Source organism: Leopardus geoffroyi, chromosome A1 (genome assembly GCF_018350155.1).
Source record: "Leopardus geoffroyi isolate Oge1 chromosome A1, O.geoffroyi_Oge1_pat1.0, whole genome shotgun sequence".
In the NCBI taxonomy this organism is placed as follows: Eukaryota; Metazoa; Chordata; class Mammalia; order Carnivora; family Felidae; genus Leopardus; species Leopardus geoffroyi.
The window spans coordinates 100,263,345-100,551,702 of NC_059326.1; the positions used below are offsets into that span (position 1 = coordinate 100,263,345).

General features: G+C 42.5%; 1 protein-coding gene and 1 long non-coding RNA gene across 9 annotated transcripts; one reads left to right on the forward strand and one right to left on the reverse strand.

The window, feature by feature from the left end:
* Positions 1-42,410: 42,410 nt before the first annotated feature.
* On the forward strand, positions 42,411-202,247 carry LOC123602363 (synuclein alpha interacting protein). Of its 8 annotated transcripts, none has more exons than XM_045486881.1 (12): positions 42,411-42,763; positions 125,361-125,464; positions 139,244-139,316; positions 159,716-160,584; positions 162,457-162,636; positions 169,210-169,323; positions 177,145-177,270; positions 182,399-182,568; positions 187,414-187,506; positions 188,052-189,120; positions 190,421-190,491; positions 201,685-202,247. In XM_045486881.1, the coding sequence occupies exons 2-12, from the start codon at positions 125,408-125,410 to the stop codon at positions 201,767-201,769; spliced, it is 2,907 nt and encodes a 968-aa protein (XP_045342837.1). In that variant the 5' UTR covers positions 42,411-42,763; positions 125,361-125,407; the 3' UTR covers positions 201,770-202,247. The 8 variants fall into 8 exon arrangements, with proteins under 8 accessions (XP_045342837.1, XP_045342845.1, XP_045342832.1 ...); XM_045486889.1 differs by lacking the exon at positions 42,411-42,763 and adding an exon at positions 42,835-42,928; XM_045486876.1 differs by lacking the exon at positions 42,411-42,763 and adding an exon at positions 43,217-43,375.
* Positions 187,292-188,057, reverse strand: LOC123602425. The gene is made up of 2 exons (XR_006714490.1): positions 187,909-188,057; positions 187,292-187,749 (listed from the first exon to the last, which is right to left on the reverse strand). It is a non-coding gene; the product is annotated as an uncharacterized LOC123602425 (long non-coding RNA).
* Positions 202,248-288,358: the final 86,111 nt, after the last annotated feature.

The window sequence follows — 288,358 nt, forward strand, 5'->3', positions numbered from 1 at the left end:
CCAAGCAGAGATTCTGAGAGTTGAAGTCTTACACAGAGTATTTGCAATTACTCCAGGAAAGAAAACATCCTACCGAGAGCTATGTGCACGACAGAGTTGCGCTAAATAGGAGTCTCATTCCACGTGCCAGGGTGGCAATCCTATGTTGAACCTAAATAGCGATTTCTGGCTAAAGCATTAAAGCAAATTAAAATATTTAAAAATCAAACGTAGTGTTATTCTTATTTATTTTAAAAGTGTTTGGGGGGTGAAGGATAGGGAGGGATGGGGGGAGGAAGCGGGAAAAGAATTGCACATACAAATGCCACGACAGTTAAGGGAAAACGGGTCAAGTTAATGCAGAGCAACTCAGTGGGAGGTCTATATCATATATTTTACTTTTTGCAATAAACCCCAAATTGTATTGGTCGTCTTGGTTTTTTTTCTAGATTGGCAACTTTATGCGGCTGTGTTCGTCTATACCCAGTCTGAGTGGGCATACACACAAACCCCAGAAGTTTTTTAAAAAAATGTGTCTGTCTCCAGAACATTTTAAAGCTAATTTATTTTACTTTACATCATCATTAAGGAAGATTAGTTAAACAGAGGCCCAGTCAACTTTTTGACTATCCTACCCTGGGACTAAAATTAGCAACTAAGCCCTTGAATTTAAACCATTCCGAGTTTTGGATCCATTCGTATTAACCTTTCTACCAGTTTTCCTGTTCGGTTTAATCTGATAGCCCCAAGAGATGGGTTCTGAAGGAGTGCCTGAGCTATTGGGGAAGGAAGTGGTTAAGAAGGAAGAAGTACATTTCTTGGCAGAGTGTCTGAGAATGCAGTGACTTTGCTCGGGGCTGGAACAGATAATGCCTAAATATCACTATCTCTAAAAATACAGTGTAGGGTTGTCAAAAGGCTGACCAGCTCTCAAATACCTGATAGTCCCACCCGTAATTTTATTCCACAATAATACATTTGTTCGCTAAACCTTTTGGGGGAGAGAGGAGACCTATCATGTGCAGAGTTTTGTGTTTCATATTCATATCTGTTTGGAGTAGGGCTAAGATCATGGGCTCTGATTTCAAGAGACTCACCTCAGTTTCCAGGCGATGTCAAGAGTGTAAATGGAAGCTCCCTACCATCTGTGTAAATATTTTAAATCCCTAAGTTAAAATTTTAAACTTTTTGGAGGAATCGTTGACATAGAAAAATTGTGTGTATTTAAGACATACAACTTCATGTTTTGATATACATACACGTTCTGAAAAGATCATCACAATCAAGCTGAATAACTTAGCCATAGTCTTTCCATACTTACCACTGTGTGTGTATGTGTGTGTGTGTGTGTGTGTGTGTGTGTGTGTTAAGAATATTCAGATGAAGATCCAGCCTTCCAGGATTACCAGTAATAATAGGTATTGTTAACTATCGTCCTCACCATGCTGTACATTATATCTCCAGAACCCATTCATCTTGCAAAACTGGACCCTTTAAACATCTCTTCATTTCACCCTCTCTCTCTCCACCCCTGGAAACTGCCATTCTACTCCCTACGTCTCTGAGTTTGACTACTTTGGATTTCACATTTAAGTGAGACAGGTAGTATTTGTCTTTTTGTGTCTCCTATATTTCACTTAGCATAACGTCCTCCAGGTGTCTTCTTTCTTAAGGCTGAATAATATTATTAATTTCCTTTATGCGTAGCTCGTTGTTAGTATATAGAAATGCCACCAGGGTGCATGGGTGGTTCAGTCGGTTGAGCGCCCAGCTCTCGATTTCAGCTCAGGTCATGATCTCTCAGTTAGTGAGATGGAGCTCTGTGCTGACAGTGTGGAGCCTGCTTGGGATTCTCTCTCTCTCTCTCTCTCTCTCTCTCTCTCTCTGTGTCTTTTTCTTTCTCTCTCCCCACCCCTCCCTTGCTTGGGCTCTCTCTCTCTCTCAACATAAATAAACCTGAAAACCATTTTTTTAAAGAAAGAAAACTTAAAAAAGATCTTTTGTACGTTGGTTTTTTATCCTGCAACTCTACCGAATTTGTGTATTAGTTCTGTCTTTTGTTGAATCTTCAGGGTTTACCACAAATACAATCATGTCATCTGCAAACAGATTATTTTACTTCTTCCTTTCCAATTTAGATGCATTATATTTCTTTTTCTTGCCTAATTGCTTTGACTAGGACTTCCAGTACTGTCTTGAATAGAAGTGGGAAAAGCAGGCATTCTTACCTTGAACCAAATCTTAGAGGAAAAGTTTTAAGGTTTTCCCTATTGTTTATGCTGTTAGCTGTGGGCTTTTTATATATGGCTTTCATTGTATGAGTAAATTCGTTCTCTACCTGTTTGGTAGGATTTTTATCATGAATAGATGTTGAATTTTTCTCAAATGATTTTTCTGCATCTATTAAATAGTCATGTGGTTTTTATCTTTCATTTTGTTAACGGAGCATATCACATTGATTGAGTTGCATATGTTGAACCAACCTCACATCCCAATGATAGATCCCGCTTGGTCATGGTGTAGGGTCCTTTTAATGTGCTGTTGAATTCAATGTGTTACTATTTTATTGAAGACTTTTGCATCTGTGTTCATTAGGGGTACTGGCCTACTGTTTTATTTTCTTGAGGTATCTTGTCTAACTTCGGGATCAGGGTGATCAATATTCAAAAAAATGAGTGTTCCCTCTTTTTCCATTTTTTGGAAAATTGAAGAGCGATTCATATAAATTAACTTATAAATTCAAAATTACTTAAGTAAAGCTGAAAATAAATTTTGAAAACAAGGAAATGTCACTAAATATTTTAATAAAACTAAAACTATTTGCGGGTTCTTAGGTGTCTCAGTTGGTTGAGCATCTGACTCTTAACTTTGGTTCAAGTTATCATCCCAGGGGCGTGGGATTGAGCCCCACATTGGACTCCACGTTCAACTTAAGATTCTCTCTCTTCCTCTGCCCCTCTCCTTTTTGCACGCTCGCTCTTTCTCTCTCTCTAAAAAAAAAAAATAAAATAAATTAAAATACATAATAACTATTAGCATTCGGAGCACTGAGTATCTCTTTCATTACCAATGTAAAGAATTGGTAACATGCTCCATGTATGTTATGTCTAGACCTGCATCCATGAATTGTTTAACATTTCAGCTGCCGTGGGTAACTCTTGTGACTATCATACCCGCAGAAGCACAAATCAGAACACAAAGAGGAGCGAGAAGAGAGACTCTTGGCCCAACAAAGAAATGACTGTTAGGCAAGAACCTACTGTATTCATCTTACGTGAAAGAGAGAGTTTGACAGTTGTCTCCTTCCTCAGCACAGCTGTGCTCATCAAACCTTCCCCTTACTTCAGAGGAACGTTAGCTTCTGGCACAGGCAGGGGCAGAGGCGGAAACCTTTTCAGCATTCAGGTAAGTGCCATCCCCTTTGTTTTCGGGACATAAGACGAGAAACATGGCCGGGATGCTCCCGGACCTGAACCCTTTTGGCATAAGAGCTGTGTTTCGAGTGTCAGGCTACATCGTGTCAGTCTCTGGGGCTGAATCTATATGACTAAGCACACACGGGTTCTTAAAACAAACTTAGCTTTCTGATGTTTGTGATATATGGGGCTCAGGAAAGCATAGAACCCGAGGCACGGGCTCTTGCCCAGGGCAAGGATGGTCCCACCTCCGAGCCTGTAATGCAGCAAGAGAAATAGACACCTGCTCCATGAGTAGGAGACCAAATGGAGGAGTGTTGTGTAGAGGAGTGGTAGTAGTGCCCAACTGCTCGTGGCTCCCTGGTGCCACTCTTTTATTTTAATGTTGTTCGATGTGTGTTGGGGTAGAGCCCGAGTTGGGGAGGGGCAGAGAGAGAGGGAGACCCAGAATCCGAAGCAGGCTCCAGGCCCCCAGCTGTTAGCACAGAGCCCAACGCAGGGCTTGAACTCACTAACCACAAGATCATGACCCGAGCCAAAGCTGGACTCTTAACCGACAGGTGCCCCTGTGGGTGCCACTCTGAGGACCTCTCTACATACATTATTTTGTATGGACCTCACAGTGAGGGACAACTACAGAATAGAGGCACAGAAGCATTAGATGGCTTAACCAAGTGTATGAATAACAATCAGAGGCCATATATTTAAGTAGCCATTTGGTAAATACACCCGTGTGCAAAATCTTATTTTAGATATTTTAAAATGCGTTCATGAAAGGTGTTTTTTATTTATCATGTTGTCAGGTATTGCATTCTTAAAAATGTGTGTGTGTGTGTGTGTGTGTGTGTGTGTGTAAATAAAAAAGGGCTGAGTCGAAAGTATATATGGGAATGCCAAAGGCCACAATAGCCATGACGATCCTATGGATCAAAGTGGGAAGATTTACACTAGTGGACATTACAACATATCAGAAATCTACCATTATTAAAACAATATTCAGAAAAAGGAGAACAATCAAAGGAACACTGTAGAGATTTAAGAAATAGGCCTACACCCCAAAGGACATTAGATTTATGACAAAAATGGTCCTGCCCAGAATGGGAAAAGGGTAGTCTTTTCAATAAACAATGATGGACCCATTGGAGACCCGTATATGAAAATCAATGAAATTTAATTCTTGACTCACATTGTACCCAATCAATTCCAGATGGGCTGTAGTTCTAAAAGTGAAAGGTAAGACATCAGTGCTTCGAGAAGATAGCATGGGAACATATTTTCTGACCTCGAGGGCTGAAAGATATTTGTAAAACAGAACATAAAAGCACTAACGTAAAGAAAAAGATGTACAAATTGGACAACATCAAATTTAAAAACTTCTGTTGATCAAAAGACAACATTAAGAGAGTAAAAAGTTAAGCCAGAATGTGCCAGAAGACATTTTCAACATATCCTTCGAGGATTCACATCCAGATTATATAAAGAACTCCCAGAAATCCCGATTACACAATAGAAATATGGGCAAGAAATGTGAACGGGCATCTCATAAAAGGTAACATCCGCATAACCAACAAATGTGAACGGAACATTATTAGTCATCAGGGAAATGCAAGTCAAAAAAAACCCCAATGAGTTGTAACAACACATTTATCAAAGTGGCTAAACTCTTTAAATACTTTGGGGCACTTGGGTGGCTCAGTCGATTGAGCGTCCGACTTCGGCTCAGGTCATGATCCACAGCTGGTGAGTTCGAGCCCTGCATCAGGCTCTGTGCTGACAGCTCAGAGCCTGGAGCCTGCTTCAGATTCGGTGTCTCCCTCTCTCTCTGCCCCTACCCCACTCACATTCTGTCTCTGTCTCTCTCAAAAATACATAAACATTAAAAAAATTAAAAATAAATACCAAGTGTTGGCATGGATATGGACCTCTTGTATTTTAGTGGTTTGAATGTACATTGGGACAAGCACTTTGTAATAATTATTTACAGTCGATAGGATATCAGAAGTTTTCGTATTCAGGGGCGCCTGGGTGGCGCAGTCGGTTAAGCATCTGACTTCAGCCAGGTCACGATCTCCCGGTCCGGGAGTTCGAGCCCCGTGTCAGGCTCTGGGCTGATGGCTCAGAGCCTGGAGCCTGTTTCCGATTCTGTGTCTCCCTCTCTCTCTGCCCCTCCCCCGTTCATGCTCTGTCTCTCTCTGTCCCAAAAATAAATAAACGTTGAAAAAAAAATTAAAAAAAAAAAAAAAAGAAGTTTTCGTATTCAAAGACCTTGTAATTTAACTTTGAGGCATATACCCAGCAGAAATGCATAAAATACATATGTCAAAACAACAGACCAAAACGTTCCTATTATTCTTATTTGTAATCATCCCCCATTGTCCATCAGTAGTAATAGGGATATATATGTTGCGGTATACTTATACAATGAAACGATGCTCGGCTGTGAAAAGGAAAGAACCACAACTATGCAATGGCATGGATGGATCTCATAAAGATTGTACTGCATAAGAAGGCAGACCAGAAAGCACTTCTTAACTTCAAAAATTTTAAAAACATACAAACTGGGGCGCCTGGGTGGCTCAGTCGGTTAAGCGTCCGACTTTGGATCAGGTCATGATCTCAACGGTTTGTGGGTTCGAGCCCCAGGTCAGGCTCTGTGCTGGCAGCTCGGTGGAGCCTGGAGCCTGCTTCAGATTCTGTGTCTCCAGCTCTCTCTCTGCCCCTCCCCCACTCACACTCTTTCTCCGTCTCTCAAAAATAAGTAACTGTTAAAAAACATACAAACTAATGAAATTAGCTTCAGCAGGACCGTGGCTCCCTTTGGGGCGGAAGGGGAAGAACGACTGACAGAGGCCCATGAAGTGGGTCTCTGGGAGGCTGGCAGTGTTCTACTTCTGGACCTAAGGAGGTCACTGTGTGGACATCTATCAAAACGTGTAGTTACGATTTAGGTACTTTTTGGTGAACATTAAATACTGGGAATCCAAACGGTAAGTGCTGTGAAGGAAATAAATAGTAATGGAACTGAGGAGGTGACACAGCAGGGAGTCCCGGAGGATAAGAAAGAGGCTCATGGCTGGGAAAACCAAGTGCCCTCTGCGAAGGTGAGCACACTGGCTCTCTCACACGGACAGAGAGTAGTTTTCTGCTTAATTCACTACTGCTCTTGTTGTCTCTCCAATAGCTAAGTCCCCCTAACACAAAATGGATGTGCTTTGATGGACTGCAGGACAAGAGAAGATTCAGAGATAGGAGAATCTGCCTAGGGGGTGTCTGTGCGGGGGGAGGACGTAGCTGAGCAGAGAAAATCCTGGGGTACGGCATCAGGGCGCTGAGCGAGAGGAGGGAGGGATGGTAGAAATGACCAAGATGGAAAGAAGACTGAACCCAGTCTTGGCCTCCTTCACAACTTTCCGGATCCTCATCTCAGACATCAAGGGTAGAGTCAGAGCCAAAAATATCAAGAAAAAAACGACCACAAAGGAAGGAAGCATCTAACATTAAGTCACAAAATAGTAAGTTATGTGTGTGTGGACAACACACATGCATAGACCTGTTCATGAGTTCACATGAGCAAAGCCATGTCGGGGAACAGGAAGTACATAAGTAGGGAGCTTATTTTTATTATTATTTTGTAATTTGAGAGAAAGAGAGAGAGAGAGAAAGAGAACAGGGGAGAGGGGAGGAGGGAGAGAGAGAGAATCCACTCTCAGCTCAGAGCCCAACGTAGAGCTCAGTCCTACAACCCCAGGATCATGACCAGAGCTGAAATCAAGAGTCAGACGCTCAACCGACTGAGCCACCCAGGCGCCCACAAGTAAGGAGTTAGGAGAGTTGAAGATGAGTCTCTCCGTTAACAAAAGTAATATGCCAAGTAGATGCATATGTTTGTTTGACATCATCTGGGGGAAAAAATGAGCCATTTCATTGACATGTCAACCTTTTAACAAAATTATTACATGCATGAAATTTAAAAACCGATGAGCCGAAAGGGGGGGATGCAAAGTAAAAGCAAAAAGCCTGCTGAATGCCTTCCTATGTACTGTCGTTGATAATATGACAGAATGAACTAGAATCCTATTTAGAAACCATGACAACGCGAAAAAGCTTCATAGTATGCCCACCTTCAGTGACACTTTTACATGCTTTTGGAAGTGCCTGTTATGTCACTCCTCTATATTAAGAGATTTTAGATATAAATCTGGAATAAAAACTTTGTAGACTGAAGAGAGGAAAGACTCCAATCTTCTGAGCCTGACGATGACACAAAGACTCACACATTCACACACAGCCAACTCTGGCTGAGCATCTGAGAGAAAGGCACAATGCAATTAATCTACGCTCCTCTAGAACTTTGACTGCAGGTATCTATTGTGCACAAAAAGGCTCACCGCAGTCAAGTTAGGTTTGGGTCATAGAAATAGCCTGAAATAAGAAAATGTGAAATCCAAAGACAGTTCACATCAGAGTTCTGAAACTATCAGGGTGCCAAACTATAAAATTTACTTTTCCAGGTGTGAACCAGATGCTATAAGATTATTTTAAGGTACTTTCTCTCCTGCAAAGACTTGCCTTTCAACATACTCCCAAGGATTACATATCGATGATTCACACTTGTGCTGAACACATTCCAAATTGCTTAGGTAGGAGTGACTTCTAACAAAACTCAGACAAAGGCTCTTGAAGATTTATTTAACTGGTGTTTCATTTACTGTCATTTATTTTCTAGTATCTTAGGAGAAAAATCTGACAACGAATTTAAAATATAGTGGAATATTACAATTACTAAAAAGTAATCGTTAATATTAACGTAGTAAAGAAGTCAGGAAAGAGCAGAAGTCTTAGGACATCTTTTTATTTACAGAATCCTTATGACATGTGGTAATATTCAGCTCATTCCAAGGAAAGACTTTATCCTGGGACAAACAGGTGTGAGATACTTGGCAAAAGAAATCTGGTATCGTAACATATGCAAATGACAAAGCCCATCGTCTTTGGTAAACGTGTATATAGCCCGAACATAACAAATGGATTAATAAACATGTAAGACACATTTTCAGGTCAGGTTGAACAGAAATAAATGTGATTTTACTGCACCGTAAGTAAAACCGAGAAAATATCTGGACCTTTTCCCTAAAGTTTCCCCCTAGGCCTATGTCGTAAAAATAAACGTTAGACAAGTATACGTGTACCATAGAGAGAGTATAAAGCTGTGAGTGAGTCTGTGACAGACACCTTCATGTCGCAAAAGGGGAAGTGGTGTAAATCCCAAGCGAGGGTGCATCGGGCAATCCTGCAGCGATTGACCCTGGATCCCTGGAAGAATCGTGGAGAAAGCCATTATACCGTGGCTGAGGCATTTTCCTAGACTGATTGGGATGTGACAGTTCTGCAGCAGAATCCTTCTGACTGTGCTCGCTGGTTTGCAGTGAGGGCAGGAGAGCAATTTCACCTTGTGACTTGCTTCCCCCGAGAAAACGACGAATCTCAGGAGAGCTGGCTCGCAGCTCATGTCGTCCATGCCGCTGATGGATTTGCCAGACACAAGCTGGGGAGAAGCTTCTGCAGGCTGTCTACCAGGCAATTATTATGACCTCATGAGACAAAATGGCCAGGGCCACACCCATGAAGACCCTCCCTAGGTAAACACACGCCCACCTTACCCCTCTCCCTTGGAGGGATTGCCCGGCTCTGCCTCCTTTCCATCTGGGGCTCCTCCTCAGATCCCCATTTCCAGCCTGTCTCTCTGCTCTTTTGTTCTCCACTCCTGTTCTCCTCCCCATCTCCTTTTCTTCCTCTTTTTCTCTATTTCTTCCTCCATCTTCTCTACTTGCTCTCTTTCCACCTTTGTCTTCCCCTCCCTTCCCTTCTATCTATTTCCCTCATCTCTCTCATCGACCTACCTGATTCCTTCTGGACGGATGCCTCTCTGAGCAAATTCTCTGTGGTTGATTTTGGCAGCTGTCCCCAGTGTCCTGTCCTTTGTCCCACTACGTACCTCACCCTTGGCCCACACTGATGCTTTGTAACCCAAATGTATCATTCCCTTTGGGAGGTGAGAGTGTTTTAGAGCAGTAAACACCTTATAGGAAATCGAAATCCTACTGATTTATTGCCATCAGCAACACATTTAAGGCCACATTTTCAAGGGCCCTCCCTTTTCAGAGTCTCCTACACTTAAGCCTTCTGTTTGATTGATGCTTAAGGGCAGTCAGTTGTTTTCTGCAAAATAAGAGACAAAACAAAGCCAATTTTATGTCAGGGAAATGGAGACTGTTCCTTTGAAAATCTGGCCAGGAATGTTGGTGGGATTGCTCTACTCATCGAGGCTCAAAAGACCAAGAGACTGGACATCATTAGGAGAATAAACATGACCGTGCTGTGGCTACTGTAATCTAATGGTTGGGATACAAGATGTCAGAGCCAGCAGCCGATCTGCTGTGATGGGCTATCAGGGCTTGCCTATCAGAAAGGAAACAGTTAAAGTGAATTAAATATAAAGTGTGCAAATGTATCATCTGCCCTCTACTGCTACACTGTATGTAGGAAATAGTTCATGGTCAGACTCAAGGAACGAAGAGCCCTTGGAGCTCTCTGCAGGTGGGCAAACATGGGGCCATGCATCCGCACCTGCACGAGGCAGATTCCCCCCTTTCCCAGTCATATTAACAACTGTCTGATCATACTCAACTACTAGCTTAGGCACCCACCTTCTTCCCCTTTCAAAATGAGAACTGTTTGATTCTTACGTGGTGACTTTTCCCATGATAAAAGCAGGAGTTAAAAATAGTGCTTGTCTGTGTTGTTCTTGACAAAATTTCAAATGAAGCCTAAATCTCTCATCCTGCTTGAACCAGACAAGAAGTTACTGCCTTACTGGGGTTTTTTTTTTTTTTTCTTTCCTGAATCCTAGTAGCTGTCATGATTCACAGCTTTGTATGTGATCTTGGCATTCTTTTCTGTGATTAACCCAAATTAAAGTTTACATTGTCTGCTGTTTTCCCCAGATTTTCTAATTGGATGAAAGGAACATACTTAGCATTCAGGGGGAATTATGATAATGAAAATGACCCTAGCCAGCCAGGATGGCATTAAAAATATGTGGTTTGCTAATTACAGAAGGGAAAAAAAGCTATTATGTCAGATTAAAAGCTTCATCTCTTAATGGGTAGCAAGCTCAGAATTTCTTTGTCTGAAGGGTATCTTCAAATCAATTGTTTCTTTTGTATCAGAGTCCAAAGAATCTGTTTTGGTTACTTGAAAAATTCAGTAGAGATTTTTAGCAATATAAGAAATATTTTGGGGCACCTGGGTGGCTCAGTTGGTTAAGCATCTGACTTTGACTCAGGTCATGATCTCACAGTTAGTGAGTTTGAGCCCCGCATTGGGCTCTAGGCTGACAGCTCAGAGCTTGGAGCCTGCTTGGGATTCTGTGTGTCCCTCTGTCTCTGCCCCTCCCCTACTCACTCTCTCTCTCTCTCTCTCTCTCTCTCTCAAAAAATAAAGAAACGTTAAAAAATCAATTAAAAAAGAAATATTTTTACATAGGTAGGGTACTCTCTGAAGTGAAAAGGATGCTGTAGATACAGATAGAGTTAGATATATACAAAATCTCATGACGTTTAAATTTTTCCAGATCCTCCTAGGATGTTGACATTGAAGGGGACGTTGGAGACAATCCAGCGGTTCTCACATTTAGCTCAGAATGCCTGGAGGGCTCGTTAAAACACAAAGGGTGGGCTCAGGCCCAGAAGTTCCAATTCAGCAGTATTTGTGTTTGCAACAAGTTCAAGTGATATTGATGCTTTTGCTCCAGGAACCACACTCTGATTGCCTCTAACCCAGACCAACCCTCTTGATTTACAGACTGGGAACCTGCAGTTTGAATACAGGGTTCACTGCTAAACAGTTTGCAGGTGGATGAGGTAAGAAAAGAACCTTCTTGCTCCCGGTCCCACCCTTGGTCTCCTCCACCAGTGCTTCACCTCTTCCGTGCATCCAACATGATCTGGGGAACTAGATAAAACACACTGTGATTCAGTAGGTCTGGGGGGGAGGGGGAGCACAGATCTGGGCTTCTAGGTTTCTAACCAGCTCCCAGGTGCTGACCTTGCAGCTGGTCCACAGTCGGACTTTGAGTAGCTCGGTCTTACACTGTGTTATACAACAGTTTGGCTTCTTTGTGTTAATTACTTACATTCTGAAAAGGCAAAAAAATATTTTTGTTCTAATAAACTTTATTGTAGAGACATTTTAGGTTCACGGTAAAACTGAGCAGAAGGCACAAACAGTTCCCATATACTCCCCACCACCGCTATCAACACCCCCCCCCCCCGCCCAGAGTGGTACCTTTATTACAATTGATGAACCCACCCTCATCCATCATTATCACCCAAAGTCCATAGTTTACATTTGTGTGCACAGTTGTTGTTATTGTTGTAAGTTCTATGTGTTTTAACAAATGATTAATGGCATGTGTTATACAGAATACTTTCACTGCCCTAAAAGTCCCCCGGGCTCTGTCCATTCGTCCCTCTCTCCCACTTAGCCCTGGCAACCACTGACCTTTTTTACTGTCTCTCTTGTTTTTGCCTTTTCCGGAGCGCCATACTGTTGGACTCATCCGGTATGTAGACTTTTCAGTATGGACTTTTTTCACCCCGGTTCCTCCATGTTTTTTCATGTCTTGGTAGCTCGTTTCTTTTTTTTTTTTTTTTTTTTTTTCGTTTATTTATTTTTGGGACAGAGAGAGACAGAGCATGAACGGGGGAGGGGCAGAGAGAGAGGGAGACACAGAATCGGAAACAGGCTCCAGGCTCTGAGCCATCAGCCCAGAGCCCGACGCGGGGCTCGAACTCACGGACCGTGAGATCGTGACCTGGCTGAAGTCGGACGCTTAACCGACTGCGCCACCCAGGCGCCCCGGTAGCTCGTTTCTTTAGAGCACTCAACGATACTTACTCCGTGACCCGGCCATTGTCCATCGTCATAGCACAGGTTATCCGTTCAAGTACTGAAGGACACCTTGGTTACTTACTTCCAGGTGGTAGCGATTGTGAATAAGCATCCGTGTGCAGGGTGTCGTGTGGACCTAAGTTTTCAGCTCCTTTGGGTAAATACCAAAGAGTGCAACTGCTGGATCACGTGGTAAGGGCATGTTTCCTTTTGTAACGAACTGCCAAATGGCCTTCCACAATGGCTACAGCATTTTGCATCCCTACCAGCTCCTTATGAGCGTCGCCACAGCTCCACATCCCCATTAATATTCGGTGTTGTCACTGTTCCAGATTTTGATTGTTCCAATAGGTGTCTAGAGGTATCTCATTGTGGTTTTAATTTGCAGTTCCCTAATGATCAATGATGTTGAACAGCTTTTCACATGCCTATCTGCCATCTGTATATTTTCTTCGGTGAGGTGTCCGTTAAGTTCTTTTGCTCATTTTTTATTGGTTATATGTTTTAATTTTCGAGTTTCAAGAGTTCTTTCTAGGGACACGTAGGTGGCTCAGCCAGTTAAGCATCCTACTTTTGGTTTCCACTCAGGTCTGATCTTGCAGTTCTGTGATTTTGAGATCCATGTTGGGCTCTGCACTGGCCGTGCAAAGCCTGCTTGGGATTCTCCCTCTTCCCCTCTCTCTCTGCCCTCCCCCTACTTGTGCTGTCTCTGACTCTATCAAAATAAATAAACTTTTTTTTAATGATAAGTTTTGGGGCTCCTGGGTGGCTCAGTCTATTAAGGGTCCAACTTTGGCTCCGGTCATGATCTCATGGTCCACGAGTTTGAGCCCCAGAACCTGAAGCCTGCTTCAGATTCTGTGTCTCCCTCTCTCTCTGCCCCTCCCCCACTTGCACTCTGTCTGTCTCTCTCTCAAAAATAAATACACATTAAAAAAAAAGAAGCCTTATCTTTTTTTTTTTTTTTTTAATTTTTTTTTTCAACGTTTATTTATTTTTGGGACAGAGAGAGACAGAGCATGAACGGGGGAGGGGCAGAGAGAGAGGGAGACACAGAATCGGAAACAGGCTCCAGGCTCTGAGCCATCAGCCCAGAGCCCGATGCGGGGCTCGAACTCACGGACCGCGAGATCGTGACCTGGCTGAAGTCTGACGCTTAACCGACTGCGCCACCCAGGCGCCCCAAAAGAAGCCTTATCTTAAAAAAAAAAAAAAAAAGATAAGTCTTTCATAATGCATGTCTTCTGCAAATGTTTTCTCCCAGTCTGTGACTTGTCTCCTTGAATTATTAAAAATATCTTTTAAACTACTTTTTAAAAAAAAACTTTATTTATTTTGAAAAAATACAGAGACAGCACGAGTGGGGGAGGGCCAGAGAGATAAGGAGAGAGAGAGCATCCCAAGCAGGCTCCACACTGTCAGTAGCACAGAGCCCAGTGTGGGGCTCGAACCCATGCGACTGTGAGATCATGACCTGAGCTGAAACCAAGAGACAGATGCTCAACTGACTGAGCCACCCAGGCGTCCCTAAACTACTTTTATTAAAAATATGTTTTAGTGGCGCCTGGGTGGCTCAGTTGGTTAAGCGTCTGACTTTGACTCAGGTCATGATCTTGTGGTTTGTGGGTTCGAGCCCCATGTCAGGCTCTGTGCTGACAGCTCAGAGCCTGGAGCCTGCTTCAAATTCTGTGTCTCCCTCTCTCTCTGTCCCTCCCCCACTCATCATCTGTCTCTCAAAAGTGAATTAAAACATTAAAAAAATTAAGAAAAAGTCATCTTTTAAACTACCTTGTTATTACATCAAAAATGGAGGGCGCCTGGGTGGCGCAGTCGGTTAAGCGTCCGACTTCAGCCAGGTCACGATCTCGCGGTCCGTGAGTTCGAGCCCCGCGTCGGGCTCTGGGCTGATGGCTCAGAGCCTGGAGCCTGTTTCCGATTCTGTGTCTCCCTCTCTCTCTGCCCCTCCCCCGTTCATGCTCTGTCTCTCTCTGTCCCAAAAATAAATAAACGTTGAAAAAAAAAATTAAAAAAAAAAAATGGAAGAATATTCTGAATATACTGAGTATTTTTCTGGATGTGTTAAAACTGTTTTTAACAACTAGTTATTAAATAGCTACTGATCACTAGCTTTTGTATGTGTCCATTCATCCAAGGGCCTCTATTTTCATGCAGTTTCCCTGTGCTAGGAATTTGGAACACCAGAGTTTTCGGCCTGTCTCAGGCATCAAGTCTAGTTAGAAAGGCACGTGTAAGATGTCAAACAGACTACACTGTCGCAGGTGTGACCGCAAGTAATGCATGTAACAAGGGAACCATACTGGAGGGATTGAGAGGAGGTGACTTCTGAGCTGAGTTTTAAGGTACACAGGGGAGTTCAACAGATTTTGAGAGGGGTGTGGGGGAGGGAAAGACATTCCAGACTGAGATGTCAGAGAAATTAAAAGTAGAAGAGGAAAAGCCTGGAGACAAAACACTGATGAAGGTTTATTTACGTTTAGAGAGACATGGGAGGAAGATAAAGCAAAACAGAGATAGGGCATCTTCAGAGACTTAGGAGAAACTAATGTCTGGAGCTAAATTTAAAAATAATGTACAATTACCTACTGATTGTTTTTGTACTCCAGCAGATATAAACAATAAGAATCTAGCTTCTTAGATTTCTAGTCTATGGAGAAGTCAACACACTTTAGCTCACTGGGACTGATTGTTAAGGCAGACACACCGGCTAAACCTCAGAGACTCATATAAATTTAAAAGTCGCAATTTAAAAAACACTATCTGTCTTCAGCAATTTAAACTCAACCTAACATATGAATAGCTACCTTAAGTGAAAGGTACTTTAAAGCAATCCGAAAAACACAGACTCACTTGGTTAGATTGCAAGCTTTAGGAGGGCAGGAACTGTGAGTTACAGTCATAAGCTCCTGAAGATTAATTAACTAGTATTTTTACTTCTACTCTTGAACTGTACTTCTTTTAAAATGTTATATTATAAGCAGCGCTTTCAACAATAGCCAAATTATGGAAAGAGCCCAAATGTCCATTAACTAACGAATGGATAAAGAAGATGTGGTTTACATATACAATGGAATACTACTTGGCAATGAGAAAGAATGAAATCCTGCCTTTTGCAACAATGTGGAGGGGACTGGAGGGTATTATGCTGAGTGAAATAAGTCAGTCAGAGAAAGACAGATGTCATATGTTTTCACCCATATGTGGAACTTGGGAAACTTAACGGAGGACCGTCAGGGAAGGGGAGAGGAAAAAAATAGTTTCAAACAGAGAAGGAGGCGAACCCATAGGAGACTCTTAAATACAGAGAACAAACTGAGGGTTGATGGGGGGTGGGGGAGAGGGGAACATGGGTGGCGGGCATTGAGGAGGGCACTTGTTGGGATGAGCACTGGGTGTTGTATGTAAGTGATAAATCACGGGACTCTACCCCCAGAACCAAGAGCACACTATATGCACTGTCTGTTAGCTAACTTGACAGTAAATTATATTTTAAAAATAATGAAATAAATAAATAAATGTTATATATATATATATACATACACATACACGTATATATTTATTACACATATTTATATTTATTGTATATTTATTTTCTATGTAATAATATATATTTTAAAATATATATATTTTTATATGTATATAAATATACATATATATTTTAAGAAAGGTCTTGTTTTCTCTCCACATTTATTCTCAACTTAGCTCAGTTGCAAACCTCTGCTCTTTTTGGCAGCCCTCTTCTCTTCAGGGAGCGATCTTTCTCTGACTCAGACATTTCTGCCTTTTCCCCTCTCTCCTGTAAGACCTCTACCTAATTTTTCCAGCTATATTTCAGTTAAAATATCCCTTCTTTCCTGTGTGGGTAATTCATTTCTCTCCCGTTTATTTTCCGCTCTGCAGTTTCCCTGTCCTTCCCTGGATGAAAGACCTTTTATAGAACCTTCCTAGCTCTCAACATATCTACGCACAGTGATTTAGAGTTAGGTTGCAAATTGTCCTCAAATAGGACTTTTTAGTTTGAGAGAGAATACTTGTAAATACCAAGAATCTCTTCAGATGGAAACTGAAATAAGACTTGAACTTATTCCATGCCAAGGAACTGATTTTCCTGTGTTCTATCTTAAATACCAAACACTGTTACCAATTTAAAGAATATTCAGTATTTGACACAGTTAAAAATCATGTTTATGGACTGGGTATCAGGTCATTTCAGAAACTGTTAGCTTTTAGAATGTAAAGTATAAATATAGAAATATATACTTTGGACACCATCAGGCAGAAGGAAAGACATAATGAAAATTGGAGCATTAATCAATGAAATTGAAAACAGGAAAACAGTAGAGAAAATCAATGGAACAAAAAGCTGGTTCTTTGAAAAAAATCAATAAAATTGATAGATCTCTAGCAAGACCGACAAACATAAAAAGAGAGAAAAGACACAAATCACCAATATTAGGAACCAAACAGGGGCTATCCTTACTGATCCTGCAGACATCGTGATAAAGGAACACTACAACCCACTGTATGCTCATAAATTTGACAACTTAGAAGAAATGGACCTGAAAATCACAAGCTACTAAAACTCAGCCAAGATGAAATAGGCAACCCGAATAGTCCTACAAACATTAAATTCAGTTGGTAATTAAAAAGCTCTTGAAATAGAAACCTTTAAGCCCAGATGGTTTCACTGGAGAATTCTACCAAACACCTAAGTAATTAACACCACTTTCACACAATCCCTTCCAGGAAATAGAAGAGGAGGGAACATTTCCCAGCTCATTTTATGAGGTTAATACCACCTTCATATCAAAATCAAAGACAATACAGAAAAAGAAAACCATAGGCCAACATCTCTCATGAACTTAACTCCAAAAATCCTCAAGAAAATATGAGCAAATATTTTTGTACAAATCCAACAATGTATAGAAATAGTTATGCACCATGTCCAAGTGGGATTTATTCCAGGTACACGAGGCTGGTCAATATTTGAAAATCAATTAGTGTGACTCACCATATCAACAGGCTAACGAGGAAAGATCAATGATCCTGTCAATTGACAGAGAAAACACACTTGACAAAATCCAGTCCTGAATCATGACAAAAACCATCAGAAAAGTCGGAATAGAGGGGAAACTTCTTCAACTTGATCAAAGGCATCTACAAAACATCTAGAGCTAACATCATGCATAATGGTAAGAAACTCAAGGCAAGGATGTCCATTCTCACCCTTGGAGTAAGTGCTTGGAATGGAGTGCTGGAAGCTGTAGCTGAGATAAAGAAAAGAAGGAAGAGAGGAAGGAGAGAAGGAAGGGAGGGAGGGAGGGAGGAAGGAAGGAAGAAAGGAGGGAGGGAGGGAGGGAAGGAAGGAAGGTTATAATCATTCCATAGGAAAGAAGGAAGGGAGGAAGGAAGGAAGGGGGAAGGGAGGGAGGGAAGGAAGGCAAAAACAAGAGAAAATCTTTGGTAATAGATTAATAACAAAATCTGATAACAGGTTTTGAGTTATCAGACCAGGCAAGAGTTCTTAGACTTGACACCAAAATCACAATCCCAAAAAGGTAAAATTAATAAATTAGATCTCATCAAAAGTTTTAAATTTTGTTCAGTAAAGGACTGTTAAAAGGATGAAAAAACAAGCTACAGACCAGGACAACTGTTTTCAAAGCATCTATCTGACAACTGACTAGTATCTAGAATATGTTATGAATACTCAAAACTCAATGTTAAACAAATAAGCCAATTAAAAATGGACAAAAAAGCCTGGACAGGTACTTCCCTCAAAAGGATATATAGATGACGAACAAGCATGTGAAAATGTATCAGCCATTAGGGAAATGCAAATTATAGGCACAATAAGATATCGCTCCCTACCCATCAGAATGACTAATATAAAGAATATCAACAACACTAAATGCTGGCAAAAATTCAGAGAAACTGAATCATTCATATATTGCTGGTGAGAATGAAAAATATAGTTTTACTTACTCTGGAAAATAGTTTGGTACCTTCTTCCAAATCAAAATGTGCAACTAGCATATGACCCACCAACCACCCTTGGGCAATCCCAAAGAAATGAAAACTTACATTCACACAAAACATGTCATGGATGTTTTAATAATAGCCAAGAAGTGGAAACAACCCACATGTCCTTCAACAGGTGAACGTTAAAACACACTGTGGTACATCCATACCATAGAATACTACTCAGCAGTAAAAAGCATACCCTTTGAGAACTTGGATGAATCTCTAGGGAATTACAGACGCATGAAAAAAGCCAATTCTAAAAGACTACATGCTGTACGATTCTGCTTATACGATATTCTTAATATGAAAACATTACAGAAATGGAAACAGATTACTGGATGCCAGTGTGAACGGGTGGAGTCAGTGGATGTAGCCACAAAGAGGCAACAAAACAGGCTCTTGGCCTGTAGTAACATCACTATTGTGGTTGTGATATAGCACTGTAGTTTTAGAAGATGTGGCCGTCGAGGGAAACCGGGTAGAGTACATGGGATGTCCCTGAACTGTTTCTTAAAACTTCATGTGAACCTCCAATTATCTCGAATTAAAACTTTAATTTCAAGAATCAGTGTTCATCTTTTCCTATTTTCTAATTATTTGCTGAATTTTTTATCAATGTAAAAGAGAGGAATCAAATTATAACTCTCTGGAGAGGAAAAGGAATTATTAATCTGTTTTATGGACTATTGACTAATACTTATGATACTAATGACATGTACTGGGAACATGAGGCTTCCTATGGGACCTTGCAGGACAAACACAACATGGCATTGCCTGCCCAGATCTTAAAATAAAATTTTTTAGTGTGTATTTATTTTTGAGAGACAGAGACAGAGGGTGAGCGGGGGAGGGGCAGAGAGAGAAAGACACAGAATCTGAAGAGGCTCCAGGCTCTGAGCTGTCGGCACAGAGCCCAATGCGGGGCTCAAACTCACAAGCCGTGAGATTATGACCTGAGCCGAAGTCGGACGCTTAACCGACTGAGCCACCCAGGGGCCCCTGCCGGCCGGATCTTATATGGAACAACATGGTGTCTGAGAAGCCAAACTTATAGTGGGTGTGAAAACAGTCTCAGATTCTCTGTGTGGTATGTTATTAAAGAAGCATTTCTATCTATTCCTTCAAATTTGGCTTTCAGTAGTGTTTCTTCTGTCATTACTACTCCGGCTTATTAGTGAGTGTTTTTCTCTGATGATGGCATATTTATTAACATGAAGAGAGTTAATGTGGATTGTTCATTAGTTGGAGTGATCCTATAATGTGAAATGAAAATCTCATCATTTCCATGCAAAGAAAATCATTAGAAGAGTACAGTCTAGGAATTGAGGCTGAGGATTGATGCTGATACCACGAGATCTTGTTTATTCTTTGTACCATCACGTATTGACCTTGACACCATAGACAACAGGCCATTCGTGTGTTCTCTTATCTATTAATGCATTCAATTTTGGATTCATGTATTCAACCAACATTTCCCAAGAACATAGTATATGTGCATAAAATCCACTGGGCACTGATGTCAAGTAGGAAGGTAAATAATGCCCTGTCCTCAGGCAGACTTCAAAGTATCACACATCCAGAAATATCGACAGTATAAAATAAAAGGCTTAAATTCCCTAAGATACAGGCCATATAAGCAAAGGACAGTTAGTGTTCAGAGGAAATGAGTCTTTCCAACCCAGGAAACTGGGAAAGGCTTTATGGAGAGAATGATGTCTGGATGGAATTTTTAAGGGAGCTAGATTTAAACAGAATGAGAGTGAAGGTGTTTTTTGTTCTTGTTTTTGTTTTAGTGTGTATTTATTTTTTGAGAAAGAGTCCGCAGGGGAGGGACAGAGAGAGAGAGACAGAGGATGCAAAGCTGGCTCTGTGCTGAGATTTCTCGAATGATGAGATCAGGACCTGAACGGGAACCAAGAGTCAAATGCTTAGCCAACTGAGCCACCCAGCCTCCCTGAGAGTGAAGGTTTCAAACAGGGCGGTAGTTAAGGCCCTTTGGAATTGCCAGGGAAGGCTGAGGCCATCTGGGCTAATAAAGGGACTGACTTAATTTAATCTCTGACACTGGTCACTCAAGCTTGCCTGGATTCTCAGGGAAAGGTCAGTTACAACCGTGCAAAGAAGTTTCTTCAGCCATTCAGTCAATGTCTTACTGGTACCTGTTTCCTTACTGACAAGATAACTATTTCCCTACTTATAAGATAAACGATAAACTTCACAGAAATGAAGGAATATCTCGAGTACCTAAATAAATACATAATTTTAGTATTTTCGCTGGCAAGAAGATAGAACAAGAGGAAGCAGGCACAAGTGTAGCAGTCAGGTAGGAAATCACGAACACCCTTGAATTCTGTGGTGGGGGCATTCAGGTTTGAGAAGGGCAACCCTGAACTCCCAGGCAAGTTTGAACTGGTGTCCACAGAAAAAGAGGAATGGATACTCGTCATCCTGGGGCAGCGTTACAAGAGTCAGTGTGAGGATATATCAGATGGGAATTTCTTTCATTTTTATGGCTGTTTGTCCCTGGTGAAGTTCAGGCTAGGAAGTCACTGGAGTGCCTATGTAATCTACCATTAATCCTCTAAAGAGTTTAAGGGAGGTGATGAGATTTTTCATTTGCATATTTTATTAGTTAATCGGGGACATCCTTCTGATGCTCATCCATGCACTTTCATATTAGATGCTTAGTGAAGTCTTAATGTCAGGCGAAGTGTCTGCTCACAAATTGGAACTTTCTCTTTCCCTGTCTGCCCTCAGAATCTGGACACCCCCCAGAATGTGGGCATTCCCCAAATGTGTGTGTGTGTGTATGCTGGAGTACAGAGGGAAGCAGACATAAAGGAAGGTGATCATAACACACAAGACTAATCTTAAACTTCTTTGAAACTCTAAGGACCATTTCCAATAACTAGAGAGTAATTTTTATCTTAGTAAAAAAACGGTTAAATGAAACGTAATGAGCCCTACAATTGTAAAGTAAGGTTCAGTTTGAGTATGTGTGCTGATCACGTCCCAGACATACCCGAGTGATCCATTTCTTCAGATAATTTTGAAAACCTCAGGTTTGATCTCGAAAAACGTTTAATGTTAAAACAGTTGGTCTTTATTATGCCTCACCTCTAATTTGACTAATGGGAGACACAGTAAGAACAACCTATAAGCAAGGTCTTGGAATGTAAACACAGGGCTGTGCACGCCCCTTCCTGCTCGGCCCACTTTCTAATTTCATAGCGATATTGTGAATTCATATAGCAGACCTGTTTTAATCAGCACGTTTTAAAAGAAGGAAGATATTCAGATCAACAAAGAGTGTTTTTAATTTAGCCTGATGAGCTATATTTCAAACAGCCATGTAGATAGGGGGATTAAGAAGCATTTGCTTACACGTGCACACGCACACACACACACCTCCCCGTTTGAAGCAAACTTTTGTAATCACAAGATTGCAGGACTGAACTCCTTGGGAGACATGCCGTCTAAGAACCCACAACTTCACAGAGAAGTTTAATTACTACATTGCCCCACGGAGCTTACCCTCAACTCTGATGAGTAGATTTCATGTTAACCTTATAAACAAAATGTCTAAACTCTTACTGCTCAGAATAAAATATGGCTGTACATTTTCTCAAGCAATCAGTCCCAACATGAAGAATCTCCAAAGAAAACAACCGTTTATAAGCTGATGTGGTAATGTCACATACCAGATACCAGGCAACCAAGATCCAATATGAGTTTTCTTCCTCTTGTAAAGGTCTAGTTCACTCACCTGAATAAACTGGCCTCTGATATACATTACATCATGAGTATGAGGTCAGAATTTTCTTCCTTAGATAATGCTCAATGTAAAAACATGGGAAGCCTGTGTATCTCTCAATAGTTGGGGAGTTACAATGATTTTAAAGGGTACATAACTGAGGACAAAGTTTTAAAGCCTTGAATCCAAATTATGAAGTGTTCCACATTGGACAAATCACTCCACACGGAGATGCCTGATAACTGTTGTCAGGGACTGAACTGGTAACTCTTATCCTGACACGTAGCTTTTCTCTTAAAATCTGTAGTTACCTTGGTGTCCAAGCAGGAACCGAAAGGTAATTAAAAACAATTGTGAAGGTCACACAGGAGACTAAAGAATCCAAGGAAACGGATTACTCTGTATCTTTATCTTTCACAAGCATTAACAGATTGGAATTGTGGGTTTGTCGTTTTTGGCAAATGCGTTGATTTTGTACTGCCGGAAATATTTGGCTTTGCAAAATGTGTTTTGGTCAGGTAGACTCATAACCCGAGCCATCCATCACTGGCGTAATGTCAGGACTAGGATCATTTGGTAGGTGGAAGAACACGAATCTCCCAGGATATGTAGCAAAGGGAGGTCCCTGGATGAACAGGTATCTGGTGTGGTACCACATGGCCCAAGTGCTGGCAGCAGCTGCAGCCCATTTTCTGCTTCCTCACCCCAGGGCATACGTCTGCAACTCACAGAGTGACTCAGACCTTCCTGACTGTGTGCAGGACCACAGTTTCTTTGAAAAGTGGGAAGAGGTCCACTGTAGGTCTGGGTTGGTCTAGAACGGATAGGTACTCCCTGAGCAGGCTGGCCATTCTAATCTCTGCTGTGCTGGGCAGCTGGAAGCCTCGGGGGACTTAAGGGCATGGCCCAAACCTAGCTTAAGTATCTCCCACCATGGTCAGGGCACGTCAAACTCACCAGCCCCTCTCCAGGCAACAGCGTTCTCTCAGTGGCCAGCTTTTTCTGAAATGTAGGATGGCAGCGTGCCATAGGTCTAGCCATGCAGTGGTTGTGAGTGGGGTATGACGGTAGACGATATATGTTGCTACTCCGGTCCTGACTGAACACAAGTTTGTCTCGGTGGGTTGTGCTCCATGTAAATGGCAAATTTTCCAAGCTGTTTTTTGCGTGTGCCTACCATAACTCAAATAGACTGAGACTCTGTCTGCATATATATGCAAACATTGTTCCTTGGAGGGGTAGCCAGGCCAGATCCAGCATGTTAGGAAGCCTGAAGAGTTGGCCTGTGACATGAGGCTGCGATGTTGTTACTCCCGCAAACAGGGATAAAATTGCACTCCTTGTCTGAATTGCACCTTGAGTACCTGACCCCAAGTCCTCTGTCCCCACACTGACTTCCATTCAAACTCTGCAGCCTGGAAGGTTGGCAACCAGCTGATACATCTGTGCGGTAACAAGTTTTCAATAGTTAACCAAATGTGAGGAGGGGCACCTGGGTGGCTCACTCAGTTAAGCGTCCAACTTCCACTCAGGTCGTGGTCTCATGGTTTGTGAGCTCAAGCCCCGCGTCGGGCTCTGTGCTGACAGCTCAGAGCCTGGAGCCTGCTTCGGATTCTGTGTCTCCCTCTCTCTCTGCCTGTCCCTGCTCTTGCTCTGTCTCTCACAAATAAATAAACATTGAAAAAAAATTTTTTTTTAGTGTGATGGTAGCTAAAATCTCTTCCCCTTTTTGTGGACCTGCAAACTTTCCTCAGGCTCAAAGCATGCCTTGCCTTTCATGTCCATTCTGGTACTGTTGGGGACAAGCTCCTGGTATAATTTTCCCAGATATTTTGGCTTGGGTTCAAATCCTTTCACCAGGTGCTTTGCCACGTTCACGGACATTGTTTTTGAACTGCCTCACTTTGGAACCAATATGGCAGATCTGTAGTGTCACCGTTTGGGGATTTATACTTCTTCATGGTCATCTGCGCACATCCTGGCAAATGCCAGGGAATAAGGATTCTCCACTATTCCTTTGAGATTTGGGCTCCTTTGGAGTTTGGCGGCTGGCGTTGGATGGGGGGTATTCCTATTAATAGATGAACGAGGAATTGAACAGAGAGACTATTTAAAGATAAGCTCTTGCAGCACACACAGAAAGCGGGCATGTCAGTTCCCAGTTTTGGACTGTCTGGGATGAGAAGGAATGCTCTCGAGCCCCAGCTGCTTCTTATTTGGCTCACCATGAAAAACGCCCCCCCCGGAATGCCTGCTTTATAGGTGCCACATGGTTCTTGCAGCTGAACCGGGTTTTTCTGTAACTTGGCTGTTTCACATGCAAAATATTTTAAGTCAGAGACACATTAGCTTACAGTACCTTAATTTCAATCTCCTAAGCTAAAAATTTAAGACAAAACTTGTTTTTGTTTTTTTTTTTTAATTAACATAGGGAGGGGCTGCTTGTAGGGCAAAGGGAGGTCAAAATGTTTCATTTCAGCTTAATACCAAGATCCTTACCCTGATTGTTTTGCGATTTTTCTGATGGTGTTGTTTTCAGGGTCGAGGCAGTTTTATAACAAACAAGAAACTGTTTCTGAAAAATTATGCTAGAAAGGAAGGAATAAACATGTGCCTTTGTAAAACCCAAATCCAGTGATATCAGACTGATTTTTCCACCTAATTTCTCAATCCCTTCTTAAGAATATAAATATTTAACTAAAATTCATTACCTACATATTTGAATTAACTGTCCTGAGTTCAGTGCCCAGACTTGTGTTTTTGTGGTAAGAGAACCAACTCTCTAGCCTTTGAAACATGCCAAGATCAATGAAAAGGAAGGATTTGAGGAAAACAAGATTCATTAGCTTGTTCTCCTTGAACAGCCTCTTGATTCCCTTCCTATACTCACGTAAGGCGAGTCTCTATTCTCTTCCAGGAATAAGCTCCCTCAGTATCACAGATCTGTGATTCATTTTGAAAGGAAATGCAGGGAGGTATGTATTTGTGGAGACGTATTCAAAACGCGTGCCCTAAGCTTACCCCCTGGAGCCTTCAGGAACCATCCGTCTCTTCAACATCCAAATCACCGGGATCACCACCTAATCAGTGGTGCCCCTCCCCATATTTTCACAGATTTCCCAAAAGGATTTGCTTTCCAGTTTACCTCCTTCTCTGAATACCTGTGCCTGGGGGGCAGCCTACCCCCTTTAATATTCCCTCACGCCATTCTAGACCAGCCTGCGGGCCACCTTGCTACACGGAGCCAGGGAGCACTGCTCACTTGGTAGTCTAGGGGAATGACACCTTCTGGAGCACATCTAAGAACAAATGGTGTTCCTGGCACTGGGCAACGTAAGAGCTGAAAAAAAAAATGCAACTTGCAAAAGTACTCTTAGCACAATATAGAAGTCTATGGAAAATGTTCTGGCTAATAGAAATTATGTCACAGGGCGGAAGACCCTTTCAGGTTAGAGGGGAGGAGGGGGAACGGCTCAACTCTCAGAGCCGAAAGATCCAGGCCATCATGGTGTTTTTTTGAACAAAAAAGAATTTTGCTTTCTTCCTAAGCCTTTGCCTCCAAATGCTAAAATGACAGGTATTTTTATTGCCTTGCCAGATGGTTGGAGGAGAAAGGAGGGAAGCCTGAGCTGAGACCACGGGGATGATTTAGGACTATGGCAAAGCCCCAAGATGAAATCCCTGGGTTCATCCCCTACTTGCCACTTCACATTATAAATTCAGCCTTTCTCAGACTGTGAGCGAGGAGCAAAGACAGCTTTCAGAACCAGGTTTCTCTTATCTACCCAACGTCAGCCAGTTGTTTACTCTATTGATTTAAAAATCTCCCTCCTGCCCTAGGTCTTTCTTACATTGCCAATTAGCTCGTTCCCAATGTCCTGTCACCAACATTAAGATCCCCCGATTAGGGATTTATAACTGCAATCTTATTTTTATTAAAGTTCTAGAGATGTGAAGTTTTCCCCTGTGTAATTCTTGTCTTGAGCATGAACATATTTGATTAAGGGAGAGGCAAATAAATTTTTATTTTATAATTGATATTTGAGCGCTTGATGCAATCTAAATCAAATTCTTCAATTATTCTTTATCCTTCACATAGCTACTTCATCGAATATAAAATTAATGTCTACCTATAAATTTCCTTTATGTTGTGCTAAAAGTTAAGTAAATTGAACAAAGGTCTTCACCTATGGAAAAATCAGAAAGTGTTGTGTTTAGATATAACTATGTCCAAAACAGTTAAGTAGCCAGAAAAATCTACTCCTTATCAGAGAACATTAGTTGGCTATTTCAAACTACCTTATAAAAGGACCTAATGGAACTAGAAGGAGTGACCAGAGATTAATCAACTGAATGTAAGGGCATCTTTAAAGGACAGACTGAAGTCTAGGAGGTGAATTTTCACTTATATTGAAGAAATACAAATAGATCACCTTCTTCCTAAGAACCTTGGCTTAAATGCTCTTCCCTAAGATCCTAATCAAGAATCGCTTGTATGACATACTGCATTTTCAGGTGCTGCTTGGAAAATAAGATTGAAATCCTACATATAGTCTGCAGATCTTCCTCAACTTATGATGGGGTCATCCCAATACACGCATCAAAAATAGAAAATATCGTAAGTTGAAATGCGTGTAGTATGTCTAACCTACCGTCAAAGCCTAGCCTAGCCTCCTATAAATGTACTCAGAACCCTTACATTAGCCTAAAGTTAGATAGAATCATCTCACCCAAGGCCTATTTTTATCATAAAGTGCAGAATATTTCGTGCAATTGAATACTTTACTAAAAGTGAAAAACAGAACAGTTGTATAGTAACAGAAAGGTTGTAAGTAGACTGGTTGTTGACCTTTGTGACTGAGAGGCTGACCAGGAGCTGGGGCTGCCCCGGCGTGATGACAGGGTATTATACTGCATGTCATTGGCCCAGGAAAAGATCAAAATTCAAAATTCAAAGTACAGAATGCATACAGCTTTTGGCCCATAATAAGGCTGAAAAATTGTTAAGTCAAACCACAGTATGTCCTGGGAGATCTGTATATTGTTTGTTTGTTTGTTTGTTTGTCATGTTTATTTATTTATTTTTGAAAGCGAGAAAAAGACAGAGAAAGAGTGGGGGGGGGGGGCGGGAGGGGTGGAGACAGAAAGAGGGAAAGAGAGAATCCCAAGCAGGCTCTGTGCTGTCAGCGTGGAGGCTGACACAGGGCTTGAACTCATGAACCATGAGATCATGACCTGAGCCAAAATCAAGAGTTGGATGCTTAACCAACTGAGCCACCTGGATGCCCTGCCTGTACACTGTTTAAAGGAAAAACAATCATAATATGAAACAGGGAATTTGAAGGTATTAGAAACTGTGGGGACGCCTGGATGGCTCAGTTGGTGGGCAGCTGACTCTTGATTTCAGCCTCCGTTATGGTCTTGCACTTCATGGGTTTGAGCCCCATATCAGGCTCCGCGCTGACCGTGCGGAGCCTGTTGGTGATTCTTGCGCGCGCGCTCTCTCTCTGTCCATTCAGTGTGCTCTCTCTCTTTCTATCAAAATAAATAAATAAATAAAATTTTTAAAAAGAACATTTGAAGGTATTAGAAAATGTGGGACTGAACTGAAAAGACGAAACAAAAGCAATCATTGAACGTTTTATTCAGCTGGGAAAATGCAGTCTTCATCCCAATTTGGCTCAACACGTGTTTTGTTTTGAGCTCCCTTGCTGTACATAACATGGTAGTCCTTTAAATGACTACCTATAGAAGGAGTTCACACACCTAGAATCTCCTGTTCCTTCGAAAAGACAAGGGCAGGTTAGCCACGGAGGAAGGCAGAGGTAAGGTTGAGAAAAGGAATCAGTAAAACCCACACATTTCAAACAACAAGAGCTTTCACTCCTTCTCTTGTGGAATGTCAAGAGGCTGCCTTATGCTGGAGAATGTTCCCTGGCGGCGCTCTCTTCCCCTGCTGTGGGGAGGAGCCTCATGACCGCTGAGTTACAGTTGCAGCTCTGTAAGGATATTCCGTGAAGCTTTCTGTCAGAACAGCAAAGGCAGAAGGTGGAACTCGGTTGGTGTGTTGGGGCGCTGCCTCTCAATGTACGTTACGGAGCTCTGAAAGCAAGTTTCTGTCACTGAACACCTCCCACAACTAAGGGCCTGAAAGCCCTGCCATCATATTCATTTATTTTGCACAAAGGGGATTCTAACCAGGTTTATGAGGAGACTGTTAACTGTACATATTATCCTTGAAATGTGCCCACCTAGCAGCCTTCACTTCTATAAGTTTATCAGCTTTACTCCAGATCCTATGAGAATCCAGATGCAGTGGGACACAAGACAAGTATATTTTGGTGGCATGTGTTGGTTGGAGATAGGCATCCCCATGTTTGGGATGGGGTACACAGTCCAGATGTAAGAATACGTGTGGTTAGACAGGGCCTATTTTGAAAGATAGAAGGCACTTGAAAAGTGCAGTGAGCATTGCTGGGAATTTACCCAAGGGATACAGGAGTGCTGATGCCTAAGGGCACTTGTACCCCAATGTTGATAGCAGCGCTTTCAACAATAGCCAAATTATGGAAAGAGCCTAAACGTCCATCACCTGACAAATGGATAAAGAAGACGTGGTTTATATATACAATGGAATACTACTTGGCAATGAGAAAGAATGAAACCTGGCCATTTGCAGCAACGTGGATGGAATTGGAGAGTGTTATGCTAAGTGAAATAAGTCAGGCAGAGAAAGACAGATACCATATGTTTTCGCTCATATGTGGATCCTGAGAAACTTAACAGAAAACCATGGGGAAGGGGAAGGGGGAAAAAGAAGTTATGGAGAGGGAGGGAGGCAAACCATAAGGGACTCTTAAATACTGAGAACAAACTGAGGGTTGATGGGGAGTGGGGGAGGGAGGAAAGTGGGTGATGGGCATTGAGGAGGGCACCTGTTGGGATGAGCACTGGGTGTTGTATGGAAACCAATTTGACAGTAAATTATATTTAATATAAAAAATTAAAAAATAAGTGAATAAAAAAGTGCATTGAGGTAGTCAGTACCCAACATAAACTTTGCTTACCCCACAATTTTGCCCTAAAGCACTGGCCTTGAGTAAGGATGGGACCCTGCTTTGAGGGCAGCCATGGGTGACTCGATGATGGCCAATGCAAAACAGAAGAACAACCCAGACGTCTGGTTGACCTCAGCTTCAGATGCTCCTCTACATTTCATTGTTGAACAGGAATCTGCCACCAGGAGCCCATCTTGCTTGTCAGCAAAGAGGCAAGCCTTGCTGTTTTTACTGGCCAGGGTTCGTTGGCCAAATAATCTGCCCCAATTGGAGATTTCACTGGAAAATTGTCTCATGTTTTGCTTTTGTTTTTTGTTTTTTGTTTTACTTTCAGTGGAACTGAAGAACACAAAACAGGAGTGAAAGTGGATGCTGCTGCCTCTCTGGGGTCACAGGCAAGGCACCAGCACATCCTGGACTGCTCAGGTTATCTGAGAACAAGTTGTACACATCAGTCAGCAGGCATAAACATGCCAACGTGAAAAAATTAAGCCACCTGATAAACCACTACAAGAAGGGATTTTTTTTTCAACATCTGCCTGGAGTAGGTAGAGGAAAATATTACAGGTAATTGAGTCAGGCTTCAGAAACCTGAAGCGTCATAAACCACCCTTCCCTGCCCCCCCAAAGAACTGATAAGGTCTGCAGGTTTAATACTGATGCAAAAGCAAAAAGAAAGGTTACCCTTTTTTTTTTTTTTTTAAACTCTAGAACTTTCCTTGGAAAGGAATTCAAAACAGAAGGTAAAATAAATGAATCCTGTCCACCAGGCTGATTAAAGAGTAGCAACTGTGTTGTCAACCCTGCCAGGACTCAAATGGCCCTATAGAATTCAGAATTAGAGGTGCTCGTAAGCCTCTTGATCTAGACAAATGGACAACAGACATCTGCCTGAAGGTGAAGAGCTGTTTTACTAACTGTCTCGTGTGGTAATTGACAGAAGCTGACAACAAAAATGGCAGAGATGTAGGTTAGGGGGTCAGTCATCTGCCAAGATCTGTTACCTTGGGGAAGGCAACAGTGCAGGGGTGGGTGTGGGAACAGACCTCGTCTGTCCTGGGCCAGATAATTTTTATTCATGTTTCTCTTCCACTCACACTTCAAAGCATGCCTCGCTGCTGCCTATTTCATGAGACCCTCTGTGTGTGCGAACACAAGGACGTGCAAGATGAAGGTTTTAATTGGCCCTTGTCCTGGTCATTAGTTCATAGTTTGTGAGTAGGAAACTATGGTAACAATAATAAAAGTCATCGTAATTTTTAAAAGGGAAAGAGTATAAGAATATATACTCATTCTTCTAAATGTATCACTAGAGCTAATAGCAAAAGCAAACAAAAAAGTAACGACAGACCCAATGTCCATCAATGCATTGAAATATTAATCAGTCACTAGACAAAATGAGGCGGACCTATGTATTTTACATGAAAAGACGTCCATAAGATTCTTTCAATTTTTAAGAAATTAAGTTGGGAACAAGATCCAAACTTTGACCTGATTTTGTGTTAAAAGGAAAAGAAATATTTTTTGATACACTCAAGGGGAAGGATCTGGAAGAGTACACTCAAACGCACACTTGAAGAATAGGTTTGAAAAGTAAGGTTTGGATTTTCATTTTCTAATGAATTAATTTCTTTACTACTGATATTTTTTTTTAATATATTTTTTTTTTCTCAACGTTTATTTATTTTTGGGACAGAGAGAGACAGAGCATGAACGGGGGAGGGGCAGAGAGAGAGGGAGACACAGAATCGGAAGCAGGCTCCAGGCTCTGAGCCATCAGCCCAGAGCCCGACGCGGGGTTCGAACTCACGGACCGCGAGATCGTGACCTGGCTGAAGTCGGACGCTTAACCGACTGCGCCACCCAGGCGCCCCACTACTGATATTTTTAAAAATGAACATAGATTAGTGGATTAATTTTTTTAATAGTCAATTTTTTTGTTTAAAAATGAGGGAAATGATGAATAGAAAAAAGAATATGGAAAGAGCTGAGAGATATGTTTTCAAAATTTTCACTTTTGCCTGCAGAGCACCTTGTATGCCAAGAACAATTAATTTCATTGTGATGATTTAGTTGGTATTCAATTCCAGTGGGTAAATTAAGATTGATAGTCTCTTTAAAATTTCCGTGTATTTGGGGCGCCTGGGTGGCGCAGTCGGTTAGGCGTCCGACTTCAGCCAGGTCACGATCTCGCGGTCCGTGAGTTCGAGCCCCGCGTCGGGCTCTGGGCTGATGGCTCAGAGCCTGGAACCTGTTTCCGATTCTGTGTCTCCCTCTCTCTCTGCCCCTCCCCCGTTCATGCTCTGTCTCTCTCTGTCCCAAAAATAAACGTTGAAAAAAAAAAAAAAAATTAAAAAAAAAAAAATTTAAAAAAAAATAAAATTTCCGTGTATGTGTGTGTGTAATTTACGCTAACACATTGAGAGAAGGAAGGAGAGATTATGTAATCGTTTCCGCTTTTTCCTCTTTCTTTTCTCTACTTTGGGAAGCCTTTGTTACTCTTGTTTGCTTTTGTTCTCTCACCGTCTCTCTTTTGTGCACAATTGTTATTTGCTTTCAAACAGAGAGTAAAAATTGTAAATCTTTCGATTACAAGTGACAGAAACCCAGCTCAAACTAGCCTATGGTAATAAGGAAAGCAGACTGGAAATTGGGGATGATGTGAATAAGAAACCAGGGGCTGAAGTTTTTTCATCAACATTTCCTTTCTCTTTCCCCCCCTCAGTACCATCTTTCTCTATGTTGGCTTCATTCTCAATTAGGCGGTCGACTCAGGGAGCAAAGATGGCCGCCTCAGCTGCCCTAGACTGAAATCACCCTCAGAGCCAACAACCCTACAGAACAAGAGGGAATGCCTCTCTGTCTGTTGCTCAACCAATCTCCCATTCTTGTGCAATCTCTATGGCCACTAGAATGAGAGATTCCGATTGGTTAGTTTTGGCCATGTGCCCATCCCCACAGTAAAGGAGGCAGGTCAAGTGATAAACAAATCTATCAACTGAGGAAGGGTGAGTTCCCCCTTTTTTCCCCAAAAGAAAAAGATAACAGCTATTACCAGAAGAGAGAAGGTCTACTTAAGTAGGCAAAAATTACAGATACATGCTAAACGTGGGATTTTAAAATGTGTCACGTTCCATATGAAGAAGTAACAGAGCTGCTCTTATTTTCTTGGTCTTCATAAATTCTTGAAAGTTACGCTTCCATGACTTCTTAAAAATTCTGTCAGTGGATTGGAAGACATGACTCCCTGTGATTTTCTTCCCTTGTGTATCCTGTCTCGAGCACAAAGCTCTTTCTCTGACTTGCTCAACTGTCCTGTCACTTGCTTTTCCAGTGATTTATCTCCAAAGGAAACTGGCAAAATGAAAAATTCTGATTTTAAAGATTTCTTTTTTGATTACGGGGTGGGGGGGAGAAAATACAGTGTTTCAGATAGGCGTTTTAAAAGTCTTGAGCTGGTGAGTTTTGCATAAAAATAACTTATGTTCTTTTCCCCCAAGCCAGGAGTCCTTTAAAAAAAAGCAGGTGTTCCGGATACTAGAGATGACAAACAGCTTTATAACTAACACAAGGAAGAACAGAGGACAGTGAACTTGCCTGCCAAGTGTTAAAGCCAAGGGCAAAATAGTCCAAAATGGATTTTTCTAGAACCATTTCAAAGCAGGGGAAGCCAAAGGATTAGTAAAACAGTGAGCCTATAGTCTGGTCACTTTGAAGTCTGATGTATTAGCTAGGTTGCTAATGGCATACATTTACACAGATCTTTTCAAGGGAAAAGATTTTTTCCTTCAGCCAAGTATGAAGATATGATAGCTTTTTCCTCTGTTCTCAGATCATGCTAAGCATCTTCAACATCTGTTGCATAGTCTACATGGAGTGGGGCCATTGCCAAGAAATTTCCAGAATATACACTGGATGCCTTAGCTCAACTGATTGCAAAGGCTTGTTTTCTGTTTGTTTAGTTGTTGTTTCGGAGGGAGGGAGAGGGAGTTTGGGATTAAGTTTGGAGAATCACGCAGGCTCTTTTGTTAAGGAAGCACAAACAGGGGCACCTGGGTAGCTCAGCGGGGTTGAGCGGTTGGTTGAGCATCTTACTTTGGCTCAGGTCATGATCTCACGGTTCGGTTCGTGAGTACAAGCCCCAAGCTGCACATCGGGCTCGCTCCTGTCAGCAGAGCCCCCTTAGGATTCTCTGTCTGCCCCCCCCCCCCACTTTCTGCCCCTCCCCCTCCTCTCTCTCAAAAATAAATAAACATTAAAAAAAAAAAAGCACATGCAATCTGAAGGGCCATATATTCTGCAGTTCCTCAGTCAGTTAGCCCAAGGATGAAGTAGTGTTTTGTTCTATTTTGTTATTTTACGCTCATGGTTTCCTTCTTTGGAAACATCTTCAGAGCACATCAGTAATTTCCTTCCAACACTTATTGATGCGTTTTCTACCAAGCATCAATTTTTCCAATACTGTGTAACTGTCACATCCATCTGTTACCTTCCACCTAGACCTGAAGTTGGTTAGCCTCCTGTTTTTCCCTCTGACAACACTGCCATCCATTTTGACAGAATGGTTTAGAAAAGATGCTTAGGGAGCAGGCATGGTGAGGGTGATTTTTCACTTTCCCTAGAACAGAGCTGTCCGACAGATATACAATGTGAGCAAAACGTGGGAGTTTCAGTTTTAAGGTAGTGAGATTTAAACATAAAAAAAATTACAGGAGAAATTGATTTTCATTATTTGATTTAATCCAATATATCCAGACATTATACAATTATTAATGAGATCATTTCCATTCTCTTTTCTGTACTAAGATGGTGAAATACTGGTGGGCATTGTACAGTGACCACACATCTCAGTTTGGACTAGCCACAGTCCAAGTTCTCAGTAACCACCTCTGGCTACTGGCTACTGTATTGGACAGCGTGGCCCTACAGGGTCCCTGGAGACTATACTTAAATTATTTGCTGTGGGCTTGTTATGCTTTTATATAATCCTACATAGTATAGTCTGAGTAGTACAGGATGCTATGAACAATAGAATTGTGGTGTTTTTTTTTTTTTCCAAAAACACTCATTTCCTCAAATCCGTACCAAGATTCCAAGCTCTTTTCCCCTCGTCCATCTAGCTAGCAAAGCCACTGCCAAGGTCATGACAGGTTTTAGAAAATGTGGAAAGTGAGAGCCGAGGAAAAGCCTTCCACATTTCGAAGTCACAATTCTTAAATTCCACGTTAGATACCAAACATTTTCAGATGTATGTCCCTCATTATTTATGATTCTCACAGACGTTTTCCATCCCCCGCGTGATTTCCCGCTACCTGACTTGTTCTGGAAAGTATTTTGTGTTCCAGTCTCAGTCGTCCAAGGTTCGGGAACAGTTCATCTCTCCACCTCAGCTACATGTGTTTAATAGCCCTGCTTGACCTTCACACCGGGGAGGATGTCGTAGGAGCTCGACTTTCTCTGAAGGCTTGCTGTCTGGGGATGAGCAGCGTGCCGTGACATTGTCCTCACAGATGCTTTGCAAGCACTTTGAATGTGTCAGCATTTCCACCTGGGTTTCCTGAATATATGGTTGACGGCATCGCTGGTTGTTTTTGTATGTGTGTGGTGCCAGTCGAAGAGGTAGATTGATAGGACCCTCCTTGAATCACTTCGTTATTTGAGAACTACTCTGAACACTCTTGGCTTCTTAGTGGTGGGGTGGTTGGGTGCTCAGCAGTCCCAGCCGGTTCCTCTGCCTGGGACTCTTCTCCTCTCACTGTTCACTGGTTTGGCTCCCTCTCACCCTTCAAATCTCAGAGGCCTTCCCTGACCACCTAGTGTTCTATTGGATCCTTAATTTTTTTTTTTTTTTTTTTTTTTTTTTTTTTGCCACAGCAGTCTGTTTTCTGCCTTTACAGCTCTTAGCAACCCTGAAATGCACTTGTTTATTGACTCTGTCAAAGGGCAGCCCGGTGTGTCCATTCCGTCCACCCCAATATATCCTAAACAACTAGCTCGTTGACCAGGGCACAGCAGGTGCTCAACTATATTCATTTGCTGGATAAGTGCATAACAAGTTATATTTTTCCAAGAACTGTATTCTTCCATTTAGATCACATTGGTGGTAAACTCATCAAAATCATATTGACCGCCCTAGAGTTAAAAATACTGACAACGCTTTTCTCACTAAAGATGTTCCATTTTTCAAAATACTTCCACTTCATCAGTTCTTGAATTGTGCGTCAAATCACTTACAGTGGTCTGGGAAGAATGTTAGGTGCCTTTGACAATCCAATGCTAAATATCAAAGGAGAGCCACATTTTCAAAACTCTTAAATTGCCAGAGTACCAGCGACAATACTTAAACATGAACTGAAAGTCTTTCTGAATAACATCTCACGTAATCTAAGGGCTTATAATAAAAGTAGGGCCGTGGATAACTATACACATACCCCATAGGAACCCAAGATGTACTTCAATTCCAGTTCGAGAAGCAAAGCATCCCAGTGCTATTTAATGCCGTGATATAAGTAGAGAAGAAATAAACTCTACAATTAGCTAGCACAGCACTGGGCTTCAGAACCCACATTTCCAGGGAAATTTCCAGGGAATTCATGCAGGTGCTGTAGGCCTTCCACAGTTCATTTGTTTGGCAAATACTTATTAATATTCTTATGTGTCCAGGCTTAAGTTCTCTTAGAATACTGACTTATTCAGTTATCATAACAATCTTGTGAGATAGGCACTATGAGCATCCCATTTTGTAGTTGTGGAAACTAAGCTCTGGCCACATTCCCTAACTTCGAAGATGGTACGAAATGAAGCTGAGATTTGAACCCAGGAAGTCTGACACTGAGATCAGTGTGCCTAACCTCTACTCTGCAGGGCTGCCCTAGACTTTAAATTTACAAGCCTTTAGTCTATCAACAATTACATCTTTCTCTCTTCTTCCCACAAGCCACCTTTAAAACATTTCCCATGATTTACAAGGAACATTTTTCATCGGCCATCAGCTTTCCTCATCTAGTGCAATATGAATTTCGCTTTTCTCCCCTTGTTTTCTTCTAAAGGGGACCATATGTCCCCAAGCTGAGGAATTGGGAACTGGAAGCTATAAATTTAGAGGAAAAAGTAAAACTCACAACACAGTCATATCTAAGAAGACTGAAAACCGTACTTCATTTTCTGAACTAGTTTTTCTTCCGAAAAGCTGTTTGGAAACAGGATTTATTCTGCTTTGGAACAGAGGGGATTATAATTACTTATGCATTCCATTCACTGCCGGCTTTCTCCTGCTGCTTAGAGGTAACCAGTTCGAATGTCTCTGTGTGGCTTATCCAAGGGTAAAAAGATTTTGTTCTATTAACCCACTAGAAACTGCTCAGGGATAAAGCCAAAAACCAATGCATCCTAGCTTTAATCCCCATAGCATCAAAATCTCCTTGTTGCACTTCATAATAATGAGTGTCGTCTGTAGACCCATCTAATCATCTTCAAGTGCATGGGTTTGGTCTCAAGATAGAATAGGTAAGAAAAAAGGTGAGTTACTTATAAAGACAACAGACACTCTGAATCTAAGATATAGCACAGGAATACTCAAAGCACAGATGATGTGCTATAGTGAAATCATTATCAAAATGAAGAAGAGAGACTGTAGTTGCCTGGAAGACTGAATTCAGTTAAATCCACAGTGTGGTTACAATTGATAAGTAATCAGTGGAATGCGTTTTCGTAAATCTCCTGTTCTGCCACCAGGGCAGGTCCATGCGAACGTGGCACGGTGTTCAGAAGTTGACCCACATTCCTCTTCAAATCACTTAACCACACTCAGCTGACCTGCATTCCTTTTTAGAACAATCTAATCAAATTCATTTCAAATACCAAAACCTCCAGTTCAAGATTTAATCGGTGTTTATGCACACGCGTGAAATCTCTAGTGTCCACGTGTGCCCTTGACGATGAAGACTCCATGTTGACAGAATTTTGCAGAACTTCCCAGCCATAGTGTTTCAATCTTATATGGATTCCCTCTCTCTCTCTTCTCCTTCCCCTCCCCCTTCCCCTCCTCCTCCCTCTTCCCTTCCCCCCATCCCCCTCCCCCTCCTCTCTTTCTTAAGAGGTCTTTAATCGGTGGGATATACCAATTGTTGACAACACCCATCCTGGGCCTGAGTCTTAGAAACTATTTCTCTCTCCTATTTGCCCACATTGGAAAGTAGTGTAAGCCAGTAGGCAAATTACTGATGTGGAAGCTCTGGAAAATATATCAATCCCATGGTATAGCATAAAGAATCTGGCTGACTAGTTAATAACTAAGATATTGTTATATACACGTGTCATATTATGGAAGCAAATATGCTGACTGTTTGGCACCTTACAGCATTTTCATTTATCCCTAATGAAGTTGAATACTCTGATGTCAGAGGGCTATGTAAATCACCAACAGCAAAAAACCCAAATGTATGGAAAAGTTGAATAATCAGACTGCATTTTGAAGGATTTAAAACACTCCTCAGTTATTGTTGTAGAGTGTTAGGAATTTCCCTTGCAGACAAAAATGTTGGATGTAAAAGTTTGCTTAGAAATAACCATCTTATGGCGACATAACAGGTCCACGGCCTTAATTTACACCAGTGTTAGGGTAGCTATTCATGAAGATAAAAAAAAGACACAAGTACCCAATCAAAGCCAAACACAGACAAGTAAGATTGACTTTATTCAGGTTCTGGCAATACCCTGAGCACCCTAAATCCAAGTATCTGAGTGTTTCTGCACGGGCATTTTGTGTTAGACTTTTACAGGGAGGGAGAGGCAAGTTGCAGGTGGGGTGATGTATTGATGGGATTGCTTTGCAATCAAGGGAAGTCTAGGTCAGTTAGCTGAACAGGAAATGTTTTTTCTGTGTGTAGCAAGTTTCAGAGGGACAAACAGTTGAATCTCAGCTATTCATTCATGAGACAAAGAAAGGGAAGTTGGAGGGTCTGTGTCTAGTCCTGCCAGCACGTTCATGCAGAAGGGGAAAGTCTCTGTTTGGCCTTGGTCATAGGTAAACAAGGGAATCACCTACAGAGCTTATGGAGTCATGAGAAAGAGGAGACCATGAGTTTTATCAATTATACGGGGAGTTGGCTTTTTGTGGTAAAACATTTCCTGGAACACGAAAAGGTGGGGGCATTTCTCATCCGTTGCTGATTTCTGGGAGCACAAGCCTCAGGCACATTTTACTGTTGTCAATGCTAGTCTGATTCAGATTGGAGGCATCAGTAGACAGATAAGGAGATGGGATATAACCCAGGAGGAATCTGTTCAAACAGATCCAACGGCAACAAGCCACCCTGAGGGGGAAAATATTTTCCATAAATATTATCTGGAAAAATGTGGTCCATGGGTGGTTCTCGGTCAGTGAAACATTGAACTCTTGATCTCAGCTCAGGTCTTGATCTCAGGGCCCTGAGTTCAGGTCCACATTGGATGTGGAGTCTACTTTAAAAAAAAAAAAAAAAAAAGGATCCGGCGGTGGTGGGGGCGGGGGGGGGGGGAAGGTGACCTATTATACATGATGTAAGTGGAATTCCTGAGAAATCCGTTGGGGTCAGGATGGTGAAGAAATGCTACTTTTAAATGAAAACTGGAGGTTTTTGGATGAAGCTTTACAAGAATGGGCAGGGAGTCTCTCGGGGGTGCAGGTGAAGTGGGAGCCCAAGTCAACCTCAGGTAGAATAAAGTGCTAACCTGCAAAAATCTGGCAATTGGGTTACAGTAAATGTAGTTAAATCCAGTCATGAAATTTACATACTGCCTGCCTGAACAGAGTTTGGATCCAGACTTCCTCTAGGTATTTCAGCGGCTTTACAGATTCACTGTGCTCTGTGTTGGTAGCTCACTATGGAAGAGAAACACAGAGGAAAGATCATGGCCCCCAATCAGTTGACTCCCCCGCCTAAAAAAAACCCTTTGCCCCCAGTAGAGTCTTTTTGTATTTTTGCCCCAAGCTACCTCAGAACACATCAAGACACTCTCCTTCATCGGATCATATTTTTGCACGTGATTTCATTGTTTCCATTTAAAAATACCAACAAAACTTCTAATGATCTGTAAGGATAGGTAAAGCATAGTAACAGGATTCGTTGAAATCCCAGGATAATCTCAGCGAGTCAGGTTAACAATCCATAAAGTTTCTTCTATATCAAATCTTTTATTAAAGCTGCCATATTATAAGCAGCTAAGCTGCTGGACTTGAATTTCATCTCCCTCCCAATTCTAAGTTTATTAGAAGTCTAAGATGAAGCAAAGGCTAAATCTTGCCCCAAGAAGAGAGAAAAGAAATACTGAAGGGGAGGGGCACCTGGGTGACTCAGTTGGTTGAGCTTCCGACTCTTGGTTCAGGTCATGGTCTGATGGTTCATGAGATCGAGCCCCGCATCGGGCTCTGTGCTGACAAAGCCTCCTTGGAATTCTCTGTCTTCCTTTCTTTCTGCCCCTCTCCTGCTCATATGCTCTCAAAATAAATTAATTAAAAAAATTTTTTTAAAGAAGGCAAAATCTACATTGAAAGAATAGGAAAACAAGAGAATTGTTTTCTGCTTGATCATTGACAGTGTTCTAGCAGGTTTATCCAATTTTTGTAGCACAATAAAGATATGTAATGGAAACTGGGTAAAAGGATAGAGGCAGATGTTTAATTGTAATAATTGAATGAACAATTAGATGTCAGCTCTTTGGCAGATGATATACAGTGAAATGCACTTCTGTACCAATTATTTTCAGTAGCTAGCTGTTGAGTATAAAAATGTGCTCAGTGTTGAATCGAAATATGAAGAATATAAACTCCCTGGTATCTTGATGGGAGGTGACAGTTGAATAGTAGGGGATAAGAAATGGACACAAAGCAGAAATGGTGCTCCAAAATGGGAACATCCTGTGTGGTGTTAGGCACAGGTAGGAGTCTTCCTAAAAGGGGTAAACGGTCCAGTAACGGAGGTTGCTAAGTGCTTTTATTGGTACTAACTAGCCTACCAAGGCAGCTGCTTGATTAGGAAACTGAGTATCAGGCTGGTTGGTAATAAGCAATTGAAAGACTAAGCAGAGTAGTTCATAAACTTGATAAAAGAGTCAACACGACGTTGAGGAAGCTGGCTTTCTTGCCATCCGCTCTATAATCTAGCAGCTCTGTTCCAACGCAACTACACTACCTCCACGCTTTGGCATGTGGTTTAAGATTTAGCAACAGATTGCACAGAAGAAGCAAACCAACAAACAATCCAAGCAAAAGCAAACTCATGGACTATGTAGGAAAGTATATATAAGCGTAGGCTAAAATCACAGTGTAAAAATAATCACATGGAAACAATGGTAAACATGTAATCAAAAACATGTTAGAAAGAGAATAAACCATAACGAAAGAACTCTTAAAAAAATGGAAAAAATATCTGAAACAACATCTCAAAGATTGCTCTTTCACACTATGGCATGCTATTCCTTTGGCTGCCAAAACCAGAGAACTTTTTTTTTTCCTGGGAAAACCCATTTTCTGTACCTGCAACACAGTCAGGCCCCTCTTGTGGAACCATTTAAACTGAATTAACACCTGACTCATTTTTAGAGCTAGTAGATGTTTACAGCAGTGGGAAGAAGATGTCCATTAATTACTCTTCAACAACTTAGTCCTTCAATAAATTAAAATCTGATTTTTAAAGAACAGGACGTCAAAATATTTAACAAGATGGCAGTGAAACTATGCTCTCTGTAGACCAAGTCAAGGATGACACCAATTTCCATCCATATCTACTGGATGGAAGCAAGATGTGCTTTTCTCGGAGTTTATACAAGGCAAAAAAAAAAAAAAAAAAAAGGGAAAACACAAAAAAACGGTATTTTTATTTTAACCAGATGTGAATGAATTAAGCCCAATATTTTCAAGTATTTTTAGTGCCATATGATGTCATCTGATTTTATATTTTCTACTGAGGGATAATGTGTGTTTTCAAAATTGTGAAGCCACTTTCCATGTATGTACTTAAAGTCATATGTATGATAAATGACAATAAACAAATTACAAGGCTGCAGGACACGCTCTTGGCTGTTTATGTCAAAAAGCAGAGAGGGAGAGATTTAGTTTTTCAATAGGAAATCAAATTAAAAGCATGTGAAATGTCTTCTGCTGGCCTTCAAGGTAGTCCTCATTTTAGTAATTATGTACTTGTCCAAAACAGGTCCAGAACAGGATTGCTGAGCTGTGTCCTCCTAATCCTACAACTTGCCTTTTTCCGGCCAACAGAACAACCCATGGACTCCACAGACACTGTGTGCAGTGTTCCACGAGTCATCCAGAGAACCCCAGTTTTTCATTTTTTTTACTGTTTATTTATGAGAGAGGCAGAGCGTGGGGGGGGGGGGCGGGGGCGCGGGTGGAGAGAGAGAGAGAGAGAGGGAGACACAGAATCTGAAGCAGACTCCAGGCTCTGAGCTGTCAGCAGAGAGCCCCATGTGGGGCTGGGACTCAAAGACCCCGAGATCGTGACCTGAGCTGAAGTCCTATAATGCTCAACCGAACTAAGCCACCCAGGTGCCCCCAGAGAACCCCAGTTTTTAAACAACCAGGTCCTTGCTGTTGTTACATATTGAATCTATATTATAATGAACATATGTAATAATACAGTATTACATGCCATTAATATATAATACATTACCATTATTCTATGGAGTAAATATATTATCGATGATGTATCTTCACTGACAGGCTCACACATGCTACACATCCCCAGTGCCATTAACCCAGATTAAGTGCTGAGTTTCTCAGGATCGTGGCGCCACTCTTGCTCGCTTGGACCTGGCAAGGGAACAAAGAGGATGGATGGACGAGAACTTGCTTCCTCACACTTTTCTCTGGGGCAGCAACGGGCAAGTAGCCACACCCTGGAGCAAGAGAGTGGCCCTCCATAGCATTGCTGAGTGAACTTCTCGAGTCATCTCTCCTGGGAAAGAGATTTCTTAAAAACCATTTAAAGCTTTCCAAAGGGCAAAAGCGAGATGGTCGTGAGCCAATGTTACCATAAATGCTTCCACTCTCCCTGATTTCATTTCGGAAATAAGGAAGGAAAGACGCAGTCACCACTGCTGGCTTGCCCACACGCCTCACCAGCTGCCCACAGCCCCCCCCCCACCATCCCCCCCCATCGCTCCCTGTCTCCCATTAAGAAAAAGACGCTAAAAGTATAGTTAATATTCCTGTAGGGCCGGTGATGTGTTCAACGCTGTACAATTAAAAAGCCATTATTTCAGACCAAAGTCTCCAGCCAGCACCCACGCTTGAGCAAAGCACGTTCCGGGCCAAGCCCCCTTGTCCTCCTCTCCCTGGCGAAGTCCTGGAGGGGACGAGCCTCCAGGGCGGGAAGGAGGAGTGGGGGCGAGGACTCCGTGCCAGCGCCACATCCTCTGCCAAAGGCTTCGCAGGCACAGCAGTGTCCCAGTACTGTGCCCACCTTCCGTTTCCCCTCCCCGAGTCCCTCGTCCCGGTTCAGGCCGGACCCCGCTGGACTGATTTGGGGACCAATGAGGTGGCAGCGGCTGACGCGTGGATCCCGGTGAGGGTCGATTTCGTTTCCAGGGGGAGAGGCCGCCGGGCGGGGGGCGGAGGAGAAGGAGGGAAGCGGGGGGCAAAAAGTAGGAGGGGAGGAGAGGAGAAACCCAGCTGGGGAGACGCAAAGGCGGCAGAGGCGAACGAGCGAAAGGTGGAGAAGGAAGCGCAGGTTCGCGGACAGCTGCGGGCGGGTGGGCAGGCGGCGCGGGAGGGGCGTGGGCCGGCCGGGGAGGGTCGCCGTCAGGCGGGCGGAGCAGGGGCGCGCGGCCCGGTGGGGGGGGGGGGGGGGGCAGGCGCGGGGACGCGGGGCGCGCGGCGGCTCCGGCAGCCCGGGCGGTGTGGCCGCGCCCCCGTCCCCGGCGGTGCGCCCCGCGTCCCCCCGCGCCGGCTCCGCGCCCGGCCGCCCCGGGGCTGCCCCCGCCCGCGCGCGCCCGTTGGGGGGCCGGGGGAGCGGCGCCGGCGGCCCGGCCGCATTGTGACGTAGCGGGGCCGCGGCAGCGCCTCCGCCGCCCGCCCCGCTCCCGCTGCGGCGGTTCCTGCTCCCGCCGCCGCCGTCCACCGTGCGTCCGTCAGTCCGTCCGCGCTTCCGAGCCGCCGGCGCGCCGGGCGCCCCCCGGTGAGTCCAGGTCCCCGGCGGGCGCGGCGGGGAGGCGGCGGGCGGCGGCGGCGGGCGGCTGAGCCTCTCCAAGTTTGCACCGGGAGACCCCGGCGGGTGTCGCCCCTGCTCCCCGCAGCCCCCGGGCCCCCTTTGTGCCGCGAGTCCCGGCGGCCGGGGCAGCGGCGGCGCCTCTGCAGAAAGGGTTTTGGGGGTGGGGTGGGGGGGGGGAGGAGGTCTCTATAGTAACGGCGGCGGCTACCGAGCGGCAGCTTTACTCAGGGGAAGGGGGGTGGGCAGACAGCCCCCGCCTCGGTTTCCAAAGGATTGTTCCTTCCCTTTGCCCGTTTCGTGTGGTTATTATCCTGGCTGCCACCTCGGAGGCAGGGATGGGCAGTGCCCCAGCGCCTGAAAGCCGAGATAACGAGGGGCGAAGTAATAGTAACAGCGACAGGACCCAATCACGATAATAATACACGCGAAAGGGGGGCGCCTGGGGTTGTGCCGCCCAGGGGAGCCCCGCGCGCATCCCCGGAGCTCCCTGGCTGCCCCGTCCAGCCGGGGCTGCGACCTGCCCCTCCGGCGCTGTCCTGCGTCCCGGGCTCGTCCGCGTCGATTTTAGCCGCGAATGTGCCTCTCTTGGCCTTCTCTCGTGGTGATGACTTTCATCTGCAGGTGGTAAGTGGGGTGAACTGGTATTTTGGCTATTGTCAAATGCCACGTTTTGTTTATTTCATTTTTACGAAAAGAAAAGAAGGGAAAATTATGAGCCGTTACTGGCAGCCATACAGTTTCCACAGGAAATACTAGCATTCTTTGAGGAACACGCTACTGCTTGCAGCAAAGAAAAGTCTTTAGGAAACAAAAAGGCAACGGCATTGTTGCTCATTTTCAATGGACCGCTAGGAGGGGGGGGGGGGTGGGCGGCGGGGACGTGTTGTTTTTTCCTGTGGGAACGTTGCTTTCCTTGGGAAAGTTAATTAAGGAAGCATTCCGGTCGGTGTCAGTTTTTCACTGGCTGGTGGCTGGGCCACCTCGCTCCTGTTGACTGTTACTGACAAGTGCCCATCAGAGACCCCGGAGGCAAGGAAGAGCCCAGAGGAAGGGAGAGCCGGTGCAGGACAGGCCCGCCGCACACCACGTGCTGTGGAGCCCGGCCAGGGTGCAGTTTGCAAAATGAAATAAGGGCTGTCTGGGGAGGTTTATGAGGATTACATGTGTGCACAGTATGTCAGTTCTCCAAGGTGTCACTCTAAACACGTAATTTTCGAGCACCACTTTCCTTGCTGAATCTGCAGGAAGGCAAAAACCTATTTCTCTCATTATGGAGCAGACATCCCAGCGGGGAATGGGTTGAAATCTGTATTTCATTTGTACATATTGAAATTTTAAAAGGCAGAGAGAACAAGGTATAGGAAAGCGGTATGCTAATGTGTTCACCTCTGGGAGAAAATGTCTATTGGCCATTCCTGATGCATCTCAATGTTAATTTACACTCAGCCTGGTGAGAGTGAAAGGAGATGGCTTTAAGGGGTTCTTGAAACTGTTTGAAGAAGGTGTGACGTTTTCTATCCATCACAGAAGTCTCTCATGCGAAGGCAGTTTCAACTGAAGATTACCCATAATCAAATAGGAAGGAGTCCCTAGGTCTAGAATCAGAAAAAAAAAAAAAAAAGATGGTGCTTCTCTTAAGGATCTGTGGACATCTCAGTTAGAAAAAAAAAATAATTATTAAAAACTAAGGGATATAACTTTGAATATAGATTTAATTTTCATGAGAAGTTACAAGATAGTAGATTGGAAGTAACACTGCCTGTATTGATTTGACATTTACTGTGTATTGATGTCCAAAAGCAAGTGACCAGGGCAAATGAAGCTCTCCATGTACTATGTCACAGCCTTGCAAATTCCAGGCAGTTGTCCTGGTGCAGGTGTCTGTGGAAATGCAGCACAGAGGCCAAGAAACTTTGTGTGCGCCGTTGTTTTGGAATAAAGTGGAGTAGTACTTTACTGCTCTTAGGAGGGAAACCCACACAAACATCTTATACAAACAAATGATCTTTGATATTATCACAGGAAGCCTGGAGCTGTTTCTCTTGCCAGATTTAAGGCATTACTTGTCAAAAGAGGAAATCTCCCAAGGAGCAGGTGCATCATTATAAGAAACACAAGGGAGATTCTCTTTTAAATGCAAAATCTAATTGAAAGGCAACAAGAGAATCAGTGACACTCTTCGAATAGAAACCTTGTTTTTGGCAGTCTGTCAGGTTACCGTTGCAAACCACATAGGAGAAATATGTGTCTTGGGAGAACAATAACATCCTGGTGAAAATCAAACAGTTGCTTCTGTGAAACTTTTACCCTTATATACTTGGTTCCTTGTGCACCTTTTAAAAAATATGTTTATTTATTTATTTGGAGGGAGAGAAAGTGTGAGCAGGGGAGAGGGCGCAGAGAGGGAGAGAATCCCCAGCAGGCTCCACGCTCAGCGCAGAGCCCAGTGCGGGGCTTGATCCCATGACCGTGAGATCATGACCTCTGCAGTAATCCAAAGTCGGACTCTTAACCGACTGAGCCACCCGGGTGCCCCATTCTTGTGTACCTTTGATTGATGTGCGGGTTTAGTTACAAGAAATAATTTACTGAAAATGGGTCAGTAATGAATCGGTTACTACTATGATATATACTTTGCATGATTTTGCACTTTATGTGGATAACTAGATTTCATAATTGGCTGTTTCCATCTTAGCTTTTTTTTAAGCTTTAAAAGTTAGTGACCAGGGCGGGGCGCCTGGGTGGCTCAGTCAGTTAAGCATCCAACTTCGGCTCAGGTCATGATCTCATGGTGCTTGAGTTCAAGCCCAGCGTCGGGCTCTGTGCTGTCAGCTCAAAGCCTGGAGCCTGCTTCAGATTCTCTGTCTCTCTCTCTCTCTCTGTCTGCCTCTCCCCTGATTGCGCTCTATTTCTCTCTCAAAAATAAACATTAAAAAAAAAGTTAGTGACCAAAATATTTGTCCAAATGATGACTATGAATTGATAAGGCTGATGGCTGGGCCCCGAAATGCACTAGTTGATTCCTCTTTATTGTGTATTCACTTTGTGCATTTGTGGCATATAAAAGTATAAAACACAGGAACTCTTCGCAAGGAATTTAGAAGGGAGGAAATAGGACACATGAAAAATGAATCATACAAAAGATGAAGGAAGATACTGTATGATTGAGCAACCAAGATGCTAAATAGTAAATGAAAAGGGATTCTAGGGAGAAAATGACCAAATCAGCTCAGATGTTTTTATCACTTGTCCGTGGCTGCGTAACCAGTTTGCATAACCCCAAAAAGCATTTGCTTAAAGCAAATATTAAAGCTCATGGTTGTGTGGTCCATGGTTTGGACTGAGTTCAGCTGGATGGTTCTTCTGCTGATCTTGGTGGGGTTCCTTCAGGCATCTTCAGTCACCTGGTGGGTGAGCTGGTGGCAGGGTGATCTAGGAGGGCTTCAGTTACATCTGGTGGTTATCAGACTGTTAGCCAGGTTAACAGGCACCCAGGACGTCTACATCCCATGGACCAATTCGATTCAAATCACAAGGTCACCTTGGATTCAAGCAGTATAGAAAGATTCCACTTCTTTTTTTTTTTTTTATTTTTTTTAATATTTATTTATTTTTGAGAGAGACAGAGACAGAGCATGAACAGGGGAGGTGCAGAGAGAGGGAGACACAGAATCTGAAACAGGCTCCAGGCTCCGAGCTGTCAGCACAGAGCCCGATGCGGGGCCCAAACCCACAAACTGTGATATCATGACCTGAGCTGAAGTCGGACACTTAATTGACTGAGCCACCCAGGCGACCCAAGAAAGACTCCACTTCTAATGAGGGGTAGCTGCAAGAAATTGTCGTCTGCTTTTTTTTTTTCTTTCTTTCTTTCTTTCTTTCTTTCTTTCTTTCTTTCTTTCTTTCTTTCTTTTTTTGTTTTGCAATTTACATGTTTGAGGACACTCATTCTCGCAAATGTTTTCTGCTAAGGAGGAAGGTACTGAAGACCGGAGTGTTGAGTGAAGCCTGCTCATAGGCACCCCAGAATTTAGGTCAGGGAATGTCCTGGACCTCATTGTCCTGTAGTCTTCGTTCTGTAAACCTTGGGAAGATGATGAATAACACAGTGGCGGTAAAATGTTAGTCACAGCCTGCTGCCAGTGGCATCAGGATGGTTTAGAGATGGTAGGCTGGTGGCAAAGTCAGCAGACCGTTGGTGGGCAGTGAGGAAGGCTCTGGCAAAGGCAGAAGCAAAGAAAACAGAAAGGAAGGGATCATTCTGGGAGATTCTGTATTTTGGGATGGGGTGACTGATGACACGGCATTACTGAAAGCCTCTAGTCAAAATCATTCTGAGGTTAAAAAAAAAAAAAAAGCTTAAGTGGCTGAAAGAATGTGCCATTGTGAGAAATAGATCAATAAGTGATTTATTTGGGGGGGGAGGAGAAAAATTCAGTTTCAGAAAGGTGGATTAAAAGAGATAAATTGGGAGGCGCCTGGGTGGCGCAGTCGGTTAAGCGTCCGATTTCAGCCAGGTCACGATCTCGCAGTCCGTGGGTTCGAGCCCCGCGTCAGGCTCTGGGCTGATGGCTCGGAGCCTGGAGCCTGTTTCCGATTCTGTGTCTCCCTCTCTCTGCCCCTCCCCCGTTCATGCTCTGTCTCTCTCTGTCCCAAAAATAAATAAACATTGAAAAAAAAATTATAAAAAAAAAGAGATAAATTGGATGTGAAAGTACTTTATCAGCTGCAGAGTATGCTCTGAATGGTAGCTATTGCTTCGTGCTTAAAGTGCAGCAACTTACATATGCTGGAGTTTCTCCCAAGTAAAGCAACGGAAAACAAAAGGGAACACAGAGGCTATCCCAAGGGTCAAAGGGAAGTCAGAAGAACCACTTTCAGGGTGGAAACAGAACTCCTCAAGGGGGCTGGGGAGTGGGGACTGATGTTCTTTCTCTGCAAGTCACAGCTGGAGGTCTGCCCTTGGACTTGGCATACCCATACAGAGAAAACCGTTGGTCTAGTTTGAATGGCACACACACTGCTTCGCTCGGCGCGTTGATTGACAGGCCCACTAAGACAGCACACGATGGGGAGTAGGTAGGCGCTTCCGCGGAGGAGAAGGCAGACCTGCCCTCAGAAGCGGGAATGGATCCACCCGGGGTGGCCAAACCAGCCAGTGCCCGTCAGGAATGAACACCCGCCAGACTTATTTGGACCTGGCCTCTGAGGAGCGGACAGGGCAGGAGGTGATGGTACAGGCATACTTACACAAAGACGAGGGCGCATCGGTAACAGTTAAACCATTGCCAGTGTGGGGGTCTTTTCATGGAAGGAGAGTAAAGAAAGAAGGTCCGGGGGTTGTTTTATTGGAGGGGAGAGGAATTCACAACACATTCCACTCTTGTACCTAAGGGCTCTGTTGAGGTGCTGTGCAACCCGCCGTGTTTTATTGATGGCCAGTCTGAAATTCAGGTGGTGCCCTCACCATCAAGTGCAGCTGTGGGCCAGACAGGAACACCTGGCCTCTCTAACGTCACACAATTAGTCTGAACAGCACGCACAGCTGCTCGTTATGGAAGGGTTTGGATGGACCAGCTCAAATCCAAGCGTACGCTTTTATAGTTTCTTTTGTGCACGTCTAAGAACCCTGAAGATATTCAATAAATGTTAACTTAATGAGTGAATGTGCCATTATCTGGTGCAGTAACATTTTCAAAAGCAGTCTGGTTTGGCTTTTCGTTAGTCACAGTAGAATTTGCTATAAAGTCCCTAAGTGTCTTTTTTAGATTCAAATGTTTTAAGGTACTATTGTCTCAGAAATGTAGGGTTTTTTGTTGTTTTTTTTTTTTATAATCCACCACTCACAAAAGTAGACTTTTCTTTTTTGAAACACAATTTTCTTTACTTATCTTTGTCACGGCTCTTGGCTGCAAGTCACAGAAACCCAGCTTGTACTTACTCAACTAGGCAGGGGCATATATTGTCTCCCTTATGGGAAAAGTTCAGGAAGGCTCCAATTCTGATTTCCTCTCTTCTTCCTGGTGGTACAATGGTCCGAAGCAGCTTCAAGTTTAACCCCTGCAGGGGAAGAGAATAATTTGGGATTAACACTTAATTAATGGGCACATGCCCATGCCTGAACCAGCTCCTGTGGCCAGGGATCTGGAACATGGAATTCGACTTGACTTGGCCTTGATCATGTGCCCAGGCCTGGAGCCTTCGTGAATGGAAGGAATAGTCTGTGGGCAGAGGCGAGACATGGGGAGGATGTGGGAACTTCATGAGGGGGTGGTGGGTAAAACCCTCCCAAAGTAAATAGCCTGAGAGCAAGCAAGGGGTGGTTCTTTAAAAAGAAACTATCGAGAAGAGAGCGAGGATCCTGTGCAAGCAAAAAGAACAGATATATAAGGTATATCTACTCTTCCATCCATTTTCCCTGGAGGATGCATCGTCTCTCTGCCCCCAAACCGTGAACCTGGGAATGACCCTGATTTGACCTCTCATTGGGTCACTCACCAGGACCCCTGTCTCTGTCTCACTCTTTCCCCCGTTAGTTTGGAGGCCCCCCTTCCCCCGTTTCACTCTGCACGAGTACCCTCTGAGAATGCCACGTCCAGTGTCTCTGCTTCAACTCCATCCTCCTCACCGTGGCCAGGGTGCTCTTTCAAAGAACAAATAGATAAAATCGAATCAGGTAACTTCCTAAGAGCCATTCAGAACCTCACAGCCCTGGAGGAAAAGAGCAACCTCCTGATCTTGAATTCCCACAGTTCCTGGGTTCCCTGTGAGGTGGGCCCTGCCTCCCGTGGACACAGGAGGTTGGATGGGAGGGGGGTGTGTGCCGTGTGGCTTCTGCCCCCTGCCCACGTGACCCCCATGCTGTGCTGACCTCTGCCACTTGAAGGCCCCCAAAGGCTTCATTTTCTCTCATCTTCATGGGGGTTTTTCTGCCTGTGCTTTTGTCCTTTTTGTTCTGCCTGTGTTGTTTCTCCTTTCTTGACCTGACTTGACCTTGAACATTCACTCCTCCTTCCACACGCACCCCAAGTGTTGTTTCTCGGAGAAGCCTTTGCTTGAACACCAGGTCCTGCCCAGCCCCACCCGGCCCCACATCCTACTTTACCCTGTGGTGCCATATGTGTGACATCGTGTCCCGTTGTGCTGTGACAGCTCCGAGGGGCTTTCTCATCTCTGTATCCCTGTGTCTAGTGCAGGGGTCCTCACAGCAAACATGCTGAAGAAGCTTTAGGGGAAGGAATGAAAAGGGTGTGCTGAGTCATTAACCTCGGTGATTTTCAAGATTGGTCCTGTTTCCTTTAACGTGATTCCTAAATTTGCATCTCTGAATGTTGGCCAGGAAAGCAGGGTGTCTTTGAAATCACCGTTCAGACACCTTTCTGCTGTTTCCCTGGCTCCGTGTAACGCTCGATGCCTACTTGGTCACTGACAGCTACCTCAAGAAAGAGGCTGAAAAATACCAGTGGCCCAAAGTCCGTCTCGAAGCTAAAATGTATGGCCCAGAGATCAGATGAGGAATACTTTTTTTTTCCCCCTCTGCCATAAGAGAGGTTATTTAATAGTTAATATTTATGAGGCACTTACTCTGCGTTGGTTGCTTAACAGATGACTTACAATTATTTTCTTATTAATTCTCACAGCAGCCCTAGGAAGGAGCTATTACCATTATCTATCCTTTTCCTGCCTGTGAGGAAGCTTACGATTTACAGAGTTAAGGTCCTTCTTCCTGGAGATGGCCAAGCTGTCAGACCCTCATCTGGGTTGGTGAGGAGTAAAATCAAGCTTTGACTGGGCTCGTGCAATTCACCCAGTTACAATTTCGGTTCTCGTGGTTCTAAAACCGGGTGACCACCTCCGAGGTATAAAACATGCCACCTGCCTCCCTTCGCCTTCAATTATGTCAAAAAGACTGTGGAGAAAGATGTATTTTGAGTGGTAAGGGCTCTGGCACCACAGATGGAATTAAGATGGGTGTCTGCCTTAGAAATTCCAGCCATATTCCTGTGCTCCTGCTGTTGCCAGATAATAAAGGGCCCATCTGCAGATTGTACTGCTGTGTATAAAAACTCACGCCTCTTGAACAGCCAGAGTGAAGTCTTTGTCCTGGGGGTCCTTCAGAAAGTCCATAGATACGTAAAATATGCTAAACACTTTGGAAGTCACAGAAGCTCAGTGGGGGGGCGCCTGGGTGGCGCAGTCGGTTAAGCGTCCGACTTCAGCCAGGTCACGATCTCGCGGTCCGTGAGTTCGAGCCCCGCGTCAGGCTCTGGGCTGACGGCTCGGAGCCTGGAGCCTGTTTCCGATTCTGTGTCTTCCTCTCTCTCTGCCCCTCCCCCATTCATGCTCTGTCTCTCTCTGTCCCCAAAAAAATAAATAAACGTTGAAAAAAAAAAAAAGAAGCTCAGTGGGTTTTCACCGGTTTCCAGTCTGAGAGCCTTCTGGGGATCTGATGAAAGCTGAGGATACTTTCCTTAGAAAAAAAGTTTGGGGGCGCCTGGGGAGTTTGGTCGGTTAAGCATCTGACTTCAACTCAGGTCATGGTCTCGTGGTTCGTGAGTTAAGGCCCCCGCATCAGGCTCTGTGCTGACAGCTCAGAGCCTGGAGCCTGCTTGGGATTCTGTGTCTCCCTGTCTCTCTCTGTCCCTCCCTCACTTGTGCTCTGTCTCTCTCTCAAAAATAAACATTAAAAAAAAGAAAAAAGAAGAAAACATGTTCATACACACCACTGAGTCCAGGGGCTTCCAGAATATGTGGCAGCCCATTTGTGGATTTCTTGGGGCCCCACAGACTCCAGGTTAAAAACCTTGTGTAAGAGCTATAATCCAGGGGCGCCTGGGTGGCTCAGTGGGTTAAGCATCCAACTTCAGCTCAATGTGTGTTTTCGAGCCCCGCATTGGGGTCTACAGTGACAGCACAGAGACCACTTCAGATCCTCTGTCTCCCTCTCTCTCTGCCTCTCCCCCGCTTCTGTGCTCTCTCTCTCTCTCAAAAATAAATTAAAAACATTAAAAAAAGCTGTTGGGGCGCCTGGGTGGCTCAGTCAGTTAAGAGTTCAACTTCGGCTCAGGTCATGATCTCGCAGTCAGTGAGTTCGAGCCCTGCGTCAGGCTCTGTGCTGACACAGCTCAAAGCCTAGAGCCTGCTTCAGATTCTGTGTCTCCTCTCTCGTGCTCATGCTCTGTCTTTCTCTGTTTCTCAAAGACGAATAAATGTTAAAAAAAAAAAAAAAAGCTGTAATCCAGAAGAAAAATAATGGCCATTGTTGAATATATACCACTTATTGACCATTTATTGAGTGTTTACCGTGTGCCAGTCCTTTTTGAAAAGTACATTGTAGCTAACCAGCCCCCTAAGACCTGTGTTCCCAGCCCTGTTGTAAGCTGTGGAGAATGAGGGTCAGAGAAGGAGCTCAGTCTCTCAGCCACCAAGTGCTGAGAGTGGAGTCAAACCCTGCCGGGCATCACTGTTATTTCATGTGGTGTCCGTGCTCGTTCCTCTCACCACAATGGGCATGAGGCCCGTGCCCGTGACCTTCCGAGCCTTTGTTCCCCCTTGACTTCCCTCACCCTGCAGCTTCCCTGGTGGCAGTGGGTCAGGCAGCCACTTCTGCTGCAGCAACCTCTGGGGTTGTCTCCCGTGCAGGAGCCGACAAGGGCTGGGAAGGTCTCGGCTCCTCTCCACCTTCGCCTGGGTTGACAGCTCGCACGCAGACCCCAGCGTCCGAGACAGATCGCTGCTGCTTGACCCTGCCTCAGTGAGCCCCTTGCTCTTTCCTGAGTTCAGCTTGCACCCTCAGAGTCATTAACCACACAGCAGCAACACTCAGCAGCAAAACTGACCGCAGATTCTCCATTGGCACCCCTCACAGACCGTTACGGTGAGGTGCTGCTCTATGCCAGGCTCCTCTCGGAGCTGTGGTCACCACAGTGAGCTCACAGATGTGGTTCCTGAGCTCGTGGCATTTCCATCTCTTCTAGATCTACCGGGGAAGGGGGCTAGCAAAGAAAGAAAAGGCGATGTTTTCGGAAAGAGAAAGTATAAAGGATTGATTCTACTCCCTTCTCCATTCTTGGCAGCTTTACATCTCTAGGCACAAGCGTGTCTGCTTCTCTAGCACTTTCATCCCTCCCCTGGGTTGTTGAGAGTGCTTTAGATTTCCAGAGACTTAGTAGGCAGAGTAAGGGGGACACAGGCGCATCAGTGCATCTCGGCCACCCCTTTTCAGATGAGGGGGCAGAGTGACCAAATGACTGGCCGGACGGGGTTTAAGGCAGGGCTAGCTAGCCGGTCTGGTGCCTGGCGGAGCATAGCCTAGTTAGTGTACGCCACAGGCTGCTTCTAAGTTATTTGTGATGTGATTATTGTCATTTTGGCTTTGATGTTGTGGTCTCTCTGCTGCAACTGAATCTGGCAGGCATGTACTACTCAGGAAGCAAACGCACTGCCAGCCTCTGCCCATCTTTGCAGCCCCTGAGAGGCGCCCCTGTGTGTTCTTTTCTACACATTTCCTTCTCCCTGCCCCCCACCTGCCTCCGGGGACAGCCTCCCAGGTTCTCTCTCTAAGTGTTGTGTTGTGACTTCTTACACCACAACGGGCGGGTAGAGGGGTGCCTGGGTGGCTTTGGCAGTCTGGGACCCGTGTCAGGCTCTGTGCTGAGAGCGTGGAGCCTGCTTCAAGTTCTCTGTTTCCTTCCCTTTCTGACCCTCCGCCACTCACACACATTCCCTCCCTCTCTCTCTCTTTCTCCAAAATAAATAAATAAATGTTAAAAAAACAACAACAACAACAACAAAACTGCTGGACAGAAATAATAAGTCTGTGAATGTGAGCCACTTAATTAATTTCTCATTTTCTAGCAAGCACGTTAGGAAAAATAAGAGGAAACAGGTGGAATTAATTTCAGTCCTCTATTTTACTTAATGCAGTATATCCTGGATATTAGCATTTCCTCATGTAATATAAAAAAAAATTATTAACTACCTCCCTTTCGTTCTTGTTTTTCATACTTTTTGAAAGTTGGTGTGTGTTTTGTTTTTAACTCAGACTCGAGCCACACTTGTGATGGTTAGTAGCCACATGTGGCCTGTGGCTCCCACAGTGGACTCCAGGCTTGGGCTCTGGGGAGGCAGTGGGAGTCCCAAGGGCAGACTCAGGGACGACTCCCTCTGTCTTCCCTCCACAGTGAGCCTGCGCCTCTGCTCTTATGCCTGTTGGATGGGGCTGGCTGCTCGCTACAACCTGGGCTCTTGAGGGTAGGATTGCACCTGTCAACTTCCTGACCCCAATGTGGAATGCAGCATTTAGTAGGCCCGCAGCTGGCATTCAGTACATTGGGAATTCACTAATGAACGAGGAAAGATTATGTGTAACACCAGGAGCTGCCGGGATTGGTTTGTGGGGCCTTGTCTCCCAGCACTCACTTTGCCTGTCAGCTCCCGGCTCTGGCCAGTGCCACAGAACTGCATTTGAGTCCCACCGCATGGCCAGGAAGCTTCGACACTGGCTAGGGGTGTTCCTAGCCTCAAACTGTTCTGAGGTTCCCCATGTCGTGTTCAGCTTTAGCCTTTGCCTCTTCCAATATTGATGATTAGAGGAATTTAGGCACAGTCCAGTATATTGAAACTTCATGGTCTTATTTAACAGGATTAAAAAAAAAAAAAATCCCAAACAAGCAGGATAGACCAAACACAAAAAAAGGCCCATCTGCCCTCCAGAACATGAAATAAGCAGGGGAGGAATAGCTGTGCCAGGGAGCTGTCTCTGTTGCCAGTGGTGTTAGAGACCTCACCACTCCCTGGAGAAAATGGGAGATTGATATCCTGAGTAAATTAGCATTTGCACATACAGCATTTAAATTTTGCAAGTGCTTCTAACCCACTAATGGGCACGTTTGTCCCCTTTACCCCTAATGGTGAATGTCACTTAAAAGAACTCATACAACCAAGTTTCAAAGATTGGCACTCCCATAAAGCCGTACCAACCACATACTCAAATAAATGCACAGTTTGCAAATGGAAGAAACTATCACTGTACGATCTGTTAGGTCCTATGAACATTGTAAGGGATCCTTGTCTCAGAGAAGACTCTGGGCGTCTCAGGCCCGCTTAAAGAGTGCTTTGAAATAGTAAATGGCATCAGGCCTAACCTCTGTTTTACCATTGATGACCAGTGTCAGCCTGGAAAGCTCATTGACCCGCTTGGGGTTTTTGTTTCTCGGAATGCACATGGGGAAAAGAGAATCCTGCTGTCACACGCTATGAGGGGGTAGGGAATGAATGAAGCCTAGAAAATGTTTGAACAATTCTTCGGGAAAGCTATTTGGAACAGTTTGAAGACAAGGTAGCTTGCCAGTATTTTTGCAAAGTAAATTCTAAAAAGATAAAAAAAAAAAAAAAAAAAAAGCCAAAAAAACCACATAGCCTGCATCCTGAAGTAGATAACTAAGCACTAGCCACGTTTAAGTCGTTTGAAGATCCCTTCTTTAATAAGTCAAGGATGGTTCGAGACAGACAAAGCTTTACATCCATTGGCTCCAGTTGTGAGAATGCTGCTTTCATACGAGCCTCTTACAAAGGCTCTCGTGCCTCTCTGTGACCGTAATAGACTTTGTCCAACATGACGGCTCTGGTGTGCTGTGTTGGTGTAATTGAAAACCTATAAAAGGGCTGAGAGCTACTTTTGAATTGGCTCAGTGCACTTGGACTGGATCTGTCAAAGTGGTGAAAGGTTTAAAGGAATTTTCATAAATGAGGTCTCCAAGCTGTGTTTTAACCATCGAATTCCAATGAACTCCAAAGCCTGTGAACTCAGAGCATAGCGCCTCAGAGAAGAGCAGTCATATCAAGATGGAAATAAATGATTCATTTTCATTCCCCGAGTTCTGCAGACATAAGCACACTTAACTGCTGATCATCATAATTTAGCAGTACTGTTGTGCACTAAAAATACAATTTAAAAGTCTAATCTTTAATTAAATTGAGTACTCACAGATTAACTTGGTTACAAATCTTGGGAGCTGGATATAGTACAATGTTTACTCATGTTGCTAGGAAATAGCAGGGCTCTTTTTAAGTTACAGATTGATTTGGTAAGTAGAGGGATATGGGCTCCTCCCAGCAAGGGCTTGATGGCTTCTCCTCGGTTTCTGTTTCATAATGTATGTAAATGACTGTCACAGAGCAGAAATCCTGCACTCTCAGAGCTTTGGTTGGCGACAGAAAGCACAGGTGTGTGCACCTGAGTAAACATTTGGAAGATGACTGAAAGGGCGATTTTTACCTTGAGCCCCTTGCATGAAATAAACATCATCAAGTGTTCAGGTTTTTAACAAAATGAATTTTTCCATTTGGTAGAATTATCTATCAGGAAAATAGATTGTTCTTCAAAATATAATCACCACGAGGCTAATTGATGGTTTTGCATTCTTGCCATTTGTGGGAAACTGTGAAATTAGTATAGAAATTTGATACGGGTTGATGGTTTTCCAGAATCATTAAAACTTCCATGTAGGAAATCAACTCTGCTATTCTTTTTCCCCCCTTTCCCTCCCTTTGGCAAACCTCGCCGCATGACACATTGTACAATAGTTTTTAAAAATGCAAAGCTAATGCTTGCACAGCATGAAAGGGAGCTGCCGTGCCAGTGCACTCGCCTTGTCCCTGAAAAAGACGAAAGATTTCTATGTGCTATTTCAGTTAGGATCAGGCGGCAAAGAGTGGCCTGCTTGAGCTCCAAAGTAGAACTGAGAAAAAACCCACAGGGGCAAATTACTATTTGATCTCTTTGAGGCAGGCCCCTATATGTGGAGCTGGCGTTTCCAAGCGGAGGCTCTTAGGAAGAGATGGAAACATATTAGAATACTGGATTGTCTCCAGGAACAACGTCAGGGTTAGGATGCTTATTACAGGGTTTTTATCCTGTATCCAAGCTCCGAACAGTGTGGGGAGAAGTAAAGGAGGGTGCCACTGAGGGGCAGGATCACAACTGCACTCCCAGATGTGTGCCCGTGACCTCTCTTGGTAATTAACACACTTTTAACTTCCCTCTGGGTAATAATTGACTCATTAGTGCAGAAAGCAGTTGTTAATTTTGGGTAAGAATTGTTTTCTGGGGCACTTGGGTGGCTTAGCCAGTTCAAGTCTGACTCTTGATTTCGGCTCAGGTCATGATCTCACTGTTTGTGAGTTCGAACCCCACATCAGGCTCTGTGCTGACAGTGTGGAGCCCACTCTGAATTCTCTCTCTCTCTCTCTCTCTCACTCTCTCTCCCCCCTCCCCTACTTTCTCTGTCTCTCTTTCTCACTCTCTCTCTCTTTCTTTCTCTCTCTCAGAAATAAAATAAATAAACCTAAAAAACATTTTATAAAAAAAAAATTTGTTTTCTCAGTCTGTGCATGTACCTTGTGTAGTCCCAAGTATATACTATATGATCGATATATTGTAACTGAATAAATGAATCCTTCAACATGTCTTGAAAGTCACTGTACTAACATAAGACCTAAGGCTTAGTCCATTGCAGTAAATAGAGTTGAAGGCCTTGTCTTCTCAAAAGATATCACCATGCTCCCTGTGTTATATGTGCTCAGGACATCCTTCCAAGGCAGGATACTATCAAGTGGGCAAAATTCGATGTGATGGAAAGTTTCACTGCCGAGCCTCTAGTTGGAATAGGTTATGGAATTGTAAGGGGTGAGAGACCTACTATTACAGAACTTTTCTTGCAAGAGAGGAATTTGAGGATTTGGAGATGGAAAGGTGAGATGAAACCAGAACACAGATTACAAGTTTCTTGGGGGTGGTAATTACCTCCATCATACTCACCGTCTCCTCCAAACACCCCACAGCATGCTTATTAAATGGTGTGGCATAAAGATGGTGGATAGGAGGGGTGTCTGGGTGGCTCAGTTGGTTAAGCACAGACTTCAGCTCAGGTCATGATCTCACAGTTCGTGGTTTCGAGCCCCACGTCAGGCTCTGTGCTGACAGCTCAGAGCCTGGAGCCTTTTTCAGGTTCTGTGTCTCCCTCTCTCTCTGCCCCTCCCTCGCTCACTCTCTCAAAAATAAATAAACATTAAAAAAAAAAAAAACAGATAGTGAATAGGAGGCAGAATACCATACTGGTTATGAGCTTGAGCTTGAACCTCAGAGCAAGGCTTGCCTCAGTCTCTTACTGTGTGTGTTTTCACATACATACTGAACCTCTTGATACTTTGATCTCATTTCTTCTTTTACTAACAGATATTTATTGATAACCTCACTTATTCAAGGTAATTTTTGGATGCTTGGGATAACTGGGAATAGTAGATACCAGGTTCACTCTCTTTCTTTATCTACCTGCTTTGTGCGCTGAGATGTTTAGACTGAATCAGGAGGCTCCTTTGTTCTCTGACTTCTGATTGGATTTGGCCGGTGGGAGGCATCATCAGGACAGGAGCAGGCGGGTGGGAAAAGAGTGCGAGCTGTTTACTTCCTGGGTTCCCTCCTTTACCAGGTTACTGCCTGCTACTGTAGGCTCCTACCAGGAGCCATCTCCACAAGGATGCTTTCTGAAGTCTGATGACTGCCCTCCTACAGACGCTTCATCCTGATACCACCGTCCTTTGGACTCACTAGCTCACTGTACCGTCTCTTGTAGTTACTACAAAGCCTGCCCACATGCTTGCACATGGCCTCTTTATTAAACTCCTCCAAGTGACTCCCTGTCTCAGAGGTCATCGTGAGGATGACACGATTTAGGTAGAATGTAAAACAACGATGGGCTTCTAGTAGGTATTCAACAGGTTCAGTGTGAGCATCGTCATTAGCTTTTTTTAATACAGCGTATTGGTTGGTCATAATAATTATTATGTTGTCGTTTTAAAATCTTGAAACGACGAGAAGACAGCTATCATCTTCCAAAGGTTAAGAACAGGATGAGTGAAACAGGGAGAGGTTAAGGGCTAAGGTCAGCAAGTGCTACAGTGGCAGAACTAGAAAGCGAATTAAAGAGTTTTGACTCTGCCTCGTTGGACAGGGTTCTCCCTCACAACACATCTGGAAAAGGGAGTTAAAATTTCAAAGTGTTTAGTAAATTAAAACATAACCTACTTGGGATAATTGGGTCCATTTAGTGCAGGTGAGCCCCATTTGTGACCACTGAGTCATAATTGGGTTGAATCATGCATGTGTCAGCGTCTTTACTTTAATTACTATAAGGGCTGGGGCTAAGATTTTCACATTTATGCCCCCCTGATACACTCAAGACAGATGATCCTTAGCCCTGTGTTTCTTCTCCACCCTCGGGTGTAGATGTGCTCATTTATAATCAAAGCTGAATAGGAGACCAGCATTATGGTGCTTGCGTAGTAGATTTTGTGCACATACGCATTCTTTTGACTTCTAAGAGTTCTCTTTCTTGAATCACACAAAATAGTTCACTGTGATATTTAGAGTCTCTTGTCTCTAACTTAACAGCACGCTGATGAAACTGTTGGTCAAGAACGAAAACTAACACATCCCCTGAAGAGGTAGGGGCCCCTTTGAAAACCAAACACGCTAGGACTTCTTTCCATTTGATAATGAATTGGTCACAACTCTTGAAATTGCAGACTGTATGGATGCATCTTTCGAGGTTGTGGGAAAATTGTGTGAGGGTTCGTTCTCAAACTAGAAAGATAGTGAATGTCTGTGGTGTTTCGTTTTTACAATTAAGTAGAGTCGGGGAGGAATAGATGTTTGAAAGACCTTTTGATGTCAGTCCAAATAAGAATTTATATATTGTCCCTTTTGTTCAAGTTGCTGAGCATGGGGCGGGGGGGGGGGGTGAAGAAAAGAAAAGAAAAACCCCATATCTTGTTGCCAGAAGAACCGATGCTTCTGGAAGGAATGATTGTGACTAGAACCTTTGAATCCCCTTTTATCCTTTCACATTTGCCTTAAAGTCAACCCCTGCCTTCCTGCCTTCCTTGTTTGTGAAGAAGATGCTTTTCAGATATTGTGCACTTAGAAAATGCAAAGTTTCATAACTCTTTTATTCACCTATCATTTGCCTGTTTATTGTCTTTGAATTGTCCTTTTTGGATGAGGTAATTCCACACAGTGCCATCGGGATCTCCCAGTTGATCCTAATGAAGCCCCCTCTTGCTTCATTTCAGTCCTCTATTTCTGTTTAGTTTTCATCTCTTGCCATTTTTTTTTTTTTTTTTTTGCTTCGAGTAAAATCCAGTGGCATTTTCAGTGAGAGGAACTACTGTATTCATAGTAATCATTATTTTAAATGATTACACTGTTGTCACCACAGCAGTTGTGTTGACGTGAGTACTAGTAACATGGGAATAAAATTAAATTCTTAGTAGATCATACCAAAAGTATCATATTACTGTACCTAAGAACCTTCTGTGGCTGCTTGCCAAACAGAAGGAGTCATGAGTCCTTTAAAACAGAGTGACTGATGGATGGTGTTTGCAGATTGAAGACTGATTACTTGAAGCAGTCATTCTGTAAACATGAGTTGATACCTTTCCTTGTGTAGATGCAGTCTTTTTCTTCTATGAACTTTCTATCTAGTAGAGGAGAGAAACTTGGGTGTTGATAGTCGAGGTGTGGGCAAGTGCTACAGTCAGAAGGAGGAGGGAGCCGTGAACTCCACCTGGGATGGGGGAGGAAGGTGGTCAGATTATCAAGGGCTTGTCAGGAAAAGTGCCATTTGATTGAGAGCTCAAAGCCAAATGGGTGTTCACCAGGCAGAAAATTTAGGAGAGGGCAATGGCGTCTGATACACTTGGGAAAATATAAGTATTTTGATGTGACTTCACAATAAGATATATGGTGTGCAGTGGCAGGAGATAATGTCAAAAGGATGACCAGGGCCAAACCTTGATCTGTTTCCCACTGCGGACAAAGGGGGCTTATGTTTCTTTTTTAGTGGGTGATGCTAATAAATAATCCTACCTAGATTCTTGTGTCATCCATTCTCAAGGTTTATGCCGTCACCTGTGTTGATGACTTCCAAATTTTTATCGCTAGCCTTGGGCTAGAGATCCTCTTTGTCTCTTGGTCATGTACATTGGGCTGTTTCATCAGCTCTCAAAGTTTACACCTCCAAAGTAAATTCATCATGTTTTCCTCAAAATCTTGGCTGTCTTCCAATTTCTTAATTGAGTGAATGGACCCAGCTTTCAAGGAAATCATCTGTAGTACTTTGTTCTCTTGAACGTCCCCATGCCCAGTATCTCCCAACAATCCCAGTCCTCAATAGATCTTACCTTGTTTGTTCAGTTACTCTCAACATCATTGAACGTTTTCCATCCACATTTGTCGTATCTTTATTCATGATGTCATCATTTTTCCCTTTGATCAGCCCAGCAACCTCTTAACCCAGCCCTACCCCTTTCTGATCAGTTGCTGCACTGTTACCATGTTGATCTTTCTAAAATTGATTGCGTCTGTGATCGTGCCAGTAAATTTGTAGTAGGTTTTCATTGCCTCTTTATAAAATAAAAAATCCTTAGCATGACATACAAGCCCTTACAATTGGCCCCACATACCTGTCCATCCTCATGGGTCTGGTGGCCGATCCCCACGCCTCTCCAGACTTATTCAGTAACTTGAAGCTGCCTGCAATTTCCAGTCTATTAGTCTCCTAGGAATTTTCCTATTCCCGTTCCCAGACTTCTTACTCTGTGAACTCATTCCCCTTGACCTGTGCCTCCACCCAGGTTGGAGTGAGGTGTTTCCACAACTGTGTGGTGATAGATGGTTTACTTTTCTTTGTCTCCACTAGACTCCCAGGTCCTCACTGCCAGGCTCCATGTCTCATTCATGTCTGCCACATTCCCAGCGCTTACCTTCATGTCTAGCACATAGTTGTAGCAAAAATAATAGTGTTTACGAAGGGCTTGTTATAGCTCAGGCAAACTGTTAATTTATTTACATACATTGTCTCCTTTAAAAGGCAACAACAACATCAAGCCATGTTTTGGAAAAGGAATGTGGCAGAAAAGTGAAGACTGGGTAAGACATTTGTTATAGGGAGTCAACTTAGGGCATTGTTTTAGCAACTGAGAATTTCAAAGAGATCTGTACTAGTGGTAGAAGCAATAGAAATTTAGTGGAGAGACTTTGTTATAGTGATTCTTAGAGATATTGGATGGATGGATGGATGGGTGGATGGGTGGGTGGATGGATGGATGAATGGATGGTGAGTCCAGCACATGGTCCTTAGAACTTACTGCAGAACTGACTTTCTCTAACTCTTACTAACTTTAGTGCGACAAGCTTATTTGGTGGGACTAGAGCCCCAGCTCTCTGATGCAACTGCAGAAGCAGCCTGTATGGCAACACCCTGAAAGGAAACCAAGTCAAAAGCAGACCCATCATAAGAGAGTAATATGGGATGGCTTTTAAAAATAGGTGTTTAAAACTTTATGTATAAAATTATTAAATTAGGTTCAAAATTGTTGAGGTAGTTATGGGAGTATGGTGTATATTTAGAATTCTCTCACTCAAAAAGGAAGCTTTGAGCAAAGTCATCCTAAGCATAGGGCTTCTCGGCAGAGGGTAATGCTGAAAAGCATGGACCTTGGAGTCAGACTTCCTGGTTTGAATTCTTGCTCATTTACTAGCTGTTGTCACCCACATCAAGGTCCTGGGTCCAGTTCTTAACCTCTCAAGTGGCAGTGCCGTCTTTGCTGGGGTGATGTAACAATGAAACGACAATAGAAAAGCATGTGCCGTTGTAGCGTGGTGGGATATGGCAAGCACTCGCTCAAGTTGGGATTTACCTCCTTTCATAAACTCATTCCTTAGCAACAGTGAGAAAGGGAGAAGTTACTGCATTTGTGCCTCACCATATGTTTTCAACCAGCTTTGCTGATGTTTTGAAGATGTGTTATCATAGGAGAAATTTTGCTTGTTTCCTATTAAAAATGACAATCTTGTAAACTAAACTCCCCTGAAAGAGACTTTGGTAGTGCACAACCTAAGTGCATTTGGTTTTTCCCCACAATTCCTGAAAGAAAAGTTATGAGATGAACAAATGTTAGCAGTGAACAATCATTTAATGCACACAACGTATTAAATATGATCCCTCGTCGACCTAGTTGGTTCCTATTTGGTGGGAATTCTCAAGTTTATTGGTTTTAAATGTTCATTGAGCAGTACTTTTTACTATCTGTTACTTTAGCTCTGTAGCCAAACATCTTAATAGGAAGAACCCTTAAAATACGCTGTTTTCCAAATGTTCTGAAGATTTAATTAGCCTGTATGTATTTCAAGGTAAAAGTAGTATGTCCTTAAGGAGGTTTGGCTGGGAAATTAAAAAAATATTTGATTTAAATAATGACCGCCTAACTGGTGATGAACAACGAACGAATGATAAACACCTGTAGTGTGAACCTAGCGACATCCTTCTAACTGTCTGCTTTTTTGCTTTCGTTGGTTTCCTTGATTGATAGAGTCCATACATTTGGTTTCTTCTCTCAATTTGCTGACATTCTCTGTACCTTTACCTTGTTATTTTTTTCTCTTTTACCACCCCATCTTAACATATCCTATGTTTATTTGATTTGTATTGTCTGTCACCCCCACCTGAATGTAAGCCGAGCTGTGTAAGACTTCCCTTTGTTTACAGCTATACTCCCCAAAGTGAGCAGAGTGGCTGGCCCATCACAGAAATTCAGTAAATATTTGTTGAATGAGTAAGTGTGCATATGGCAGCCTGTGCTTAGTGGAGAGTCTTAAAAAGGTTGTGCAGCCACATAAATGTGTTTTCGTAAATATTGTTTGCTGAATATGTTGGGTTGCTTGTTCATGGACATGCAAAACACAACTTGGAAAATGTGAAGAAGAATCAGTGGAAAAATGTTAAATCACTCTCCCAACTCCGAGGCAACGATTTCAGATTCTGGCGTGTTCTTCCTTTCATGCATTCGATAGCATAGTTAGGTGTCATCTCAGATTATATTATTTTGTACCCTGCATTTTTTTTTTTTTTTGCTTAGTATTGTATCACCAGTACCTTTTTATGTTTTCACGAAAGTTTTTACGAAGACTTTTCTATTTAAAAATGATGGAGTAAAAGTACATTTCTTGCCACCTTCCACATGACAGCAGGAGTAGTGAAAAACAGAAGAAAATACATCTGTAATGAAACAAGTCATTTGCAACAAGCCCAGAGCACAGTCCTGGAAGTACACCTGCCAGGTGTGTAATGTGGGGATCCAGGTGAAGGAAGACATAAGAACCTGTGCTTTTCTCATCATCGTAGACCTTGAGCAAGACCCACATTTCCCTCAGATTATGTACACTGCCGTAAAAGACTCCTCCAGCGTCCCTGAGGTATGTGACCAGACCTAGAGCTGTACATAGACTGTGGGAGAAGTTGAGGGCAATTCTGTCAACACCTGAGTGTCACCACTGAACGGCAGAAAGATGGAACTGGAGGAGAAGCCATCTTTTTTTTTTTTTTTAAGTTTATGTATTTATTTTGAGAGAGAGAGACAGGCAGAGAAGCCCAAGGAGGCTCTGTACCATCAGCGTGAAGCCCAATGTGGGGCTCGAGCTCATGGAACCATGAGATCATGATCTGAGCCAAAACCAAGAGTTGGACGCTTAACCAACTAAGCCACCCACGCACCCCCAGAGAAACCATTCTGATGTGCCAAGTAAGCTAGCTTCCTGGCTGAGGGAACCTGGTCAAAATGAAGTGCAGAAAGGAGAGAGAGTGGGCCGCCATTTCCCAAAAGGGCTTTGCTGCAAGGCATGTTGGAGCAAGCACTAGAAGGCTCTGGGACAGAAGAGAAAAACCTTTCTGGAAGAGCCAGCCAAGGCTTTTAAGGAAATGCATTACTTACTTCAGACTCTGAGAACATACTAAGACACTAAATAGCATTTGGTAAACTAAGAGTGAATACTTTTTCCCTGACCTGTTGGGTAGAGAGACATTGCCACTGTAGGGAGAAAGTAACCCATTAAGATTAGAAGTAAGAATGAAATAGCTGAGCTTGTGCAAACTCTGTGTAGTTTACAGAAAGAGGTTAGCGCAAAGATAGGAGCCATAAATCAAAGATTAAGCAACATGGCACAAAAGGGCATGTGTTTCTGTAATTGTAAAATGAGCTTTTCAGCAGAAGGTGAAGCGGAGCTTTTCAAATTTCTGGAATGTCACTGTTTATTTATGAGCCAAGATAAAACTCATTTTTAGATAAATGACTAAATTGAAATACTGTAATGCATACCATTCAAGCGCTGTTATGGTTTAAAAATGTGACTATAAAAATGTCACATTATCATGGAACCTATTTGTTGGTTAGGTATTTGTCGAGTCCTATCTACTCTGTTTATTAACTCCCACTAGGTTTCACTACCGCCTGCCTCGTATAGCCAAAACACAGTAGCTATTGTAAAAGCAAGATAGAGTCCTTTGCACCACACGCAGTCCTGAAGATCTCAGGACCTCTTCAAGCCAGAGCTGAAATCGTTGACCATGACATTAGGTGAAGTAGAAATAAAGGCTCTTTGTTGACAGAGACCATTTACCATAAAGCCATGGGCTCTTCAGAATTCAAGTCCATGTTTTTTATTTGAAACTTGACATCTTACATTCTAGTTTTTCTATCACACACTCAAGCTATTATGGTACCTCCCTACCAAATTTAACAGAGGCATCTTACTGCCTAACTTACTATATAACTCATTTTAAAAAACCAGCTCCAGCCCTGCATATTATATACCTTGCAGGTTCTGAATTGAGATCTACCATCCATGTTAGTAAATTACATTTTAGATGTTCTCTTCAGCCGCGAATAAAATGTTTTGAGACGGAGGACAGTTAGGAAGTCAGAAGCCGTGAGGGGTGGGATATATACTATGGTGGACATAGAGGCGATGGCAGCCCCAAGAAAGAGCAGATTAGTGTGGAAGACTTGAGCTTTGTGAAGAGGAGAGAAGTGAATCAAGAGAATGAGCAGGTAGTGCCAGGAGAGGATGCCATAGAAGGCACGCATTCTCCGAAGAAGTTACAAGAAGAGGAACTCCAGAAAAATGACAATAGAATGGCGAACTAATAAATGCAAACATGTACGTACTGTGTGCAGGCGCTGTCCCAGGTGCTTGACACAGGTTAGCAAATTGAATCTTCACAATAACCCAGTGAGGTAGGAATGATTAACATCTCCGTTATATAGATTTTAAATGATAGCATAGAAAATTAAAGTAACTTGCTCAAGTCACACAGCTAACAAGAGGCCCAGCTGGAATTTGAGCCTGTGCACCTTAGATCCAAGTCCGTGCTCTTGATCACTGCACTCTGTTGTCCCTTTCAGACATGGGTGACAAATTCAGATGATTTATAAGAGTTTCACTATTTGTTGTATGAATGAGTTGGCAGGCAGGTCTTTGCTCAAGGCCAGCGTCTGAGTAATTCATACTCAGGAAAGGTCCAGCGGGGAGGTGATGAGTTAAAGAGGACACACGAGTTCATGTCAGTGGGATCAGCTGTAGTAAAATTGAGGGAGGGAAAACATAGGGTGGATTAGAGAAGATATTTTTTTTAATTTTTTTTTCAACGTTTATTTTTATTTTGGGGACAGAGAGAGACAGAGCATGAATGGGGGAGGGGCAGAGAGAGAGGGAGACACAGAATCGGAAACAGGCTCCAGGCTCTGAGCCATCAGCCCAGAGCCCGACGCGGGGCTCGAACTCACGGACCGCGAGATCGTGACCTGGCTGAAGTCGGACGCTTAACCGACTGCACCACCCAGGCGCCCCAGAGAAGATTTTTTTTAATAGCAAAGCCTTATCTGGAAAATGTGGATATTCATATTAGAAAAAAAAATTTTCTTGTCAAAGTTCTCTTTTGTAATTGAAAAATATCTTATTGGGGCACCTGGGTGGCTTATTCAGTTAAGCATCTGAGTCTTGATTTTGGCTCAAGTCATGATCTTGTGGTTCATGAGATTGAGCCCTGCTTCAGGCTCTGCATTAACAGCATGGAACCTGCTTGGGATTCTTTCTCTCCCCCCTTCCCAGCTTGCACACTTTCTCTCTCTCTTTCAAAATAAATAAACTTTAAGAAAAAGAGAAATATCTTATTAAAAAATGTGCTAATATGTACCTTTGCAGTGGTCCTAGATTAACTAGCATATGGAATATTTCCTTGTCACCACCGTTCAAATGTGTAAAGTGCTGATGTGGGATAAGTGTCCAGTAATTGGTGGATTATTCCTTCAAATTAGTCCCCTTGGGCAAAAGGGATATTGACCCTATAGGTGTGGGTTTAGTTCCTTCAGTTTTCAAGAACTGTTATTAAATTGCCAGCGGTATTATTCAATCAGGGTAGGTTTGGCCAGAAGGTACTTCAAAATGCATTTGACAAAGCACTTTCACTATTAACAACTAACACAGTTGAAAGGGTGAAAGCAACACTTCAAGGCAACTCAAATACCTATTTTCAAGACTGTTTCCTATTTCCTGTTGTTTTTTTTTTTTTACAAGCAAGATACTGTTTAATTTTATTTCAGATAAAAACAAAACCTAATGTTCTAACATTCATCGTTAATGGAATATGTTTGGGGGGGCGTGGGTGGGGGAAACAGCTCTCTAGAGAAGTTTGAGTTGAACGGTTGCCAAGGACCTAAAAGATAGGCTTCATCACATGCCATATCTAAGGTTTTGTCTTTACGATGTCTCAATAACTGTTCAGTTCTATTAACTTTAATTTTGTGAATAAGCAAAACTGATCATTTGGCTTTTTTTCTCTTATCTTTCTCAACCCAAAGTACCCATTTGTGGTTGTAGAGATAGCAGACACACGACCTGTTTGGACAAATAAAAGATGTTTCAGTTATGATGGCATAGGAAGCCTGATCTCAGAAACCTTTAAAGCACACTTTTGGATTCTGTATCTGCCTCTCTCTTCCCCTCCTCTTCTCTCTCTCTCTCTCTCTCTCTCTCTCTCTCTCATTAAAATAATTGAAAAAAAGGGAATGTGTGTCTGGGTGGCTCAGTTGGTTGAGCACCCAACTTCAGCTCAGGTCATGATCTCAAGAGTTCGTGGGTTCAAGCCCCACGTCGGGCTCTGTGGTGACAGCTCAGAGCGCGGAGCCTGCTTCAGATTCTGTGTCTCCCTTTTTCTTCCCTTTCCCTACTCATGCTCTGTCTGTCTGTCTCTCTGTCTCCAAAATAGACATTAAAAAAGTTAAAGATACAGAAATAAAGCACACTGAGTTTTGGCACGTGGTTTCTCTGGACTAGCCTGTTGCACTTCAGATCCCCTGGAAACTGAGTCTGTGCAGGCAGTTTATTAGAGAGTTCTTTTGAGATCAACCCCTGTGGAAAGAAGGGAAGGAAGCAGAAGTGGGCAGAAATAGCTGTGCCCTGATGCAGTCTCACCAAAGGCCTCATCCAGCTGGTGGAGAGCTCTGAAGCCAGGAGGGCCTCTCAGCAGTGTTAGAGAGTTGGGACAAGGAGGCCCGGCCTCTGTAACTCCGTGCCACCCAGTTATTGGATGCAGGCTGTGCCTAGAAGGTGGCTCCCGCCAGCCAGGGGGCAATTCCCAGAGAAAGGTGACAGCTGAGTGCTGCCAGCAGCTGAGGAAGGAAATCGTCCAGTCTTGCAAGGGGAGCAAGGGGAACACACTCGTGCCATCTACTACTAAACGGTTACTGTTATTACTAAATAATTACTAAATGCTAAAATATTTTGAAGTTTTAGGAACACACTGGAAATAATAAAAAGAATAATATCTACAATTTCTTCTTGACATTTCCATTATATCTTGTGTGACCACGTTTTCATTTTACAGAGAAAGCTAAGAGTAATTCTTGTTATTCGAATAAGTCTTTTTTTTTTTTTTTTGCAAAGAAAAGGGAAAGAGGCCCTATCTTTAATTACACATGGGTGACCAAGAGAATATGCGTGTGTGTGTGTGTGTGTGTGTGTGTGTGTGTGTGTGTGCGAGAGAGAGAATATGTGTAATATAGACAGAGCCACTTTGAGTTATGCACTGTATCGGGAACTTAATGTATTTAATCTGTGTAACTCTCCTGGAAGGAAGGGAATGTAGTCCGGATTCTACTGCTATGTAAACAGACTCACAGAGGTCAGGTGACTGCTCCAAGATCATACAGCTAATTAGTGGTATAGTCATGACTCTAAATCAAATCTGCCCAAATCAAAGCCCTTTTCTTGGTCCTGTGCTCCGTGGTTAGTTCTAATCTTTGAACCTTAGCCAAAGATTTTCTGCTTCACCAGACAACTTTCTACCTTCGTTTTAATGAGGTTTCCTTATCTAGAGTTTTGTTCTCCCTCACCGCAGAAATTTGATATTTAAACTGAGTGTTTATCGCCTTTGACCCTTGCCACAACTTCTGCAGACAAAAAGCAAGTGTGTTTATCCCCACCTATCAAGACTTTAGAGCTGATGGCAGTGGCCCAGCATCCTGTGAAAAGGGTCACTTCTAGGCTTCTGCCTTGTCCTTCTGCCCCACTTAGTAGATGAGATAGCAGGTAAAGGAAATTTCTGATGCTAAAATGTAGGAGTCAGAGGGGAAGCTGGGTGTACTGATTCTAGAGCCCATACTTGATTTCCCCTTCAGAGGAATTAACATGGGGGAAAAAAAAAAAAAAAACCTCTGTGTGTGTGTGTGTGTGTGTGTGGTAAGTACAGAAACAAACCAACCTTTAAATGACTCTACATTATAATCATTTTATTGATGATGAAATTTTGGAACTGTCGTAGAAAGAAATCATTAGAGTTGCCACTAGGAAAAATGGAAGCATATAGACTTGAAGTATGTGACTGTGGGAATGAATTTAAACCTCATTTAAATTAGAATAACTTCCTGTGGGTTTCTCCTTGGGTTAGAATGCCTGAACTGTATTCTCTCACAGTGCGTTCCGTATTCTCGTATTCTGCGAGGATAAGGTTGACTGCTCCCCATAGTTGAATCAGGTTACAAATGATGCAACACCCGCATTGCCCTGTTACAATCGGCTTCCTTCAGTTTGTTTCACAGCACAATTAAAGCCGCCAAGGTTCTCTTGTTCGTTTGCTTAGTTTAATAGGGCACTGCTTGTGTCAGACGGTCCAAGAGGACTTTAAGATGTCTGTCAGATTTGCCTACAATTTTTCACCTACTACAGTAAAAAATCAGAATGAGAGCCATCATACCATCTTTATTTACTCTTTAAATATATGTATTTTTTTTATTTTAAATGTTTGTTTATTTTGAGAGAGAGAGAGGGAGAGAGAATGCATGTGAGCAGAGAACGGGCAGAGGGAGAGAGGGAGACAGACACTCCCAAGCAGGCTCCGTGTTGTCAGCACAGAGCCAGACAGGGCTCTAAGTCACGAGCCGTGAGATCGTGACCTGCTGAAACCACGAATGGGGGGCTCAACCGACTGAGCCACCTAGGTGCCCCATCAGTATAGTATTTTTAGTCACTTATCTTCTTTGATGTAACGAAGTAAATGACAAATAATCTCAATGTGAAGTATTTTATGTCTTTTCTCAAGCAATTATTATTCATGTGTCTTTGGTTTCAGCTCGGATCTTTAATGGAGGTTTCAGGAACAGCTGGATGGAACACATATTTTTGCATGATTGATGCAACATTCTGTGTATATACTGTATAACTCTGCATTATAAGTTATATGGGATCTTAGTATTAAAAACAGGTGACAATATGTTTGCTTTTCAAAATACAGAAAAGAGGACATGTTTGTATACACATAGAGGGATTTGAATATATCATGAACACACATCCCTGCAGGTGTGTTCATTAACAATCACAAGTCAGCTTAAAAATACACATTCACAATTTATTTGTATTAATCTAAACTGGATTATCACTACTAGTGCTGCACTCAAGACCAGCTAAGGATTTATTATTATTTTTTTACTATTCTGGCTATTAAGATGGTCACAGAACTGGAGTAAGACTATTTCATATTTATGTATGCATATTATTAACTTCTGGTGACACTGGCAATTTGTAAAGGTTTATGAATAAGAACCAAATTAAAGATGTCTTTGAATTCTCTTTTTTCCCCCTACAGTGAAGTCAGAAATGAAGTACTAATAAAATATTTCAAAACTCATATATAATGTACATGATTCAATAAAGACTTTCGAGTTACAACGTTATTTTAGATCCCTATAGTATTTAAATGAGGTTTTGTGTGTCATTCAAGTCTGTTGGCCCAAGTCTTCAAGGGAAGGCTCATTTCCTAAAACTTCTTTATGGGCTAAGCGTAAGCGTTTATAGCAGAACTCACACGCACCTCTTCTTCAAGGGCAGGAGTACAAAAGTCATGGGAGTACAGAGACAGGAAGTTACTTGGATACCAGAAGGGGGACTTGGGTATCGTGGTGGAAACTGACAAATTAAATGGTGTAGGTATGGGTTGAAGGAGGCAGCAGGGTTTGTGATCATTTGGGAAAGTTAGTCACAGTTTCTCCATGTCTGATTTTTAAGAGAAGACAAAAATATGATGGTTTTGTAAAATTCCTTATTTTTAGAGGACCACGTGGGCCAGATCAATCCCCTATGTGGAATACATGTGGCCCAAAGGCCTCCTGTGTTCACATCCTCATCTAAGTCATGGAAACTGGAGTCCTGGGTTGTCTTCCATTTTACATACATGGGATGCCAATACAAGGAAAATAATTACCTTAATAGAAGCTTCAAAAGAGAATGAAAACCAGTTTTGGATAGTTTTCCTTAAATTTTCTTCAAGTGTTCCAAAAAACAAACAAACACACACAAAACACCAAAAAACCCTTCAAACCAACATCTCTCCAGTTTTCTAGTTAAAGCCATGTGTATTACTTTTTAGCCAAATAAGGAAGGGATGCAGGGGCCCCTGGGTGGTTCAGTCGGTTGACCGTCCAACTTTGGCTCAGGTCATGACCTCACATTTCATGAGTTCAAGCCCTACGTTGGGCTCCATGCTGACAGCTCGGAGCCTGGAGCCTGCTTCGGATTCTCTGTCTCCCTCTCTCTCTGCCCCTCCCCTGCTCATATTCTGTGTCTCTGTCTCTCAAAAATGGATAAACATTAAAAAAAAATTTTTTTTTAAAGAAGGAAGGTGTGGAATCCTGTTTTATTTGGGATGTTGTCTTTTATTATTGATTGGTCCAAAATTGGATACTACATCTCCTCCTTCCCACTTAACCTCAGTATGAGATTTCCTGTCTTGTTGCAAGCCTTTGTAGCCTGTTTTTATCTGACCATTTGTCTGTCTGATATCCTTGATATGTTTTTATAACATTTGAACAGAAAGTGTAAGTGCTCTTTGTGGAAAGCAAACCGGCTGGCTGTAAAGGGTCTCTTGTGATTTCTCAAGTTGTTTTCACATTCGACTGATACTGGCTTCTAGAACAGAAGTCTGGGAACCAGCAACGAATGTTAGACCCCCGAACATCGGTTTTTTTCCTTTCCAAGTCTGCCTTCAGGGGCAGAGAGAAAAGATGAATGGAAGTGGAAAATAGATGTGTGTAGCCGAGCAGGAGGTTAATTATATTAATTTCAGACTCAACCCAGCTTGAAGACCATATAATAATCTATAAAAAATGGAATGCCAACAAGGAGCCAAACTACGATTACCTTTTTCTTCTTGGGAGCACAATATGGTATAGTCATCAGGAGCTCATAAATTGCCCTTACAGGCAGTTCAGAAACGGACACTGTATGAAGCCTACTTAGAATTGGAAACTGCGGGAAGATTCTTTTCCCCGCCGCACTTGAGGTATTTTTTCCATGTGTTGGGTTTCATGTTGGTTGTTCGGTGGAGAACATGGGAATTCCGCTGTGCTTCTCCAAGCTGTGATGGATGAGGTGGGGTCGAGAGGCAATTGAGTTATTTGAAATACTGAAGGCCCAAGCGTAAATGGTATCCTGCAGCACAGTTCCCTTCTTCTATATGTGAATACAGGGAACCATCATGGTTCCCCCTCATTGGCGCCAAGTTACCTGGTAACAGTTACGTGGAGGATGTGAATGGGGATGAGTTGAAGGAGGGAAGAATCATGCCGATTTCTTCGCACACAGACCTCTCCCTTCCCTCGCTTGGGTAGCTTCCTTCATCAAAAAACATGGGCAACAGACCAGTGAGGGTTGTTGACACTTCAGAGCAGAGGAATGGTTTTCAGAATATTTACAGCAGTCTTGAGCTTGGAACATTGGATGATCTGCCCTTCAAGTATTCAGCTACATCAGTCGTGCATGTTAGCGCCAATGTTTACTGTTACTTTGTCCTACAAACATAATTTCGCTGACCCCTCCTGTTAAAATATATGCACACTTGTATGTCAGTATAAGTAGCACGTGATCTTACAATGCCGTGGAAATCTTGAAGGAAATTTTACTGCCTCGTCACCTGTGTCTAGACACATTTATTAGGCACTTGCTGATGGTGAAGTAATACCTGTTTATTAAGCTGCTTTTCAGGCTGCTTACATGAGAGCTTTCATAAATTAGCTTTAGTACCTTAGAATTTAAGCTTAAACAGAGATTAGGCATTCATAAATTGAATCAAGCAATCACGGTCTAAGACGGAAGAAAAATGCTTTTTAATGCATTTTTGGCCCGCCACCCCTCCCTTCCTTTCAACCCCAGGAGCCTGCTTCACCATAAGGAAGGACATATTTAAAGTTACAATCTGTAGTGCCAGAAATTTCGACTTTATGTCTTGGCTAACCATTGAGGATAATCAGCACCTTGTCTCTCTTAAAACTGACACGGTGCATTTTTAAAGCGTTGAGAGAGAAGTATACAGAGCTTACAGGTTGAGCAGTCGCAATTCCCTGGCCTTGGCGAAGATTTTGAAACTTCAGTTGTTTTCAGTCGTCGGGGGTAACACACTGTGGTCAGTTAAATGAGTCGGCTTCTTTAGTCATTGGTATTTTCTAGCTAATACATAAAAAATCAGAAGTGCGACCTCTGAAGTATAAAAGCTGACATTATTCAAAGCAGTATTCGTTTTGTTTGGTTTTGTGGTGCTTTTTCTATAAAAGGAACAATGTGTTTCCCAGTTTGGTAAGCCTTTCAGCTGTTTACAATGTTAAAAAGGCAACCCATTTAAAGACTCGGATTTAATCTTTTGGAAATTAACCCAATCCCAGATTTTAGACGAACTCTGTTTAAACTCTGTACTCAGACAACTGCACTGATCCTCCAGCTTATATTGGGCTGTTGTTTGGAAACCAGTAGGATCGTCTACGCCTCTTGACACGTTAGAACTTTGATGCCTTCAGGAACTCTTCAGAAGAGCAGTAACAGCCTTTGTCTCTTGGGGTTCTGGAGGAAACCGTAATCTTTGGGCAGCCTCCACCATTTGAAACCCACCCTTGCTATCTTGGAAATGCTGACTAGGAGGAGATATGTGGTGGTGTGGTGGGAGTAGACAGCGCTTCCATAAACAGTACCCCGTCTTGAATTACCAGAGTCCTCTGTCTCTCATAAATTCACTTCTTGATTGTGTCATAGAATCAAGAGTTAAAGGAGTATAAGATGAAACTTGAACACGGTTTTCTCTAGCAAACTTAAATAAAATAAGTTTTCTGCCTCCAAGCCACCTCTGCCTCGTGGAGAGTGGAACTGAACTCCTCCCTTCTGTGGTTGGAGATGTGTGGGATGTTTGGGATTTTAGCTGTGTATTCTCACACTGATCTGGCTGTCGATTACCAGCATCGATACTAATATACCCAAAGTTACCATTATTTGATTTTTTTCCTTTCCTCCTCGTCTACTCTTCTCCTTCATGGTTGATCCACTATTGTCTGTTGCCCAAGTACTTAGGTCAAAGGGTAGAGAAGACTAAGCTGGGCGATTTAGGGGGTGGAACCAGCACTGCCCTGCTCTCCCCGCTATAGGATCCACTGCTCCCCAGTGCCTAGGTCCTTATGTAGTGCCCACGGGGATGACACCGTGGCAGGCTTCGAAGGCCTCCAGCAAGCTAAGATCTGGCATCTCTTTACTGTGATTCAGATAGTTGGATATGGATTTGGATGCTAAAGAAAAGGCAGGTTCATTTCAATCCACTTGTAGCTGTCAGTCATTATTGAAGTGTATGGTGGGCCCGGTCAAGTGCACCTGTTCTCAGATGGTGTCTCTTTTAAGCCTCATGATAGTCCTTGGGGACACTCTGATGACCATGATCCCCAATTTACAGAGGAAGCAGCAGGGCTTATAAAGAAGTCATGGAACTCGCCCATAATTATTGTTCACGTAAGCGGACTCAATCCCGGCTTCAAAGCTCAGCCATATATCCTCCCAACTGTCTTGTTCCCTCACCAGTGCATACGTGCATTCCGCAGCGTTAGCTTCCTTATTCTGTCACTTGTTTTCATGGCAACCATATGACGGCAGGCCTTGCTCTTTTTCCAGCGGCAGAGTGTTTAAGATATATATGTTGTTCTTAGAGATGGTTCCTAAGTGATTTTTGCAGTGGATGTGTGAAACTATCTCCATATTTGCCTCAAGTAAGCAACAGAATCTCTTCTCTCCCTCCCTCTCAAACTTGTGGTTACACTTGAACGCTAAGAGATGCCATGGCAGATGGCATCTTAAAATAGTGTTAGCAAATATGTTCATGAGTTAAAATTATAGAAGCTTTTCGTACCACCCAGTTTTGCCAATGAAACAGTAAAAACTGAATCTTTAATTTGGAAACCGACTTAGGCGCTTGGCTGTCAAACTAAGTCAGTCAAGCACCATTTTCTGCTTGCTTCTTTGTTGTGAAGAGCCACGTATTTGCTTAGGGCACTAAACTCCTGCTGGACAAGTCATTTTCTCATGTTTTTCTTCATCTCCCCACCCTCCTTGCAATCAGTGCTGTCAGATCTCTCGCTCCACTAGAAACATCCCATTAGGGGAGGAACACATTTTTTAAAAATTCAGTAATTTGAACTGGGGACTATTGAAATTACTGCAAAGTGTAGTTACAGGATATTTGAAAGAAAAAGAGTCTGGCTTTTATATATAAGCAGTTATTTTATCTGAAGTAATGAAATGTTAGTAATTATATTTTGCTTTATTTTTATTTTATTTTATTTTATTTATTTTTTATTTTAGAGAGAGAGCATGTGCAGGGGAGAGGGGCAGAGAGAGAGAGAGAGAGAAAGAGACAGAGACAGAGAGGGAATCTCAAGAAGGCTCCATGCTCAGTATGGAGCCCAACACAGGACTCAGTTCCATGACCCACAACCCTGGGATCAGGACCTGAGCAAAATCAAGAGTTGGATGGTCAATGGATGGAACCATCCAGTCACCCCAGTTATATCTTGCTTTAATCCATCACTAAGATTGTTTCGTAAATAAGTTCTGTGTGGATATTCTTTTTTTTTTTTTTTTTCAAATTTTTATTGAAATTCTAGTTAACATATAGTGTAATATTGGTTTCAGGAGTGGAATTTAGTGGTTCATCACTCTCTGTGTGGATATTCTTTTTTTTTTTAATGTTTTTATTTATTTTTGAGACAGAGAGGGGCAGAGAGAGAGGGAGACACAGAATCTGAAGCAGGCTCCAGGCTCTGAGCTGTCAGCACAGAGCCCGACGCAGGGCTAGAACCCATGAATCGTGAGATCATGACCTGAGCTGAAGTTGGGTGCTCAACCAACTGAGCCACCCAGGCGCCCTTGTGTGGATAATCTTTTTTTATTAATTTTTTGAATTTATTTGAGAGACCGAGAGTCGGGGAGGGGCAGACAGAGAGGGAGAGAGAGAATCCCAAGTAGGCATCCCACTGTCAGCACGGAGCCTGACATGGGGCTTGAACTCACAAACCATGAGATCATGACTTGAGCTAAAATCAAGAGTCAGATGCGTAACCGACTGAGCCACCCAGACACCCCTATTCTTTTTTCTTTAATATTTGAGAGAAAGAGTGAGAGAGAGAGAGAGAGGACACTCAGAGTTGAGGAGGGGCAGAGAGAGAAGCAGGAAGAAAATCTCAAGCAGGCTCCATGCTGTCAGCACAGAGCCTGACACAGGGCTGGATCTTACAAACTGTGAGATCATGACCCAAGTCAAAATCAAAAGTCAGAGGCTTAACCACCTCAGCTACCGAGGCACCCCTCTGTTTGGATACTCTTTTTTTTTTTTTTTTTTTTAACATGTATTTATTTTTGAGAGAGAAAGAGACAGACTGTGAGTTGGGGAGGAGCAGAGAGAGAGGGAGACACAGAACCTGAAGCAGGCTCCAGGCTCTGGGGTGTCAGCACAGAGCCCAGTGTGCGGCTTGAACTCACAAACGGTGAGATCATGAGCTGAGCCGAAGCCAGACGCTTCACCGACTGAGCCACCCAGGCGCCCCATGTGTGGATATTCTTAGTGGATATTATGCTGTTTGTTTTCTCCTGAGTAGGTAGTGAGGGTGTGGGAGAGGTCGAGCATGCCTCATCCTTGAAGACAAAGTTTCTTTCTCAACCACGGGTCTCCTGACATTTGGGGCCAGATCATTTGTTGTTGTGGGGCTGTCCCCCTGCATTGTAGTATGTTCTGCAGCATCTCTGGCCTCTGCCCACTGGATGCCAGTAGCACCTTCCTCCCAGTTGTGAAGATCAGAAATGTTTAGACATTGCCCTGTATCCCGTAGGGGCACACATCACTCCAGGATGAGAACCATTGTTTTGTGGTTCTCCAAATGGAAAACCACAGTTAGCGATCAAAGTGTCCGCTCTTTGATGGCCAAGCTGGAGTAGAGAACATGGCTAACATCGAAGGCCAAGATGGATTTGTTTGGTCTTTTCTTTTCAGACACCTCTACCCCTGTGTGGTCTTACCAAGCCTTCTATAGCCACTCTGTTGAGAAGTAGCACACCTCTGATGACCATCTCCCATAGATTCCTTTGCTCTTCTTTGTAGCCCCCACCTCACCCTAAAGTTATATATTTACTTTCCCCCCCGTCAAAATGTAAGGCACAGGGGAGCAGGTAAGTTGCGTTATATTCAGTACCATAAGGCCAGAGCACAGATCAATGTCTGGCACCTAATTTGCAGTCCATGAATAATTATTGGCTAAATGAGCCAATCATTTAGAGGCCCTTGTCACAATAAGGTAAAGAGCCAGGATATTAAAGATCACAAATACAGCTGCAAATAAATTGTTGAGAGTTTTAAATGAGGAAGCGTGGCTTCAAGTATGACATTTCCACTTAATGGTTTTGTAATTAATTATTCCATAAATGAGATTGAAGTTTTTGCCTTCATTTGATGTAATTTGTTTTACTAGAGCCTATTTTTCATGTCCAGCAAACAATGGCTTTGGATGAGAGGAAGCTTTGAGCTGTCAGGGAAGGAGAGAAAGCCCCGATGATGCATGAAGTGAGAAGACAATAGGAACATACCAACATTTCTTATATAAACCATCACTAAAAATGCATCAGTAAGGAGAAGGCAGTTAGGTGGTGCTTCCCTGGAAGGCAAAAAAGGACAAGAACACTTATTTTGTAGCTGCTGAACTAACCACTGAAGTTTGGACTTGAGAGCAAATAATAATTTATCCACTAAGAGCTTAACCTTTTCACTCTGTACTTTCCAAACTTTTCTTGTTTCGTACTCATCTTTTTAGTCCCCTAAATGTAACCAACTGCAACTATTTTTAAGCCCCCTTACTACACTCAGTCTTTTGAATTAAAAGAGTTGCCTTTAATAGGAAATCTGCCCTTCATCATAAAGATGGAACACAAAATCCTCCGCTTAGCTATGAGGCCCCAAAAATGAATGGGCTAAAATGCTCTAAGCTTAGCAAATAGCAAAGATACACATTCGACCAAATGTGTTTTAGTCTTGAAAATTATGGACATGTGTCCCGGCAAGGTGAACAGTGCAGCCTCTTCAGGCTGTGAGCTGAACACCACTGAAATTTTGTGTAACAGGAATGGCCAACCTGGCCCTGGGCAGATGCTAGAATTCACTGGTATCATCCACGAAAGGGCTGTGATAATTTCTCTTTCCCGAAGTGTTGTTATCAAATTCATTGTTGTTGGCTGATTAGAGTGCCCTCAGGTGTTTCTTAATTATGACGCCTGTTTAGGTCTTTCAAAGAACCTAACGTTTCTCACTTTGAAACAAAGGATGATACAGTGATTAAGCGTACTAGGTTTGTTTTGTTTTTGTTCTTTCTCCATACCTGCTTCCCGAGATAGACGAGATAGAAGAGAGAGACGCAAAGTCCCAAAGAGTCCAGGGAAGCCCTAGGACTGGATTTGGCGCCTTTATTTGCCGAGACTTGGAGAAGAGTTGACCCACCCAGTGTCACACATTGTGTCCCTGACAGATCCTTGCCGATCTCTGTCCATTGTTCTTCCCATCCTCCATTTATATTATAGTAAGACCCTATCTTACCCTCGTGGATTTTAACATTGCTCAATACCTGGAGTCAGGATTTTTGGCCTAGTTTTATAATGATAATAAGATGAGTGCAGGTGATAGGAAACACAGAGAAAAGACAGAGCTGTCATTGCCTTAAATTCTGTCTGATAACAGGACATTTTAGGAATATGTGCAGTCCAACAGACGTGCTAAGTTTCTCTTGGGTACAAAATATCCTAATAGGTGATATGGGAGACATATGATCTGGAGATGAATATGATCTGGCCCTGCCCTCCAGGAAAGCTTGCCTCCTAATGATTTTCCTCCTGGAATCTATCCAGACCTTTCTGGAAGTGCTAGAGATTCAAGAAAATCCTGCTCCCGCGACTTTTGGATACCCAACAAAATTACGATGTATGGTTTGGCCAGTAGCATTTTTTGTAGTTCTTTAGCATTCATTCTCCCAGAGACATTTTTTTTTTAACTCAAAAATACATTTCATTTATCCCATGATTAGGTCTGTATGGCTTTATATTTTCTAAGTACATTAACATCACTAAGTGAGGTTAAAAGTAGGATTCCAGCTTTAGAGAGGAGGGAATAGAACTTGTCTCAAATAGCTGATGATTTTTCCAAAACTGAAACGAAACTTCCTCTTTTTTCTCCACTAAAGTAGAAGGCGGTTTGACTAATAAGTTCAACTATATCCTGTCTTCTGTAAAGCATGGATTTATAGACTAATTCATTGTAGAACTGTACAATTATTAGAGATGATCTAGACAGCTAAATCAGTAGCCACTTAAATACACATCTTCTTCCTTGTCATTTAATAATAGGACTCTCACATTCCTTCCTAATAACTTACTCGAATTTAGGTAAATGAAAGTAGGGTTGATATAATCTATTTGCAAGCCCTCTGACCTGTCCAGTCCAGAGGAGTATAAAGCCAAGAAGTCAATTTTAAAACCTTTTAATAGCCATGTTATTGACTACTGAGATATTTGAACTGTAGGGTTGTAAGCGAAACTAATGATACGAATATAATTATTGATATAATGAAAGCACTTGTCAATGGATTGTATAGGGTTTTTTTTTTTTTCAATTATATTAACTGTATTACCAAATAATTAGAACAGAGTTTTGAGGCAAGCTTTCCAGGAATGATACCCAGATGTGAGCAAGCTAATTTTTATCATTAGATTAGAGATAACGTTTTAATGCAGCTAGAGCAAAAAATAAAAAAATGTACTTCAATAGAACCTTCAAGAAGCCAGTGTTATTTACCTTTCTTCATTTTACCCACAAATTATTTGAAAAGATAGACTACGAATTCTTTGTCATCCATAATATATTACAGCTTTCTGGAAGGTCTGTGTGAGAAATGCTTTCTAAAGCTTTCTGGGATAAAGTGGCAATCATGGCATCCTTACCACAAAGAACATCTGTTTACCAGCTCTGCTTTCTTTGGTTGTAGGAGTGCTTTAGGGAATGATTTCTTTTTTGTGTCTTGACAGGCTTCTGTGCTCGAGGCCAGACTGCAAAGATAACAGTAGCATGTGCTGGTGTGTGTGTATGTGTGTTTGTATGTGCGTAGAGCATGCGGAAATCAAAAGCATGGACACATAAGAATATGTTCTATTTTAGCAAATAATTGGAAAGTCCTTGGGACTTTTACATAATGTGTACATACCCTCCATTTGTAAAAAAAAAAAAATGAGAATAATAATAATAATTTTGCTTTGTCTCCCTTGTAGTTAAGTTCTCAATTTGTAGACATGTGTTACGTTTTTGACTAAAATAATGCATTCAGAGTGGCACCTTGGAATAATGACCACCGTATTCAAACAATTCTATTTGTGTCTTATTTGTAGAATATTGTGAAAAGAAGAAGTATCGTAGGCTTTTTTTGCCTGAAATAAAACTGTCAAGTTCTTTAAGGGAGGGAAAAGTTGAATTTGGGAAACACTCTTCCTAATTTTTCCCCTGATACCATTTTTTTATTTAAAATATAAAGATGAGGGGCACCTGGGTGGCTCAGTTGGTTAAGTGTCTGACTTCAGTTCAGGTCATGATCTTGGGTTCATGGATTCAAGCCCCATGTTGGGCTGTGTGCTGACGGCTCAGAGGCTGGAGCCTGCTTTGGATTCTGTGTCTCCCTTTCTCTGCCCCTCCCCTGCTTCTGCTCTCTCTCTCTCTCTCTCTCTCAAAAACAAGTATTAAAAAAAATTTTTAAAGGCATCCTTCTCTCTCTGCCTCTCCCTTGCTCACGCTTTGTCTGTGTCTCTCAAAAATAAACGTTAAAAAAATTTTAAAAATTTTTAAATAAAAATGAAAGCATTTCCCTTCCTATTTTGACTTTTTTCTCAGCCTTTGAATATTCAATATTACCAAGCATGTAATGAGCAAACCAAATTATAGATAATTTCCTTTACCTCTTAAATTAAAAGTGATTTTCCATATTTAAATGCTGCAAATATTAATTATTGGTTATGTTCATATTTTAAGTTTCTTGGATTCCCTCCCTTATTTTAAATTCCAAGGGACTGGGGCGCCTGGGTGGCGCAGTCGGTTAGGCGTCCGACTTCAGCCAGGTCACGATCTCGCGGTCCGTGAGTTCGAGCCCCGCATCAGGCTCTGGGCTGATGGCTCAGAGCCTGGAGCCTGTTTCCGATTCTGTGTCTCCCTCTCTCTCTGCCCCTCCCCCGTTCATGCTCTGTCTCTCTCTGTCCCAAAAATGAATAAACGTTGAAAAAAAAAATTAAAAAAAAAAAAATCCAAGGGACTGTGTCTGTCTTTCAAAATACTTTAACAGTTGAGATACAATTGAAAAAAAAATTTTTTTAATTAAAAAAAGTTATTTTAGTGTTTATTTATTTTTGAGAGAGATCGAGCACAAGATTGGGAAGGGCAGAGAGAGAGGGAGACACAGAATCCAAAGCAAGCTGCAGGATCCGAGCTGTCAGCACAGAGCCTGATGTGGGGCTCGAACTCACGAGCAGTGAGATCATGACCTGAACCTAAATTGGACGCTCAACTGACTGAGACACCCAGGTGCCCTACATTTGAAAAATTTTTAATTTCCATGTATTTTATATGTGCTTAAGGAAATGTGAAACATGGAAACTACTATTTACAAAGTTTATTTCTTCGTATTAAGATATCTTTGTTCATTAAAGGAAAAAAAGATAAGTAAACCTGGCTTTCATTTTCTGGGACATTGTAGTCTAGGGAATTATGGTTGTTCATTACCTTGATGTTCTTGAATAAGTGGTATGGTAAGCCTTCAACATCTGAGTCCTCCAGTTCAGTTACAAGGTGAGCTGTCATAAGAGGAAAATGTTCACTGAAGAAACAACTAGTTAAAAAAGTAACGTTCTAAAACCACATCAAGTTAATGTCTCTTTTAATCAGTTTTGGAGTGATTGTAACACAACAATTTAATGAAAAAACTATGAAGCTATGGGGTGCCTGGGTGGCTCAGTCGGTTGAGCGTCCGACTTCAGCTCAGGTCACGATCTCACGGCTCATGAGTTCGAGCCCCGCGTCAGGCTCTGGGCTAATGGCTCAGAGCCTGGAGCCTGCTTCCGATTCTGTGTCTCCCTCTCTCTCTGCCTCTCCCCATTCATGCTCTGTCTCTCTCTGTCTCAAAAATAAATAAACATTAAAAAAAAAATTTTTTTTTAAAAAGAAAAAACTATGAAGCTAAAATAGTGCACATACAACAAAGTACGTTGATTGCAAATATTATTTATTTGCTTATTGGTAAAGGTTTTATTTATTTTTTTAAGTAATTAAACCCGATGTGGGGTTCGAACTTACAATCCCACGATCAAGAGTTGCATGCTGTACTGACAGAGCCAGCTGGGTGCCCCTGCCAGTATTCTTTAGTTCAAAGAAATTAATGTTGAAAAATGGCATGAGTCACATGTAAATACACTGATAAATGAGGACCCATCAGACTTATACCAGTGAACAGTTTAAAATGAGAGAACAAAAATGGATGAGGACATAAGTTAGTTGTTTCATATGAGAATTATTTTGGAATCAAGGAGTAAAAGAAACTCTTGTAGGGGGTGTGGGGTGCGCCTGGATGGCTCAGTCACTTGAGCATCCAACTCTTGATTTTGGCTCAGCTCATGATCCCAGCATCATGGAATCCAGCCCCACATTGGGGACTGTGCCATGCGAGGAGTATGCTTGAGATTCTCTCTCCCTGTCTCTCTCTCTCTCTCTCTCTCTCTCTCTGTCTCTCTCTCTCTCTCCCCTCTGTCTCTCCCCTCCCTCCCTCTAACCCCCTCCCCCACTCACACAGGCTCTCTAAAATAATTTTTTTAATATAATAAAGACGTTCTTGGGAAAATTAATGACATTTTTGAGAATTCTTTCCAATTCTAGCCAGTTCTAATTCAGGCAGAACTGTTGTCTAATTTTGTCACAAAAGAAAAATTTTGTCCCGAAAAATCAACCCTTGTTTCAATCTTTGCTCCAGTTCGTAGCCACAATAATAGCTTAAACTTCTGGTACAATTTTTAATGAATTTATTTACAATAAACCAACATGATATTTTTCACTATTTTCCTGAAAAAGTGGATTGGCCTTCTCCTGTTGCCAATTTTCCTCTCATAATGAAAACCTCCTCTATAAAGCCACCACTCTAAATTCTCTTTCACCTGTAATTATGAATAGAATGTGCCTCAGTTGACCCCTGCATTTAAAACCCTAAGTATTTATTTGTCTCTTAGAATATTAATTTAGCACAGTGAGTCTCAACTCTGGTCACTTTAAAAATACTTGGGATGTCTTTTAAAATACTGATGCCCTAGCTGCTCTCTTAAATGAGAACCTCTGAGGGGGTGAAGCTTGAGGTGAACTCTTTAAAGCTTCCCGTGAGATTCTAGTGAGTACCACTGATGGTACACCACAAAGGTATCAAAACTTCCAACAGTTAGCTTTACAACCAGAGAAAAGATAGGATATGATTTTTTTCCCCTTCATACCTTTTTTAATACATCAAAAGCTTCTAAGGTTTTCCCTTCTGTTCTAAGTCAAATTTGAAAAAGCTATGATAGCATATTAGGTCTCTATTTTTTTTCTAATTTTTGTAATGTTTATTTATTTTTGAGAGAGAGACAGACAGACAGACAGAGCATAAGCAGGGGAGGGGCAGAGAGAGACGGAGACATACAACCCGAAGCAGACTCCAGGCTCTGAGCCATCAGCACAGAGCCTGATGCGGGGTTCAAACCCACAAACCACGAGATCATGACCTGAGTTGAAGTCGGACGCCCAAACGACTGAGCCACCCAGGAGCCCCGCGTATTAGGTCTTTATTGACAAGAGAGAGAGCAGCATAACTCATTTCTGTATTTTGAGTGTCTGTTTTATTTTTGAGAAAGAGAGCGAGAGAGAGAGAACGAGTAGAGGAGGGGCAGAGAGAGGAGGACAGAAGATCCAAAGCAGACTCTGTGCTGACAGCAGAGAGCCCAGTGCAGGACTCGAACCCATGACCATGAGATGATGACCTGAGTTGAGGTCGGATGCCTAACCAACTGAGCCACTCAGGTGCTCCCCATTTCTCTATTTTGAAAGGTACTTCTTTAGTTTGTCTTCTCTCCTGCATTTGCTGTCTTTAGAGAAAGCATCCCAGTACTACTTGTTTTTGTGAGATTGAGGACCCTGCAGGCAGGACCTCTGCAGACTCCTCACACCTCAACCTTTCCCATTTCCTCTGCTCTGCCATCCCATCATGCAGCCTACTCAAGCCACCCAAGTGTACCCTCTCTTTCCTAAACTTGTGGTGCTTCATCCAGCCACAAGGCTTTTGATGGAACTCTTCCTTAGGCATGGCTGTCTTGCTCATCTGCCTATCACAGCCCTCCTGGCCAGACTCTAGAACACCTCCCAACTTCCGCAGCCTTTTGCACTGCTATCAGCTGAATGTTCTTTATTAGAAAGCAACTTTAGAAAGGCATCATTATTCCCTCCAAGCGAATTACACTTCGCTCATACTAGAGAGACAGTAGTTCTTAAATAGGAGATGACAGAGAAGGACAAAATGGTGGGGAGAATCTCAAAGTTGCATTCAACTATCGTGGAAGTTTACTCTGTGTCAAGATGTATTTTCTTGGTCACGTTGTATTTTTGCATTTAGAGCAAGTTAACCATGGAAGTGTCTGAAGTTAGGGGTCTATCCTAACTGAAAGACTTGTAAATATGTAAATACGTTTGCATTTAATATGTTTTAGAGGAAGGAGATAGCAGAGGTGTAAGTTCCCTTCAAAAACAGAAGATAGTTTCTTAATTCAGTTTCAGCTAATGGATTTTTCAAAAACTGGGATGATAGAATTTTTTAATATTCTTATTTTATTTTGGTGCACAGTGAGTGGCTCTGATAGTTTAGATTCATGTGCATTCCTTTTGTGCCCAAAGAATAATGCCTTCGAAAGGGTTTATAAGGATTAGAGTTGAGCTTGAATCATTGTTGATTACTAGGAAAGTCTTATAAATCATCTTTGCGTTTTAGCTCAGACTCTGACTCACAGCTCATCAGTGACCGATCTTAATTATGTGGGTTTTGGGCAACAACCATATCATTTTAGGTTTTTTTGAGTTATGGGTGCCCCCAAAGCATAGGGGTCGCATAATATGTATGATGGGGCTAGGAGACAGGTCTCACATCACTCTGTGATAAAAAGGTGGACCCCAGAGGGGAAGGTGGAATGAAGAGAAGGCACAAGATGAGATCTCCCACAGTGAAGTTGGGAGAATAGATTGGGGCAGTACCAAAGGATTTCTGGATGCTTAACAGAAGCCAGAACACCAAAGATCATGGAATAGCTAAGACATTCAGTATTTATTCTTGCTTACAGTGTTGAGTGCTGTTTACTTTCTTTAATCCTAAAAAGCCTTGTTAGACACATTAACTATGGGTCTAGCGCATCAGTTACGGTAACCTAGATTTTATTTTACTGCATGTGTGCTACAGCTCCAACGTGTTTCTGCTGATTCAGCTCATGTACTTTTGTGTCTTCTTGGTATAAAGTGTCCCCCCTTTTCATGTTTGGTTACCCTAACTTCAGTTTGGCGATATCTTCCGTGCTCATTTTATATCTTCTTTTCCCCCGCTAATAGATGTGCTTTTTGATTCCAGAAGTTAATTAAGAATGTGAACTAATTAAAGACATATTATTTCTTCTGTAGTGGTTTTGCACTTAGCGTGACCAGTAAGCAGCTTTTTTATGTTTTGCATTTAATGTCGTTAGGACCCAGACAGGCTTCAATAAAGGGCACTCATCAGCAGTATGCCACATCTTCTGTGTTTGTGCCCAGCTGGAGCTAGGATGTTTGTCCTGACCTCATCGAGAAAGACTGACTGCTTAGCAAACTTGGCCAACCCTAGTTCGAACCAAAAGAGTTTGTATACAGTCTGTTGGCTGCATACCAGAAGACCAAATGATTGTCTTGCTCAGAAAGAAGGGTCTGTCAGTGATGATGACTTCTTGTTTCCCAAAAAGCAAGACACTGTGATCTCATCCACTGATACCCTCCCGGACGCAGGCCATGTCTGATTCATCTAATGTCTGTGTTGGAAGCAACAAGGTTTATGAACGATTGGCAGAATGCAGTTTTCAAAATCTTGGATGCTCATTGCTTGTTAATGGCATTCTCAGAAACGTATTAATTTGGCACATGTAGTATTTTCCATGAAAGTCATTTCTTATCTTTTTGTCTCTGCTCCTCTTCTCAGATTTCATCTAAACCCTCCCAGAAAAGTGAGTTCCTTGTATGTCACTTCTGCCTTGTCATCAAAGATTACACTGCTGCTTGTATAAAAATCTCAAAGGCCTTTACACAGTTTCCAGTGATTTTTTTTTTAAAAACTATATGTTTTCATTAAGACTTCTTTTTAAAAATGCCCATAGATTTAACAGTTGCTTTAAATTATTGGGGTTTCTATTGGGCTCTCATTAATAGGGTTAAAATCTACTTTTTTGGCTAAGTTGGCTTCTGTGATTACTGAGTTTTCTACTTCTCTTCCTGAAAGACAAATTGCAAATATGAGAGTCCAGCAGTTTTTTGATTTGTGAGATTCTCTTGTATAACAAACATCAGAAACCTTTCTTCATGGTTCTATATAGATGTGGGAAAATGGTTCCTCACTACACAACAGGTTTTGGGGAGTTTTCTTTTTTTCTTTTTTTAATTTTTTGATTTAATGTTTATTTGTTTTGAGAGAGACAGAGAGACAGAGAGACAGAGAGACAGAGCGTGGGCAGGGGAGGGGCAGAGAGTGAGGGAGACACAGAATCTGATCTGTCAGCCCAGAGCCTGACGCGTGGCTATAACTCATGAGTCATGAAATCGTGACCTGAGCCGAAGTCGGACACTCAAACAACTGAGCCCCCCAGGCACCCTTGGGTTTTGGAATTAAAAAAAAAAAAAGTTTGTAATCTCTTTAAAATTTCAGATTGCTTTTAAAAATATATTCAGTTTATTTGATATTAATGCATTACGTATTAACATAAACAACATACACTATTATTTTGAAATAAGATTTGACCTCATGGAATCCTGTTCTGTTGAAAGACAAAACTTGGAAAGTAAATATTATTTACCCTGGTTAATATATCTGAGTCTGGAAACAAGGTTTCAGAGATTTTTAAAAATTTTAGAAAAGTTCATGGCTCAACTTTGATATTTTATTTCCTTGGTTTACCAATTAACATTATTGTCTACAAAATCAAAGATTATTCTTTACTTCCTTTTTGATTTTCCTAGATATCAAAATTTTTTTTGTCTAAGAAGTACTTTATTTTGACCTTACTATATCTGATCAAAAGTTTCTCACTTTTGGGGCGCCTGGGTGGCTCAGTCGGTTAAGCGTCCGACTTCAGCTCAGGTCATGATCTCACGGTCTGTGAGTTTGAGCCCCGCATCAGGCACTGTGCTGACAGCTCAGAGCCTGGAGCCTGTTTCGGATTCTGTGTCTCCCTTTCTCTCTGACCCTCCCCCATTCATGCTCTGTCTCTCTCTGTCTCAAAAATAAATAAATGTTAAAAAATAAATAAATAAAATAAAATAAAATAAAATGTTTCTCACTTTTAAAAGAGCTAAGTTTCTTTTTTAATTTCATTATCATTTTTGACTATTTTAAGATGTTTCTTGTTACTTAGATTGAGTAAGGAACCAAACATTATTTGAAAGTCACCCATGATCCTCTCTTAATGAAATGCGTACATTTCCTTGAAACCTTTTTGAATTCCCCAATTGAGATTGTAAATACAGAAAAATAAATAAATTGCAAGGATATCTTTTATACCTAAAACAACTTTTGAGATTTTGTAGTCATGGGAAATATCCCAAAGATATATACTTTCATCTTAAAATACAGAAATACTAGAAATAGTTTTGTTTGGAATGTTACTCTTGTAAAAGTTCATGAGAAGAGTTGTCTAGGAAGAATAACTTCTCAGCCTCCCTATGTTATAACTATATAAATAAATTGTGATTGGGGTACCTGGATGGCTCAGTCAGTTGAGCATCTGACTCTTGGTTTTGGCACAGGTTGGAATCTGCCTGGGATTCTCTCTCCTCTCTCTCTGACCCTCCCCCCTTTCTCTCTTAAAAAATAAACGTTACAAAAAATTTGTATTAATGTAAATATTTCAGAACTTTATGCTGTATGGGAAGTCCCTGGATATTTGTCAACTCCCCCACTTACCATATTTTTAATAAACTTTGTTTTTTTAGAGCAGTTTTAGATTCACAGCAAAATTTAGAGGAAGGGTACAGAGATTTTGCAGATACTTCTTGCTTCCACACATGCATGGCCTCCCGTTATCAACATCCCCAGCAGAGTGGTACATTTGGTACAATTCGTGACCATACGTTTGCACATCATTTTTTTCCCAAAGTCCATAGTTTAGTTAGGGTTCACTCTTGGTATTGGATGGTTTATGGGTTTTGACAAGTGTATAATGACATGTATATACCCTTACAGTACCATACAGAGTAGTTTCACTGCCCTATGAATTCTCTGTGTTTTGACTATTCCTTCCTCCCTCCAGATACTTTTTCTTGCCCACTCTGAACCTTATGAAAAAAAAATCAAGTTTTTTAATCTTCACAGTTATAAGCCAAGGGAAAAAAAAAAAAAAAAAAAACCACTGTGGGCAGATGACAGAACATAAGACAACTTTGAGTTCCTTGAAAAGAGGGTATTAGTCTAGCCTTCCAACAAATATTTCCTTTTGTTGTCATTGTGCATTTGAATTACAGGCTGCTCAAAAGCACCTTGCTTTACAAATAAATATATGGTTAACCATAGTTTATATGCCATGGCTCTAACTTGAACAATCTATTAGAGCTGTAGACTATTGGGAACTTGATTGAGAACAGTTCTGGAATCATCAGCAGCTTCCAGTTACTCATTACCAGTAGGTATAGAGGCCCATCTCCCTGGGAAATCCTTTATTTTTATTTTATTCTTATGTTATGTTATGTTATGTTATGTTATGTTATGTTATGTTATGTTATGTTATGTTACGTTACGTTATATTATTGAGACAGAGGGCGAGAGCACGAGAGGGGGACGGGCAGAGGGAGAGAGAGAGAATCTTAGGCTCCACGCCAAACACAGAGCCCAACATCGGGCTCCATCTCACAACCCTGAGATCCTGACCTGAGCCGAAATCAGGAGTTGGAAGCTTAACTGACTGAGCCACCCACGAGCTCCTTTGGGAAATCCTTTAATCCACTTGTAAACAAAGATGATGTTGCCTAGGCTTTGCTTGTAGCTCTTTTTATTACTATGATCAGTTGTATTGCCCTAGATGTTTTCAAAAGTTATTTTTCTTGTATATTGGGTTAGTAATTAGCAGCAGAATTTTAGAGCTGGAAGAAATGAACAGTTACATACACCAGTGTGGCTGAATTTTCCAAACATTTTGTTGAGCAAAAGAAGCCAAAATACTGTGATACTGTGTGCTTCCACTTATATAAAGTCAACACGGCCACCCGCCTGATTGTGTGGGAATTCAGGATAGTGGGGAAGGGGCAGTGACTGGAATGGGACAAGGAGAGAATTTCAGCTTGTGAAGATTCATTAACCGTACAGCTTTGATTTGTGTACTTTACAGCCACAAGCTTCAAACATTTGTAAGAATCATGAGATATAATGGGGGGGGGGGGCAGGGGAAAGAGCTGCTGTAGTTAAAGCAGGGATAGTACTGGGGGCTCAAATGGGGGTCAGGTGAGGGTGAGCCAGTGTGAAAACCACGGGTGTAACCCACCCCCACCCCATTTTAGAACTCAGGGAAGGAGAATTCCCCCAGAGACCCTGCGTTGACCAGATTACACAGCTACTTGCTGACAACATTTATAAACTCATTCTGTACAGATAGAGAACACATACGTACCATGTCCCAGATGTGGCCAGGACGCTCGGATATAGTTGGGAACCAGACCGACCCACCCGGACCCTGCCCTCGCAAAAATTTAGAATTCCTGTTTTCCAGCTGACTCCGTCGCTTGACTGGCCCCACCCAAGTAGACATTTGAGTTTGCGCTTCCTTAATTCACATTAATTTCCCCATGTCAGAAGACTGGGTATTTCATTTTCTTGAAGCTGAGCCTAGCGTTCATTTCCTTCCCACTTCGACTTGGTATGCGTTTCGTGGTGCTCAAGGAAGCATGTTTTAAGAATCAAGGGTAGTTGACTCTTCCTTAACAAGAAACCCTGGTCTTCCACAGAGGCTGTGAGGAGAGGAGAGAGAAAGCCCGCCCAGGCCTCAGGGCTTGCAGACTGAGCCCCCATCATTTCTGGGCGGGTAAATTCACTCACACCACTTGGCTCCCAGGCCTGTCATTTGATCAGGCTCTCATCTGCATGTCAATGAGGCTTAAAGCCCGTGGAAAGAATTAACTGGTCTGGGATGTTTATGCAACTTTTCAGCAAAGGCAATTGAAAGGAAAGTTGCCCTGACTGAGCTGATTGTCTTGGAGCAGATATATAGTGAAGTAATCATGTTAATATTATGTGACTCAGGTTATACGATATTTTCAGTGATCAGCCTGGTAGGAGTTTAAACATGAGCAAAAACACAAACTCATCAAAAACAGTAAATGAAACATCCCTTTTAAAGCATGTCAACTGGCCTTTTATTTATTTTTATACTTTTTATTCAGATTAAAGCCTAGAACAAATTCAGATTTCCTTCAGTTTATGAGCCGTGTTTTCTATTGCATTTTTAAACCAACAATATTAATTTCCAGTTGTATTTCTTTTCCTTTAGGACTAATTAAAGAAAACATGTTTGTTTTTCTGGGCATCACTCCCAAATCTTCAAGTGCCAGGATATAAATTCTGGTTTTATGTTCCAAAAGAATGTTTAGGTTTTGAGATCATATAATCTTTAGTAGAATAAAAAGTTCGTGTGTGAGGGGGTGCATATGTTCTTTGTTCACGAGTTTAGCTGCCTACCATAGACATTTCTAGAAAGGAAAGCAAATTCCATGCAACAACTTTCCTGTTAATTCTCCACAGGTTATTTAAATAAACACACAACAAATTCAATTTAGATTTAAAACTATGTTTCAGAGGCTCCCAATTTAATAGGTAAGATGTCTATGTTCTGTTGTGTGTGTTAATGTCCTTTACACAGAGTCTTAAGTTCCTCCAAAAATTCTTGAGCGAGCTTCATTTTCAAGTTCTTTGAAACTGCAAGACAGTAATCTAAGATCCTTCATGATCCTCCCTTCTGAGTAGAATTGAGCCATCTCTGTGCCAATGATGGTATACAGCAAACCCCCTTTCTGTAAAGTGATTAGGTTGTAAAACCAGTGCATGAGGCCACAATGATGTCTAATCAAAATGACCCTTGAATGCCTGTTAAATTGCCCATGAAATCCACCTTCCCATAAACCCCACGCTTTGTTTGAGCATCAGCCGAGGTACAACCATGTGCTGGGAAAAAGGAACCCTAGAAGGGCACCAGCCTGGTAAGATCCCCATACCATGAAATACATGGGAACCAAGCCAGTGGGTGGGACAGCTCATTTCCTGTCATGACTCTCATGTTCATGATCAGGCCTAGACTCAAGGAAAGGCACAGTGAGTGGAATTTCCTACCCTATGTCAATTTGCTTTCCTTTCTCATCGCCGCCCCCCCCCACCCTCTTCTATGTAGAGTTAATCTCTGTAGAGTTAATTTACGTTAAATGTGTCTATGCGGTGACACCAACGTATGAAACCCCAGAACTTTTCTGTGCGTAACCTACCAATGGCCATATTCCTTGTAAACACTTGAAAATAACATGCATAATGAGAAATTTCAGTGGTCTGTACCCCAGCTCTCCTACTAGACAGCATTTATTACGGTTTCGAATAACTAGTTTTGAAGGTAGGTGGCATTTATGCATGTCGAAATATAGAGAGAGTGTATTTAATACTCTGCCAAGTGTATTTTGGCGACGGTAGAATCTTGCACAAGTTGGCTTCCTTTTTAAAAGGTCATTACACAATTTATATGCCTGACATTAAAGAAGTTCTTTTTGATCAGACTGCAGTAATTGGGCATATTTTACTTAAAATGTTATGTACACATACACGCTTCCTAACATTACCCATAAGGGCGTTTCTGGTTTGATTAGACCTGGGAATTGGAGCACCTTTTTCCTCCTGCTGCTAAGGGTTCAAAGGTCATTCCCCGCCTCAGAGTTTGGTGACCATGGGGATGAGCTGTACAGTTAACTGGGAATCATCTTCCTCCACCTCCCATTTCTTCCTCACATACACCTGTACTGTCACCACATACCTCCCTCACCAAGCCAGGGTCTGTTGGCTCACCTGACACTCTGAGTCTGGCCCTGAGATGGCGCTAGACAAGCCGTGGGGCATGGGGCCCCGCTACATGGTGCCTGCTTAACCAACTCCTGTTTGCACCCTTCCCCTCTTGCAGTCTGGTCTTCTGCGAGCTGCTTGCTCGTGGTACTCTCCCGCCTCTGACTGCTCTCTGGCTCCCTTCCACATTGGAAGAAACTCCAGACCCCTTTACAGGGCGCTGTGGCCCTGCGTCCTCACGCCTCTGCCTGCCTCTCTGATTTGGCCCCCTCAGACCCACTGCCCACCACGTCCACCTTCATGCTGTGTCTTCTTGAGGGTCACTCTTGATCCAGACCCTTTGAACTTCCATTTCTCTCTGCTAGTAATCTTTCCCCAGATTTTGCGTGGCCTGATGCCTTTTGTCATGCAGAAAGAAGCCCTTCTTGACTCCCCCATCGTTAAAAGAGCCCAGCCTTGGAGCGCCTGGGTGGCTCAGTCCATTAAGCATCTGATTTCGACTTGGGTCACGATCTCAGGGTTTGTGAGTTAGAGTCCCACATCGGGCTCTGGGCTGACAGCTCAGAGCCTGGAACATGTTTCAGATTCTGTGTCTCCCTCTATCTGCCCCTCCTCTGCTTATCCTCTCTCTCTCTCTCTTTCTCTGAAATAATAAATGAATAACCTTTATTTTAAAAAAATTAAAAAAAAAAAAAAAAAAAGAGCCCAGTCTTGGGGCACCTGGGTGGCTCAGTCATTTAAATATCTGACTCTTGATTTCAGCTCAGGTCATGATCTCATAGTTGGTGGGTTCGAGCCTCATGTCCAGCTCTGTGCTGACAGTGTGGAGCCTCCTGGGAATTCTCTCTCTCTCTCAGCCCTGCCCCCCACTCACATTCTCTCTCTCTGTCTCTGTCTCTCTCAAAATAAACTTAAAAAAAAAAAAAAAAAAAGCCCAACCTTCCCACAGTCAGCTTTAGCCTTTTTTTTTTTATTGCATTCATCCAAACCTGGAAAGATTTCATGTGCATTTATTTACTTGTTTATGGTCTGATCAATCCATCAGAACAGTGCTGTCCCACATGGTAGCCACTGTCCACATGTGGCTATTTGAGTTTTAAATGTCATAAATGGAAATGAAATAAAATTTGAAGTTGGGTCTCTCACTGACACCAGCCACCTTACAGGTGCTCAGTAGGCCCTTGTGGCTGGTGGCCACCATGTCAGAAAATGCAGCTAAAGAGCATTCCCATCATCACAGAAAGTTCTATTGGATGGCACTGCACTAAAATAGGAGTTCCCTGGGGCGCCTGGGTGGCTCAGTCGGTTAAGCGGCTGACTTCGGCTCAGGTCATGATCTCGCGGTCCGTGAGTTCGAGCCCCGCGTCGGGCTCTGTCTGATAGCCCAGAGCCTGGAGCCTGTTTCAGATTCTGTGTCTCCCTCCCTCTGACTCTCCCCCGTTCATACTCTGTCTCTCTCTGTCTCAAAAATAAATAAACGTTAAAAAATAAATAAATAAATAAATAAATAAAATAAAATAAGAGTTCCCTGAGGGCACCAGACCTGTCTCCTTGTTCACTGCTGAATGCCCAATGGCGATGTCCCATATGTGGTGCTCAATGGATAAGAGTGGAAGGAAAGGAAGGCAGGGAGGAGAAGAGCCTTATATTTTTCAGGGAAAGAGATCTTCATGATTTTAATATTTGTCTCCAATCCTCCATACCTCTAAATAGGATTAAATATCAGGATTAAAAAAATTAAAATGTGGTTCTTAAGGGAGACTATTTAACCATCGTAATGGAATCCCTTTTAATATCCCTCTATTGCTTTTTCACCTCATCTCCTTGGAGCGTCACCTGGGGGCCTCCAGCCTACAAATAAAGGCATATGTGACTTCCAGGAGCAAAGCACATTTTTCCTGGTCTGTGTTCAGCACAATAAACCTTTTTCACTCCCTTTATCTCCCAAGATAGTTGCACAAGTTTTTTTCTCTTTCTAGGGCTACAGTTCCCCAAAGTTAGAAATATGGAATGTGTGTGTACCTACAGGTTCTTTGTGTAACTTTTCTGAATTTGCCTTGTGGTAAATCGTACTTTTTGAAAGTGTGACTGCGTTTGCCACCTTCTGTATCATGCCGGACTGGGGAGATCTGGCGAGGGTTGTAGCTGAGTGCTGATTAAAAGCAGCACCTTCTCTCTGGCTTGCTTAAGAGCTAAGACCCTTATAAATTGTTGCTGTGAACTTTTGAACTCAGAGAAACTTCTGAATATATGTAAGAAGAAGTAAGATAATCCAAGGCTAAGGATTTGTGTCTTTCTCGTAACGAATCACGTCTATGAAGAAATAAGCATGATTGTTGGCATTTTAAGATTTTCGTATAATTTAATTTTTTAAAACTTATCCACAAGCTTGCAATATACTTTGTAGAAGGTTTTTTTAACAATAACTTAATATATAATTGTCTGGATAGGAAATCATTCCATATAGTAGACATGAAAATGTTTTTTAAGTAAGGATGGTCTCAAAAACAATAATTTTTGTCATTTTTGCTTTAAGACAGAGACTCCATTTAAGCCCACCATAATTTACTAAACTATGCTCTGAAGCCTAGATAACCAAAAATTTATTAGATTTGAACTCTCACAGTGTCCAAACTTTTAAATTTTTAAGCAAGTTTCATGTCAAATGTTCTGTTGCCCTGAGTAACAAAATGAAATGTTGATATCTTGAATAAAACAACAACCCTTTGCAGATCCACTGTGCCTTCCTCCAGAAAGCTTCGTGAATTAGCGAATCCTTTTATTTAATAAGATCTTATAAGAGAAATATAATAGCTACTAGTGGAAAGTTGTATTCTATTTTTATTGGAAGAGGTAAAGCAGAATATGTCTTTAAAAGCTGAGTGCTGGGGCGCCTGGGTGGCTCACTCAATTAAGTGTCCCACTTCGGCTCAGCTCATGATCTCGTGGTTCACGGGTTCAAGCCCCGTATCGGGCTCTGTGCTGACAGCTCAGAGCCTTGAGCCTGCTTTGGATTCTGTGTCTCCGTCTCTCTCTGCCCCTCCCCCCCTCATGCTCTGTCTCTCTCTCTCTCTCTCTCTCTCTCAAAAATAAATAAAAACCTTGGGGCGCCTGGGTGGCGCAGTCGGTTAAGCGTCCGACTTCAGCCAGGTCACGATCTCGCGGTCTGTGAGTTCGAGCCCTGCGTCAGGCCCTGGCCTGATGGCTCAGAGCCTGGAGCCTGTTTCCGATTCTGTGTCTCCCTCTCTCTCTGCCCCTCCCCCGTTCGTGCTCTGTCTCTCTCTGTCCCAAAAATAAATAAACGTTGAAAAAAAAAAAAATTTAAAAAAACCTTAAAAGCAGAGTGCTAAGAAGTGGCTGAGTCTGTAGGCCTAGAGATCAAGATTTGGTCTCTGACATGTGTTACAGACCCCAGGTAATATTCCCTTCAGCTTCTTAAGGGAAGGGAGATCTCACGCTGCAGGGATCCTATGTATGGAATATGCTATAGCTTGGAGAACCTACTGAATTTTAAGACCCTCTTTATGCAGACAGGGTTGATTATTTGCACTCACGGCAAGGGTCCTTCATGCAAAAGGGGGAAAACGTTTGTTCCAAAGAGCACCTGTAACCACTTTCTCAAATTTCTTTTCGGATTTTAACATTTTGATGTCAGCATTCATTGCTTTTAGCTTACTGAGACCAGAATATTTTGTAACACAGCCAGCCTCTCTCCTCAAAAGAATATCCCACAACAGGCAAATACATAAGAATGCTTGAAAGTGCCTTGGATGTCTCTAGCAGCACGTGTTCAACAGAGTACCTGGAACCACACGGGAGCCATGCATCTTCTGTCTTCCTGACAGGCTGCCCCCAGCCAGCCCCAGAAACTACACTTCAGTTCATTTCTTGCGGAGGCTGGTAATGAATAGGGTTATTAGCAACTGAACTGAAAACTCCTGGTTCCCACCAGCTCCAGACTCCTGCACCAGGTATACTCTCTGTTTAGCATCAAGTGGAATGATCTTAGGGTCTTGTTGGACATAGGCTGCAATCCCTTCTCCACCCGTCACTTGTTGTGTGAACTGATGATTGTTCTCTAACCAATATCTGCTTTCCTGCCTCTAAAATGGGGAGAATCGTACCAGCTTTGCAGACTTGTTACAAGTTTTAGAAGTCAAGCGTGTAAAGTGCCTGGCAAGGGATGAATTGCTCAGGAGGTAGTAATGTCTCTTTAGCTTCATGAAATTGATTAGCTGGAACTCTTCCTGGAGAAGAGAACTCTGTTTTTGGACTACGTTCACTTAGCACTTAAGTTTTATTTTGTTATGTCTCCAAGTATACTCCTTGAAAAAAAAAAAAAGTATGATTATTTGCACCAGAGGTCCTCATTATCTGAGAATAGTCCAGAGCAGAATAAAAGACCACTTAAAGTGAAGTCTCTAAACATGGGAACATGTCTTCGTGGTAAATAGTGAAACAAACAAAATTAATGAGACTTAGGTTAGATCTTTGAATGAATTGGCAGTCAGTTCTTTCAACATATTATGTATTCATATAACATGACATCCATCACTTTGTGTTTGGTTTTGCAGTATATAAGAGTGGTCATTTCTGTGTAAGTAAATTATCAGTCAGTCAATCCTTGGGCTTCACCAACTTACTCAAAGCTTCTTATCATTTGATAGCCCCTTCTCTTGTGAAACCTATTAAACCACCATCCTTGTTGATATGTTTCTGAAATTACTGCTTCAGCTTCTCTAATGTGGTCTGATGTATATTTCAAAGCGTTACTTAGCATCATCATTTCTGATTTCATGAATGCTGCATGTTTTTGTAAGCTTTGGAATTTAACTTACAATCCACTTACGTTGTATTTGTGTTGCACTGAAGGAAGGTTTAAAAAAAGCCTCCCTTACTTAACCAGTGCAGGATCAATTTCCGAAAATGTTGATTTAGAGGATACAGAGCTTGCTCCTTCTAAGCAGGGAGAGACCCTTGAGCAGGGGGAGTTATTTTTTTAAGGATTTTTTTAAATGTTTATTTACTTGAGTGGGGAAAGGGGCAGAGAGAGGAGGACAGAGGATCTGAAGCACACTCCACGCTGACAACAGAGAGCTCAATGTGGGGCTCACACTCACAAACATGAGATCATGACCTGGGTTGAAGTCGGACGTTCAACCGACTGAGCCACCCAGTTGCCCCCCAGCGGGGAGAGTTTTTTAAAACAGTTAACGCATGAATATTTTCATGTTATGATGACTTTTATATCACTTGCAACCTTGAAACTGTGGGAAGTTGGATAACCAGGCCTCCCTGTGTAGAATGATTGTCCTCCTGTGATGAGGAAAGGCTGTATCACTGACCTAAAGGTCCCAGCATGATCTTCTTCAGCATGTTTGCTGAAACATGTCCCCTGGGTTTTCCAGAACAGCTTTTCCATCAGTACCATTTGATCTGCTGCTTCCATGTAATCCATTCCTAATGATAGCTCAGACATAGAAAGAGGAGGAAAGATGTGTCTTGCTTCCTTAGCCCTGTATCAGCACAGTCAACTTTTAACCATTTATAAAATGATTTTTAAAAAACTGGTCCTTGTAATCGTCTACTGGAATATGGATACAGTTGGGGACAACTAAAGATAGAAAATAGTGGCAAACATTCTGAAATCCATCTGCAGGGTCATAATTTCTGAATCATCACTGACCTGGAGGTACTGAGTAATTTTGCTTATTATTGAAGATATGTATGTAGTTGATCTATACTCAGAATAATAAAAATAGTTACAACTGACACCTGTTGAGCACTCTTCTAAGGACTTTGCCTACATGATTTCTTGTCATCTTCACAGTATCCCCAAAGGTCAAATGTGCCTGTTTTACAGATGAGGACACTGAGTCCCCATCGCTTAAAAGCTTGTGAACATTGATGAAGTAGAAATCTAGCAAGAGTATGGGACGAATATGGATATTGTTGCCCACGGAGGTGTAAAGATTACCAGTGTGAATCACCAGTCGGGGTGGGGGGGGGATTGGAAATTAAGGAATCTAGTGTTTTCTGACCCCATAAATGGAGCAAACAGAATTCATAATGGTAGAGAGCCAGGTTCTTCCTATGTTAAGTTCAGCAACATGCAGAGGAACTATGGTATTTACTTGAAGAGAATTGTAATGGATCAGAACAGGGAAAATTTAAGATTTGTCAGTAGAAATGGAATGTTTGAAGTCAGAGAACTCATAGTAATGTGTGCTGGTTACCGCACAGAGAATCAGATTAAATGGGAGAGGAAGAAACTGGAGAATGTCTACAGTTCACTCGATAACAAGGAAGGAGTGAGCCAGTAACTCAATTGGAGTTTGACAGGTGAAGCAGAAGTCCACCCGAGGCTGAACGGAGCATAAACCACACTCTGTGGCTTGGCAGTGCCTCCCTCCCTGGATAATGATGTAACAAACCCATGCAAATGAATTAGGTTGTACAGCTGCATGTGTTCCAACCAGCTTCACCTTGGGATACAGTTTGAAAAGTTCACCAAGGGTTTGAGTCCCAGACAAAAGATGTGTCCAAGAGGGAAGGAATATATGTTTAAAACATTGTGTTTCCATGGCTTCTGTTGTTAGTTGCACTCACTTGATTGCACATAGTTTCAGCAATTCTGTTAGTCCCCATGTCCACGTTATCTTGCCTCTTCTACCAGTTGGCATTGCTTCCTTGGAAGGGTCTTGGTCTGAAATTGACAGATCTCTTCCTGAGACCCTGTATAAGGTGGTTGAGATTCACTAGGGTCCTACTGGTTGAAATTAGCTCCCTTTGCCGTACTCCAGCTGGAAGAGTTAGGCCCAGAAAAAGGGGAAGTTGGTGTAGAAGGAGAAGTAAACATGAGCATTGAAATTGAGGATTCTAACGTGACTTAGGTACAGAGGGAAAAGGAAGAAAGATGACAAAATCCCAGGTTTTCATAGCACCTAGAACAGTGTTGGAAACTAATGAGACGCTTAAAACGTCACTTGATTAATTTAAAATGATTTGAAGCTGAAATTTTTCTTAAAGAAACAATACATAAAATGCATCTCAAAAAATAAGCATCTGTATTCAACTTCTTACTCAGCTATTGATGTAGATGTGAGACTTTTGAAACTTAGTCTAAAAAATTGTAGTCAAGACAGATTTGTACTTACATGTCCTCTGCCTGTTTGTAATGAGAATGGGACCCTCTGTATTGACGGATGTCTCGCTAATGAAGTCATTTGGACCAGGGGCTTTGGTATGAATGTATGGGCAGCAGCCAACCTGAGGTGAGGTTGCCTTAATGTCAAAAAATAACGGTTTTCCCCACTCATTTTACTTTGTTTATTTGTATACCTATTATTTATTTAATTTTTGATAAACTCAAAACATGTAGTAGGCAGAACAACTCAGGAGACCTCTTTTCTCTTCCCCAGCACACCATGAGCAAGTTCTATGATCTTAATGAAGCAAATCACTGGTTCCTTTTATTTATTTTTTTAATGTTTATTTATTTTGAGAGAGAGAGAGTGAACAAGCAAGTGGCAGTCAGAGAGAGAGAGAGAGAGAGAATCCCAAGCAGGCTCTGTCACTGCAGAGCCTGACACAGGGCTTGAACTCAACAACTGTGAGATCATGACCTGAGCCGGAATCAAGAGTCAGACGCTTAACCTACTGAGCCACCCTGGCGCCCCTCATTGGTTCCTTTTAGAAGTAATTTCCTTAACTTGTAAGCTGGTAATATTGTGCTAGATAATTTAGTATTTTCTAAAGGACTTGGTTTTTGTTTGTTTGGTTTTTGGTTTTTGTTTTTTGGGATTTTTTTTAGGCAAGTTTTAGGTTCACAGCAAAATTGAGAGGAAAATCCAGAGATTTCCTGTGTACCTCCTGACCCCGTGCATGCATAGCTTTCGCTGTTATCAACATCCCCATCAGAATGGTACATTTGTGACAACTGATCAACCTGCACTGACAGATCTTAAGCATCCAAAGTCCACGGTTTACCTTACACTCGATGTTGTATAGTTTATGGATTTAGCCAAATGTGTAATGATATGTATCCCCAATTGCAGAATCATCCAGATTGTTTTCAATGCTTTGTAAATCCTCTGTGCCCTGACCATTCATCCCTGTCCCCGTACCTCCCATGCCTGGCAACGACTCAACTTTTTATAATTTTGCCTTTTTCAGAGTGTCCTATGGTTAGGATCATGAAGTGTGTAGACTTTCTGTTTGGCTTCTTGCATTTAGTAATATGCATTTAAAATTCCTCCATGTCCTTTGATAGCTTGAGAGCTCACTGGCGTTTAGTGCTGCATTATTTTCCATTGTTTGAATATACGCCAACTTATTTATCCATTCACCTGCTGAAGGCCATTCCAAGTTTTGGAATTGTGAACAAAGCTGCTGTAAACATCCCAGTGCAGATTTTTGTATGGACATTGTTTTCAACTCCTTTGGGTAAATATCAAGGAGCACTGTTGCTGGATCTCATGGTAAGAATATGTTTAGTTTTGGGGCGCCTGGGTGGCGCAGTCGGTTAAGCGTCCGACTTCAGCCAGGTCACGATCTCGCGGTCCGTGAGTTCGAGCCCCGCGTCAGGCTCTGGGCTGATGGCTCAGAGCCTGGAGCCTGTTTCCGATTCTGTGTCTCCCTCTCTCTCTCTGCCCCTCCCCCATTCATGCTCTGTCTCTCTCTGTCCCAAAAATAAATAAACGTTAAAAAAAAAAAAAAGTTTAAAAAAAAAAAAAAAGAATATGTTTAGTTTTGTAACTATGGCCAATCTGTCTTCCAATATGTACCCTTTCGCATTCCCTCCAGCAATGAATGAAAGTTCCTGTTGCTCCATATCCTTACCAGCATCTGGTGTCGTCAGTGTTATGGATTTTGACCATTCTAGTAAGCGTATAGTGGTATCTCATCATTGTTTTAATGTCATATTCCTGATACTATATGAAATGGAGCATCTTTTCATATGCTCAGTTGCCATCTATAGATCTTCTTTGGTGAGGTGTCTTTTAAGATCTCTAGTCCTTTTTTTAAATCAGTTGTTTACTTTCTTGTTGAGTTTCAAGAGTGCTTCAGCTATTTTGTCTTACAGTTCTTTATCAGATGTGTCTTTCATAAATATTTTCTCCCAGTCTGTGGTTTGTCTTACCATCCTCTTGAAACAGTCTTTTCACAGAGCGCAAGTTTTTAATTTTAATGAGGTCCAGTTTATCATTAACCTCTTATATGGCTTGTGCCCTTGGTGTTTTAGGTAAAAAGTCATCACCATACCCAAGGTTATCTAGGTTTTCCCCTATGTTCTCTTCCAGGAGATTTATAGTTTTTGCCTTTTACATTTTAGGTCTGTGATCTACTTTGAGTTAATTTTTATGGAGGGTATAAAGTTTGATGTAGATTCATTTTTTTTTTTTTTTTGCATGTGGATGTCCAGTTGTTCCATCACCATTTGTTGAAAAGACTACCTTTGCTTCATTGTATTGCCTTTCTTCTTTGTCAAAGATTAATTGACTATGTGGATCCATTTCTGGGGCTCCCACTTCTGTTCTATTGATCTGTATAGTCTTTTTTGCCAATACCCCCCATCATGATTACAATATCCTTAACAGTAGGTATTGAAATCAGGTAGTGTCAGTCTTCCAACTTTATTCTTCTCCGTCTATATTGTGTTGGCTATTAAGGGTCTTTCATCTATCTATATACATTTTAGAATTAGCTTGTCAGTATCCACAAAATAACTAGTTTGAATTTTGTTTGGGGTTGCAATGAATCTATAGATCAAGTTGGGAAGAACTGACATCTTGACAATATTGAATCTTCCTATCCATGAATATGGAGTATCTCTCATTTGGCTCTTCGTTAATTTTGTTTGTTAGTATTTTGTAGTTTTCCTTATATAGATATTGTACATGTTTTGTTAGATTTATACCTAAGTATTTCATTTTGGGGGTGTTAATGTGAGTGATACTGTTTTTTCAATTTCAAATTCCACTTGGTTCATTGTGGTATGTAGGAAAGCTATCGACTTTTGTATATTAACCTTATATCCTGCAACCTTGCTGTAATTGCTTGTTAGTTCTAGGAGTTTTTCTGTCACTTCTTTCATATTTTCTAAGTAGACAATCATGTAATTTGCAAACAAAGACAGTTTTATTCCTTTCTTCCCAATCTTTATACCTTTTATTTCCTTTTGTCTAATTGCATCAGGTAGGACTTACTGTACAATGTTGAAAAGTAATGGTGAGAAGGAACCTCTTTGCCTATTTCTGATCTGAGTGGGAAAGCTTTAAGTCTCTCCATTTAAGTATAATGTTAACTGCAGAGTTTTGTAGACATTCTTTAAGTTGAGGAAGTTTTCTTCTATTCATTAATTTTTAAAATAATAGTTTTCATTGGTATTCTCTAATGAAAGGAAACACAGAAGAGATAGTAGTAAAAAGAAGTAGATGTAAAACATTTGTATAAGGCTAGAGTTTGAACTTAAAGTGATTCTCAGAAGAACCTGTCATTCTCATTGGTGGTTTTGTCCCCCTTTGATTCCTGCCTGCTTTGTTGCCTTCCCCTAACCTTTGGTCAGCCTTGTTAGGTGTGTTCACTGTTGTCAAACACCCATCTTTTTCTTACTTTCTGAACTAATTTGAACCATGAACCCTAAATTTTGAGGGATAATGGCTTTGATTTTTATGATACATGCTATTCCCCCAAATGTAGTTATGTCCTGTATTTATTTTAACTATATTAAACTATGATTTGTTTTGTGGTAAGACTTTGTACAGTCCTGGTACAGAAAATTTTGGATGCCTTGTGTGGCTAAACTAAAGTTAGCTTCTTATAAAAGTATCTCTGTTTGGTTTCACTGCTTCATTCAGTGGACTTTTTTTATTCATTTGCTAAATTCTTGAGTGCTTTCCATATGCCACAGTATGTGCTGAGTCCTATGGCTTATGGTGGACAAGACAAAGGATCTCATCATGAAGTAGGCAGAAACATGAGCAGTTAATATTAACTTCTTGTAAGTACACTGAATATAATTTTCTTAGGGATTTCTCGCAGAGGAAGAGGCAGGCATGGACTCTAAACTTGAAGTCAGGTGTAGATTTGGACACTTCCTTATGTGTTACTTCCTCCATAACCCCCAAGGTAAGTGTATAAGAGTAGTTTAAAAGGGCAAACTAAGTGAATCGGTCAGGGTGAAATCACAATAAACAGAAACCACTCCAGAAATTTTACACAGAGGGAAATTAAAATAGAGCATTAGTTACTTCATTGCTGGAAGGGCTGAAACCCTAACCTAAGCAAGATAAAACAGTCCTGTGATCAAAGGCAGGGGAGCCAGCACCACTCCTAGGGCCGTAAGGGCAAAAGAAGGTGGTCTGTTACCACCTTCAACTGAGGGTGACCATTCCTTCTAGCACAATTGAGAATGATGTTAATGACGCTGTCTTGTAGGAGTTGATCACCTATAGGAGAGACACTGCCTATAGCAGGGCAATTGTGTGTGTGCCAGTGTGCATGTGTGTGTGTGTATGATATATAGATGTGTATAGGTATTTAGAGAGACAGACACTTACCATGTCCCTTCTCCCTGCCCTCTCATCTTCTGCCCACACCTGCGCTTGCCCAGACCTACCAGGAAGCCGGTCAGCTGGCAGAGGAGCTCAGGAAATAGTTATCCAAGAGAGTGGATCTGAGACCAAATAGGCAAGTGATTGCACTATTTATTGGCCAACAAAAAGCCAGAGGTAGGGGTTTGGAGGTTTTGGGGTGATCACAAGAGGAGGAGGTTGTCTGCAGAGATATCAGCATAAGCCAACAACACCACAGGACATGGAGCAGCATGGAATATGCGCAGAATCTCAGCGTCATTAAAGTTTCCAGCATGAGTCAGAGGTTGGCAGGAGGGCCCCAAAATGGTTCCTTATGACTGATGGAAGAACTGGCCATTTGCCCCATGGGCAGTGGGAAGACACTCAGGTATTTTCAATAGGCCATCTTTGTGTTTTAAGTCATTTGGACAGTTGTATAGATGCAGGGAATGATTTTGAAGAATGGAAAATGTACTAGTTTTTTGGCCTTTAGTCTTGTTCTTCTCTATTCATTCAAGCAAGAAACAATGAGAGGAAGCTGTAATAAGAAATGGTCAGAAGGATGGTAAGGATAAATAGTTACTTGATGGGATAAGTGAATGTCAGGTGAGGCAGAGAGAGGGGACAGGGATGATACCCAAGTCTCTAACCTTAGCCGAGCAGAGGATGATGGTCTCCCGAGTAAGGTTGTTGGAGTTGGAGGCCTGTGCGACATCCAAAGAGGGATATCAAGGAGCAGGAGGCTGTCTGTATATGTAGGGGTCAGTGGTTGAGTAGGAAGCAAACCAAGACTTTGGACCCACAGGGAGCAAAAATACTGGAGCCATAAAGGGCAAAGAGAAAAAATGTCAGACAGGTCCAGTAGTCATTGGATTTAGTATTTAGGAGCTGATCTTGTTCCAAATCATTTCCAGAGGAAAAAAGTAGAAACTCAACTGTGGTCAGTTAAAAAGAAAAGGAGACAGGACAGTGGCAACAGTCAAAGTAGATGCCTCTTTTGAGTTGTTTGGACGAGGGGGCGGGGGGAAAGATGGAACAGAATCCAAAGCCGAGATGAGTTTTGTTGTGCTAGAGAGGGGAGGATGTGTGTGGTCAGGTGCATACAGCCAGAGATGGGCTTTATCTTTAGAGGATTGAGTAGAGGTAGAGACCCAAGGTCTCAGGGCTGGAGTCAGGCCTGGGGAAGTTCCTAGAATTTTCCACAGCTGCTTGCCAAGGAACTGAGCCTATGTTGCAGAAACAGTGCATTCAGAAGTCCGGCCTTTGGCAAAGAGCCACATAGCACCTTCCACTTACAAGCAGAAAGCACCTCCTTGACTGTGTGATTTTAGGACATCAATACAAAACTAGCAGTTGTAAAACACTCTGCCACCTTCAGCCTGGGTTCACAATTTCATTGACACTATGATCACTCCTAGCTATATGTGTAAACAGAAATGCACATATGCATACTAACATAGATGTGTGCACTTGTACACACACACACACACACACACACACACACACACAGCTATATATATTTCATGGTTTCTTGGAAAATCCTTATTAGGAGCCTAAGACTCAGAGCAGATATGCCTCGACAAAGCATTCACGACCCATACGTCATTTAACCCAGGGCTTCTGGCGTCAGATTCCTAGGCACAGCCTTTGTCATTCTCGTAGATTGGCCTAGAGAGTGTCAGATAGAGAGGCACTGGCCCTTCCACTCTACTTCCTGGTTGACCAGGCCTTTCAGCCTCAGACACCTGGGACCTCCTTTCTGGCACCTCTGGTGTTGAGGTGCTGAGTGGGTTTCCTGTGTTCCATAATCATCTTCTTATGGTGGGAGATCCTCTGCTCCCAGTGTTCCATACCCTGATATCATCCTTCTCCAGATTCTGCCCACGGAGCAGAATTCTATCCTGGGCTCTTGCTTTCTATATACAGTAAGGAAAGGCCCACTGGGGTCTTTACACTTACAGACTTTTCCATCAAGGCCTGGTTCTCAAATTCTCTCATCTTCCTCTGCTACCAAATTTCTTCCAGCATTTGAATCCAGTGTTTCTCCCCATTCCAACTCAAGGCCCTGCCAACCCCCTGCTCTGTGGAGCCATGCAGTCCTTGGAGAATTCCTGATTCAGTTGCATATCAGCTGGAACCAACTGGGCAAGTTTCTCAGGGTTACTGAAGCTAATAATACCTTGTAGGTTATTGTGAGAATTTCAGGAGAAAACGTGTGTGAAGGATCCAGCTCAGTGCCAGGCTTAATCAATCTTAGCTCCCTTTCCCCACCCCAGTGGCCTGGAGCTCTTATCCACATTTCCCAGCACTTAGCACACTAATATAATTAGCAACATTAATGTATCTAAAAGGCAATTACCATTTAATTGCTCTGACCCCAACCAGCCTGAAGTTCCATTTCATTCACTTCTAATTTGGAGCTAGGGGTTTTTAGTCATACCCTGGCTGTTCACAAAATCACTGCCTTATCGAGAATTGAAAATAACTTTAGGCAGCCATTGATTACAAGGTAAAAGATTTGGTAATTCTCTCCAGTTTGCTGTATATAAAAATGCAAATATCAATTTGCTCCTGGCCAGTGAAGAAATCAGACAATTTCAAGCAGCAGCTTTCTGTGCCTTAGTAAATTATCCTGCTTGGTTAGATCAGCCCTGCCTTCCAGAAGGCATGCCCTTCCCAATATGCACTATACCAATCTTCGTTGAAATAAATTAGTGCCCTTGTATAGAATCAGACCTAGAATCAAGTTTCAGGCATCTCTTCTTAGAAGACATTTATTTATATTACATACTCAATTTAAAGGAATAAATGCCCTTCCCTCAGCCTGCAGAGTTTGTTTATCTTAGTGCTACTGTGAGAACCTAACGTCCAAATGAAGGCAGCGTGTTTTTTTTTTTTTTTCTCCTCCTTGGACCCAACCTTGCATAAAGTAACAGCAGTCTCTAATCAAGGGGAACTCGAAGTTCTTTGAGACTTTTGAATCCAAATCTTTAATATTAGAACTGCACATGTGCATTTGAGGAAACCTAGATTGCCCTCAGCCACACGGAAAACATTTACATCTGAACCACTTTACATGTGATTGGGAGTTAAAGTAAAATCTAAGTAACTTTAGCAGTTTGCGATTTGGAAAACAGCCTGGGCCGTATAAATTTCCCTTTAGTTCTTTTCTGTTAAATCTTATGCCAAAGTAAATGGAAGCCGTGGAGGACCTTTGAACTCCTCGGTTCTCAGATGACCTCAGTGCAGTTGGATTGGCAGAGCCCGTGTTCCATTTCCAAAGGAAGATTTTTTTCCTTCCCTCCTTGAAGTACACATGTGACAGTTACCTTCCTGGGCAGAGGACGCAGGAGTGCGGCCGGGGCCCTCCGTGCTCTGTGCCGTGTTCGTGCCACTGCGAGATGGGCTTTGTGCTGTCAGAAGCTCACTGCCAAGGCTCTCTGGGATCCCCGGAGTTGACACCCAGGCTTCTTAGCACCTCTGCTTCATGATTTCGGGCAGCTTTTTCCCTTCTCTTTCCCTTTTGGAAAGAGCTGTTGGAAGCAAGAGGTCTGGAGTGTGGAGCCTACTTAAGATTCTCTCTCTCCCTCTTCCCTGCTCATTCTCTCTCTCTCTCTCTCAAAAAATAAAATAAAATAAAATAGCCCTGCCCACAGGAGCCCCTCTTGTCTGTGAATGTTTTATGCTTGGACTCATGATCACTTTCCTGTCTAATATTTATTTATTAATGATTAATAATTACTTAAATATATCTTATAATGGTATAACATTTTATATGTGTGCACGTATTATATGTGCAATACAACATTATATATATATAATGGATAAATTTTCATGAGTGCGTTCCTATGACTAGATCATTTTTTGCCTCTTGAAGGCAGGACTATGACAGTGGGTGTTCATCCCCAGAGTTGAGCACCATGCTGGGAATGGGATGCATTGTCATTAGTGTGAGTGTCTCTCTTCAGCCCTACTGTGTGTAGTTGGCCAAGAAAAGTACTCTCCAGCAGTCAAGACAATAGTCACAAAAATTAATTTCACTCTCCTTATATTTTAATGTATGTTTTTTCTCTAGTATAGAAATAACCCTAAAGGAAAAAAATGAGTTCTGTTTTACCCTGTTGCCCTAATGCAAAGGAACATATTACATGTTTGCTAATCCTTTGAAAGACAATGTTTACATAACCCTTTATTTTTTTGAGGGAGGGTGGGGGAGGCTTATAAAACATTTTTTTACCCTCAGCTCTGAGAAGTCGATGTTATTTGGCATAAATTGTTACTATTTGGCCTGTTTGAGAAATAGCATCACATACACAGTTTCTTTATGTATTATCCCAAAATCAAATTTCAAATTACAATTACAGTCTCATAATTATATTTTGTCTGCTATTTAGGGTGGTTCTTCCCTGCTCTACAAATTCATTCCAGGCAGTCATTATGCCTTTGCTTAAATACGGTCTGGAGTGAGAGGGCTCACCCATGCTGGCAACAGCCTTTTTCTCTTTCAAGTAAGGCAGCAGGAACTGACATGCAGAGTGTTTAAAGATCTTTATGGATGTCGAAGTATAAGCACCCATAACATGTATCATCGGAGGAGGGAAAAGACCCTTGTGGTCTGAAAATCTGTGAGACTTCGTATTATAAACCTGAGGGAACTCTTCTCAAAAGCAGTTCTTTATAGGCTCTGTATGTTGGGTATACTTATCGTAAACCATTAGGGGAAGATGGAGAATACTCAACAGAAAATCCATCCTGTGACAGCACAGGTGGAGAGACCAGGCCCACGAACCGGTGGTTTGGGAATCCATCATACCTGCCTTGGATTCCTGTCCCCGTTTTTCAGTAGCTTTGAGCAGTTTACTTTCCAGCCTGGTCTTCTGTTTCCTCATCAGTGAAATGGGAATGATACTAAGTATTAAATGAGATTATATTTATAAAGGAACACACCAACACAGTGTCTGGCTCAAGTCGGTATGAAATAAACGGTAGCCAAAATGAGCATTACTGTTGTGTTATTACCATTATTCTTCTTCATTATTATTATTATTACTAGTATCATGAGAAACGCCAGGGTACCTATTTGACTGACTACAGTTAACACTGAAGTAATAGATATTTAGGGAAGAGCAGCAATGTGGTGTGGGCACTCTTAGACGGCTGTGTGTCTGAATAGCCGACTAGAGATAGGGGGTTTAATAGGAAGTGTCAGCACCCCCAAGCGTCACCTCCCCTGGCGGAAGCTTTCTTACCTAACTGCTGCCATAAATCTCTTACATGTACCCTTCCTGAAAGAGCTAGTGCGTACCAAATACCGATCTTACTCTTACACAAAGTATCTGTGAATTTCATATCTCTCTGGTATATTTTGCTCAGGCCAGTGTTGTCCTAGTATAAGGTAGATACAGAGAGTATGTAGTTCACGTCCCTCACCAGAAGCTCTGATTTGTAGCATCTGATAATTTGCATGATGTGTAAATACTCTCTCTCCCTCTCCCGATGCCTAATGCCAAGCTCCCAACATGAAGCCACTGAACAGAGAGTTGGGAAGAGGTGTGCATCCACAGTTAGTGAAGTCGAGGCAGGCCGGGTCCAGTACTCCTGAGGTAGCCCGAGGCATATGGGGCGACGGTATGGAGTGGAATGATTGGCAGCAGAATTTATGAGTAAATACAGTCGAGGGAAAGTAGCTTGTCCCCAGAATGGAGCACTGTGATATATTTAGCCAACAGAATTCATCCAGAAAGTGAATTAATGCCAGATTACTTGAGCAGTGGGTTTCGGTGCCATTTTTCTGTCCTTGCTCTGTCACTCTCCAACCATACTTAGGACAGAAATTGTTTCCAGCCTTCTGTGCTCAGGGTAGTGGGGAGGTCCCCTCATCACTTCCCAATTGTCAGAGTGTTTCTTTAACTCGTAGTTTAAAGACTTGGTCCTGGACGTAATGCCTGTGTTTCTAAAAGTGTCGTCTTCCCTCCCTGCCTTCCTCTCTTCCTTCTTTATTCCCTTCCCTACTTCCTTTGAGAGTATTTTCTGTCATCTCTTTCGTAATGTCAGCCACAACGCCGTGAGGTCATCAGAATCAATAATCGTATTCCTGCTTTGTTAAAATGGTAAAGATGCTAGAAAACTGATGTGCTTCATGAACGTGACTTGGTACCGTCACTGGTAACTTGTCATTTTCTTACTTGGAAATCCTCACTACTATTCAGATACGCTACCTCTTTGATTTGGAGAGGGTCATTTCAATCTCTGGCCCCCTTTCCTTTGCTAACACGTATTTAATTTTCTTCTCTCCCATGGCTGTTGAAAACTATACACATCGTATCCAGGAAATTGCATCGCAGTAGCTATAAATAGATTTCTGAGAATTTTTAATTAGGTGGTGATACCTAGAACTTCTGCAATCTCGTTATATCCCCGGAGATGATAAAACAAATTCCTCTTGGGAAGCTGTTGTGTTTTCCGCCACCCATCGCTGGAGCAAGCAGGACTCTGTCACAGACCATCTCAGAATTGTCCGGATGAAACCAGTTCGTGTTCTACCCTTAATCAGTTTTGTCAACATAGTGGATCAAAAAACCCAGGTCTCCTCACTAAAAAGTCCTCCAAATGCCTAAGGACTTCAGCTTTGAGGAGGAGACACTTGAGAGGACCAGGTTGCTATTTACCATGAAGCCATCTGCGGACGTCCTTGAGATCACCGCTTGTGCCGTTCTAATCCTTGTGAGCGTTGTCGGAAACGTGTGTTTATTTTTTTCTACAAGGAGATGTAGCCCTGGCCGGTTGCAGACATCCCATCTTCTGATGTTCAGCCTTCTATTCGTCCACCTCGTTAAAAACGCGGTGGTGAATGTCATGAAAATTGTTTATTCTTCTGGTTTCGTGTTGGATTCAGCTGGCTGCAGAGTCCTGCACTTCACGGCCAGTCTGACCACTTCCCTGGCCATCTGGTTCATGTTACACTTTGCCTTGTCCTACCACCGGAAGCTTTACCAGACTGTCCACCCGTCGAGTGAGGCTGCCAATCTGGAAAATCAGAAGCGTTCTTTGAAGGTGGTGTCCGTGCTTTGGGTGGCTGGTGTGGCAGTATACGTCCCCGTTTTGCTTTATACCAGAAAATCTGAACACCGGAGTGCAGGAAATGATACAGACCCCTTGTCTCCCAACAGGATTTACGTGGATTGTCTCACAGACTTTGGAAACAAGCAGGTAGCCTTTTACTATGGGAAAGTATTTTTGGTTCTGATTGATACTCTTCCTTTAGCCACCTTAGTCTTTGTCTGCTTCTGGATGTCTTTCCTCCTCTTGGAAAGAAAGAAAATGACATATGGCGACATCTGGATTGGAGATGATGATTCAGAAACTGAAATCCTTAGAGGGGCCAAGTTCAGTATTTTATTAATGTGGCTGATCACTCCACTTTGGATTTCTCACTTTATCTTAGTCTATTTCTTAAAAGACTTGGCAGCCTGTGTCTTTTTTCCAGCTGTTCTCACAGCACTCTCTTCAGGTTTCTCGGCTCTCAGTCCTTTCCCGCTTATGTTGGTGAATTACAAAATGAGGTTGGTGTCCCTCTGTGGTCCCAAAGAGGAAGAGCCCACACCACAGCCTGCACAGGTTACCCTTCCTCCATATGCTTGATGGAAAAGAACTCAGTTGTTTGTTTGTTTGTTTGTTTGTTTGTTTTGATTACGTTTTTATTTTGATTCCAGTATAGTTAACGTATAGTGATGTACTGCTGTCAGCTGTACTGTGTAGTGATTCAGCATTCCATACATCACCCGGTGCTCATCACAAGTGCCGTCCTTAATCGCCATCATCTATTTCCCCCACCCACTTCCCCTCTGGTAACCATCGGTTTAAAACACTCAGTTTTGGGGCGCCTGGGTGGCTCAGTCCATTAGGCGTCTGAGGTTCATGATCTTACGGTTCGTGCTTTGGGGCTCCGCGTTGGGCTCTGTGCTCACAGAGTGGAGCCTCCTTGGGATCCTTTTTCTCCCTCTTCCTGCCCCTCCCCCACTCTCTCTTACTCTCTCAAAATAAGTTAAAAAACATTTTTAAAAATCTTTAAAAAAGCAAAAACACTCAGTTTTAATAGTGGGGAAGCAGGCCCCAGTCCTAGAAGGTGCAGCCGAGGCTTCCCTAGCCCTCATCCTAGACAGTTTCTGCAAGGGGGCTTAAAGACCCCCTTCTCCCCGAAATCAGAGCTCTGAGGGAAACGGTAAGAAGATCCGCAAACACTTACTTATTAGAAACTGAAGAAAAATAGGCATCATAAATTTGTCCTTTGGGACAATGCGAAGATTTTGAATATAGAAATTCTAGAGTGACTCAACAAAGGAACATAGTCTGGAAATAAACTCATTGTAACAATTAATATATAAAGTATGTACTCTCTGCAAGGCGTTGCATTCAAAAACAGCATACTGTTGGGGTGCCTGGGTGACTCCTTTCGTTAAATGTCTAACTTTGGCTCAGGTCATGATCTCAAGGTTGGTGGGTTCGAGCCCTACATCGGGCTCTGTGCTGACAGCTCAGAACCTGGAGCCTGCTTCACATTCTGTGTCTCCCTCTCTCTCTGCCCCTCCCCTGCTCACACTCTGTCTCTCTCTCTCTCAAAAATAAATAAACGTTAAAAAATGTTTTTAATAAAAAAACAAAAACAAAAACGGCATATTATTGACACTGAGGATGATACTTCCTAGCGGAATTCCTGAAGGTGCTTGACAGTAATCTTGTGTTTTCATCTCGTGTTTTTCTTAACATGCTTTGCCACGTATTGAAAATCATTAGTTAGGCATGCCGCGTTCAGTTTTTGCACTTTTAGTCATAGTACCTCATCTCAGCAGGAAACAGACTGTGTTCATTTTCCTTTCTCTAAGTATCTTTAGTAAATTAGGGATAGATGAAAGCATTGGATCAAAGGATTAGTGCTTGCCAAATCATAGTCTGCGTATATGCACAGACATGCAAATATTTGGTTGCTGAGCCTACCATGCTTGCTTAATTGCCTACATATCAGAGAGTACTCTTCTTCAGGAAAAAAAAAAAAAAAAAACATTTATTTTATGGAGAGTTTATTTCCTCTTTTGGTTATTAAATTGGTACATTCTAATTGGAAGACTTGATAAAATCTTCCCAATAATCTGATTTCTGGACTTGGAGTCAATAAAAATAAGCATATTATAAACATAATTAAAAATACATGGCCAGGATTTTATTTTTCGCAGTTAGCCAGGATAGCCACTTGGACTGCTTCAGATTCAATGAGTAATTATTTTAAATATCTTCTAATGCATACATGTTGTATAAGCATGGAATTTTATACTAATTCTCATTAGATTTTTACATTTTTTTTCATTCTCCTCCTTTATTAGTAGACCTGGGATTTGTAATACTGTAGTTCTAGTGACTGGATATCCCTATATTGAGATTCTTGCTCTAAAAAGGCTGCGTCTAAAATTATAAACCTGGATCTCATTAACAGGAGAAACTTAGAACATCTTTGTGGCCATAAAGTGCTATGGAGAAGAGAAATTTTAAAGTAACCAAGACCTAAATTTTGTAGAGTTTCATAGGCCGGCATCTGTCCCTTGTATAGCAGTGGGAATTAAAACATACATACACACACACACACACACACACACAGGCTTAAGACCTCGTAGTTTTCTGGGTGGTCTTCATGGGAAATGCTTACTGGAGTCCACGGAGGCAGTTTAATCAGAAGGGCACTCGGCATGGATCCTGTATAATGAAGTTAACATCTGTGGAGGTGGGGGAGTGGGGAAGAGGTCACCATCTTTTAATTAAGTGCAGATGTAGCCAGGGCTGGGATGAGCCATTGATTTAGGTAGCAGTTCTCAAATGTGGTTCTGGGACCAGCAGAATCAGAGTCGCCTAGGAACTTGTTAGAAATGTAAATTCCCAGGCCTCCCACCCAGGCCTTTTGAATCAGAAACTCTTGGGGCTGGATCCAGAAACCTGCTTTAATAAGCCTTCTAGATCATTCTCATGTGGGCTGAACTTTGAGAACACTGGTCTTGCTTGGTAGTTTAATCTTTACAAACACTGAAAGGTAGGAGAAGGAAGCCAAGATAACAGGCCTGATGTAGTCCGTAATGCTCTCTGTGCATAGTGCTGTTGTGTCTACTCCTGTCTAAAAGGGAATCGAGATTGTCATCTGTGTTCCATACATTCTCGATAATAATTGCCAAGCAAATCCACTCTAGAAATCAAACAATCTTTGCAAAATCAAGAGTAAAGCATGACCACTTCAGGTGCGCCACAAATTTTGGAACTTGGAATTGGACAGTTTCCTGTACATAACTGAGTAGGGGATCCAGTTCCAAAATTATTCCATAGTTCCTTTCCAGAAGCCAGTGCAAGACACGACTGGCTATGGTCCAGGCTCTATCTCCCAGTGCTAGAAATGTTTCCTTTTTCTTCCCAGATATTTTCTTTTTGTTTGGGCCTCATTAGGTCATAGTTTTGTCCTTGTAGAATTGATAAGTTTTCATCTACCACAAAGAGTAAATCATATTCTCAGTGAATGAACAACATTCCAATTCCCTTTTAAAAACTATTTTTCTCTTTAACTCTCTCTCAACCTCCGTAAGTCATTCACATTCCTTGTGGGATCAGGGTGGCAGATGAGACAGGACTGTCATGGAAGGACCCTGGAGAGGGGTCGGAGATGGTCAGGACTGTCCTGAGATCCTGGTTTGATTTCAGGGGGGTTCCCACTGCCATATCAGCCCACACAGAATCTTCATGTTAGGAGATCTTCTGTTCCTCCTTCCAAATGCAGGATTCCCATCTTTGGCTCCTGGAGGATCCTTCCCAACTTCTAGATGAACAGTTTCTTGCTGGTGTGGTTATGATCTCAAAAAGCAGCCCATTCCACTTAAGCCCATTGCAGTTGCCACTGGTTAGGAGTCTTCTGAAATGGGTGTTTCTGAAACTTCCTCTAAGATCTGCCCTTGGAGTCGAATCTTCCTTTTACATGGTGGCTCTTTATAAAATTATGAGACGGAGAGGATATTCTCTTCTTCAGCTTAGATATTTCCTTAGCGTTGCCACATGAGACTGAGTTTTCCGACCACCGGCTGTCTTGACCTCCTTATTCTGTCTCAGGACATAACAGCTTGCCTCTGACCTTCTTAAAAGTGGCATGTAGAACCAAATATGTTATCACTTTCTTGTGTTTATGTGTGTGTTACTATTTTTTCTATTATACATTATTTTGTCTTGGGCAGCTACTATAAGCATAGATTTCTCTCCTTCCTCTTTCCAGAAAGAATTTCAAATATTAAATTTCTTTTTATAATATTTATTTACTTTGAGAGATAGAGAGTAGGGGAGGGGCAGAAAGAGAGGGAAAGAGAATCTGAAGCAGGCTCCGCGCTGTCAGTGCAGAGCCTGATGCGGGGCTCGATCTCACAAACCATGAGATCATGACCGGAGCTGAAACCAAGAGTCAGAAGTTCAACCAACTAAGCCACCCGGGTGCCCCATCAAATATTAAATTTATGTTAAATCTCTCTCTCTCTGTCACACACGCATGCACACACACACACACACACACACACACAGATTTAAAAGTGCCTCTAGGCTTAAAAACTAAGGTCTTATCAAGCTCTTAGGTTCTAGTGTAAGTTCATTGTCAGCCTTTAGATTTTAGAAATAATGAAATGATCCCCCAAATTATTTGCGAGAATTTTGAACTATAAGCTAATGCTCAAAACTACAAAAAGACCAATCTTTATGAAGATTTGTCAGAGCAGCCCTGACCTCTGGAGTTTCTCCAGAGTGAGATTCTCCAATATCTTACCTAGCCTTTTGAATAAGACATAAGGAAGGATCATCATAATCATTTCCTTTGAAGACGAAGTCGAAGTATTAAACCAACTAGCTATGCAATATAATGTTTTATGGACCAGTTCAGGGATCTCTTTGGGTAAGGGATGGTAGGTGGAAAAAGATCTGTACCCTTTTCTCTCATGATGATGATCATGCCTGCTATTTTTTCTATTTAGACTCTGCTGGAGAGGAGAAAGGGCAATTTGTTTGGCATTGCAGTTTGTGAGCACCCAAAGTGATACAATTAAGGGCTAAGGATGTGTGGGGAACTCTGACCTAGTTGGTTCAAAGACATGCCCATGTTTCAGAGCAAGCCGGAGGGCAAACTAGAAGAGTCCCAGAACTAGTAGGAAATAGCTTGTCTGAGCTGCCTTTCTCCTACTTAATACTACTTAATTTTGGCCAAACTATTCTTGTATTTTCCCATCTGTAAAATGGAAAGGATATGATTGCAAACCATGATATATACCCACTGCCTCCTCACAGAGTTGTAATAAATAAAGTCAGATGTAAAAAAAATTAAAAGTGACTTGAAAACATCAAATGTCTGGGGTGGCTGGGTGGCTCAGTCAGTTGAGCGTCCAACTTCGGTTCAGGTCGTGATCTCAAGGTTGACAAGTTAGAGCCCCATGTCAGGCTCTGTGCTGACAGCTCAGACTGGAGCCTGCTTCGGATTCTGTGTCTCCCTCCTTCACTCTGCCCCTCTCCCACTCACGCTCTGTCTCTGTCTCAAAAATAATTAACATTAAAAAAAAAACAAACGTCAAATGTCTGATACAGGCACAGTTTAACACTGCAGTTTTGGCAAACTGGGAAAACGGAGAAAAGCCAATTGAACATCAACAGCCCCGGCTGTGTGTCTATGAGGCAGTTATAGAACCTCTCTGAGCCTCGATTTCCTTATCTCCACAAAACAAAATTCTAAAGATATTTGTCTTTCAGAGCCTTTATGAAACATAAGTGGGAAAGTAGATGTAGAAGCACCCAGGCCCTGGGTGTAAAGTTTGTTCCAGACCGAGCACCAGACCTAGACCCGAGTGCAAAGTTTTGCTTCACTACTGTTCCTGTGGGCAAACAGGAAGTATCAGCAGCCCTCCCCTAGGAGCTAGAGCAGCCGGGTCAGTTTGTTATGGTGAAGTCTCTTGCTTGATGGCAAACATTCACTTGCATTTTCTCCAAGCATGCCAGAAAATGTAATACTCAAAGAAAATGTGCTGTGTTTACACTCCAGCTTTGGAAATAATCCCCTGACCACCCCAGCTTACCCCTCTGCCCTTCACCCTTCAAGACCCCTTTTTTTTTTTGGAACACAACAGCAGTAGGTGTTCAGTTGGTGTTCTCCATCTTTCTGGAAATTCTGCTCAAGAACTCTCCACCTTTGCCCACGCTGTAATCACTGCCTGGGACACCTACCCCCCCCCCCCCACCGCAGCCCTACAGCTCCCCTCACCATTCATACCCTCGTTCCTCAGTGTACAGCTTAGACCTTACCCATCCCAGTCAGACTGCCTCATCTCCAGGGTCTAGGTTGGCTGTCTCAGGATTCCTGTGTATTTATTTCTCTCAGCAAGGACTACATTTTATTGTCATGACTTGTTTGCTTCTCTGTGTCACCTTGGACTGCGTGCCCTGTACGGGTGTGAACAGTGTATTATTACCCAGAATTTACCTACAGGGATAGTTCATAAATGAAGAAGTGGATGAAATCTCCAGAGCTCATGCTTTCTGCCTTAACCCCTCGTGTATACTTCTTGGCTCTCCTTCAGTTGCCTCTTTCCAGTAGAAATTTCTTGCCTCTATCATTTTTCTCCTTCAAGACTGGGCATTTAGCGACTGCCATGCTTCTGGCCACTGTTGAATCAAAGAGTCAAAGAAACTGAATCCAACATTTGGAATGAGTTGCTTCCTTGCCAACCAAGCTACTGAGCCAAGTGGGGACGACATTTCATATATTTCACTTTTTTCCACCCATGCCTTCCAGTACTTAGTGTATGATTTGGGAGGTGGGGGGGGAGCTCTTGTTATAATAAAGGAAGTAAGTCCAGTATCGAATGTGCAAGCTTTCAAACTGAAAATGTATCCCAGTATAGATTTGGCTCTGTGTGTGTGCGTGTGTGTGTGCACCCGAACGCGTGTGTGTAGGGATGTAGGCTGCTATGTTTTCCCAAGTACTGGTGAGTTAAAGAGCAAAGAAAGCAGCTGTAATGCAAATCGAGTGAGGTTACCTCATCCCCAACAAAGCACTCTGCTCATTTATTTTGACAAGCCCAACTTGGGTTTAATTACCAAGCCTTGTAGCAAACTGGTAAACGGAGCAGTAGTGACTTTGGCAGAAAAGGAGAGATCTGTGTAATGTGAGCCTCCAGAATGAGTCCATGCTGACTCCTTGTAAAATGGAGTGAGGCAATTCATTTTAAGAAGAATTTCGGTAGAGCAGTTTAGGTAACGTGTGACTGTAGTCACAAATCCGTGAGTCTTTTATGAGCCAGGCACACCGGAATGTGTCCATTAAGTCAGGGTAATTTCTCACAGAAATTCTGTTGGCCCTTCCAAGCTTTTTCCACTGATGATGCCATCATCCAACAGACTTTTGGAAGCCTTCATTTTGAATTACTTTTAGAGCCTGTTTTCAAGTCACAACCAAAAAGTTAAAAATATCACCTGAAGATCAGCACAGTACTAGAGTGAGGGAAGGCTTTTTTTAAATAAATTGCTTGCCTTTTATTATCCAGTTGGTCTTAGCTACTTTGAGCTCTTGCCCCAGATTGAGCCTTCCCTCGAAGGAAACAGTTGGACCATCCCTGAGGTCCCCTATGAGAGGGTGACATGGTGTTGATAGACCCATTAGGGCCATGAGCCCCTCTGTACACTTTAATAGGCACTTGGAGGGACTTCTGTTCCTGGCAGATTATCAAAACGCCATGAGAATAGAAAAACTCCTTCCAGACATGGTGAACAGTTGGTGCTCGGGATGTTGTCCTTTATCTCCTCTAGCTGAGCAGCCACTCAGAGTTTGGGTGAAGTTTCTCCCACTACTTTTGGCGCAACAAGAGAAGGGGGAAATGTGTCACCAACAGGTTCTGCACAGCCTCCAGGTCCCAGCCGCCTAGCCTCGTGTCTCCACATTCTACTATTTCATTTCTTTTTTCCCTCCTGTAAATTTTCCTACGGAAGTTGGTAGCACTCAACCATTAGAACCTGTTTCCTTTACCTTTCTCTGCTCTGTCACTCACTGACTACCTTCCATCTTCCATCTTTCCCCAGACCTTAAAAAAAACTAAGCACAGAGCCTACCTGCCTCAGTGAGTAACAAACTGAAAGTTGCTGGCACTGATAAAGAGAAATGAAAAGCCTGGCTGAGACTGAAAGGGAATGATTTCAGCCAGTCAACAGTACCCAAGGCAGACAGATCTTGTAAGAGGTGTGTTGGGGCGTTGCTCAGTCGGTTAAGCATCCAACTCAAGTCATGATCTCACAGTCTCATGAGTTCAAGCCCCATGTCGGGCTCTGTGCTGACAGCGCAGAGCCTGCTTGGGATTCTCTCTCTCCCTCCCCCTCCCCCACTCACATTATCTGTCTCTCTCAAATAAAGAAATAAACGTAAAAAAAAATATTAGGTGTGTGGGGTGAAGGGGGACAGCATTACAAAAGACAGCCTTTAGGACCTCAGAGAATCTGGGACAGGTGACTGCCGCTTGGAGGGTGAGGGTTGATGGGGAGGGGGAATGGAACAAATTTATCAATGACCGGGTTTTGAGATCTCAGAGGGGCCCAAGTACAACTATGATGCATAGCAATAAAAATTTCATGTAAAGGATTTTAAGCTCGACTGTCCTTTCTGGGGAGGCTGAAAAATATTTTTCACCTGATTGCAAACCCACTCTGGTCGGCCCTGCATAAGGTTAGCTCTCTTGCATCCAAGCTGCTAGCCTGGCCAGATAGAGGGTGGCCTTGGTTTTGTGTGTGTGTGTGTGTGTGTGTGTGTGTGTGTGTGTGTGTATGTGCTTGCACTTGACACAGCTGGCACCCTTGCCTCTGGTCACAACAGTGAAGTGGCTCCCCGTAAATCTCCAACACCGATTTCAACAAAGCAAGAACCCTTCCTTCCTCCGGGGTGAAGTGAAGGAAACACAGTCCCCACCTTGCAGCATTTTATGACCTTGGTGGAGGTTTTCTTTCTCTAGACCTTAGAGCAAATGGAGGCTCCCCAAAAGTATGAATCGTAACAAGCTGGTAATTTTTTTTTTTGTAAGAAATTGTTGCTGTTGTGGCATGAGAATTTAAAACAATCTCAGAATACAAATTTGATCTTGGAATACAAATGAAATAAACATGATTTGTCAGGAGGCACTAACAGAAAGGGGTGGTGATGGTCCTTATTGTTTCAAGCTGAATTCCTTCCAAGGATCACACACTCAGATGCCCCCAAGGCCAGGCAGGGCTCAGTGAGGAGAGCAGAAAAGGGGAGCTGGTGAACTGGGGAGCACAAGCCTGTCTCTGAGGCAGCTCAGCTGTAGCCAGTTGTTGTCATGGGGCATATGGATCCGTGTTGGCCAGAACTTCAGATATTTTTAAAGCAAAGCCAGAAATCCAGAATTTTATGTGAAATCACCCAAGGTCTACAAATTGGCCACTAACTCGGTTTTTTTAAAAACATTGCTAGGGCCAGACACATCACATCTGTGGGCCAGACTCCACTCACGGGGGCATCCTGTGTGTGTCCTCTGTAGCTGTGTATTCCCTTAGAGCATGTGGTCAGGAAAGGGGGCCCACTGCTTTCCACTGTGGGCTGGTGTGTGCGGTGGGACGGTGTCCCTAGAGCAGGATGAGAAAAGCGCCCGCAGCCCAGCTCCATTTCCTTATCGTGTTGGAAGACTATCCACAGCTGCTCTAAGCTGACCTCATCCCTTCCCATCTCATCCCGAATTCCTCGGAAGGGAGTGTCCAGCCATGCCAGGTGCCCCGTGGAAGGGCAGATGCAGAGGGCGGGGGCAATGTCATGATCCCTTGGGACAACTGTAGCCTCACTGTCTACTGAAAAGGAGCAATGAATTTTGGGAACGTGGCCGGATCGGTGAACCATGGGCATTTCTGCACTTTTACAAATGAGGATGTAACACTTCCAAGGTGGCCCCTGGGAAGAGAGAAGCACTGAAACCAGACAAGAGGAACTGGGAGGTAGAGAAAATAAGGCATCTTAAGGAGATGACTGCATCTGGAAGCCCATTAGGAGTAGAGAAGGGTCCTGGATGCCTTGACCCCTTGATCTGAGTGTGGACCACCCAGCCCATTGAGATAATTATGTGCAGTGGCTGAGGTCTTCCTCTCATAAGCTGGAACTCTTATAACTTGTGTTCTGGCCTACGGAATAGAGAATCTCACTGCTGGGGCGCCTGGGTGGCTCAGTCAGTTAAGCGTCCAACTTCAGCTCAGGTCATGATCTCAAGGTTTGTGAGTTCGAACCCAGAACTGGGGTCTCTGCTGTCAGCCCAGAGCCTGCGTTGTATCCTTTGTCTCCCTCTCTCTCTCTCTCTCTGCTCCTCCCCCACTCTCTCTCTCTCTCAAAAATAAATAAACATTAAAAACAAAAAAAGAATCTCACTACCATCTCCAAGTGTAGTGTAAAGATTGTCTGCTTTAACGTTATGCTTTATATCATCCACTGGCTGTGTCCCATTAGAATGGCTGCACTAGAGTGGATATTGCTCCTTATATCATCAGAACACCTCAAATAGGGGCTCACTGATTACTTGTTAATTTGCTTCAGTAAGACGTGTTCATACGCGTTTTATATGTGGTCTGTATTTCTAGGTACTTAGAGATCCACTCTATCCCTGGCTTTGATGCATGGTTTTCTGCTTCTTCTCCCCATGTATCCGTGTTTCTGGTGATATGCTTTTGTCTGTGTGCTGTCCTCACCCCCACTATTATCATGTGTTCACCAAGACCATAGGATTAGAGTCTGTATGTCAGCAATTCAACGTGGAGCACAGATGTAGGGAAAAGAAATTAGACTGGAAGAAAGTCTGTTAGCTGACGAGCTAGAATCCAGATAGCCTGGGTTGTCCCAGAATCCACCAGAATGGAAGAGAAAGTTATTTTGTGTAATTTGCAAGTATGAGTGTGTAGATTTTTCTCTGCACATCTTTGTGAGGATTGAAGTGATATATTTTTGTACCAAGCAATTTACTTAAGGACCTCTTTTAAGATTTCTTATAAACATTAAGATTTCTGGATATGTATATATCTATATATACATATATCTGGGATATATATATATATATATAACAAATATTATATTACTAGATATAATATGTAAATATATACTAGCAGCATGTATTAATAGTCATTATTTAATGTCCATTATTTATTAGGATAATTAACATAATTATTGTGAAATTATTACAATTTTGTTAATAATATTAATATGTAATATGTAACCTTGATTTGCAATATTATATATGTATATAACAAATACAAATTAATTTTCTTTTCATTTTCATTTTAAACTTTAACGTGATTTCAGAAGAACTTTTAGGGGTACCTGGGTGGCTCAGTCGGTTAAGCATCTGACACTGGCTCAGATCATGATCTCGTGGTTCATGGGTTCGAGCCCCACATCAGGCTCTGTGCTGACAGCTCAGAGCCTGGAACCTGGTTTGAATTCTGTGTCTGCCTCTCTCTCTGCCCCTCCCCCACTCATGCTCTCTCTCTCTCTCTCTCTCTCTCTCTCTCTCTTTCAAAAATAAATAAACATTAAAAAAATTCTCAATGGGTAATCTCATTTGAACATGGTAGTAACATCCTAATCCTTTCTTGGATCAGCTCTGTATCCATTATAATTAAAAATATGTGAAAGGTGCATGAGTGGCCCAGTTGGTTAAGCATTCAATTCTGATTTCAGTCAGGGCAAGATACCAAAGTTCATGGGTTCAAGCCCCGCATCGGGCTCGGCCCTGACAGCACAGAACCTGCTTGGAATCCTTTCTCTCTGCCCCTGCACCTCTCATTCTTTCTCTCTCACACACACAAAATAAATAATAAATAAGAGAATACATAAAACTTATAAATAAGCTTCAATATATGTGTAAAAATGGTATATGCATGTGGGAAGAGAAGAAGAGGAAATACTGAGAATTAAATCAGCTGATGGTTCTGAGTTATGGATAGCAAGTGATTCCCTCCCCCCATTTATTGTAATTAAACCATTTGTGTAACTTAAAAACAAACAAAAACAACAACAAGAATGCCTCAAAATGAGAAAGCAATGCCCCCGGAGTAAGAGTTCCCTTTTCAAAAACAGGCATTTTTACACTCTCAGTCTTACACTTATGAAACCCATTTTTATCAGCCTGGATTTATTTCCACTTTCCAATAATGTATTCCTTAGTCGTCTTATTTCTTGGTCTCATCAAGATACCCCTTGATTAGAAAACCGAACGAGGGAAAAACTAAATTATTTCCGACGCTCCAGTCTGCGTACCTAAGATAGTTTCTGTCATACCAAAGACAAGTTCCTGGAAATGCGGTCTTTTTCCATCTCCAAGGCGGCTGTGCGGGAGATGCTGTGCACTAAGGCACCGCCAGGAGATCTATATTTCTGTTCTTGACATCTGTGGGTGCCACTGCCACCGCCAATGGTGATGATGATAAGTGATGGGAAAATGAACTGGGAGGTGATGTATCTTCCTTGACAGATTTAAAGGATTGCCGTGGGCAGCCCCGAGGCAAGTGCTGACTGAGGATATTCTGGCGCCTGTGTGGGTCACCGTGGCACAGACAGGCAAAGCTGTGAAGAGCTGGGAGCAGTGCGCAGACTCTGTGCTTTCGATCTCTGCCTGGATCCTTTTTGTGCATTGGGGGTGCGGGGGTGGGGGAACTGGACGTTGTACTATAGAGTCTGAAGCATCCGTCGCTGTGGGTTCGTTGGTCTCCGTCGTGTACTTGGGTCATTCCTGTGGGGAGCCGGTGTTTACGGTGCCGTGTGCAGCTTCCAAGGCTATGCCCGCGGTAAACAGGGGAACAGGGTGAATATCCTAAGATTTTGAGGCTTTCACCCAGGGTGCGGTAAGTGCTGGTTGTGGGCTGGGTGCCTCCTAATATTGGTCAGCGGGGAAGTGTCTGACCTGAGCTATGGCTCTAGCAAACCCAGGCAAATACAGACCTAGGTGAAACAAAGGACCCTGGCTGCTCCCTGGGGAGCCTGAGGTGCTGTGCTTCCTGCTTCTGGAAAGCCAGGCCTGGGATGATATCCAAAGAGAGGAAATGAGCTAGCACCCAGTTACCCTACTCACTTTGCTGGTTTAAACAGACCTAGGATTTTTGGTTGTAAAACAGCTAGTAACCCTTTGGCTTTCCTTTTTTGCTTCTGTCTTCTCCAGAGCTTTTATAAACATTTGACTTTACTCAAAATGTGCAAAGAAGAATAATGGAAGCCCCTGAATACCTGGATTTGGATGAAATTGACTTCAGTGATGACATATCTGTAAGTCGTACTTCTTGCAAACAATGCTTCAGGAGGTTCTGCCTTTACCTGTAATCTGCGGATCCTGAACTCTTCCAATCGCGTTTAGCAGTTGATGGCAGATGGAATGTGGCTTTGGGGTCCCCTGGACCAAGAAGTGAATCTCACTTAATTGTGTGTATGGCATGGTGTGTGTGGGGGTGGGGTGGGAAAGGCATATGACCTCATCGAGCTCCCCCCTTCCTAATTGTTGTCGAAATTATTCACCAAGAAAATTTATGAAATGCCTGCAGAGAGCACATGATCAACCCTATCAGTGATAATTCCCTTTATAGGACTGGGTTTACCGCAGCCAGCTTTCTCTGGAGCTCACAAGGACACGACGGCCAAGTTGTTCACTGATGAACAAACAGTAAGATGAATCCTTCCAGGCACTGTAGGTGTCAAAGCACAGGTTGGATGCTACTGGGGAATACTGAGAGTCATGTGTTGATGAGGACTGGGCCAGCTCCTCTCTGAGGCCCTGTTTAATCCTGTGAAGCTCTGAGCTGATGAACTTCTTCATTGTCAGGAGCCACCACCTTCTTGCTGCCTCCAGCCTATCTCACCATGGCTCTGAGGGGTCCTCTGTACGCACCCTGCCTAGAAGTGACTGTGCATTATCTCAGGCCACATGGTCAGTTCTGCGTCCGAGGCCAGCCAGCAGCCATGTTGGCTGCTCACAACCCCAGATAAACCGGCTCTCAGAATATGTGATGAGAAGGTTGCTCTTTCTAAACTAGCCATATAACTTTTCTTCCCAGGATCTTCGTGGTCACAATTGCTGACCCTACTTTTTCATCACTGTCTCAGGGCATGGAGCTTTGGGTCACCACTAGAAATGGTGTCAAAAAAGATAAGCTTCTTTTCACACACCTCTGGCAAAGTTATTTCTTTACTCTGCTATTCGCTATTCACTTTGAACTAAAACTTGCATACTGTATGCAAGGATTGGATTCCTCGGGTGAGTTTGATGAATGATCTGCTTTATACAACCTTGGATGATTCTTGGTGTGCCAGGGAAATGTGAATGCCGCCTCTCCCTATTTTAGCTTCCAAACAATCTTTATTAATCCTCATTGAGACCAGTGCAAAGTGAGTTTCTTCCTTCCCACCTTATCTTTCTGTCTCTTTCTCTCTTTTTTAAGTTACTATACTTAAAAGTGTTCAGAACATGGTTCTGTTATAGCATTGACCTTGAAGTATTTTTTTAAGTGTATTTATTTTGAGAGAGAGAGAGAGCAAGAGTGGCGAGAGGGCCAGAGAGGGAGAGGGAGAATCCCAAGCAGGCTCCAAGTTCAACACAGAGCCCAACTTGGGGCTCGAGCTCATGAGCATGAGCTCACAACCAGAGCTGAAATCAGGAGTTCAGCAGTCAACCAACTGAGCCACCCAGGCACCCCTCACCTCGAGGTATTTTGAGCCTAGTGGGGAGAAGCAAAGAAAGTAAAGAATAATGTGGGGAGATGTAGGGAGTGTGGAAGCTGTCTTAGAAAGGAAAACATACATTATGATTAGGAGTTCAGAGTAGCTCTCTTAGCTTTGATAATGAAGCAGCATTTAAGGAGCTTGGGGTTTGGAAGGCTCCTGTTGGGCTCCAGCCTTGTTCTGACCTGTGCTGACTGGAGAGCAGTAACTTTGCCTCTCCCAGATACCCACCAACTTTTATTGCTGTGTTGAGGATTGAGTGAAATAATAATATATGTGGAGCACGCAGCTTGGCACACCGTTAAGTTGCCCTTAAAAATGGTAGCTTTTGCTATTATTTCAGTGAATAATAACAATGATATTTATATGGCCAATGGTGAAGAAAGAACTCAAGGGAAAAAACCAGGCATCATGTCAGGACTTTTTTTTTTTTTTTTAAATACAATAGAGCATTTGTACTTACAGAAGAATCATCTGGCAGCAGCCTATAATTTTGATGAATTAGGGATCTCCACTTGAAAGATAATAAACCATGTTAAGCAATAGCCCACGCTGTTTAGCAAATCGGGATACGGGATTATGTAATAGTCGAGCTCCTACAACTTGACCACTCTGAAACATAAATAAAGATTATCCATCTGTAATTGTGTAACTGCACTCAAACCTTCCCCCACCCCTTTAAAGATGTTTCTATTGTTTCGATCTTTAACCTGCATTTAAACTTAAATCAGAGGGGAAAAAAAATGATACTGCGTGGAATGGTTGAAACAATCACGGCTAACATTTGCCGAACACTCACTCTGGGAGAGGCGTTATCTTGCTTAATCCTCACAACAATCCAGTGAGGCAGGAACTTGTCATGATTTTCATTTTACAGACAAGGACTCTGAAGCATGGAGATGTTACCTAACTTATCCAGGGCCACCCTGCTAGTGGGGAGCCATCTCTCTCTAGGATACCTGCTTCAGGCTACAACACCTGACTGCCTCTCTAAATCTATTACAGTGGTCCTCATCAGGGTTGATTTTACCCACCCCCCAGGGGACCATTTGGCAATGCCTGGAGACATTTTTGGTTGTCATGGCTGGGGAGGTGTCCCCCCTGGCATCTAGTGGAGAGAGATCAAGGATGCTTCTGAACAGCATAAAGTGCACAGGGATCCCTACAGCATCCCTTACAGCAAAGAGTTACCCGGCCTAAAATGTTGGTAGTACTGAGGGCAAGCAATCCTGGTTTTTCTTAAACCACATGAAATTAAAAGAAGCTCTACTTTGGCAACCTCTATAATATGGTAAGTTATTTTATAATACAGTAAAACCTCCGTTTGCAAGCATAATTCATTCTGGAAACATGCTTGTAATCCAAAGCACTCATCTATCAAAGTGAATTTCAAGAGCCATTGGTTCAGCTGTGATCCTGTGACATCCGGCATTGTGTACAACTCGTACTGCGAGAGATCACTCATTTATCAAGTTAAAATTTATTAGAAATGTTTGCTTCTCTTGCAGAACACTCGCAGGACAGGTTACTCGCAATCCAGGGTTTTAGCATAGTTCCATCCGATCCAGGTTCAAGCCCTTACATGTGCCAGAATCGTATTGTTCTTATTTAATCACTTCTTGCAGAAAGCAGTGATGACCTCTTCAATATTGAGATGATTGTTCTCAGCCTCTTTAGGTAAACGAGGAGCAGTGAATGTTACAACCGCTTTAAGAGCTAAATGGAGACGATTCCGATGCTGACGTTTAACAAGATGTGTTCAACTTGCTAATTCACTGGCATAAAAAGAATATAGCCTCCCATAAACATGCCTTTGCTTTTAGGATTCCATAACCTCCATCTCTGATGGCGCTTACACCTCTTTCCTGGTAAATTGGCAGGAGTGGGGAAGAAAATGCTTAATACGTTTAAAAAAGATGCCCAAGTTCACAAGTGTTTTTCTGATTCTCTAGCCGTAGCCCTATTACATCGTCTGAGCTTTCTGTTTCCTGATTTTCCCCTCTGGTCATGAGCCTGGTTCTTGTTTTAATTAAAACACAAGCTCTATATTGGTTCAAAAAAAGCAGCTAGAACTTTTTTGCCTTTACCTAATGAGACAAAACCCAGAAGGCAATCAAATTATTTTGAAGTTACCCAGACTCAAAAATAACATTCATCCTTTCCAAAATGCAGGGTTTAAACTAACTACAGGCTCATCTCCCTGCCATGTCCAAGGAGAGAGCATTGCACATTCCCTGCAGGTCTGTGAAGGAGATGATAGGGCTTTTCTGTCTCTGCAAAAGGGTTTGCAGATTTCTTTCTTTATTCCTGCAGAAGCCAGATGCTTCTCCTGAAAAAGAAAAATGCACTGGGATATTATTTTACCACAGACTTCTTAGTAGCCACGGTGTATTTATTTTATTAAGAAAGGCCAATTTGCAGGGCACCTGGGCCGCTCAGTCGGTTAAGTGTCCGACTTCAGCTCTGGTCACTATCTCAAAGTTCATGAGTTCAAGCCCCACATCGGGCTCTGTGCTGACAGCTCAGAGCCTGGAGCCTACTTCGGATTCGGCGTGTCCCTCTTTCTCTGCCCCTCCCCTGCTCATACTGTGTGTGTGTGTGTGTCTCTCTCTCTCAAAAATAAATTAACATTAAAAAACTAAGAAAAAAAAAAAGGCCAATTTGCTATTCTTCCAGATAGTATATTATACACAGAACAGAACAAAGCAGAGGCCGAACTGTAGATCTCGTGAGGAGCATCCCTCCCAGCCCTGAGACACAGGCTCTGCCATGTACCACGCTCCACTCTGTGAGTCAGAGGTCTTGTTAAAGACTCCTATCAACTCTGCGGGACAGGCCCTGTTTCAATACCCAGTCTGGCACATGAAAAAAAAAATTGACCCTTCGAGAAGGTGTATGACTTTCACAACGTTATGGATAAGTAAGTGGCAGGGTCAGGATTTAAATACAGAACTATGTGACCACGTTACTCTTCCCCTTCTGAGCGACCTGGTGGAGTAGAGACTCCGGACCAGTCCATAAAATGCCATCACTATCCTCCGTCAGTACTGATGCAGTTGCAAATAGCTGCTTGGAAGTAATGGGGTTGGTATATATTCCAAATAAAATAAAACGAGTGAAAGAGAATGTAGGCAAACCTCTTAATTTTACTGCATGTCTGCTTTCCCATCTGTAACGTGATAATTATCATCTCTACCTATTGCCCTGGACTTTATGGAGAAAATACGAGATTTTATATATGTATGTGTGTAAATACATGCCCACATATTTATATAATACACACATACCTATTTGCATACCTGTGTGTGCATATGGACATACACATATACATGTAAATATACTCCCGCACATGCACACAGACAGAAGTGAGGACACACTCTGTTCCTCCTCAGGAAGCTTTGCCACCTTTCTGTACCATTGTGACTACAATGGGTGAGAGATGACATTTTCTTGACAGTCTATTTTTTGTGCAAGCCACATGAGAACATAATGAATAAATGCTGTTCCACCTCACTCTAACCTTTGACCCAAGCCCTTGAAGCCTAGACTAATAGCACAGAATGATATGGATTCATTTTCCTTGAGTGACTGAGCCACAGTGTGGTAGGAAAATAACAAGTCTCCTCTTAGTGGATTCTCACATTTTTCCAACCTTGCACTAGAATGCCTGCCCCTGTCTGCTTTGTGTGCACCACTTTTTACTCAATGCAATCCACTGACACTTCCGAGATTTCATTACGTTTCCACAAAGCCGTGTGCTGTGGTGGGAGGCCCAAAGAAAGGGCACATAGAGCTTATCAAGTGGACTCAAGCAGAGAGTTGATTGGATCAAGAATATAAGTTTTGCCTTGAGTTGAGGAGTGAAAAGGAGTGTAAAGCTAATCAAGGTAAAGAGAACCTGGCTTGCCCCTCCTCTCTAGCAAGAAATCTACCTGAGCGAGATCCTAATATACTTTCTTGTGTGCTCCCCTACAAGGTTGCCAAGATTCTCACATGGCCTCTGGCCACCTCCGTCCCTTCTTCACTGTCCCGTCTATCAGCCCTGCCCTTCCTAGCAGTTGCCTGGTTGCCTGCTCTTATCTTCTTAGTGTGTCCCAGTATGATCGACTTTTATCGGGTGTTCACATGTTCTTTCTGCAAATGTCTTGTATTCAAGTCTACCTTTCATTCCTTCCTCCTGTGGTGCCCGTTATCAAAAACCTCATGCCTTGTTCTACTATCCTGCGTCGTCTGTGTTCTCTTGTTTCGGTAACACCTGCCAGGAAAGGAATTAGGAATAATCTAGTCCAGACAAGATTAACGATGTGTTCATGTCCCATAGGTAGTATAAGAGCCCAAGACCAGAACCTGGGGACCCAGACTCAACATCTTGGATTCCATACCCCTTCCTAAGAATGTGGAGAGCAGCCTTATAGATAGAATGATTTCCAGAACAACTGCCAGATTTTTTCTTTTGGTCTTCTCTTACTCTGCAGATAGCCCTAAAATGTCTTATCTTGCTTATGAGTTATAGCACATATTAGATTGACAATGCAGATTATTCACACAAACTATTTACCATTTATGTACTAGATTTAGTGGTGATCTACTCAACAACATGTATTAAACAGTTACAGTGTTCCAAGAGCACTTCTAAGCTCCGGTGAATGACACAGACCGGATCTATGTTCTTAGAGTTTCCAGGACCCTTTAATAATAATTGAGCATATTATGAAATGTCCAGTTGAATCCATAGAAGGTCAGATTTAATTACCATATCAAACTCTGTTCTTGACGGCCTTTATATTTTTGTGGTGATTGATAATTGGCTCACAATTGAAACTAGACCATCACTGAGGCTGAATAAGTATTATAGCCAGCCCTGTGTCCTACTGCAAGTTAAGTTTCTTTTGTAATTTTTTTGTGACTTGGAATTTTTGCCTCAATAGTTGCCGTTGCTTTGGCTTCACTTCCACATGCTCATTTTGTATACTTGTTAATGTAAGTAATGGCTAGCATTTATTGAACACTTAGTATGTATCAGACACTCTTACCTATGTTTTACATTATTAAATTCATAGTCTTCACAGCATGCTCTTGATATAAGCACCGTTATTACCCTGCTTTACAGGTGAAGAAACTGGTAGGCAGAGGTTAGGTAATTAATATGAATTATCTGGAAAATGGTGAAGCCAGGATATAACATGGACGGTCTGGCTGCAGAAACCATATATGTAACCCCTGTGTTGAAAATGACTGCTGGGGCGCCTGGGTGGCGCAGTCGGTTAAGCTTCCGACTTCAGCCAGGTCACGATCTCGCGGTCCGTGAGTTCGAGCCCCGCGTCGGGCTCTGGGCTGATGGCTCAGAGCCTGGAGCCTGTTTCCGATTCTGTGTCTCCCTCTCTCTCTGCCCCTCCCCCGTTCATGCTCTGTCTCTCTCTGTCCCAAAAATAAATAAACTTTGAAAAAAAAAAAAAAAAAAAAAAAAAAGAAAATGACTGCTGCTGGGCTTGTTGGTTACCTGTGGTTGGCTCAGTTCATTGAGGTCTCTTCTCATCCATGATCACTTGTCCTCAGAAAGGGGGACCACTCATTGCTGTGATATCTCACCACACTTGCCAATGTGGACCTTCATCTTTTGCCTAACTACACATATGAGCAATATAATGCTGTATATGGTAAACTCTTAAAATGGGCAAAACAGTTACTGAATTTTCCCAAATACCAGCTACAAAATATGTCTTAGCGTAAAATAATTTGATTATTTTTTTTAATTTTTTTTAATGTTTATTTGTTTTTGAGAGACAGAGAGAGACAGAGCGTGAGTGGGGGAGGGGCAGAGAGAGAAGGAGACGCAGAATCTGAAGCAGGCTCCAGGCTCCGAGCTGTCAGCACAGAGCCTGATGCAGGGCCAACCATGATCGGACACTTAACTGACTGAGCCAGCCAGGCACCCCAAGAATTTGATTATTATTAATTAAAAAAAACCCTCTCGATAGAATAAAAACAAGGAACAAGAACAAAAATCAAATGCATTTGAAAAGAGGATCATTTGTAATAATTTTCTTTCACAAAGCCTAAATGGTAGAAGGAAATGTATTTAAAGCCATCTGGGATGAATGTATGAAAACGTAGATCGCTAGTATTTGTACTATGTAGAGATGGTCGTTGAGACTATGGGCGTCTGTATGGCCACCTGTGAAACATGGAATGTGGAAGGAATAACGTTCCAAGAACGGAACTGCGTAGAAGTATGTCCCACATGGGACGAGGGAAAAGAGGCTTCTATGAAAGAGACTGGGAAATCGTTTTCAGAAATACAGGAGGAATGCTAAGGGATCTTAAAAGGGAGAGAGGTATCTAATGAATTTAAAGAAGCAAGGGGTAAATAGCAGGGATTGGGTCATGATAAAAAAGAGAATGGCTGGATTTTCCAGTCAAGACCATTGGAGGCCATAGTAAGAGCAGGGCCTTTGGGGTAGTGAACAGAAGCCATGTTGTGGTGGCTAGAAGAGCAAATGTAAGAGATGAGGGAGGAGAGAAGAGAACCACAGCAATTCTTGAAAAAAAGATGGCAGTGAACACAAGAGCAAGAAAGGCCATTATTCACTGAGGAGGCAGCATGTCTTCAGGTGGCAGAGCTGCTTGTTTGTCAGAGGAGAGAGCTAATGTCAAGAGGGTGACTGGCAAGATGGAGGGACGAGGGATGATGGCAGAGCCAGAGACCTGAAGGGATGGGAGGGGAAGAGAGCACAAGTGGAGGGCTAGTGACAAAGGGGTGGACTGTTAATGCCACATCCTCTGTGGGGAAGGCATGAAGTCAGGACACACCTTCCTCAATTGGAAGGGCAGGCCACCGGAGAGGAGTTCCAGACTTCAGGAAAATACTACGTTTCTGAAAACCTCGCTTCAGGGTGTGTCTGCTTTCACTGCCAGCTTTGCGTGCACACACGGTTGCTGTTTCACTGGGTGTGTATTGAGATGCCTGCCTGAATTTTGGAAAGCTTTGTGAGAAATCATGAATTTCAGGATGGTTGTTTGGATGACTGGCTTAATTGTTTCTTTTGGAAACTTAATGAGACCTTAGCTGTTTAAAAGTCTCTAGCTTCAAAAGGTGTTTGGGATTTTAGTTCTTTTATTCTTTCCCTGTGGCTCATTACCGCTTGAGTAATGTCTGCATGTTCACCCAACTGGCTCCAGCTTTCAGGAGTAAGGGCCAAAGCCTTTCAGTCTTGAACAATATCTAGGATGGTCAGAGATCCTTATGGCTTGGTGTAGAAATCATGCACTGTTATGAATCCCTTGCACGCTCAAACTGTTTTGCATGGCTGAGTGACAAAATTGACTGGCTCAGGCAGGGATGTGTAGGATTGTCTTGTGTCGTATCAACTCGAGTTCGCAAAGGGATGTTTCAGTGTCGGCCCTTGGCCATGGACTCTCATAAAGGAGGAAAGACCAAAGAGAAGTTAAATAATGTTCTGGGACAGGCTGGGCTCTCCTTTCCAGTCCCAGCTCAACCCCGTCTTCTGTCTCTTAAATTCCCACATCTGGATCAACTGAGCTTCAAAGTCAGGAGGGCAATGAAGATGATGAGGGAAGGGCTGTGTGCACAGGTGGAAAACAGGTTAGGGAGAAGAGACAAAAACATTCAACATCGTTTCACGCCTTGTAAACTGACTTCACTTGTATTATCCACATATGATTATCTGTGTTCTATAAATAAAGAAAGCAAACCCCAGAGATATGAAATGACTGGTTTGTCCAGAACCTCAGTTAATAAATACCAGAACTTGGGGCACCTGGCGGGGTCAGTCAGTTAAGCATCTGACTTCAGCTCACGTCATGATCTCGCAGTTCATGAATTCGAGTGCCCCATGGGGCTCTAGCTCAGACCCCACTTTGGATCCTCTGTTTCCTCCTCTCTTTTCCACTCCCCTGCTTGTGTGCCCTTGCTCTCTGTCTCAAAAATAAATAAACATTTAAAAACTAAACAAATACCAGAACTGGGGCTTGAATCTGCATCTTCTGGGTCCAGATCCATTGTTCTTTATACAGAAGGCTAAGGCATCAGCCAGTACCCATACTGTTAATCTATTAGAGGTGTGTTTTTTCCTTTTAAATATACCATAATATCATGGCTAGACTTGTAATAATGAGGGATTTTTTAGGAAGATGAGTGCTATATAACTATTAACTATTACTATTACTATTTTTATTATTGCCACTAAAATCATGATTACATAGGGGAATTCATTTTATTCACGTTCAGTAAGTACCCACTATCTTTGGTAAACACAATATTGTCCACACCCTCAGGAAGCAGAGAAAGTAGTGACATAAACATATAGGTGAAATATCATGGATGGATTCTGGAATGGATTTATGCCTAAATTATATATAAAGCAGTTGTTCCTAAATGTTAGCATGCATCAAAATCATCTAATTGGCTTGTAAAAATACAGATTGCTGGGCTCTACCCTCAGAGTTTCTGGGATGGGGCCCAAGACTGTGAATTCCTAACAACTTCCTAGATGGTGTCTGTGCCCCCGGTCCAGACACCACACTTTGAAAGCTGGAATTACTTCCATCTGGGAGTGTGGGAGAAGATTCTATAGAAGCGATTCCCAGGCCCATCTTGAAAAATTAAAAAAAGTTTGCCTCATGAACTGGGTGGAATAGCATTCCAGGCCGATGGAATGGCACGCCTAACGGTATAGACAGGTAGAACAGCAGATATGGCATCCCTAAGAAATTTCATATTGCCACAATCAAAAAAGAAGTGAACAATGGTAAGAGATAAGCCTGAGCTCATGGAAGGCTTCCTGTGCCATGCTGAGGCTTTGCCCTGTAGTCCGTGCAGAGCCACCGAAGGATGTGAAACAGAGAAGCACCTTAGTCAAATCTGCATTTTAGAAAGCCAGTTAATTGGAGTGCAAGTATGGAAGCATGGAAGAAATGCCCACTTACTACCTAAGTATGAAAGAACTCCTTTGAAAAGCTGTAATATTCTGCCGGGGATCCATCAAATGTGTGTTTGTCTTGGTATTCCAGTCAAATAGTTAATAAGCCACTGTGTGCCACGTATATATGCAAGTCAGAGACACCATCCTTTCCCTCAGGCAATTGTGGGAGCCAACACTAACATCTAGGAAACAACAGAGCCCAAGGCAAGGCAGTATTTTACCAAGGGCAGTAAAGAGCAAGGTCATTTAGGGCTGAAGCAGCTAGCCAGGGTTTCATGCCGAAAGCACAGCGCATGCTGGCCTTGCAGAAAGGCAGCTTTTCCCTGGCCCGAGGAAAGCTTTGCCAGCCAAGGTACAGAAGGTGGAACTAAACTTTGAATGCACACTGCATGCACACTGAAGAAGTGGAGGCAACTGGTCAACCTGTAGAAGGGGCTTTTCTTGAGACCTGGAAAGGAAGTTTGAATCACAAAGGCTATTTCTATGGGACTAACCTCTGGAAGATTTTTAGAAAAAGAACAAGAGTGACGTAAAACCAGGAAACAACCATCTGCAACCCCCCTCTCTCTAATCACCCAAGGATAAAAGGCATCAAGGGAACAGAATATAAAGGCTGGGGTTGGGAGCAAGAGACAGGGAAGACACTTTGGACTTTGGTTCTGATAGGACCAAAATGACAGTAGTTGTTGCCCAGGGAGTTGGCCACTGTCCGGAGAATGAGGTGGCTTGGCTATCGGACAGTTCCTTCTAAAAGGCCATCTGTCCTTTGTACTGGGATGAAGGGCTGGGGAGCCCTCCCTTTTAGCTCCCAGATGGTAGGACAATGCACTCATGTGAGCGAGACTTCCTGGGTCATTTGCTTATTCCCAAATGTGCAAATATGAAAATGTTTTCGCATGTTGGTTTTGTGAATCGTATGTTTCTCCAGCCACTCTTCCCTTCGTGACCTGACCGTACAACATTCTCTTAAGCTTCATCTCCTATCCAGAGAGCAACGTTTGTGCTTACTGAAACAAATACCCGAACTGATTCTGTTTCTTGTGTCTTTATAAAGGATGGTAGATTTGTTCACAGTGTAGATTGGAGTCTTTGCTGAATTTGACATTCCACATACCCTTAACGGTTCCCCCAAAACTTTTGATTGTCTGGCCAACACATCATCCTTTTCTCAGATGGCTGTATTTGTAATTTTCATCACCAGGCACAGCACATGACTTTTTCTTCAAGGTCATTATTCCCAAAGAATTGAGACGTATACCTTCACAGAAGTGACTTTCTGTACGCCAAGGGTGGAGAGACAGAGCTGCCGCGGGTAACACAGGTTGAGGTGGTGCGTGGGGCTCCGCGAGGTTCATCCTCTGCCTGTTGCTCAGTCCCCCCACCATCCGGGCAGCCTGTGCTGCTCGAACTTAAATGCCATTATGTTAAAAGTTGCTGCACACTCAGGATCTTTGAGGTCACGTAGGAAGAGCTGGGGGTAGAGCTCATAATTCAGAGATTCTGATGTAGCCGACTTTGGGGTGAGAGGTGGCGGTTAGGATGCATGCGGCTGAAAATGCAGGAAGCCCCGCAGCCAGTTTAATCAAATATATATCATTAAGCCCCGTGAACAACCTTATTGAGTTTATCATTAACTCCATTTAAACACTAATCCATCTTTAGCTCCCTCTTTCTAAAATTTGCCTTGGGAGAAAAACAAAACAAGACAGAAGGAGCAAGGGTGAGACTTTGCCAAAGGGTGCTTTTGTGGGGCGCATGGCCGCGGAAACAAAAGGCCCCATTTTAATTGAATTGTAAACTGTGTAATTATTTAACCTGTACCAGCTGGTCTCAAGAAGCTACCGGATTCCTTAGAGAGCTTGTACTTGGCCAGGAACATAAGGCACCTTATTAGGAACAAGAAAAATGCCTTCTGTACCTATGTTACCCCCATCCCCCAAAGAACATACTGTAAAAGGGGAAAAATGCTTGAAGTTCAGTTTTGGTTCAAGAGACAGCCCTCCCTCTTTCTGAGTATGTGAGTGGATTGACTAGTAGCACCTGTAGTCTCTGAGGACTGGCCAACATAAACAGGATGTTATTGCATCAGACAGGTAGGAGTAATTTCTCTAATTGGTCATTTGAGATTTCATTTTTCACTTGCAAGACCTGCAGATTTAATTTGTTTGTGACATGCGGTTGGCAAATTGACAATACATACAACTGCCCCCTCCCTCTGTCTTGCTGTCCTGCCATCGTGTGGAAAGCACTGGGGGGTCTCCATGTAGACCCTTGGCTTCATCTGTCAACATCAAGCTCACTAGAGTACCTTCTTATTGACAAATGTACCCTAATTACACATTCCTCACTTGTAATACTAGAATAATCCTAATGAGTTTCCCGTGATCATTTTTCTTTCAGATTCATTAAAGGTTTTTTTTTTCCTCATTCCCCCCCCCCAAATTCTGAGTGAAGTCCTTTATCACACATTCTCATTCCCATAAGAACAGTATTCCCAAAGGTACAGAGCCAAATATTTGTAGGTAGCTGGATTTTATGAGTTAATGTATGATTGAAGATGGTCCTTTGATTAAAGAAATAGTTCATCCTATCTATTTTGTTTTAAAATATCCTTCTCTAAAGAAAGATTGATTGGTATCAGACAGAGCCCCCGTAAATCAGAGCTATTGATTTTCCATTTGTTTTAGCCTTTCTGGTTTTATGCCCCCTTATGTCGTAATTTGTTATCCTGATAGCTGGCCCCTGAGTCGGTGCCCAGTTGATCCCGGGGGCTGGTTTCTTTCAGTTCGGTCTAATCTATACATAAAACAGATTAGCTTCCAGACAGAGAACCAAGCTCCTCTTGCTCTTTATAACATCACCCCCTGTGTTTCCCACGGAGCTCACGGATGCCACACAGTAAAACCTCTGGCAAGTGGCGACATGAAGGATGTTGGTGTAGCCCAGAGAATATCAGCACAGGTGAGGCTCCTGGCTACCCTGGGCGCTGCAGGAAGCTGGGTGCTTCTCCCCTTGGCCCTTCGCAATCGGACTCAAAACGCATGTATTCCAGACACCTTCCGGAAATTCCTCAAGGCCAGAAAATTCTTCCATCTTCCACAAGTCACAAAAGCAACAAGAGAGAGAATGTCTGCCGGATACACTTTGCATGTTAAAGCAGGGGTACATAGCCCTTCTTGATGTACATCTGCTTAGATGTATACAGATAGAGCTTGGGTCACTGCCAGATCACTGAGGAGCCCGTTGAGGATAAAATTCGACTTTTCTGGATCTACATGTTGTACTCAAGTGTCACTTCTTGTGCTTTGCTTTTTCTGGCCGCTTGAATGAATGCAATGCTCTTGTTTTAAATTGTTGTTTTATTCCCTTTCTCCTCCGGCTTCCCATCCAGTACTCGGTGACGTCGCTCAAGACCATCCCCGAACTGTGCCGAAGATGTGATGCGCAAAGCGAAGACAGATCAGGTAGGTCCCTCTCCTCTTCCCTCTCCTTCTCCTGACTCTGAGAGAGCAGAGGGCTCCAGGAAGCTGCCTCTCCCTCCCACAACTTGCCCCTGCCTTCTGTCTTTCCTTTACAGCTTCTCCCTTCACCCCCCTACGCACACCCCCTCAACGAACAGATGTTAGGTCACCCTCCACAGGCTAACAGGACAGGGAGGCCCTAATGAGGACTCGGCTGTCTACAAATCAACATAGGCCGTCATCTCGACAGCTCCAAACCACAGTATACGCGGCAATTTACTGAAAACCCGAGAAACCATTGGTGACAAAACATAATGATAGAGGCGCCAATGAAAAAATGTTGGATGCGTTTACTACCCATATGGCAAGGACCAGCTTGGGGGATGGTGCTTTGCCAGAATCTGAAACCCTATCAGGGATGCGACATGATAGGATCTGCAAGAAGGCATACTGTAACAGTTAAGATTAAAGCAAAGCTTTGGAGTTTAATAGTGTAAACTAAACAGAGAATTATGGCATACAGATGAAAACCATCTGGTTGACCTTTTCTCCTTGCACACACACCCACCCCTGACCAAAAAAAAAAAAAAAAAAAAAAATACATTCAGGGTTGTTTTTCCCTCTGTAAATCAAATTAAGTTTCTCTCCTTTTCTCTCTATGATGGGTGAAAATGAAAAAAAAAAAAAAAAGGATGTTAATGGAAATGATACAATGGCATTAAACTAAGGAAGGATGTTTATTATTTTTGGAAGTAATTGCCCTAAGGTACCACCATTGATCGTGCCAAGCTCGCCTCCTCTGATAGTAGCTAGGATCCTGAGAACCATGAGGAATGGAAGGTTCCAGATAATCCTCAGATGATGTGTATCGGGTTTCATAGAGGACCCTTACCTGTATAGCTACTGGAATTATAGGCCTTTCTAACTGAAGACTTGCCCAAAGCTAATCTACTTTTTTCCTGGACAGCTTGTTTACTTTGGAGACTTTGCTTAGAGGAGATGGGACAAATAATTAGTCTTTCTAGGTTTGTTTATCTCTGTTTTTTGTGTGAGTGAAAGCAATACTTCAATGTTTGGGTCAGAAACACAGAGGATAGTTCTACATTCGCATAAAAGTCTTCATTTACCCTCAGAGTTTTGGGTTTTTCTTTTTCTTTTTCTTTTTCCTTTTAATTTCAAACAATGTCAAGTTTCTGGCGGGTTCAACAAAGGCTCTAGCCATGAGGCTTTTAAAGATGTACCTCCTTACAAGCCATCGCCAGGCTCCAAGGTTGGATTGCTGACTGTGGGCAGTGACTTGAGTCCAAGTTAGGGTTCAGTGACTTATCACCCATATGACGTACAGCCTCAAACTGATCGTCAACAAAATAAGAAGTTTGTTCTGCCAATGTTACCAGGTATTGTTAGGATTAGAGTTAGGTGAGGTATCTGAAGTTACTGTTTCTGTGCTAGCTACTGTTGTAAACCCTTTCCTCACATTAGCTCTGTTAATCCTAAAGTCCCCATGGGTGGAGTACGTAGAATGCCAATGCTATAGGTGGGTAAACTGAGGCACAGCAGAGAAGTTAAATATCTTGCCTGCAGTCACGTGGCAGTTAAGTTGCAGAGCTGGGATTCAAACAGCAGCAAGTGTACCTCTTGAGTGGGTTCTTTTTCCATCACGTAGGCTTCCTCTCAAATAGCTTGACTTAGTGGCATTAATTTACTTTTAGGATATTATCCTTTCAAAACTTTCAAAATCAGCATTTTTGCCTCATAGACTGTGGTGAACTGCTCTTCTCTGTTTAATAGCTATTCTTGCTTACTGAGGTAAGTGCATTAACCAAAGCCGTTAAAGATCATTTTTCCTGGGGCTGATTCACTCCACTTTCTCCAGGTCACGTGTCTTCCCACCTCTTGCACAATAGGATATGTGGATATTTCCGCTCTGGTTGAGAAGGAGGCCAGTTTCAAGTGTCGAAGCTTTTAGACTTCATCCAGGGCAAAGACCCAGTGCTCAAGGTCCTCGGCAGTAATTAGACCTGACAGGAAATGGACGTATGTGGGCAAGACTCAGGCCTTTTACTAGCATCCCATGTAGGCCTCACTGGGAGGCTGCGAAACTACTTTCTACCAGAGCAAGAGTGATCCTACAGAAAGAACATACAGAAAAATCCATCTATCTGTAGCATCACTGTAGATAATCTGTGAGCTCCTTTGAAAGGAATCTCAACATAGTAAAGAGTTTTCACAGCTAGTTTTTGAAAGCATTGAGGCATTCTCAGTTCCAAGGGTATCCAGATATGGAAGTACCATTTTTGCACATGGAAAACCATTTTTGCACAAACAAGTCCTTGACCAGGTGTTCTCGGACCCATTTGTCCTTTTTATTTATTCATTCAGCAAATAATTGAATACTTTTTGTCATTGACACTCAGGACATGGGAACAAGTAAGATGTAGACAAGGCCCCCGTTCTCACAATGTTTACATTCCGGGGAGTGGCAAGAAGGCAAGCAAACGAATTAATACCAGATCATTTCACACAGTGGTAAGAGGGGATGAAGCAATGTGATAGAGTAACTTGTAGGAGTTGGAGGAGGGCACTTGGTGGGGCAGGGGAGAGGGGAGGGTCTGGGAGTGTTAATAAAAGACCCCGCCAGAGATAACCAGTGCAGATTGTTGAAGGCAGAGGAGCTATATAGTGAAGTCCCTATGCCAGGAATGAGCCTCGCATGTATGAGGAAGAAAAAGAAAACCAGAGTAGCTGGAGCAGGGTGATCGAAATGAAGATGAGGTCTGGGAGATGGTCAGAGTCAGACTCCGTAGGGCTCTATCGATCGATCACGTACGCGGACTTCGGCTTTATGCTAAGTGCTACGGAAAGCACCACCAGCAGGAATTCAATTTTTCTAAAATCTTGTGACTTGGAAAGAAGCCTCGGTATGTAGAACCCTAACTCTCAACAGAAGGGACCCAAAAAACCTATCTGGTCTGAGAGACCGCGCAAGTGAACATGCAGGTAATACAGTAAATGAGTAAAATGTGGATAGTTGATGAATACGGATAAAAGGTACACAGGTGTTCTTTGTACTGATTCTTTTTAACTTTCATAAATGTATTTACAAATGAGAAAAATTAATGGCTTACAAATAAAAAGTTTTTTAAAAGGCAAAAAACCAAAATCATGTGGTCCAAAGCCCATCGACGGGGATCCTCATTATCCTTCCTGCTCATTCGAATGACAGCTCATGGTCCCATGAGGCTACCCATCCATAAAGGCTCATTTTTTTACTTTCAGCCCAAATAAGCATCCCTGAAATTCCATCCCTCAGTCCTGGTTCTTGTTTTGGATCCATGGAGAAGGGCCACCCCTCCTGGACAAGGTGCCAAGGGTTTAGAGATGGCAGGCCCTCCGGGTCTTGTCTTCTCCAGGTTGAAGTTTCCCTCCAGAGTTTTAAGCGTGTCCTGCTCATTCTTGTTGTCTCGCGGATGACTGCAAATTACCAGCACCCTCCTTTAAATTGGAGCATCCTGGGGTGGCTCCACATGTGGTCTGATGAGAGCCTGTCAGCCCCATGGTCAGCCTGCCAAGACTCACCACCCAACTCCCCTGCCTTCCCAAGTGAGCTGCAGAGACAACACACATGCCTGTCCTTTCTGCCTTTTCCTCTCAAGGAGCTGGAACATCAGAAGAGAGCTCACCACCCCGCCCCCTTCATCCCTAGACCCTGGGGCAGCCCCATGGTGGGCATTGAGAAAGGCAAATGGCAGAGTGTTGTCAGAGGCTTGGGGCGGTGTCCCACTCACTTCCACCAGCTCTCTGATGGGCATGACCGTGTCCTAGAGGTGTCCTTCTGTTAGCTGAGGGCTTCGTTTCCTGTTGAAATCTACACTTTCCTCTGCCGGGAATAATATTTCAAACTATCTTCCATCAGTTACACTGCACTGTGACTGAGCTTCAGATGTTTGCAAGAAAAGAAGTTTTGAAAAGCCATGTGAAGGTACTGGAGGTCCCACAACAAGGTCGGAGGGAGGTGAAGTACTAGAAATTGCAACCTTCAGGACAGACTTGGCCTCTCTTTGGAGCTCCTTGGTGCTGTTGAGAGATCCAAGTTATTTCTTAGGTGTTCAGTGTCCCAGGTCCTCCATAAGCAGCTTATTTGTCCTCAGGATAATTCTCTGAGGGAAGACCATTATTATGCCCAATTTAATGGCGAGGAAACTGAGGCTCGTAGAGCATAAATAATTTTCCCCAAATTCTGGAGCTGGCAGGTGCCTTTGAAACCAGCTCTGACTCCAGAGCCCTATGAAGTTGAGTCAACTGAGCAGGAATTTTCATCCCAGGAGCCATGGGTGGCTACTGGTGTGAAACAAGGATTAGCAGCAAGGAAGTTATGTGTGAAAACTTGCACCTGGGAAATGAAGTTATTGGTGAAACATTTGCATGTATCCTCCGCTTAATCCCTGCTGCTCATGAAGGAAGAGAGGACAGCACAAGGCAGTGAGTGTTAACTCTGCCGTACAGTTTTCTCCAGATGATGAGTAATGTATGTCGACATATGGTGTTCAAATCAGACATACTCAGTTTCATTGACTTGGAGTTTTCTTTAACTGATTGGACATTCAAATGCACACAGGTTTCAATTCACGGTGCTTTCAGTGTCTTGTGATTCTTTCCAAATACGCATGTGCTAAGCCCATTGGATAATTTTCTCATGAAAGAAGGCAGATAAATATTAATGCTGCTCTGCATCTGAGAACTGAGAATGCACCGAGGAGAGAAAACCCAGTTATGTAACAGTAATAAATGGCCCTGGGATGTGTTTGACAACAGACCCTGAGAGAAATTAAAATTTTTTTATTGTTTTATTTTTGAGAGAGACGGAGTGTAAGCGGGGGAGGGGCAGAAAGAGAGAGAGAGAGAGAGAGAGAGAGAGAGTGAGAGAGAGAGAGACAGAATCTGAAGCAGGCTTCAGGCTCTGAGCTGTCAGCACAGAGCCCGACGCGGGGTTTAAACTCACAAACCACGAGATCATGACCTGAGCTGAAGTCTGGACGCTCAACCGACTGAGTCATCCAAGCACCCCAATTCTGAAAGAATTTTAAACCCTACATAACATGGACTACAATTTACATTACAGGGAGCAAAGGAAAGCCTTTCTTTTTAAACTTCAAATCTGGTAGATACTTGGTAAAAGGCACTGTGGTTGTATATTTAAACGCATTGCACATTTGCTATAGTTTTAGCCTCTCTGAGAGCAGATACTGTGACAAACGCCGTACCTTAGAAAATATTTGGTTTTCATGGCACCTGGGTGGTTCAGTAGATTGAGCATCCAACTCTTTATTCTGGCTCAGGTCATGATCCCAGGGTCCTGGGCTTGAGCCCTGCATTGGGCTCCACACTGAGCATGGAGCCTCTTACCATTCTCTCTCTCCCTCCCCATCTGCCCCTCTCCTCAGCGCGCACTCTTTCTCTCTCTATCTAAAATTAAAAAAAAAAAAAAAAAGGTGGGGGGAATGCCTGGGTGGCTTAGTCGATTAAGCGTCTGACTTCTGCCTAGGTCACTATCTCACGATTCATGAGTTCGAACCCTGCATCTGGCTCTGTGCTGACAGCTCAGAGCCTGGAGCCCGCTTCGGATTCTGTGTCTCCCTCTCTGTCTGCCCCTCCCCTGCTCATGCTCTGTCTCTCTCTGTCTCTCAAAAATAAATAAATATTAAAAAAACAAATAAACAAAATAAGAAAATATGTGGTTTTTAAAGATTTTCAAGGATTTCAGCCAGCAGCAAAAAGAGTAAGTTGACATGAAATTTATCCCCCTGACCCTTCTGTAATGTAGCTGATGGTGCTAAATATATAACCCTTCTATCTTCAATTTTATTAAGGTTTAATGCTAAAAGCTTGTAAGTGAAGGTTGGTGGGGCAGTTTAAATTGGAAGGCCTGCTGATGACCGTATCTCATATGATATAATGCAAAATGGACTCCACAGAAGAGAGAAACACATTTTCTAAGACCTCAGTTAAGAAAACGAACACTTCAATCCAGTATGGCAAAGAATCTAACAACTATGACAAAAATCTCAGTTATCTAACCACAGTAAAAATGTGCAAACAATAAAACATCTAGATGAGAGTGTTAGTCAATTAAAACAATGATTTTTAGGGGCGCCTGGGTGGCGCAGTCGGTTAAGCGTCCGACTTCAGCCAGGTCACGATCTCGCGGTCCGTGAGTTCGAGCCCCGCGTCAGGCTCTGGGCTGATGGCTCAGAGCCTGGAGCCTGTTTCCGATTCTGTGTCTCCCTCTCTCTCTGCCCCTCCCCCCGTTCATGCTCTGTCTCTCTCTGTCCCAAAAAAATAAATAAAAGTTGAAAAAAAAAAAATTAAAAAAAAAAAAAAAAAAAAAAAAACAATGATTTTTATTTTTCTTTACCAAAACTACACTTATAAAGGTGATATAATCCATTATGAAAAATGGAAGATAGGGGGGTGCCTGAGTGGCTCAGTTGGTTGAGCGGCCAACCCTTGATTTCAGCTCAAGGCATAATCCCAGGGTCTTGGGATCAAGTCCCAGGTCAGGCTCTGTGCTGAGAGTGCAGGCCTGTTTGGGATTCTCTCTCCCCCTCTGCCCCTCCCCCCAGCTGTGCTTGCTTTCTCTCTCTTTCTCTAAAAAGATTAAAAAAAAAAAAAAGTGGAAGGTAAAAACTACAACTAATCCTGCCACCAAAACAAAATGTCACTCTACATTTGTTTCTAGCCTTTCTTTTCCTGAGGCCTTGTTTTTGTACAGTTATAATCATAATGCAGGGAAATTTTTAGCTGCTGCTTTTTCCTGCTGCTACAGAATGGGCACAGCCATCGTTCTGAATGAAGCCCAAAACTTACCCATGAAAGTAGACCTGCCTCCCCATCCAGAGGGAGAGACCACCTCTGCCTTTAATCTGTTAACACTTAGCTTATGTTTCTGAGAGGAAGGGTGTAAGTCAGTGCGGGGAAAGATAGGAGCAGGGGGATGATGGAAAAGTTCAAAGTAAACCTCTGGTCATGTTGCAAATAACGAGTCGGGGCTAGAAGGAGCAGAGCTTAAATACATCACACACTTGCCCCGTCATCTCTTTCCATGAACATTTCTTATGTTTTCTTAGCCAGAGCTACAAATACCACAGCTCCCTAATTTTCTACATTGGACTATCATTGTAGAATTAAGAAATGAGGCCAAGGCACCTGGGTGGCTCAGTCAGTTAAGCGTCCAACTCTTGATTTCGGCTCAGGTCATGATCTCATGGTTCATGCGTTCGAACCCTGTGTCAGCCCAGAGCCTGCTTGGGATCCTGTCTCTTCCTCTCGCTCTCTGCCCCTCTCCCATTTGTGGGACTCTCTCTCTGAAAATAAATAAACTTAAAAAAGAAGAAAAGAAAGAAAGACAATGTTAAAGGCAAAGAAAACTTCGGGGAAGGGGTCTCCTCTCTCGTGTTTTGGTTTATTTTTTATTGAACTCTAAGAAACGTATCCCCCACCCTCTACATTGATAAAGAAATCTTGGTAGAAGTGAGTTCATGGAAGTCTGTGGGAAGGAAGGATGAAACTTTGGAAGTAGGGAGATAAGCATCCTTTAGGCGGGAAGGGAAAGAAGAAACTAAGAGATAAGGAAGAAGCGATACAGAAGCCTCCAGAGTGCCTTGTACCTTGTGCGGCCTCCACAGTTCCATCCTGTCATAAGGGAGAGTGAGCGGTTTCCCTGTCCCGTCTTCCCAATCCAAGGCACAAGTGTGAGCATGTGCAATGGGGTTGGGGAGGGGTGTGGAGAATACCACTTTCAGGGCTTCATGGCACCTCGGAGAGCTGCCTACCTCTTGCCGAAAACATCCTTTTTGTCTCCCGAAACTAAATGTGCTCCGTCTTCCCATTTAAAATGAGCCCTTTTAGGGGCGCCTGGGTGGCGCAGTCGGTTAAGCGTCTGACTTCAGCCAGGTCACGATCTCGCGGTCCGTGAGTTCGAGCCCCGCGTCAGGCTCTGGGCTGATGGCTCAGAGCCTGGAGCCTGTTTCCGATTCTGTGTCTCCCTCTCTCTCTGACCCTCCCCTGTTCATGCTCTGTCTCTCTCTCTCCCAAAAATAAATAAACGTTGAAAAAAAAAATTTTTTTTTAAATAAAAAATAAAAAAAAATAAATAAATAAAATGAGCCCTTTTGGGGTTTCTAGGTGGCTCAGTCGGTTGAGAGTCCAACTTCAGCTCAGGTCATGATCTCATGGTTTGTGGGTTTGAGCCCCGCAGTGGGCTTTGTGCTGACAGCTCAGAGTCTGCTTTGGATTCTCTGTCTCCCTCTCTGTCTGCCCCTCCCCTGCTCGCACTCTCTCTCAAAAATAAACAAACAGTAAAAATTTTTAGGGGCACCTGGGTAGTTCGCTGGGTTAAGCGTCCGACTTCAGCTCAGTTCATGATCTCACGGTTCATGAGTTTGAGCCCCATGTCGGGCTCTGTGTTGCCAGCTCAGAGCCTGAAGCCTGCTTCAGATTCTGGGTCTCTCTGTCTCTCTCTGCCCCTCCCCCACTTGTGCTATGTCAAGCTGTCTCTCTCTCAAAAAATGAATAAGCATTTTTAAAATCTATATACTTTTAATTTTAAATGAGCCTTCTTTATTCACATACCTCCTTTGTGCTGACTCTTCCCCTAAAAAAAAAAAAAAAAAAAAGGTCATAAAAGAAACTCAAGTCATAGACACAGAATCCTAGAGTCTCATAGTTGAAGGGTCCTCAGAGACAGTCAAGTGTCACCTGCAAAAGTCCAACCCTTCTGGGGCGTCTCACAGTGTGGCCCAGGGCCAGGACCAGCAACCATCGGCATGACCTACGAGCTTGTTAGAAAGGCAGGCTCTCGGACCTTACCTCAGACTCTTGAATCAGGATCTGCATTTTTTTAAAATGTTTACTTATTTATTTATTTATTTTGAGAGCACGAGATAGAGCAGAGAATGGGCAGAGAGAGAGGAAGAGAGAAAGAGGTTCTGTGCTGTCAGCACAGAGCCCGACGCGGGGCTCGAACCCAGTAGTGGTGAGATCATGACCTGAGCCAAAGTCCCACGAGAAGTGAGATCATGACCTGAGCCACCCAGGCACCCCTAAAAATTTTTTTTTAATATATAATTTTGAGAAATTCTTAAAATACACATAAGGGTTGTTTTTTTTCCCCATTGTTGACCATAGTGCTTGTGAAGTACATGGCAAACTGCGCCAGAAGACAGAACGCAGTAGCCCTGCCGTTCATTTACCCCGGGAAGAGCAACAGTGTGTGCTTTGCTTAGTTTCGCTCCACCTGTCTGTTCCGAGGGCCATGAACTAAAACCTGTGGCCCAGGTGGGAGCTCTTGAGAACAGACCCCCGCCCCCCAACCAGGCGGGCTGTGGAGAGAAAGAGTATGCTGCAGGCCAGCACTGGGCCTTCCTCCCATTTCCCCTACCCCCTCCAGACCTTAAACAGTGTCCTTTTCAAAATGGGGCCCGATTTCACAGACTCACCGCTTGGCTTCTCAGGGAAGATAGAATTCATTTCGCTTTTAGCCAGAAAACAGTAGGGAATACCCTTATGCCCTGAAGACATAACCCCTTCTCTTTCTCTTTTTGGATCTAAAGCTATATTTCTAACGTAAGTACCTAGCTCCATTTTTAGAAGTAAAATAATCGGGCATTTGGGGAGTCATCAGTTGGGGCTGGGGAGTAGGGGGTAGCCTACGGATTTTCCAGCCACCACCCCTCCTCCATCTGCCTCCTCTTTCTCTGGAAAGAAAGCTCACAGGAACCTGATGTTCTTTGTCTTTGACTGTAGATCAGCACTGTAAAACATCGCCACCTTCAGTTAAAACTGGTGTGTGTCTGCACTTTGCAAAACCACACTGAGCTTCCTAACACTTTCCAGATACCACCCAGAGTAAGCTCTCCCTGGTTTCATTGCTTCTTTGCTGGGTGAGCCTCTCCACTGTCCCTTGACATGCATGTCTCTCTCTCCAATTCAGCACAGGAAGGGAGGGAAAGAAAGAAAGGAGCCTGGAAAATGGACCTGGAGTGAATGCAAAACTTAATGCACTCACGAGGTTTTGCTAATGGCAAAGTGAAGGTCAGCATACTTTTTACATGACAGAATAACTCTGAAACCATATACTTTCTTCAGACCCACCAACTCCTGTTCTGAAACGTAAACTGTATTTTTGAAGCTCAAAGTTTTAAACTTGTCAAAATATTGAGTGATTTCCTGATAGAACGTGCCTCTTTGGTGAAGCGACTTTCCTACCTAGTGTAGTAAGGGCTTGAGTATTAAATGAGTTTTCACAGAACAAAGGGATGGGTAGAGATAGGGCACAAATTTATAGGAGCAAGTCTTCACAGTCCTGGGAAGAGCTGGAAATAATGAAACATGAAATTGACCCTTTGAAGAGCTGCCTGATACCAACAGCCACTTGAAGTCAGAACTTTAGAAGCAAATCAATGAATCTTTTCCAATAGTATTTTAATGTCTTAATGTGAATAAATCTTTGGTTGATATTTTTATAATAAGGACGTGCTCAGTAGTTCCCCTTCAGACTCACAATACCCTCAACAAAGGGCTTACGGCATCAATGAAAGTGATGAACAAGCAACTCCATGGGAACATTTCAGAAACATGCATTCCTCACACATGTGCCCCCCAATGTAAATGGCCCTACACACTTCTCCAAATCCAGAATTAATGCCACCCTTGTTCTGGATCAGGTTACAGTCTGTCTAGTCTCCGAGGATGGTGTGGGGAGAAGTACCCAGCAGATTGTACACCCTCAAGACTCCAGACCCCATCTTCCTCTCCTTGTGAGATGGCATAAGTCACCTGTCACCCCTCCTTACAGAGCGTCAGGTGTTGGCAATAAGCAGGCCCACAGCAGACTTCAGTTTACTGTGGCTTAAGGGAACTCTTGACTCTAATATTGACACCTCCAGTCTTTCAAAATGTCCCTCCCTTAAGTGTAAAAATAGAAGGAAGTGGAATGTTGGAGAACTTAGCAGCTATGTCCGTGAAGGTCCTCAGGCTTCCGGTAGCTATAGATGTAAAGCACACTGTTAGGCACATTTTAAGGCACTTACAAGTAAAGCTGACCATTGTGTTTTTCATGGAAGATAGAATTTCTTTAACTTTTAACAGTGAATGATAGGGGAACACCATTTCATCCTGACCATTTCTTTCTCCTCTTGATGTCCAAAGCCAATTTTCTAAGACGGACACATAACTCCATATTTAGAAGAAAAATAAATGGGCATCTGGGGAGCCAGCATTGACGTTCAGCCTTGAAAATTGAATCCACTGTTGCAATAGCAAACTGTACATTATCTTCCTAAGAAAATACTAATTTATCAGTCCCAAGAGCCAAAGAGTTGTTCTGTGTCAGCAATCAGCTTAGCCTCATAATTATAAATTTGTAAGGATCTGTTGAAAGACATGGATCCAGAAGAATTATAGTGTTTCATAGTGAGTCACTTAGAATAGAGAGCCCTGTTATTTGTAGACATTCCATATAGTCCTAGAAATTTAGAGATGGATCCGGTCTTAGCAATCATATAGTCTAACCCTTTTATTTTACACATGAAGAAATCAGGCCTTGGAACTTATTGTAGGAAATATATAAAAAGATTTCCATATGCCGCACATCTTCTAAATGTCTATCTTCAATACATCACTAACACCGCCTTTGGGATGTTCATCACGGTGTTCCCAAAATATGGCGAGATGGACTCATTGTTACAAGACTCTGATTTATATACTATACTTTGCACCTTTGGTCTGGCATATTCCTTTCTTCCTTTTCTCCCTCCGCCCTCCATTTATTCATTCATTCACTAAGAGAGAGGCCCCTGAGCCCTATTATCTGTGAGATGTTGTGCTAGACAGATGGCCAGTTATAAACACAAGGAAGCTCATGAGCAATCTGTGCCTTAGAGGAACTTGTCGAGACAGACGGTGAGACTGATGAATGGGTGAGTAGTTGCAAAAGAGCTTCATAAATACCCAACTCTAGGCGTGGGCAAGTCTATCTCAGGGTGTTGAGAAGCAAGGGGCAAGAGTTTCCTGTGAGAGTCTGAGGAAGTGCACCATGGACGTAAGCCTTGAGGGGAATCTTGTCAGATGAGCCTTGTCTCAGGCAGAGAAAGCAGTGAGGGCTTTGCTGGAGAGGGGGAACTTGCCCAAAGGCAGGAGCACTGAAGGAGGAACATGGTGTATCCAGAAACAGGGAGTTTAGCAATGACGGTGCAGGAGGAATTGTGTGATGTGGGAAGATGAGTGTTTAGATGAGAAGATAAATTAGAAAATAAACACAGAGGCACCTGGGTGGCTTAGCTGGATGACTTCGGCTCATGAAGTCATGATCTCAGGGTTCGTGAGTTCGAGCCCCACATCAGGCTCTCTGCTGTCAGCACAGAGCCCACTTCAGATCCTCTGTCCCCATCCCTCTCTGCGCCTCCCCTGCTCATGGTCTCTCTCTCTCTCTCTCTCTCTCTCTCAAAAATAAACATTAAAAAAATAAAATAAATATAGGCATACCTCCTTTTATTGTGCTTCCTTTCTATTGAGCTTGTCAAATATTTCATTGTGTTTTTCAAGTTGAAGGTCTATGGTAGTGCTGTGTCGAGCACGTCTCTCTGGGCCATTTTTCCAACAGCATTTGTTCGATTCATATCCATGTCACATTTTGGTAATTCTCACAGTTTGTCAGTTTTTTTCATTCTTATTATGTTCGTTATGTTATTTATCAGCAGTGATCTTTGATGTTACTCTTGCATTTGTTTTTGGAGCGCCACACTCCATGGCCGTAGCAGATGGTAAAGCTAATTGACAAATGTGGTGAGTGTTCTGACTGGTGCACCGACCAGCCATTTTCCCATCTCTCTCCCTGTCCTTGGGCCTCCCTATTCCCTGAGACATTCCAGTTTCAGAATTTGGCCAATTAAGAATACTACAAGGACCTCAAAGTGTTCACATGAAAGGAAGAGTTGCATGTCTCCACTTCAAGTCAAAGCTAGAAATGATTATGACTTCATTCATCTGTGGAATTTAAGGTACAAAACAGATGAACAAAAGGGGAGGGAAGCAAAAATAATATGAAAACAGGGAGGGGGACAAAATGATAAGAGACACTTAAATACAGAGAACAAACTGAGGACTGATGGGGTGGGGGTAGGGGGTGGGGAAAATGGGTGATGGGCTTTAAGGAGGACACTTGTTGGGATGAGCACTGGTGTTATACTCAGGGAATGAATCACTGGGATCTATTCCTGAAGTCATTATTGCACTAGATGCTAACTAACTTGGATGTAAATAAGAAATAAAAAAGCTAGAAATGATTAAGTTTGTTGGGAGAGGCATGATCAAAAGCCAGGATAGGCTAAAAGCTAGGCCTCTTGCTGCACCAAAAGGCAGTCAGTCATGAAGGCAAGTACAAATTGTTGAAGGAAATTTAAAGTGCTTCTCCAGTGAACACACGGAAGATTCGAAAGCAACACAGCCTTATTGCTGATATGGAGAGAGTTTTAATGGTCCCTTCAGAACATCTCCTTAAGCCAAAGCCTCATCCGGAGCAAGGCTCTAACTCTCTTCAATAAGAGAGGGCCGGGAGAGGTGAGGAAATTGCAGAAGAAAAGTTTGAAGCTGGCAGACATTCGTGCATGAAGTTTAAGGTAAGAAGCTTTCTGTCCCATAGAAGTGCAAGGGGGGACGGCACATGCTTAGGTAGAGGCTGTAACAAGTTATCCAGAAGATCGAGCTGGGATCATTCATGAAGGCGGCTACACTAAGCAACAGATTTTCAGTGTAGATGAAACAGCCCTCTAGGGGAAGAAGAGGTCATCTAGGACTTTTCATAGCTAAAAAGAAGTCAGTGCCTGGCTTGAAGGGACAGGTGACTCTTTTATTAGGGGCTAACATAGCTGGTAACTTTAGGTTGAAGCCACTGCTCATTTGCCATTCTGAAAACCCTAGGGCTCTTAAGAATTCTGCTACATCTACCCACCTTGTGCTCTGCAAATGAAACAACACAACCTGAATAACAGCACATCTGTTTACAGAATGAGTTACTGAATATTATAAGCCCACTGCTGAGACCTACTGCTCAGAAAAAAAGATTTCTTTGAAAATATGACTGCTCGTGGACAATGCACCTGGTCACCTAAGAGCTCTGATGGAGGAGTACAATGACCTGAATGTTGCTTTCTTGCCTGCTAATACAACATTCATTCAGCGGCCGGTGGATCAAGGAGTCATTTCAACTTTCAAGTCTTGTTATTGAAAAAATATATTTTGTAAGGCAATAGCTGTGATAGATAGTGATTCTTTTGATGGCTCTGGGCAACGTAAATTGAAAACCTTCTGGAAAGGATTCACCAGCCTCGACGCCATTAAGAACATATGTGGTTCATGGGAGCCGGTCAAAATATCAACATTTACAGGAGTTTGAAGACATTGATTTCCACCCTCATGGACGACTGTCAGGGTTTCTAGACTTCAGTGGACGAAGTCACCGCAGATATGGTGGAAACAGCAAGAGAATTAGCATTAGAAGTGGAGCCTAAAGATGGGACTAAATTGCTGCAAATCTCATGATAAAGCTTGAATGGATGGAGGAGTAGAGGAAGTGGTTTCTTGAGATTGAATGTACTCCTGGGGAAGATGCCGTGAAGATTATTCAGTTACAACAAAGGAACTAGAACATGACTTGCACTTAGTTGATCAAACAGTGGTAGGCTTTGAGAGGATTGTGTCCAATTGTGAGAGAAATTCGGCCATTCTGCAAATGGTTTCAAACGGCATCACGTGCTACAGAGAAGCCATTAGTGAATCTATCAATGTGACAAACTTCATTGTGGTCTTACTTTAAGAGAGTGCCAGAGCTTCCCCCAGTCTGGTCAGTCAACAGCCATCAACATCAAAGCAAGAGCCTCCTCTAGCAAAAAGATGGTAACTGGCGCTTTGCAGCAATAAAGTATTTTTAGTTAAGGTCTATATACTGTTTTTTGGACATAATGCAGTTACACAATTAATAGACTACAGTATAGTGTGGGTGTAACTATTATATGCACTGGGGAACCAAAAGATTCACTTGACTTGCTTTATTGAAATATTCCCTTTATTGTAGTGGTCTGGAACCAAACCCACAAAATCTCTGACGTTATGTCTGCATAAAAACTGCTGCATCCTATGCTAAGGAATTTAGTTTCCCAAACTTCAGTAATTTAAGTGTTAAATCCACCATATGTGTCATATCCAAAGTTGTCTTATGTTATTTTTGCTCTACCTTTATACTACTCATACTATTATCTATCTTACAGTTTCCTAAAATGCCTTACTTTGAAACACACCTGTTTTCAAAAGAAACTTCACATCAGTATTGTAAATAGAAAACCAGCATCAGGCACCTGGGTGGCTCAGGTTAAGCGTTAACCAAGTTAACCTCGGTTAAGCGTCTGACTCTTGATTTTAGCTCAGGTCATGATCTCGCAGTTCATGAGATCTAGCCCCACATAGCAAACTGACAGTGCAGAGCCTGCTTGAGATTCTCTCTCCTTTCTCTGCCTCTCCCCCACTCACTCATGTGTGCACGTGCTCTCTCTCAAAATAAATAAACATTAAAAAAAAAAGAAAAATAAACGTCAATTGCAATAAATTAAAGGTCATCATTAAAATGAATGTGATGAAAATAAAACATTCCTGTTAAGTCTTTGCTTGTGAAAGTCTCCGAGCCTGAGACTTGCTGTCTCCTCATTTTTCAGGGAGATGATAAGTTTTGGAGAGGAGTTAAATTCATTGTAGCACCAAACTGAGATTCCTTAAATTAATTAGGAGGAAAAAAGACAGTTGAATGGCATAAAGCTTCCTTACTTTCCTTTTTAATTTTTAAATGTTTATTTATTTTTGAGAGAGAGAGAGAGCATGAGCAGAGAAGAGCAAAGAGAGAGGGAGACACAGAATCCGAAGCAGGCTCCAGGCTCTGGGCTGTCAGCACAGAGCCCATCGTGGGCCTCGAACCCACAAACCGTGAGATCACGACCTGAGCTGAAGTCGGACACTTAACCGACTGAGCCACCCAGACACCCTAAAGCTTCCTTATTTTCTATGTCAGGAGTATCCATCATGGTTCCTGTGTGCCATCTTAGATACTACAAGGATATGCATGTGACATAGGGGGAAATGTCATAGGCAATACAGGGCCATCTGAGTATTTTGAGCTAAGAAGTGACAAAATCACACCTATATGAAGAGGGAAAACTCAGGACTACAAAGGGAGACCAGAGAAGTAGCTAGAACTTTGCAGCACAAGGGTCCCAGCGTGGACTAGTTAGTGTAACAGGATGGACAAGAGAAACCAGACTTGAGAGAAATTTGCGATCAAGCCACAGCCAGATTTGGTGCCTGGGGGGATGAGATCCACAGGTCAAGGGAAGTGAAAGGCCAGCGATGCTTTGCAGATGGATGGCTTGAGAGACTGCATGAGTGGTCATGTGACCCAGGCCAGGTTTACAAAGACTATGCGGTAGAGTGTGTATGCCCGATGAGGAGAATGGGAGGGAGCAAGTAAGGTAGGAGAGGGGTAAGACCCCAGCTTTGGAACATCTACCTGTGACAAGTATGCACCTATCCTAGGCTCACATTAAATGCTTGTGGCAGAAATGGCAACGTGTGGATGGCAGGCAATTGGAGGCCACCTTGCTGAAGCTCAGGGACATCCCCACTGCCAGTTAGATTGAAAGAGATCTATACTGGTCTATAAATCAGCATCAAAAACATTTGCACTTACCTACCAACTATTTTAGAAAATTGGTGACATAATCAGGTCGACAGGTTTAAGGTGTATTAGACATGTTTACTTTCGTTAAGATGTTCAAAATGAATCCATCCAACCAAGAAGTCATTAAGAACCTAGTTCTATAAAGCAGTTTGCTGAGAACTTTGAGCCAGAGAGAGATAAATTAGACACAGACCCTGTTCTCATAGAGCTTGTAAAGATCTAATAAGATAAGGGAAAAAATTTTCAGGGATTTAAAGCTTAACGTACGAAGGCTTTATTCATGATTTCCAGAAAACCTATTTAGCCTCAAAATCTTTCTAGTAACTATAGTTAGTCTGAACTTTATTTCCATGTGTTTTAAGAAATTGATTATGGGGGCGCCTGGGTGGCTCAGTTGGTTAGGCATCCGACTTTGGCTCAGGTCATGATCTCACGGTTTGTGAGTTCAAGCCCCGCATCAGGCTCTGTGCTGACAGCTCAGAGCCTGGAGCCTGCTTTGGATTCTGTGTCTCGCTCTCTCTCTCTGCCCCTCCCCTGCTCACGCTCTGTCTCTCTCTGCCTCAAAAATAAATAAAACATTTAAAAATTTAAAAAAAAAAAAGAAATTGATTATGGTGTTGGGGTAGAACAATAGTATAAATGAAATTTGGAGTAGACTTACAGAACTGTAAGTTAAAATCTTTTCAATCATAAGTATTCCTTTTTCTTATGTTGTGCTTAAAATGCTCATTTTCCCAGCTTAGGAGAAACAATATAAAGTTTTGTTTTATGTATAGAATAAAATTTCCCTTCTTCCTCAGATGAGTATATATAGTAATAAATTAGAGCCATCTCATGAGAGTCTCTTAAACAATCAGTTTTATGTAACTGGGATTTTTTTTTTCCTGGTCATCAAGACACAGACTAGAAAGCATAGAGTTCACCCTCTCAGCCTAAAAAAGAGTCATACGTTTAAATAAGAGGAAGGACAACAAGCCTAATGTTGATGCCTCTTCTTCAGTTTCTAGACCCTTCTGTGGAAAGAAGTGTTTTTATAAGACTCAGACAGAATTCATTTCCATAGAGCATTCTTAATGGCTCCTGTCAGTACAAAACAGCTGGGAAACATATGGTATCCATTTCCCTGTATCACTTGGAAAAAATTTCACATGTAAATAAAGCCAACATAAAAGAGTAGCCCTTTGAACCCACGACCTTATACAATACATAAATGTATTGGCACAATGCACTCGTTGTATTGGTCCACTAAGTTATGTGACTTTAAAGGTTTTTATCACATCCTGAGATGCACATTTTCAAGAAGTTTCAAAGGAATCAAGGTAATTGGCAAAATATTAGCAAATACCATGCCTAACAATTAGTATGTATTCCTGAAATGTTAAGGGATACACACACACGTGCGCATGTGCACACACGCCACCGTATTTTAAGCTTTTTAGAAAAAATAGTGGATAAAATTAAAGGCATATTTACACATTGTAAATTCTGTGTCTGCTATCTCTGCTATTTTAAAGAAGTCACCATGTGTTCTTGAAAGGAAGAGAGAAAAGCTTGGCGGAAGTTTCTGGCAGACAATTTTTCATAGCTTCACATTTTGGGGGAAAAATGGACGTATAAAGGATAGGAAACCTTTTAAATATATAATGGACCAACTGGAATTAGGCTTTGCCTTTGCATATTTACTTTTCATAAATAACTTTAGAAGATCCAACTCTTATTGGTGATTATCACTCCTCTGAGTTTATTAACGGGGCTTTCGTCCCCTGTGATATTAAGCTGTAAATCCCTGAGAAGGATGCGCTTTGGGCACTTCGAAGGAGATTTAATGCGTTGCGCAAAGTGAGATTCAAATTCAAATACTCGCGTTTGTTAATTGTATTCTCTGTGCCAAGTACTGGGTACAGCATAGAAGCAGAGCCAGCGAAAAAGAAGAGGTGCTGCAGCTTAACAGCATCTAGATACCTCCCTTCCCTCCTGGACCATTCCTCGTTAATACCTGTCCCTTACTGGACAGAATCCAGGCTTGTCGCCACAGCTCATAATGTTCTCTTCTTAGACGTTAAAGGTCTCAGAGCCATAATTCCGCTTAGTGCAGACCTTCTGAAAACCTGTGCGAAATTATGGTCTCTTTTGGAGGAAAGAACCATCCACCAACAATTACATCGCATTCAGGCTCAGAACACTTTCTCTTACCTCCTTAACTTACTCTGAACTTCTCTGAACTTCTCTGAATCCTTTTAGATATATCCCAGTAAGAACAAGAATGACCAGCGATCTAAATTTGGGGAGCTTTTAATGACTTGTATGCCACTTTCACCCAAGATTTAGTGGGAGCTGGGGACTGTCATAGAAGTTACAGACCTGAATACACCCCACCTCTTTAATTCTTTGGTTGTGCCCAGTAGCAAAGAACAGACACAAGCACATGCTTTGGGATTAAATACTTCCCACCAATTGTTCCAGAAGAGGAGAGAGAGAGCTCCTAGTTGGAAGGCATGTCCTGAAACCTCCCCCCTTCCAAGGGGGATGGTGTAAATGTAATGGAAGAGGAGGAGGAGGGGTCCATAAATCAGTGACCTACAAGTTTCCAAGAGCTGGGTCATCAGTCTAGTCAGGGGAGTGTCCCAGAGAGGAGGCAGGATCATCACAATGGAGGAGACTGGTGTCCTGTCACCCTGCACCACGAGAAGGCATGGGGTTGCCTTTCCGGAGGCTGACTGGGAGAGATGGTGTTCTTATCTTCAACGTCCAGACACATTGCTCTTTCACTGGACGCTCCAACTCAACCAGACCCTCACTCAAAGACAAACCAGCACTTTTTATCTGAGCTTCGCAGAGAAATGAGAAGGAAAAAAAAAACAACCACTAACCTGCACATCTCACTCTCCCTTTCTAACTTCCTCTCCTCCTGGTTCTTCCCAGCTTTGCCAACAATGGAGGGCAGCTTTGAATCTTCCCGCGTGTTCCGTTATAAAGTACAAATACATTATGTTGCTGTGTGCATATGCCAGAAAGCATGGTGAAATTCCCCGAGCGACGGTTCGTTGGGATACTCATCTGTGGGAGAAAATCACCCAGTAGGTCACAGTTTGAGTTTGCCCAATATTAAATAACTTACCCCTTCTTTATATGAGACTTCTTAAGCTTTAAGGATGTGCATGTGTGTGTGCACGCACATATACGCATGTGTGTACGTTCATCCCTTGTCTCCCTAAACTAGTTTGGAAGTTTATTTAACATAGAGGATTCTATCTCCAATTCTGCTTCTCCAGGTGGTGACAAGTCTCATAATACTTCCAAAGAGGTATAGCCATCCAGGGAATGAACCTAAAAATCTGTCGGGGTTTGTTTGTTGTTTTGGCTGTCTCCTTTTACCATGCTTCCTACTTGAGTTCATTTTGAGCCAATATGCCATCACTTTTATCACTCACTGTTTTCTAGTGGTAAGTATGAACCGTTTGTTTTGGGATATCTTGTGTTTGATTTGCCTTCTCCCTACAGGTGTCCCCTTAGACAGGGGCTTTCTTTGAACATAACCTGAGTGGTCCATGTCTGGCCGCATGGCCAAGATACCTTCAGTGTTTCAATGTAATGCTCTCCTCTTTTATATATTTCAAAACAGTTTCTAGTTCGAGCTGGAATTGCAGTGTGTCGGCTCTCATCACAAACACGCAGAAGCCCACAGGCATCGCTGATGTGTATAGTAAGTTCCGTCCCGTGAAGCGAGTTTCCCCACTGAAACACCAGCCAGAGACTCTGGACAACAATGAAAGTGATGACCAAAAGAACCAGAAGGTGGAGTGCCAGAAAGGGAGTGATTCAGAGCCAGGCCCCCCACCTGAGGAGCTCAGCCCTGGAGATGGAGACAGTGGCCCCCAAAGTAAGAGCACCGAGCCCAGCACCTTGCTGGGTGAACTGGAGCATTATGACCTTGACATGGATGAGATTCTGGATGTGCCTTACATTAAATCCAGTCAACAGCTTGCCCCTTTTACCAAGGTGACTTCAGATAAGAGAATTTTGGGTTTGTGCACAACCATCAATGGCCTTTCTGGCAAAGCCTGTTCTCCCGGAAGTGCCGAGAGCTCACCGTCCACCCTGACACCATTCTGTGTTCTTTCTCCCGTGAAAAGCCCTCACTTGAGAAAAGCGTCATCCATCATCCGCGACCAGCAAAAGCTCTCTGCTGAAGAATCTGAGAGCTCACCGCCTTTGGTTAAGTGTGGCTCCGCATACGAGCCTGAAAACCAGAGCAAGGACTTCCTAAACAAGACCTTTAGTGATCCTCATAGTCGAAAGCGCGAGAAGGCAATGCCAGACTGCCAGCTCAGGGACTTCCATCCACAGTCCTCCGCAACAGAACCCAAAGTGGAAGAGCAGATCGGGGGTGTGAGCTGGACCAGCTCCCAAGGCCCAGAAGAAAGGAGTGAGTATCTGAAAAAAGGGAAAAGCATCTTGAACATCGTTAAAGAAGGACAGATATCTCTCCTGGTGAGTATGATCTAATTCGGTAATCTAGAGACTCCAGTTTTACCAACTCCTTCATGAGTAACAGAATGATGAGTGTTTGTTCCCATCCTGCCTTAATCTTTACTCGTAGCTTTAGTTTGATGATGTGCCTTTTGAAGTTTAAAATCCAACTTTAGATTAGTACCAGGGAAAATAAACAGCTATAGAGGGAGTGTTATTCCCCTTTAACTTTGCAGGACTTTGACTGAAATGGGACACATAATCTAAAACAACACAAGTCTAGGGGCACCTGGGTGGCTCAGTCAGTTAAGCGTCCGACTTTGGCTCAGGTCATGATCTCATGGTTAGTGAGTTTGAGCCCCACGTCGGGCTCTGTGCTGACAGCTCGGAGCCTGGAGCCTGCTTCCGATTCTGCTTCTCCTTCTCTCTCTGCTCCTCCTCCACTTGTGCTCTGTCTCTCTCTATCAAAAATAAATAAATGTAAAAAAAATAATTAAAAAAATAAAACAAAAACACAAGTCCAGCACTTGCTTTAACACGACTCTTTATGTCTTTCTTTTCCCTTTTCAAATGGTCCCTAATGTTCCCACTCACTTACTCGTGGGGATGTGTGTGTTCCTTGTTGATGGTGGACCTGCCAGATCCATGAACAGAGGGTCTTCTGTTTTATCCTCATCATTATTCAGAAAAGTTGGACCAGGACGTTTAAGAACGTTTGCAGATAGAGCTTACCCTAGAGCTTGGTTGCCCTCTGACCTACATGGGGCTTTTCCTCAGTCCAGCTCTGCATGTCTAGGGAGTGCAAAGAAGCTTTTCCAAAGACTCTGGTCACAGAGTTAACATGATGTGTAAGAAAAGCCTGTTCTGCCTCGGCTCAGAGAGAGCTCAGCCGAAATCACACCCCATCTGCCTGCATTGTTCTTTTCTGGCTTCCAGACTTGGATCAAACAGTAGCAAGCCTGGGCTGATACCATGATGTTAATTAAAGTCTCACTCAAGAAAATCATCATATCTTGGCAGTGCGATTTCACTTAGGGTAAAGCCATACAGAAATAAGTACAATGTGCTTGGTCCATTATCCCAAATCTCACCGTTATAGGATAATAGGATTGAATGGTTTTACCAAATAAAGTAATAAAAAAATGTTTTCCTGCTGAAAATAGGTTTTCCATTTCTCCTGGCTCTTTTCTTTCTTTTTCTTTCTGGTTCATTTCTTCCTTTTGTCCATCCATGTTTTCATGTTTCCCGAGTGATAATACCTCTCAGTTCACCCAACAGTCTCTGTCAACCATGGAACTAACACAGGGAACTAAGCTTCGCTACAGGTGAGAAAATCAAAGTCCAGGTAGCGTCCAGGAGTCTGTCTGGGGTGAAAGTGTCTAGAAGAACCCCGTGGGGGCGCTAGTCATGGCAGCCATCGTGGAGTTTGCAATGAAAGCCAATTCTCTGTAGTTCAAGGCAGACGAGATGCTTGAGAGAAGTAGTTCCTTCATTCAACAAACCTACAACAGAGAATAAAACACAGTCTGGCTGTCAGCACTTAGCAGTCGAGTGGAGTAGAAAGAGAGGGAATTTGCCAGTTACCATAAATATCATTGCAGTTGTTTAGAAAGCCAGCTCGGAGTCTCCACAGTCTTGTTGACCTATCCCAGTCTCCATGTCTCCCATGAAGATAAGTCTCTTGAGAATTCATGTTCTCAAGGGTAGCAGAGCAAACTCTGTAATGGGCAATCATCAGAATTGATGGTAAGGAATTTTGACTTACTACATCCCCAGGATTGGCACCAGAGCTTCTGGAAGATCATCTCTTCTTACCAGTGCCCACAGCAGAACCCCCACAGCATCTCGTTCTGATTATTGACTTAAGTGTTCTAATCTTAACTCTCTGTACAGCCCCACCTAGCTGCTGACAACCTAGACAAAATTCACGACGAGACTGGCAACAATCTCTTACACGTGGCCGCATCGCAGGGACATGCGGAGTGTCTGCAGCACCTCACGTCTCTGATGGGAGAGGACTGCCTCAGTGAGCGGAATGCGGAGAGATTGACTCCAGCAGGCTTGGCCATCAAGGTGATCGGTTGGGGCTGCGCCCTCCACTGCTAAAAGTCGGGTTGTTGGGGGTTTTGGGTTTTTTTTTTTAGGTCTTATTTTCATTTATTTTTGAGAAAGATACAAAGAGCAAGTGGGGGATGGGGGCAGAGAGAGAAGGAGACAGAATCCCAAGCAGGCTGCACGCTGTCAGCGCAAAGCCGGACATGGGGCTCAAACCCACACACCACGAGATCATGACCCATGACCCGAGCCAAAATCAAGAGTCAGACACTTAACTGACTGAACCACCCCGCTGCCCCTGATTGTTGTTTTAAGATTCCTAGTGAGCTAAGTCGGACACATGAGTGTAGGGTGGGGAGGGGGGAGCACAGTATACCTAGTAAACGGCAAATGAGCATATGACATTTAAGATAGTAATCATTTCAGTTACCAACTGCTTTGAGATTTGGAGACTACATTCCAATTTATTGTGCAGTGAGGGTAAGCTTCGAGTCAGCTAATAAAGAGGAAGTAAAATGATCTATTGCAGTTCTCAGTACTTTTGTTACTGCTGGTGACTGCAATTCAGATTCTTAACCACACCTGGATTTATCTGAGACGGTTTCATTTTTTTCCTAATGTGAATATAATGAGCGAAACAAATGAGGAAAAGGTGTATTTTAAGGAGTGATAGCTCTCAGGAGTATTTCAGATAATAAAGCAGACTTCTAATGGATCACACCTGAAGTTTAAATGTCTTCAGGACCCAAAGTTGTTTAGAGGGTCAGTGCCGAGTTTGAGTCTAGCTCTTGGTGGAGCACAGTATGCTGTCTGTCAAAATCTATACAAATTAATGCCGACGGGGAAAGAGTTAAAACCTAGAAATTGTGAGTCAGGGAAACGTGGTCTTTTATAGCACTGCAAGTGAGTGCCTCTGTAAAATATAACACATCGCTAGAAGGTTAGCTATTAAACTAAAATTACTTTTAAGATCTTTGGCAAATAAATGTAGAATTCAGTCATATTTATGAAGAAGCCAGAAGTGAAGTTCAGGGAAATATAATACAGCCTGTGCTTGTATGTGTTTTGCTAGTTATGTCTTCTAAAAGCTGAATGATCATAATTTTTAGAAATGGAATTACTTTTGAAATTTACTAGGGGAGCTTGCTAGTTAAAGAAATCTGTTTGTGAATTCACCGAAGAACATGTTACATTTGAAAAACAAGTGGTTGCTGGTCTGCCCCTCACATACTTTTAAGCAAATCTGAATTTTTGCATCGTTAATTTATTTACCATGTGGTAAAGTTTTACGTATTACAAGTTACTTTCTGTTTTATTTAATTTTACTCAATGATAATGTACTATTGCAAAGATGCTATAGAAAATAATATTTTTTTTTTTATAAAATAAGAAATCTGTGACCTTGGTAGATATCGCTTTCCTTTAAGTGAATGTTGCCGTGTCACATTAAGAGCGGAACTGAAGGCAGCCATCATGAAGAAAGAGAAATTAGATGCGAAGTCAGGGTGCATCATAGTTGAGTTCGACAATGTGTACCAAATCCAGTAGGTACTATGTTAGATGAAGGCAATTCAGATTTGAATGAGACGTAGTCCCTTTTCTTAAGGAGCTGATAGCCTGATAGATACGGCAGGTAAGTTACCAGCAATTCAAGTGTGGGGTGGCGAATTCAGGATCTAGTCCTAGATCCGAGTCCTGCGGGAAGGCAGGGGTTGGGTCTGATCATCAATGGACATGGGTCAGTGATGAATAAATTATTGTTGCATGGCCAATAAATATTGACATTTGCCTTGCTGTTTTAGTGTTTATAAAATACAGGTCTTATTAGTTTTTCTAACTAATGTTAGATTATGGAGTATATCTTAGCTACATAGTTGGAAGAGAAAGGTTTTTTTTTTCTTTGTTTATATCCCTTCATGCTTGTTTTCACAGATTAAGAGTCTTCAGAGTAGGATAGTACAGAAGAAACTTGGTGGCATTTCAGCCACCTGGGTATAAACTCTTTCTATGGTTTCCATATTGTTAGTCCATTCTTAATAAACTGCTTCAGTCAACACACTGCTATCGTATAATTGGCATGGAAACTTAAGCTGCAGGGCATTTGGGGACATCTGGCTGGCTCAGTTGGAAGAGTGTGCAACTCTTGATCTTGGAGTTGTGAGTTCAAGCCCCATGTTGGGTGTAGAGATTACTGAATAAGAAGAATAAGAATAAGGGTAAGGGTAAGAGTAAGAATAAGAATAAAACTGCAGTGCATTTTGTTTTTTTGTTTTAATGAAGAACACATACCAAACCCATAAAACTTAAAAGCTCTTATTTGGGGTCTCAGACTTTCATATTTTTACTTCCAGGCAATGATATGAGAAAGGGAAATCTTCTATTTCTTCCTTTAATCTAGAATTCACAAAAGCAGTAAATGCAGATATTTTGTGAGTGCCGCCCCCTTTGGAAATTGGTCCCGACACAAATCCTGCCTCAGTCCATTCAGTGTAATTTGACAGACGTTGGTGAAGTTGAGGGAGTTCTAACAAGTCATCATTCTTTTGTTTTAGGACCTTGTTTCGAACACCAGTGACCAGCCGATGGTGTTTCAGCTCATTAAACATAGGTCTGAGAGCCCTGCTGTTATTAAAGAGAACAAACTGGGTACAAATGGCAAAAGTTGCTGAGATAATATGACTGGGCTGACAGGAAGCAAAGTCAGAGATAGGATATCACATAAAAAGATTACCTGAGGAAAGCGGCTTTGAAGGCTTAAGAACTCCTCTCCCCTCCACTTAAACTCCTTAGATGGAACATAATAAATTCTTACCAGTTACATGCAGAATTTATTGAGAGTTTTCTGGGGAACCCAGCACTAAATACTGTGGCAGTTCAGCGCATTACTGAGTCCCCTTTGGGAACAGTTTGGCAAAAATAACTGGAAAGAAAGATTTCTATAAGGTGAGAGCAGTGTGTTTCTCAAATAGGGCCAACACGATACATTATTTTAGGAGCTAAACAGACATGGAATGAAATAACCTTAATTTCTTTTTCATTTCTCATTCAGTCCTTTCTGATCAAGCTCAAAGACAACATGTTGGTCTGGTGAAAAAATGACTTCAGAGACATAACCTACTGGCACTCCTTTTTTACATCCAGTGAGTTACCCCAGTCTCAGAGACTTCAGGCAAACAGTCTCCTGCCAGAATGTAATAACATTTTGTTTTCTTGGTATTTCTATTTACGGCAAGTGATGCTTCAAAATCATAGTAGCAATATATTTCCTTCCACCTTTGTGGCTGCATTTTGTCACTTAATACATTTATTTCAACATCACCTTGTGGAATAACTAGACCTAACAGACATCTAACAGAACATTCTAGCCAACAACAGAAGAATACACATTCCCCCCAAGTACACATGGGACATTCTCCAGAATAGACATATGCTGGGCCAGAGAACAGGTCTCTGTAAATTAGGAAGGATTGAAGTCATACAAAGTATTCCCTTTTAACCATGGTGAAATGGAGTTTAGGAGTCAGTAACAGAAGGAAATTTGGGGTATTCACAAGTGTCTGGAATGAATAGAATAATTATTATCACGTATCCAGAATAATCACTCCAGAATAATCACTTATCAAAGAAGAAATTACAAGAGACCCTGGAAAATATTTGGTGGTGAATGCAAATGCAATATATTATCATTTAAGGATGTAGTGAAAGCAACGCTGAGGATGAAATGTATAATTGTAAATGCCAGAATTAAAAAAAGAAAAGGAAAATGATCTAAAATAATAGCTTAGGGGCGCCTGGGTGGCTCAGTTGGTTACGCACCCCACTCTTGATTTAGGCTCAGGTCATGATCTTGGAGTCACGAGGTCAAGCTCCTTTTAGGTTCTGTGCTGGCCGTGGAGCCTGCTTCAGATCCTTGGTCTTCCTCTGTCGCCCCTCTCCCCTCTCAAAAAAAATTGTTTATAAATAAATAAATAAATAAATAAATAAATAAATAAATAAAGCAAGCTAACAGCTTAATCTTCTATCTTAGGAAACTTAAAAAAAAAGAAAAGAAAACTACATTTAAAGCAAGCAGAAGAAATTGGAAAATGCAAGCAGAAATAAATGCAACAGACAACAGGGGAAAAAAAAAAAAAACCAACAGAGAAAGTCAACAAAACCAATTCTAGTTCCATGAAAGGATTTTTTCAAAAATGAGTAAGCTTTTAGTTAGACTAAGACAAAAAGAGACAAGACTCAAATCGTTAAAGTCAGAAACGTTGCCATATACTCCCGTGTTCTGCGTACGTGCTGCTTGCTCTGAACGGTCTTGCCTAGCAGATGCTCGCCACTATTCTCCTTCCTTTGTTCATTCAGAAGGAACGGAATGCATGGTGTCAGTGGCTTGTTGGGTGTTGATTCATCCTGGCAGGGCACAGTTGACTTGCTCAAAGCGTGCGGTTTGAAAAACATCTGCAATGAAGGATCCATACACGAAAGGATGATGGGTGGGGTATAGGGAGCCCAAGAAGAAAAGTGCAGTGTCCTGGACTAAGAGCAGAGCACTGTTACCGTCTGAGAGCCGGGGATGCCAGCAAGACAGGGCTGAAGGAAAGAACTGGCTGATTTTTGACCTTTGACTGGTAGAGGGACTCAGCAGCCAGTGGCAACCCCATAGGGGTTGGGAAGCCAGGAACAGACGGGACCTCAAACTCCCTCTCTTTTCGTGGTGTCCCACTACCACTCTCCATCAGCCAACTCTGGGGGCAAGGGAGGCGGCCCATACAGACCAACCTCCTCTGGCAGCGAGGAGGGCAGCAGAGGGAGGAGACAGATCAGTGGGGGCACCTGGCAGCTACTCGGCCCACACCTGGCCCTGCTAGGTTCCCCCAGGGGAAGAATGGTCTCTGCCTGCGAATAGTTGTGAGTTGACTACTTGAAATTCCAATATGCAAATAGGTGTAGATGAATAATGAGGAGATTACCTCCTGCATCTTATGTTTAGAATACGCTTCCCACACTCCATGACACGGTGGCTCTTTTCTCCTGGTCTGAGGCCCCACCCTGGGCAAACCGGGAAGGCGGCTGAACGTCTCGCTGGTGTTATAGAGGATCTAAAAGAGCGTGCTGCTAGTAAGAAGTAATAAGTGTTGTGTGCCAAGGACTCTCACATGCTCTGTCTCATCTGCTACTCCCAGTAACTGTATGAGGTCATTACTACTATCCCTGCCATTTCACAGAGGAGAAAACGGACTATCAGAGAGGGGAAGCAACTTGTTGGAGGTCTTGTAACTAAGTAGTGGATTCAGGATTTAAATCCATTCCAAAGTCTGGATCCTCGTGACTAGCTTATACATGTCACGGCTGCCTTCCTGGTTTGCACAGTGTGGGATCTCAGCACTGGAGGAAAGAGCCAGTGCGCTTTGGGGACGGAGTCCCCAAACCCTTCAGTGCAGGTAGCATTGGAGCCAGTATAATAGGATTATTTTCTTTCTTTCTTTTGGAATCCTGCCATTTCAAATTCTCAAGGGTTAAAGCCTATTCTCAGAGTTAATGAATAAACGGGTATTGGTATATTCATACAATGGAATACTTGGCAGCAGTAAAAAAGAACAACCTTTTCATACAAGCAGCAGCACGGTGGACTCTCAGAGGCATGAATGCTCATAATAAAATAAAAATCCTATCAGTGGTTGCCTGGGGCAAAGGTGAGGACCTGAGACCCTGGAGTCCTAGAGACTGGGGGGAAGGGGGTGCTGGAGATGTTCTATATCTTGATTGGAGCAGTAGTTACAAGAGAGTATGTATCTGTTGAAATTCATCAAACCACATGCTTAAAACAGGGTAGGGTATGTTTTATAGTATTACAGTATTGAATACCTCAATAAAGTGATTTAAACCAACTGATTAAAGTTTATGAAACTGCATTTACGTAAAAATTCCCCAACTGATTTTGAGTCAGAACCACAGATCAGAAGTATAATACATGATATGCTTATACTGCAAATAAATTAAGCCAAATACAAGAACCAAAATTCATGTGATTTTTTTGCCCTCGGCAAAATTACTGTCTGTGAGGTTTTGTTTTGTTTTGTTTTTGAGAGACAGAGAGAGAGAGAGAGTGAACATAAGCAGGGGAGAGGCAGAGAAAGAGGTTGACAGAGAGAGAAGCCCAAGCAGGCTCTGTGCTGGGAACACAGAACCCTATGTGGGGCTCGAACCTGATGTGTGAGGTCATGTCCTGAGTCAAAATCAAGAGTTGGACACTTAACCAAGTGAGCTATGCCGGCGCCCCGTGAGGCTTTTTTTTTTTTTTAGTTTATTTTCTTTATTTTCGAGAGAGAGAGAGGCAGAGAGAGAGAGAACCTGTGCAAGCAAACAGGGAAGGGGCAAAGAGACAGAGACACAGAGTGAGGTAGAGAGAGAATCCCAAGCAGGCTCTGAGCTGCCACCACCAGAGCCTGACACAGGGCTGGATCCCACAAACTGTAACATCATGATCTGAGCCAAAATCAGGAGTCAGACATCCAACTGACTGAGCCACCCAGGTGCCCCTATGAGGTATTTTTCAAACCTGAATTACTTTGAATTTCTGTCTTCTTTTTGCCAATATAGAACGGTCAGTTGGAGTGTGTACGTTGGATGGTGAGTGAAACCGAGGCCATTGCCGAACTGAGTTGTTCTAAGGATTTTCCAAGCCTCATTCATTACGCAGGTTGCTTTGGTCAGGTATGAGGAATTTTTAATAATCAGATTTATAAGCAGTCGCTTCATTGTAATATTTTTAAATGAAAAACATGTTTTAAACAACCTAAATATTCCATAATAAGATATTGGATAAATAATGAAGCTACATACATATGATGGAATTTTATGGGAAAAAACATTTATTATAAAATATTGAAACGTATGCTATAAAACCATTCCTGTAATTTGGTACCAACATTGAATTCTAGAGAAAGAGGAAGAGACGTAAATAATAAGATTAGAAAACAAGCTGTGTCACAACATGTTCACAGCTGTTACCACTCAAGGCGGATTTACAAGTGGCTTTTGTCTTCTTTTTTGTTATTTTTCAGTATTTTCCAAATTTCCTACAACAAATGCATTTAACTTTCGTCAAAAGGGAAAATGATACATTTTCTCGTACCCAACATTAAAAGGAAAATCTTCAGTCAGATATTAATCAAGGAAATCTCTAAGATAAGCAAACACACTAACTAGATCAGTCGCAGTTACAACCAGTTTCTACCTTAGGAAATCCCAGTATGAGTAGTTGATGTACACAGATCACAATCCAGGGTGTGGAGTACAAAAATCATCAGTAACTCCCTTTGAGAGGAGTAAGTATAAATTATATTTTCTAAAAAATTGGAACCACAGAGTGCCAATCTCAGCCTTAAAAAAATAAATAAAGTCAGCACTGTATTAAAATAGATTTAATCATATTTGTCTGTGGCAAAGAAAATTGCTTCTCATGCCTATAACCATATCCCCTTTGGCTTCATGAACCGTCCCGGTGGCAGTAAATTGTGGTATTGTCAACAAGAGATTAAGCTTTTCCGAGCATGACAATCTCAAATTCAAAAAGTACCCTTGGAGAATATGACTGCAGTCTGTCTTTAGTGCGAGTCCATGTTAGGTGATAGTTTATGTTGTACCATGGTAACTTCAGTGAATATAAATTATACACATATATGTATGTATGAGTGTGTGTTTGTATGTTTGTATGTATATATCACACATATATAAATACGACACGTATATAACATGTATGTGACACACATATACAACATATATGTATATGTTAATATGTAACGTTCACTCTATGTGCCAGGCACCAAGCCTTTGGAGTTTGTGTACATTATCTCGCTTATTCTTTAAAATAACCCTGTTGGATCCTGTTGTCTGTACCCATTCTGGAGGTGAGAGTCAAGGAAGAAAGTTAAGTGGCTTACACTTGTCTTGTTCCAGTGCCTAGTAAGCAAAGAGTGCACCTCAGCTCAGGCCCTCTGATTTCAGGACCAGATTCTGTTTTGCATCTGCCTGTGTAGGCAATTCCTATAGCCCGTTCCCAGTGGCCTTGACCTGAGGAAGACTTTCTTACAATTCCGTCTAACAACACGTGGTGATACACAGGTCATCGAAATCAGTACCTCGTACTAAATTTACGACATGAAGAAAAGAGCAGAAAGAACACTGACAATTTGTCAAAGCTACTGTCTTTGAAAGAATTACTCCATTTTCTCAGTGTCCTGTCCTGGCGAGCCCCAGTCACAGTATTCCACAAACAACCATAACAGTTCCTAAGCAATTGCTGAGGATGCCCTTTTCTGGCTTGTACTGGCAAAGGGGAGAATCGAGTTTTCGAATGACCAAAAGAATGTAATCACCGATGATCTTCCTAAATCATTTTCAGTATAAAACTGAATGTAATTTATTCCCAAACTGTCTGAATAATCGTTTCGTGTTCCTGGTTTCATCGGCTTATCTAAAGCCTAGCAAGGAATTTTCCATCCCCGTAGAAAGGCTACCTGTGCTTTTGGTAGAGCTTGCCAAAGACAAGGAGGAAGGGATTGCATTGCTGTTCTGAGACTCTAAGTAAATAATTGGGCCCCTGGCATTCTTTGTGTCGGGAAATGCTGCTTATGTGTGCCAGCTTCTCTGTTCGCCTCTCACAGTGGGTTTCTTGCAATTGTGAAGCCATCAGGACCAAAGAAGCGCACATGTCCTTTCTGGGATTGGTTGGGTGATGCTGTGGCTTACTGGACTGGACTAGAGGAAAATACGGAAATCGGGGACCTCGCAGAAGAGCCACGTCAGACGTTTGCCTCACGCTAGTATCAGTCTTCAGGCTGATATTTCAAGCTGAGAGGCCTTTTTAATGACCCAGAGCATGGCTCTGAGCAGGGCAGCCCAGCAACGCCTTTCGGAGAGCACTCCTCCCCAAGTGGAAGGCATCGAGGCCCTTTAGAACCACGAGTCCTCCTCTGCCCAGCCATCCCGCATCCGCCGCAGGCACTTATGTAACAGGTAACCTGTGGAGATGCTGAACTTGGAACCGTTACAAGGCTAATATTTTCACAAGGAAGACTGTTATTGAACATTTTTCTAATGGATTCAGCACATGCAGGTTTTTCTGCATCAGGCAGGCACTTGAGTGTGCTCTGCTTTTGTTTCTTCAGTAAATACTGCTGGAAAGGATAGAACAGGGGAAAATTCCTCCCTTGGTTTATTTTAGTTGCCCTCTGCCCCTCATATAGATTCTCAAAGAAGGGGCTCTACGTGACTCCCAATTTGTGTCCTTTTTCTCGCAAAAATTACCTTAAAGACTCCAGTACCGCAAGGCAGCCGGCAGATTTTAGCGGTCTCCTGGAGTGATAGATCTTGGGGTGATAAGAATTGATTTTCCTCCTCTTGACACATGAAGTCTCAGAGGGTGCAATTATTCCATTGCCTGATCGTACGGAGCAGCGCTAGCCACAGGGAGCACGGAGGTGAAAACTGCAGGGAAACTCCCAGAAAAAGCAGGGATGTCCTCCAGTCGGCCTGCTTTGCTGTCCCTGGAGAGAGTTGTTGCCGGCCAAACAGTAGAGACAGAACTGTCTCAAGTCAAAGCTACCCTGTGTCACGGGCGCTGTTTCATTTCACCACAAAGGCTCTGAGGGTCTGGCCCACACTCCCAGCAAAGCTGTTGTGCCCTCAGCAGTTTGGGGGCTTCAGCCCATTCTGCACCGGTCATTGGTTTAGTGGGTTCTGTGTTCCTTGTGACCGTTGTGTTTCTGAGTCGCCCCTGTCACTTTTGGTAAGGACATCTTGCTGTGAAAACAACCTCCCTCATAGCACTCAGCGTGTACAAGAGCACCTTTGTCTACACTGGGTGCATTCTGCATTTTATTTTTTGTGTTTATTTATTTATTTTGAGAGAGAGAGAGAGAGCAGGGGAGGGGCAGAGAGAGGGAGACAGAGAATCCCAAGCAGGCTCCACACCGTCAGCTCGCAGCCTGACACAGGGCTTGAACCCATGAACCATGAGACCATGACCTGAGCCAAAACCAAGAACAGGATGCTTAACCAACTAAGCTACCCAGGCACCCCGCATTCGGCGTTTGAAATGTTGGCCCTGACACGGATCAAAACAAAACAAAACAAAACAAAAAACAAAGGGATAGAATGATCAGGGACAAGTTTTGAAAAAAAGGAACAGAGCAGCAACTCCTACAGCGATAGGCATGCAGGCAAGAGGCTATGTGCGATTGTTTTTCCACGATCAACTTTAAAAAAGCAAAATATTCTGTCGACTTGATTGTTTCACTGTCACCGGATAGAAATAAGAATCTCAGTACTCAAAGTACTGAGATTGCAGACAAAAGCAAAATAGGAAAATGTCTGATTAGCTGAAGCACCCATCCGCTCTCCAGGGACTGATCTTTGAAACAGCGTAAGCAACACAGAGCTTCATAAACCCACAGACTGATGGGCTGTTAATTGTGCTTTCTGTGACCCAAGCGTGCAAAATGAGTGTGTCCATTACGGATTCAGGGGCCATGGGTCAGTGAGTGGCTGCGGATACTCATACTGAGTAGACAGATAGCAGAGGCCTGGAGAACAGTGGCTCCGTGTCTGATCTTAAATCCTAGCCCTGCCATTTACTAGCTCAGGGGTCTTGGAGACGTTTATTATTATTTTTAAATAGAAAAGATCTCTCTGGACCTCAGTTTGTTCATCTCTAACATGGAGATAAAAGTGGTTTATTTGCCAGGGGGCAAAAAGCCGCATGAACACTGCCCGTTGCTGATACATAGTAGACATTAGATAAATGTTGCTTCTTAGGATTATTGGGTATCTTCCAATTTCCTGTTTTATTGATCTCAATATTGTTCAATTGACTTATTTCACCATAAGTAAAACATAAGGGAAACTTGACAATGAATGATTTAGGCCTTAACCGGTTTAACAAGTTCTCGGATACACTTTTTGTTCACATTTTACCGTCTCTGGATTCTGCATTTATCTTACAATATATGACACCCTGAAATTGTGGCTGGCCATGTTTTTACATTTTAACATCTCAAAAACCAGACTGAATTCTACCTTTGATAGTATATTAGATTCGATGATCTCTGATTGCAGAAGGAGGTGCCTCCTTTGGAACTTACAGTCATAATGAAAACTGTAGACGCTTTACTGATTGAGGCCAACAAGAGACCTGTGGAACGCTTTGCAGTGACATTTTTTTATTAGACTTTGTCCAGCAAATCTCATAAATTACATGTATTAATTGCCCCATGAAACGACTTGCATTGCCTTTAACAACACACAAAAACCCCCAATAAAACAGATTACCAAAAGAGCAGAAAATCCCCAGAAGAGGAAACCAGGACATGAAGGAAGTTTTCAGTCAAGAGATAAAAATTGAACGTCTAGATGAGGAGCGTGTGGGCGGATGGGTAGAATGTTAAGTTGGAGAGGCATTCTGTAAAATGGAAATAATACAGAAGGGCCTCTCGATCCTTACGACTTCACTGGATGTTCTCTGAAAGCAGTGGATTACGGCAAAATGAAAATCAGAAATGACATTTTTTAAACATCTCCCTGACACACACAACACACAACACACATGCAGGCATGCACAGAAAGAGAGCGCTAAATGTCTAAGAAGAGCGGTAGCCATCACTGCATATGTATATTTAATACACATGTATCTCATAAGGCCCTTCTCAGTTGGAGAAAATAGCTGTATTTTTTCTCCTTACTAGATATTGGTCGAGTAAGTCACTCTTTACATTATAGTCCCATCGATTTCTGCTGGCATGTTCTCCCGAATCAGAGCAGAAAACGGCATTTTCTCTGAGACTGGATGCTGACCATGCTTTTACCCAAACCCGGGAATTCAAGACCTTTTGTTTTCATGAAGTTTATCAAACACCAGGCTGATTCTGTAGCTTCTTATTAAAGTAAATTGCCCACTACCGAACACAAAACTGAAATCTGAGGTGCTGGGCAGAGACCTGCCTTGTTCTGAACAGTAGAATAATGGTTCTTCCTTTATGTAAGTCTTGTGTCTTGAATTGGAATGTAATCATAAGGGAGAGTTATCCATGGCATCAGAAGAAAAGAAGGCAGGTTATCGAACAACGTGGATTGAACCTGACTTGAAAGACCGTCAGGAGCCAAGGCAGCTCTTGCCTTGTACAGACCGTGGCCTGTCTGCCCAGATTTTCAAGCCCCTGCAAAGTCGAGGTGTCCAGATTCTTCTCCCTATTTTTACAAGGGAAAACGTCTAGTCGTATGAAATGCTATATCCCATTTTCTACAACCCTATCATTTTTTTTTTTTTCAACGTTTATTTATTTTTGGGACAGAGAGAGACAGAGCATGAACGGGGGAGGGGCAGAGAGAGAGGGAGACACAGAATCGGAAACAGGCTCCAGGCTCCGAGCCATCAGCCCAGAGCCCGACGCGGGGCTCGAACTCACGGACCGCGAGATCGTGACCTGGCTGAAGTCGGACGCTTAACCGACTGCGCCACCCAGGCGCCCAACCCTATCATTAATAGAAGAATAGACTTCTCCACTATGCTATTAATTGAGTCTGAAAAAATATGAAAATGTGCCTGACAAGAAGGTACGTATAGGATATTTCTGACTATCTTGCGTTCCCCTGAACTTTACTTGCTAAAGAAGGGAGCTGCTAGAGTATCAGAGAACATATACTTGTCTTCTTTGGCTTTCTGATTGGTAAAACAAGGGTGTTCGAATGGGATGACTCCTAAAATCTCTCCCACTCTGCCATTTTAACATCCCATGATTGAATATCATAGAGCAAACCAGGTCACCACGTACCTGAGAATGACCCACCGAGATGACAGGGCCGTCTTTTTCACCAGCTGAATCACGACAACCTGCCCTCTTGATGTTTCCATGTCTTATCCGTTGACTTCAAACCAGTTGGTTATGTTTGTTAACCTGAGATATGTCCACTCACCCAGGTCTTCAAGATCACACGGCAGAATCATCTGGCTCCAAATAAAAGTAATACCCCTTCCTCATTAGGAAAAATAAAATTGTTCTACCTTGTGCCTTTGAAGCATCACCTGCTCTGATCCAAATTTCAGCCCCAAACCCCCATCCACGTTTGCCTCGGAAAAAGAGGACAAGCACTTTAGTCTACCCTTATCCGGATTGTAGCTCCCAGCCTGGCCTCCAGGGCCTTCCTTCTCCACCTCATTCTCCAGGGATGTTCAGGGTTTGATGTTCTACAAGGTCTGTCTGCTTTTGCCGCTGACACCCTGCTTTCCCTGGGTGCCCTCTTGGTAGTTTATAGGCATTCATTACATTTTTCTCTTCTTGCTCTTTAGGGGTCTTACTCTCTGCTTGCTCACATGGGAAGAGTGTGGTGGGAATATTCATTCTGTCCCTGATGTCACCAATGCCTTCATAAACAGTGCCCTGCTTCCCCCGTGAAGGGCGAAGCCCTGAAGGGGTTGGCTGTTTTTATCCAACATTCCTTTAGCAGATTAGTTGGCATGTTCAGGAGGTGAAGGCAAATTTAATCCGGAAAAGTATAAAAGTTCATGACCATTCTGAGCAAGTAACTGGAAAAAAAAAAAAAAAATCCTTTAGAGGCTAAGGAGAGGTTCAAGGCTATTTCAAACACATGATCATCCTTTTAAATGTCAAATTCCACTCACTAAACTTCACGCTGTTGTTTTTACCACTCTCTTATTTTTTTTTTAACATTGTATTTAATTCTTCTATTTTAAAACAGTGAAATCCCATCCCCCTGCTTTCTCCTGAGGCCAAAGATAACATGAAAATACCACAAAAGACCCAGTGGGTAAAATGCAAACGGATTTTGGCAACACACTGAGCACTCTGTGTCTTTGCTCTTGAAAGGTTGTGCTCAGACATTGGGTGAATAACGCAGAATAAGGGCAACCTTTACCTTTAAAACCCCACCAACATTTGGTCAGAAAAATCCAAACGGTCCTGGTTTTATTTTGGTGAGGTTCTTCTGCTTAAGCAACTTAAGCTGTTGCCTCTCTCTGACAGCCTGTTGATTGCAAGAGGTCTGGGATTAGGAAGGCATGGTTGAAGCATTATCAACTTCAAAGGATAAGTTGCTTATCTCAGTGTCTGAGGTTTTATAATATTCTTGAACCCTAAAGACGGTGTAACAAAATAACACGAACATTGCCTTGGCATCAAAAGACTTCGATTTTGGCCCTCATTTTGGATCTGTCTAGGTGTGTGACTTTGAGGAGGTACTCAAATTTCTACAAATCAGTTTTCCATCTCTAGTGGATGTCAGTGCAACAAGAACATTTCGGACATAACTTCCTGCTCTTAAGAGTCTCTGAGCGTTCCTCTTATGTTGACTCGAGTCAGAGAGAAGCATGGATTTTCAGTTCAGAATGAATGGGTATTTTCTGCTGATAGGGTCAACGTGGTGGTATGTAAGCTTCCCAAGTTAGAAGTTTTGCTTGCCTCTGTGTTTTACTTTAGACTTATGATATTCCATTAATTGCAACTGTCTGTGTGTTTATAGGAAAAAATTCTTCTTTGGCTTCTTCAGTTTATGCAAGAACAGGGCATCTCGCTGGATGAAGTGGACCAAGATGGCAACAGTGCTGTCCACGTAGCCTCACAGCATGGCTACCTCGGGTGCATACAGGTACGCAGGCTCTGCTGCTTTGAAGAGAGAAATGAGTTTATCAAGCAATGAAACAAAAAAAATTGACGTTTTGTTTACTGGAAGAAACATGTGAGTGAAGTCAGCTTTTTCCATTATAGTCAATAATAAGGAATTAAGTAGATATAGTTGTATTTCCAGAAATCCACACAAATGTTGGCTTAAAGAGTCCTAGAAGTTTCTCCTTGAGTGTTGAAGGCTGTCGAAAGGGACTAGAGACAGAGGGCTGTGGTTTGCCCCCTTGCTCTGGGGCAGGACTGAGCTTCTCAAATGCCATCAGAAAGGCCCAGAATTGATTACAGGGAGGCCTCCGGAGGGCCATTGCTCCCCTCAGCCCTCAGGCAGGCCAGGCAGGGTCTTGGTTGGCCAGCCACTCTACCCAACAGCCTCAGGAGGCCTCATCCATGTAGCCCTACATGCCTCACAAGTATTACCATGGTCCATGTGTGCAAAGGTGTACGAAGGCTGGGGAGCAGAGCCACTGGAGAGGTGAGGAGGCTCTTCTCCCTGCCCCCCAGCCACCTGAGAGAGGATCCAGGAGGGCTGCTTAGAGCACCTAGAGTTCCCACAAGAAGAGGAGTCAGAATCTTCCCCTCAGCCGAACGCTCTGTTGCAGGAACCTGAGCCAAACCCAGTGCCGCCATTGTAATAACACATGGCTGAAAGCCCAGTCAGGGTCCTCAGAAGTTTGGGGCATGTGTGCATGTAAAACCAGATAAACCCCTTTTCTTAAAAAATGCTAAGGCCCTGAGTGATAAAGCAAAGAGAGACAGTAACCAACGAGAAAGAGGGGTGACCCTGTGAGGGAAGGAGAGGCTTTGCATTGGAAACAAAGTTTGAATTTGGCCCAGAATTTGATGTACGAAGGCGTAATTACCAGAGTCAGACCATTCATCCCATTCGTATCGTGGACAATGACCCAGCATCTTTGGATGTGTTACCACATCTTCTTGAAATGTAAGAAAGCTCCCTCCTGACTGACAGCATATGACTGAAGGCTGTCATTAAAGAAAGTACCTTTAACTTCAATGAGTTCACAACATTCAGAATAAGCTCGGCGCTTAGAACAGCTCTAAGGAAGCCCCGGTCTTTTTTTTTTTTTTTTTTTTTTATTTACCTTATTACACGTTGTTTCTTTTATTGCAACTCAATGTGCTGATTTAACAGGAACTTACTGATGTCCTGCTGTGTGCAGGGAAGGTTGTCGCCAAAAGACAAAATCTGATGGGGTGCCTGGGTGGCTCGGTCTGTTAAGTGTCCGACTTGGGCTCAGGTCACGATCTCAGAGTTCATGAGTTAGAGTCCCACATCGGGCTCTCTGCTGTCAGCATGGGGCCCGCTGCAGATCTTCTGCCCCCGTCTCTCTCTGCCCCTACCCCTTTCTCTCTCTAAATGAATAAATAAATACATACATATATACATACATAAATTAGAGAGAGAGAGAGAGAGAGAGAGAATCCGGGCATTGAGAACCAGTCGCTTATGAAGGTAGAAGGGACTCTACTCTGGAAATGACAGGAGAAGATCTGGAAAAGCTGTCAGTGTGAAAGGCAAGAGGTTCAGAAAAGCAAAAGGCAGAGGTAACAGCACAACGCTCTCTGGAGTGTCCGCTCTTTGGAGAGCAATGTTGGAAGGAAGTATTCCGAGTGTCTGGAAGTTTCCCCACTAATGTTGGCAAAGTGTGCATCTTCTCATTTAAGGTGCCACACTGCAAAAGCAGTGATAAGAAATGAGAGCAAAGAGAAAAATTTAAATTACCCCCGAAAGGACCGTAGCAGGACTTTTTTGTGGAAGAAAACAATAATTGAATAAAAACCAAAACCTTCAATTTTTCCATTTAACAAAACCCTCAAATATTTAATCATCTTGAACTTCTTTCATCAGCTAATAAGTGACCGACAGCCAAAGAAAACCAGCTGATATCACTAATTCTGTTTGGGATCTTGGTTATTTTTCTTTTATATGTGAACAGAGGCTGTCTGTGCTTTTAGGCCATTCATCTCTCCACTTAACACAAATGATGTTTTTGGCACTAGATACCGTGGCTGTGGAAACTTGGATAATCTTGGAAGCGGGTCTGTCCGCTGGGTGTGAGATTTAAAAGGGGGGAAAAAAAAGATACAGAGAGACTGAGGGTAGGCCGGGGTCGGGGGCGATCGCAAGGGCCCTTTTGAGGTGAGGTGGAGACTGAGCATGGAAAACACTGGGTGGAAAACTGCAGAGGCCAGAGGCCGGGGTCAAGGGAGTGGTAACAGCAGGTGTTTACAGGGATGCCCTGGGAGGGCTGCAGGAGCTCAGGGCCGAGGTGATCTGCCTGCCACTTCTGTCAGGCTGGCGGCAGTGGCTTTGGGGCACATCGGCCTTTCGTGGTGAGTGACCAGGAGGCTCCGAACCGTAAACCAGGAGGCCCCAAAGTTCCTCATGACCCCTTGGTGTAAGCCATCTAGGAATTTGAAAACCACAGGTGTTTCGGGGCGCCTGGGTGGCTCAGTTGGTTAAGTGTCCGACTTCGGCTCAGGTCACGATCTCACAGTTCGTGGGTTCGAGCCCCGCATGGGGCTCTGTGCTGACAGCTCGGAGCCTGGAGCCTGCTTCGGATTCTGTGTGTGTCTCTCTATCTCTCTTCTCCCCCCCGACTTGTGCTCAGCCCCTGTCTCTCTCTCTCTCACTCTCTCTCTGCCTCCTGTCTCTCTCTCAAAAATAAATAAATGTTAAAAAATTTTTAAAAAATCACAGGTGTTTCTTTTGGAAGCAATAGTACCTTTGACTCATATAAATCCAGAGATACATTTCTTCTTGATAGTGTCAAAGACTATGTCAGATTATGGCAGTTGACTAATACTGATGGGACAGCTTTTCTAATGTCACCACAGTATAAATAGAAAAGAAGTTTGATTTTTTTCAAGGTTTATTTATTTGCGGGGTGCCCGGGTGGCTCAGTCTGTTGACTGACCGACTGGCTCAGGTCATGATCTCACGATTTGTGAGTTCAAACCCCACATCGGGCTCTGTGCTAACAGCTCAGAGCCTGGAGCCTGCTTCAGATTCTGTGTCTCCCCCTCCTCTTCGTGCTCTGTCTCCCTCTCTCTCTCTCTCTCTCTCTCTCAAAAATAAACAAACATTAAAAAAAAATTTTTTAAAAAAGTTTATTTATTTGCAAGAAGGGGTGGGGGACAGACGGCGAGGGGAGAGAATCCCAAGCAGGATCTGCATTGTCAGCACAGAGCCCGATGCGACGCTGGGTCTCATGAACCCGTGACATCATGACCTGAGCCGAATTCAGGAGTCAGACACTCACCCGATGGAGCCACCCAGGCACCCTGATTTTTTTTTTTTTTTTTTAATTACTGGTGTCAACCATGGTCCATCAAGTCTCTCTTCTTTACTAATGATGACCTTGGCCGGGTTCCATAACTTTCTGCTTGCTTGCGACGTAACATTACTCCAAACCAGTTTAAAATCTCAATCTTCTATACTCTGGTTTCTCTTCAGATCGCATAAATCTTTCGCCTTTTAAAATCTCAATCTTCTGGGGCGCCTGGGTGGCGCAGTCGGTTAAGCGTCCGACTTCAGCCAGGTCACGATCTTGCGGTCCGTGAGTTCGAGCCCCGCGTCGGGCTCTGGGCTGATGGCTCAGAGCCTGGAGCCTGTTTCCGATTCTGTGTCTCCCTCTCTCTCTGCCCCTCCCCCGTTCATGCTCTGTCTCTCTCTGTCCCAAAAATAAATAAACGTTAAAAGCTTCTCTTTAAAAAAAAAATAAAAAAAAATAAAATAAAATAAAATCTCAATCTTCTGATTCAAAGTATTCTGCTCTCCAACCCAGATTAGACTCAGGGTTCAAGGGACTTGGCCAGGAGACAGAGGCATGATTGGCTTTGTACACCCCTGTCTCCTATCCCTATTCCCCTATTCCTATTCTCCTCTCTCTTCTGGGCTCAGTGTTGGAGACAAGTAAGAGATAGGAGAGAAAAGTCAACTGACTCTTTGCTTAACGTCAGAGGTCATGGCACTCTCCCTGAAAGCTGTCGTTGCTTCTTTGGCTCACTGTGGTTGGCCACTAATGTCCTCTGTGGCAGCCTTCAGATGCTGACCCTCTGCTGGCCTTGGTGGGTGAGGCCTCTCTGGAGCCTCCCCACTGATACCTGACGGGGGACATCTGGCCCTAGCATCACATCCTTGTCCCCCATACACTTCCCTCTGCCTGTGTAACACCTCCCTGCTCTTGCTGCTGGAGAACCCTCTCCTTCTCTAAGTGGCATGATAGCCAGCTCACCACAAGCCCCCTTCTGTAACGTCTGCTCAATTTATGGGTCATATTCTTGCCCGACACGTGGTGGGAGTGTGGGTTGCTTCACAGCCCCTCCAGATCATTTTTCTCGAGTTCTTTTTCTTTCTGCTGCGGTCGGCTCAGCCACAGATCACGCGTGCTTCCCAAGCAAATAGGAACAGGTAAACAAAATTCCACTCTGTCCTCTTTACACGCATCCCCAACTCCTTAAAAAAAAAAAAATTATATTTATTTTTGAGAGCAAGAGAGACAGAGCATGAGCGGGGCAGGGGCAGAGAGAGAGGGAGACACAGAATCCGAAGCAGGCTCCAGTCTCTGAGCTGTCAGCACAGAGCCCGACGCGGGGCTCGAACTCACAGACCGGACCACGAGATCATGACCTGAGCCTAAGTTGGGAGCTTAACCGACTGAGCCACCCAGGCACCCCTCGCATCCCCAACTTTATGGGCCCACACACTACAAGGGACAGAGCAGCTCACCACCGCCTCTCCCTGCTCAGGAGGCAGCCTCCTGGGGACAGCATCAGGCCCGCCCCTTACAGCTCCTTGGAGGCTCAGTGGGATCCGAAGCAGTGACATTGGCTCTGCTGCACTTTTGTAGGCTCTGGGGAAAGTGATAGCAGCTCCTGCAACCTCGCCAGAACCTCTCTTTTGCATGTCATGGTCCCCCCTCGCCCGCTACCCCAGCCGGCTCTGGGCTCCCGTAACTGGTTTGGGACTAACAGGAAAAGTTCCATTCGCCTTTCTGTTACAGTCCTATAAAAAAACAAAAATGCTGCAGGGGAGGTCTTGGAATGACACGTGCCTTTGCATTTTCTGACAGACATTGGTTGAATACGGAGCAAATGTCACCATGCACAACCACGCCGGGGAGAAGCCCTCCCAGAGCGCCGAGCGCCACGGGCACACCCTGTGCTCCCGGTACCTGGTGGTGGTGGAGACCTGCATGTCGCTGGCCTCTCAGGTGGTGAAGCTGACCAAGCAGCTGAAGGAGTAAGTGACCCATTCTTGCCGTGACCACTGAGACTGGCTTGTCCTCACTTCGCTTGGGTTTGAGCCAGGTGCTTTGGTTGTACCAGTCTCATGCTGGTTGTACAGGGAATTCCTAGCCTTCTTCTCTCGGCTTTTCTTCTTCTGTCCCAGGTCTTCCTGGCCAGCACCCGTGCCGCAGGTACCAGAGGCAAATTGACGTTTAAACAAACAGTGCAGAGCAAACTTCCTAAGCAGGGAACGTAAGGTGTGTGGGATGACAGACGGGCTCTCTCTGTGTGCGTATCTCTGGGGCCAACTTCTTAGCGGTCATAGAAAGAACACACAGACAGCGCCCCCAGACTCCTGTCCTTTATGTGCTAGGAAATCATTAAGTGCCTGAGAGAGAAAAGCAAAAAACTAGAGATAGACCCATTTCCCAGCTTTGCAAAAGAAAAATGTATATTTGAGGAATTACAGACAGATGATCTGGCAACCATCACCAGTAAATTTATTAGAAAAATTAAGCAGACGATTCGTGACTCTTCAGAACGCAGAATAGTGTTTGGTCAGCGTGATGTTACTTAAAAGCTTCTTGGCCTAGACGGAGTGAGTTCTGTTCTTGCCAAGATTATTGAACGGCTACCCACTGCTTACCTAGACGTCAGGAACCATTTGTGGGAGGTTGTCAGGATAAGCGTGAAGAGAGGGGGACAGTGGAGAAGCTGTCAGGTAGGTCTCTAGCAGGATGGAGATCAAGGTGCCGACAGCACTTTAGAGGATTAAAGTCAGACTTTGGGAAACACCAGCCGAATGACAGTTACCGATTGGGGAGGGAATCACTAAAAATCGGAATGAGCATTCAGAGTCATGTTGACAGATTAGGAGGATGAACCCTAAAAATTAAATGTTAGAAGCAAAATATGAAGTGTTTTAAATTATTTTTAAAAACCTTCTTTTTCCCATTTGAAGAGAGACGTATGGTGGATGGGAGGCCTTACCTGATTACAGGTGTAACCAGGCCACAGTCTGGCAAGTCCCCGGACCCTCCAGCTCTTCTCTAAGCTTGGCAAAACCTTGGTCTCCCTACTTCCCCCGCTCTTGTCTCAGAGGCCAGGTCTCTCTGTACCCTCCTGCCCTCCCTACTAGAATGCCCTCTTTAATGAAAACCCAGTTAGGTTTTCACTGGAAACAGGACTTAAAAATTGAGGATGTTTGTTGGGATGAGCGCTGGGTATTGTATTATATGTAAGTGATGAATCCCTGGGTTCTATTCCTGAAGGCATTGTTACACAGTATATTAACGAAGTTGAATTGAAATAAGTAAATTTTAAAGATTAAAAAAAAAATGTTTCTTTTATGTATTTTGAGAGAGGAAAAAAAAGAGCATGAGCAGGGGAGGGGCAGAGAGAGAGGGAGAGAGGGAATCCCAGGCAGGCTCCCTGCCATCAGCGCAGAGCCTGACTCGGGATTTTGTTACAGACTGTGAGATGACCTGAGCTGAAATCAAGAGCCAGACGCTTAGCCAACTGAGCCACCCAGGTGCCCCTAAATAAATAAATTTTAAAAAGAAATAAAATAAAAATTGTAATGGGAAGAATAAAGCAAAATTAAACATTAAAGGGGTTCCCCTCCGAGTATCCTCTGCCCAGTTACACAAATCTCCCCAGGGGGAGGGAGCGAAGTGAGCTTTAAGAACTTCTTGTAACTGAGGGGAAAATGCCCACAAACTCACAACTCAGTAAGTTATGTTTCCATAGCAAACATCCTTGTACACATGTCTTTAGGTACATGTATAGGTATTTCTAAAGCTAAGCTCCTAGAAAGGCAATTGCTAGAACACAGGGCATAAGTATTTAAAATGTGGATTGATGCTGCCTAATATCCTTCCAGAAATATTGTAGCAATATCCCTGCCCCCCAGTAGTGTATGGGGGGGGGGGCGCCATTCAGAGGAGCTTTCAAATAACCCAGTAGAATTTTTTTTCTAAAGATTCATACTCGGAAAGACCAAAAAACATGGTCCTCAGTCTCTATGCCGTGGAGTTGTGAGCTTTTCATGAGCTATAATAGCTGTTTTATTGGTGAGCAGTTCAAGGTCAGGGTCTTGGCTGCCTTCCCTGTTGATGGGCCTAGGATAAAATACACATGTATGCTAATAGATAACAGCTCTTCTGCTGTTTCCAAAGCTGAATGCTGTAGACAGTTATCGTTAGGCCAGTGACAAGATAAAATATGAGAAGTTATGTTGTAGACCCTGGTCTTTTACTTACCATGTTCCTCAGTGAGATGGGTGAAACTAGAAGTGAAAAGGGAAGTCCACTTAGTCTAGCCACAGCACCCTATACCCTTCAAGCTCCAGGGCACCAACAACACAGAAGGGTGAAAAAGGAGGGTTGAAAAATAAGAGTTTTTCTAGTCCAAAATTTTGAGTGAGAGACAGTGCTGAATGCCTTTTCCTACTAGAATAACTTTACTAACTCTTTATCATTATAAAGGTAATTACTATTTAAAAATGGCAACCTCCAGGGGTGCCTGGGTGGCTCAGTCAGTTAAGTGTCCGACTCTTGATTTTGGCTCAGGTCATGATCTCATGGTCCATGAGTTCATGGCCCACAGTGGGCCCTGTGCTGACGGCGTGGAACCTGCTTGGGATTCTGTCTCCCTCTCTCTCTTCCCCTCCCCTGCTGTCTTTCTCTCTCTCTCTCTCTCTCTCTCTCAAAACAAGTAAATAAAAAATTTAAAAAAAAATTTAAATGGCAACCTTCAGCTCTGTTAGAAGTTCTCATGTACAAGCCTAGGTCTCCCTGGTTGAATTATGTCCTGTCCTAAAAATAAAAGATCAATTGAAGTCCTAACCTCTAGTACCTCAGAATGTATGCCTGTTTGGAGATGGGGTCTTTATAGAAGGAATCAAGTTAAAATGATCTCACAAACCCTGAGATCATGACCCGAGCTGAAGTCGGATGCTTAACCAACTGAGCCACCCAGGCGCCCCTGCTGTCTCCTTCTTTAGACAATTACATTTTCAGTAGGTGAGTCACAGAACGAGTGAGATAAACTGAGATCACAGACTTTTCTTTTCTTAGGGATGAAATGTTAGGACTAAAACTGACCATGTCTGAAAAACAGAGTACTCGGGGAGATGGCAGGGTATCCTCGTGGTCTGATCTCACAGAACTAGGTTTAGGTGGCCAGTGGTTGTTGAGTATGTGCAGTGACACTCAGCAAGGAGAACGCTAGGCTTCCTCAAGCCTGTATCTAAAGTCTGGCGGTCGTCATAAGAACACTTGTAATTCATTCATCTGGTTCCACACCCTGGCCCATGAGAGAGTCTACCATTTTTGAAGCTACCTGTATTCATTTTCTACTCCTATAAGAAATCAGCACACACCTAGTGGCTTAAAACAACACAAATTCATCTTGCAACTCTGTAGGTCTGAAACCCGGAATGGGTCTCCAGATTAAAATTGAGTTGTCTGCAGGCTCTGTTGCTTTCTGGAGGCTCTAGAATGAGAGTCCAGTTGCAGAATCAGTTCCTTGTGGTCGTAGGACCAAGGTTCCCTTCTTTTGCTGGCTGTCAGCTGAGGGTCACCGCCAGCACCTAGAGGCCGCTGCATTCCTTGGCTCCTGGCCCCTTCCTTCCTCTTCAGAGCCAGCAATCACAGATGGAGTCCTCACACTGAGTGCGTCTGACCTCATCTTCCTCCTCCTCACTGTTAAAGACATGTGGTTGGATGGCATAACCAATAATAATAACCTAAGAGAGCCTCCCTGGTTTTCTGTCAGCCAATAACAACCTTAATTCTATCTGCAACACTAATGCTCTTTTGCCGCATAAGATAACGTATATTCTCACCTTCCAGGGATTAGAATCTGATGGCCATCCTTGGGGGGTGGCGGGTGGTCATAAAACGAATAAAGAGTTCAGTAAATACTGCTTATTCTTCTAAAGTCAGAATCAGTTGGATTCACTTTTTTCAAGTTCTCTAACTATGTTTTCTAAACAGATGTTAATTTCCGTCACCTGCGGCATTTAACTGATTTTTCTTAAATTTAAAGCACGTTCTGATACCATTTAAAGTACCTTCCGCTTTTATGTCCAGAATAAATTGAGCGTTGCCATACCAGGTTTCCCTTTATGTAAGAAAATGCTAAGTTATTTCATTGTTTTTACCCCCTATGGAAATAGTCTGCTTTTGTTGCTCTTATTTTGCTCTTTTCTGATCACTGCATGAATACAATTACTTTAAAGATTTAAACAGTGTGGAAAGAGTAAATAATACATATAAGTATGATATAAGCATATATGTTATAAGTAATATATATTTTATATACAGAGAGGGATTTCTTAAAAACGTTTCTTTTATATTTCTCTCATATAAAGAAATTTATATTTATATTCTTTTATGTTTCTTAAAATATAAAAAAAATATACTACACCCACTATTTTTATAACTTCCTTTTTTATTTAATATATGTATGTATATATGTATATGTATTTCTATATCTATATGTATCTACTTTATACATATACTAGGGAAACTTTTTCTATGTCATGGCTACTGGAATAGATCATCATTTTTAGTAGCTGCCTCTATGGAAGCAACTAAATTATTCACTGAGTCTTATTGATGAGCATTTAGGCTACTTAGAGTTTCTTGCTAATGTGAATAATAAGCATCCTTTTGGGTAATTGACTGTGTCCTTCGAAGATTTCTGCACGGTGAGGACGAAGGACAGGCGTGTTTGTAAGGCTTTGGGATTTATTGCAATTTATTGCAAATTATCATGACAAAATTTATACCTACTCATTTATAGTAGTGGCCATGTATCAGAGAGCTTATGTGTCTCGCTTCACTTTTCCCAGACAGACAATGGAACGTGTCACACTGCAGAACCAGCTCCAACAACTTCTAGAAGCCCAGAAATCAGAGGGCAAGTCCCTCCTTTCCTCGCCCAGGTAATAGCAGGAACATTAATGGTTAGAGTTCTTAGGTGTCTTTAGTCTCTGAGCCTTCTTTTGGACTTTAAGAAGACAAAAACAGCACATATTTTATGTTTATAAAGAGGAATAAATATGAGACGTTACAGGGGGAAAACGCCCTGGACCTGATGTCAGAAGACCCGGCTTCATCTCTGGTTCTGCCATTTCTTCATTCTCTGACTACAGAAAAGTCACAGTCAGATTCCTTCATTTCTTCACCTGTGAAATGGGAATAAGGATACGTAGGTGTATAAGGTTGGTGAAGATGAGAATAATGAATGCAATTGGCACAACATTGATGTGTAAACAGTAAAACAGTAGACAGATCTCTCGTCATAGCGTTAGGTATGAGGCCCACTACACTGTGGTCATGGTTACCTCTCTGGAGCTATTTAGAGATTGATGAGCACAGACATTAAGTGATTTTTCTTATTCCAGTCCTGTCGATCTGTAAGTCGTTAGTGGCAGTGGAGGCAATCAGTGATAGGAGATCACCTCATATGTTCTTCATCATCTTTCAGTTCGCCATCCTCCCCCGCTTCCAGAAGGTCCCAGTGGAAATCTCCAGATGCGGATGATGAGTCTGTAGCCAAGAGCAAACCCGGGGTCCAAGAGGGGATTCAGGTGCTCGGAAGCCTGTCTGCATCCAGTCGGGCCAGGGCCAAAGCAAAAGATGAAGATTCTGACAAAATCCTCCGCCAGTTACTGGGGAAGGATATCTCAGAGAGTGTCTGCACCCAGGAAAAGCTGTCCTTGGAATTTCAGGATGCTCAGGCTTCTTCTAGAAACTCGAAGAAGATCCCTGCAGACAAGAGGGAGCTGAAGTTGGCTCGGCTGAGGCAGCTGATGCAGCGGTCCCTGAGTGAGTCCGACACTGATTCCAACACCTCTGAGGACCCCAAGAGCACACCCGTGAGGAAGGCCGACAGGCCCAGACCGCAGCCCATCGTGGGAAGTGTGGAGAGTGTGGACAGCGCAGAAAGCCTGCACCTGATGATCAAGAAACACACGTTGGCATCAGGACGCAGGTTTCCTTTTGGTATCAAAGCCTCCAAATCTCTAGACGGCCATAGCCCATCTCCCACCTCCGAGAGCAGCGAACCCGACTTGGAATCCCAGTGTCCCGCCTCAGGGACCACTCCCCCAAGCCAGCCCTCCGGAGACCCTACTCAGCCCAGCCCTGACAGCACCGCCACCCAGAAAGTGGCCATGAGCCCCAAGAGTGCCCTCAAGTCTCCGTCTTCCAAGCGCCGGACATCTCAGAACTTAAAACTCCGAGTTACCTTTGAGGAGCCCGTGGTCCAGATGGAGCAGGCTAGCCTCGAGCCCACTGGGGAGAAGGACAGAGATAAGGGCAGGACCCCCCAGAGGACCTCTACGGGTAGCGAATCGGGGGATCAACTGAAAAGGCCTTTTGGAACCTTCCGATCTATCATGGAGACGCTCAGTGGCAACCAGAACAATAATAACAATTACCAGGCAGCCAACCAGCTGAAGACCTCCACACTGCCGTTAACCTCACTTGGAAGGAAGACAACAGATGCCAAGAGAAGTCCCGTGAGCTCTGCTAGCAAAGGAAAGAATAAGGCGGTGAGTCCCTTTTGGAGAATATCCCATTTCTTGCCTGTGAATTCACTGTGCTGTTCCTAACACTACAGATTGCTGACCTTTGCCACCTTGAGGGAATCCCCAGAAAATTCCAAAGGGATGCATGGACAGCTAAGTCCATGCGTTCTTTAAGGAGATATGTCATATTAAAGTATATACGCTTTGCTCTTCCTTGGAAAATATGCTGAAAGAGAAAGATGAAAGAAATCACAGGAGGTTATATTCTGGTCCCCCAGTTTCCCAAAATAGTTTCATCCTTGAGTGTTAGGAGTCCTAAACTGGAAGGCATTTCTGCAAGATGAGACCACCAATCGATGTGAAATCAGGCCCTTCCTTGGCACAGATTCTGCCTCAGGAAGAGTTTGTTCCCCTCATCTGACCGGATAGTTTATCCTCAAGCCCGATTAAAGAGCGCATAAATAGAAACTCTATTTCCAAAGAATTAACTACTCCACTTTGGAATGACCTTTGAAATGAATACACCACAGGGACCTCCACGTTGGCGTTTTTTGATACTCACCCCTGAGTGTTGATCAGGCTGCCATAGCAGTCTGAAGCACTTGGCAGTACATACGGGATGGCAGAGTGTGGCGGGAACTATATCTTATAATTGCATTTACTAGAAAACCGGGGACTATAATCTGTGGTTTAAAGCTGGTGAATGGGAGATATGAATGTCTTTGTAGGCTGTAGGCAATGTGTCCTGTATGCTCTGCACATGCCATGCCATCCAAAAAATGGTACAGTAGCCAAAATGCGAAATGCTGAGGGGTAGAAGGACCTAGAATATCCATCCTGCGATCTAGAGAGTCACAGCCTGCATAATTGATAATTTGCCATATGGTAAAATTCCATTACAGTGCGGTTGAAGAACTGTCCAGATTCTTTTTGCAATACCAAAATCGAGTTTCAGTTGGTATCTAATTAATTGAACACCGATTTTAACTATACGTTGATTTCCAACGTCAGTTGCCTTTGTTGCAAAGGACTTCCTCACATGTATATTTCCGCGAGAAAAGTCACACCCCTGCACCGAAGCCCAGCCCCTTTGGGTTTCGTATGCCCAAACTCACCTTGCTCAAATAAGACTTTCCCGAGTAACTTAACGGGTTCTGTCACTCAGGAGTAAGAGAAGGATCCCACCAGCTCCCCGTGCCCCTCGAAGTATGTATGAAGCTTGCGTCCACTAATCTGCCTCCTGCATGCTTCCTGTTTATCGAGACGCGTGCATGTGCTGAGCTCGTTGCATGTTTTCAGATGATGTCTGATTGCACCTCTCTAGGAGATGTACGGCAGCTGCGTCACCCTTTCCTCTAACTCGCTGACAGAAGAGCCTCTGCGTAACCGTGCACGGTACGTGGTGCTAGCGGGTGCCTTGCACAGCAGGGCCACGCCTTTGCTTTCAGTTGCATGACCTTGTAAATTACGGTACCAGAGCACCCTTAGCAGGAGCCGAAAGGAAGAAGAAAATGCCACCTTTCCCCCCACAAATAGAAGCAGCCAGTCTTATTAAGATGGGCCTTAGGAAGGGAACCAGTGCCCCATTGGAGGGGCTTTGATCCAGCCGCAGAGAGCGGAAGAATCTACTCAGTTTACAGACACGCTGCGTCTCCCAGTTGACTTTGGCTTTCAGGCTTTGTTTTAATGGAGTCAAGTACCAAGAAAGTCTAGAAATTAAACTTCCTGTCATGGGTGGAATGAGCCCATCTCTGATCAGAATCAGCACTGCGAAGCAGAGGTGAGGTTTGGTTTCATCGCTGATCCTCAGGCTGAAAGCGTCATCACCGTGCTGGGGAGAAACAGGGCCCTGCCATTCTGAGATTGCGCTAGCTTAACACTCGGAACCGCCGCACCCATCAGTGAGCCAGTCTGTGAGCCCACCAGTGACACAGGGGTCTTTCTCAAACAAAATGTTTACGGTCCAAAGTGCATGGGCTGTGCACCTAAAAGGATCATGTCCGAAGGTCCCCGGCGGCACAGGCACTTCCTGGGCCAAGTCCTGCTGCATCAGGACTTTATTTCCTCCCGAGGGAGTGCGCACCACTTCCTGACAAAGCAGGAAATGGAAAAGGAGAGTGGTCCAGGGTGAGTCCATGTAACCAGTGCCCTGTGACTGGCTTCTCTCGGCAGTAACCCCCAAATTCATCAGAAGGGAGACTATCGCTTGTAAATCAGTCAAACTTAATTTAATTTAATGACTTAAATTAAAGGAACACAATGGCACCTCCTCCAGCACCCTTCCCAAACCCTCCACAATGTTTTGGCGAATGTATGCCTGTTTGTACGTATAATGGTAAACACACACGAATGGGGTGTGTTTGTTGTTGTGAGGGTAAATTTCAGGTCAGAATACCAAGGTGCAAGAAATGTCGTTCTCCTTCCCCCCCCCCCCTTTAAATCAAATGTAATCAGGCTGGAAGAAAGGTAAATCCCCATCATTTCAGGGAGTGCCCCTAGGGGCCTCACTAAGTCAGTGTATTGAAGGAAGCACCTTGGAGCTTGGGTATTAACTGGTCACCACCATTCAGTTTGGGTCAGTCTCACATGTTGCCTGAGTCTGGGCTGCTTCTGTCCACAATGGAGCAGGGAATCGTGGCCAGTGCTGAGAACCCATTGCTTACTGGCTTTTTTCTTTTCCTCTCAACCCATCTTCCCCACTCCTATACCCTTCTCAGTCCCATATGAGGTCCAGTGTGTCTTCTGGTGCCTGGAAAATTCTGCTTTTGTCATTAAACAGAAGTCACCAACAATACCCTCAGGAAAGGCAGCACAAAGACTTGGCAAACTCTTGGGAGAGAGAAGGAGAACATCTCTCCTCTCTTACAGGTTCCTCCAGTACCCGGAAACAAGACAGTTGGTATCACAGTAGAACCATCCTGCCAGAAATATTTCATCCTGTCTTTTCACGAGCAAAGGAGCAAAGCTGAGCTGTCTTCTGTACTATAATTATAAAAATGCCTGGGTGCTCAGTTGGTTATGTGTCTGACTCTTGATTTTGGCTCCAGTCATGATCTCACAATCTGTGGGTTCAAGCCCCACATCGGGCTCTCTGTTAGCACAGAGCCTGCCTCAGATCTTCTCTCTCCCTCTCTCTCTACCCCTCCCCCGCTTGCATATGCAAAATAAATAAAAACATTGAAAGAAAAAAATCAGAGCACAAAAGAGGTTTTAGGGCTACTCAGCTGACACTAGTGTACCACTTTTGTACTCCATTTAAGAAACAGTCCTTCCAGGGGCGCCTGGGTGGCTCAGTCGGTTAAGCGTCCGACTTCGGCTCAGGTCATGATCTCACGGTCCGTGAGTTCGAGCCCCGCGTCGGGCTCTGTGCTGCCAGCTCAGAGCCTGGAGCCTGTTTCAGATTCTGTGTCTCCCTCTTTCTGACCCTCCCCCATTCATGCTCTGTCTCTCTCTGTCTCAAAAATAAATAAACATTAAAAAAAAATTAAAAAAAAAAAAAGAAACAGTCCTTCGGAAGGTTCAGTCTTGAACCTCAAATTCACTGGCTTTACATATTAACAGAGTTTGAGTGCAGTGATCAGCAGAAACCCCAAAATAAAAATATTCAGTGTATTTTATTAAGTGAGCATCCCTTACTGACCCCTTCCCCTCCCTACCTTATAAATTAAACTCTCCTCGATCATGGTTGCAATTTAGCATGTGTTCCGTAGAAAGTGAAAACTCACCAGTTTGCTCAGGCTGGAGAGGAAAGGTTTCTGTGACTCACTCATGCTTACAGAGGCAGAGAGAACAAGGCCGGAGTTCACTCCTTAGATAAAGTAAGGATGGATAGCTGTAGTTGAAATGAAGCTTCCTCAGAGAAATGAAATAGCATGAGATTGTGAGCATGAAAAACACCTAAGCGACTCTAACGCTTGCTCCGTTTTGCCTTGGGGACCATAGAAAGAACATCCCACAGAAGGACGCAATATGGAAAGAAACCCAAGTGTTCATCCATCAGGGACGCCTTCAAATCTTGGCCCAAGAGTTTGCTTGAAGGCTAAATGACTCCTCTCGGGTAGCAGGGATTCCCCAGGATTATATAACTTTGGAAACCACTGGGGGTCATTGGGTTGGAGTTGGTTCCAAACATTATGCCCCTGAACGGCCCTATTGCTGTGTCCCCGGAGAAAGAGTGGGGGCAGTGAGACCTAGTTCCAGGCAGATGCTGGAACCACATTTTAGTTCCTAAGAAACATCTGTTTTTCCTGGTAAGAGAAAAATACGGGCAATAAATGCATTTTAAAGAATATCACCTCTGTATGGTAGTTCTGTTTACTATTTATTTTTCTAAATTGGTCACAGCTTGATAGCAAAAAATCTAAATTTCTTTTCAATGTCCTTTAAAAGTAGATTCAACTCCATTACTTTGGACAGCTTTCCCAGTGTGTTTTCAACTGCAGGGGATGACTTTGTTTATAACAAGCAGATTTATCTTTACTTTTCCTTATAAAGGACAAGTTGGTTTTGAGTTATTACAACTCCAAGGGAATGTTTGCAATTATTTGTCTTAAAATGCCAATAAGACATTCATTTCCCAGACTTTAAGTCCATGTGAGACCTGTAACACAGGAAGTGAGATTTGATTCCAGCTACCAATAGGCAGAGAGCATTATCCCCTGGCCGCCATCAGTCACACCCCCTCTGACCACAGTGACATTGTGGCCTGGAACCCTAGTCGTAGCACCAGCACGAGAGCAGACTTGTTAAAAAAACATTAAGTAATGAACACCATTAGTGTTCATTTTACTGCCAAGGAATTAGCCACACCGGGAATTACACATCCAGAACCAAGAGCTAGTATCAGATATTTTGCATCGATGTCAGGGTTGTTCGATAGCCACTTCAGCGGGAGAGGTGTATTTGGCCTGAGATGATGTGAGGCGTGGCAGTGGTCATCTGCCGTGCCCAGAAGGAGGTCAGAGTTCAGGGAACTCACCCCCGCCAGCGCGTGTGCACGCACGCACACACACATGTATGTCCTTAGTGTCAGGGTATCATGCTAAACAGAAAAATGAACAAAGATGTGGAAGCCATTGGAAAAGGAGAGGTGAGGCCCTGGCATAAAGCTGTCCCAAGTACAGCGTACCCTCAGCCCCACTGACAAGCCCTTCCAGAGCCATGACAGACAGATGCACAAAAAAGGAATCCCTGATCCTGCTGAGTAAATACACCCTTGCCGTAGTCTCTCTGAATAGAGTAAATTAACCACATTCTAATCTTGTCTTGAATTTTTTAGCGTAAAGTATTTACTTTTAACCCATATGCTTTTTTAAGGATTCTTGAAGGGATGTTTGTGTAATTACTCAGTCATTGTTGCATTACCACGCTCTCTGATACATGTTGACTGCAGAGTTCTAAAATGACTTCCCCAGGGCAGAGTCTTAATCAATGTAACAGTTCAGAAAAGTTGGTTCAAGCGCTAATACTAAAAGGGGATTTAGTAGTTAGAGACATTAGCGATATTATTGCTCAAAAACTGTACTTTCCACTTCTAAGCCCTGATCTGAAGTGTGTATTCATTTCTTTTTTTTTTTTTTAAGTTTATTTGGAGAGAGAGAGAAAGAGACAGAGAGAGAAAGCATGCAGGACAGAGAGAGAGAGAGAGAGAGAGAATCCCAAGCAGGCTCCACACTGCCAGCACAGAGCCTGATGCGGGGCTTGAACCCACCCACCATGGGATCAGACACCCCACCGACTGAGCCACCCAGGCACTCAAGTGTGTGTTCATTCCTAATATACTAACTCTGGGACCTAGAGCCAGTCCATCAGTAGGAATTGATAGCAGGCCCCTGAGGTGCTTTCCTCAGCCCCAGAAACCCCTAGAACCCACCTGGTCAGCTTCCCCTTCACTCCTTTTCGTGTATCCCCAGGTTCTGTGTTCCCTGCACAACTCACCCTGCACCCACCCTCACCTTTGCTTCCGTAGAGTTCATACTAGTTTCAGAGGGAAAACCTTTATTTCATACTGAAGCTTTGTCCCTGTGACTTGGAGGAGAGAGAAGACCCCAATCTTGAACATTTCTCTAAGGGAAGGTTCTCCTTCGTATAGGCCACAGTACTGCACTGTCATTGGCTATTGCATAGTACAGTTGGGTGTGTATAGAAAAATACCCATGTGTGGGGAATAGTTAAAATGATCTGACCTTCCCAGTGTCTCAGCACAACTTAGCAAACTTTTTATAAAAGCTGCAAGAGTTCCCAAGGATGACCAGAGCATGATTCATAAATGGAGGTGTTTTTTTTTTAATTTTTTAAATATTTTTAAGCTAATTTTTTTTTTTTTGAGAGAGAGAGAGAGAGCACATTGAGGATGGGGAGAGAGAGAGGAGAGAGAGAATCCCAAGCAGGTTCCACACTGTCAGCGCAGAGCCCAGCAGGGGGCTCGATCCCACGAGGGTGAGATCATGACCCGAGTCGAAACCAAGAGTCAGACGCTTAACCGACTGAGCCACCCGGGCGCCCCAAAGTTTCTTTTCATATGCCCCATATACCCACTGGGAAAGGAAAAGTCACATTCCACCACAGGAAGACAGTGAAACCTAGTTTAGTCTCAAAGCCCTGATGACACCTAGAAAAAGCTATTGCAACTAAGATCCCATGTTCAATCCCCCTGCCCTTGGAAGGCAGGAAATGAGCGTGTGGAACAGCCGTGAACTATAAGTAGGAGGGGTACAGAGGGAACACCTGCCTTCAAACCCAAAATCACCCCACCTGAAATACATTTTTTCAGCATGTGAATTCTTGGATAAATGTAATCACAAAATTTAAGAACGAGCAACTCCCTTCTCCCACATCCACCCTCGTTTCCTCACCTCCCTCCAGGGTCCAGGTTTGAATTGTGTAATGTTCTGTTAGTGTCATATTTGCACCACCTCGGCCACCACGGGGTGTCTCCAGACATTAAAAGAGAAATGCCTGGGGGAGCCTCAGTGGCTCAGTCGATTAAGCTTCCAAGTCGTAATCTCAGCTCAGGTCAAGATCTCATCGGCCACCACGGGGTGTCTCCAGACATTAAAAGAGAAATGCCTGGGGGAGCCTCAGTGGCTCAGTCGATTAAGCTTCCAAGTCGTAATCTCAGCTCAGGTCAAGATCTCATGTTCCTGAGATCGAGCCCTGCATAGCGCTCTACACTGGCAGCACGGAGCCTGCTTGGGATTCTCAGGATTCTCTCCCTCACTCTCTCTCTGCCCTTCCCCTATTATCTCTCTCTCTCTCTCTCTCAAAAATAAATGTATAAACAACAACAAAAAAAGAGCAGTGCCTGTTTATCAACTCTTAGTAAGGCTGGAGTTTCAGAGAAGCAGCAATCTGTTTGAGGCTTAAAAGTACCAGACTTTACCAGACAACTTCCAGTACCTTCACCAAGCTTCCCTGCTCCAACCACAGTCCTTTGGGATTTTCCTTCCCACACCGAGAACAGTGCAGATACATTACCGAATGCCACGGCCTTGGTTTGCCAGTGCACTCACTGCAACATCTTTAGCAAACAGCCACGCATTTTGCTGTGCCAGCACGAGGCAATGCTGCCTTCATAAAAGAGATCAGATTCCAGAGACAATTAACAGAGGACACGGTTAAAACACCAGTAAACTCCGTAAAACGTATACGGTGCTTGACAGCCTCCCCATATTGCCATCTTTACCCCCAGTGTCTTGCTCAGTGCCTCACACACGCTAGCAACCTCCTAAACATTTGGCGAGAGGGAGAGTGGAGAAAGCTAAAGAGGGAAAAAGAGAAATAATAAGGACTGAGCCCATCACCCCACAGAAAGAATGGTGTCCTCTGTAAAAACCTAGGCCCTTTGATTACAACCCACCTACCTACAGTGAGTTTTAGTGTGGGTGTTTTAAGGGCAGGTTTTCATTCTGTGAACCAGAATCCCATCTTTTAGTGGGTGGGATTTCTAGATTTGCTCTCGGTAAAGTTCTGAAGGAGATCACAAAAAGTTACAAAGTCTCCCTGTTTTGGTGATCAGTGAAAATGTAATGCATGCCCGTGGGCCATTTTTGACTAATCCTCTAAGTAAATTGCTGTCTGGTCACCATGGGCTATGGAAATATGGAATCCAGGCCTGGATGAATCAGCAAGTTAGATTACTTGAAAAACTGTTACTTAAATTTAAGCCTTTCTTCTTTCCAATTTTGGTCACTGAGAATGCGATTTCATATCCAAAAATGAAATCAAGGAACAGCAAATTATCTGAATAATTCATGCCAGAATTACCCAAACACTTTTGTTCTTTTGAATACTGGTAATTCAGGACTAGGTAATTGAAGGATGCAGAGAGGCTTGAATTATCCTGATATTATTCAAATAAATGCCTCAAATTAACATTTTACTTGGTCTAGAGTCAGCCCTGTTCATGCTGGGTTTTGTCCCATGGAAAGTGTTCTTTTTTAGTATTTTATGGCCACCGCACCCCTCATATTAAAGCAGAAACACTTTGTTAATGTCTAAATGATGATATTATCTTTAGACTATAACCTAAGCCTTCTTTTTCACTTTTATTTATTTTTCATTTAATTTTTTGTTGAACTGCTCTAGGTACATACAATAGTCATACTAGCATTATAACAAAAACTAGCTGTCCTCTGCCCAACCTACTGTGTCCTGTTTCCACTTTCCTGAATCAGTCATTTGGCTTTCCTTCAGATGTATTCTCTCGTATCCTGTACGGCTAAATCACATGCTCCTACAGGTTTTCAATTTTAGATATTCTCTCTGTTACATATTGGCATTCTAGTATAGAAGGTAAAAATGACAGCTAACAGTTACAAAGCATTATACCACTGTTGTAACCTTCACAACAACACAATATGGTAGATACTAGTATTATCAGATTTTGCAGATTGGAAACCAAGGCACAGAGAGATTATGTATCTTGTCCAAGTTTATACAGTAAGGATAATAAATTGTGGAGCCAGGATTCCAAAACTCAGTATTCTCCATGATGAACCAAACTTGTCTGTCTCTATTTCAGCACCCAACACTGCCCCCCACCCAACACACACACACACACCCCTACCTACATCCTCTTGCCACCATTAATGTAGTTGGGATTAAATATATCTTTGAGATTAAATCAGTATTTGGTGTTTAATATTACTGTGGCTATCTAAATACGATTCACAGTGAATGCATGCAGTATGCTATATCGTATTCCCTTTCTAATTATAACATTACATTTTCTGAGGAGAAAATAATTTGGACTTCTTAGTTTCCAATTCATTTCTTAACATTTTTCTGGAGACAGAAATCTTCTTTCAGTGCATTCAGACAAATCAGGCATCTCTCAGTTTGTCTGTTCATAGAGACAACCTCTTTCCTCCTGCCCTACTCTGGACTGCTGCTATCTGGCAGTGCTATACAGCTGCCTTCCTGGAGTTTCCCATATACATCATTCTGGGAATTTCTTTTGCTTCTCTCCTGTCTAGAGCCCAATTTCCTGAATCTGTCCTTTCTCATTTTTGGTGTATGCTCTTGTTTTGGTAAACAGATCTCCTTCTTTCTGGGGAGGTGGATGCTAAATTTGTTGAGACTCTGCCTGTCTGATAATATCTTCAATTTGCTCTCATACTGGATTAGGTGTGTTTGGCTGGGTATAGAATTCTAGATAGGAAATTATTTTCCCCACAGAATCTTGAACACATTGTTTCCTTTTCTTCTTTTTTCTAATGTGTCTGTTGAGAAGCTCCATTTCTAATTGCTAATCCCTTGGAAATTATTAAGATTTTCTCTTTATTTCCCAGTGGTATGATTTCCTGTTACTTTGTCATGATTCTATTTTCATTCCTGACCTGTGGCACTTGGAAGGCTTTTTCAGTCTTGAAACCTATATGCTTCAATTCTGGAAAATGTTTTTATATGCTGTCTTTGAATGTTTTCTACATTGTAATTTCTCTGTTCACTCTTTCTAGAAATCTTATTATTGTAATGCTGGACACACTGAGTCAACCCTCAGGTCTTTATCTTTATCCATACTTTATCCATCCTTTTTATCTTTACCCATACTTTTGCTTTTTCTAGTTCTTTCTAAGGTATTTATTGACCTGTACCTTCCAATCTTTCTAATTTTTTTTTTATTTTTGCTGTAATAGTGTTAATTTCTAATAGTACCTTATTGGTTTTCTCTTTGTTTCCTTTTTATAGCATTATACATGCAAGACTTACTTAAACTGTACAATCAAATATAAATGTATATTTTTGTCTTTTCTTCCTTTTTGCAAAAAAGGTGGCAAGCGATAAACACAGTTTTGTCTCTTGCTTTTTCTCACCTGACACATTAAAGTTCTTTATGTATTCATGTATAAAGAGTTTCTTTATTCTTTTATATAGCCACATATTATTTCATTGTATGAATGTACTATTTTTAACCCTTCATTTTATTGACATTCTGGTCATCTCCTCTTGGCTTATAGCAGCTCTTTATATTTTACGTATTAGAAAGACTAACCCATTGTAATATGAATTGCAAACATTTTCTCGGTTTTTCTTTTCTTGTTAAAAATGTTTAAAGTTCTCATTGTCTCCCTATGTTATCTCTGTTAACTTTGACTTCCATTTCTCTGTTTATTTTGGTCCCTGTCTTCCATAGTAGCACTTTACTCAAATGTCTGATGATTCCTAACTCATTTATATTAAAGAACAAAACAGTAAAGCTGAATAGAAGCTCTGATTTTATGGGCGAGGCTCTCTGACTGGTAGATGTTGCTTCATATACACACTGGCAAGGACTAGGCTCTTTTTTTGTGAAAATCCTGAAGTGTCAGTATTTGTAGGTCTTTTCTCTTGGCCAGTTGATTTATCAAGCTAAGGCAACTACAGTCTCCTGGTAGAGTCAGTAACCTGAGTGCCAAGAATCCATGAGTCAGACCAATAGGAGATGGGTTGAGAATTCTATTCTCACTTTCTCACTTAGGGAGATGTTCATTTAATCTCATGGTTTCCACCCCCTTCAGCTGAATTCAGAGTCTCTCTGGTTCATGCCTTGCAAATTGTAACCTCCAGTCTTCCTTCACATTGGGAAAGGGGCAGTCACCTGGCCGCATTGGATTGGAGAGGTAATCTGGGATATGAACTATTACTTCCACAGATTTTTCAAATCAACCTCCCACTCTCAGCACCCACTCAGTACCCACTGCCGCCAATCAATTTGTTGGGTTCCCTGACTGAAAGTTTAGATTTCTGCATCTTCTCCTCTACTAAATCAATTCCACAGGTCCATCAACCTTCCTGTTTCTGAAAGTGTTGGTATTTTGTCTGTTATCATCTCCTCGCTTACTTCCCTCATTCGTTGAGATTTATACCTTTTTTTATTTCTTTACTTTCCTTTTAGCATTGTTTTGTAAGAAAGGGGTGGCAAATGAGTGTATTTAATCCACCGTGTTTAATTGGAAGTCCCTCGGACATCCTTTAATCAGCCAGGGTTTTTTTTTTTTTCCATTTCTTCCCTTTCTTGTCTTTGGAAATGCTCCAAAGTTCTGTTTAGGGGCACCTGGCTGGCTAAGTCGGTAGAGCAGGTGACCCTTGATCTCAGGGTTTTAAGTTCAAGCCCCCTGTTGGGTATAGAGTTTACTTAAAAACAAAATCTTTCTTTAAAAAAAGTTATATTCAGACAAATAAATAAAGAATTAGAACTTTCAGATGGTGATGAGGATCAAATATTTCCTAGAACCCTGAGAGTAGACTACATGGTCTTTGTAAGCGAGCACATTTCTGAGGCCGTAAAACTCCACCTCGGGTTCTCATCCACATATGTCCTCATGTTAGGAAGTAGCATTCCCAGAAACACTGTTTTTGTCTGATGTACCAACAAGAGGGAATTTATTAATATGTAGGCTACCCACCTTCAGGAGAGAACTCTTCTCTGGAAGATTCTTATACCTAGAGTGTGAGTAATATCTCATGAAAATGAATGCATCTACCTAGAGAGAAATTCACTTAGGAAACAGAACTGTTCCAGGGCTTGACTTGTCCTTCTTCCCATAGGCTCACTAAGTATCAATTATTGATGGGAAAACAGCATTGCTGCTCCCTAGTTTCTTCTTTTTCCCCGAGACTTACCTACTTAGGGTCTTCCAACATGCTGCTACTCAGTAGTCACATCCCCTTAGCATCTTCTTTGTATGATTAAGGTTCAAGCTTTTTGGAGATTCAAGATATCACCAGGGAATCCATGTCAATCAGCTAGAAACAGCTCTTGTTTCCACTCGACCAGTATTACTATGCTTATTATCTTATTTGACTCTGATAAAAATTCACTGGACTAGAATTGTGCCTGGATTCCAGTCAGCATGCTTGAGAAATTACTTCCAGAACTGAATTAAAAGTGTTCAATAAATATGCGTTATTACATGACTATAGCTTTTATTGTTTAAAGAGTGGTTTATATGAAAAGAAAATAATTTGCCTACTGGAATGAAGTGTTCTTCAGTGTGGTTTGTATGAGGATAATTTCCATTTTTGGTGAGCTGTTTAGTGGTGTTGTCTTGTAACTTGACCACAATTTTATCTAATTCTGGCCTTTATGGTTTCTCTTCTGCTTAGGCATAATGACATCAACAGAAAAATGAAGAAATCCTACAGCATAAAGCACATTGCTGAGCCAGAGTCAAACGAACTCTTCTTGTAAATCACTTTTTTATTATCTCTCATTGCTGCCCTTGGGACACCGTTTGGAAGTTTCTGGACTATCCACTATGGAAATAGAACCATGAGAACAATGCCTCACCAGCAGAAGAACAATATCAGGATGCCTTAAATTTATAGTAGTAGACTCTATAATACACATTTTGGGGTGATATTTGTATATCTAACTTGTTTCTAAAGAGATGCTGTTTAAAAGCATGATCGGGCAAATGTTATGTTGTTTTGAGCGTGGATTGGTTCAACCTGCCCACGCAACGTCCACCAAGCCACCGGTACCATCTTTTATTTCATCCATTGCATGGGTGTTTGCTAATGTTGATTGAACATTCTTTTTCCAGTAAAATGGGCAGTTTGGCTCAGCTCCTCAGTGAGACCAGGTCAGTGGTACTGTTTTCTGTCAAGAGCGTTTTTTCTGTCATTTCTACTTTTTGTATAAAGGAAATAAAACAATGTTAACAGCACCTATAAGCTCGAGGCACCTACTTTCTAATCAGCCTATGATGTTCTGGTCTCTTAGGGACCTTGAGAGTATTTTGATTGCTGATATTTTATTTCAGGAACAAACTGCCGGGTTTAGCTATTTTCCCATAGGGGTGAAATAAAACATTCTAGTTTTCATTAAGTACTAAAGGATCAGACAAGTATATAAAGTAAGTCAATTCCTTCTGTCTTCTCAAATCCCAGCGTTGACATGAGAAAATACTAATGACAGCTAAGGATTCAGCCCCTGCTTGGGTCACTTTTTCTGTCTATAACACATTATGAGACCTGTCTAATCCCTTTAGGAGACAGTGTGGAGCCTGAGTTTATAACAACCCTATTGTTGATACAGCTCTTTGAATGCATGTAAGCAGTAAGTTCCAGATGGTTTCGTCCTATCATGTAAGAATATATTTCTGTTGAAACTTCAAGAGTTTTATTTTCAAAGTGTTGGCATGGCCCATAAGAGGCCTGTCAAATTTGAGTTGGGAAGTCAAATGTGTTCTTACCAGTAGGAGGGAGTACTGTATGCTATTCACAGTTACTAGCAGTGTTTCTGCGGTCAACTGTGGACGATTCTGTATCCTGGTGGGCACCAGAGGCCTAGAGGCTGAGTTGAGAGGCAATCTTGCCAATGTGGATCGTGTGACAAACTTAAGCTTGACAAGACGAAGGAAGGTATAGAAAAAGGGCCTAATATTCAAATGCCTTTTATGTACTAGCCACACTTATGTAGAGATATTACCGTTACCCTTTTATAGCTTCAAAATTAAAACTTTGGAAACCTTAGGTCCTACGTCTGAAGTCATGCTACGTGTCACCAGAAGAATTTGCTCCGGCACAGGTGTGCTCATTATCACCACGGCACTGTGCTACCTGTCCTGCCCCATGTCCCCTCTTTAGTGCGTTACCCACTGGACTAGCACACAGGAATCATGAGTTGTGGGTATGGGTTCCACTTCTGGACAACTCTGGTCATGGCAAGAAACCTTGCCTCCTCGAGAAATCTGGAAAAGAGCAAGGCCAGTAGGTAAGTTCCTTTCCATCTAGGCATTTCAACCAGTTTGCTCTGTCCTTGTTTGGCTCTTATGAGTTCCCCTGGTTAGAGCCCAGTGCCCTGTGTGGTTCCGCCTTGCTCACCTTGTCTTTTCCTCGAATGAGATGCCCTATTTTGATTTGGCCCCTTGGACTCAAGTACTCTTTTTCCTTCACATTTCCCTGCTGCGTCCTGGTGTTGAAATTCTAATAGAGAATCTATGGCCAGCACGTGGGAAACCTAGATTCCGTGTTTTCCGCCTGCTGCTGAAGAGATGACAGTAGAGTGACACAGCCAACCTTTTGGACTTAGTTCTAGAATGGGGCTTGCAAAGGAATGGGGACCCAGAGAGTGCTCTCTCTGTTCCCCTGAGGCACCCTAGCTTTGTTCTTAGACAGACTGGGTCTTTTAACTTAAAAGTTGAAGGGGGCTGAACATTGTATAGCGATTTTGTGAGCCAGACACCGAGTTCTCAATGAAACATAGCAGAGAAAACCAAGAGTTTGAAAGAAAGAGATGCTACCTTGACCTAGAAAAGTGGCATTTCAGTTGTTTATTGATGCAAGCATTTCATTTATTGATTTTTTTGAATGCTTATAGATTTTTTTAAGTTTTTATTTATTTATTTTGGAGAGAGAGAGAGGGAGAGAGAGAATCCCAAGTACGTCCTGCACTGTCAGCACAGAGTTCGACATGGGGCTCAATCTCACACACCACGAGATAATGTCCTGAGCCAAAATCAAGTCAGATGTTTAGCCAACTGAGCCACCCAGGCACCCAACGCAAGCATTGCAGATACCACAGTACTAAGCCCAGAAGAGAAAAGAATTAAAAAAAAAAAAAAAAAAAAAGGTAAAATCAGAAAATCAAGGAAACGGAGACTAGCCAGACTGCCGAGGCAATGCATTCTGTGTCTAATGATGTTGTTAGGACACCAAAGATGCTGATCCTTAAATCAGGCATGTTCACCATCTTTACCATCCAAGTTCTTTATGAAATGGATAAATTATGCTTGCTTGAAATAAATAGAACTGATGTGTTCCTTACCACAAGCTTAGTTTTGTGCAGACTTTGTAAAATGAACACACAAAGTCTTCTATCTTTACAGAAATGGAGACACACTTAGATGTTAAAGAAAGAGACAGTGTGTTTCCTTTAAGTAAGCTGAAGTCTGGGGCCCCTGCCCCACCTCCCTCCCCCTGGGCTAGTAAAGTGAGTGAAGCTCTAACTGCATGCCTAATTATATGCAGCAGAACAGGAAACTCAGCCCCACTGTAAAAAACTCTCTCAGCATCTGTCTGCATCTTTTAAAGACCGGCTTCTTTTATGCCACTGAAGGGACTCGTATTGCCAAAGTTCAAACATCAAATTAACCATGTTTCTCAGAAAAGATAACAAGATACCAAACCTTCACCACTTTGACTGGATTGAATTCCCATTCTTTATTCTCATAAACTAATGTTTATTGGTTATCGAGACCTCACCTCTAAGAAGAAACTTCTAGAGGTGCATCGTGGCGTTAGGAGTGGGGATGAGACTCTTAAAGGGCATCTTCAAGTAAATTTTGAAAATTAATTTTTTTCCTCAAAGCAAATATTCGCAGACAACATACTGGATCATACGTGCTAGAGGAAATAACTATAAAATATTTAAATAACTGCCTGAAAGACTCCCAGATACAGAATGGGTTAAATGTTACTTCTTCAGTAGCCACCTATATGCATAATTGGAGTTGAACTGATAAGGCCAAGTAAGAATAAGGGATCCATTGCAACAGGATTGATACCATTTCCCCATATAAAAATGGAGTCTATTCTGTCTATTGCCTTATAACTAATTTGTTGATCAGTCTCTCTAAAAGTCCTGTGTTATCTCTGGTATTATTCCCCCTTTATTCTTCACTGCACAGTTTAATATAACTTTTTCAGTGCTTGATTCCTGTCTCCTAACGAGACCCTATGTTTCTTTTTTAATGTTTATTTATTTTTGAGAGAGAGAGAAAGCGGGCAGGGGCAGACAGAGAGGGAGACACAGAATCCGAAGCAGGCTCTACGCTCTGAGCTGTCAGCACAGAGCCCGATGCGGGGCTTGAACTCATGAACTGCAAGATCATGACCTGAACCAAAGTTGGACGCTTAACCAACTGAGCCACCCAGGTGCCCCTATGTTTTGTTTTGTTTTCTTTTTTTCATCTCAACAAGAATCTTTATGTCACCTCTCATAAATGGTGGCTAAATATCTACTGGCAATTTTTTTTCAGTATTTTTCAATGCCTACAACCCTTATATCTGTCTTATTTTCTTCTCATTTTTCCCCATTCTTCTTCCACCCCTTCCTCCTCCTGTTTTTCCCTTTTTCTCTCTTGCTGACATCTCCACACCCCATTTTTTCTCCTTTGTCTGCCCTAGGCTCCCAAGATCTGGAAACCCTTTTCATAGGATCTTCATTGGAAGAAGCCTGGCAGAGGGGTTGCAGTAAATAGAAACGTGCTAGACCCATACTTACAATGAAAAGGAAATCTCTCCTTTCTTGCCACAGCACAGAAGCAGAAACAATCCTCTTTCTATATGCCAATGTGATCAACAGATTCTGATGGAGCCCATGCCAAGAATGGGGTCCTGTGCTAGGCTCTCTCTTGGAATAAAAATAATTAAAAAAAAAAAAAAACACCCAGAAGTTGGCATTAACTACAGAGGGAGCATACAAGGATACATAAGTTAACAAATTGTGTATTTGGAAGGACCTGTGGGGAAAAAAAGTATTGTAATTGGTTCATAGCTTATTGGTTCTCAAACTCTGCTGAACATTAGAATCTCCTGGGGGAACTTTTAAAAACTTGATGCCCAAGCCAACCCTATAATAAATAAATTCAATTCTCCGGGTGGAACCCAGACATCAGTATTTGTAAAAACTTATCCAAAATTCCAATTAGGCCACCAATCTTTAAAACCAATGCCTTGCTACTCAAAGTGGGGCCAGGCAACGTGGCATTGGCATCAGCTGGGAGCATATCATACATGCAGAATGATCTGGCATCCACTGTGGCCTCTGCTTCTAATTTTGTGATGCTGTGAATTGTCCTTTGAGACAGTACTTGAGAAGACAGACAGAAAAAGACCCTTCCTCAAGGAGAGGGGAAGAATGGAGAGCCCTTAACCCTGGTGGTGGATATGAAGAGAGTATTAGGTGTTTTAAAGAAATATCAGTGGGCCCATCACACTCTTCTTCTGTTTAGTGTGTCTGTGTGTTTAATGTGTAACTGTGGAAATCATATTCAACTGTAATTTCCTATGCAGAAAGTTAAAAATCATATAGAAAGGGAGACGTCTTTTCTGAATGGGATAGGTAGAAGAGAGAACAATTTTTCAATAAGGGATCTTCGTTTTTAATTTTTATTTATTTTTTTGAGAGGGAGAGAGACAGAGCAAGAGCAGGGGAGGGGCAGAGAGAGAGGGAGACAGAATCCAAAGCAGGCTCCAGGCTCTGAGCTGTCTACACAGAGCCTGAAGGGGGGCTCGAACTCATGAGCCATGAGATCATGACCTGCGCTGAAGTTGGACGCTCAACAGACTGAGCCACCCAGGCGCCCCTACTTTTTAAATCTTAGAGTAGCTTTTCCATTGTTATTTCTCAAGATTGTCTAAAATCTATACATAAGAAATCAAATTATCCAGAAGCTACCCATCTGACAGTGTTGTAATGAAGACCAAACACAGCAAAGCAAGGACTAAAACCCATCCTCAGTGTTCCTCCTCAATCACCACTGGGGGGGCTTCCCATGAATGTCAGCAAGACACAGGATATATTTTATGACTTCATGACTCATTAGAGTGCCATAATGTATGCCAAAGACATTCCTCTGTTTACACAACACGCATGCACACACACACACACACACACACACACACACACACATGAATACACAGTCAGTGTCTACCACATGCACAGCTCTGTCCAACGTGGTAGAGAGGCAACCATAAATCTAGGGTAATAAACGTATATAGCTTTTGATGAAATGTGGAAAGTCTGCGTTAAACCGGATAAATTTGGAAAATACAGCCATCTGTTGCGATGTTGTGCTCATATCCATAGGAATATCGTATAACTGTATTTCTTTTCCTTCTACGGTATTTGTTCTTGCAGTTGCCCAGCCAGTCAGGAACAAGGAAGGATTTAACAGCTATTATTTGTGGTCAGCAGTGCTAGCTGCCTTCTCAGGATCCTTTCTCTTGTTCTTCCCAATTAGGAGAAACCAGTTAAATGTTCTCAGGTAAAATCACTTTACCAGATGCACTGGAAATTAGGAACGGTCACGTGACTGTTCTGGCGAATGAAAAGCCAGTAGAAAGCATACGGTGTCTCTGAATGTTTTGTGGAGGAAGAAGCTTGCCTGGCATTTATCCTTTGCCGCTTTTCCCTTTCGGGCAGAGCAGCACCTCTTACAGCCATGAGAACAAAAGTTACATGCCAAAAAGGGACCAGAAGAAAAGAGATAGAACCCGGTTCCGTGAGCAGCTACACAGGCCTTGGATTCTCCCCCCAAATTATGTGAGTAAAATAAGCTCTTTTCATTGACTAAGTCTCTTCCATCTAGCTTCTGGGAAGAGTAGCCCAATATAAAACCGAAACGAGGTACTCATCCTAAAGAATCAAGAATCTACATCTGGTCATTGGAATAGGGCAGCGTTTCACAAATTATATTTTGTCTACCATTAGGTTTGGGAAATATTTTAGCTGTGCTTCAGGATAAAAGTATGTTTTGCTAGTTTGGAAAAGCAAACAAAACCGAAAACAAAAACACTGTGCAGAGAAAATCCTTTGATAGATGATGATGTGCCACCTTCAAAAGTCTGGGGCTTAGTCCCCATTGGCAGTGCTGCTGGCCCAGAGCCCTGAGATGTTAGTTTTCTCAGAGAGTTGCCATTTGCTAAAGAAAGCCACCTTGCCCAAGAGCACACCCTTTCCGAGGACAGCTTGTCCCCAGTGAGTGGTCTTTGTGGGGGTGTACAGACCCAGCTCCTCATCCAACTGGATACAACCCCAAAAAGCCATGCAAATTCAGAGCTCCCCATGGTGTTCACCCAACGTTCTCCTCTGCTTTATCCTGCTCTCCTTCTCTCCCTTCCCTCCCCCTCCTCTTCTCTCGTCTTCCTTAGGTGTTGTTTCCCCAAGCCATCTGCAATAAACTACGCACTCATTGCTAAATCAGAGTCTGTTTACCAGGGAACTCAATCTGTGAGAGCATATTAGCACGTTCAAGTCTTGAAGAATCTCCGAATTTAAAAGCACCTGGTTCCTCTGTGTTTGGTGCTTCAATGGATCTGTAAACCCAAGGATTTTTCCTCTGGAATGTTTGTTGGTCACATCCTCCAGGATTTGTCTTAGTAGGAGTTCGGGTCCTAGTGGAATCAATTTTAGATTATTGTACCTACATGGAGTTTGTTATGGTAAAGGCCCAGTGTCAAGTCAAAATGTATGTGTCAGGGCAGAGCTATTTAGCCAGATTAAAAAAAAAAAAATACAGCCAAAGTTATATTCTGTTTTAATACAACTTCATTTGTTTGCTAATCATCTCAAGTTGATACTTAGCCTGTGGGCATTATTACTGTATCCCATGGTTCCCAGGCTACAGGCCCAGACATAATCCATCAATCTCGTTTCACTGCTGAAGGTTGAACTACATCTTAAGTCCCCAAAGAAATGTCCTCTCTGAACTATGGCATTTATCAAAAATCAATATAAGAAATGGCCATACAGGAAAAACAAAGTTTCCCTATATTTTTTTTTTATAAAACTGTTATTGAAACCATCATATATTTTCAAAGTCGATGGCTTTATAAGGGACCATAAAATAAGTTCTTCTTAAAGTTAGTGCTTGAAAAAAAATCTGCTTGTATAGAAAAACTGGCATGCTTTTTTTTTTTATTAGCTAATAAGAACCTTACATAACTTGTGTTTTCCTTTTCGTCTTGCCTGCCAGGAAAAGGTCAGAAGTAAAGTTTGCATTCAATCTCAGTAGCAATCCTTAGCTCAGTGATTTCTCATTGTACCCATGCCAACTTCACCCCTTTCCTTTGTCCTTATTTCTTTATTCTTTCTTTTGAAATATTTTTGACATATAGTATTATATAAATTGAAAGCATTATATACATTTATCCTTTTTCATGATTGTGACACATCTGTGTCTTCTATTATAAGTCACTGCTAGAACCTTCTGAAAGTAAAGTAGGCTGAAATAAATGTTTCTTCAGGTTTGTTTTTTTTTTTCCCCCAGCTTATACCCCAGGCTGCTCAATCCCTTTGTTTACCTGATGTCAAACCCCGAAACAACTATGTGTGTAAGGCAATGCTGATTCAAAGTGTAAGACAACTGTTACTTTCAAGTTGCTTATTGTCTTTTGAGGATGGGAGAAGTCATAGACACACAGAGGTCAAGTGCAAGAGAGAAACAGTATGTGTGGGGCTCCTGGGTGGCTCAGTTCGTTGAGCGTCTGACTCGATTTCATCTCAGGTCATGATCTTGTGGTTGTGGGTTCGAGCCCCATGTTGGGCTCTGCACTGAGCAGAACCTGCTTGGGATTCTCTCTCTCCCCCTCTCTTGACTTCTCCCTGAGCACATGCTCTCTCTCTGTAATAAATAAACCAAGAGAAAGAAAAGGAAGGAAGGAAGGAAGGAACGAACGAACGAACGAACGAACTGTATGTGTAGTGGGGGCTTAGTTCTTCAGAGTTGGGAGAAATCACTTTGAGTTTGGTCGAGACCAGGCAGGTGCCCTGTAAGGTTAAAATTTAATAAAGGTGGACAGATACACTCAGATACACTGATTGACCACCCCTGTCCCCATATAATTCTATTATCAAAATGACAATTGCAGATATGAACACAGCATTACATGTCCACAGCAACTGGCCGGTAGCTTGTCCAACTCAGAGAATTTTGGAAAATGTTTAGTGAGCCCTTAACTTGATCAAGTGGTATTTTCCAACCCACAGGCAGGTGGGCAATGATTCAGAAGTGAGCTCTCTGTATAATTCAGCTTGTCTTCTTGCTCTCACCCAGACCCAGGGCCAAGGTCATAGACCCTTAGACCTCCACTATGACCTTTCCTGTGACAACACCACGTGTCCCTCCTGTGGCGGCCATGACGGTAACCCTGCTCAGCTGTCTTCAAGAGAAGCTACCGTGGGACATGCCTCCCACACCATTGTGGTGCTCACCTCAGGGCCACACTCCCTGCCCTGTTTTTCTTGGACAATGACTGGGCACAGAAGGGGTATTAGAGCCCAAACGTATCTTCCTGCCAGCTGGACTGAGAGTCTCCTTAATCTCGCCATTATTTTCTCCACGATATTCTGCTGTCTGAGGCTCTTCCCATGTGATTTCCGGCCCTTCCCTCTCTCCTTCCACACATGTCAACACTGCATCCCAGTCTGAAGGCTCCCCCTGCCTGGTCCTTCCCCCTCTCCTTTATCCTTCAGACGTGTGTCCCTCAAGGAAGTTCTTACACATCTAATCCCATTTAGGTGGTCGCTTCTCAGACGACCTTACCTCACACACTCCTTGACCCTCCTCTTAGGTCTTCCCCCTGAAACTTCCCCCTACCACTCAGTTCAAGGCTCAGCCCCCTCTTGGGTTCAGCATTCAGCATGGGCTCTCCTCTCTTGCCCGCGAGGCAGGGTGTAGAGTGGGGTGAGGATGGCGATAAGGATCTTCCACGTGGAGGTGGGTAGGGCTACCAGCCTTCTCTTCTCATGGCAAAGATGAACTTAGTGCTACCACGGATACTGTCTGTAACTTACACTGAAAGAGTAATTTGCGTTACTCTTCCTTCCTCGCGCAACTTGGGTTACATCACAGAAAAAGCCTATTCTGTGTCCTTAGCCCCCATAAGTTCCAAATGCACGGGCCAGGTCTTGGCTTGGTGGGAGAAAGAGCAGGGCTGGTGGGGCAGGGAGAGGTGGTATGCGATGGAGGAAAACTCACCCTACAACACAGGTAAAGCATGTTCTCTGAGTTCAAAGAAAAGAATTGTCAATGAGAGGTGGAAGAGAAGTTCTCTTTTACATTAAGCTCCTCTCCCTCAATGCTTTTTTTTTTTTTTTTTTGCATCCATTTCCCATTGCTCAAAAAATCTTGAGGTGCCTGGGGGGCTCAGTCCATTAAACATCTGACTCTTGATTTCAGCTCAGGTCATGATCTCATGGCTCATCCAGTTGATCCCCACATCAGGGTCTCCATTGACAGCATGGAGCCTGCATGGGATTCTCTCTCTCCTCTCTGCCCTTTCTCTTCTCACGCACATGCACGCTCTCTGTCTCTGTGTCTCTCTCTCAAAATAAATAATAATAAAAAATCTTTTCACGGGTGACTAACTTACATTCCCTTCTCTCCCCTCAGGCTCCTCCTTCACATCATCAGCCTCCACATATATACTAACTTAGCACAAAGAACATGTAAACAAATTACTAGAGTTACTCATTACTGTAGCATTTATCTCCCTTACATTCATCGCTATTGAAAGAGCTGTATTTTTAAACATAAACATATTTAAAACTTTCATGAACTTGGTCCAAGCAGTAAATTGCAGGTACAGGAAGTAAATATTGAGTAAATTGAGAAGTGACTAGTTGTTCCTGATGGTGGTTGCCTTCTTCAATTCATGTGCAAGATTTATAGTCACAGCCTATTTCCCAAACCTGTCCAGGCTTTAAGGAGAAAAGAACAATTCTATTTGTGCCTCATCTGAATAGATTCTTGGCAACATGGCTGCAAACCTCGAGGCTTATCTGGATCCATGCACAAATCTGTGAGAACAATCCTGTCGTGTCACATTCCCAACAGTTGCTGAATGGTAATGATAAGTCTCCAGCAGGAAGTAATTTATCCTTAAGTTTCAGAGTGGTCAGAAAAGGATGGAACACCCTTTCTGCTTGTATCTATAAGAGCAGCTTTCCAAGTGAATTCCTAGGTATCGTTCCTTCCTAGAATTACATTCTGAAAAATCACACCTCTGATTTCAGCGCCATTTTGCTACAACTTTTCTTGGTCCAATGGACACTTAAAAATAGTTACTTTATTTGAATATCCTTCATACTCCTTCTAGACAAGACTCAAAGAATTGAATCCCATGCCCCTTCTGTTTTTCAGACATACCACAAACCCTAAGGAGCACACACAGCCCATACCGTAGAAAATGTTCAGCAACAGAGTTTCTCAATTGGCTATCTAATCAAGTAAATGTCCTTGCTTGGAGGAAACCAAGTTAAAATAACGTTGAGGTCCATCCCTAAGCCCTCAAAAGAGAATAACATTAAAAACCATGGATGAAAATGTCTTCTCTTGGGCAATGAGTATTGCAGAATGTGTCAGATGAAGTTTCAAATACGTATCAGCATTTTCCTAAACACAAGTTCAGACCCCACGGTCTTCTTAAACATTGCAGGTCTGGCTGACATTCGTTCCTGGAGGATTGTGCTGATAGAAACCATCACCATAGAAGTGGCTCTACCAATTCTACCTGCCATTACGTCTTCTTATTGTAAGGTAAGAGCACACTTTCTTCTGCTTTTTGGTAATAAACATGTGGAAAGCAAAAGCATGGTACTCTGAGCAGAGACTTGAGAGGTCAGCGCCCCGCCCCCCATACTTGCTAGAAGTAGTACATGGATACCCTCTCAGATAATGGAAGTATGGACTAAGTTTATTAACTCTCCGAGAATGAGATTCCACCAACCCTTTCAGTAACTTTTGTTTCTGAGTTAAATTAATGCCAGCCATTTCTTCCTCCAGGCCTACTCATTTCAGTGGGCCTGCCTTCCAAGAAAAGCTCTCATTCAGACTGATCGAGTTGACCATGACAAGTACCCAACCCCGTGCAAATATAGAAAGAGGGAGGAAGAATCAGCTCTGGAAGGAGATCATTGAAAGAGAGGAATTAGATAGCACTTTGAGTGCCTAGTCTAATAACCCTAAAAGTACTAAAATAGGTCCCCTCAGAAAGCCATGTTTTTTACTAGCATACATGGGGGTCAAAAAGATGAGAACCACCTGAAAGCAGATAACTAGCCTATATTCCTCTTGACTCATGGAATAAATAGTCATGAAGGACAGACTTCTTGGGGTCATACATCAACTTGTTGGAGTATTTGTTGTAATTCAGTGTTTAAAGGCATCACACCTACATAGCCAATTCTTACTGACGAGTTTGTACTCAACAGCCAGTACTATATGCTTCTAGTAACAGATACCTTTACGTGAATTTAGTATAATACGGCTAAAATCTAGTTTAAGTACACCTCTCCTCCCCTCCAAGTTCCCGCAAAAATCTTTTACATTGGAATTACCTGATTCATTTCCATATTAGTGTGGGACATCCAATATGGCTTGTTAACATGGCTTACCATATTTTCTGGGCGTAAGTGTTTATGGGAAGAACTTGTGTACAAGACTTTGGACATGTGACTCATATAAACTGGAATAACAGCATTGTTGCTAAAACCTAGGGCTTGCTTTGAAGCCTCATCATAGTGTTCCTGGGAAACCATTAAGCAAAATGCCCTGAAGGATAGGAAAAATTGCACTGAGCAATAAAATGTCAACAGACTACAGAATTTGAACATCAAGCACTTTCATCTAAACATGCCCTTCTCTCCTTTCACTTGGCAGGGGTTTGGTTTTTAAAAAGTAATAAACTCTAGCACTCCAGTTGACCTGGGGATGTGTTTAAGAAATCCAACCCTAGAGCCAGAAGCATTGTGACCTTTCGTATGGACTCCCTACCTCAGAAAAACCGTTGAATGAGAAATATAAACAGAAAAGGAGAACAGAAATCTGTGCCTTGATTGTCTAGGTCTTCGATTTTTTTAAGAACAGGGTGCACAACAAAACTCTCGGCCAGAAGGAACAATCTTAAAATCTGTTGAAACAGGTGGTCAGCACTTACTGTCTCATGAACAGCAAATTAATATAACCACAGCGCAGTATAAGATGGATATGAGCAAGGAAAACCAATCCACAAGCCTGTGTAACCTTATAAACCTGGGGCAGACACAGTTGGGTCTCAGAGCAAGACTGCAGTCAAGAAACAGCTTCCCGCAACCAAAAGTAATTTCAATAACTCAAACCCTTTCCTTAGGTTTCCTGAGAACCCTAAAGGGGATCCAGATTCAAATACCATAACAATATTTATTAAAACCCCCTTCCTTCTTCTACTCTGCACCCCCAGCATCACACTTGGTGCCAATACAGAGCCTTTCCATTCACAATTCCCTGTAATATCTCTCAACACATAATTCTCCTTTTTCTGCCTTTCCTCACTATTTTTTGTATCACTTCATCATGCATATTGACCTTACCTCTCTGTTAGCAGGAAAAAAAAATTTTTTTAGGAAGAAAAACAATCTGGAAATTGATTTGGTAATTAGAGAATTCTCTTTGGCTGGATAGAGTAGAGGAATGACAGCAGTCATCCCACATTAATAATTTGATCCTAACATAACTGTGTCATGAATTAAAAATGACAAGTGGGGGAGGGCTATGCTTTCAATATATCCTTAAAACTGAGACCTGAACAATCTGACATATGTTTGCCTAGTTCTAGAGATAATGTTCACCTAGAAAGACTCATTGGATTAAAGCACAGAGAATATCTCTGTGCTCTATCTCAAAAGAATGAAGTTTCCTCCTGGAAGGACGAATCTGATAGGTTACCAAGGGGAGGTCTAGAATTTCCTAGAGAAAGAAGCGGAAGGAGGCAATCGTACCCACTGGGAAATGTCACATGGTTTGGAATGGTAAATCGGGGTTTGCCTGTACATGACTGGCCTGAGTTTTCCAATAGGTTCTATCCCAGCAATTCAAGGGCTGTGAACCCAGATCCAGTTAAGAGTCAAGCTGTGGCCTAATCAAGTGACAAGGCTAGGTAAGAGTTATGACAAAACAGGGGCGCCTGGGTGGCGCAGTCGGTTGAGCGTCCGACTTCAGCCAGGTCACGATCTCGCGGTCCGTGAGTTCGAGCCCCGCGTCGGGCTCTGGGCTGGTGGCTCGGAGCCTGGAGCCTGTTTCCGATTCTGTGTCTCCCTCTCTCTCTGCCCCTCCCCCGTTCATGCTCTGTCTCTCTCTGTCCCAAAAATAAATAAAAACGTTAAAAAAAAAAAAAATAGAAGGAGCCTACTCTTTCTAAAGTAATTACTCCTTTCCCACTAATTCTTACCATGTAGGAATTTTGGCTTAGTGCTGTCAGATTCACACTTTTCCAGGAGAATCTGAAAATCCAGATGCTATATGTAAGACCCTCCCCCCACAATCTTGGGTGTTGGCACTTGACTATTTTTCATCTCTGTGAATGCCAAATCACCATGCCTAAGGGCTGCTGCAGCCCACAGACCACATCAACTCTGGGGGGAAAAAATTAAACATGTAAAATATGTAGGGGTAGGCCCAAGAAGTCGGTACAAAATGGGAAACTGCTTTGAAAGAGCATAACATAACAACTTACATAACAACTCCACTTTTAGAAAGCTATACAATGAAAAAATGTCTTCCTTATACAAAAGTTAATGTAATATTTATCACAACACTTTGTAACTGAAAAATTGGAAATAACTAAGCTAGCCAACAACAGCGATTTAGTTTAAATAAATTTCGTGTGATACTTCCATAATGTACTAAACCGTATTCACTAAGAAAGGTGCTGCAGGGAATTATTTATCAGAAAGGTGTTCTTGATATTACCATAAAGGAAAACAGCAGGTTAAAAATACAAATAAAATATAATTCCGTTTCCTTATATGTTTAAATGTTTGTGTGTGTATCTTTGGTTCAAACAAGACATTACAAAGGCAGTTAGAAAAAAGCTTTAAAATGAAAAATAGGGAAAACACAATCCCACAATCCCACAAATTGTGGGATATAGCATCAGCAATGCTAAGTGGCAAACTTTTAAATTTAATGCATATATTGAAAAGAAGAAAAGTCTAAAATCATTTATATAAGTTTCCACATTAAGAAGTATTAAAAAGAGGGGGCGCCTGGGTGGCTCAGTCACTTAAGCGTCAACTTCAGCTCAGGTCATGATCCCACAGTTCGTGGGTTCAAGCCCTGTGTCAGGCTCTGTGCTGACAGCTCAGAGCCTGGAGCCTGCTTCAATTTCTGTATCTCCCTCTCTCTCTGCCCCTCCCCTGCTGTCTGTCTGTCTGTCTCTCTCTCTCTCTCTCTCTCTGAAAAATAAACATTTAAAAAAATTTTAATGTTAAATAATATATAATTTGAATTAGATATTTTTTTAAAAACTTGGTGAAAATTTCAGATCAAGATAGTTCCACTAGTGAACTCTGTCCAGCGTTTAAGAAATGATGCTGATTTCACAGAAATTCAGAAAATCAAGGGAGGGGGGTATATTTCCTAATTCATTTTATTACCCTGATATCAAAATCAAATAAATACATAAAAAGAAAACTGCAGATAAATATTCCTTGTGAAGATAGAAGCCAAAAATCTTCAACAAAATTTTAGCAAACTGAAGCTGGCAATACAGAGAAGAATAATACATCTTTACCCAGTGGGGCTTATTTCAGGGATGCAGGGTTGATTTTTACAATTTTTAAACGATCCAATACGATGTACCACAAAAAAATAAAATAAAATAGAAAAACATATGACTATATTAATAATTATAGTAAAAGCATTTGACAAAACTTAATATCCCTTCACAAGTAAAAACTTGTAGACATTGAGGAAAAACGTACATTTTTAACACGATAAAAGCCATCAGAAAAGCCTACAGCTAATATTCTATATGATGGTGAAAATGTTACTATCTCCCTTGAGATTAAAATTAGGAATAAAGCAAGGATGAGTAATCGAATCGCTGCAAATTGTAATGGAATTCCTGGACTTGTATTAATGCAAGGAAAAGCAATAAAATGCCTGCAATTTGGAAAAGAATAAAATTGTCTTCATTCACAAATGACATGATTGTGTGCAGAGAAAATACTAAGGAATATACAAAGTAAACTACTAGAATTAGGAAGTGAATTTTGCTTGGTCTCAGGATATAAGGTCAATAAACAAAATAAATTGCATTTTTATATAGTATCAGTGAATAATTACAAAGTGAAATTTTAAAAATATTTTGCAATAGCATCAAAAAGGAGACTACTTAGTAAAAAATTGAATACATGTAAGACTTGTACACTGAAAACTACAAAACATTGAAGACCAGAAACACAAGAATAAAGTTTGTTTATGGATTGAAATTTCTATATTGTTAAGATCTCGATTGTCCCAAATGGGTCTGTAGCTCCTCTACAATCCCAATCAAATTCCTGAAAGAATTTTATTTTTTAAGAAATTGGCATGTTGATTTCAAAATATATAAATATATAAATATTAAATAAATAAATATATAAAATATATAAATAAATATATAAAATATATAAAATATATATAAATATATTATTGTATATAATTAAATATTTAAATATTTATATTTATATATAAATTTTATATATAATTTATATATAAAATTTATATATAAATATAAATATTTAAATATTTAATTATATATAATCATTTAATCAATAGAATTGAATCAATAGAATTATTGATCTATTTAATCAATAGAATTAAATATATATTTATATATGAAAATTATATATATAAAAATATAAAAATATATAAACATATATAAAAATGTTATATATAAATATTATAAATATATATAAATATATATTTCAAAATATATAAATATATATATTTATATATATATAGAAATGCAAAGGATATAGAAAAGCCAAAATACCTTTGGAAAAGAGGGGGAAAGTGAAAGGATTTACCCTCCCTGAGTTCAAGATTTGCTGCAGAACTACAGAACTCAAGACTGTTGTATTGGTAGATAGCTATATACATCAGTGGAGCAGAATAGAATCCAAAAGTAGAGAGACCCACACATATATGCTCAGCTGAGTTTTGACCACGTTCTCAGGGTAATTCAGTGGGAAAAGGACAGAATTTTCAACAAGTGGTCCTAGGACAATTGTATATCTGTGTGGATGTGATGGTGAAATTATGTGTCAATTTGGCTGGGTCAGTTTGGCAAAATAATGTTTGTCCAAAAATGTAGCCAAAAATTATTCTGGATGTTTCTTTTAGGATTTTTGTTTTCATTTTCTGATGAGATTAATATTTAAATTGGCGGACTTTGAGTGAAGCAGACTGCCCTCCCTAATCTGGGTGGGCCTCATCTAATCAGTTGAAGGCTTTAATAGAATGAAAACTGATGTCCCCTGAGCCAAAAGGAATTCTACAAGCAGACAGCCTTTGAACTGCATCTCTTTCCTGAGTCTCCAGCCTCTGCATCAGATTGTGAACATACCAAGCTTCTGTGACCACATGAATTCACTCCTTAAAAGCTCTCTTTCTCCCTCCCTCCCCCTCCCACCCTAGAGAACCCTGACTAATACAATGGGTAAAAGAAACTTGAATGCTAGAGCATAATAAAAATGAACTCAAAATAGATCGTAGACCTATATATAAGTCTAACGTTTGAAATTTCTAGAGGAAGTATGAGAAAAATACTTGTGACCTTGGATTGGAAGCAAGGATTTTCCTGGACAGGGCGCCCTAACAACAAAGGAAAAAAATAACTTGGAATTAAGCCATGTAAAAAATTTGCTCCTCAAAAGACACCACCAAGATAACAAAAGATAAGCCACAGACAGCATAAAATAACCACAGTACATATTTCTGACAAGGGATTGAAATCCTGAATATATAAATTACCACTACTCAATTTTAAGATCAGCAAACTAGGGGCGCCTGGGTGGCGCAGTCGGTTAAGCGTCCGACTTCAGCCAGGTCACGATCTCGCGGTCCGTGAGTTCGAGCCCCGCGTCGGGCTCTGGGCTGATGGCTCAGAGCCTGGAGCCTGTTTCCGATTCTGTGTCTCCCTCTCTCTCTGACCCTCCCCCGTTCATGCTCTGTCTCTCTCTGTCCCAAAAATAAATAAACGTTGAAAAAAAAAAATTAAAAAAAAAAAAAAAAAAGATCAGCAAACTATCTGAACCAGTATTTCACAAAAGAAGATAGACACGTGGCAAACACACAGTCACCTTCATCATTAATTAGGGAAATGCAAATTAAAGCAAAATGAGACACCACTGAATGGAACATCATATAGTCACAAGAATGGCTAAAAAGACTGACATTAATACCCAGTATTGTCGACGGCCTCAAGCACTGAAACTCTCTTACACTGACAGTGGGAATGCGAAATTGTACAGACAACTGGCACTTTTTTTTATAATGTTAAACATACACCAACCACATTTACTCAGGAGAAGTGAAAACATAGCCACAAAGAGCTTATACCAAAATGTTTACAGAAACGTTATTCATCATAGCACAAAACTGGAAAAAGCCCAAATGTCCATCAATAGGCAAACGGTTAACCGAGTCTTCATACTTTGATTCAGTGGAATACTACTTCGTGACAGAAAGGAACAAACTAGTGATATATGCAATGTAGATTCATCTTAAAAACATTATGCTGATGGGACGCCTGGGTGGCTCATTCAGGTAAGCTTCCTACTCTTGGTTTTGTGAGTTCGAGCCCTGCGTCAGGCTCTGCCCTGGCAGCATGGAGCCTGCTTGGGATTCTCCCTTTCCCCCTATCTCTCTCTCTCTGCCCCTCCCCAGCTCGTGCTGTCTCTGTCTCTCTCAAAATAAATAAACTTAAAAGCAAATAAATAAACATAAACATTGTGCCGAGTCCGAGGAGGAGCCTGACATAAAAGGATATATGCTGTGATTCCTTTACACAGATTTCAAGAACATTCAAAACTAATCTACACTGACACAAACGAGGAGTGTTGCCTGGTGGGTGGATCTGGGCAGTAAGGGGGTTGCCTGCAAAGTCACATGGTGGAAATTTTACGTGTGTTGGAAACGTGGTGGTTTCACACACTGGACAGTACGATTGGTGCATTTCATTACATGCAAATTGTACTTCAATAAATTGAGAAAGTAGGTTTTGGGAAAACATTCTCTTCAGACGGTTCCAATTCCACCGCACAGCTGCTCAAGACCTTCTGCACACTGCGGTGTCCGCCTGCAAACTCATGCAGAGCTTTTCCCCGTTTTCTAGGGATCTCTGTGCTATGATTCTAGGGATCAGCACACACATCCCCCAGCCCTCGTCTGCTCCACTAGAAGAGGTGTTTATGTAGGAAGTGATCTCAGGTCTGGCTGGCTGGGCCTCAGAGTCACCTGGCGTGCCCACTAAAAACACACGTTCCCGGTGGCGCCTGGGTGGCTCAGTTACGCGTCCGATTTTGGCTCAGGTCATGATCTCATGGTTCATGAGATCCAGCCCTGCGTAAGGCTCTGTGCTGCCAGCTCAGAGCCTGAATCCTGCTTCGGATTCTCTGTCTCCCTCTCTCTCTGCCCCTCCCCTGTTCGTGCTCTGTCTCTCTCTCAAAAATAAACAAACAGCAACAACAAAAATTGTTAATGCATGTTCCTGGGCCCTATCCTTGGAAACTCTACTTGAAGTCCAAGACTAATGCCACAGTGCTGTCCTGTGTTCATTGTTCACATTCCTAACTATGCTAGATTTGAGTCACTGCTACAAGGCTCTGTTGAAACTCGATTCCCCCTTGTGTCCAGGCTGGCCTTACTGGACACTGGCCTCACTTTTTAATAACAGCCTTTCTCAAACTTCAGCATCTTAAGGGACAAAATGATGTCATTCTGATCATTCATGTAGCAAATTATGAGGGCTCTGAGACAAATTAACAGCTCAGTCTTTTTGTAGGGTCCCCATCCCTCAGTAACGCCAAGAACCTCCGGGCAAGGAGGTTACCTGGACTCAGGAATCAGCCCTACTCATCATCACTGCTTGTCAGGAGAAAGGGAGTTCACACTTCCCCCCTGAGATTCAGGATTAAGGGTAAAATCCTTTAATGGCAAAGCGAAAATGAGGGTCGCTGCTCTGGCTCCACGTCAAGGTGATTCTAAGGGGTTCTTACTACTCAACTGTTTTTGTGAAGTCAGAGTATGTTTCTCTGCATTCTGTGCTGCAAGACTGTAAAAACTGCACTGGTTCAAAAACATCTTTGTGTGAAAACCTTTATTTGCTAGTCTGGTCTGGTTAGAAAAATATCGAAGATTATCCCTGCAAACCCGTGAATATTAGGTATGCGTGAGGCTTCTCAGTTAGGATTTCTAGCAACGTAAGGTTTTGTTTGCTGCCTCTTACCTTCCAGGGTAACCTTCCAGGGAAATAGGGTGGGAGGGGGGAGGGAGTGTGGAATGGTGTTCTCTGCGCATGTGTGCATGCAAAGAGAACGTATCTGAGGTCTCAATTTTAATTCCACGCATTTAAGGTCCTAGAAGACCAGGTAAGACACTGGACCATTTTTTTCAAACTGCAAAAGCTCTTTAGGCCTCATTGAAACTTTGATAGAAGTGTTTTTAATCACTTGGGCTACCATGAGAACCCGGGGGATTGGAACTCTAGCTGAATGAGAAGGAAACAAGATAAATCTCTGTGCAGAGCAGTAGAACAGTCAGGGAGGGGAAAGATTTAGAAGCCAAATGACAGCACGAGGAAATTCAATAGCTAGAGTCCAATAACTGGGGTGAAAAGTGGACTCAGAAAGAAAGAGGCAGGTTGGAATGCAAAATGCAAGCTTGACCTTCTCTGCAGCGTTGCCTGGGGCCCTGGTGACAGCTGTTCACTCTCAGACTTCTCTCCGTGTTTGCCAACAAGGGTGCTTTGGAAAATACAGAGCACACCTTCCATCGTTTAGCCCAGTTTCCACTGTTGAAACACTCTGATTCTTTGTTATGTCTTCCTGATTCTCTCTAGTGGAAAAGAAAAAAGAGACAAGCCCATTACTTCCCTAAACATTCCCTCTTGTCAATGTGATATTGACAGAATTCCCCCTGGTTTAGAATCTCCTGGGAATTGCCAAGGCATCCTATTTTACTAAATTGGTGACACTTGGAGGATTTTAAGGACTCGTACAATTTTAGAATTAGAAAGGACACTGGAAATTGTATAGTCCCAACTCTTAATTTGAGGCATTTAATCATGTATGCAAATATACATATTGTCACGCCCCCTACTATGGAGCCAGGAATCAGAAAGAGCCCAAGACTTGTCCTCAAATACCACCATCTCCCTCATTTAACCCCTCTAACAGGTGGCTGTTAATTTCCCTCAATGTGGGGCTGTGAGTTCTTTAGGTAACTCCCTGCCATATTCTTTATCTTCATTCCTTATGTTATTCTTAAGTTCATCTCCTTTGGACTCTAGAGATAGAGCCTAGGGATACAGTCATGCATAAAACAGATAGAAATCCTGCCCCAGGTGAGCTTATATTCTAATAGACAAAGCACTCAAGAGGGGGAAGGAAGGGGAGACAGAGGATCAGAAGCAGGCTCTGTGCTGACAGCAGAGAGCCCGACGTGGGGCTTGAACCCATGAATCATGAGATCATGACCTGAGCCGACTAATCTACCCAGGCACCCGAGTTAGCATGCATTATAAAGTAGACCACCAGAGTAAAAGCAGATTGCGAGCAGGATGAGTCATCCCCAAAAGGAATATGATGATTAACACAATTTTAAAGGAAGGGTACACTTGGAGAGATCTAACTGGGACTTTTCAAACGATGAAGGATGTAATAGGGTCTTAATGCAATTATGTTTATCGTTTGTTAAGGCTGTTTTTGTGCTGAAGTCTAGACAATTTTAGTTTTTTACAGATCTGTAAAAAGAAGCCTCTGCAAAGCCAGTCCCTCATGAGCAATCCCCAAATAGTGAACCCTCAAGGGACGGTCAGAGGAGAGCCCAGGGTAACTGGTAGAGGTGAACTGCAAAGGCAATGCCCAGTCTGTCACGCAGAGTGGGTCCAGTGGCAGGCCAGCTGGGCAGAATGAGTCAGGAACCTGGCACCTCTTAACCCGGGTTGCTCTCCATCTTACAGATCACACTGGTAAAATATAAATAGGTCTCGTTTTCCACAAAGTAGACAACTTCTCAAGTGAACTTGATTTTGTTTTCATGTTTATTTATTTTGAGAGAGAGAGAGAGAGAGAGAGAGAGAGAGAGAGAGAATGAGCCAGATACTGGGGCAGAGAAAGAGGGAAAGAGAGAATCCCACTCAGGCTCCACATTGTCAGTACAGAGCTTGATGTGGGGCTTGATCTCATGAACCATGAATCAGAGTCAGACGCTCAGCTGCCTGAGCCATCCAGGCATCCCTCAAGTGGACTCTAAAAAGCACTCTTCCCGAAGGGCTGTCTGTCCAGTCCCACTGCACAAGAGTGCCGCTCACTGAGAATAAGTGATTTTTTTTTATCTGAAGTTTAGATAATTTAATATGCTTCCCAAGAAACTGGTCCAGAATGCAGAAATTCCAAGACAACTACAAATCAATAAAAAGGAAAAACAAGTAATTTTATATACTTTGCATGTCATTGAGTCTTAATTGAGCACTAATAAAGAGATATACAAGTTTTATTAATAAAAAATCAGTACCTCCTCACTCCTACCATGTAAAGATTAAACAGGTATACAAAGAATGTATCCATTTGAAGGGATACCAAGTGATTTACCTTACATGGGGCCTTGTATTTTGGGGTCCAGGCTGGCTGTCATGTTGTTTTCTCACATGTGTGGCTCCCCGTTGCCTTAAATGGAAATGAATATTTGATCCCAGTTGAGCCTAAAAATGTATTTGGATAAGAACCAACAGTGCTGGCCAATAGGTAAATGGAAGACTTGTTGTTGGAGATGTTTTCCCTCATCTGGGACCTGGAATATGTAGGGATTCAGATAAGAATCTGAGAGTCCAAAAGAGGTTAGAAGAGTTAGAAGCAGTATAAGAAATCACTACGTACATAGCAGGTAAAGAACGTAACCCTGCACTGGGAGAAATTCATGGCCACCAGTTTAGAGGAGGTAAACAAGGTATGTCTCTCACTCTTCCTGGTTCCATTAGGAAAGAGAGCTGAGCCCCTTCGCAAGGTATGCCTCGGTCTCTCCATCAGACACACAGTACCCAGTACATAGGTAAATCTTAGGCTTATATTATAAGAATACATAGTTTAAGACCCTAAGAGGCAATGGTTTTGGGATCTTCTTACATTATCTTGATACTTGAAGGAGCTCAGAAGAGAATTCTAGCAATTCAGAAGAATTCACATTTCATAGATGGTTGCCTGAGGAGTGTTTATCTCTTAGAAATATTTGTTGTTGGTTAAACTGAGACTTCTGTTTCTACTCAACTACTTGGCATTTGTGCCTCTCCACATGATTCAAGGAGTTTTCTCTGACTAACCCCTGGCCTAGAATCTTCTCTAAATTCCTGAAGAACTATCTTTGCCCCTCATTTGTCATTGAATGTATACAATTCTATAGGACCCTCCGTTCCTTCTTTCCCTCACTCCCTCTTCCTCCCTCCCTTCCTGCCTTCCTTCCTTCCTTCCACTTCCCCTTCTCCCTCTTCTAAAATTTCCTGACTGCTTATTCTGTGAGCACTGTTCTCATCTCTTTTCAGTCAATTTTGTAATATAATCCTCTCAGGAACTCTCTTATCTAATCTCTCCCAGTTAGATTCTCTAATTCTTGGGTATAGGTACTATCTTACTCCTCTTTGGATATTAAGTACCAAATACTCTTATTCATCCAAAATAATAATTGACCCAAATCTGTGTACAACTAGAGTCCGCTTAAGTTTCACATGTCTCTCAGTATAACTAAAACATTAATTTTCAATTATTCATCAGTTCAGTTATTATGTCTTCAGTCTGTAAGTATCATCATTCATGACAGGTCGTAAAACAAACAAAGATTTTTATGGAAACAAGGAAGGAAGGAAGGAAGGAAGGATAGAAGGGAGGGAGGGAGGAGGGAAGAGAAGGGAGGAGAAGTGGGGGGGTGTGGAGAAGAGAGAGGAGAGATTGGAACAGGACTGACATGATACCTCATACTTTGATAAACTGCAAAATAGGTCTCCTCTTTATATGCGTCTTCCCCTTCTGTATCTCATGAGTCAGCTGAGAGAAGATGGTTAATTTCTGGAAGAATGCTTTTCTATGTAATTGTATAAAAATGTTCCTATATCCAAGAATGTGTATGTCCAGATGGTGGAGGCAAAGGGAGAACATTCCGTAAATCCTGATCGGCAGTCCTAAAAAGGCCATTTTCTCAAAATTATAAATTTCCAAGGACTGGTTCCCTCTTTACAACTATTTAAAAACTCTACTACTAAATTAGTTTGGATTGGTTCTAAGCCCTGAATCCCAAAGGCTGGGGATTCAAACTTTGGCTTCAGAAACCATCAACAACCTACACACTCATAATGAGAAGTGAAAGAGGTTGTTCAAACCCCAGAACGGGCCGTAAGAAGGCCAAAATCCCTAAGCTCCTGGGGCTGCTGATCCCATTCTACAGGAATGTTGAAAACACCAGCTTTCCCGGAGAGAGACCCCAAACTATACTTTTAGGTGATAGAATCCAAGCCAAGCCATCCTTACGTGGCCAGAGACAGAGCCAAGGACATTTCTGTCAGTTTCTTCTTGAACTCACTGGTCACCAGAAATCTGTAATTACAACAACCACAAAAATTATCCAAGAAAATTCACCATAGTAGTGAAATGGTAATAACCGTTGCCCTTTGAAGACCTACCACATGCCAGGAATTAGCCAGCTGTACATCTTTGTAATTGTTACAATGACCTTAGAAAATATTTTTATCGACAAGGATATTGAGACTCAGAGATGTTAAGTAACTTAATATATAGCAAAACCAGAATTGGAACCCAGGCCTATCTCAGTGTCTCTTAACAAGGGGAAGTTTTACCCCCTTGGGAACATTTGATAATGTCTTGGGATGTGTTTGGTTGTCATGGCCAGGAGGTTGCTCAGGATATGGCGTGGGCAGAGGGATGGCACTCAGCATCCTTCAGTGCACAGGACAGCCCCTAAGACCCAGGATTATCCAGCCCCAAGCGTCAGTAGTGCTGAGGCTGAGAACTCCCCCATCTCGCTCATTCTAAGGCTGACACTGTGCCTGGCAGAGCATCCAGCATCTACATGTGCAAGGAAATACAGATGCGAGAGTGAGGATGCGGCTAAGAACAAAAAGAAGATGAAGGGAAGACACGGGCTTGAGGTAGAAATTTCCATTCATTTGTAATGGAGATGGGGAGTGAACAGGGAACACAACTCAAGCCAAGAAATTTCCCATCACTCTAATGACCTGTCCCCTTAGTCAGCTGATTAGCACCACCCAGCAGGGTAGATGATACAGATGATCCATGCCAATGGATCTGGACAAAACCAAGCATTCCAGTCCAGGGAACCTTAACTCTGGCTGCCTCCTGACCACGGTCAGCCTGTCTTGAGTTTGATGGAATAACCAAGGCAGCCCACGGGGTCTACTTATCTCGGCACCATAGCTGTCTGGGAGTAAGGCCGGGGCCAATATCTGCTTCCCCACGGCCCAGCTGTGGCTGTCAGCTCCTGGAGCTGGGTCAGCCAGGGGACAGGCAGGGTGCCTGGTACCAGACACCCAGTCCCATTCTCTGTCCTCCCTCTACTAAGAAATGGCTTCCCTGGTGCTGCCAATGCATGGATCATGGAATCTGTCAGCAAGACACCCGTTTTTCTATGCCTGCTTGGAGCATGAAAAGCAGAAGGTTTCTTGGACTGTAATTTAGTGTAGATGCTCTCTCTCACGTTTTCTTCACCATTAACCAGTCATAAATCATTCTACTCAGCAACTTCTGTACCTCTCCATGTCAATTTCTTCAACCCCTCTGAAATTTGGGAATTACATACAGAGTTCCATAAGAGCCTCCTGTCTGCCCCAGCACGCCTTCCCTTCCAGTCCCAGGACAAGCTGTGGCTTTGTCCAGGTCCCGGGGCGTCAGTCCTTCTCTAGCACAGGACCCCCCCTTTGTGTGTCTAGGGGCTCCCAGCTCTGTCACCTACTGTCACACTGTCAACACACTGGCGGGCCTGGTACTGATGGCTGGATCAGATTACATTAGCGAAATGAATAAATGAGAGTTATATCCAGGCAGATATCCTTGGTAGCAGTTGTCTTAACACATTGTCACTTTCGAATGTCTAGCTGGTCTACAAAACAGAAAGCTCCTTGAAAGCTGGGGCTGTGTCTTTGCTCCTTTGTATTCCCGCTGCCTGGTACATAACAGAAGCTGAAACAGTTAACTGAGTGAAAAGAGTAAATGGAAGACTAATGAATCTAGTTTTGAGAGTGCCTTTATATTTGATTTCCAGTGTCAAGAGATACCGCAGCTGCATATGCTTGATAAAACTGGGCACAAAATAGAGTGAATTTTGCTGGGGATAAATTAATTTTTTTGATGAGAAAGAATGTAAGAAATGTACCAGGAAAAACAAATCCCTTTAATATGTCATTGTGACCATTATAAAATTTAAAATCAATGTTCTCTGGGGGCGTCTGGGTGGCTCAGTCAGTTAAGCGACCAACTTCAGCTCAGGTCATGGTCTCACGGTTTGTGAGTTCGAGCCCCACGTCGGGCTCTGTGCTGACAGCTCGGAGCCTGGAGCCGCTTCTGATTCTGGGTCTCCCTCTCTCTCTCTGCCCCTCCCCCACTCATGCTCTGTCTCTCTCCGTCTCAGAAATCAACATTAAAAAAAAAATTTTTTTAAGCAATTTTCTCTTTTACAAATGTTCTAACAGGGGCACCTGGGTGGCTCAGTTGGTTAAGCATCTGACTCTTGATTTCAGCTCAGCTCATGATCTCATCATTTGTGGCTTCAAGCCCCATGCCAAGCCATGCACTGTGTCAGCACAGAGCCTGCTTGAAATCCCACCCCACTCCCCACCACTCTCTCTGTGCCCCTCCTCCACTCATGCTCTTTCTCTCTCTCCCACTCTCCCAAATAAGCATAAAAAAACTATTTTTAATGTTATAACAAAAAAGATGCATAGTATTACAGAAGCGTCATATAAAAAAGGAATTATTTCCTAACTGTCTTCTAATTATCAGTGTAATCTTATTTCATATACAAGCTTTTGGTGAAAATGAGACATTTCCAGTTCCTGAAGGCAACATTCAGCTACGAGTATGTCTTTTGAGAGTAAACGTTCTTTGGGTAGAAGGTAACTCTAGTACATCCTTTAAATGTTATGTGTTAACATTCCTGAGTTGTAAAAAGTTTATTTCGCCTGAAGGATCGATTTACGTCTATCCCAACATACTACGTCATAAAGAAGATGCGTGAACTGCCAGGAAGAGCTTTCTAGGAACAGAGACATAATGTGGCCTTAGATTAATAGAATATTTTTGAAATTAAAAATATTCCATAATTTTAAATTTTTTTTAGAATGGGAAAAATGAATAATAAACAGGGCACCAGAGGTCACATCTTTGGCACAAAGCAACAGAATTGTCACATTCCTTCTCACAGTCTTCCACGACTCTTCCAGCTTATGCCTGGATCACCTACCTCTGAATTCTTTTGGCACTTTCTGTTGGCGTTTGTTGAAATGGAGATTGTCAGCCTAAGGCAGATTCCATATAGACCACGTGTAGAATGAATCCAGTAAGAGTTTAATGGATGTGTGTTATTTTGTTTGATTTGCAGTTTTGCAAACTTTTCAATTTGTGAACCTTTCTACCAGATGGCCAATGTCTCCTATGACTCCAAGAATCAGAAAGATCTGGTAATGCTTAGTGCATATTCTCAAGTGGCTGAAGCCAAGTGGTGGCTAGTTTCTGTAGAAATAGCAGGTGCTTCTCGTTTGCCAGTGTCTCCACTATCCTGTGTGTTTCCTCTCTGGCCTCTGTGGACTCTGAATATACAAGGCAGCCCACAGGCACAGTAAGTTGTATGAGACATTGGTGCAAACCCACTAGATATGGGAAAGCAGGCCAAGGCAGCTGCTGAGAACCTCCTAACCAGTGGTGGATCAAAGAACCTGATTGTTAGTATGGCCAAATCCATAAAGCTTCAGGAAAGGCTCTCAGGCTTAGAGAATCAGGACATATCTATAGGGGTTGCAGATGCCTGTAGGATGGTCTAGATGACAGTGGGCAGGGGTCCCCTAAGAGAAGAAAATGGCAATTGCATCAACAACACGCTGGTAACATCTGGGACCCACAGGTCATGACCTTTGACAGGCTACCCCTTGGCAGTTGCCTTCTACAAAGTTTCCTTCTGCAGAACCACAGGGTAGCAGGGATACCAGAGGAGTTCTCCCTGCTTCAAGGGGTGAAGGTTCTCATCACTGTCACTGCTCTCTTCTGATGCTGGGGCAGGCATTCTGGCCTCAGAAACCTTCACAGAGGCCTCATTTTGACAACCGCCCATATCCTATCTGCTATTGGCTTTCAGTGTATGTTTTTACTTCTTCAATAAGGTAGTTGTTTGTGAGCCTGTGAAATGCCTTACATTTCTTTCACCTGTTACCATGTCTGACAAACTACTGTGTTTTAGCCAAACAGCTCATGCCCCTTATTTGTTTCGAATTGAATCAGTCTTCAGGGCATGAGTTAGACAAAATGGCCAAGCAACAATGGGAACAAGGCAGGTGCCTGCTTTGCCCTCCATGGGAGCCAGGATCTCTTTGGCCCCTGCCAGGCTGGAGATTCCACAAAGAGAAAAGACTCTTTAAGATGCATATGGAGGGCTCCTGGGTGGCTTCCTTGGTTAAGCGTCAGACTCTTGATCTCAGCTCAGGTCATGATCTCATGCTTTGTGAGACTGAGCCCCACATTGGGCTCTGTGCTGACAGCATGGAATCTGCTTGGGGTTCTCTCTCTCCCTCCCCTGTGCTCTCCTTCTGTCTCAAAATAAGTGAACTTTTTTTTTAAAAAGATGCGTATCTGGGAGCATTCCAAAGTAACTCTCAGGTAGAAATGGAAGAGGTCTTAGGGCTCACCTGATTACACCTGAGAACAGGTAGTGCACAGCTACAAATCTCCATGGGCTTTTGAGGGCAGGTCTTCTTCCAAAGATTGTATAGTTCCAAACAACTCCCACCAGACTATCAAAAGGGATTTGTACCCTTACTCATAAAGGATTCTAACAGGAATGAGCTCAAAGAACCACAAGAAGGAGAATTCTTCTGTGGGTGTAAACACTGGTTTATCAGCCTTGCTTCTCATTAGCATACATCCTGCCTTGTAATTATGCCCTAATTTGTACTGTGCAAACATCTAACAATCCCTCCACCAACAGCTTCTCTAATTAGTCAGAAAATCAGTGGCAGATGTGAAACTCGTGGGATGCTGCATATAAAATGTTAATTAATTTTAAAAACTTTGAAGCCTCTTGCAAAACCTTTCTTGAGAAAAGTTTATATGAGGGCTTCACTAACAGACATCCTTACACAGTTTTTCTGTCATCATACTACGTTTAGCCTCTGATTTATACTGTTTCTAGACTCTTCTCTGGGCCGGAGCTTTTTGGTGAATCCATTAACCATTGCCTGAGTAGATGTGCAATTGGTTACTCTAACACCTCTGGCCAAATATCTGACTGAAATGTCTGACTGACAATCAGCAGGGACCTGCCCCCCAACTCCAGGGTGGTATGAGAAAAGTCATAGAGTCAGGGCTCCTGGGTGGCTCAGTCGGTTAAGCATCCAACTCTTGACCTCAGCTCAGGTCATGATCTCAGGGATGAGTTCAAGCCCCACACTGGGCTCTACACTGGACGTGAACCCTACTTTAAAAAAAAAAAAGTCATAGAACCTGTCAGTATGTCACGGCAAATGATGAGGGTTTGGGTGTCTCCTTGTGAATTTCATCATATCCCACATTCAGATAGTTCCCAAGACCTCTGGGGTTGCTCTTGAACTTTCGTGCAGCAGGATTGCCCCCAAAGATGATACAGTGTGAGGAGTTGCTCTGCCCTCAGATTTAATAGCCCTCACGCTTCAACAGTCATTTTCAGTCACCCCAACAACAAAACTTAGAAACTTATTCCTGTCCCTGCTTCCCAACGTAGCTGGGCATTCTCCTTGAAGCCCATAAAGTTCTACTTGAGGTGAAAATTTGTGGCTCTGCCTCTGTTTTCCCTGCAATGTCTCTGGCTGTCACTTTGGAGGACACCAGCTAACTTTGGCCAGGCTGGCATTCTCTTCCTAGTTTGGTTTCAGCCATTGCACCTCCCCAACATGTCTAAGGAAGGGTCCTCATTGCAAGGGTATAAAAACTCTCCGCAGGGGCACCTGGGGGGCTCAGTCGGTTAAGCGTCTGACTTCGGCTCAGGTCATGATCTCATGCTTCATGAGTTCGAGCCCGGCATCGGGCTCTGTGCTGATGGCTCAGAGCCTGGATCCTGCCTCAGATTCTGTGTCTTCCTCTCTGTCTGCCTCTTTCCCCCTCTCTCTCAAAAATAAATAAATACGAAAACAAAATCTCTCCGCAAACCAAAAATTGCTCTCTACAGTTTTGCTGTTTAATAACACTTTCCTTTTGAAAGACTTAAAAACTGTTTCTTCAGAGCTGGACTGGAAGTCATAAAAATACTAACACTTACTAGGTCCCTCAGCATGTCCTAAACGCCATCCAAAGCACTTCACATGGATTATTTTATTTAACCCTCTCACCAAGTCAGTGAAGTGAGTGCTACTATCATTGCCATTTTACAGATGGGAAAACTGAGGCCTTGCAAAGTTAAGTAGCATGCTGGGGTCACAGAGTGGTAGAACTGGGATTCAAACTCAGGTAATCTGGCTCCAGAGTCCATGCTACGTGAGAAAAGGGACACCTCATGGTTGTATTGGAAAGTTTCCCTCCATCCAACTGCTAATTGCTGTCCCCAGACTCACTAGATATGTGTCCCTCTGTCCCCTCAGGGTAGACATCTCTCCATGTGCCTGTACTGCCTCAGCTGGAAAGCTGTATTCTCCCCACCACGCCAAACTCCCCTTCGCCAGAGATGCTCATGCCTGAGGGCTGGCTGATGGCCACCTTCCTACCCTCAGGTATTTTCAGATGGGCTCTGGGCCTCGAACACATAAACACTGGGGGGTTCCCTCTCCTCTTCCCATGGGCCCCCACCCTACCCCTTTCAAGCTTCCCTCACTGTTGGCTGTTGACTCAGGTTGACATGTGCACATGTACGTACAACTGACCCCAGCTTTTAGCTCTCCAAGGGATAGCAGTGGCCATCTGCCCTCTGTGTAAATAAAGGGGGGTTTGAGAGAATGGGGCACATTTATGACCCCAAAGAGCCTCACAATTTGCACAAATACTTACTGGAACCTCGGTGTCTGTTTCCATTGCTTTACATGATCCTTGAAGCCAGTCACACTGCTCTAGCTACAACAACACTCTGTTCTTAACATTTTGCTTTTTAGCTTGTACACTCTAGCAGATTTTGCATGAAGGTGCAAAAAAAAGTCTTTTTCTAAAAAAAAAAATTTTTTTTCAACAACCTAATATCATGCAGGTGTATAGAAAGCTACACGCTGCGTTCCCAAACTTGGGTGCGTATTTTCATCATCTGGGGGAACTTTGACGAATCTCAGTGTCAGACCACACCCTAGACCAAGTTCACCAGAACGTCAGAGGGTGGAGCCCAGGTACTGACATTTTTTTTTTAAAGCTCCCCAGGCAATTCCAATATGCAGCTAATTCTGAAAAACCACTTTTTGTTTTTTTTTTAAAGAAACGCAGGCTTCCTTCCTGCTAACCCCGTTGCTTCCAAAATTTCTGTATGGTTAGCAGGCTTTCTCCCTTGATGCTGGGCTCAGATCTTCCTTGGAGAGTGAAAAACTCAGCTTGCATTGGAGTTGATAATATGTAACATATGCTGAGGGCTTCCTCTGCACGAGCAGATACTAGATGCTTCCTGTGGCGGGTCGTGTGTAATCCTCCCAAGAACACAGTGGGAGCCGACAGCAAAAGCACTCTTATTCCCACTTTAGAGAGGAGGAGGCTAAGGCTCAGAAAAGCCAAACCCCTTGCCCAAAGTCAAACAGCTGAAAAATGGTGGGATCAGGATTTGACCCAAAGAGTCAGACTCTGGAATCTCCCCGAGACAGAAATCTCTAAATTCTTCTAACGACCAGGATCGGGGGTGGGGAGGGGGGTGGGGGTGGGGAGGAAGGGTAATCCGTTTTTTGTCTGCTTTGTACCACCTACGATTTGATTTGAAAATACTAGCTGTGAATTCCCACAAGGAAACTGACTCCTAATATAAAGACCCGCCCCCAGTCTTGCGTAGCCAATGCCTCCTTTGCAGATGCTTTCGGCTTGTTGGAAAAGCCATGCTCCCCAAAAGACAAAGAGTGTCTTCACCCACCCCACTTTCTGGGTTCCCGGAACCACAGAAACATGTGTTCCCTCTGCCAGGCGAAGCGCCAAGTGCTGACAGGGAGTGTCGTGTTCGGTCCTCACAGCAGCCTCTGGTCTCCCACAGTGCAACTCACACCCTCATTTTGCAATGAGGAAACGCGCAGAGCTTCGGGAACACCCGATGCTTCCTAGTAGCTGGCAGAGCTGGTCGTTGTTACGCGGCTGCCCGCCCCCCCCCCCCCCCCCCCCGCCCCGCAGCCCCCTTTCGAGTCTTCGGAGGGGAAAAGTGAGCATTTTTATCAGTGAAGGGCACAGCTTCTAGAAAAACAAGGATGGCCGCGAACTATGCCGCAGTCTGGAGATAGTAAGAGTGGTCACCAGAGGGAGACAGAGCTTGAGACATCAGCAGGCGAATGTCTCTTTCAGCAACAATTCACAAGCCCAGAGCCTCCGGAGGAAAACAACCAGGGTGGAACTCTTTGTTTGGGTTTAATTTCTTCTTCTACTTCTGCTGCCTTTCTTTCCTCTTCCTCCACCTCCTGTCCTACGTCTTCCTTTTCCTTGCCTGTTTCTAAATGGTAAGGAGCAGCTTTACCGGAGTGTGCAAGTCCGAGGAGGATGTTTTCACGAGGTCCAGCCCCTGCCCAGAGCCTCAGCCCCGGAAGCCTGAGCAAACACACCGTTGTCTGCTTGTGAAGGCATGAGTTTCCACATCTCCTCCGTCAGATCCTGGGGCTCTTGACCGAGACACAAAAGCAACACTAGATAAAATTTCTTTCTTTCTTTTCTTTTTTTTTTTTTTCTTTTTTTTTTTTTTTTTGGAGGAAAGCAATTGAACACAGCCAAGGCAAAGGAGAGTTTGATTGGAATTCATCTGCAGGATTTTTTTTTTTTTTTTTTTTTTTTTTTTTTGCCTCAAAAGTATGTTAGATTCTTAAATACCAAAACACTGCCTGTAAGGAACAGATACACAAAGCTATTCTGATATCTGGCATCGTTTTTTAAAGAACTAGTTTCTAATTTCTGGATTTTAAACTCTCTGAAGGTTTCTCCTTACAATATGTGCCACAAAGTGGCAGCGAAATGAAGTTTTTAAATTCATAGGATTGGGGCTCCTGGGTGTCTCAGTCGGTGAAGTGTCGGACTCTTGATTTCGGCTCAGGCCATGGTCTCACTGTTTGTGAGTTCAAGCCACGTGTCAGGCTCTGTGCTGGCAGCGCAGAGCCTGGTTGGGATTTTCTCTCTCTCCCCTCTCTCTCTGCCTCTATCCCTAACGCACTTGTGCACATACTCTCTGTCTCTCTCAAAATAAATAAACATTAAAAAAAACATTTATTTGGTGTCTTGAGCCAATTGCTGTTGGGGAAAAGAGAATTATTTTTCTGACAGTGCCCCCACTAAGACAGTAACTCATTGTCCTTGGCAGTTGGAGATGCCTACCAAGCTCTAGTCCCCTTTCCCTTGGCCCACTGTCCTCCAAGTGGACCACCAATCAGGCTCATTCCACTGATGAGATCTGTGACCGACCTGAGTCCTGAGGCCCTAAAGTGAGTCCTCAGGAAGGTGGCAAGACGAGAGGGCTAAGAACCCTTTGGTTCGTTGGGGTTTGCTGTTTTTGTTTGTTTGCTTACCTGTGTAAGCTCTCTTCACTTCGGGAGGAGGCATTTTGTCTCGCCGCACAGACTAAGGTGAGAAGCTCTCCATTTTTCTTTGCTCTGGAGGGGTTTCTAAAATACGTGTTTGGTAATATCTCTCCTATAACTCTACAAGGGCTCCGACTGCCTTGTCACCTATTTCCAAAATTATTTGTGGACTCACACATTTCTTGATTTTAGCTCTTTGTGTTTTTTTGGATATATTCTTGAAGGCAAGAATCTCGAGCTTATTATGAAAGGCTTCATGATGAAAACACTTGTGCAGACCCATAGTTGGGGAAATAGAGAGGAGTGCCTCTCAAGAGTGGGGCAAGGGGTATACAAGAACTTTGGGCTCTAGACAGCAAGGGGTTTGAAGGTAACATAATGGTTATGTATGTAGCCATAACTTGGCAAAGAGGTTAGAGAAGGGCAGTGAATAATCAGGAAAAACACTGAGGCTTTAGCTGTTTGTCTCTCCCAGATGCTCTCCCTTAGGAACATGGCACACAAAACCGAGGTGAAAAGGAAAGTGACCCAGTACTGTTGAAGAGTTGCAGCTTAGACATCCCATGTTCAAACTATACTGTGCCTTCCATTTGCTGCATAATCTTGGTCAGTTGACAATCTCACTGAGTTTCAAGGTGCTCATGTAGGAAACTTGCGGGCCCCGGTTGCTAAGATGCCTACAGGACAGGCTCTCCGTGGCCACGACTAGCATTTGCCCTGTGTCCTCAGGGGTGGTACGTACATATCTTCCCACAGGCCACCAATTGGTGTAGCTATACTTAGCTGTAGTGAAAACGAGGCTGGGTCATGCCCAAACCTAACAGAAGGGAGTTTCATGACTGATTGACAACTCTGTGCCATGAAGGACTTACTTATTGGCCGTCTCTGTGCCAGATTAAGAAACCAGCTATGACAGTTCAGTTTTCCATTCTGTAAAGTGGTGGCTTCCTCCTTCAGAGGTCATATAAGAAACAGAAGGTATGCTTTAAGACCTTTAATGGAAGGACAGTAAAAGAGCTGAGGGTGGGGCCACAGGGTTGTGCTTTGAGCCAAAGTTGAGAAAGTGCCTGTATGTCAACAACTCCTTTGATTTATTTAGGCCACTTTTTTTTTTCCAATTTTTTCTAACATTTATTTATTTTTGAGAGAGCATGATGAGGGGAGGAGCAGAGAGAGAGGGAGACACAGAATCTGAAGCAGGCTCCAGGCTCTGAGCTGTCAGCACACAGGGCTCAAACTCACCAACCATGAGTTCATGGCCTGAGCTGAAGTCAGATGCTTAACCGATGGAGCCACCCAGGCACCCCTAGTCCATCCTTTTAAATGATCCCGTAGTAAATCATTTTTCTTTGTAGTCAAGACACCCTGTTCATAACAGGATTCTAAAAGTTCTGTACCAGTTAAAATCTCCTGAACACGCTAAGTTAAACAGGATAAGTTAGAATTATTTCTTGTTCGGTTAATTGGGCTCTGATTGATTTTCCTCAAGTCATGCAACAAGATAAAAGTAGTTCTGGGTAACAGTTGACCCCTCAGGGGCGGATGGACAGAAAGCCTCTGTCTCGGCTCTGTCCGCGCACCCCGTCGTGGCAATGCTATGTTGGAAACCCTGCACAGCGCAGAACAAATAGAAGAACTGGGTAAAGGAGGCAGGGTAGAGAGAGCAATTCAAGATGGAAAGACTCAAGGCAATGGTAGCAGCTTTAGAGTAGAGTCCTCGTCCATGGGGGAGACCCCTGCAGCTTACATCAAGGATGGTGGTCCTTTGTGGGGAAAGTAAAGGTCGGGTGAGGTGGTCCTCTCTTGAAGGATTATGGCATGGAAGCTTCGAACAAGTTCTCCATCTGCTTCTTTACTTTGTCATTTATTCATTTGGCAGATGGTGATCATCTACTGTGTGCCAGGAATGGGATTACTTGGGAACTGAAGAAATGAATTAGACCCCTTTCCAGGGGGTTCATAGTTGAGAGAGGAAGAAGGACCCATACAGAGCAGTAAATGCTCTGGGAAAGTTATGAAGGTCTCTTGGCGAACAAATCTTCGATGCCTAGACTACTCATTGTATGTGCACATAGATCACAGACTAAGAGCCGAAACTAGAGATAAACACATATTTATTATGAGCTTTGGTTTTCCATGGTTTTTAGGTCATTGGATTTCCAAACTATTTTTATGACTCGGAAAGCAAGTTTTAAAGGCATCCTGGCCAGCGTATCTGGTTTAATTCTAGTCTCATTTGCTTCCTGACTCTTTAAATAAGCTTTAGCAATATTGCATTCACATTTAGTGAAGTAAATATAATTTGCAAAAATCCAGGTCTGTTTATGTGAGTTCTCATGATTATGTCAGTGCTTCTTATTTTTGGTTTATTTATTATGTTTATCCAGGGCCCTTTTCCCTCCATAAACAAAGCTATTTGCTTTGCTGCCATTTCACTGATTCCGAGGATATTTTTTGTTTTACCTCCAGCTGTTTATCAGTAGGCAAGTGCCCGCACCGGAGTAAAACCCTTCCCTACAGCCGCATGTAACTACTTACCTCTGGAATCTTCAACAACATTTATAACCACTTTGCACCTGGTGGAATTTTTCAGGTAAATGAAAGAGATGATATCTCAGTCCTCCTTTTGCCTCAGATCCATATTCTAGATCCAAGTCATGGTTATCATTCTGCTTATCTGATTTTTTATAGGAGCAAACGCTAATACCAGAACTGACAAAGTTTTTAAGAATGTATTTATTGTTTAATTTACATCCAAGTTGGTTAGCATATAGTGCAACAATGATTTCAGGAGTAGATTCCTTAATGCCCCTACCCATTTAGCCCATGTCCCCCTCCCACACCCCCTCAAGCAACCCTCTGCTTATTCTCTATATTTAAGAGTTTCTTATGTTTCTTCCCCTCCCTGTATTTATATTCTTTTTGCTTCTCTTCCCTTATGTTCATCTGTTCTGTGTCTTAAAGTCCTCATATGAGTGAAGTCATATGGTATTTGTCTTTCTCTGACTAATTTCACTTACCATAACACCCCCTAGTTCCATCCACATAGTTGCAAATGGCAAGATTTCATTCTTTTTGATTGTCAGCTAATACTCCATCAGTGGACATTTGGGCTCTTTCCGTACTTTGGCTATTGTCGATAGTGCTGCAATAAACATTGGGGTGCATGTGCCCCTTCAAAACAGCATCCCTGTATCCCTTGGATAAATACCTAGTAATGCAATTGCTGGGTCATAGGGTAGTTCTATTTTTAATTTTTTGAGGAACCTCCGTACTGTTTTCCAGAGTGGCTGCACCAGTTTGCATTCCCACCAGCAGTGCAAAAGAGATCCTCTTTTTCCGCATCCGCACCAACATCTGTTGTTGCCTGAGTCGTTAATGTGAGCCATTCTGACAGGTGTGAGGTGGTACCTCATCGTGGTTCTGATTTGTATTTCCCTAATGATGAGTGATGTGGAGCATTTTTTTCATGTGTGGGTTGGCCATCTGGATGTCTTCTTCGGAGAAATGTCTATTCATGTCTTTTGCCCATTTCTTCACTGGATTGTTTGTGTTTTGGGTGCTCTTTATAGATTTTGGATACTAACTCTTTATCTGATATGTCATTTGCAAATATCTTCTCCCATTCAGTCAGTTGCCTTTTAGTTTGCTGATTGTTTCCTTTGCTGTGCAGAAGCTTTTTATTTTGACGAAGTCCCAATGGTTCATTTTTGCTGTTGTTTCCCTTGCCTCTGGAGACGTGTTGAGTAAGAAGTTGCTGCAGCCAAGGTCAAAGAGGTTTTTGCCTTTCTCCTCGAGGATTTTAATGGCTTCCTGTCTTACGTTTAGGTCTTTCAACCATTTTGAGTTTATTTTTGTGTCTGGTGTAAGAAAGTGGTCCAGGTTCATTCTTCTGCATGTCACTGTCCAGTTTTCCCAACACCACTTGCTAAAGAAACTGTCTTCATTCCATTGGATATTCTTTCCTGCTTCGTCAAAGATCAGTTGGCCATACGTTTGTGGGTCCATTTCTGGGTTCTCTATTCTGTTCCATTCATCTGAGTGTCAGTTTTTATGCCAGTACCATACTGTTTTGATGATTACAGCTTTGTAATATAGCTTGAAGTCCAGGACTATGATGCCTGCTGCTTTGGTTTTCTTCTTCAAGATTGCTTTGGCTATTCAGGGTCTTTTCTGGTTCCATACAAATTTTAGGATTGTTTGTTCTAGCTCTGTGAAGAATGCTGGTGTTATTTTGATAGAGATTGCATTGGATATGAGGATTGCTTTGGGCAGTATTGACATTTTATTATTTTCTAATTTTTTTTTTGAAGTTTATTCATTTTGGGGAGAGAGAGAATGTGAATGGAGGAGGGGTAGAGAGAGACACACACAGAATCTGAAGCAGGCTCCAGGCTCTGACCTGTCAGCACAGAGCCCGACGTGGGCCTCCAACCCAGGAACTGTGAGATCATGACATGAGCTAAAGTCAGATGCTTAGCCTACTGAGCCACCCAGGTGTCCCTTTGGGTAGTATTGACATTTTAATCCAAATCATACAAATCTTCTTAGAGGGAATCGGGAACTTTCTCTAGGCCTGGTACATGGTGGTGATAATACTGTTGAGATTATTTGGTGTGGCAACTATGAACTTGGCTGCAAGCTACTGGGCAGAGCCATGTGTCAACTTGTACCCTCTGCACCTGTCCCCCATGTGGCATGTGATATAAATGCCAATCAGTGCTGAACTGAATGTACTCTTTAATTATGTTTTAATATATTTCAAAGCAGTGAATAATAGTGGAAACAATTTTAAAGCATCTGTCGTACTATTTTTTCACTTAAAATGTTTTGCTTACTTGCTTTTCAGTCTCTGTAGTAAAAGATCCTAGACCCTTGGTCTTTGGGCTTAGATTTCTGGAGTCGTAATGCAAATCTAGTGCTCTTAGTAAGCATAACGTTCCTAAAATATTTCTTTGAACCAGGATGTCAAGAAAAAGCTAGAAGGGAAAAAATTTTTCTTTATGAGCTATCAGTTGGCTTTCTGTTACTAAATAACGAATTATCCCAAAGCTTAGTGGCTTCATAAATATTATCTTACAGATTCTGTGGGTCATGAATCCAGACACAGCTCATCAAGGTGCCTCTGGTTCGTGGCCTGTTAGGAGACTGAGATCAAGCTGTCAGCTAAGACTGTAGCCTTCTCTGGGGCTACATCCAGAGTGTAAGGCTTTACTGGGGAAGCATCATTCACTTGGAGGCCTCAGGTCCTCACTGGCTGTTGGACGAAGGCACTTGTCCTTTACCAAGTGGGCTTCTTCATGAGGCAGCCCACAACATGGCCGCTGGCTTCCCTCAGAGGGAACAAGTTAGAGAGTCAAAGGTCCGCAAGACAGAGGCCACAGTCTTTGGCACACTAACTCAGAAGTGATGTCTCTTCGCTTTTCTATTTGCTGGAATCAAGTCACGAGGGCCAGTCCACACAGAAGAGTGGGTGATTTTCACAAGGGCAAGAATTCTAGGGGAGGAGGGATTATTGGAAGCCCATCCTGGAGGCTACCTACCACAGACTGAATATGTATATGTGAGTATATGTGACTTCGGAAGCTGATCCTTCCCTAGTCAAGCCTCAAGATGGCTAAAGCCTCAGCCGACAGCTTGATTGCAGCTACGTAACAGACCATGAGCCACAGCCACCCGGATGTGCTGTGCCTGGGTTCCTGGGCTACAGAACATACAAGCTATATTTGTTGTTTTAAGTCACTAAGCTTTGGGATAATTTGTTAGGCACGTACATATGTGAGTGTGTGTGTGTATACGTACGTATATGCCTATACACACACACCACACACACAGGAATTAAACACAAATATCCTTCAAAACAAGATTCCTCTTCCGATAAGATGATTCCCGTAGCTTGAGCCGTCTGTTTTGTGTCACCAAACACATTCTTGATAGACAGGTTTACATTTTCAGGATCACTCTCTGAGATATTTCTCAAGTTTGAGAATAAAATATTTACTTCTGTGGACTGAAGGAAAGAAGGAATCCATAGCTTTAGTTGTTGTTCCTGGGAAAGGCAAGTGCGACCCTCCTGCGTGTTGGATGAGCCAAGCAACCTGGGTTAATTTGCTCAACTCTAATCATTGGAGTTTTCAAATGTGTCGTTATAACGCCTTCTCTGGGCAGTCAAGAAAATAGGCTATTGTTAGGAAGCAGTTAATATTAATAATGATATTGATGCCGGTACTGAATAGAGAAGGCAGAAGGAATGCCGGGATAGAGTTCCTTCAGAAGCGTCTCTAACCCAGACAACACGAGCTCCAGCTGTTGGGAGGCTTTAAGATCTCCAGGATCAAGGAGAGGTCACATGACAGTCACGAAGTAGAATAATTTTCAAGGTCGCTGCTGGATGCAGATACTTACTATGACTGCGCCAGGTGTAAAAGAGGCGAATGAGAAGAAGCCAAGAAAAAAGAAAACTATGGTGGCCTCGTCTGGATCTTTGGCCCGAAAACCATCGTCATTCATTGAGTGGTCCTTCCCGTGACCTTGCAGATCCCGCCTGCACACATGAGCTGACTCCCCCGCCTTGCCCCCCTCATTCCAGCCATGCTCGCCTGCTGTCGCTCCAAGTCTTAGCATGCACCTGCTTCCGAGCCTGGTATGTGCTGATCCGTTTGGAACACTCCTCCTGTGGTTATCATCCCCAGGGCTTGTCTTCCGCAATTCCCTTAACGCCTCTTCCCAAATGCCGTTTTCCCAGAGAAGACTTTCCTGTCAAACAAACAAACAAACAAACAAATAACCAGAAAAGCTTTCCCTCTGTCAAAAAGTGCCCAGGTCATCACGTAGCCTTTACTCTTCTTTTTCCTTCACAGTGCACCCTCCAGATGGATCTCACAAGTTTAGCATCTGTCTCCCCCAGCTAGACTGTGGGCTCTCTAAGGGCAGGATGCTGGCCATTTCATGCATTCACCACAGAATCCCCAGAACTTGGATCGGCACCTGGCACATTGTAGGTACTCAATCAATTTTTGTTGAATAAATATTAAATGCTTATATACTTTGCCAGATATAATTACCAGCAGTTCCAGACATTTGCTTCTACAGACCTTGCGAGAGCTGCTGGGAGAAATCTTGTTACCATTATCACTATTTGAGCGTTGGATTCAAAGAAGTTAAACTATCCAAAACTGCCCATTGAGTGGGTGATGGATGTGGCTGTGATCCCAGGACTGTCTTAGTCTGCGCTCTTAGCCTAATAACCCCTTTCAGTGAAATGATTATATAAATACAGTCAGCCTTGAAGTAGTAACAGAAACTCCTGTCGAATTGTATACATCATTGGGACTTTGCCTGGTCCCTGCTCGTGAAAATAAGACGGAAAACTGCATCCAGGCCGGTATTGGCAGGTTCTATCACTGCTATAATTGAGTTCCTTTCCTCCCTGGAGCCCCATCTTCCTTCCTTTTCTGGACGAGAGCTCTCAAGGAAAAGTTTGGGTGGATTATCTTTAATTTGAAAATCAAGGGCAGAAAAGCAAACTCTCTTGGTAATTGCAGGAGGATTGAAGGGGGGGATATTTAAAATCACAGGTTTGTTTCTGATGCCAGGAGAAGGCTGTTGAGGGCAAGGGATTGGAGCTTGGGATGAAATGACCAGCAGCCAGATTCTCTTTCTGAGACCCTGCCAGTGCCCAGTCTGTAGAAGGAATTTAGGAGATTGGGGAGTGTGTGCTAGTCCCGGGAAGATAATGGCTTGGTTTTGTCTTGTCTGTTCTAGCACGTCCTGTTTAATTGCTTTCTGAGTGGCAGGCACCATGCCTTGCACATAACCTACTATGTCCCTGCAAACTCTCAGCGAGAGCAGGGATTTGACTATCAGTGTGTTCACCGTTTAGAAACACCAGCACTTGCTCAAAACATTAGTAACTAAATACATAGTGGTCGCTGAAAACCATCTATTTCATCTGTGGAGTTAGACGCCAAAAGATTCTGGGTTTTTTCATTACAGAATATATGCCTGCACATCTGTTTAGCTTGGTGGATACAGAAGTACGAAACCCAGGCTGGAGTCAAACGTAGCCTTGTATGCTCAGATTGGTTCTTCCGCATGACTTTTGCAGTATTGAGAGGAGACAAACTCTCCGCCATAAACTTCTCTCTTCACACGGCTCGTGTTCCTGGTACGGCCTCATTCACCAGCACACCTGAAACTAATGACGTTGGTTAGCGTACTCACCGAGGTAGCGATTGTCAGTAACAGCGAGCCAGGCGGTTGGCGACAGCCTGCTAGAATCTTAGATGACAATCAGAGGAACCCCCTAAGATTGGGTCCATCTCCTTGGGGGCAGGATCACAGGGTTTTCAAAGACCAAGGATACATTTCTAGTAAAATAAAATAAAGACATAAGGGCACAAGGGTTCCCATAAAAATAAAAAAATGAAAAGGAAAATGAAGAAAAGCAAGGAGGAGGACATAGTCCCGGGCTGCGGAGACAGCAAGGTTACGGTAATTATCAACCGTCCTCAGACCCCCATGCAGTTCCCTTACTGGCCAGCAGAGAGCGCTGTTGGCATGCACATGTAACCTTGCATCTCCAGCCAGGCCAAGCTTCGCTTACAGTCTTCCTAGAACGGGGTTTGATACGGGGAGGACAGCTTAGGTGAAGGTAAAAAGCACTGGACTCAGAATGAGGAGACATAAGATACAACCGTAGCCCAAGCTCATCTTTGGCAAGTCTCTGTGAATCAGTTTGGGGGCTGTCAAAGGAGGGGGTGGGCTGGACTAGGGAAAAAATATCCTTGTCCATGGCCTGAGCACTTCCTGCATGCCAGACCCCATGCGAGGCCCTTCCATCAGCAGGGGTACCAATCCTGACTCTGCTGTACGTGGGGGATCTCTGTGATTTGGGTCAAGTTACTTACTCTCTTTAAACTTCAGTTTCCTTGTCTACAGATTAGCTGGAACAAATCTTCCTGAAATTACCCTGCGGATTAAATTAAGTGGATGTATACAAAGCCTTTAGACACATCACCTGACCTGTCAATAAATGGCAGCTACCATCAATTACCGATTTCTTTTTTTTCTTGTTTTTCTTTAAGTTTATTTATTTTGAAAGAGAGAGAGCACGAGCAAGGGATGGGGAGAGAAAGAGAGAGAGAGAGAGAGAGAAGGGTTAGCACAAGATCCAATAGGAGGCTCAAACCCAAGAAGCCAATCGCAAGATGATGCCTGAGCTGAAATCGAGAGTCTGGTGCCCACACGGGCTGAGCCCCCCAAGCATCCCCAATTACCGATTTCATTTTATCTCCACAATCATCCTGCAAGGTAGCGAGTCCATGTTTTCTGTTCTATAAGTAAGGACTCCTGAGGCTCAGTGATGTTCAGAATGTAGCTGTGGTGACCTAGCGTAAAAGTAGCATCACCTGGATCAAAATCGAGCAGTGATCTTTCTACTACACTATGCTAAGCATTCTTCAATCTTACACACTAGATTTGGACTCTTCCATCTTTTGGACTCTCACTTAGCCATGGGACTGATGCAGGTGGAAGCAGAAACAGCGTGGCATTCACAAGATATACTAGGCTAAGCGAGCCACCCCCTAGGATCAGAGCAAGCTTACCACGTAAGGAGAGATGGAGTCCGCTCTGAAACTTGCCAGTTTGGTACCAGCCGCTTTAACCTAATGTCTTGGCAACTTTTGTGGTTGTTGTTTCGGCCGCTTTCTTTCACCCTTCCAAGTATGTGTGGAAATTAACTTTGTAAGGGGGTATAAGTCATCTTTTACCTAGATATATCTGAAGGAGCAGTGTTAAATCAAGGGCTCTTGAATAAAGTCTCACAAAACGCCACTTGGGAAGCTTCTGCTTCCCCAATGTGTTGCCCTTCATCCAAGTAGATGAAACCCTCCCCCGCACCTGCCCCCCTTATGGTCAAGGACCTTCCCGCTGCTGGATTGTATCACGCCACACTTAGCACCTTAAGAATAACACAAGCCACCATCTATGTCTGCCTCCCTGTTCCATTCTGTGCTCAACACCCAACACATACTGTTCTCTGTTCTCCCAACAACACTGCAGTGTTTGTATTTTTTTTTTTTTTTTTTTTTTTTTTTTTGCCTGTTTGACAACTGGGGAAACAGAAGCCTGGAAGGAAGGGTGGTGAACCCCATAGTACATGACTGAACGGGGATGTGAACACAGGATTGTTGGACTCCAGATGCCACTGCCCTTCTACCCCTCAATTTCCCCTCCCCAATAGTCCTCGCTATAGAAACGGACTCTCTTCTGCACCTCAAGCTACCTCATGTCTTTGGAGAGTCACAGGGCTGTGTTCTGGCTCAGTTTGGTTGGTTTTTGTAAGAAGCATTCACTCTCCCGTCCCTTGTAGGCTTTCTACTAGGAGGAGCCTGGGATACGTTTCTTTCTCTTCCTTCGCACGCGGGTTCTGGGTAAAAATCTGTGCTCTGGACGCAGTGGGATGCATTGCATTGGATTTGGAAAGTTGGAAGCTCTTCTTTCCCCACCAACAGTGGCAACAGAGGCGTGGGCTGTGCAGAAGAGTAGCCTCCGTGCCCCCCTACCGATCACCAGCTCAGTGCTGAGGTGGTTCTCCAGGATCGCAACGGTTTCTGCAGCTCTCTGACTCCGGACCTCAGCTATGGCAGTGAACCCGGAAGCTAGTCACAGACGCCTAGCCTTTCTAGTACCTTTGTCAGCACTTTAGTCTCTGTTTGAAATACTTCTAGTTATTTCTCCTTTCCTGTCTAAACCCTGACCGGTATTATTCATAGCTTCTTCTGCATGCTTCTTTTCTTCTAAATACTCCTTAAATACAAGGGCGTCCCTTCCTGTCTTCTTACTTAAGACACTGTTTGGGATACCACTTGTATCTATGTTTTCACTTATAATCTTTATGCCAGTGATGTCCAGTTCGGCATTTCCAGCCTAGACCTCTGCTGTGAGCTCCCGTACATGTAGCCAAATCTTCAACGAGCACATTCATGTGAATATCTCACATGCGTCACTGGGCACATTCACATGAATATCTTGCGTGTGTCCTAGTCCACATACTTTTGCTAGGTAGCAAACCACCCCAAAACATAGTGGTTTAAAACACCCATCTCAGGGGTGCCTGGGTGGCTCAGTTGGTTGAGCGACCGACTTCGGCTCAGGTTATGACCTCACAGTTTGTGAGTTGGAGCCCCACATTCGGCTCTGTGCTGACAGCTCAGAGCCTGGAGCCTGCTTCCGATTCTGTGTCTCCCTCTCTCTGTCCCTCCCCACTAATGCTCTGTCTCTCTCTGTCTCAGAAATAAATAAACGTAAAAAAAAAAATTAAAAAACAAAACAAAACCAAAAAAAACACCCATTTTACTATGCTCACAGATTCTTTGGGCCAGGATTTCAAAGGGGATACATGAGAGCTGGCTGGTCTGTAATACACCATGTCAGAGACCTCAGTGGGGACAATTCAAGGTTCAGGCAACTTGATAGTTTGGGCCTAAAATCATGTGGATATGTTTGACGGTTGATGTGACCTGTTGGTTGAAAGCTTGGTGGAGCTGTTTGCTGGGAAAACTGCACGGAACCTCTGCATGTGGTGTCTCCACCTGGTGCCATTTTGGGCATCCTCCCAATATGGCACCTGCATCCTGAGAGTAAGCATCCCAAGAGGGCAACAGAACAGGAGTGTGTGAAATTTTTATGATACAGCTTTATAAATCACATGGCATCAATTCTGTCATATTTTGTATTTGTCATGGCAGTCACAAAGTCCCCACCCAGGTTCAGAAGGAAGGAACATAGACCCCCGTCTCTCAGCGGTGGACATATTGAAATCCAAATGTGATAAAAGCATGTGACCATCTCTAGAAAATACGATCTGCCACATATGAAAAACTCAGCATGTCCAAAACCCAAATCATCATCTTTCCTGCCCTCCTAATCTGCATGCCCGTAGTAAGTAATGCCATTATCCTTCAGTCACATGAGCCAGAAACTTGGGAGTTGCGCCAGAATCCTACCCAACCCCCTCACACGGAACCCTAGTTCCCTCCCACTTAATTTGTTATCCAGTTCTTCCAGTCTTGCATTCTAAATAGATCTAGAACATATCTCTGTTTATGCCCATGGCTTTGGTTCAGGCCATCCAATTAGGCGCCTGTCTCTCTCCTTGTTTTGGCTTCCCCCTCTCCACCCATCCCCAGCTTCACACCTGTTTTCTGAGCTGCTGTCAGCGTCCTTTTCTGAATTCTAAATCAGAGCTCAATACCCTTCATGGGCTCCCCAAATGCCCTAATTTACTGTGTCGAGCCATCAACATGAGCTCTTCCTCTACCTCACTCTCATGGTGACCATCTTTACCCTCCAGCTATACCAACCGATTTCTGGGTCCCCAAAGTCACTGAGGACCCTTCCACTGCTGCAGAGCCCTTGTGCACAGTTGCCCCTTCTGCTGTCCTTCGTCCCCCCCTTCCTTGCCCTCCAAGACTCAGACAAGGAATTCCCTCTTGCAGGAAGACTTCCCCATGTCTCCTCCCCCAGGCTGAGTAGGCGGCCACCTTCTTGATTTTCGTTCACTTCTTCTTTATATTTAGCTAAACCATTAGCTTGCTTTGATTTTGGCAACCTTCCAATTCTGATTGCTCTGCAAAACATATGCAATATGGAACTTTAAAGCTGAAAGGCAGCTCGCCTATATGTTCCAACTTATACAGCCAAACTTGGATGTTATCATTTTGGAAACGAGAACCGTTGTCAGCCAGGTTATACAGATCAGACGTAGGCAGGTTGGGAACTTTCTCTTTGGACCCCTAGGAAGACTTAGCCCCTCTCCTCCAGGGAAAGAGGAGGCAAGGAGATTGTTTTTTAGCTTTTAAAAGATCTTCAGTTTTCTTTTACTGATCTCTCTGGTGAAAACATCCTTCATGAATGAATCAGGCATTTTCTTTCTTCTTTCTTTCTAATTTGTCTTATTTTACCTTTTCTGCCTAAAGTGAGGGAAAAAGCAAACTCACAGGAATCACCCTATCAAAGAAGTAACTCCAAAACATCCAAACTAAATCAGAACTTAAGTTCTCTCTTTTCTTCTCAAGAGTATTTACTTCCTTCTTATAATGCTGCTGAAGGCAGTAGTTGATATGGTTCGAGAAAACCAGCAGACATCAATAGCCCCGATAAATAAAATTGTCACAACCTCTTCAATTCCACATCTAGCTCCTTGATCTAAAACACTTTCTTCAGGAAGCCGAGGTGTTTTACTAGTAAAGTGATGTGTTTGCTCCCCAGAATGAGGAAGAGGTGAAATGTTTTTTAAAAAGACAGAAGAATATAGTAATAGGAAGCTGCTGTTTCTTCCCCTCTTGTGTAGGGGAGGAAAAAAGCAAAGATCACCTGTATTGCGACCGCCAGCATTTATCAGTTTTGTCTGCTCTCACTGCAATCAGGTGCAGAGTTGTAAGAAGCAGAACCCCGGGAAATGGCTTCCATCACTCTCTCCAGTAGAACGAAGCAAAGGGTGACGTGTTTTCCTACGGCAACTTCCACTGATGCTTTAAATATAACAGGTACAAAAATACTTAATTCTTGCAGGTAAGGGAAGGAAAGGCCAAGAAGTGTTATAGTGGCTTTGAAACAAGTCATAATGATTTGGACTCTGTGAGACAAAGATGACACTACCTCGTTGTAGAAACTTTAGAACATATCACCTACAAACAGAAGGAACATCTCCCATAGTCCTATCGCTCAGAGATAATCATCGCTAATATTTTAGTGCATATCCTAACAGTTCCTCTCTCTCCCCTTCTCTTTCTCTCCTTCTCTCTCCATCCCTCTTCTGTGAGCGTGTGTGCGAATGTGGGCGTGTAAACGTGGACTCAGATACACGTGTTAACAGAATGAGAGCATACTTTAGTTCTTGTTTCATGACCTGAGTTTTAACCTACTTTTTGGAAACGTTTTTCTAAAATTGTATTTAATGAAAATATAGAACACCAACGTGAAATGGTAGAGGATGTACCCAGTACTCTGCTGGTGGGTGACAATGGCCTTTGAATTATGGAATTTGGGGCAACAGTGACTGGCTAAGAAGGAAGCTGCTTTGGGTGGGAACTGGGAGGAGAATGAGAAACTCAATGGTGCAAAAAACCTCGTTATTTCTACCCAACATGGACTCCACCAGTGGACATTCCATGCAGAGCCCCTGGTGACCTGACTCCGTCAGGATGGCATCACTATCTGACAGCTTCCCCACCCAGCTCTGCTTCTTGACCATCCCTTCACAGGCCTCGTTGCACGTTAAACTTTGTGTTGCCAGCTCTGTCTCAGCATCTGCCTCCTGGCAAGCCTACGGACATAGGCCCTCCTGTGAGTCCCAAGAGCGTTCATTTGCACATTTGGCTTAGGAGTAGGATTGCCCAGTAGACTACGGAATACTCAGTGAAATTTGAATCTCAGATCAACACGTCATTTTTTCTAAGTGTAAGTATGTCCCAGGCAACATATTTAGGATATACTTATCTAAAGAAAGTCATTCATTGTTGATCAGAAATTCACATTTAACTAAAAATCTTGTATTTTTATCTGCTGAATCTAACAACTCACTTCTGGGGTTATCTTTGTGTCTATGAAACTTATCTCCTTAACTAGATCATAAGGTCTTTGAGAATATGGGCCTCAGGTTTTAGAATTTTTTGTTTCCCCAGAGCCTCCTCAGGAAGCAGTGATTTCTAACTGAGGGGTCCTTGAACAGTTCCTGGAGGGCCACAAACGTCCTAGAAAATGAAAGCTGTGTTTTGTAGTTTTGTGCTCTGTAGATGAAAAGTAACATGTACAATTGCCTGTAACTTGCTCAGTATTCCTCAGTCCTCACAACACTGTGAAGTAAGCTTCCTCAAGAAAAAACAAAACAAAACAAAACAAAACATAATTGCTGTTTCCATTTTACAGATTAAAATTAGAAAGATCTTGTGCTTGTGTGCGCAAGATCACACAAAAGGTAAATGAGATATTTAAGTCACATTCTCAGTCCAAGAAATCCTGTAGTCCTTCCTTCCTAGAGGAACAACATGGCATAATTTTGTCAATTGAAAGATACATACGTTCTTGGGGCACCTGGGTGGCTCAGTCAGTTGAGCGACTAATTGATTTCGGCTCAAGTCGTGGTGTCATGGTCATGGGTTGGAGCCCTGAGTCAGGCTCTGCACTGAGTGAACCTGCTTAAGATTCTCTCTCTCTCTCTCTCTCTCTCTCTCTCTCTCTCTCTCTTTCTCCCTCTCCCTCTCTCTCTCTCTGCCCCTCCACTGCTCACAAGCACTCTCTTTCTCTCTCTCTAAAAAAAAAAAGACAGCTTCAAGTTAGCTTTTGTATAGAAACAAGTCTGTTGTTAAAAACGAATGACAGACAACAGTGTGCCTTTGTGTGGGAAGCCCCCATGGGCCCTTCTCAACTATATAGGGAAAATGACGTTGAGTGTTATAGTCTAAATGTTTGTGTCCCTCCCAAAATCCATAGGTTGAAGCCCTAACCCCCAGTGTGATGATGCTACAAGATGGGGCCCTTAGGAAGTAATTAGGTTTAGATGAGGTCATGAGAGTGGGGCCCCATGATGGTATTAGTGTCCTTCTAGGAGGAGGAAGAGACACCAGAGCTCTTTCTCTCTGCCATGTGAGGTTAGCGCAAGAAGATGTCTGTCTGCAAGCCAGGTAGAGGGCCCTCACCGAGACCTGAATGTTCCAGCACCTTGATCTGGAATTTCCCAGGTTCTAGAAATGTGAGAAAAAATATCTGTTATTTAAGCCACCTGGTCTGTGGTATTTCATTACAGCAGCCTGAATGAAGACAGTGAGTTTCAGATTGTCTCTGAGTCTTGACCAGCACAGCATTGTAACATTCAATATAACAAACACTCAATGACGAACGTTAGGGCAACGTTCTTTGAGTTTTAGCCACATGGGGCTATTGGCCAGGAGTCCAGTTGCAGGCCTGCCATCACTGCATTTTCCAGAACTTACACTGCATTTCACAGATGATGATAAGAAATCAGAAGAAGCAGTCCTACTGGCCCACCCCTGCCTGAATTTCTGTCCTGCACCCTAGAACTTGGCTGGTCTACCCTGAGCAGATTGTCTAACTCTGTTGTCAGCATTCCTATAGAAAAGGGGCATTTCTCCCTTTCTTATAAATACAAATTGTGCTACTTGAAAATAAATCCAATACAGGGGCACCTGGGTGGCTCAGTCAGTTGAGCGTCCAACTTTGGCTCAGGTCATGATCTTGCAGTTCGTGGGTTCGAGCCCCACATCAGGCTCGCTGCTGTCAGCCTGTCAGCATGGAGCCTGCTTCGACCCTCTGTCCCCCTCTCTCTACCCCTCCCCACTGTACTCTCTCAAAAATAAACATGCAAATAACAATAATACATCCAATACACAAAAGCATGAACTCATAAAACATAAAGTTGGAGATGGCTATTCACATTACACAGTGTCCTTCATTTAGATCCCTCTTTTCTGAAAAATCTTCCACATGGCACTTGCTCTTGACACAGAAGTCCTTAATATCTCATCAGGGCCTTCACAATCAGGTTTTTCTCCAGCCACTCCCATCTCCAAGGGCCCAGTACCCTGTATTCAAATTACAATCAGTTACTGGCTGTTTTATAGAAATACCGCAAGCATTTGTACCTTCTTTCCCTTTCTTTTGCTCCAGTGGCAACAATCCCCCTCACACTTTAAAGCTTGATGTGTATCATAAAGAATTTAGTTATACCCAGAGATGCCTGGGTAGCTCAGTGGGTTGAGTGTCTGATGCTTGATTTTAGCTGAGGTCATGATCCCACGGTCTTAGAATTGAACACCATGTTGGGGTTCACCCTGACAGCATGGAGCCTGCTTGAGATTCTCTCTCTCTCCCTCATCCCCCTGCCCTCGCCTCTCTCTCTAGAAATTGAAATTGAAAAAAAAATTAGTTCTGCCCAAAGAGAAGGCTTGGCCTTTTCCCTCAAGTCCTCAGAGGCATCTCTGGGCTCTTGTAAGTGTCACGCTTGCTAAGAGGTTCTTGGTTTGCCTGGGGGTTTTAGGTAATGCTCTATCTGGCAGTCTAACAATGTGACGTAGGATGGGACCGTCCACACCATGTGGTATTTGGAGTGGAGACTGGCCAGGAAGATCGATAATAGAAGGTAAAGTGGATACCTTAAGTAAAGGGGCATCAGTTGACTTGGAAACTGAGGTCAACCATGTGAGCAATGAGTTAATCAATCAGTTGTGACTGCATGATGGAATCCCAACAAAAACTCTACTGAGTCTTGGGTGAGCTCCCCTGTTTGGCACTGCTTTGCACCACACACCAATATTGTCACACATCAATGCCAGCAAAGTGAGGCTGTCCCCAAGTCAACAAGGAGAGAACAATGAAATATCTGCATTGGATACTTCCTCCCACTCTGCCCTATGTGCTTCCTCTCTTGGCTGATTTTAATCCATATCCTTTCCTTGTAATAAACCGTGATGATGAGTATAGTAGCTCTGAGTGAGCTCTGTGAGTCCTTCTTCAGAATTATTAAAACAGAGTTGTTTTAGGAACTCCCTGAACTTAAAATTGGTGTCATAAGTGAGAGCAGTCTTGTATGGATGGTGCTCCCAGTAACCTGACCAGCCCTTGGAGAGACTTTCTGACTCCTCCAGGAGGCCCCTCCTCTGGGGCCCCACATGTTTTCATACCACATAATAACACAATATATCAGGGTTCCTGTGTGTATTAGTATCTGATTGCTGCTGTAACAAATTACCACAGGCTTAGTGGCTGAAAGAAATACTTCTATTGCCTTACTCTTCCAGCCCTCACAATTTCAAAATGAATTTCACTGGGCTAAAATAAAGGTGTCAGCAGGGTTGTGTTCCTTCTAGAGGCTATAGAGGAGAATCTGTTCCTTTGCCTTTTACAGTTTCTAGAGGTTACCTCCATCCCTTACCTCATGGCCTCTTCCTCTGTCTTCAAAGCCAGCAGCCTAGCATCCTCCATTCTGTCCCATTCTGACAATCCCACCAGTTGTTCTACGGTTTCTTGTGATTGGGGGAGAGGGAGTCCCCACATAATCCGGGATAACCTTCCTATCTCAAGAGTCTTTTTTATCCAAGTTTATTTATTTGTTTTGAGAGAGAGAGAGAGAGAGAGAGAGAGAGATCTCAGAAGGGGCAGATGGAGAGAGACAGAGAGAGAGACTCCCATGCAGGCTCTGAACTATCAGTGCAGAACCCAATGCGGGGCTCAAGCCCACAAACCCTGAGATCATGACCTGAGCTGAAACCAAAAGTCAGATGCTTAACCAACTGAGCCACCCCTGCACCACATCCCCCGACCCCCCACCATCTCAGGAGTCTTAACTTAATCACACTTGCAATGTCCTTTTTGCCATATAAGGTAACATTCAATGGTTCTGGGAATGAGGATGTGGATGTCTTGGGGGAAGGGGCATTATTCTGCCTACCACGATGCTTAATAATTTTGATCCAAAATTATCTCAGAGTTTATTTAAGTATCATAAGCCCCCTATTTGCATTAAAGTAACTAAGAAGAATTACAATGATTTACTTTGGATTTATTGCTGGGATCGCTTAACCTATTGATAATGGCAGATACATTTATTGATGATGGTCATAACAACTATAGGCTTGCTGTACACATCAGCTGAAACAGTTCCTATAAATCACTTAGAACAGTGCCTGGTGCATAGAAACTACACAATCCATGGTAGTTTATTGAAACTATTATTTCTCCTATTATTGTTATCATTACCATTATTTCTCTGATACATAATAATGGTGTGAAGTATGTGGGAGGTCAAAATGCCTCCCTGAAAGAGAAAAAAATATCAAATGTTGGTTCTAGATCTTAAGAGCATGAGAGAAGAAGAAAGGGGCGATGAGAAGGGAAGAACAACAAGAAATTGGAGGCATTTTATTGAGTTGAGAATCTCACCTTCGAATATCCATATCCAACACGTATGGATTATTCAGTGCAGTTTGAAACCAACACTGAGCGAAAGCAGAAGGGGGAGGGATAAAGGGCAACTCAACTTTCTCCGGGCCTTTAGCGGGTCTGGGGCTGCTGAAAGGAGGGACGTGCCCCCTATCTGAGCTAGTAAAAGACACAGATCCCCACAGCCCCTTCAGCTCACCCAGGACCGCCAGTTACCGTCTGCCTCACTGCCTCTTCAAGTCTAGGGGCAACGTGAATAAGGATAATGATGTGAAAGTAAATACAACATGCTGGTAATTACTTCTAGGTTCTGCCCTTTCATAAAATCTAATAAAATCGGACTTTAAATGTCTATCTTCATAATGCAGCTGTGATATGTTTGTTCTGGTATTACTTTTTTTTTTTTTCTTGGTCTGTCTCGAACTAAAAAAAGGTACCTTTCATTGGAAAACAGTACATTTTTTATTTTAAGTGGAATAGAAAAAAATTGATTTTTTTTTCTAAGCTCTAATTGCAAACATGTCAAATAACATGTCACATTTAAAGGCTGTCATGGGAGCCGAACAGTGTAATTGTATATGGACAGTGCTATCTAATTTAGCTGGGTTTGCATGATTTACTAGGATGTGTTGCCATCGGTTGCATTATTTAGATCTTTGATAATCTCCTTCTTTTCCCTAGTAATCTAAACCTGCAAATTTTTTGCTTCTCTTGCATCAGGAGGTCATTTTTGTCAATCACATTATCTGGATGCAACAGGAATTAAGCCCAAAACAGAGGTGGAAAAAAGGAGCGACCCAGCAGGTTAAGAGTTTAGAAAGCCAGAACTGGTGTTCTGGGCACCCAGGATAAATGCGCTAGTCCGGGCTTTCAGGGATCTGCTTGTATATGTTTTGTGGAACTCTGTAATTGTTGGGAAAAGTCACGGCCAAAACTTTTTGTCACGAAGAAGCCTTCTTTATGTCCTAGTATCTCTGAATATAATATAAATTCAGGTCACAGCACTAATTTGTCAAACTTAGGTTGGGTTGCAACATTTTCAACACAATTTGTTTTCAGTAAGAACTGAAGTGAGCTATTTTCAAGCTTCTATGTCCTACACCAGATTAAGTTTTAAAAGCTTTGAACTTGATTAGTGTGAATGGGTCTCTGTATTTATGGGCCTACTGCCCCCTTAGGAGTCCTCTAGGCTTATAAAATAACAATACCCTTTGACATAGTTGAGATGCTCATAAAACACAATAATACTGATGGCTCTAGCTTGGGGCTCTTCACATGGGGCCATCCACATTCTCCGTTCTCAATCCCAGGCTCCAAGCCCCATGCAGGATAGGTGTGAACCTTGATAGCATCTGTCCCAGGGAAAAACAGCAGCTCAGTCCAAGGCAGCTGATGATTCATGAAAAGTTCTGGAAAAACAACTCATAAGTAATTGCATTAGGATGCATGCTGTGGCTACTCAGGCCCCTTTTTCCTTTTAATTTGCCGTGGACCTTCTATCTGGAAACTGGTTATCAACAAATGTCTTCTGGTGAGTGATTCATAGAGTGGAAACTAGCTCATGTGGTAGCTAGGTTTGCCATTGCTGCCACAACTTGAAAGGTGTGCTTTTTCTGAGAGAGAGGAAGTATGGTCTTCGCTCAGGAAAATGAGTAATGTGGTTCTGGATCTTGCATAGCTATCACACTCTGAGCTTAGACACATTCTTTGAAATATACAAGGGAGAGTCTAGTTCTTTACCACGCGTGAGGCCATGATAAACAACTCTTGAAAAGGAAGAAAAGTGGAATCGTTGGGACGATAATTAATTGGCAAAGTGGGTGAAAGCAACTGACTGAGTCAGAAACACTTATACAGACATAGCTTGTTTTATGGTGCTTCACAGACACTACATTTTTTAACACATGGGTGGTTTGCGGCAACTCCTTGTCGCGCGAGTCCATCGGAGCCATTTTTGGTCACTTTGGGTCTCATGTCACATTTTGGTAATTGCCACAGTGTTTCTAACTTTTTCCTTATAATTATATTTGCTATGGTGATCTGTGATCAGTGATTATGACCACAGAGAGGTCAGAGGATAGCACTTTTTAGCAATAAGGTATTTTTAAATTAAGGTATATACTTTGTTGTTTTAGATATAATGCTATTGCACATTCAATAAACTATAGTGTAAACACGACTTTAATGTGACCTGGGAAGACACAAAATTTATTTGACTTGCTTTATTACAATGATCTGGAACTGAACCCACAGTACCTCCAAGGTATGTGGAGTTACATATATATATATATATCTATATATATATCTATATATATATATAGATATATATATATATACACATACACACACACACATATATATAAATTTTTTTATTTTAGACAGAGTATGTGAGCAGGGGAGAGGGGCAGAGAGAGAGAGAGAGAGAGAATCCCGAGCAGGTCTCGATCCCACGACCCTGGAATCATGACCTGAAGCAAAATGAAGAGTCAGACGCCCAACCGATTGAGCCACCCAGTCACCCCTTAAATATACATGTATTTTTAACTTCACACATAAATGTGCATTTCTTTTTTTTTTTTTTTTTTTTTAATTTTTTTTTTTAACGTTTATTTATTTTTGAGACAGAGAGAGACAGAGCATGAACGGGGGAGGGTCAGAGAGAGGGAGACACAGAATCTGAAACAGGCTCCAGGCTCTGAGCTGTCAGCACAGAGCCCGACGCGGGGCTTGAACTCACGGACCGCGAGATCATGACCTGAGCCGAAGTCGGCGGCTTAACCGACTGAGCCACCCAGGCGCCCCATAAATGTGCATTTCTTTGCCAGTCTTTTCACTTAATGCCATTACTTTGTGTACATACTAATTGCAATCCTTTGTTGACTTTATTTCACAAACCAGAATGCATGATCTGTGATTTTTATTTCCGGTTTCTCTAAAATGCAATGAGATCTTTTAAAATTTGTGATGTAGGGGCTCAGTCAGTTGAGAGTTCGACTTCGGCTCATGTCGTGATCTCACCTTGTATTGACTTCAAGCCCCACGTCGGGCTCTGTGCTGACTGCTCAAAGCCTGGGGCCTGCTTTGGATTCTTTGACTCCTTCTTTCTCTGCCCCTCCCCTGCTTGTGCTCTGTCTCTCTTTGTCTCTCAAAAAAAAATTACACAAATGTAAAAAAAAATTTTTTTAAAGTACATAAAATTTGTGATATAATCTTAGTGCAAGAGCCAACTAGGTTTGTATGCAGTATTTACCAGGATTTCAAAACTATCTCCCTTGTACTATATTCGAGGGCAATGTTTTTTTAACTGTTTATTCATTTTTGAGAGAGAGAGAGACAGTGTGTGAGCAGGGGAGGGGCAGAGAGAGAGGGAGACACAGGATCCAAAGCAGGCCCCAGGCTCTGAGCTGTCAGCAGCACAGAGCCCAACGTGGGGCTTGAACTCACACAACGTGAGATCATGACCTGAGCCGAAATCAGACACTCAACCAACTGAGCCACCCAGGCACCCCTCGAGGACAATCTTTAAAAACAACTTTGCCAAGACCAAATGACTCTGACTGCTCTTTCATTCAGATCATTACTCAGAATTGTTTTTGCAGTGACTTTGGAGGGTAAGGTAACATCTCTCCCCAGACAGAGAGCAGACTTGCTTACTGCTTGCTTAAAGAAAGGTAGATTCCCCAACTCTAGTGGTCCTCGGCTGTAATGCAAGCCAACTGCACGTGTAGTCTATCACATTGGTGAGACTTGGAAGCAAAGGGGACTCCTGCAAATCTGCCAATGTTCCTGTTGCTTGTTACACCATGAGTAAAAAAGTGCTTTGTCCCTGACCCAAGAGTCTTATGTCTTCTGCCAGCATCCATGAAATAATCATGGGCTGATTCATTAGTTTGTAAGTAGAGTAAAAATCAAATCTCAGACCTGACAACCCTTAGCAAGCATGAAGCTCAACTGGTAGTTCTGGAAATATGCAGAGGTGTTCGAATATCACCTGTTAACTGCATGCATTCAATGTGCAATAAACTTCCATCAGAATGTTGGTTCTTCAGTGGAAAGCCGACATAGATTTTCTGGTTAAGTTGGCTAGGTACAAGTAAATTAAGGCAGTACATACTATATGAGGGGCGTCTGGCTGGCTCAGTTGGAAGAGCATGTGACTCTTGATCTCAGGGTTATGCGTTAGAGCCCCACGTAAGGTGTAGAAATGACTTAAATAAGTGAAACTTAAAAAAGATAATTAATTATGGCACAAAAACAGACACACAGATCAATGCAACAGAATAGAGAACCCAGAAATGGACCCACAAATATATGGCCAACTAATCTTTGACAAAGCAGGAAAGAATATCCAATGGAATAAAGACAGCCTCTTCAGCAAGTGGTGCTGGGAAAACTGGACAGTGACATGCAGAAGAATGAACCTGGACCACTTTCTTACACCATACACAAAAATTAACTCAAAATGGATGAAAGACCTAAATGTAAGACAGGAAGCCATCAGAATCCTCAAGGAGAAAGCAGGCAGAAACCTCTTTGATCTTGGCCACGGCAACTTCTTTCTCAACACGTTTCCAGAGGCAAGGGAAACCAAAGCGAAAATGAACTATTGGGACTTCATCAAAATAAAAACCTTCTGCACAGCAAAGGAAACAATCAGCAAGACTTGAAAACCAACTGACAGAATGGGAGAAGATATTTGCAAATCACATATCAGATAAAAAGTTAGTATCCCGAATCTATAAGGAATTTATCAAACTCAACAGCCAAAACACAAATAATCCAAGGAACAAATGGGAAAAAGACATGAATAGACACTTCTCCAAAGAAGACATCCAGATGGCCAACCCACACATGAAAAAATGCCCAACATCACTCATCATCAGAGAAACACAAAACCACAATGAGATACCACCTCACACCTGTCAGAATGGCTCACATTAACAACTCAGGCAACAACAGATGTTGGTGAGGATGCAGAGAAGGAGCATCTCTCTTGCACTGCTGGTGGGAATGCAAACTGGTGCAGCCATTCTGGAAAACAGTATGGAGGTTCCTCAAAAAACTAAAAATAGAACTACCCTACGACCCAGCAATTGCACTACTAGGTATTTTTCCAGGGGATACAGGAATGCTGTTTCGAAGGGGCCCATTGACAATAGCCGAAGTATGGAAAGAACCCAAATGTCCATCGATGGATGAATGGATAAAGAAGATGTGGTATATAAATACAATGGAGTATTACTCGGCAATCAAAAAGAATGAAATCTTGCCATTTGCAACTACGTGGATGGAACTAGAGGGTGTTATGCTAAGTGAAATTAGTCAGTCAGAGAAAGACAAATATCATATGGCTTCACTCATATGAGGACTTTAAGACACAGAACAGATGAACACAAGGGAAGGGAAGCAAAAATAATATAAAAACAGGGAGGGGGACAAAACAGAAGAGACTCTTAAATATAGAGCACAAACAGAGGGTTACTAGAGGGATTGTGGGGGAGGGGGATGGGCTAAATGGGTAGGAGCATTAAGGAATCTACTCCTGAAATCATTGTTGCACTATATGCTAGCTAACTTGGATGTAAATTTAAAAAATAAAATTAAAAATTAAAGATAATTAATTTTTTTAAAAAAGACACCACATACTCTGTGAATAAAGGGTAACATGAACGTAGCTTTAATAAAAGTAAATGAGTTAAAGCTGATCATGTAATACAGATAATGACAATCACGAAAAGGGGTAATAACATAGTTGAAACCTAGAATAAAAGTTAGTGAATATAAAAGAAAATTCAGTATGCCCTTGTATCCTTATATTAGTCACCTAATGATAAATGACTCTTTATATTTTCCACAGCAGTTAGGCTCTACTTCAATATGACTTTTAGAAGTAGGAAGAATCCAGTCATCCGCAGTCATTTGTTAGGTCACATCTTGATTTGATTTCTATTAGATCTCGCTCTCTCTCTCTCTCTCTCTCTCTCACGCATACACACACACACACACACACACACACACACACACACACACCGAGCCTTTTAACAATATGTATACAAGAGTCAACCAATAACCTTTTTTCCACTTAAAATCACAAATTTTCCATTGAGTAAAATCAAATTAAGCTGTGAGAAAAATTAAAAAATATTTCTTCTTCCCAACTACTTACAATGTATTATGAGCTTAAAAGTATTTTCTCCGTCTGTTAAAACTATCACTCTAGATGCCATCAATTCCATACATGGCCTAACTACACACATTTAATTCGATTTTTATAATATCCAAAATCATAAATTTTATGTATTAGTTATAAATGTTATGTACACGAATGATAGAAAATGAAGACTATCCAGATGTATTCAGGAGAAAAAAAATAAAAATTATCAATGATCACAAAATAGTCACTGCAACTTTGTTAGGTATTCAGCTTGTTTCCGATTGTTTGGTACTATTAAAAAAGATGCATATTAAGGTGATACTATGCCACATAAACTATACCACATAAATCTCAATAGATTTCATACTTAATGTATTTATTTCCTGCTTATTCATTGCTCAGGTATGGTACAAACCAGTATTTCTGGTCACGTTCAATGCAATGTCCTTCCACATTAAGGCTCTGCCATCTTTAACATGTGGCTTTTAAGGTCATCGTGGAAAGGGCAAGAGCATAAACAGTCACCAGTGAGACTGGAAGTGACACACGTCACATATCACTTCTTTTCACATTCCGTTGGATAGGACTTAATCAGATGGCCCACTCTGACGACAGGGGAGGCTGGGAAATATGCATTAGCCATGTGCCCTGGAAGATGAGGAAATGGGGTTGGTGATTAGTTGATAGTTTCTACCGCATAGTGATTGCAGATAATCTTTGTGTGTAAGTGTCCTATTTTAACGATTATTTCTTTAAGAGAAATTTCCAGAAACGGAGGATCATTTTATTATTTTAGAAGTATTTTGAACATGTGTCAGGCTTCTAGCTTTTCATCAGAGCCCTGAGCGATAGATAGAATGAATATGTTACTATCCTTGTCAGGAACCATGGTTTCCTTTAACTTGGAAAAATCATGGATTCACAGGCTGTCTTTTCTGTGATCACTTCCCTAATTACATGCCATTCATAAAAAGCTGGACTTTTCTAGATAAGTGTGTGTGTGTGTGTGTGTGTGTGTGTGTGCGCGCGCATACTTATGTACGTATATGCCAGAGCCTAGTTAAATATAATGTGAAAATACATTTCAGTTATTTTTAGAGACATATCCCTATTTTTATGCTACAAAAGGACAATTTACAGAAGTTTGGATGTTGGAGAATCTTTCCTTAACATAGATTTGTTTTGAAAGTCATCCACATTTTTACCTGGCTAGCGTAACTTAAAAATTCAAATACTATATTTTTGAATTTTCTAGTTTCTTATTTATAGAGACCAAAAGTTACTCTGAAATTATTTTCTATTCACTACTTCTCTCTCTACTATTCATAATCAACAAAAGGAGTCAGTAAATAAGGAAAATGCTAACAAGAATGAATATAATTCCCTGGAATCTAAAGTATAAGTTAATGTTAGCAGTACTTAATATACATTTTCTAGCTTGTTTCCTCTACCCCATACACGGAATCTGTTCACTCCCCCGTGGAATTTGCCACTTGCTGAATGTGATCTGCGTTGTTTCCTGCATTTTCTCAGTTGATCACAAATCTGATTATTGCATTTGTTTCTTTTCAGTAATTTTTCTCCTCTGCTTCTACTTACATGATTGCACGTCTACTTAAGTAATTTATAAAAAGGATGTATTTCACACATCTAACTGCATGTGTTTTCTTATTTATTCTCAGTGCTAACTATGGCATTAATTTCCCTTCTGTGTTTCCTTTTTAAAGTGATGGTTAGCACATAACAGTAATCCTGTCTTGAAATAGAAAATATGGTTCAGAGACTTGAACCAAATGAAATATCGATTCAGGTTGGAGAATATTTTGATGTTTTAGTTTTGTTACAGTTCAGTTGTTTTAGAAAATATGTAGGTTTGGATTTAGTTCAGACTGGTTCACTGGGTTTTTTGTTTTTAATGGATTTGATTTATAGTTCTGTAAAAAGTTTAATATTGGGTTTAGGTCAGAGAGGACACATTCAGCAAAATAGTTGTTTGTTTCCAATTTCGGTTCATGGGTCATTACGAGGACTTGGTGTTGTAACTATTTCCAAAGCCACAGCATGAAGTTCGCCCCGCACTGTGGAGTCCTCATCCAAGAGGACAATAGATGCCATTCACTCCCTGCCGAAAGGTGACTACTCACAGTGGACCTGATGCCGTTACATATACCCTATGCGAGATAGGGTGACCACAAAGAGTTGCGTGTTTGGGGATTATTTGACTTTTAACTAACGGCAGGATTTTCTGTTTCTTTTTCTACCTATGGATAGGAGGGTTCCTAGAATATCAAACCTTAAATGTGTACAGTGTAAATTTTAAACTGACCTCTTCCTTTTGGTTTATTTAACCACTATTTGGTGGACTCTGCTTTCAGAATTATTGCCCACGTTTTAGAGATTCAGCTGCAAGGCTGGTTCTCCGATGAATTCCATCCTCTCTTTTATTTTAATGGCTGAACGCGGTGAAGGATTATCAAGCTACCGCGTATAGTTGTAGTCACATTTTTTCCAGCCTGGGAATGTTCTATTCAAAACGACACTTTAAAAATATTACTGGGGTTTGTCACTGGGCATAACAATACTCAAGGTGAAGAAAGGGGGCAAAATCCTCCCGCTAGAAAAACTCTTTAAAGGCTGGATAAATAGTAAGGAGTGTGTTTAATGCAACTAATTTATAGATAAATGTGGTGCCAAACTAGAATACATTAACAAGGTAAGGCTTCAGGGTCTCTAGGTAAGATAATATATTGCTTTCATTAAAAAGCAATCTGCATGGACGCTATCCACCACCACTGGAAACTGCAGCTGTCACTACATTTTAATCACTGGGGTTTGTCAGGAACGAAAAACAGCCAGCTTCCCGCAAATCAACAGACATGTATCCTGATAAGGGAAGTGCACTGGAAGAGGACAGCTACATACCACATGACACCACCTATTCCAGGGTGATCAAAGCCCCGTAATTGTTGAAGATAAATCTAGTGATTTGGGGCCTCAGGATGAAACAGTTGTCTCTGAGCAGAGCAGACACATACTTACACGGATTATCCGTGACTTAGAACATGTTTAGATCCGAGTGAATTTTGCGGTGTGGGAAGTAATGGACAAGAAAATGGCAGTGTGAGGCATACACACCCTCACACTGATTGCTCATCTCGGGCTGTGTTATACTTTGATTAAATTGAAAAGCCATCAGGGGGAAAAAAATGGAATAAGAGTCAGGACAAGCATATCTGAGTAGAAAAACAAAACAAAACAGAAAGAACCTGGACAAATAAGACAGGCATGGGGCCTGTTTCCCACATGCTCACACCTCTCACACTGGCACTTAGGGAAGCAGAGCCTAACCATTCAACCGAAAGTAAGGTCCTCATGCCAGATCTCCTTATTTAGGAAAGCTTGAGAGGGTCTCCATGCTTTCAACATAAGAACTTGAACTTAAAAAACGAATAGTTTTTTTCCAAAGGTTGCAAACAAGCAAAAACAACCCAAAAAGTGCATATATATGAACACTGCGATTAAAAAAATTTTTTTTAACGTTTATTTATTTTTGAGACAGAGAGAGACAGAGCATGAATGGGGGAGGGGCAGAAAGAGAGGGAGACACAGAATCGGAAGCAGGCTCCAGGCTTTGAGCCGTCAGCCCAGAGCCCGACTCGGGGCTCGAACTCATGGACCGCGAGATCATGACCTGAACTGAAGTCGGACGCTTAACCGACTGAGCCACCCAGGCGCCCCATCACTGCGATTTTTTAAAGAATTGAGACACCCTAAGGAAAAACTGTGCTATAGAAAGGTAGAGCTAATGCAACAGGGTTAGAATTTACAAATCAGAGTGCCTGGAAATGAATGACATCTTAAAGATCAGTCAAGTGTAGGAAGATGAGACACACAAGGATAAAACATCCTGGTAAAAAGGGGACCGTTTACTCACAGCAGGGGGTAAACTGAAGGGAAACTGCATTCTAGCTTTGAAAGTGATTCAAGGTCCCAACCAAGGGGATCGTGATCTATTTTCGAAACCCAAACAAGGCTCTGGTTTAAATTACAGCTGTCAAATGCTGGCTACCCAAATATCAGTAGAACAACCTCTTAATAATACAAAACAATTTATTCCTTATCAAGGTAAGAGAGAACATAGCTCCATAGACTTAAAAACATTGTTTTACTTGAGGTGAAATTCACATGACATAAAATCAACCATTTTAAAGTGGGCAGGTCTGTACATTCAGGAAACTCACACTGTTGTGCAACCATCACCTTTATCTAATTCCAAAATATCTACATCACTCCCAAAGGAAATCCTGTAACTATTAAGAAGTCACTCCCCATTTCCCTACGTCTATCCCAAATTCCCGGCAACCTTACTGCCCTCTTTATCCATAGATTGACCTACTGTGGATAGTTCATTTACATGGAACCATACAGTATATAACCTGTTGCGTCTGGTTTCTTTCACTTTGCATAATATTTTTGTGGTTTATCCACACTGTGGCATGTATCAGTACTCTGGTTTTTGTTGTTGTTGTTGTTGTTGTTGTTGTTGTTGTTTCTGTTTGTTTGTTTTTGTTTTTTTATGGCTGCGTAGTATTTTATTGTATGGCTCGACCACACTTTGTTTATCCATTCTTCTTCCACTGATGGACGTGTGAGTTTGGTTTCTTGTTGCTGTCTCATCTTTTGGCTGTGAGGGAAGGGTAAGTTCTGATTTACTGGAATTATGAAGTCTGGGTTCAAGGGTCGTCTTCTAAAGCCAGGACTTGAGTAGGACTGGGTAAGGATTATTATATAATAGTGTGAGATTCCTAGAAACAGCAAGCATTTTGAAGCACAAGCTTACGGAGTCTTGAGATTGTGAGCTGCCTGTTGATGCTTTCAGTTAAAGACTTGATGGATCTTTCAGGAAATTCCTGTAATAAACAATCCATTTATTTACTTGGGCAAGAGACTCTTGAAATAGTAGTTCTGCTCTTGACAGCAGGGGGATCATAAAGTTGTATTACTGTAGATACTAGGCTTTGTGGTGTGGTCCTCACACTACAAGAGATCGAGATAGATGAAAAAGGATGCATTTTCTGGCAGCGCTGGGGACAGAACTGCTCTTGAACCATTCCAACTACAAAATTCTATAAAATAAGTTAACCAAGGACAATTCATATAGGTGCCTCTGATAAATGGCGAGATCCTCGGAGCAAGAACCATATCTGTCGGCCATTTCTATCCCAACATCATAAGAGATCTAGCATACAGAACAGCTTCCTAAAATCTCAAAGAGTAATAGTAATAGGACATTCTTGCGGTGGTGATTAAGCAAACATTCATCTCACGATACTATGTATTTTGCCAATGAAAATGAGCACCACCTTAAATATCTTAATTTGTTGCTTTGTACCATCTGTGCTCATGGGAAGCCATTTTATCATTGAATAAATAATGATCCTTTGCAGTTTGACCATTTACCCAATCTCTAAAAGGATATGGGAGTAGTTGGAATGTCCTTGCAAGGTACCAGCCGTAAAGACTAAAATAAACTTGGCAGCTAAGTTAAGTATCCAGTAGCCGATGCTGCCTGATAACACAGTGTATTTATAATCAGAGTTTCCCATAATTAAAGAAAAACTAACTGTAAAGGAGTAGAAAGAACAAATATTTCATTCCTGCTGCCTTTGGATCGATCAAAAAGAATATTGCAAGAGTCAAGACTTGGCTATTTAATTTCAAATAGAAATCACTCAATATTGTAAGGCACAAGGAAAAAAATAGTTGCGCTCGATAGGACATATACTTCCGAAATCCTTGATATCTTTTTTAAGCTAAAAAGAGTGCTCTAGTTTACCTGCCTCTAACCAGTGCCTATGGGGAAAGAAAGTGGAATCACCCCCCAGGCCACTTGTCAATGAAAAACATTGGCTTATTTTGAAATCAGAAAAAATTGCCTTTGCTGAAAATAATGAATATTACTTCAGAGAGATTTTTTTTTAAGATCTTCCTTTTATTTCTTTTTTTTTTTTTAATTTTGAGACAGAGAGAGAGAGAGAGAGAGAGAGAGAGAGAGAGCAAGCAGGGGAAGGCAGAGGGAGAGAGAGAGAGAGAGAGTATCTTAAGCAGGCTCCACCCCCAGTACAGAGCCCGGCGCAGGGATCCATCTCATGAGTGTAAGCTGAAATCGTGAGTCAGATGCTCACTTGACTGAGCCCCCCAGGTGCTCCCCCAGGAGAGATTTTTTTAAGTGGATGTGAAGGATAAGGGTCATTTACATTTTTCATGTATTTCCCCGGTACTTTTCTTTCCTTTTCTTTTTGTTAACAGTACCCCTTTGTTTTTAATTGTGGCAAAATAGACATAACACAAAACTTACCATTCTAACCATTTTTAAGCAAACAGTTCTGTGCCATTAATACCTTCACACTGCTGTGCAACCATCACCACTATCTGTCTCCAGAACTTTCTCATCTTTCCCAGAAGAGACTCTGTACCCATGAAACAACCACCTCCCATTCTGCCGCCCACCCCCCGCCCAGCAACCACTCTTCTATGGTCTGTCTCTGTGACTTTGACTCCTCTGAGTACAACATGGCAAATAGAATCACACAGTTCTTGTCTTTTTGTGACCAGCTTATTTCACTTCGCGTAACGTCGCCAAGTTTCATCCATACCATAGCATGTGTCAGAATCCTCTCCTTTTATTTTTTCCCCTAGAGAATCAGCTTGACGGTACTGGCATCATTTTGTTTATGAATGTTGGCACATTTTGTGGCATTATGAGGCATCCATGAGATGTCTGAGCATTTCAATTTTGAATCCAAAAAATAATCCCCTCTGTGACTAGATGAACACGAAGTTATCCAATGGGCACACCTTCATGGATTTCACAGAGATAAGGTCAAAATAAAATTTTGTAAGTTTTGCATGTGAAGGGCTCTGCTTAAATACATACAGAAAAGACAAAAGAAGCAAATGGTAAATACCTGCATAGTAGAAAGAGCCAGTCTATGGAGTAAGAAGGACCTAGATTTAGTCTCAGTTCTTCAGCTTTGCTGATGCTTCAGAATTAAAAAAAAAAAAAAAAAAAATTACATAGTCTTTTTCATCCTCAGTATATTCACCTGAAAACCAGATTTAATAATGCCTTTCCTGGGGCGCCTGGGTTGCTCATTCAGTTAAACATCCAAGAATCTGGATTCTGGCTCAGGTCGTGATCTCACAGTCATGAGATCCAGCCCCACACCAGGCTCCACTCTGGGCATGGAGTTTGCTTAAGATTCTCTCTTTCTCCCTCTGTCCCTTTCCTGCTGGCACATGTACTTTCTCTCTCTCAAAAAAAAAAAAAAGTAACAAAAAAATAATAATGCCCACCTTGAATGGTTGTTGGAGGGATTTACAATCATATATGCAAATGCCTTAGCATGGCACTTAGCACAGAGTGAAAGCTATAGAAATTTCTCCCCTTGCTAATATTATTTGTATTGTTATTCTACTTCGGGCTCTTTTTTCCCCTTTATTTATCTATTTGGTTATTTATTTTATGTATTTATTAATGTTTATTTATTTGTTTTTGAGAGAGAGAGAATGGAGGAGAGGCAGAGAGAGGGGGGGACAGAGGATCCAAAGTGGACTTTTTGTTGACAGCTGAGAGCCCGATGCGGGGCTCAAACTCACTCGCAAACGGTGAGATCATGACCTGCGCTGAGGTCAGAGGCTTAACCAACTGAGCCACCCAGGAGCCCCTATCTAGTTTATTTACAATTGGAGTGTAGTTGACATGCAATTTACATTAGTTTCAGATATACAACGTAGTGATTCATGAACTCTGTACACGCTCTCTCACCACAAGGGTGGCTACAGCTGTTACCATACGACACAACGACAATACCATTGACTCTATCTGTTCCCTTTGCTTTTCATGAATGGACTTGAAAGAAGAAAGAATTTCCTTCTTTTTTCAGGCCGAATAGTATTCTATTGCATGTATATGTCACATTGTTTTTCCATTCATCCATCAATGGACATTCCGGCTGCCCCTACGTTTTGGCTACTGTGAATAATGCTACTGTGAAAATAGGTTCATGTCCTTGCTTCCACTTCTTTGGGGTATATAGCAAAAAGCACAATTGCCAGATCGTATTATAATTCTACAGGTACTTCCTCTAAGAATCACCATGAAGTTCTCCACAGATGCTACACCATTCTGTACTCCCACCGAAGGGCACAAGGGTTCCAGATTCTCCATATCCTCACCAACCTTGTTATTTCCTGTTTGATTTTATTTAATTTATTTTTATTTTTCATTTATTTTATTTTTTCAAGTTTCCTAAACATTTCTTTAAGTAATCTCTACACTCCATGTGGGGCTCAAAGTCACAACGCTGAGATCAAGAGTTGCCTGCCCCTCCGGCTGAGCCAGCCAGGCGTGCCTCTATTTTATTTATTTTTAAATGCATTTTTAAAAAGATTTTATTTTCCACTAATCTCTACACCCAGTGTGGGCTCAAACTTACAACCCTGAGATCAAGAGTTGCATGCTCCACCAACAGAGCCAGCCAGGCACCCCATTTTATTTTATAATGGCCATCCTAATGAGTGTGAAGCGTGTCCCGAGGCTAAGTTAGACATCTCACTTTGTCCTGTGCTCTTTCTCCTCTAGAGTTCTTTTCTTACTTGGTTTGCTCCATTCTCCTGCTTTCCCATTTCTCCCGCTTTCTTCGGTCAAATCAGGAAATAGGCTTTTCAAATTCACTGGGTCCATTTTGTTTCACAGGGAAGACAGGTACATGGCAATGAGTAACTCTCCACCTGTGCTAAGGGAAATGACAATGACCAATATTGACTGTTCAGAATACTTGCACATACACTTTGGGGGAATAATGTTAAGTGTGACCTTGATCTTTCTGGGCGAGGTTAAGTTTGTGTTCCCTTGAGAGGGGAGGCAAAAGAATATTCCAGTCTCTTTCAAGGCTCACAGAGTGTTTTAAGGAGCATAGTACAATGCCCTGTATGTTGTTTACGCCAATTTTGATGTTACAAACAGTAATCCGAGAGCATCACCGCATTTTGCTAGAGTGTGGTCACTAAAGTTTTTTCCTGGCTTTGCCACAAACTTGCCCAGTGGTCTCTGGCAAGTACTTTCGAAGCTTCAATTTCTAGATTTGTGAAATGAGGATATTTGAGTTTATTACATCTGAGGTCACTTTCAGTGCTGAGATCCCCTCCCTCCCCACCCCGCCTAATATGCCATAACCCTCAGTAGTTATACAGGGATAACACACAGGGATAACTGGAGAAGTAAAGAGGTACCAATCTTCTAGATCTAAGCAATGCAGAAAGTAAAACTGGATGAGTCCATTCATTAAAAAGAAATTATTCCATTGTATGTGGCTTTCTGTAAATTGGGAGAGAGATCACAGAAAAACACATATCAGAACATAGCCCATGGCTTGCTCCGGTAGAAAACCACAGAGGTGTTTTGTAACAATATTGATAGTAATGGAAAAATCTGAATTTTATCGTCTTTAATCTTGTTCATCCAAAAATCTGTTTCTCAGCTGGGGTTATGGGGTTTCAGGGATTTCTGGGTTATCTGGAATTCTTAAAGAACATCTGGAAAATTATAGGAAAGTTGTAAGAATGTAAAGGCAAGGGTGCATTTCATTCCCTGCGTATCTAAGCATTATTCTTTAACTTTGAACATAAGTCTGCTCACAGGTAAATGGAGCTCTTGAACAAAAATTATGGTCTGGTAATTAAAATCTGTGGCCGAAATAGTTCAGAAATATCTAAACTACCAATTAATAGGAATTTTTTTTTTTTACTAATTTTCATTTGAATCCACTAAATCATAAAATCCAATGTCTTGTTTATTCTTGTTTATTTTCATGATGTACTAAACCATACTGTTAACAAAATAGGATTTTGGAGTGAGCTAGATAACCTCAACTCTACCACCTATTCGGTGCCCTTCTAAATGTGTCTCAGTACCCAGGCGTGTCTGGGTGGCTCACTCAGTTAAGTGTCTGACTCTTGGCTCACGTCATGATCTCGCAGTTGGTGAGTTCGAGCCCTGTGTCAGGCTCCGTGCTGACAGTGAGGAGTCTGCTTAGGATTCTTTCTCTCTCTTCTCTCTTTGTCCTTCCCCAACTCACAGGCTTTGCCTCTCTCTTCTCTCTCTCTCTCTTTCTCTCTCTCAAAAATAAATAAATAAACATTTCGGTGTCCAGACTAAAATAGATGATGAATATTTATGGAATGAATTCATGTTCTATCCCTCCCAGATGCTCCATATCTCCTTGTGGTCATCAGTGATACATGGTTCTGGGCAGTATTAGGTCTCCATTGGGCCATTTTTTCCTCTGTAGTGTGTCACTTGCACACATGCAAGGTAGCCTCTTTCTAGGCTTTTCTCTTGTCCATTCAGAAGACCCTTCTCAGGAGCACCTACCTTCAGGGTAGGAGCTTTGCGCTTACCAGTGCACCACTAGACAAACTCCCTCTCTTAGACTGCAAGCTTATTTGTTAAACTACACAACCAAATGTTGACTGGAGTTTTTATGGTTAATGAAAAGAGAGGCTCCATCCAAACCCACATGCTCATCAAGGATTCACTTTCCATGATCATACCCACTGAAAACATATGTGAGCTCTTGTGTGGTCCTATTGGTTCCATTTCCATCCCTCCATTGATATTACGAACTCGGGACGTTTTCTAGGATACAAAGAAATTCTGTTTGCTCAAGGTTAGGAAGTTCAACAAAGGGGAGTTCTGGATCACAAACCCAGATTTAAGAGTAATGTTATACTCTGATGTCCTGAATGGAACAAGCATTACATGGTTTTCTTTGACTATCATTTTCTCTTGGAATAAAAATCTCTGTGATCCATCATCCAGAAAACTACTTAAACATCACCGTTGGGCTGTTGGCCCAGGAAAGAAGCCACATTGTCTTTTCTTTTTTCTTGTACTTTTCAAGAGAGAATCTGAGTATTTCATGTTGATTGCTTGATTGGCTGCAGAGGGACTCTTTAAAAATACTAAAAAAAAATCAGGAATCCAGTACAAATCAAACATAAGCTGCTATCAATCATGTGTTCAGGGCATTATGTGAGGTTTTTACTCAGAAAGATGTCATTAAAAGTTGCAGAAATTAATTGGTGCCATTGAATGTAATGGCCTTTCCTGCCATAGTTTCTCAAATGTAAAGAAAAATTATAGATAACGTAAATTCCTCGTGGGATCCTTGTAGATGTCTGCTTTGTTCTGTTATTGTTTATTGCAAATGTTATTACTGTGATCTATGGCCCTATCATGCTTTGTCTATACTGCACTGCTATTCTGCAGCCCACAACAACGGAGGGCTTTACTCATAAGCGAAGACTGTGTTTATTTGGAAATTCTTTGCTTTTATATATTCCAAAAGTGTCTCAAGGTGTTCATTTTGCGTGTTTAAATTTTTATACAAAAACACATTTGTTCTGATTGATTAAATATTGACTTACACCATTTTTAGAACAACTCTGAATCTTATTTAAGTTCAGGCTCTGTGTTCTGCTTTCCCAGAAGGTTTGAATTCAGTGTAATAATGGCTATTACTTTGTGTGAATCAATGGATCGAGACCCACAGTGTTTCTCAATAACAACATTGGTTTAATTAGTAGTAGTTTCAATATTTGACTCTTAATTAAGGAACCATTTTATATCTCTAAAAAAAAAGTTTAAGGGAAAGGAAATTCTTTTTTGAATATCCAATGCTTTCTTGTACTGCATTATCTGTTACTCCATAGCTAAGTTATATTAAATTTTTATCTAACACCACTAGAGGTTAACCTTTTGCTTCCAGATACTTTGAAGGCAATTGTGGATGCCTGGTGATTCTTCTCTCATTCTATGGTACAAGATTCTAGAAATTCATGAAAAGGGACAAGATGCCCCTTGGAAATGAAGTGAGTTACACCTAAAATTTAGTTTTCTCATCTTTTGGTTGTGTTTTGTGAAATTTTAGAGTATCTCTGGGTTAAACAGTATAAGACACCTCGAAAATTTTAATTAAGGTCATGTCAAATGTGGAAAATCTATAATAAAAAGTTAAATTAGATTCAAGGTCAAGATGACTCCTTAGGTTCTCATACTCTCTTGGCCCTAACATACAGAAATGGTCAGGAAAACGGGTACCTGGGTGGCTCGGTCGGTTAAGTGGCAGTCTTCAGCTCAGGTCACAATCTCATGGTTCATGAGTTCGAGCCCCACATCAGGCTCTGTGCTGACAGCTCAGAGCATGGAGCCTGCTTTGAATTCTGTGTCTCCCTCTCTCTCTGCCCCTCTCCCACTCGCTCTCTTTCTCTCTCTCAAAAACAAATAAACAAAAAAAGAAGAAGAAAAAGAAATGGTCAGAAAAAGAAGAAACAGGTTACTATAAAAATTAGAATAAAACTTAGCGTATATAAGAATAGTGCAACTAAAGCTCTGCAAGAAACAATATTTTGTTTGCGGTTGTATGATAGCATTTAAAACCTGGCAAGTTTTAGGGCGTGTTTGGGAAGAGTTATAGAATAACCTTCTTTGTTGTTACTAAAAATATAAATAAACATGGATATAAAATAACAGTGGCTACTAAAAAAATGTGGATGGATGGTATAAGTATCAAACCAGCAAGGGAGAACAGAAGCAGAAATGTGGAAAATGTTAACAGTCCAATTAAATGCAGAAAAAGAGAAGGAGGGGAAGCAAATGAAAAAATTAAGTGTAAATAGAAAACAAAAAAGTTAGATGGTGTAAATAGGCACATCGCTAGTCACAAAAATTCAAATAGGTTATTGACTCTACCAAAAGACAGTTTATGGAAGTATTTTTGTTTTAGCTGCAGGTACATCTTGTTTGCAAGAAACAACTTGAAACGAATTTGGTTTTTAGAAGTTGTGTGGGCTGAAACAGCTTTATGAAAAACGAGGCCAAGGCTACGTGGGCCAAGACGAAGCTAGTCAGTGGAGGACTGTATCAAAGTTCAACCAGAAAAGCAGAACCAGTATGGTATTATATTAAGAGATTTATGGGGCACCTGGCTGGCTCAGTTGGTAGAGCATGTGACTCTTGATCTCAAGGCCGTGGAGTTTGAGCCCCATGCTAGGTGTGGAGCCCACTTTAGAATAATAGTAATAATATAATATTTTATAATAATATAATATAATATAATATAATATAATATAATATATAATAATATATGAAAAAAGAGAGATGGGTACCTGGGTGTCTCAGTTGGTTGAGCATCTGACTCTTGATTTCTGCTCAGGTCATGATTTCACGGTTCCTGAGTTCGAGCTGCACATCAAGCTCTGCATTGACAGTGTGAAACCTGCTTGGGATTCTCTCTCTCCTTGATCAGAAATCAACATTCCATACCACTTCCCTGTTCAAGGGGCACAAAATAAATGATCTTGCTTTTTCTACTAACTTGAGACTCCTAAGAAGGAACAAATTTTAGGCAAACAGCCACTGGGGATAAAATAAGATATGAAATTTACCATTAGAAAGATTTTGTCTGGATATCCCATTTTGATAGGGCAGCAAGAAATGTGTGAAAACTTTAACCAATGGTGGGGTTTGAGGGGACAACAGATAAGTTATATAGAGAATGAACTCATGTGGTTGCTCGTTTCCAGCTCAGTTTTTCTCACAAAGCAGCTAAAATGGATACTGAGCTTTTAAGAGCTTTTGGAACAAATGCATTTGGTTACTACAGTAGTCCACAGCAATCTTAAAGAGTATCCTTCTCTTCTTAGGCATGGCCCCCACAGTGGGCACCTGTGAGTGTCCTTAAGTCCAGAGACCTAATGAAGGATGTGGAAGAAAAGGAGTTCTGATGTACTTTTGGTGGGCATGTGCAGCCACTATGGAAAACAGCACAGAGGTTCCTCAAAAAATTAAAAACAGAAATGCCGTAGACGAATGGGTAAAGAAGATGTGGTATAGATACGGTGGAATACTATCCAGGCATAAAAAAGAATGAGGTCCTGCCATTTGCAAAACCATGGATGGACCTACAGGGCATTGTGCTCAGTGAAATAAGTCCGCAAAAGACTAATAAGATACGATTTCGCTTCTATGTGGAATCTGAAAACAAAACAAATGAACAAACAACGTGGAAATAGGTCTGTTTCCAAACTGGTGGGTGCCAAAGAGGAGGGGGCGTGTGGGATGGGTGAAATGGGCTAAGGAGAGTGGGAGTTACAGGCTTCCAGTTATAGAATGAATAAACGACAGGCATAAAAGGTACAGCATAGGGAATATGGTCAATGGTACTGTAATGCCACTGTAAGGTGACAGCTGGTAGCTACACTTGTGGGGAGCACAGCATGATGTATGGAGTTGTCAAATCACTGTTGTCCAGCTGAAAGTAATGTAACATTGTGTGTCAACTATACCTCGATGTTATGTATATATAAAGCATAGATAAAACATAGAGGTCTAATGCATATAAAATAATTCCATATTTCCCTCCATAAAGAGAAGTCTTTTCGAACATACTAAATACCCTTTGACTCTTGTGGCTGGAACTAAAGCGAAGGGATTACAAGTTAGCCAACTGTGAAATCAGCCCTTTTCATAAGCATTGGATTTCTGCAAGAACGGAATGCAAACCTCATGTGATCCCTTAGGGCTTTCCTCCAACACTGCCCATTAGCTACCGGGCTTGCGAGAGTAAATGTCTCCTGGGTATGGCTGAGTCGAGTTTGGTATCTGAGTCTCTCAGCTTGGTAGGTGTCCAGGACAAACGAGAAACTCAACCCTCCTGTTCAGTAGACGCACCTCTCTTGTCAAAACAAGTAGCCCACACTTTCTTTTTCACCAGATCACGAGCCCTCTATGTCTCACCGCCAGTGTTCTGACTTGTGACCAGCTCTTCTCGTCTCCGGAGGGAAAAAAAAAACACGCCTGGACCTTGGGTTCCATAAACGCTCTTTTTCATTTGTGTGCTTCTGTGCTACCTCATTTCTCTAGATATACATGGTAAAACATCCTTTCTGAAATACTATCGGCCGCTCTTCAGAATTAGGAACTTCACAAGTTCCATCTTTCCTCGGGAAACAACGTAGATCAAGTTCACGTCTCCTCCAAACACCCGAAGGGATGCTTTTCTTGGGCTTCTTCCTAGTGACCCTCTATATAGTGTGGAAAATATGATCAACTACACCTTTAAAGAGGAATGAACTTCCAAATGCCTACTTATTCTTACATATTAGCATTTACATTCAAATATTTTGAGTTGTACAAACCTTAAAGAAAAATTTCAAGGCATGTAATATGTGTTAGCTAAAACTAAGATTTATAGCTCAGTATTCTATCAAATAAAGATTCATACATCCTAGTAGCACTTTTTTTGGATATCCTTGATATAGCAGAAATTGTGAAAAATTCAGATCTCTAAATTTTCCTGGAAATCTGGAAAATCTGGCAATGTATTGGGCATGCACTTTGTTATAATAATTGTTCACAAGAACTGACTTGTGGCTCCTCTGACTTATGCTCCTTCGTTCTCCATAGCCTCCCAAGAGAAAGGATGAGTTTCACTGTGTTTTATCATATTATGGCTTGACCTTCTATAAGCCCCTGGCCCCTGGAGACATCTGGAACTAAACCTCATCTCGTTTTCTACACACTCTGAATCAAACTGTTGGTGCCCATAACAAGGCAGCAACTGCCCTCTTGCATATAGCAATGTGGAAAAACTTAAAAGAGTCTTTGAATTCATGTCTATGAAAACTAAGACGATAGAAAAATGTGTTGAGAATAACTTTTTGAGTTATGACACATCCTCTGTGCGTAAGAGCAATGCACTTACCTATATTACAGTAGGTATTAAAGCCATGCTCAGCATTTTTTTTTTTTTTTTTTTTTTTTTTTTGCATTCTGGACACATCTGAGAATCATTTCCTTGGGGGGGGGGGGAAATGCACATTTACACAACAACATTACAAATTTTTCTAACAATTTTAAATGTTTCTGGTCCCCCTGAGGTCATTAGGGAAAGCCTGGAGCTCACAGATCTCAGGTGTGGACTTCATGCTCTAAGAAAGAGAGATGCTTATGTCAGATCCCCCTTCCTCTGCACTCAAGAGCCTGCAAATGAACCTTTGCCTAGTATGACCAGTGGGTGACTCTGGGTCACTCACATTCCATCCAGACCCTCCTTTGTGTAAAAGGTTTTATCTTCCTACATCTTGTTTCGTACCATTCATCTTGTTTATGTGCTTAGTAAAGACATAGCCTCAGCTGCTACAGGGGTTCCCCACAGAAGGCTAGGCTTCCTTCCACTGTGCTCTGCAAATGCCAATCTCCAGCATTCCCATCGGTGAGGCTGTGCCCACCCTCTCTCACTACAGGATGAGAGAGTTCCTCCATAGGCCAGTGGAAGGAGTGAAGATTTCATAATCTCTGCTTGGAGCCAAAGCTAGGGATAGACCTGTTGCACTTCCTGACGGATGCTTTCGAACATTGCTGTGGTTGCGACAGCTCAGATGCAGCTGCTCAATTACTGTCTACGCACCGTCCACCTGGATCGTACGTAGATAGCCTTACGTAGGTGCTCCCTTCTGTAGAATGCGTTGATATCAGGACTCTTTTGAGGCTGTGACATTTTATCATGATGTATCCAGTGACGCCATGTTGAGCTCTTCATCCAACCCTTTTCTCTCAACCAATTCCCCGGTCCCTTCTCATTCTGGTGTCTTTGAATTTTTGCGTCGCAGCCGGGCAGATAGGCTGGGAGATCCCAGATAAAATGACACAAATAAATAATTCTTTAAGTTTTTAACAACACATTTTTCCCCGAAGCTTTTTCCTTCAGAAAGCTGTTGCCAAGCAATTCTGTATAAAGTGAATTGCAGAGAACAATCATGGAAAAGAGCTGAGGAAAAAAAAAAAAAAAGAGGAAATTTATCTCGGTCTTTTTTTTAATGTAGCTTCTCCTGTTTTCCTGGTAACATCAAGTCTTTTATCTTTAGCGTTATAACCTCTTGCCAGGCGAGAGAGTTGACATAGCTTCTGTTTGATGAGGACGCCTTTTGAAGGGTCATGCCCAATATCATGGTTTCTTCAAGGGCTCGAGATTGCTTGCACTGTTTGATGTCTTACCTCTTGCAGGCCTGATAAGCAGTTAGATGACCATGATAAATGAGTATCATGGGAAAAGTGATAAGAATTCAGAGGCTCGGCATGAATTATGTCCTCACTCATACAGAAGTGAAGATCCTCTTATCTTTCTCTTTAATTTCTTAATTACAAAAAAAAAAATATTTCCTATCTAAAGAGAGAGAGTTCACCTGAATATTTTGTGACCATTTTTTGATACCAACTAATTTGCTCCGAGAACCTTTTCTCGTTTGTGATCTTGTTGTTTTGTTCTTTTTGTTGGTGTTGATAGGGTTTGTCGTGAAAGCCAAGGTTCCCTGTGATATATCGAGTTGCTTTCCTGTAATAGAAATGCTTGGTTACTAAAATGGCAGACTAGCATAAATTGCCCTCCAAACATGGGCGTCAGGAACATGCATTACGTACATAAAGGCTCCAGACTCCTCTTCTCTTTTTCTCCCTCTAACCCAGCACAGCTGCATAGTATGCTCACTACCAAAGTCATCAGCTTGCACACGCATGTGGAATCTGGCTCAAATCTACCCCCTCACGCTTCCCTCCCACTGGAGGAGGCAGAAGGAAAGAGTTCAAATCCACCTGTGCTCACATGGTTCTCGGGTAGCACACGGGGTCTTGTCAGAGAAAGAAAAAGACAGGAGCATGGTCAGTCATAGTGTGTGTGCCTCTGAGGCCCACACCATTCCCTGTCCCTGCTTTCTTCTGGTTTCTCTGGGTGGAAATGATTCATTTCCTTCTCTATTCTCCAAAGCAGCACGCTTTAGCAATGGGATAAAGGAGAAGAGCGTAGAGACTGGGAGTCTTCAGATCTGGTTAAAATTCTGGCTGTGCTATTTGTTAGCTATGTGATCTTAGGCACATTACTTAACCTCTCTAAAATCCAATTTTCTCATCTGTAAAATGGAGATAGTAGCCATTATTTATAGGACGGCTGCGATGAGGGCTTGAGATAAAATACATCAAAGTTCCTGTGACAATGCCTGGCACACAGTAGCATTTGATCAATGTTAGCTCGGCAGGAACGTGTGTCTCCCTGTAACCAAGTCCCACAGCAGAGAACTAGAACGCTATGACATGTGTATTGTTGGTCACTTAAATTGTAAAGTACACGAAAACTGTGGGTGCGTTTGTTTCTTATCTGTACACATTGCACATTATTTTCTCTTTTGACTTTGAAAGAGGAAGACGGGCATTTATATGACTCGACTGTCACTTGAATGGCAACACCTCAACTTAGCTGTGTTATTCACCTGTAGAGACACCATTCATTTTTTTTTCCCCTTCACAGTCAAGATCCACTAACGAAGAGAAATTTTATATCCATGTAATCTGTTCTCTCACGATATTTCTTTAGCTGCAAATAACCTGTGGCTACCCCCTTGATGCACATGACTTTGATCCTCTGAGATCATTTGCCCTCGCTTCTCATCCACTGGCACGTGAGCTTCTTGTGGTCATGCGGTGGTCTTCTGTGCTCTCTACAAAGCTCCGAGCACAGTGATTTGTACACAGTGGTTAATTAATCACTCTGTTACTCTTCTAAAAGAGAAGACTCAAAGCAAGCGTTAGGTGCCCTAGTCCAAGTACGTTAGCAGAGAAGTAACTCTTCTGACCAGGAAAGAGTCAAGCTTGCTTTAACATCTCAAGCCTTCTCTCGTGTATGTGTTTCTTTGGTTTGCTTTATTTTTATTCTCTAGTAAGGGTGGGTCTGTAGAGTATAGGCAGTCTTCTGGATATGGTAGGATCCAAGTCCCCATCCCAGGTCTCCACCTTCTTTCCCAGATGCTCTTAAGAAAGTCCTTTACCCTTTCTAGACCACAGTGTCTCCATTATGTCCATATCTGTCCCTTTAGAGATGGTTTCTAAGACCCCTTAGGTCTAACACTTCATGACAGCATGAAAACCCACATTGTGGGTTTGAGGTATGCTGTCGAGCCATGGCATGACAAGGGAGCCTCCTCTGAACCTCCTAGGGAGTCACATCAGACACTTCTGTGATGGCCATCAAGTGCACACTGTGACTTCGACAGGCTACCAAGGGCCTTAGTGGTCTTTCTCCCTATGCAGGCAAGAGTGACAGGGGGCTGCTGCAGTGTGGTCACGTCAACTCTTGTTGACAAGGGCACTTAGTTTGACATTGGCTTCCCTGAACAGCTCACATTTAGAACCTTCTCTCTGGTGGATCCAGGGTGAAGTCAGAGAAGTCGGGTTTGTTCTGTGTTGGGGGGAAAAAAAATTAAAAGCCCTTAATCATAACAACCCTGGTTTGATACATTTTCCAACATGGTGATGACATTCTGTTCAATAAAAACGCTTCAATAAAGACCCAAAGAAACTGGCTACAAACCAGTTTCCCTGAATTCCCTAGTCCCCCTGAGTGAAAAGTAATGTAGCCGGAAACTAGTCCAGTTTTTGGCACTTGGTATGACCATTCTAAAGTCACATTTTGCGTGTGACGCAAAGAGCACACTCTTAACCCTGTTCTCATCATGTGAAAGGCTACGTGCTTTCAAGCGGTCTTCATGGAGCTAGAGTTTTATTTCCATTTTAAACATGAATCTATTGTCCCTATAAACTTCAATTCTCAACACATTGTTTTGCTGTGTAGATAGACTACAGAGGGACATTTTCCTTTAAAAAGTCTATACCTTTTACTTTTGTACTGAATGGGTCTTGAACAGTGTGAATAAAAATATCGCAGGCAGTTCTCAGCTCCAATTTGGGTATCAGCACTGTTTTCAAAGACACCAAGAAAATGAAGTATAGAGTGAGGAGTGGAGAGACAAACAACCTGGGTATAAATGGTATCTTTAGAGATGCAAAGGGAAAGCATTTTGCACCATAATTATTCAGATTTCTTCAGTCTCCTTCAAACCAAGATTTGTTTACTGGAGGCATTACAATGTAGTGAGACAAATTAGACTAAACTTTTTTATCTCGGGTGGTTTGCACATGCACTGATTGAACTAGTATTTCTTCCAAAGATTGTCTGGGAAGATAAATGAACAGGAGGAGCAATTAGGGTAAGGAAAAACTAAAGATTGGCTGACATGATTTAAGTTTACCACTAAGGCAGTTTGTCATTTTGTCTCTATAATCTCTATCAGAATTGACTAAAACAGTAAACATAAATCATTATACTAATTTATTTCACTACACTGTGGTCTGGGAAAAGAAGATTTCATTTTTTTCTGAGAGACTTTGGGAATTCAGGCAGCCACTTTGAACTCATTTTCATTTATGTATTGGGAGGGAAAATGAGAAAATCGAAGATGAGCACCTCGGGTTCCTGAAAACGATATTTTTTGGTGGCAAGCCAAGTTATTTGTATTGCACGATGCTGAAATAACTATGGGTTGTGAATTAAAAAGCAGCCTGACATGGATTACATCTTAAAAGAAGAGCAAAACTTAATTCTTAAGGTAGAAATGTAATTAAACATATTACTGAAAGCGATTTTTCAAGCAGCCGTTACTAAGCCTTTAAGTTTTTTCTCTGAAGAAGGCTTTGTGACCACAGAGAATCAGAATACCATACAATGTCTGGGAGTTCTTGTGAAATATCAAAACTCTCCACCATGAGGACTGTGACTGTACCCCTCTGATTATGGAAGGCACCTGTGCTGACTCACCAAAACCAAAGCACCGACCACAGGCCCTTGGACGCATGATCCACCTGGCTACTTGAACAAAAAGTGGCGCCATTGATTAACCTATGAAAGCAAGGTATTGCTTTTGGTTTTATTCCTTGTTTTCCTAGGTTAAAATTTTCTATCAAAGATAAGTCTAAGGGACACCTGAATGGCTCGGTTTGTTGAGCGTCAGACTTTGGCTCAGGTCAGGATCTCACGGTTCAAGAGTTCGAGCCCCGCATCCGGCTCTCTGTTGTCAGGTCAAAGCCCACTTCAGATCCTCTGACCAACCTCCCCGCCCCTCCCCTTCTTGCACTCTCTCTCTCAAAAATATATAAAACATTAAAGAATGATTAGTCTAGGGGGCGCCTGGGTGGCTCAGGAGGTTGGGCGGCTGACTTTGGCTCAGGTCATGATCTCGCAGTTCACGAGTTTGAGCCCCGCATCAGGCTTTGCGCTGACAGCTCAGGGCCTGGAGCTTGCTTCACATTCTGTGTCTCCCCACCCCTCTCTGCCCCTCCCCCACTTACACTCAGTCTTTCTCTCTCTCTCTCTCTCAAAAAAACATTAAAAAAAAGATAAGTCTAATTATGAACTTATTATAAATGAATCATTCTGAAATGTTTATTTTCTGATATTCGGATATTTTTATATCTGCATACATACTTATGTGTATACATAGGCATATACGTATACTTATACATACATGTATATTTTCAGTTATAACAACTGTGAAACTAAACTCTTAGAAGTATGATTATCACAATTTTCTTTAGAGTTTCCAGGAATTTCTTTTTTTTTTTTATTTTTAATTTTTTTTTTCAAAGTTTATTTATTTTTGGGACAGAGAGAGACAGAGCATGAACGGGGGAGGGGCAGAGAGAGAGGGAGACACAGAATCGGAAACAGGCTCCAGGCTCCGAGCCATCAGCCCAGAGCCTGACGCGGGGCTTGAACTCACGGACCGCGAGATCGTGATAGAGTTTCCAGGAATTTCAAAGCTGCAGGCAGTACGTACAAACTTACCACACTAATGTTTCACTGAGCATCCTCTCTATCAAACCCTTTTATGTGAAAGGAATAGTCAAATGAGTTTTAAAATTGAAAACTTCTGGTCCTCCGGGAAATTACTGTACAGGACAGAAAGTAAGATGTAAACCTAAATGACGATGGTATAAAACAGAATCTCAAGGGCCCTTCGGCTGGATATTAACCGGCTGCTAGACACAGAGGTGAAGATCCCACTCGACTATAATAATTGGAGGTGATTCTACAGCTGAGATGGGTATCATAGGATGGATATGATTTCACCAGCTCTTTGAAGGCGAAAGCAATAATTGGAATAATGGCCCAGGGGATGAAAAGTTTGAGACATTTCTGGGGAGTAAAGGGGTTACACTGGCTATGCCAGGATTCAAAGGGTTCATCACACCAGGAGCCACCAAGAGCATGAGGGTAAAATTGGTTGAGACTGGAGAAGGTAGGATTCCTACCTAGTTCATATTGGTGGAGGGCTCCCTATATTATGATTTAGCTTTGAAAAAGTGAGACCACTGCTTAAAAATGAAGGGCGCGCATGTGCGTGCACACACACACACACACACACACACACACACAAATAGGATGGATAACCCCTGAGGGAGACATTGGAGAATATTTACTCTGCAAGCAATGTTGCACCATACTTGTCAAGAGCCTTGAATGCCAACCAAAAAGGAATCCTGAAGTTTATTTAGGAAAGGATAGGGAGCATCTGAAGATTTTTACATGAGGGAGGGAGAGTTTCAAACAGTGCTTCAGGAAGATGCATTTAGCAACAGGGCTTGGAATTACAGTAGATAGGAGTGTATTGCAGTAGCCTTAAAAAGGGCTATAAAGCTCTAAACTAGCTTGGCGATTCCTAGAAGTAAAATTATAAATGGGTACATGATACGTTGTGGGTATAGAATCGGGACCAAATTGCACAATGGGGCCAAGGCAAATCACACACCAGAAGAAGGCTTCCATGGTCACTAGAAACATAGCTTCAGGTAGAGACAAACATTTGGGGAAGGTTAATAAATTCACTTAGGGATGATTGAACTTGATGTGCCATTGGGGCACCTACCTTAAATGTCTAACAGAGAGTAGGAAATACTAGATAGAGATAGGGTATGGGCAATATGAGACTGGACATTTTAAGCTTACTGAATTTAAGGTCTGCCTCTTTGTACAAGGAAGGAGAGAAAAAAGAACTGATAACTTGAGCTCCAATCCAGTGCCTGCGATATGCTGAACACTTTACATATTATCTCACTTAATTATGAAAATATACCACCAACATGCAATCTTAGCCACATTTTATAGTGAGAACATTGCTCAGTGGCAGAAAAGTAGGATCCATCTGGCTCCACCTTTTTTTCTAAGGCAACTTGCTTCCTCTAAAACGATACGGAGCACTTGCTTACCAAGGAATTTTTGAGATCATCTGTTAAAAAGGTGAAAATGAGAGTCAATGAAGATGCCAAGGGGGGAAGAATAGATAGGGAATCATTAAAAATTAGGCAAAGGGTTTTGAGGAAAAACATACAAAATAGGGAGGAGTTCTAAGCCACAAGGGGTAGCCAACACCGTAGTATGATGTATACAGAAGGTAAGGATGAAAACTGGAAAATGCCCATTGTTTTGCTTTGTTTTAATGTTTATTTCTTTATTTTTAAGCGAGAGAGAGAGAGAGAGAGAGAGAGAGGGAAGGAGGATCAAAGAGAAAAAGAGAGAATCTCAAGCAGGCTCTGTACCATCAGTGCAGAGCCTGATGCAAGGTTTGAACCTATGAACCATGAGATCATGACCTGAGCTGAAATCAAGAGTCGGACGTTTACCCAACTGAGACACCCAGACGTCCCTGAAAAATGCCTATTGTATTTGGCTTATAGGGATTTATTAATGACTTTTGAGGGGGAAGTTTGCTTTGAATAGTGAGAACAGAAGCCACATTGCAAGCAGCATAATGAGATGGGAAGGAAACATTGGGCTTAGCTGCTGTGTAATAGTCTTCCAAAATGTTTAAACACTAAGGTGAAGTAAAGAGCCATTATCTTTCAGGGGAGTGGCAGAGTTAATGAAAGCAATATTTGTTGTTTGTGTTGTTTGTTTGTTCTTTTCAAAAGGAAGCCTTACCATGTGTTCATTCAGAGAGGAAAATGGCAGAGAAAGAGAGTTCCAAGATGAGAGAGGAATGGATAGAGCCAGATCCCAGAACAGCAGAAAGAACTACATTTAGAAATAATGGTAGCGACTCAGCCATTCAGAATAAGAGTGTGTCTTCCTCTGAAAACAAAAACGAAGGACCTCTGAACATCGAGAGTGATGACCCATATTAATTCAAATCAGAAAGGAGAAAGAGAAAGAAAAGACCAAAAAAGTGTTCCCAGGAACTTTATCTATAGTCTTTTATATAAGTAAATGTTTCTGTTATTTGTACACTTAAAGATAAATTTATTTTCATTTTAAAAATAATTGAATATTGTCAACACTCCTGTGATAGTCGAATAATGACCTCCCGCCCCCAAAAATGTGCATGTCCTAATCTCTGGAACTAGTGAATGTAACCTAATCTGGCAAAAGGGATTTTGTAGATGTGATTCAGTTAAGGGTCTTGAGATAGAAAGATCACCCTGGATTTTCCAGGGGTGCTCAATGTAATCACATGGGTCCTTAAAAATGACAGAAGTAGGGCAGTATGAGTCAGAGATGTGAAGATGTTGTGCTTCTAGTTTTGAGGATGGAGGAGGGGGGCATGAGACAAGACATCAGGAAGCCTCTAGAAGATGGAAAAAGCAAGAGAATAGTTCCTCCCTTAGAGCTTTCAGAAGCAATGGCAACCCTACCTACACCTTGATTTTAGCCAAGTAAAACCCGTTTCGAACCTCAGCTTCCCAGATTGTAAAATCATAAATTTGTGTTGCTTTCAGCTGCCAAATTTGCAGTAATTTGATACAGCAGCAATAAGAAACTAGTATAACTCCTTTGTCACTGCTGTCCATTTACTTCTGAACTTCAGTTGGTCAACCAGGTTTATCATGACGGATTTTGTACCACAAATGCCAGCACCATCTGAGGATTTACTCTGTGGGTTTCCTGTAAGATAGATAGTGTAAAAACAAAAATTGTAAGCCCCAGATATTTTGACTCCACCAGGGTTAAAATTGTACGTGAAACCATATACCCAAGTCACCGCAGTCTTTAATGAACAACTTTGGAAGCCTTCGATATTTTTTTTTTTTTTTTTTTTTTTTTTTTGAGACAGAGAGAGACACAGCACGAACGGCGGAGGGTCAGAGAGAGAGGGAGACACAGAATCCGAAACAGGCTCCAGGCTCTGAGCTGTCAGCACAGAGCCCGATGCGGGGCTCGAACTCACGGACCGCGAGATCATGACCCAAGCCGAAGTCGGACACATAACCGACTGAGCCACCCAGATGCCCTAGGAAGCCTTCGATATTTTAACAATGCAAAGCACTGGGCTAGTCATTAACCAATTTTGTAAATGTAAGACCAAAGGTGAGTGACTATTTATAAGCCGGTTACCATAAAAGCATAAAGATTCGAGATCATTAGCCAGGGGGGAAGAGGGTCCTGTTTAAGGTAGATCTAAACATATTCTGTATTTTGTCCTCAAAGGGACCTTGAATTTGGTCTTCAGTTAGTCTCTGTGCTGAGAAGGATGATAGACTTTCTTGTGTGTTCTCCTTTTTAAAGCAGAAAGGCTTAATCCTATCTCCTATGGAAAGTAACCTTAAACTCAGGCCTTGCGTTATCCTTTGAGGCATGAAATTATATTATTGTGTTACATGTTTTTGTAGGAAGCCATATGTGTTTTGATGTGCCCCTACAGGAAACTAAGTTTAGTTATCCGAGCTTTAATAGACCCTGCAGCACCAGTGACGATTATTTCACTGCATCCTCACTAATTTTATTCCATAAATCTACCTGTATCTAAGGGACGTACATTCAGTATGTCTTTTTCCTTTCCACTACAGATCCTTAAAACAATCACGCAAAATTTTGTAACTCCTGTAAATTATATAACATAACACAAAGCCAGCTTCCTTAACGATAGCACCTTTTTCTTTGTGTTGCTATTTGTGGTATACTATGTGGCTCTGACAGGTGAAAAACAGGACGATCCTCATCTGGGGCAAGTGTGACTCCAGCCAGAAGTGAAAGAAAGTGATGTTTGTTTAAAAGTTTGAGGGGCGCCTGGGTGGCGCAGTCGGTTAAGCGTCCGACTTCAGCCAGGTCACGATCTCGCGGTCCGTGAGTTCGAGCCCCGCGTCGGGCTCTGGGCTGATGGCTCAGAGCCTGGAGCCTGTTTCCGATTCTGTGTCTCCCTCTCTCTCTGCCCCTCCCCCGTTCATGCTCTGTCTCTCTCTGTCCCAAAAATAAATAAACGTTGAAAAAAAAAATAAAAGCTTGAAAATAAAGCTTTTTTTTTTTTTGTTTATTGCTCTATATATGTGTAGCTGTGGTATACGCTTATGAGTATATCAGATATTATAATAAGCTTGGTAAAGCATACATTTTGCTAAATAACATTTTCAATGTTACCTTTATGGTACGTAATGAACAAAGAAATCCTTCAGAAATGCTGTAATTAAAACTACACGAGGGGCCTAGGTGGCTTAGTCGGTTAAGTGTCTTACTCTTGGTTTTTGCTCAGGTCATGATCCCTGGGTTGTGGGATCGAGCCCCGTGTCAGGCTCCGTGCTGAGCGTGGAGCCTGCTTGGGATTCTCTGTCTTTCCCCCTCTGCCCTCTCTCCTCTGCTCGTGCTCTCTCTCTCTCTAAAGTAAACAAGAAGTTAAAAATTTTAAGAGCATGTGACTCTTGATCTCAGGGTTGTGAGTTAGAGCCCCAAATTGGGTGCAGAGATTACTTAAAATGTAAAATCTTTAAAAAAAATTAAAAAGCTATATGATGGAAAAGACTTCAGAAAAATTAGAACTAAAATTTGACTTCACTGTTACTGAAAAAACAATCATTTAAAAAATTATATGTTTGTATATTGCATAGCCATACAGTTCACACAAAGGTAATACATATGCATACAGATGTGTACAAGTGATGGCTTTCCCCACTTTCTTCTTTTCTTTAAGTCATATTTTCATGGCAGGTCTCAGGTTGTTTTTTTTTTTTTTCCCTAGAAAGTCTACTTTTCACTCTGTAAAAAGGGAAACCCCCCAGGGGAAGCAAGGTGTAACTCACAGGACTCCTATGAGCTACAAAAAGAAGTCTCAGTTATGAAAACCGATTTGAATTAATATGGTGTCAGAATGCCCCACAGATCACTGTGTGGAGGGCTTGGCCCATATAACCAGCCATCAGATAATCTGATGTGCTTTTTTGCTGTGATCTATGACCCGTGTATATCTTCAGAGCCCCTCGTATCTATGAGCAGGAACATGGCAACCATGAGGATGAGGAACTCATGGCCCAAACCACATTTGGTTCTTATCTAATTAATTCCACTTATTTCTAAGACAAGATTGGGGGATATGAGTCTCTGAATCAAAGAGGTAGTTAATTCATATTTTAGGCCTAGGTCCTATGACACCAAATTCCTTTTGCTTATTTCATCAGCAAGGCCAAATGCTGCACATGCAGGACATTGTAGCCCCTGTGACTCCTCACTTCTGGAAATGCTTCTGAAAATGTGAGTCCTAGTATGTGGTACGTACATTAGAGGCCCATAAATATTTGCAGAGTTTTGAGTTCCACACAACTTCAAACGAGACCCTGACACAGATAATCTTTTGACAGATTTCTGAGGTCCTGATTTTCCTAATATCTACCCAGATGCTGTAATGATGCTCGCAGATCCCAATCTAAACAACAGTAGTGCTGAACATTGTCATGAAGTGAAATTTTCCAAACTATGGAAACCCTACCGTTCTTTACTCTAAATCTAGGAAATTCTGTAGCTCATTCTCACTCACTCGTTTCCTGTTTTGGCTTTCATGAAATTGTAACTAAGGACTTTCTGTTAAGTTTTATTTTCTATGCCCGTGTTGTGCTTTCTTTTTTACACAAAATACGTCTGACTCTATCACCAGTAAGCTAAGCCTCTGAAGTTTTAGTTATATTTATCCTACTCTTACCTTATCCTATCAACACTGTGGCGATATACAGATTTCCAAATTCGCTGGTAAAATAATAAACCTTAATCTTTTGAAAGTTAA

Excerpts from the sequence above, each read along its gene's own strand:
- LOC123602363 (XM_045486881.1), top strand. The coding sequence starts at position 125,408 with ATGGAAGCCCCTGAATACCTGGATTTGGATGAAATTGACTTCAGTGAT. Across the intron at positions 139,317-159,715 it reads GCAAAGCGAAGACAGATCAG|TTTCTAGTTCGAGCTGGAAT; the intron begins GTAGGTCCCTCT and ends ATTTCAAAACAG. Across the intron at positions 190,492-201,684 it reads CCTCTGCGTAACCGTGCACG|GCATAATGACATCAACAGAA; the intron begins GTACGTGGTGCT and ends TCTTCTGCTTAG.